Below are 288,358 nucleotides of genomic sequence, written 5' to 3' on the forward strand. Positions count from 1 at the left end.
TTGTACCCTTTATTTAATATTGTTCCTCCATGTTCTTCCTACCAAAATGAATCATTTCACATTTCTCCACATTGAACTTCATCTGCCACCCATCCGCCCAATCCACTAACTTGACCGTGTCCTTTTGAAGTTCTACACTATTGTCCTCACAGTTCACAATGCTTCCAAGTTTTGTATCATCCACAAATTTTGAAATTGTGCCCTGTACACCAAGGTCTAGGTTATTAACATATATCAGGAAAAGCAAGGGTCCCAACATTAACCCCATGGGGAACTCCACTACAAACCTTCTTCCAGCCTGAAAAACATACATTAACCACTTCTCTCTGTTTTCTGTTGCTCAGTCAATCTTATATTCATGTTACCACCGTCCCTTTTATTCCATGAGCTATAACTTTGCTCACAAGTCTGTTGTGCGGCATTGTGTCAAATGCCTTTTGGAAGTCCAAGTACACCATATCAACAACATTGGTCTCATCAACCCTCTCTGTTACCTCTTCAAAAAACTCCAGCAAATTAATTAAACATGATTTTCCCTTGAGAAATCCATGCTGGCTTTCCTTAATTAACACACAATTGCCCTTGTGGCTATTAATTTTGTCGCATATTATTGTTTCTAGAACTTTCCCACCACCGAACTTAAACTGACTGGCCTGTAGTTGCTGGGTTTATCTTTACACCCTTTACATCATTTGCAATTCTCCAGTCCTCTGGCACCGCCCCTGAGTCTAGGGAAGACTGGAAAATTGTGGCCAATGCTTCACCATTTCCAATCTCAATTCCCTCATTATCCTTGGATGCATCTCATCCTGCCCTGATGCCTTATCCACTTTAACTACAGACAACCTATCCAATACCAATCCCTTATCAATTTTAAACCCTTGTAGTGTCTGAATTACCTCCTCCTTCACCATGCCTGGGTAACATCTTCTTCCTTGGTAAAGACAGGTGCAAAGTATTCATTTCAGCCTTAGCTGTGCCCTTTGCTTCTGTGCATAAATTCCCTTTTTGGTCCCTAATTGGCCCTACTCCTACTTTTACCACACTTTTACTATTTATATGCCAAAGAAGATGTTGGGATTCACTTTTATGTTAAACAAAAACAGAATTACCTGGAAAAACTCAGCAGGTCCGGCAGCATCGGCGGAGAAGAAATCAGCCAACGCTTCGAGCCTTCATGGCCCTTCGGCAGAACAGTTCTGCCGAAGGGCCATGAAGGCTCGAAGCGTTGGCTGATTTCTTCTCCGCCGATGCTGCCGGACCTGCTGAGTTTTTCCAGGTAATTCTGTTTTTGTTTTGGATTTCCAGCATCCGCAGTAGCTTTTAGCTTTTTGTTTTCACTTTTATGTTGTCTGCCAGTCTTATTTCATTCTCTCCCTTTGCTTCTTTTATTTGCTTTTTCACCTCCCCTCTGAACCTCTGTATTCAGGCTGGCTCTCAATTGTATTTTCTCATTAGCACACTTTTTCTTCTTTATCTTAAAGGGAAACCATGAAGGGATAAAAAAAAGAAACACAACAAGGCAAACCCAGCAAAACAAACAAAAAAAAGAAAAAACATACAGAACAAGATGAAGACAGAGGTTATGATCTAAAGTTTTGAATTTGATGTTGAGTCCAGAAGGCTGTACAGTGCCAAGTCGAAAGATAAAGTGCTGTTCCTCAAGCTTGCAATGAACTTCACTGGAACACTGTGGCAGGCCATGGACAGAAAGGTCAGAGTGGGAGAAAGGTGGAGAATTAAAATGACAAGCAACTGGAAGCTTGGGGTTATGCTTGTGGACTGAACTGAGGTATTCTGTAAAGCTGCCATCCATTCTGTGTTTGGTTTCCCCAATGTAGAGGAGACTGGATCATGAACAGCGAATACAGTATACTAAATTGAAAGAAGTACAAGTTTCATTTGGAAGGAGTGTTTGGGGCCTTCGGCGGTGAGAAGGAAGGAGGTGAAAGAAGAAATATTGCATTTCCTGTCCTTGCACAGAAAGGTGCCATGGGGAAGGGAAGGGTGGCAGGTGTGACTGAGGAATGGACTAGGGTGTCACGGAGGGAATGCTGAATGGGAATGATGAAATGAGAGGGCAGGGGAAGATGTTTTTGGTGGTGGCATCACACTGGAGCTGGTGGAGGATGATCCATTGAATAGGCTGGCGGAATGGAAGGTGAGGACAAGAGGAACCCTGGCATGGTTCTGGGCGAGAGGGGAAGGGGCGAGAGCAGAACAGTGAGAAATTCTGGTGAATTTCTCTTGTAGACCCTCTAAAGCCTTCACATCCTTCCTAAGGTCTAATGTCCAGAACTGTTGACAGTACTCCAGCTAAGGCCAAACCAGTGTTTTATGTAAGCTGTAGTGATCCAAAGAATTAACTTAAGATCAATGATGAGTCTTTGGTAGTTTATCCACTGACCCATCAGTGGGAGTACTTTTTCCTATTTTCTCACCATAGCATCTATTTTTCTCTCCTCGCCCATCCTCCCACTTTCTCACTAGTTTCCTCCTCTTTCACGAGCAAGTTACTTTCGCCTGCACTTTAATTGGCCTGATGTCAGCCAATGAGTGGGTTCTTCTTGCGCATGCTCCAGGTTCCTGGTACCCCTCCCCCTCTGGCTGCTCGGCGCGTGGAGCGTCAGGAATTGCAGTTGCTGGGCTGTATAATTATCCCACTTATCCTGTGTACAGGAATTGCGATTTTATCAGGTGAAGACCACACTGTGCTGCTTTTATGCCTTATCTACGCCCTAACATGGCTGTCTCACCTCGAAGGCGCTTGTTTTTATTAAAACTGCTGTTCGGGCCTTCTCTTCTGGCTATGGTGACTCAGGCCTGCGCTCCCACCCGCCTCCAGAAAGCTTCTGATCAGAAATAAGGATCAAAGCAGCAGCAGTGCGAGGGCTGAACGAACAGGCTGAATCTCTTAAAAAGGGCATGACTGAGCCCTACTAGTTGTCAGTTGTGAGGTGGTTATAAATAGCGTAAGTGCTTCCTTTTGGAGGCTGCTCAGTTTGTACAAGTGGAGAGAAATTCACATTTCTTAATTCACCAAGGGATTGTAGTGTCTAATCTTTAAGTATTTATAGTGTAGCTATTAATTTGATAGTTTGTGTTTCAGAACATGCCTCCAAAAAAGGGAGATTGTGAACCCAAGTTACCACCTATTATTGGACGATTTGGAACGTCGTTGAAGGTTGGCATTGTTGGATTGCCAAATGTAGGGTAAGTTATTAAACTTTGCATACCATAATTTGTGTGTTGCATTAATGTAAAAAAAACTAGAGACATATTTATGTTTGTGTTAAGCTACTAATATTTTGAGATCAGTACCTGCCTAGTATGATTAGAGCTGGTAGACCTGAATTACACTGCTGGCATTACACTGCTTTGGTTAAGCAAAGAGCAGCAGTTTGCACATTGGCTTGCATAATGATGGTTATCATTTAATGTGAACGAGATAGACGAGGTCTTCTATTAAGATTAAAAAATAAGTTTAGAAAGTTTCTAGATGACTGTTGAAAAATGTATTCTCCAAAATCAAATTGTTGACGCTTAAATTTCTGAATTGTATTGCATATTTTGCAATTATAATTTGGTGTTGCCTATTTAAAATGGCTTATACTGGTAATCCAATACAGTAGAGTAATGTATGTTTAAGTGTTACGGATAGGTGGGGGATTAATTTAAACAGCCCTGATTTCTCCTCTCACTACCTGTCTGTAAGCAGCAAGATGTTTTTGATTTTTGATTTCCCCCTTTTTAAGTGGTGGCGTATTTTTCCCAACCCTTCAATTTTGGAGTTGTGCAATCCTCCATTAATAACCCCACAACAAACTCGAGATAAGGTAAAATAAGAGGGTTGATTTATTTTACACACACACACACGTGGGAAAGGGGTTTTGCAACGTCCGTCCATTTTCTGCACTCAGACAATAAAAGAGGGATAAGGGAAAGAAAGGGGTGCAGGGCAAGACCACAATAAGAATAAGAATTATGGTTTTACGTGAGCCCAGAGTTGAGTCCAGTGGCATATTCCATCAGATGTTACCAGGCTGAAACTGCAGGGTGATCCGACTTTCCAGAAGCGAGGACTTCCATGACGGAAGAAGGCACGTAGAAAGGAATACGTTTTATAGACACCGATACAGGAGTTCCAACATTCCAGTAGTACACAGTGTAGATGAGGGCCAGGTAATTTACCTGGACAGAGCTCTTTCTGATGCTACCTGTTAGATGGTAAAGTGGTAAACTGTCTGGGTTCAACTCCACACTGCAATATTACAGGTTCTAGCAGTTTGGAGGAGGTCATAAGGCATACCTCCCATTTCTTCTCCTGGGTATTGGACAAAGGATGTATTTTCCCCGGTCTGGAATCGTGTGTTTTAATAGAGGAGTCAGGGTCCCTTTTGCACTAGCAAACAAGCTGTCTCTTTTGGCCAGCTCTGCCTTAGAAATGTAGAAAGAAGTTAGTGCATTTCTTTGTAATTTGATTTTTTTTTGCAGTCACAGGCATTTGCATCTCTTTTAAAGATAACAAAGTCCCTGCTGGTTTCTGAAGGCTAGAAATTCCTCTGATATGCATCATAGCTAGTCAGGGAAAAGCCTTTGTTCATTTAAAACATTTTTGAAGTAACCAGGTTGACCTGCCCTTCCTGTCTTCTGGTTGGGACATTGAGACTTTATTTATATATTTATAATTAAAGTAAAACTGCAAAATTAATGTTGCATTGTATAATGTTGCCATTCATTGCAGTTTTTTTAACCATTTATTGATCTTTGTACTATATTATTGCACATGATTCACTGGGATTGAAGGCAGAAAGAGGGAAATGTGTGTCTCTCTTCTACCTCTGAGTCAGTCATATTAATAGTGCAAATATGGCATAGTTAACAAAATTACAAAAGTTGGTAATGCTGTGTGTATTGCCTGTCATTCATTACCGTTATTATAACCCTGTAACCCCACGAATAAGAGAATGCCCTAACTTAGTCATAGAAATGTGATTTTTCTTTAAATGTGAATTTCAAAATCAAAACAAAGGTTCTGAGGGAAAAAGACAAAAGGGAAATTTCATGGGGAGATGGCAAAGGAGGAGCAAGTGAGAGTGGATGGAAAGTTTTCGGTGTATTAGAATGGGGAACGGACATGTAAAGAGGTTTAGTGGATAATTTAAAGTGGTAGAGGTAGTGATACGAGTGGGAATGAATGGTCAGAAGGGGAATGGGAACGGAACTGTTGAACGTCACAATTAATCAGCAGTACCCAACTCACACCTTCCCCAAATACAGCCTGCTGGAAAGAAGTGGAAGACGACAGCGGGAAGAACAAAAAAAGTTAAGGGCAGAGACAGATATTAGAAGAGAAGCTATTTTCTGCCTGACTTATGCAGTGCTACAATAGATCAAGTACATTAGTAATGTATATTCGGGGTATAAAAATTGCCTGGAGTTTGTCCTGTCCATTCATAAGTCAAAAATAGTACTGAGCTGAGGCATCAGAAAATATCTTGTTTGGAATTATACAATAGTGTGAATCAGGGCCATCAGTTGAAAAGCGAATGTATTTTTTTGACTGGAAGCATACATAAAGAATTACTTTGTAGAAAACTTCTTTTTCATAGAGGGTACCTGTAAACAGTCATTTGTTTACCAGTTATTTTAAAAACTTGTTAATTTGCTTTCATCACAAAATGTTCTGAGGCATTTCCTTGGAGGTGATTACTTATAAATCACTTATAACAGCATATCTTGTAGAATTGAGGATACTTTTCTAAAACAATTTATTCCAATGCCCATTGAAATTGATGGCTTGCATCTCTGCTTTCCCCTCAGTCACTTGATGAATGTTATGCTGACTACTTTTGCAGGTCCTTGAGTGGTTACTTTTATGGCTTTGTTTGCTACCGTTGTATGCTGATGGTAGGTCCAGGTTAGCGGCCACCATCTTTACAGGGGCAATGTGCAGCAGGGCTCTTTCGTGGTCATATAGGTTATTTTTTTCTATATTTTACCCTTTTCCCTTGTTTCGTTGTTAATCTTTCAGTGTTGCACTCAGTTTTTATTTTTATTTGTGTTTTGCTAATTTCAAGTAATGTAAATCTGAGAAATCAACTGGCTACTCAAATGCCACACTAATTTTTGGAAAATTATGTCAGGCAACTGGAGAGCTGACACAGACTAATTTAAAAAAAAACCTGCAAAAATGCTTATTGTGAAATGTCACAGCTTTGTTTTTGCCGCTGGTGGAACCACTGCGAGGAAGCTCATAACACAATCAGATTTTTGATGGCACTGTGTCTCCCGCGAATGATGTCACTGGTTTCTGCACATGTGTGGACAGGTGCACATGCTCAGACAGGTATTGACAGCCATCTTGGCAGGAGACTGTGTGCTTTTACTTGATGGGTGACTTCACTTTAGACTGACCTGGGTTCATGACCTGGTGCCATCTATTGAGCAATAAAAATGGTACTAGCAGAATACAGTAGCAAGTTTCCTGGGGCTGGGGGTACTTTGGATTGGTTACTGGGTGTACTTGTGTATTGACACCCATGAAAGACAATGGTGCTTCTGGTGAGCTGTCCATACTTGAGTGACAAGGGAAGGGAAGGACAGTCTAGTGGTTATGGTACTGAACTTGCAAAAAAGATGAGAATCCAGATTTATCCTAATAAGTTGTGCAATTGAAGCTGTTAAATTTGCCAGCCCCAGAAAATGGCCAAGGAAGCTCGTTCAGAAAAGTAACCTCCCTTACCTGGTCTGACATCCACATGACTTCAGGCCCACACTATTTGACTAACTCTTAATCCCTCCATTGTAATTAGGGATAATCAAATACTGCCTTGCCAATGGTCCCCACAGCCCAAGAATGTGTTTTTAAACAGGAAGGAAAAATGCATGTTGGCCAACATGAGGGACGGATATACCGTAACATTGTATATGTTCTAAATTGTATTAAACTTGGAGCATATTGGGGCAGATTATTTTGTATAGAATATACAGTCATCAAACACTTTTTGTTTTAGTAGTTCCTGGTGTATGTACATGAACAGTTGAGGAACTCTAGTTGTTTTAATGACTAAGTTTAGCTGCAATGAGATGTTGGAAAGAACTAGCAAAAGATTATGTAAAACCCAGTGTAGTGCTTCACTTGATAGGCCTAGTTACTAAGTGCAACTTTTGAGGCACTGAGTTTCATAGTCCCTAGTGTGATTTATGACCTGTGCTCTTAGCTGATCTCTGCTAGGATGACAATTGGGGGGGTGTGTGTAATTTTTTTATTACAAGAATCAATTAGCAGAAAATTTGTCTTAATTCCACATGAAACCGTGCTTTTATGATTCTCCAGGAAAAAGTTGATAAAGCTAAAGGCAAGTTTTAAGATTTAGGTGGCGTCAAGATTCAGCTCTGAAAATAAAAATATTTATTTTTATCTATTCTTGGAATGTAGACTGACCTATATGCAAGATTGAAATTACATGAATTTCAGTAGTAACTGCGGTCACTCTTAAGTGTCAGAGAGAATTTAAAGCAAATGACTTTTACAGCATTAATGTTCCTTGGATTCCTGATTAAACAATATTTGTCTCAAGGTATGCTGATGGCTTTACTTCATTTTTTGATTATTTTTCATCTTGCATTGTCCAATAGTTTTTATTTTAGGCATTTGTTTTAAAAAAAAAAGCTCTTCAGGTACATAAAGGTTGTCAACCCCTTTGTTAGAACATATCTTTTAACATGTCATTCATGCCCCCAATCCCTGCCACTTACTTCAAAACTTGTGGACACTTACAGAACTCGTACATGAAGAATGACACTTACATCACACTGTTAGTTGCAGTTGGCAACTTGATTGGCACTTGATAGACTGAAAATTCATAAAGAAGCAAGGAATTACATCTAACAGATGGGGAGCATATCAACTAACAAGTGGCAAGTAGAAATTAAAACCACCAATCATCAAATTAAAAAAAAGACAAAAGGGGATTGAACAGCAGTAGTGACCAATTTTAAAAGGCAAACCAATTAAATGGCCCATAATATTATTGATTGTCAAATTCCTGGTCAATTGCTCATGTTTTCAATTTTTTCTATTGAAGATTGTAATATCTGTCTGAAAGCAATGGCTCATGGTAATCTACTGACTACACTATTACGCATGTGGGACGAACAGACGGGGTGCAATTGACCATTGAACAGATTTGGAAAGAAGTTAGAGGAAGCTGCTCAGGCATTAAATATGTTTCGTAATGTTACAGACAGGAGAGGGACAGCTCAAACTGCACTGATTTCCGTTTACCACCTGTCTGTAAGCAGAAAGTGTTTTGAATTAGTTTTTAAAAGAATAGGCTGTGGCGTGTTTTCCCAATCCCTCGGTTTTTGTGATCCAATTTTAGTAATAGTCCACAGCAAACTGGAGTTAGGATTAACTCAGAAGGTTAGTTTATTTTACACATTCAAAACCCGGAAAAGGGAGTGGTTGTCACTTCCCACCACAAACATTCACCCAGTAAAAGGGGGATAGACAAAAGAAGTTTTACAGTCCAAAGACCACAGAAAAATGAATATTTAGTTTACGTGAGTTCCAGAGTCCAGAGAATGTTTCCTTCATGGTGGGATTCTGTTCCAGTGTGTTTCTGGCTGGTGAAATGAATGATGCTGCTGTACGATAGGCTTTTCTGTGTTTAGACCACTTGCAAGCATTGTTCAGAGACTTTTGGAATCAAGTAGCCTTTATGGAGTTGAAACTGCTTACCCAGCCTGGCTTCTGGGCGTTCTGTTCAGTGGATGTTAAAACAGCAGTCTGGCCGTGAAGACCAGAGTTGTAATATTAAATTGTCCATAAAGCTGGATGCTTGGGCCATGTGACCTTCCTCCATACTGACTTCAAAAGGGATGTTTATCCAGCATTTGGAATTGGCTTTGATTTCAGGACTGACTATCTCAGTCATTAATTGTTGAAAGGTGTGCCATCTGCGTTGAGGATCTGGAGTTTGGGAAGCCATTGTCTTAGCAGACCCACCAACTTTGCTAGCAAGCATTTGGCTAGCTATGTAAATAATATCCCTGTAGTTCCCTTTGAAATTCACCCGAACAGTCCCAGGTGTCGTGTGAGTCTGTTTGTGGCTCTCTAGGCATAATGAGGTGTGACATTCCAGAAACTGAGAAAAGAATTATTTTGTCCTTAACTCCTGGGGATAGCTCCCAGACAGAGAGCTAACCCTGTGATCAGGTGGCTTGCAGCCAACTTAATTTTCTTGTTCAGCTGAAAAAGATTTTAAAAATAAATAGCAGTAAGGATAAAGTTTTTAAATATAAAGTGGGTTTCTTTCCTTGTCATAGGAACACAACAGTAAAGTTCCTGTAAAATTTGAGATATTTGTATTTTTTTTTGTGTATTGGTTTCAGTAAAAATATTAAATTCATGGTCATGACTATTTGTGCCACATAGAAGTTTACACCAAATCGGAGATGATTCAACCCAGCATGTCTGCAATGATTCTTTGCTAGAGCAATCCAATATTAGATTTCCACTGCTCTGTGCTTTCCCCATAATCATGCATCTTCCTCTACTTCAATTATTTATCCAATTTTCCCTTGAAAGATCCAGTGGTATGTGCCTCAACCATTCCTTATGGTGCAAAACATTAAATATGGCTCTGTGGTAGCACTTTTGTCTAAGAACCAGAAAGTTGGAAGTTTAAGTCCTGCCCCAGAGATTTGAGCACAAAATTCAGGCCAGCACTCCAATGCAGCACTGAAGGAGTTCTGCACTGTTGGCTGCCTTTCGGCTGGAACATTAAAGAGAAGCCTTATCTACTGCCATATGAACGTAAAAGATCCCATGGCATTGTTTTGAAGAGCTGGGGAGATCCCCTTGGTGTCTTGCCTAACATTTATCACTAAAATAAATTATTTGGATCATCACATTGCTGTTTGTGGGACCATGCTGTGTACAAATTGGCTGCCACGTTCCTTTCATTACAATCGTGACTAAACTTAAAAAGTTCTCCTGCTGTAAAACTATTTGCGATGGCTGCAAAAGGCATGATATAAATGTAATTCAACGATCCAGTATGTAAAGAAATTTCCCCTAACTTTTTCCTCACTCTCTTAATTTTAAATCAATGAGCCCTATCACTGACTACCCAACAACAGAAAATAGTTAAAAGCAAAACACTGAGGATGCTGGAAATCTGAAATAAAAACAGAAAATGCTGGTAACACTCAGCAGGTCTGCCAGCACCTGTGGAGAGAGAAACAGCATTAATATTTCGACTCCATGTGGCTCCTCTTCAGAGTTAAAGAGAAAATAGGTTTTCCTTATTGACTCTATGAAGACCCTTCACAATTTTACAAGGACCTCTGTTACATATATTCTTGGCCTCCTTGTTCCAATGGAAATAGACCCAGTACCTCAAATCTCTTTTCTTAATTGTTTCTCAGCCCTGGTGAATCTACATTATGTTGTATAAATTTATCAATACTTTATTCTTGTACTCTCCCTGTTTATAAAACCTAGTTATATTGACTTTTTGAATGGTTTTAGCTAATAGCTTCAGGAAATTGTGCATTTAAGTCCCTGTTCATTTCTTCATTCTTTCCATTGAATGCATACTTCATTGTTTTGCCTCTCTTTATTTTGCGTGCTCAATCTTTTTAAAGCCTAGGATGCACACCAAGTGGTATTAGGTTGGAGGTGAGTATGTAGTAAAATAACACTGAGAATGATAGGGTGGGGGGGAGTGGTTTGTTGGGTTTAGTAGCATCAGAATATTACCGTGGTATTTGGAGGTCTTTGGTGTTTTCGACCTGATTCAGCAGTGCTTGAGGGCCTAGTGTTTAGATTCATTGATAGAAGGTTTTAATAGGTCTACAAACCAAAGCAACAATTGAAGCTGGAAACTACCAAAAGGTAGCAATAGTAGATGCAGAATGATGCTGGCCACAACTGGCTTGGTGATCCAAAGGAGAACAGTTGGGGTACTGACCACGTTCAGCAAGGGGTCCACATATGGGAGTGGGAGCAAAGTTTGGTTGAAATGCACTCTGGCAAGTATGAGAACAAGCCTTTTCACTACCAACTTCCACTCATTTAGGATTCACCATTGGACCTTATCACTGCTGGCCCCCAGCATCAACTTAGCAAGTTCAACTGATTTTAATTACTCCACCATTGGTTGCTGTGTCTTCAGCTGCCTGGGCTCTAAGCTCTGGAGTTCACTTCCTAAACCTCTCCTTTTCTCTTTTTCCCCCTCTTAAGACTCTTCTTTAAAACTTACCTCCGATCAAGGTTTTGGTCATCTGCCTTGCGTGGCTCAGTGCCAGATGCTGTCTTATGCTCCTGTTGAAGCACCTTGATATTTTTATGTCATATAAACACAAGTTGCTGCTGGAGATTTGCAGGTTTTCCTACTGATGGTCCTGAACTTCTGTTAGTTGAGTTGGGAGGGAGGCAGGGAATAGGGAAAGATTTACTAAAAAGTCTTCAGTCAGGAATTAATATGAAGGCACAAAAGCTGTGATCACTGGAGGTCGATGGTCATTAAGCTTGGAAATGTAGGGAATTGCAACAGAGGAGCAGGAAAGGCTGGCTGGGAGAGCAATTGTGGCCAAAAAAATCAATCAGGTAGACCCACAGCCATTGTAACCTCAACTTCAGCGTAATAGTAGTTCAGGATCAATACAGCGGGACTGTTACATAATGTTTGCTGCTTATTCCACTGATTTACTTATGTAACGTGTTTATAATGCATTCTACATATGCAGTACTGTTGGAATCTTGAGATCACTCAGGATTTTTTAAACTATATAATAGATTTATCGTTAAATAGGCAAATGTTTGCCAGTTTTAGAATGTGAATAATTGGCTGATCAGCTGGGGGCCACAAAACTGAAGTACTGTAGCATTTCACTGGCAGTGGTGTAACTGTAGTGTGGCAAGTTTACATGAGCAAGTTCCATTAGAAACATGTGTATAATGGATAGAATTAGCAGGAAATGCAGAGTTTTGAGAATTTTCATATGGTACACACGGATTTGTTTAAAATATTTTTCTTTTGCGTATCCACATACTTTTGGAGTATGGTGATTGGTTATACGGTATTAGAGTTAGCTTTGGGTAAAATTGAGTAATATGCAAGTTATTTTTTACCCAAATCTCGAGTACATATCAAGTGCAAAGTACTCTCTCCCACTTATTGTATAAGTAAAAGTTGCTTCTTAAGTACATTTTTTTTTAGCACTTTTTCTTGCTCAAAACCAATAATGCATATTAAATCTGAATGAAGAGGCAAGGAATGGGGAGGCTTTGTAATGCACTTGTATGACAAGTCCACTGTGGTGGTATTCACAGTAGTTATGAAAGTATACAATATTCATGCAGGATGATGAAAAATGTTAGCTTGCGAAGTTATCTTGTTATGTGGTGTGCTTATTTGTTTTGACACAATACTTACTTGCTTGTTTTTGCCTTGGCACCACTATCAGACTGGCAACCAAGTCTTACTCTAGAACACAGAGATAAAAACAAAAAGCTAAAAGCTACTGCGGATGCTGGAAATCCAAAACAAAACAAAAACAGAATTACCTGGAAAAACTCAGCAAGTCTGGCAGCATCGGCGGAGAAGAAATCAGTCAACGTTTCGAGCCTCCATGGCCCTTCGGCAGTTCTGCCGAAGGGCCATGGAGGCTCGAAACGTTGACTGATTTCTTCTCCGCCGATGCTGCCAGACTTGCTGAGTTTTTCCAGGTAATTCTGTTTTTGTTTTGTCTTACTCTAGAACATTGTATTAACTTATACTGTAGCAGAACCTTGATTTGTCTATGCTCCCATTGTCCTCCGTCATTTGTAAAAATTTGGGCTTGGGTTAGGGGATATGTGGGGCTGGGTTGAGACTTCAAAAGAAGCCATGCATACCTGGAGTACTGGCATCAGGAATATAATTCCCCAAAGAGTTGGTGGAAGACGGGGCTGTCAGCAACCATTTTTATAATTGTGGAAGGATTAATTCTTGATTATCTGCTCAGACTATTGTCATACAGGATAATTAAGAGCCCTCCAAATACTCTCTTTTCCAAAACCCCCCCTTCCCCATATATGAAATAAAATGACAATAGGTGCAAAATATTTCCTGATTTTACAATTGAATTTATTACTGCTTTTAAATACCACAGTTGGAAATGTATACTTTTAATTGTTGTGGTTTCTGCAAAGTGATGGTACTCTGTCACCTCAATCTTTTTTGCTTTGGGGCCAGGGAGTAGTGGGGTGGGGTGCAGGGAAAGTGTCAACTTCTCCAATCTCTTCATAACTATAACCCCTCACCCCTGGTAACATCCAGTGAATATGTGCTTCTTTATCCATTGCTTTTATGCTCCTTTAATGGGGAGCACAAATCTGTACATAATATAGCAACTACATAATATTCTGATGTTGCAACATTTTGTTCAGCCTTTGAGCACTTTACATCAGAGTAAATGCAGCCAACATTTCCAAGTAAGTGTATTGTGTTTGTGCATTCATCTCATTTAAAACTGATGTGCTGTGTATAGATATCAAAAATGAATGAGAATAACTACAGATGTCGTGGTTGTTATTCTGATGCAAATTATTAGCCTTATTTTCCAGGATGTGGTTGATAGGAACAATGTGGCATCTTGTAAGGGAAAACTCCATCATTGTTCATTACCATTTCACATCAGCAACGGGGAAGGCTTTTGCATTTTATGTGTCATTTCTTGACAACATCATTTCCAAAGTGCCACGGTCCTGACAGTGTTTTGACATTTACACACTTGGTTCTTCTGTTGTTGATGGGTCATATGGTACAATAGTTTACTGGTAAATGAATTGAGAGGTCAAAAGTTCATTTCATTTCCTAAACTGCCACAAAATTATGTGCATTGATGCATAGATTTCTGATAATTCAGCTACAGTGCTCTGCTTTTATTTTCAATTGAAGTGTGTAGAATATTATTGGATTTTAGTCAGCGTTAAGGTTTCCACCAAATGTGGATGAACCATGCAGGAAAAATGCATTCCTTATGCATGGTCCTTTTTAATCAGGATAAAATTGTTCATGATATGACGGGTGTGATAGCAGGCAATGGATTACAGACTAAGTGGTTCCCATTAAAGAAAAGAATGAGATAGCAGTAGAGGCTAACAACCAATGTGTGGCAGAGTTTTTAATACTTCTGGCTGTACTATTCAATTCGTAAGATATTTATGAATGAATTTCACTGCAATATTCCTGTTATGGGCACATGTGGGACGTATTGAATTAATCATCAGAATGAGCAAAATATGACCTGTTGAGGCCAAAAATAACTGCAGTGGCTGTTGTAATTACTATGATTGCATTGGGTGAAATTACCTAATAATTTTTCAATTCTTAAGGGTGAATCTTTAGATCAGTCATTTACTGTTTTAAATGGTTGTGGAATAGATGCATGACTTTAGAATGTATTTTTTTTATTTCCAAATTCAAATACAGGTACAAATTTTCATATATCTTTTGCTATCATAAGTTGTATTGGTGGAAACAATCATTTGTAATCAAAAAATACATGGCTGCAAAATTGCTGCCTTCTCTGTCTTTAACTGCAGTTTATAGTTTGAGGCACTTTACTGGTGCTTGGGTCCTCTACCTACCTGTTAACAACTGTACACATGCACCATAACACATTTGAAACATCATGGCGTCTCTGGAAAAGAGGCAAATCTGTGTTTGCATAGCGCATTCGAAATAAAATGCTGATAAAACCGTTTTCATTGGTCTTCAGGAAGGTAGTATTGAAATTGGGGAGTGGGCTCATGTATAGCAGTGGTTCTCAAATGGACTAGAGATCACAGATTTTCTCCATCTAAATTATTATTAATATACTCATGAAAGTGCTGCATGTGAAGTATTTTAATAATGTGCTGTAGAAAACAAATGTTTATGTACAGATTAGCTGCAGATGTAGTGCCACTCCCAGTGCTCCCCTATGCAAACATCTCTCTACCCCTCTTGCGTAAGGTGGCCAGCCCACTCTGCACTGCACATGTGATGGGTTGTACTCTGCTCTTACCTCTGCCGCTCACCCATGAGGTTGGCCCTGCTTTTTATTTCAAAACCCTCCTGGAAAATCTCCATGGACCCCCAGGAATCCACAGATCCCAGTTTGAGAACAGCATTTCCTATCATTTGCACTTGTTTTTAATTGACTCCTAACATGTCTTTTCAAGTAAAGAAAAGAAGGAAAAAACAGTTTACATCTATTTGTTTTTGAATAGCTTTGACATGACTAGATCTATTTTGTGATTTTCTTTTTATCTATACAAATGCTGTTTTTAGGCTTCTTTTCTCCATTTTACTGTCAAGTTACACACTCGTTAGTGTGGTGTTTCAGTGTTTAATAATGGAACAATTTTGTCATCCATTGTCAGAATAAAGCAATCTGAAATTGGATATTGTATGGGCTAGATTCAAGAAAAGCTCTCTCTACTCTCTGCACCAATGTGAAGAAAGTAGCCTGTGTGAGGGATAGTGGCCAGTTGCATGCTGTGAAATTGTGAATTGATTGACTTTTCTTTGCTATTTTACCATACCCCTGCAAGCTTTTAATTTTGCATTATGAGCTAAAATTTATTATTTTTTCTTAAACATAAAGAAAACGTCACTGAACTGTCAGATACTAGTACATTAGATGTCTTGTACATTATTTGGTAGGCCTGGCATATTAGGTCAATGTTTATCCAGCGGGTCTAAAACTGTTCCCTTTTGCAATTGTTTTCTCTGTTTAAAACAAAAATGGTAGTGTACTTTTTCTGGTAACTTCTTAATTCAAAAAAAATAGTGGAACCAAAGTTTATTGGAAATGTCACCAGGGCCAGATGGAATGCATTGAAAAGTAAAATGTGTGAATAAAAACTATTCATGATTGCTAATACATGATACCAGATGACTTGAAGATAACCAGTGTTTCAAATTTTTGCTGTGCCACAACTGTGATTATTAAAATTACCTACTCATTAAGTTATCTATAGTGGGAAATGTCTGGACTTCCGCAGGTTTAAAATATTTTTATTTGGAAGGCTGTTTCTGTGTTCTATTTCATCTCCCATGTTGCACAACGAGGCATCACTAAGTTGCATATTTTTACAGTGCATCAATGCAAATATCTTAATGTCATCCTAACATGCAACTCTCAAAATGTAGCTTAAAGCTGCCTTTTTCTTCCTTCTTTATTTACAAGATTCAAAAGGCAAGGTGAAAACTTAGAAATGAGAACATGCGGATTCTATGAATGGGTAGGCTTACTGTCGATTTCTGATGGCTCAAAGATGCATTACAATTTTCTGATTGGGAAGATTTTTGCTCCACATGGATGTTTTTGAATTGAAATTAAATCTCAGGGAAAATAAGTTCCTCTCTTTACACCATTGTGCTTTGCTTAGTGTTCCCCCTACTTTGTACTCTGTTGTATGTCTTACCACCCCACCCACGCATGCTGAATGCCTCAGCTTGTCTGTGTTCCGCTCACTGTTTCTCCTCATTAGCCTCTCTTTTCTGCTGAATTTTTGTTTATTCCTCCCCACTCCCTCCACTATACTGCACTCTGAATGATTTCACCCTCCCCAGTGAGGTGAATTTTGCACTTCTGCTGTACTGAGTTCTATTCAACATTCCCTTCCCCCTGCCTTGGAAGCCACCATACTGAAAAAAAAATCAAGTCCCATTCTAGATGCTATATAACGTGTAAGAAGCACCACAGGGAATCTCTCCCTATCTCTCTCAAAAGAAATATGAAGTGGATGAAAAAATGGAACCTGCTGTTGAAAATTGAAACGTAAATGCTTCGGTGATTCCTCTAAGGCTGCACATATGGACTGTTGCTTCTTTAAAATACCAGGAATTGCCATTATTTTCTTAGAATTTTTATATTTTATTTTGTCACAGCTAGGAATATCTTTGCTGATGAACGGGACTCATTTCCTCTTTTGACACCCAACCTAATTTGATAATCCCAGGTTAGCTATAGCCCAACAATGTGGTGTAACCTTGCTCCCTTGATTGCACTCTTAACCTGTCTACGACCGCCATTTCAATTATATCAAAGTCATTAGTTTTGCCTGGGATAACTCTGGGGAAGGCATATTGCTCATGTTATTCTTGTGAAGACTAAGGGAAAGCAGTCATTGAGAATGTTTAACATCTGTGCCTGTTCATTGATCTGTCTATTTCATCTGAGCTTGCTAGTTTTGGATAAGTATTTATCTTGCATGCTTAACATTGTGACTTTAGAAGTTGTTCCAGTTCTCTACTGAACTGTTAAATTGATTGGAGGTGACTATTCAAGTTGACCGTTTCTCCAAAATTAACATTTTTATATATCTGACTCCTTTGGCATTTGTGAATCCTAGGTCATGTTAAATTTTGTTCTGAGCTCTGTCCCCCAAGGCTGCCATGACTTCCTTTTATTAAACTTGTGTCTAATTCATTTACAAATACCTGGTCAAGATGACCACTGATTCTCGTTACTCTGTTAATGCTAAAGGAAACAAGGGGAGAGATTTGAGAGAATCACTGAAGACTGGGGAGTTACCAGAAGTTTGGAAACGGGGTAACTTTTTCTATTCAAGGAGACAAAATGAGTAAGACACCAGCAACCATAGACCCATTATTCTCACTTCCCTGTAAAATAATCACATTAGTTAACAGGAGTAAATCTAAATATCTGTACAAAAACCTAGCAGACCGAAGCCAGCATGGATTCGATTAGGAAAAACCCTGCCTAAAGAACCTCTGCAGTTTGAACAAATAACATTCCAAGTGGACTGTGTAAGGTAGAGTGCAGCTGAACTTTCAAAAGACATTGAACAAAATCTCTCATGATAGACTATTTAGTTCAACTCAAAGTTGAGGATTCAGAGAAAAATGTGGAAATGAATAAGAAATTAACAAGACAACACCTATTAGTTAAAGGAAGAATGTGCTCTTCACTGTTAAAATAGCCTAGGATAAATTTGAAAAGAAAACCCAAATAATTTTGGTCAACTATTTTGAGCACTAAATTTACTAATGTAGAGCAAAAATCAACAAAGCCAATAAAATGTTCACCTATATAGTTGAAACAGAAGAATATAGGTCCGAGTCAATTATGACCATAACCTTGAATTCTGGTTACCATGGCATAAAGGCAGCATTCAAACAATGGAAGCAATGTAGAAAGAGCCATGAGGCTGTTGAATCTCCCGGAAGTCTCATTTACAAGGAAAGACTGGGGAAACTTGGACTCTTCAGTTTTGGAAATGATCTTATAGACGCACAGAAGAAAGCAAATTATTTTAAAAATATAAATGTGGAAAATTTCTCTAAACTTATAGAATAAGGCCGTCACAAGTTTAAACTAGTGAAATGCAAATTTAGGTCTGATATCAGGAAATGATCCAGACAGTGATCAATGTATGTTCCGATACAGTGGTGGAAGTGAATATTCTAGATCATTTAATAGACAATTTGATGGGCTGAATAGATGCATTCATCTGTAGCAGTATTGTGATCTCGTAGTTGGTAGATCACTAGCAGAGGCTATAAATTCAGGATTATATAAGGAAAGTTTAAAAAATTCATTTTGGAGATTATTAGAACACTGTGCTTTACCAGTCTATTGAGGCAGTGGCAATCAGTTCAAAGGAAATTAGACAAGCATTGGAAAGAAAAAGAAAAAAATATATAAAATGATATGTGGGAAAGGCAGGGAGATAGAATAGGTATTTGGCTGAAGAGCCAGTAGTGACATAAATACAATAGGGGATAGTAGTGTCATGCAAATGCTACTGGACGAGTAATCCAGAGGATCCAGACTAATGCTCCAGAGGCATGAACTGAAATGCCACGAAGGAAGCTAGATGAATTTAAATTTAATTGATTAATAAATTTGGAATAAAAAAACTAGGCTCAACTATGGTGATCATGAAAATACTGGATTGTTGTAAAAATCCATATGCTTCACTAAGTCCTCCAGGGAAGGAAATCTGCCGTTCTTACCTGGTCTGGCCTGCATGTGATTCCAGACCCCAGCACTGTGGTTGACTCTTAACTGCATCTGATATGGCCCAGCAAGGTCAAACATGGGCAAGGAAACCTCCTTTTTGATCACCGCTGACTCTTTCCCCCCACTTCAACTGATGAATCAGCGCTCCTCCACTTTTAAGAAGCACTGAGAGTAGCAAAATCACAGACTTCAATGTGCATCACAAGAATGGTTTGGCAACACCACAGCTAACCAAACTGTCTGAGTCCTGAAGGGGACATATCTGCCAGACAGGGTCTGTGGCAGGTGGTGAGAGTGCAAACAAGAAGGAAAATCCTACTTGACCTCGTCCTCACCAATCTACCTGTTCCAGATGCACCTGCCCATTGTAGTATTGATAGGAGTGACCACCACTCAGTTTTCACACTGGGGACACACTAGAATGATGCAACCTCTTGGTGACATCATCTGAAAACACAGCATTGTCACATGTACGTTGATGACACTCCACTCTACCTTATCACCACCTCTCTCGACTTCTGTTAAATTGTTGGATTGCTCATCCCCCAACCCTGCATGGCCTTGCCCCTCTCTAACCCTAATCTGCTCTAGCCTCACAACGTTCTGAAATACCTGCTCTCATTTGATTTTGGCCTTGTGTAAACCCCAATTTTAAATGCTCCACCATTGGTGATGCCTAAGCTGCAAGGTCTGGGTTACCATCCGCCCCTCTACCTTGCTTTCCTCCTTTAAGAAACTTAAAGCATGTCTCTTCGATCAAGCTTTTGGTCATCTGATCTAAAATCTCATGTGGCTCGGTGTCTTATTTTGGTTTATAATGCTCCTGTGAAGCGACTTGGGATGTTTCGTTATGTTAAAGGTGCTATATAAATACAAATTATTACAGTTGTTGCGTGGCACTGCCACCATTACAGATGGATGATAGTTAGAAGCTCAAAACTGAGGCACTGTGGGCTATCAACAGCAGCAGAATTAGATTCAACCACAATTTGTAACCTCACGGCCCTTCATATATCTCGCCCTACCACTATCTTCAAGCCGGGAGTTCAATGAGCAGTGCAGGAGAGTATGCCAGGCATAGCGCCAAGCATAGCATCAGGCGTGGCTAAAAATGAGGTGCTGACCTAGTGAAGCTGCAACACAGGACTTAATGCATGCTAAACAGTGGAACCAGCATGCTGTAGACAGAGCTAAGCAATTCCACGACCAATGGATCAGACCTAAGCTTTGCAGCCCTGCCACATCCAGTCATGAATGGTGGTGGACAATTTCATAGTGAACCAGAGGAGGATGCTCCGTAAATATCCCCATCCTCCATGATGGGGAAGCCCAGCACGTTAGTGCAAATGACAAGGCTGAAACATTTGCAGCCATCTTCAGCCAGAAGTGGATGATCCATCTCTGCCTCTTCTTGAGGTGCTGAGCATCACAGATGCCAGTCTTCAGCTAATTTGATTCACTCCACTTCAAGAAATGGCAGTATGTGTTGGATACAGCAAAGGCTATGGACCCTGACAACATCCTGGCTGTAATACTGAAGACTGCCAGTATTGTGGCTATACTGGGACATTGACCTGACAATGTGGAAAATTGCCCATGTATGTCCTGTTCACAAAAACAGGACAAATTAATCCAGCCAATTACTGCCCATCGCTCTACTGTCAATCATCAGGACAGTGATGGATGGTGTTGACAACAATGTTAAGTGGCACAAAGCAATAATTTGCTCTCTGCAGAATTTGAGTTAACTTAGGGCACTTGGCTCCAGACTTCATTAGAGCCTTGGTCCAAGGAAGGAGAAAAGAGCTGAGTTCAATGGTGAGGTGAGAGTGACTTGGTATCAAGTTGACCGAGAGTTCCCTAGCAAAATTGAAGTCAGTAGGAATTAGGGGAAGACTCTCCACTGGCTGGAGTGATACCTAGCACAAAGGAAGTTAATTGGGGTTGTTGGAGGTCAATCATCTCAGTTCTAGGACATCACTGCTGGAGTTCCTCAGGGTAATGTCCTAGATCTGGTCATCTTCAGTTGCTTCATCAATAACCTTCCCTCCATCATAAGAGCAGAAGTGGAGATACTTGCTGATGATTGCACGGTGTTTTGTCCCACTGCAAATCCTCAGACACTGAAGCTGCCTGTGCCTGAATGGAGCAAGACCTTGACAACATTGAGACTTGGGCTTACAAGTGCCAAGTAACATTTGCACCATACAAGTGCTGGGCAATGACCATCTCCAACAAGAGAGAATGTAACCATCTCCCTTGGTGTTCAATAGTATTACCATTGCTGAATCCCCACTAACTGCATCCTGGTCATTACCATTGAACAGAAACTGGACCAGCCAGTTATAAATATTATGGCTGCAAGAGCAGGTTAGAGACTGCGAATTCTGTGGCGAGTAACTGATCATCTGATTCCCCAAAGCCTGTCCACCATCTACAAGGCCCAAGTCAGAAATGTGATGGAATACTCCCCACTTGCCTGGATGAATGCAGCTCCAACAACACCTGAAGCTCAACACCATCCAGGACAAAGCAGCCCGCTTGATCGGCACCCAATCCATCACTAAATATTCACTAAATATAAACACCGGTACACAGTAGCAGTGGTTCTTTCATGGGATGTCGGCGTTGCTGGCAAAGCCTGCATTTGTTGCCCATCCCCAATTGCCCTTGAATTGAGTGTCTTGCTAGGCCATTTCAAAGTGCAGGTAACAGTCAACCATATTGCTGTGGATCTGGAGTCCCATGTAGGCCAGACTAGATAAGGGTGGCAAATTTCCTTCCCTAAAGGAAATTAGCGAACCAGATGGGTTTTTACAGAAATTTATAGTTTCGTGGTCACCGTGGTTTGCAATTACAGATTTTTCATTAATTGAATTTAAATTCCACTGGCTGCAATAGTGGGTTTTGATTTTAGAGGATTAGCCTGGATATCTGGATTGCTAGTCCCGTGATATTACCACTTCACCACCATCTTCCCAGTGGAGTTCTGCCATCTATAAGATGCACTGCAGCAACTCACCGAGGCTCCTTTGACAGCAGCTTCCAAACCCACAACAGGACCACCAGAAAGACAATGGCAGCAGATGCATGGGAACACCACCGCCTTCAAGCTCCCCTCCAATTCACACACCATCTTGATTTTGGAACTATATTGCTGTTCTGTCACTGTTGCTGGGTTAAAATCCTGGAACTCCTTCACTACCAACATTTGTTGTACCCACTACTAGAAGTGCAATAATTCAAGAAAGCAGTTCACCACCACCTTCTCGAGGGCAATTAAGGACGGATATTAAATGCTGGCCTTGCCAGTGACATCCACATCCCATGAAAGAATTAAATAAATGGACTTGCTGCTTCCTGTGCTGCAATTCCTATGATCTTTCAGTGTTCCCACATAAGTAATCCTATGGTTCCTCTGACTGATCCCATGATTGTTCGAAAACTTTGCCCAAATTCATAAGGTTAATTTTCAGATTTGTTGTCTGGACAGTAATCTAGTTGTAAATCTGTTGATTTTTGATCTTAATACATTGTAAATCAGGTAGGTATCTTCAGTAGATAGATGATGCCTCCTGCCAGGTTATTCCTCTCTCTGCCTTACTCAGAACTTTTTGGTTTTAAATTGGCAGTGTCACTCAAGTCATAGGATGGCTGATGTTGAAAACAATTAGATCATTGCTTTGATGTAATATAAAATTTCTTTTTGAACTTGGAGTTTAACAATATTACTGGGCCAGTGTTGAGGATGTTTATTGTGCTTCTAACCAGCACTTAAACCATTCATGCAAATGCTCAGTACTGACATTAAAGGCAGAAAATAGAAAAATACCAGAGGACATTGATTTAAAGTGAATGACAAAAGAACCAAAGATGACATGAGTAAAAACCTTTTTATGCAGCAGAGTATGGTGGAGGGATTCCGAAAACCGGCAAGTATGCATAAATGGGTCTTTTTCTGACAGGATGTGATGAGTGAAGTCCTGCAGGGGTCTGTGCTGGAGCCTCCACATTTTGCAATTTATATCAATGTCTTAGATGAGCGGAGTGAAGGCATGGTGGTCATCTTTGTGTCGCCTGCAAATTTGGGTAGGAAAATAGGTTGTGGAGAGGACATAAGGAGGTTGTAGATGGATATAGATAGGTTGAGTGAGTAGGCAAAAATCTGGCAGATGGGGACAATGTGAAGTTGTTCACTTTGGCAGGAGGAATAAAAAAGCAGAGTATTACTTAAAAGGAAAACTGCTACAAAATTCAGAGTTGCAGAGGGTTCTAGGTGTTCCAGTGCATGAGTCACAAAAAATTAGTATGCAGGTAAAGCAAGTAATTAAGAAAACTAATGGAATGCTACCCTTTTATTACATGAGGAATTGAACATAAAAGTAAGGACGTTATGCTTCAGGGCATTGGTGAGACCGTACCTTGAATACTGTGTGCAGTTTTGGTCTCATTTGAGAAAGGATATAAATGCGTTGGAGGCTGTTCAGAGGTGGTTTACTAGATTGATACATGGAACAATCGGGTTGCCTTATGAGGAAAGGTTGGACAGGCTGTGCTTGTTTCCACTGGAATTTATAAGATCGAGCGGTGATTGATTGAAATATATAAGATCCTGAACGGTCTTGACAAGGTGGATGTGGAAAGGATGGTTCCTCATGTGGGTGAGTCCACAACTAGGGGGGCACTCTTTTAAAATTAGGGGTCGCCCTTTTAGGACAGAGATGAGGATAAATTTTTTTCTGAGGGTTGTGCAACTTCGTAAAATCCTGGCCAGTGTGTTTGTCGGCGTGCGGGGGCAGGCCCGACACGCCAGCACGTAAAATGATGCTCGATGATGTCGGGCATGCGTCATTCAGTATTATTTCATTCAGTGATTGATAGGCCTATTAAGGCCATTAACAAAGTAATTAATTTCAAGTTTATGCTGCCCACCCAACCTTGTGGTTGGCGGGCAGGTGAAAAGGCCAAGCGGCCTTTGTGTTTTTTAGGAAACCTCATCCACGATCGGGATGAGGTTTCCTGAGCCTTTACGAATTAAATAAAAACTTTTTCTGAAAAATAAAAACATGCCCCATCTCATTTGACACAGTCACATAAGGGGACATGTTTCATTAAATTTTTATTGCATTTACTTATTTTTTTCAAAAGTGCTTCAATCTCCCTGAGGCACGGAGCTGCCTCAGGGAGATTGAAGCGCTCTTTTGCGTGCATGTTTATTATGCTGGGCGGCCTTAATTGGCCCGCCCGCGTAAAATGGCCCACCCCAGCTGAGCCTGTCTGACGTGGGAGAAGTTCAGGCCTCTGCTTCAGAAGGCAGTGGAGATGGGGGTCATTGAATATTTTTAAGGTGGAGGTAGATAGATTCTTGTTAGGCGAGAGAATCAAAGGTTATCAGGGTAGATGGGAATGTGGAATTTGAAACATTAACAGATCGGCCATGATCTTATTGAATGACGGAGCAGGCTTGAGGGGCTGAATGGCATACTTCTCCTATTTTGTTTGTTCATGTATATCTGAAGAGAGAAACTTGCAGGGCTTTGGGAAAAGGGTGAGAAAACAGGACTAGCTGCGTTGCTCTTGCAGAGAGCTGGCAAGGATGTGATGGGCCAAATGGGTTCCTTCTTGCTCTAACCATTGTGATTCTCCACTTTGTGTCCCTCACTTTCAAGTGCAAAATAAATCTCCGTTCTCCTCGCATATCTACAAATACTCAATTCAGCTGCAGGCTTATGTAACGCTTCAACTCTATTTGTACTTTAATGTTTTACATGAGTATGACCTATTCAGAATTGTCTAAATATGTTATGTAAAACTTCAGGCTCAAATTCGTTCCAATTTCTTTAAATGTTTGATTCTGGCTGTATTTGGATGCAGGCCATTCTGCCTGGTAAGACATTGATTGAAAACTCAGATAAAAACAAAAAATTACGGATGCTGGAAATCCAAAACAAAAGTAAAAATACCTGGAAAAACTCAGCAAGTCTGGCAGCATCTGCGGAAAGGAACACAGTTAATGTTTCGAGTCTGTATGACTCTTCAACAGAACTAAGTAAAAATAGAAAAGAGGTGAAATATAAGCTGGTTTAAGGAGGGGGGTGGGACAGGTAGAGCTGGATAGAGGGCCAGTGATAGATGGAGATAGCCAAAAGATGTCATAGACAAAAGGACAAAGAGGTGTTGAAAGTGGTGATGTTATCTAAGGAATGTGCTAATTAAGGGTAGAAAGCAGGACAAGCAAGGTACCGATAGCCCTAGTAGGGGTGGGGTGGGGGAAAGGGAAGGGATCGAAATAGGCTGGAAGGTAGAGATAAAACAATGGATGGAAATACATTTAAAAATAATGGAAATAGGTGGGAAAAGAAAAATCTATATAAATTATTGGGGAAAAAAAGGGGGATCGGAAAGGGGGTGGGGATGGAGGAGAGAGTTCATGATCTAAAATTGTTGAACTCAATATTCAGTCCGGAAGGCTGTAAAGTGCCTAGTCGGAAGATGAGGTGCTGTTCCTCCAGTTTGTGTTGACCTTCACTGGAACAATGCAGCAGGCCAAGGGCGGACATGTGGGCATGAGAGCAGGGTGGAGTGTTGAAATGGCAAGCGACAGGGAGGTCTGGGTAATGCTTGTGGACAGACCGAAGGTGTTCTGCAAAGCGGTCACCCAAAGCGGACTGGGTGACCGCTTTGCAAAACACCTTCGGTCTGTCCGCAAGCATTACCCAGACCTCCCTGTCGCTTGCCATTTCAACACTCCACCCTGCTCTCATGCCCACATGTCCGTCCTTGGCCTGCTGCATTGTTCCAGTGAAGGTCAACGCAAACTGGAGGAACAGCACCTCATCTTCCGACTAGGCACTTTACAGCCTTCCGGACTGAATATTGAATTCAACAATTTTAGATCATGAACTCTCTCCTCCATCCCCACCCCTTTTCCGATCCCTCTTTCTTTTCCCAATAATTTATATAGATTTTTCTTTTCCCACCTATTTCCATTATTTTAAAATGTATTTCCATCCATTGTTTTATCTCTATCTTTTAGCCTATTTCGATCCCTTCCCCCCACCCCACCCCCACTAGGGCTATCTGTACCTTGCTTGTCCTGCTTTCTACCCTTAATTAGCACATTCCTTAGATAATATCACCACCTTCAACACCTTTGTCCTTTTGTCTATGACATCTTTTGTCTATCTCCACCTATCACTGGCTCTCTATCCAGCTCTACCTGTCCCACCACCCCCACCTTAAACCAGTTCATATTTCACCTCTTTTCTATTTTTCCTTAGTTCTGTTGAAGAGTCATATGGACTCGAAATGTAAACTGTGTTCCTCTCCGCAGATGCTGCCAGACCTGCTGAGTTTTTCCAGGTGTTTTTATTGATAGAAAACTGTTCATAAATATTGTGCAACTTCACTATATCAAGTAAGTATATTAAAACATTTTCTGGAAAGCTGGTTAACTTTTTTTTCCTATGAAACAGGAAATCTACATTTTTTAACGTTCTAACAAAAAGCCAGGCAGCCGCAGAGAACTTTCCCTTCTGTACCATTGATCCCAATGAAAGCAGAGTGCCTGTTCCAGATGGGCGGTTTGACTTCCTCTGCCAATACCACAAACCAGCCAGGTATGTTGATTTACTTTATTTGCACGTTAATTAATACTGCTTTGGAAATTTATTTATTTTGGTTAGGAAGGTGATTTAGAAAATTAAAGCATTTTTATGTTGAGAAGGTAGCTCTTGAGATGATAATTTAGCAAATAACTTCCCTGTGGACATCTAATGCTTAAAACTTTCAATGTTTATTTTATTTGTCCCTTGCAGTATCTTCAGTAACTGCTGACATTGTATTTCCCTGGCTTTAAAATGCTTTGAGACTTCCTGAGGTCACGAAAGGCGCGATACAAGTGCAAGTCAAAATAATTTGCAAACTGGTCTATTGAAGTGCTTTTTGTTTGGCTGTTTTTTTTTTAAAACGCCCAGTTGTATCTCCGGAAACATTGTACCTTGGAACACTGATTTTTAGTCGCGTTTTGAAAAATTCTGGTGCATTTTCATCAAGTTTGATGTGAGCTTTAACAGCAATGCTCATTCTGCTTGGGAAACCCTTTGCATGACATAGTTTTAATTTAATTCTTTCACAGTGGTGGCTTATATAAGACTTCACCCACTCTATAGCCACTTATTTCTTCATCTGAGTGTCCCATCAACTTTTTTTCCCCTGAGATCAGGAGAAAGACATGCTAATTGTCTACTGGCCATTGGACGATGGTTTTTCTTCCTGTCTTTTAAATAACTTCATAATCATCATTGTCATTACTTTTTATCAGATTTTTTTCATTCTCCCTTGCAATTTAATAAACCTAACTGGCTATGTTTGCACATTAAAGGAGCACTTTCGTTGTAGGAGCCTTGAAGCGACAGGATGATTGGTGAAGGACATGCAAAAAATGTCATGTTGGTATAGTGGGAAGAGGCTTTCAGTTTAATGAAATAGGGTTTGCCATACTTAGAGATTACTGGTATGTCTTATCAATAATAATTTTAGCATTGACAAGTACAATTATCTATTTTACTAGTGGAATGGAATTTATCAGTATCCTCTATCTCAAAGTACCCAATAACCAATGAATTACTTCTGAAATTTAATTTTGTAATGTAGAGAAACATGAAAGCCAATTTGCTCAAAATAAAAACAAAAACAGAATTACCTGGAAAAACTCAGCAGGTCTGGCAGCATCGGCGGAGAAGAAAAAAGTTGACGTTTCGAGTCCTCGTCACCCTTCAACAGAACTGAGTAATATTAGGAGAGGGGTGAAATATAAGCTGGTTTAAGGTGGGGTGTGGGGGGTGGTGTGGTTGTAGGGACAAGCAAGCAGTGATAGGAGCAGATAATCAAAAGATGTCACAGACAAAAGAACAAAGAGGTGTTGAAGGTGGTGATATCTAAACGAACGTGCTAATTAAGAATGGATGGCAGGACGCACAAGGTACAGCTGTAGTGGGGGTGGGGTGGAAAGACTAACAGGGCATAAAAGATATAGATTTAAAAATAATGGAAATAGGTGGGAAAAGAAAAATCTATATAAATTATTGGAAAAAACAAAAGGAAGGGGGAAGAAACGGAAAGGGGGTGGGGATGGAGGAGGGAGTTCAAGATCTAAAGTAGTTGAATTCAATATTCAGTCCGGAAGGCTGTAAAGTGCCTAGTCGGAAGATGAGGTGCTGTTCCTCCGGTTTGCGTTGGGCTTCACTGGAACAATGCAGCAAGCCAAGGACAGACATGTGGGCAAGAGAGCAGGGTGGAGTGTTAAAATGCCAAGCGACAGGGAGGTTTGGGTCTTTCTTGCGGACAGACCACAGGTGTTCTGCAAAGCGGTCGCCCAGTTTGCGTTTGGTCTCTCCAATGTAGAGGAGACTGCATTGGGAGCAACGAATGCAGTAGACTAAGTTAGGGGAAATGCAAGTGAAAGACTGCTTCACTTGAAAGGAGTGTTTGGGCCCTTTGACAGTGAGGAGAGAGGAAGTGAAGGGGCAGGTGTTGCATCTTTTGCGTTTGTAAGGGGAGGTGCCGTAGGTGGGGGTTGAGGAGTAGGGGGTGATGGAGGAGTAGACCAGGGTGTCCCAGTGGGAACGATCCCTACGGAATGCCGCCAGGGGTGGTGAAGGGAAGATGTGTTTGGTGGTGGCATCATGCTGGAGTTGGTGGAGGATGATCCTTTGAATGCGGAGGCTGGTGGGGTGATAAGTGAGGACAGGGGGACCCTATCATGTTTCTGGGATGGAGGTGAAGGCGTGAGGGCGGATGCGCGGGAGATGGGCCGGACACGGTTGAGGGCCCTGTCAACGACCTTGGGTGGAAAACCTCGGTTAAGGAAGAAGGAGGACATGTCAGAGGAACTGATTTTGAAGGTAGCATCATCAGAACAGATGCAATGGAGGCGAAGGAACTGAGAGAATGGGATGGAGTCCTTACAGGAAGTGGGGTGTGAGGAGCTGCAGTCAAGGTAGCTGTGGGAGTCGGTAGGCTTGTAATGGATATTGGTGGACAGTCTATCACCAGAAATTGAGACAGAGAGGTCAAGGAAGGGAAGGGAAGTGTCAGAGATGGACCATGTGAAAATGATGGAGGGGTGGAGATTGGAAGCAAAATTAATAAATTTTTCCAGGTCCCAACGAGAGCATGAAGCAGCACCGAAGTAATCATCGATGTACCGGAGAAAGAGTTGTGGGAGGGGGCCGGAGTAGGACTGGAACAAGGAATGTTCCACATACCCCATAAAGAGACAGGCATAGCTGGGGCCCATGCGGGTACCCATAGCCACACCTTTTATTTGGAGGAAGTGAGAGGAGTTAAAGGAGAAATTGTTCAGTGTGAGAACAAGTTCAGCCAGATGGAGGAGAGTAATGGTGGATGGGGATTGTTCGGGCCTCTGTTCGAGGAAGAAGCTAAGGGCCCTCAGACCATCCTGGTGGGGGATGGAGGTGTAGAGGGATTGGACGTCCATGATGAAGAGGAGGCGGTTGGGGCCAGGGTACTGGAAATCGTTGATGTGACGTAAGGTGTCAGAGGAATCACGGATGTAGGTGGGACGGGCCTGGACAAGGAGAGAGAGAAGGGAGTCAAGATAACGAGAAATGAGTTCCGTGGGGCAGGAACAGGCTGACATGATCGGTCTGCCGGGACAGTTCTGTTTGTGGATTTTGGGTAGGAGGTAGAAGCGGGCCGTCCGAGGTTGGGCGACTATCAGGTTGGAAGCTGTGGAAGGAAGATCTCCAGAGGAGATGAGGTCAGTGACAGTCCTGGAAACAATGGCTTGATGTTCAGTGGTGGGGTCATGGTCCAGGAATAAAGTCTGACAAAAAAAACAATGAAATAAATGACCAGATAACCTGTTTTTAACATATTGAAGATACTTTGTTTAATTGTAGAGTTCAGTGGTTGCTTTGATTCTTTTCTTTAGTGAGTAATTATTTTTGCCTTTCTAATGCAGTGTTACTTGGTATATTAGCTATTAATACCATGTGATGAATTGGGAATACAGGTGTGCCAAATTACATTTACAATGTTGTTGCTGCTTGTAGCTACTCTTACCAGGAGATCTGCTGTCCTGGCATGTCATGCGCGTCTACCTCGTGCCATGCTCAAACATCCACTGTAACTCATCTGGAGCCACTCTGTGACGTCCATCATTAAACTACGCCTAGGTCGACCCCTCTTTCTACTGCCCTCCACTTTGCTTTGCCCTTTAGAAGAAATCTCTGTAGCTTTTCGGCTCTGATCAAATGGCTGAAATACTGACATTTTCTTTTCTGAATGTCACTTTTTAGAGCCTTTTTACTCTTGCAAATTCGAACGCCCCTTCATTTGTCTTATGGCCAGTATATGAAATTTTTAGCATATGCCTTGATATCCACATTTTAAAGGCCTCTATTTTCTTCCCCAGATCTTTACTTATTGTCCAGGTTTCTGAAGCATACAGGAAAGTGGATAGAATGTAGCATGTAATGATTTTTTTTTAACTTGTTACAACTCGAGTTTTCTTGTTGTTAACACACGTCCTTCATCTTCACAAAATTACTTTTGGCTATCTCTATCCTCCTCCTGACTTTGGCATTGCATCTACAATCTTCTGTTATCATTTGTCCTAAATAACTTGTTCCATCCACTTCAATCTTCACTAGTTTCTTCTATTGTATTCCTTCAAACTACTGTGCTATTGTTTTTGTCTTTTTGGAGTTCTTACTCAATCTATGTTCTAAGGTTTTAGATTTTACTTGATTACCATATTTTGTAGGGATGCTTCTTGTCTGCAAGCAGTGCTGTGTCGTTTGCGTACCACAAGTTTATGTTCTTGCCTTCAATTCTTACCCCTGTAAGTATAACACCAGAGTTGTGTATGTGATTTCAATATTCATATTCACACAGTGCATAAATTTTGTCCTTGGTTTTGAGATATAGGTGGTGGAGAATAGAATATATTCCAATTCAGGAATCTAGGTTCAGAATCAGGCACCGTTTTAGGAAGACTCTGCTCCTGCATTGACAATGTTCCTCAGGCCTCATAAGAGTACTCGCTACTGTACCAATGTGACTTTTATCGCCATTTTCTGCTGCCCCCATCCCTTAGTCCCTCAGCGTTTGGAAATTAGTAGCTGGTTTTCCTTTTGAGCTGCTAAGTATGCTGGCAGTTTCTTACTTGAGCTCCTGTCCTTTGGAACCTTCTTTCTGATCATCCTTTATTCAGCACTTCCTTCCCTGCTGAACCAAAGCTCTTCTCTTTCATAGCTTAAAATCCCCTGGCTCAAATAGTTGGTCATTTTAGACCAGATTACAAGTTCAAAGTTACCTATGTATAGCATATTTCTCATTCCCTGACCCTGCTTGTTCTTTGTTTTCATTGTTTGCTCGCATTTGACTTCTTGACTTCTGGATTCCTCTGCCATTAGGACAAGGTTTCTGTACTAAACTCAGTTAAAACTAGGCTGCTGCGACTATTCTGTTACTCAGTTGCTTAGAGTTTTAAGCAATCAACCAGGTGATTGCCAATTTCCCCGCCTCCTGCTGAGCTTCTAAATGTAGCCCAATTCAATACTGGTTTCTTTATTTTGATGCCGTGATGAATATTTTACTTCTTTCTGGGTCTAAGTACAATTTTCTACTGAGTTCTGGACTTCTCTAGTGACCTTTCATGTCACCAACACATTCTATGCACACTCAGTTCTCTGCTATATTGTCTCTATTCTAATATCTGACCTTCTCCTATGTCCTCAGTTTTTTGCTACTCTGCAGATAACTTTTCTCTCCATGCTGATCTGTTTTTGTTAGTTCCCATGCTGCTGCATTGCTGCCAAATGACCCTTGCTGCTTTCCAAGTGCCAGTGTTGGCTCAGTGGTAGTACTCTTGCCTTTGAGTCTGAAAAGTTTGTGGGCTCAAGCTTCACTCCAGAAACTTTTAGATGAAATGTTAAATTGAGACTTGAGTTGCCCCCTCGGGTGGGTGTAAACTGTTTCATCAACACTGTTTTGAAGAAGATCAGGAGTTCTTCCTGGTGTCTTTCCTAAAATTTATCTTTCAATTAACATTACTGAAACCTTAATATGATCATTATTTCATTGGTGGACCTTGATATAGATTGGTTGAAGGTGTTTCTTGCACCTTCACCTTTTGAGTAACACACCTTGTCTCACTCCTCTTGTCTCCTTTTATAATCCTCATTCTCTACCTTTACTCAAGCCCCATCCTATGCTTCTCAGAGAACACTTTTCATCCCTCAGCCTCTGCACAGTGATCTCAACCTCTGTGGTTTTAAAGCCCTATCTCAAATTATTTTACTGTCTCTACGCTGAATTCACTTCTTTCCCATCATATAAGCTCTCCTACCCATTTTCATGACCACCACCTTGACCATCTCATCTCATGGCCACTCTAATCCTACTGTCTGACAAAGCCATCACTGTTCACTTACATGTTCTCCTTCACTGTCTGTCCCTGAAAAGAAAAGCTCTTTCTTGGTTCACTTAGAACTTAACTTTTAAGACTTCCAACTGTCTAGTCTGTGACTCTCCATGATACCTCTGCAGCTGTTGATCTGCTCAATCACTTCTCTGCCTCCCCTTTGATTCCCTTGTCCTTTTGAATCCTTTCTCCCTCCATCCTCACTTGCAGCTGGTGTGAGAAGCTGGTGGACTTGTTTGTTACAAAGCTAGCCAACATTGTTAATGGTTTCATCACTTTAGGCATTATCATCTTCTATTTCAAAACTGCTGTACTCCACCGCTCATTAAATGCTCTATAACTGTTACCATGGGATGTTATTTCTTTTTGACCTCTGTAACCTTTTTCGTGGTGACCACACTATCCTCTTCCAATGTGTTCTTGCATGCCCAGCTGAGTGGTTCTGCCCTCATTTGGTTCCACTCTTGCTGGAGAAATAGGAGCAGGAGTAGATCACATGGCCCATCGAGCCAGCTTCGCTATTCAATGCGATCATGGCTGATCTTGGGTTTCAAACCCATTTTCCTGCCCACTCCCCATACTCCTTAATTCCCTGAGATACCAAAAATCTGTCTATCCCTCTGGGGCAGGGAATTCCTAAGATTCATAACCCTCTGAGTGAAGAAATTTCTCTTCATATCAGCCCTAAATGATTGACCCTTATCCTGAGAGTGTGCTCCTGTGTTTTAGATTCCTCCACCAACAGAAACGATCTTTCAGCGTCCAACCTATTGAGGCCCTTCAGAATAATGAGATCACCTCTCTTCTAAACACCAGAGAATATAAGCCCAATTTACTCAGCCTCTCATCATGGGACAACCCCCTCACCCCAGGGACCAATTTATTGACCCTTCTCTGTACTGCTTCCAATGCAAGTATATTCTTTCTTAAATGTGGAGACCAAATCTACACATACTACTCCAGATGCAGTCTCACCAAAACCCTGTGCAACTTTAGAAAGACTACTTTATTCTTGTACTCCATTCCCCTTGCGATAAAGGCCAACATGCCATTTGCCTTCCTAATTGCCTGCTGCACCTTCATGCTAACTTTGTGCTCCTTGTGCAAGCACAATCAAGTCTCTTTGAATGTCAGTACTTACAAGTTTCTCACCTTTTTAAAAATAAATTATGCTTTTTTATTCTTATGACCAAAGTGAATAACATCACACTTCTCTATATTGTACTCCATCTGCTATCTTGTTGCCCACTCACCTAACCTGTCCATATCCCTTTGCAGCCCCTCTGTGTCCTCCCCACAGCTTACCTTTTCACCTAGCTTGGTACCATCAGCAAAGTTAGATACATTACTCTGTCTCTTTATCTGTCATTAATATAGCTGAGGCCCTAGCACTGATCCTTGTGGCACTCTACTATTTATTGCCTGCCAATTTGGAAAAAGCCCCGTTTATGCCCACTCTCTTTTCTATCTGTTAACCTATCCTCTAGCCTTGTTAACATATTATCTCCAATTCCATGAGCCCTTATTTTGCCCATTAAGCTTTTGTGCAGCCTCTTATTGAATGCCTTTTGGAAATCCAGGTATACTACATCTTCTGGCTCTCATTTATCTATCCTACTAGATACACCCTCAAAAAACTCAAATTTGTCAACGAGGATTACCTCTTAGTAAAACAGAATCTCCAGCAACTACTACTTCTGGAGTTTCCCAAGGATTAATTCTTGGCTCTTTCCTATTATTCATCTATTGCTGTCCACCGGCAAAACCATCCAAAGACAGATTCAGGTTCCACATGCATGTAGGCAAAATCCAGCCCTGATTCTCCACCACTTCTGTCGACCTGTCTGGTGCCCCTTGTGCTATAAGCCTGCATGTTGGACAGCCAACCCTGGATGGGCTGCAGCCTCCTTCAGTTGAACATTGGAAGGCCTGAAGCTATTGGCATTGTCCCCTGTCTCAAGCTCTGCTCTATTGCCACTGATTCCTGCCCCATTTGACCCTGAACTGAGCTTATGAACCCATATCCTCTCTTCCAGCAAGACTGCCTACTTTCTCCACTGTAACCTTGCCTATCTCAGCTCCTGCCTCAGTGCATTTGCTGTTGAAGCTCAGATTATGCACCTTATCAAATGCCATCTGGAAATCTAAGTACGGTACGTGCACCGGTTCCCCTTTATCCATAGCACAAGTGATTCCTTCAAAGAACTCCAATAAATTGGTTAAACATGATTTCCCTTTCACAAAACCTTGATTGCAATGAATTTTCCTAGATGCCCTGCGACAACGTCTTTAGTAACAGCTTCTAACATTTTCCCTATGACACATGTTAGGCTAACTGGCCTGTAGTTTCCTGCTTTCTGTCTCCCTCCCTTTTTTGAATAAAGGAGTTATATTTGCTCTTTTCCAATCTAATGGAACCTTGCCCCAGTCTAGGGAATTTGAAAAATTAAAACCAATGCATCAACTATCTCACTAGCCACTTCTTTCAAGACCCTAGGATGAAGTCCATCAGGACCCGAGGATTTGTCAGCCTGCAGCCCCAACAATTTGCTCAATACCACTTCCCTGGTGATTGTAATTTTCCTAAGTTCTTCCCTTCCTTCCACTTCCTGGTTTCCAGCTATTTCTGGGATGCTAATTGTGTCCTCTGTAGTGAAGACTGATGCAAAATACCTGTTTAATTCATCCACCGCCTCCCTACTTTTCCTTATCAATTTCCCAGACTCACTTTCTATATTTTCTTATTTAAATGTCGATAGACACTCTTACCATCCGCCTTTATATTACTAGCTAGCTTTCTTTCGTACTTTAACTTTTCCCTGCTTATTAATCATTTTGTCATTCTTTGCTGTTTTTTATATTCTTTCCAATCTTCTGACTTGCCACTCGTCTTTGCGCAATAAAATGCTTTTTCTTTAAGTTTGATACTCTCTTTACTTCTTTAGCTAACCACAGATGGTGGATCCTCCCCTTGGAAGTTTTCTTTCTCATTGGAATGTATCTATTCTGTGTATTCTGAAATATCCCTTTAAATGTCTACCACTGAAGTTCTATTGACCTATCCCTTAACCTCATTTGCCAGTTCACTTTAGCTAGCTCTGCTTTCATGCCCTCATAATTCCCCTTATTTAAGTTTAAAATAATAGTCATGGGCGCACTGCTCTCTCCCTCAAAAGTAAAACTTAATCATGTTATGATGGCTGCTAACTTGGAGTGCCTTCACTATGAGGTTATCAATTAATCCTATCTTGTTGCAAGGTATAGGTTAAGGAAGATGAAGAATTTCTAAAATGTGAACAGGAGAGTTTTCTTCCTCAGTATGTTTCTAGCCCAAGGTAGCAGTGCTGGATCTAGTGATATAGGGAATGAAGTAAGGCAAGTGAATTGTGTTTCAGTAGGAGTGCATCTGAGGAATACTGATCATAATGCACCATAATGAGTATTTACTGTCAGCAAATTTAATGAGTTTGTGAATTTTACATGCTAGATATTTTCCTGAAACCAAGGTGTTTTGTGTGACCATGAGTTTTGTTTTGAAACCTGAAGTTGTCAGAAGGTCAATGACGGTCTCTGTACTTTCTTGCTGTTTCAGTGAAGCACTTGTCAAAATGTTGTAGGCCCAGACCATGTTTAAGACCAATGCATTTGCATCCTTTTATCCTGCCTCCCACCCACAGTGCACTCATTACAAAGTTGCTTTGGCGAATCAATGAATTATTTCATTCTCCTCCTAACCTTATTTTGTACTGCTGATGGCCTGCTGGGGAAGGGCTGTTTGGCCTGTGTCAAGGAATCCTATAATCTTTTCTGAGTGTAAGCCAATGATGGAAACCTCTTAACGCAGAGTCTAGTGAGAATATGGATCTTGCTACCACATGCAGCCATTGAGATGAATAGCATTGATGGATTTAAGGGAAAGCTAGAAGAGGGAGAACGGAATAGAAGGATATGTTGATAAGGTGGGAAAAGGTTGTAGGGAACCTGGACACTGGCAAAGACCTGTTGGGCTGAATGGACTATTATGTGCTGTGAAATACTATGTAATATAGCTAGGTTTAAAGGTAGTAATGCATTATGATCGTGGGCCAGACCCCCCAAGTTTTTGGTAAGATCTGGTTGGAGACCAATAGCGTTCTGTTTAAAATAGATAAAAGTTTGATACTCGACATTTGATAAGAGCATAAAGCCACAAGATTCCACGGGTTTTGAACAAACAAAAGTAAACTTTACTATACAAGATCAGAAAGATAATACCGTTTACAATATCTATCTTATGCTGTAACATTCAGGGTTAATATGAGATACATGTGAATTAACAGAGAACCTGTGGTCAAACACACGACACTGCACAATTAGTGGCAGATGTGACCAAGACCGATTACACGGATTTCTCAACAACCCACCCAAACATCAGTAAACACTGAGTCAGCTGATCTCTTTGAATCTCGCCCTCGCTCTCTCTCTCTCTCTCTCGCTCGCTCTCGCTCGTGCTCTCTCGCTCATATATGAGAGAATACAGCCTTTGCAGATCTCGCCTTGGAATTCTCTGTAAAAGTTGCTCCAACTTGAACAGCCTCAATGTCAGTGCACCTCACAGGGTTTCAATCTCGCTTCCTGAGATTCCGCTCCCCTGGATTCCCACGTATGCACTCAAGCACGAACTCACAAGCACAACTTCAGCTCTTCAGCTGAGCAGAACACTACTGTTCCAAAAGGGTACCTTTGCCCCAAGGCCCGCAGCATGGTGTCACCAACCTTCTGCTGCCCTGTCTGATTGCCAGGGCTTCTCCTGAGCCCTCACAACTTGAAGCCTGTTCACCACAGCCCTTTCTCTGATTGAAGCTGCTTTCCCTGCTCCTTTCTTTTTATTTCCTTAACTGGACCTGCCTCTGCCCCCTGTCTGAGACTCCGCTTTTGGGACCTCTCCCTGTCCCCTCTCCCTATCCTCTACCTGGGACTCGTATCTTCAATGGTGCTCTGCTCCAGGTCACATAGTTTTTTTTTGCACTGTTTTCCCTTTCTGTGCAGGTGCCTTGGGCCTGCCCTCAGCCCGAAGAACTCAAAATGCTGAGCTGCACATATGCAGCCTGCTTTCAGTCTGCACACCCGCGGAAACTCCAAGATTTGTCGGAACTTGTAGTTCCCGAGCCCCTGCTCAAACCTAAGGTAACTCTGGCTTTCGTAACAAATGGAAAAGGGCAAAGAAAAATCAAAGGCGAAAATGCCCAACTAAGAAGGGAGACCTTTTTGGTGACAATTTTTTGAGGGGATGTAGCATAAATTGGTAGACTGCAATAAAAATTGGACAGGAAAGCAGTAATTGAGCAATGGCAGGTCTCCAACAGTGTGGCTTGTACACAAACTAAGAATATTCCCATAGGAAGGAAAGATGGGGCATTTAAAACTAGAACTTCAAGAATAACAAAAGAAAAGAGGTTAAAGTGAATAGAAAAAGGTTTGTGACAAATGTCAGGTATAGAATACAGTATAAAACGGCAGAATACTAAGAGCACGGGAAAAGTGAAAAGGGATACAAGAAGGTGACAGTATGAGAAAAAATTAACAGTTAACATAAAAAGGAATCCAGAATGTCTTTCCAAACATAAAAAGTGGAAGATTAGTTAAAGGAGTGGTGGGGCTGAATAGACACAAAATCTTTTTGTAGGGGCAGAAGGCATGTCTGAGGTACTTAATGGTACTTTCACAAAAAAGCAAATGAGATTAATGTTGGATTAGAGGAGAAGGGAGTAGAGATATTGGGTAGGATTAAACTAGATGACAAGGTTGACATCACTCAAAAGTTGGCCAGCCACCCAGTCCAGGTGTCATGCAATCTAGGTTTGTGAGGAAAGCAAAGGTGGAGATAGCAGAAGCTCTGATTACAATCTTTCAATCTCCTTCAGATATAGGAATGGTGCCAGAGGACTGTTAATGTTACAGCTTTGCTCAAAAAAGAGGAGAGGAATAAACTTGGTATCTAAAAGCAGTGGTGGGGAAACTGCCACTGACTATTAACGAGGGCAAAATTAATTCTGACTTGGAGAAGCATGAGCTCATCGGTACTCCCAGCACTTAATCTCTTCTGTAACGTCACTGGAATAGTTTTGGAGAAAAGTGAAGACATGAAATATTCACATAGGTTTAAAGCTAGGTGCCAGTTATTGCTTACTTGACCTTTGGGAGGGTGAGGGGGGATGGCGGTGGTGTGGAGTACTTTGAACAGGAAGTAGTCACAAACTTTAATATCGCTTTAAGGTGTATTTGCTTTGTATCGTTTGTTGAATATTTAAAATTTCTGATGCTGAACATTCAATCAGTTCAAGTTCTGTGTTTCTATAAAATTACATCTGTGAATTCAGCTGTACAGTAACCAGTTTGAAAATATTTGTTTCTCTTTCTGTAATTGGGCTCTCTCTATCTTTTGCTCTCTCTAGCACCTAAACCAGTTCTTCCCAAACTATTTCTGATGTGAGCCCACTTTAATCTTTAAGTTAACGTGGCCCAGAAGCCATCAAAAGCAAAACAGCAATAAAGCAGCATATAACATTCAGAATATGATGATCCATAATAAGCAAATTTTAAGCAATATACAAATACATCATATAAATATGAAAATCTGAGCTTTTAAAGTACTTTGTAAAAATGTTATTTTACGTACTCATGTAGGTTTCAACCAAGTTCTCCATATTCCCTAGTGACAGATGGCTCTGAAGCCTCTCTTGCCATCCCCCCACATACTGTAATCAGTACCTCTTGCCCTACCGTGTGTGCATGCACCCACACGTGTGCCCACACGCATGCACGTACTCCTCTTTCTGTTCCTCCCTGCCCACTGAGTCTCCAGCCTGGCATACAAGCCTCAGAATCTTAAGCAACAAACACCAGAACCTGTGCAAACTGTTACATATGTTTTAATGCCTCATGTCCCAGAATAGTCACCCCGGTGTGCATTATGAAAATATATGTGCACTATACCCTACTTATAATCCCAGTTCTCATCATCGATACTACTTGCTAAAAGCATTTTTTTTTGTGTCTGACACATTGGCATTATGGAAGTTAGATGGGCTGTTTCATGTGATCAGTCACAAACAGTTGAAATTATCACTGAATCACCTCAAGGTTATCAGTGCAAATTGCCCCTTCACATTAGCCATTTGTGTACTGATTTTACTTGATTCCCCAATATAGTTTCAGCTTCACAAGTAGTAATAAAGAGCGTTAACTGGTCACTGGTACTGTTTGAGAGGCAACACCAAAAATCTCATAATTACAAATTGATAAATCTATTCAGTGTATCTTGCTTGCATTGGTACTAAATTGGACCTAATTACTCTAATCCAATTCTCACCCCCCCCCCCCTGCCCCATATCACTCATTCCTCATTCCCTTCAATATTTATCAGATTTTCATCTGAGTTCTCAAATGTCAATAGATTCTTGCTGTAATGCATCTAATCCACCTTTGCTGTACAACAGGCAGACAAGATCAGAAACACAGTAAAGTTTGAAGCAGCCACTCACCTTCCTGACTCAGCAGCATGACCTCCTGGTTTTTACCGCATTCAATCAGTCACTCGAGTTACAATTGCCTGTCTCTGCCTATACAAATCGGTGTACAAACGTCCCGGACCCATTTGGCACTCGCCGCTCAAAGTGCTTCCTAAGATTAAAGGGTGCTTTGGGCTCACTGTCCACGTCATTGATGTTTGCTGGCCAGCAGCCAATGAGTCCAGGGATGTCTAGCCAGAGTCTCTTCTCCACAGTTGTCATTGCTGCCTCGAGGGGGAGCTCGCGACTCCAGAAGCGCGCTCTGTGGTCCACATGGGCAGTGTTGCAACCTACAGTTTGGGAGCCTCTGACTTAAACTGCTTCTAGCATTCATGATAGACAGAAAAATTGCAGATTTTCTATCATAAGATTAGTTGCATGAGGGTTTTAGCGCTGAGGCGTCTACTATTTGAGTTAAGAATTAAGGATTTGCTTTTTATAGCCTTTAGTGGAAAAGAATCACAATGGGTAGCTTTATTTACAATTGCAATAAAATAGACTAATTCTCAATACATAATTATGAAAAATTAATTTGATTGTCATAATTGTACACAGAAATTGCTAATTGCTCTGTTGGCAGCTGTTTAGGTTCACTAATTGTAAAGTGACTTTTTTTATTCTTTCATAGGATGTGGGCGTCACTGGCTATGCTAGCTTTTGTTGCCCATCCTTAATTGCCATTGAAAAGAAAGTGGTGAGCTGCTGTCTTGAGCTGCTGTAGTCTGTGTGGTGTAGGTACAACCACAGTGTTGTTAGGGAGGGAGTTCTAGGATTTTGACCCCAATGACAGTGAAGGAACAGTGATATAGTTCCAAGTCAGGAATTAAACTGTGTTGCTTGTAGGGCAACTTGCAGGTGACAGCGTTCCCATGCATCTGTTGCCCTTGACTTCTAGGTGGTAAAGGTCGTGGGTTTGGAAGGCGCTAAGGAGCCGTGGTGAGTTGCTGCAGTGCATCTTGCAGAGGGCACACACGACTGCAGCTATGTGCCAGTAGTGGAGTGAGTGAACTGTTAAGGTGGCGGATGGGGTGCCAATCAAGCAGGCTGTTTTGTCCTGGATGGTATTGATCATCTTGAGTGTTCTTAAAGTTGCACCCATCCAGGCAAGTGGAGAGTATTACATCACACTTCTGAGGTGTGCCTGTTCGCCTGGTGACTTCTGATTTGTGGACAGGCTTTGGGGAGTTTGGAGGTGAGTTAATTGCTACAGAATTCCCAGCCTCTGACCTCTTGTAGCCACAGTATTTATATGGCTTGTCCAGGTCAGTTTCTGGTGAATGATAACTCCCAGGTTGTTGTTAGAGGAGATTCAGTGATGGTAATGCCATTGAATGTCTAGAGGAGATGGTTAGATTCCTTCTTGTTGGTGATGGTCATTGCCTGACATTTGTGTGGCACTAATGTTACTTGCCATTTATCAGCCCAAGCCTGAATGTTGTCTCAATCTTGCTGCATATGAACATGTACTGCTTCAGCACCTGAGGAGTTGCGAATGGTACTGAACATTGTACAATCATTAGCAAACATCCCCACTTCTGATCTTATGATGGAGAGAAGGTCATTGATGAAGTAGTTGAAGATGGTTAGGCCTAGGATACTGCCCTGAGGAACTCCTGCAGCAATGTCCTGGAATTGAGATGATTGACCTCCAAAAACAACATCAACCATCTTTTGCTAGGACTTGATGCTGCACTCGGTCAAATGCTGCCTTGATGTCAAGGGCAGACACTCTCATGTAACCTCAGGAGTTCAGCTCTTTTGTCCATGTTTATACCAAGGCTGTAGTGAGGTCAGGAGCTGAGTGGCCCAGGTGGAACCCAAGCTGAGCATCAGTGAGCAGGTTATTGCTGTGTAAGTGCTGTTTGATAGTACTGCTGATGACATCTTCCATCATTTTGCCGATTGAAATTAGACTAATTGGACAGTAATTAACAGGGTTAGATTTGCCCGGCTTTTTGTGGACAGGACATTCCTGGGCAATTTTTCACATTGCCAGGTAGGTGCCAGTGTTGTAGCTGTACTGAAACAACTTTGCCAGGGACGTGGCTAGTTCTGGAGCATGAGTCGTCAGTACTACTGCCAGAATGTTGTCAGGGTCCATAGCCTTTGAAGTATCCAGTTCTTCAGCTGCTTCTTGATATTGTATGGAGTGAATCGAATTGGCTGATGGCTGGCATCTGTGATGCTGGGGACCTCAGGAGGAGGCCAAGGTAGATCATCCATTCAGTACTTCTGGCTGAAGATGGTTGCACTGATGTGCTGGGATTCCCTATCATTGAAGATGGGGATATTTGTGGTGTCACTTTTTCCAGTTAGTTGTTTAAATGTCCGCCACCATTCACGACTGGATGTGGCAGGACTGCAGAGTTTAGATCTGATCCATTGGTTGTGAGATCGCTTAGCTTTGTCTATTGCATGCTGCTTCTGCTGTTTGATATGCAAGGAGTCTTGTGTTGTAGTTTCACCTGTTGCCTAATTTTTTGATATGCCTTGTGCTGTTCTGACATGCCCTCCTGTGCTCTTCATTGAATCAGGGTTGATCCCTTGGCTTGATGGTAATGTTAGAGTGGGGGTATGCTGGGCCATGAAGTTACAGATTGTAGTTGAATACAATTCTGCTGCTGCTGATAGCCCACAGTACCTTATGAATGCCCAGTTATGAGTTGCTAGATCTGTTCGAAATCTATTCCATTTGGTCAAAATCCTGAACTCCCTCCCTAACGGCACTGTGGGAGTACCTACACCGCAGGGACTTCGGCAGTTCAAAAAGGCAGTTCACCACTACCTTTTCAAGGGCAATTAGGGATGGGCAATAAGTGCACGACACCCACATCCTGTAAACTCCAAGGACTGTGCGGTTCTCACTCCTAACAATACTGTCATGGATAGATGCCTCTGCGACTTGTAGATTGGTGAGGACGAGGTGAAGTAGGTTTTTCCTTTTAGGTTCCCTCACCAGCTGCTGCAGACCAAGCCTAGAAGGTATATCCTTCAGGACTTGACCAGCTTGGTTAGTAGTGGTGTTACCGAGCCCCACCCAGAGTACATTCTGTCCCCTTGCCACCCTTGGTTTTTCTTCCAGTTGGTGTTCAACATGGAGGAGTACAGATTCAACAGCTGAGGGGCTTGATAGATGGTAATCAACAGGAAATTTCCTTGCCCATGTTTAGCCTGATGCCCATGAGACATCATGGGGTCTGGAGTCAACAGTATAGCACTGTGTCGCCACCTCTGGACATAGCCAGGGATGGTGATGGTGTCTGGGACAGGTGAGTATGACTGTCTGCCTATTGCTTGACTTGTTTGTGGGACAGCTCTCCCAATTTTGGCACATGAGGTCTTTGCAGGGTCGATGGGACTGGATGTGCCATTGGCATTTCCGGTGTCTAGGTTGATGCTATGTTTCTTTTTTGACGTTGTAGTAGTTTTTGATATAACTCCGAGGGCAGTTAATTGTCATTTGCCGTGGGGTTGGAGTCACATGTCGGCCGGACCAGGTAAAGACAGCAGATTTCCATCCCTCAAGGACATTAGTGAAGTAGGTGGGTTTTTACGATAATTGACGGTTTCATGGCCACCGTTAGCAAGACTAGCTTTTAGTTCCAGATTTATTAATCGAATTTAAATACCATCAGCTGCTGTGGTAGGAATTGAACCCCTGTCCCCAGAGCATTAACCTGAGCATCTGGATTACTAGTCCAACGACATTACCACTATGCCACCACCTCCCCAATTAGTACGCTGTCTTCATTGGCCTAAGAATATATGATCTTCATACTACTTTAGTCACAGTGAGTGAATATAGCATACATGGTAGGCTCATGAAAGTGTTGCACTTAAGTGTTGTCATGATATTGCAGCGTGGGGAATACCATACATGGTATTCTCTATTTGTCATCATAGCAGAATCTGTGCCATTTCAACAAGCTAAAGGTTCTTTGCTGCTCATTGGGACCATTGTTGACATAAAGTTAAGATAAGATCTCCTGCCCTTTTACAGAAGTAAGTTGTGTTAGACAGGCAGAGTATTAAACGTTTTGTTGGTTGCTTTTGCCTATTCAGGTTTTCTGTTTGATTTTAATTTTTCTAGCAGCAAACACACTTTAGCAGTGTTCAGCATCAAGTAACTAACCTCCAGAAAATATCATACAGAGCAAACATTCAAAAAAGAAAACTATGCTTTTTCTTCTTCATGTTGCATCAGTAATCAATCCTGTGCTCCCTAGATATCTATACAGTGTTCATATAAAGCAGGAGAAAAATAAACCTGAGCCTTAGGACTAAGGCTTAAATTGAAATTTTGTGCTTGGTACAGACTTTGTGCTTGTGCCCTAGGTGAACTGTGGTTTTACATTCTGTCCTTCTGCTTTGACCCTTCTGGCATATTTGCATTTTTATAGTGTCTTACATGGCCTCAGGACATCCTAAAGTGGCTCACAGCCAATGAAGTACTTCTGAAGTACAGTCACTATTATAATGTGGGAAAACTTGGCAGTCAATTTGTAGAATGCACGGTCCCACAAACTGAAAAAAGATAAATGACCAGTTGACAGGGAATTTGTCAGATGCACTTCAAAACATCCAACTGACTATCCAATGAATATTTGGACTTGACTTACTGGTCTATGAACAATTACTGGTATTTATGTAGTGCCTTTTATTATAGTGAAAACATCCCAAAGTGCTTCACAGTTGTGTTAACAGATGCTTGATGTGAGAATAATCCACCACTAGACCACTATGGGCTAGATTTTTTTCATCGAAGGGCTACACAGTTCCAGATTTCTTAGGCCTTCCTTTTTCTTATGTAATATCTAGAAGCTCTGCAGATGATCTTCCAGTGGCTTTGAACCACCTTAGGCTTTGCATCAATGGCTTGAAAGATTTGCTCTAGTAATGTTAATAAGCCCTAGTAATGGTCTGCCCATGGGAAATAATATGCGTTTTCTGAAGTATCACCATGATTACACAAGAGTTTGAGACAATCAGAGATTTACATTCTTCATTTCACAGGGGCAGCAAAAGATGCAACCATGTGCATCATCATATTGCAATAACAAGACACCTTGACTTTGTGAGCACTCTCACCTGAGTCAGTATGTCGTAGTTTGCCAAGTCCTACTCTAAGAACTTGACTGTGTAATCTAGGCCAACACTTAACCTGCAGTATTAAATGAATGTTGCATTATTGGATGAGATGCTAAACAGAGGTCCAATCTACCCATTCAGCTGGCACTATTTCAACAAGAGCAGGGAAATTACCCTGGTGTTTTGGTGACATTTATTCTGTAACCAGCACAAATAGCCTAACTGGTCACTTATCTTGTTGCTATTTGCGGAACTGCTGTGGCGAAATTGACTACCATGTTTGTTGACAATATGACTGCCTGCTAAATGTATTTAACTCTCTTCCCCATCTTTCTTGCTTGCTCCTACTTTTCCCTTTCTTCTTGCTCACTCTCTTTTTCTCTTTTCCACATCCCCCACTGACCTATTGTGAGCTCTGTGACTTGTATTATAAAATATTTTAAATATGCCTAGATTTTATGTTTTGGGTTTGCTGTAGCATTTTTGACCTGAGACTGATGTGTAGATTGCAGAAAGGCAATTTTAACACTGTTAATTGACTTTTACAGTAAAGTACCAGCATTTCTTAATGTGGTTGACATAGCGGGACTTGTGAAGGGTGCCCATGCCGGTCAAGGCCTTGGAAATGCCTTCCTCTCTCACATCAGTGCCTGTGATGCAATCTTTCATCTTACAAGTACGTATATCTTTAAATGTAATCTAATATCACTTCAAATGCCATTTAGTCGCAGTGTTATATAATTTTATATTCGCTCTTGATTCTCTGACTCCATATTACAGTTAGTACTTGCTGATTTCAAGTGTTAGCTTCACTCGGTCGTGGAACTCTTGCCTCAAAGACTAAGGTTGTTGGGTTGAAGCACCTTGTTTAGGCTGACGCTTCAGTGTTGTTCTGGGGGCATCCTGCATTATTGGAGTTGCCATTTTTTGGCTAGAATGTTAAACTATCAGTCTGTTCAGGTAGATGTAAAAGATTCCCTGGCGCTTTTTTTTTTGAAGACGAACATTGAGTTCTCTCAATGTCATGGCCATGACTAACATACATTTCTCAATCAACGCCACCAGAACGGATTAACTGGTTGTTATCTCGTTGCTGTTTGTGGGCCCTTCTGTGTGCAGATTGGATATTGAATCTCTCTACAAAACAGTGACTAAACTTATACAAAATGTTATTGTTTTTTTAAATGAAGCTGTGAGTATGAGAGAAATTGAGACAATATAAACCTGTAACATTTTTGTGTTCTACAAACTTCTGAAGATACACAAAAGAAAACAAAACCTTGAAGGTTTTGAAATTTGACCCGTTCCACTGAATGGGGAAAAAAAGAAGTCTCATCTGTACAACTGGTACTGATGCATTTTAGGAAGTTATGCGCATTGCAGATGCTCAGACTACAAAATCTAGATGCAATTGAGTCATGGCTCCAGGTGCGAAATATCCAGCCATTACTAGGTCTTTTGGCATATCTAAGATCTTCAAGTCATTACTAAATCTTATTCAAAGTTGCAAAATACTACAGTAGATACAGTTAATCACAACATTTGTAATGTTTTGAACCTTTCTTTTTCTCTACATTTTCCTTTTGGACATTAGGAATTTCAGTAACTGTGTTGGGGGGGGTGGGGGAAATGGCAATGAAGAAAATTTCAGAGCATTTTGAATGATTTATGAACCTTTGTGGTGAGATTATGCAATTATAGGGAAATGCACTCTGGCTACGAAATAGCAATTACTGTGTGTCACAGTATGACACTTCCAACATTCAAAATATCTATCACAGCAACTCTTATAGGAGTAATGGGTACCATAGGTAGTTGACGGGTTTTCAATGTAATGCATGCTTACATAAATTATTTAATATTTACATAGTCAATCTCTTAGAATGTTGCACGTGGCTTAAAGCTACACTCCAAATGAATTGAGAGGGGCTAATTGTAAGGAAGGAATGGGAAGAGGCATTTGAAAGGAGGATGGGAAGAAGAGGAAATGGAGTGAAAGAAGGAAGTTGGGAATAAAGGAGGAATTTCTTTATGCAAAGTGGTGAGAATGTAGAATAGATGTTGTGGAATGTTTGATGTAAGTAACACACATGTCAGGCAATGACCATCTCCAACAAAAGAGAGCCTAATTGCTTTGTCATGACATTTGATTGCGTTACCATTGAATTCCCCAACATCAACATGTGGCTGGGGGGGGATGGGGGAGGAGTCACTATTGACCAGAATCTTAACTGGACCAGTCACAGAAATGCTATAGCAAGGAGAGAAAGTTGAAGGCTGACTATTCTGTGGTGAGTAACTCTCACCTGGGACTGCCCAAAGCATTTCCACCACTTAAGGTACAAGGCAGAACTGCAATACTGTCCACTTTCTTGGATGGGTAGAATTGCAATAGCACTTAAACTCGACACCTTCCAGAAAAAACAGTCCTCTTGATTAGTACCCCATCCACCAACTTAAACATCTACTCTCTCTATCACCGTGTACTGTGGCTGCAGCATCTAGTATCTGGAGGACATGGCTGCCTTTGGCACCACCACACAAGCCCATGACCTCGTACACCTAATTCATGGAAATATCATCAACTCCAAGGCATAGTAACATGGAAACATAGAAAATAGGAGCAGGCGTAGGTCATTTAGCCCTTTGAGCCTATTCTGCCATTCAGTATGATCGTGGCTGATCCTCTATCTCATTGCCATACTTCCACGCTTTCCCCATATGTCTTGACATCTTTAGTGTCTGGAATAGACACATGCTATTATAATTTAGACATTTCATCATTGCCGGATTAAAATTCTGGGTCTCTGTACTTAACACAATTATAGTGCTGTCTTCACCTCATGGACTGCAGCAGTTCAGAACGGCAGCACATCACCACCTTCTCAAGGGAAATTTGGGAGGGGAATAAATGCTAACTTTGCCAGGAATGCCCATATCCTGAGAATAAATATGAAAAAAAGCAGATACCAGTGACATATTTAAAGGTAGCCTTGATTTAGACGTACAAATACACTTGCATTTGTGTAGCACCTTTCATGAACATAGGACATCCTAAAGCACTTTACAGCCAATGTAGTGTTCTTGACCTTCAATCACTTTTCTATGAAATGCAACAGTCAATTTGTGCAAGTTCCACAAATAGCAATAACTAGATCATCTGTTTTTAGATGTTGATTGAAGAATAAATATTGTCTAGGACACAGCGGACAACACCATTCCACCACCACCCCGCCTCCCCTCATTTCTTCCCCATCTCCATGATGGGAGTGAAACTAGAGAGAAATGGGAGTTGAGGGCTTGGGCTGGCAGGGCTACATCTGGTGGGCAAAGGATGGGGAGAAGCAATAGAGTCAGCTGAATTAAAACAAAATGCTAGATAGAAGTACTCAGCTTATGACTGCACACAATTTTTGGTGGAGTTTTGAACAGCAATTTATCAGGGTAAGCAACAGTGTGCTGCTTTAACCAATCAGATTAGAGATTCCTCACTGACGTGCACAGAGCCTAACCAGGCAGTGGAAGTTAGAATATTTAATTCAATGTAAAATCATGTACAGAAAGTGAAAGATGGGATAGAGATAAGAGGCATAGAACATGTGAAAAATTACTTTAACTTTGATTTTTAAAAAACATTCTTTCACAATAATGAAAATTTGCAGGACTGAGACTCCATACTTGTAAAAATAAATTTTCAGTGCCAGAAAAATGATAACCTCACACTTGAACGGACAACTCCTAACTTTTTCTGGGATAATTGGTGGATATCTAGTAACTACAGTAACTTCATGCCCTCTTTTTTTGGCATAGACTCTCTTGACAAGCCTGTGGAGGGAAAATTGAACAGCAACTTCTGGTTTTTGTGTTTAACTGCACGTGTGGATGCTGGAGATTGCTGTCTGATTTACTCTGTGATGCCGTTGAGTGTTGACAGGCTCACCATTGCATCCCAAAATGTGTCATGACAGCTGTACATTTTTCCATTTGTTTATAAAACAATGGCCCAGATTTTTTTGGGTTGTAAAGTTTAGTGCATCAAATTTCCTTATGCTGGAAATAGTGGAGTTAATTTTTGTTAATTCTGTATTTTACATTTTGTGTTTTATGTTGTCTGTCAAGCATAAAAAAAAATAGCAGTTTTTCGCTGCTTTTGAGAAACAAACTTTGTTAATTTCCTGTGGGAGATGAGCAGTGCACAATCATACGTTTTGGTATGTGGGTGAGCTTTCTGTGTACTGGAAAGGTTTACTAAATCTGCTGCACTTGGCTTATTACAGCTTGTTGATGTTTAAATTTACTGTCAAATACATCATACAACTACTATTGTCAAATTCTTTTGGTAATTTTAGGGTACTTAAAATGAATGGAAGATTGTTAAATTGCACACCTCTTTGTATATGTCTGCAACAAATGTGGTATTAATTTCAGAACACACCATAGTGTGAAAGTTATCTAAAGACTAAGAATGCTATGTCCGTCTTCTCACTTAAATGGCACATCCCCTCCCTCCCATCTCCCCCCAACAACCCCTCCCCCTCCCTCCCCATCCCACTCCCATGCAAACGTTTAAATTCTAAAAGCATGCTGATCACTTGTCATCCATCAATGGTAGCATGAAAATTACTTGTGGTACAATGCTTGCAAGAAAATCTTTTGTGTGTTAGACATCAGCTTTGTTTTACACAATTAAAGTATTACACGCTAGAATAATTTAAGTTGTATGTGCTAAATGGTGATGTAGTCTTTCTGTAAAGGCTGAATTTGTTTGCTGATGCTGGGCAGCTGTTGACTTATGCTTTGTGTGGAGGGGCTTTGAAATCAGTCATCTTGCTTGTACTTGCATTTTGCCTACAGTTCATATAATATGAAGATGTTACTTTAATTCTTCAAAAGTAAGAATTATAACTTGTCTTCATTTTGTAGTTTCTCGATGGAAATTCTGAAGAAAAATTACTTTTTTTAAACCATCATTCAATTTGTTTCTAATGCATTGCAAGCCATAAATGTTTGGTCAGGTTTCCGTTCAGAAAAATAGGGATAAGATACAAAAGAATTAAACAACAGATTCAATGACCGGGCTTTAGAGGAATTTTATGTTGTGAGCACTTGGTATGTGCCAAGTGTAACTGGGGTAGGTTTATTTTGTTAAAATTTTTTTGTTCACCAAGTGCAACATTTTATGCTTCAAATGGAGAACGGTGCTTTGTCTTATGTATTTCCGGAGAGAACCTATTGGTACAGTTTGGCTGATGTGTTATGCTAGCTTGGTTTCTCTTGTGTTTATAGCTTGTAGCTGCTATATTACATGTGGAGAGATATAGAAGGTAGCATTGATTTTTTATTTTGTAATGCCATTAACTAACAAAGGAACTTTTATTCTAATTAGAAAGTGCCTTTTTTATTTGAATTACCAGTGGGACCTGCAATGGCTGTGACTTCTTGAGCTCTTCTACTCTGCAATTCCATCCATGACCATCAGTCTGCATCCTTGTTGTTTTATCCTCCAGTGTTCTCTTCTGTGCTGACTGAAACCTCTTTGCCTCTATCAGGACAACATGGCTTAACTTTAACAAATTGCTTGCAGCTTTAAGTTCTTCGTTCTACTTTTTATTCATTCACAGAATGTGGTTGTCATTGGCAAGGTCAGCATTTATGCCCATCTCTAATTGCCCTTGAGAAGGTGCTGGTAAGCCACCTTCTTGAACCCCCTTTGTCTTTGTGGTGATAATACTCATACAGTGCTGTTTGGTAGGGAGCTCCAAGATTTTGACTGAATGATGATGGGGAAACAGCAATATGTTTCCAAGTCAAGATAGTATTTGACGTGGAGGTGATGACCTCATGCATCTGCTGCCCTTGTCTTTCTGTGAGGTATAAGTGGTGGGTTTGAGAGAGAAACAATTGAAGAAACCTTTATGAACTGCTGCAGTGCATCTTGTTGATGTCACCATGTTGCTTCTGTGATGGACGGCATGAATGTGTTGGATGGGGTGCCAAATGAGCTGCTTTGTCCTGGCTGGTGTTTAACTTTTGAGTGTTGCTGGAGCTACACTCACCCATGCAAGTGGTGAGTATTCTATCCTGCTCCTGATTTGTGCCTTGTAGATGGTGGAAAGGCTTTGGGAAGTTGGGAGGTGAGTCGCTTGCTGCAGAATACCCAACTTTTGACCTGCTTTTGTTACTATAGTATTTATGTAGCTGGTCCAGTGACCTTCAGGATGTTGATGGTGGAGATTCAGTAATGGCAATATCTTTGAACGTCATGGTGGCTAGACCTCTCCTATTGGAGTTAGCTACTGCTGGGACAAGCGGTACTTGTCACTTATTAGCCCATCCCTGAATGTTTGCTTTTGTTGCATGTGGGCAGGGACTACTTCAAAATCTGAGGAATTACTAGTGGAACTGAATAGTGTGCAATCATCAGCGATTATCCCCACCCTTTGACCTTATAATGGAAGAAGACTATTGATGAAGCAGCTGTAAATGGTTGGGCCTAGGACACTACCCTGAAGAACTCCTGCAGTGATGTCTTAGGGCTGGGATGATTTGGTTCCAACAATCATAATGTTCTTTTTCTGCTAGGTATGACTACTGTCTTACTAGGGCTCCTTGGTGCTCCGCTCAGTCAAATGCTACTTTGATGTCCAGGGCAGTCACTCTTAGCTCACCTCTGGAATTCAGCTCATCGTTCTTATTTGAACCAAGGCTGTAATGAAGTCTGGAGTCGAGTGATCCTGTGGGACTTAAACTGAGCATTGGTTAGCAGGTTATTGGCGAGTAAGTGCAGCTTCATAGAACTGTTGACGACACCCTCCATCAGTTGTTGATAATTGATTTGAGATTTAGCTGGTTTGGATTTGTCCTTCTGTTTTCTGTCTTATTGTCCAATCTCCACTTAACACCCGAGAACCTGTTTGTTCTTGGGGAACTGGTACCTATGATATTAATAATAAAAGTTGAAAATTTAATCACATGCTCCTTCCTTCAGGCTTGGCGATGCCAGGACTTGCTGCCCTGGTGGCTTACAAATTGGAATTGTTTCTCCACACCCTGCCTTCTCCAAATTTGCCATTTTTTTGGCTGCTCTGTTGGGACTGCTGCCTTCGCCCAGTGTTGTCTACTAAGTTAGCTGCTAGCCACCTGTTACTAGTTGGGAATCTAGATGTATTTTTGATTAACAAATAAAAAATGAGTGACAGACCCTGTCATTGGTGATCTCAATGCTCATATTTGCATTGGTACTTTACCCTTTTTATGCAGGTATTGGTAAAATGAAAAGCAGAATATGTGACTTTTTAGATCGTTAGTGTATGCTTTATTTCTTTAACTGCTGTTTTGATGCCTGTCAAAATGGTGTGCAACACAGGTGAAAATGTAGACTTCAAAATCTTGGAAACACTAGCAATGTATGCGTAGAGGAGATATCGTCAGCTCGCCTAACCTGAATAACTATCCTGTCCAGCAGAAGAAATAAGTCCAACCAATAACTAGCATCTCGAATAGGGCACATCATGCCATTGTATTGTACATGAAGAGCAGAGACTAGTCTGATACGTGAGAAATAGGAGCAAGGGTATATCATTCAGCCCCTCAGCCTGCTCTGCTATTTAATAGAATCATGGCTCAGTCCTACATGTCTGACCCCTTATCCTGAGGCTGTGCTGAGAGTTCTAGATTCCCCAGCCAGGGAAAATAACCTCTGTGCCTACCCTGTTAAGCCCCTTCAGAATCTTGTATGTTTCAATTACATCACACCTCATTCTTCCAAACTCCAGGGAACATAGACCCATTTTACACAGCCTCTCTTTTCATTCATTCATGGGATGTGGGCTTTGCTGGCTGGACCAGCATTTATTGCCCATCTCTAGTTCCCCTTGAGAAGGTGGTGGTGAGCTGCCTTCTTGAACTGCTGCAGTCCATGTGGCGTAGGTACACCCACAGTGCTGTTAGGAAGGGAGTTCCAGGATTTTGACCCAACGACAGTGAAGGAACCGTGATATATTTCCAAGTCAGGATGATGAGTGTTCTCATCCTTCTAGATGGTAGTGGTCATGGGTTTGGAAGGTGCTGTCTAAGGAGCCTTGGTGAATTCCTGCAGTGCATCTTGTAGAATGTACACACAGCTGCTACTATGTGCCAGTGGTGGAGGGAGTGATTGTTTGTGGATGTGGTGCCAATCAAGTGGGCTGCTTTGTCCTGGACAATGTCAAGCTTCTTGAGTGTTGTGGGAGCTGCACTCATCCAGGCATGTGAGGAGCATTCCATCACACTCCTGACTTGTTCCTTGTAGTTGGTGGACAGGCTTTGGGGAGTCAGGAGCTGGGTTAGTCGTCGCATGATTCCTAGCCTCTACCTGCTCTTGTAGCCACAGTATTTATCTGGCTACCCCAGGAATATATGCCTATCCCAAGAACTAATCTAGTGAACCTTCACTGTATGGCCTCCAGGGCAAACATATCTTTCCTTAGATATGTAAAACAACTATGCACAATACTTCAGGTTTAGCCTCCTCAAAACCCTTTAATAATTGTAGCAAGACTTCCTTACTGTACTCGAGAGCTCTTGCAATAAAGGCCAACATGCCATTTACCTTCCTAATTGCTTGCTGTACCTGCATGCTTATCTTTTGTGTTCCTTGTCTTGAGACACCCAAGTCTTTCTGAATGTCAACATTTTAATGTTTCATGCCTTTTTAAAAAAACTTTTGCTTTTCTGTTCTTTAAATCAAAGTGAATAACCCTACTCTTCCCCACATTATACTCCATCCATCACCTTGTTGCCAATTCACCTCACTGTCTAAATTTCTTTGCAGTCTCTTTGTTGTGCTTCTTAAAGCTTACATTCCCATCTAACTTTGTATCATCAGTCAACTTAGATACATTACCTATGGAAGGGCTTCCCAAATCTTGGGCTGCGGGATGAAATTTGGGAGTCGCAACATACAAAATCGTAATGGTAGCTGTGGAGCTGAGACTCCGTTCTGGGACCGGCTCTGAGGTTCCATGATGTACTTTTTCCCATCTCGGAGTCTCAGTGGGAATACTGATTGATGGAATACTGATTGATGGAATACTGATTGATGGAATACTGATTGATGGAATACTGATTGATGGAATACTGATTGATGGAATACTGATTGATGGAATACTGATTGATGGAATACTAAATGGGGGAGGAGGACATGATGTAATTGGAGAGTTGGGGCAGGAAGTATCTTCATGCTTAAAATGTGTGAACACCTCATTGATATGACAGCCAGTGCTTCTAATTTTCAGTTGAACAGTGCAAAAGTGATTTGATACAAGTAAGTCCCCATTTTAAGTTGCCTTATTAACTTTAATGTCGTGGATAAAGAGCCATGCCGGGGCCGACAGAGTGTGCGTGACCCAATCCGCGTCATTTTGGAGCGACCTCTCATGCTCTTCACTTCCCTGCTCGACCATCCCCTCTCTTTGCTTCCCTGCTCGACCATCCCCTTTCTTTGCTTCCCTGCTCGACCATCCCCTCTCTTTGCTTCCCTGCTCGACCATCCCCCCTCTTTGCTTCCCTGCCTGACTATCCTGGTCGCTGCTTCCCTGCTCTGTTTTATTGTCTTGATATCATAGTAAATGTTATAATGCTGCTGCTTTGTAGTCTTGATACAGTGGTGAAGGTTATAATGTTGTTGTTTTGTCATCTTCTGGCTCTTTGATACAGTACTAAAGGCTATTATATACGACTGTTTTGTTTTATTTTGGCACTTCAATAATAAAATAATGATGGTTACTATCCTGCTGTTTTGTCTTATTTTGATGTTTTTCCCTATCTACTCTGTCCAGACTCCTCATGATTTTGAATACCTCTATCAAATCTCCTCTCAGTCTTCTCTTCTCCAAGGAAAACAGCCCCAACCACTCCAATCTGCCTATGTAACTGAAGTTCCTCATCCCTGGAACCATTTTCATGAATCTTTTCTGCACTTTATCTAATGCCTGTAAACTTTCCTAAAGTGTAGTGAGATGTGAATCTTGCATATTAACCTTTTATGTAGCACCTTATGTACTGCTTTTTGGAAATCCAAGTATATTACCTCTACTGGCTACCTCTTAACTGCCCTGCTAGTTACATCCTCGAAAACTCTAATAAACTTGTTAAACATGATTTCCCCCTCATAATCCATGTTGACTTAATACAGTCTAGCAGCAATTTTCAAAGTGCATTGCTCAACCTTGAATAAAAGTGTTACTGTTGCTAACTTCCAATCTGCTGGGATTGTTCCAGAATCTAGGGAATTTTAGAAAATCATAGCCAGTGCATCGACTATCTCTGCAGCTACCTCTTTTAGAACCCTAGGATGTAGGCCATCAGGCCCGGGGATTTATTGGCTTTTAGTCCCACAGGGCAGAATTTTTCTTCCCATGGGTGGGTGCACGCTCGACCCGAACGGAAGTGAAATAGTGCGCGATGATGTCGGCCGTGCATCCCGATGTCATCGCGCGCACTCGTGATCTTTTGGTCGCCGGGCACACGTGAGAACGGTAGCGTGCCTCCTGACAATTAAGAGGCCTATTAAGGCCCTTAAATGATTAAATAGGTTGCATTTTTCGCTGCTCACTCAACCATTCGGTTGGCAGGCAGACGAATAGGCCAGACAACCTTTTGCATTTTTCACAAAACCTCATCCAAGGGCGGGATGAGGTTTCCAACGGTTACTAAAAAAGAAGTTAAAAATTTTGAACGTCGTTTTTTACATGTCCTTCTTCATGTGACTGAGTCACATGTGGGGACAAGTTTACATAACTTGTAAAATGCTTATTTTTGTATTTAAAACTTTTCAGCTCCCTGAGGCAGCTCTGTGCCACCTTGTAACCATGTCTTTGTAATGGCAATTAAGTCTAGACTATTTATCTCTATTTGTAGGCCCTAATGTGAGTCAACATTTTTGATAATCATTCTTATGTCGTTGAAATTGCTGCTTAAACTGCTGGACTAAACTTGAGAGCTATAGTCAGATGTGCAGTGCCTGATCAACTTATGGCAAACTTCAAAAATTTGAAAAATAAAAATTACAAGGCATGGCACTGAATGTTTGTGATATTTTGTGCCTAAGGCACTTCGTGCTAAAATTAATGCATGTAGCTAACACTATGTTGTCATAGAAATACATATGCCATGTCAGTGATTAATATTGTATAAAAATGAACCCTCTTAAGTTCTTAACCAAAACAGAGTTACCTGGAAAAACTCAGCAGGTCTGGCAGCATCGGTGGAGAAGAAATCAGTTGACGTTTCGAGTCCTCACGACCCTTCGGCAGAACTGAGGTATAGTTAGGAGAGAGGTGAAATATAAGCTGGTCTAAGGTGGAGGGTGGGGGGAGAGAGAAGTTGAGGGTGGGGTGGTGGTGGGGATAAGCAAGCAGTGATAGGAGAAGATAATCAAAAGATGTCACAGACAAAAGGATCAAAGAGGTGTTGAAGGTGGTGATATTATCTAAGAGAAGTGCTAATTAAGAATGGAAGGCAGGATACTCAAGGTACAGCTCTAGTGGGGGTGGGGTGGAAAGACTAACAAAGTTTTAGTTTTAGATTGAAAAATAATGGAAATAGGTGGGAAAAGAAGAATCTATATAAATTATTGAAAAAAAAGGGGGAGGGGGAAGAAACGGGGTGGGGATGGGGGGAGGGGGAGTTTAAGATCTAAAGTTGTTGAATTCAATATTCAGCCCGGAAGGCTGTAAAGTGTCTAGTCGGAAGATGAGGTGCTGTTCCTCCAGTTTGCGTTGAGCTTCGCTGGAACAATGCAGCAAGCCAAAGACAGACATGTGGGCAAGAGAACAGGGTGGTGTGTTGAAATGGCAAGCGACAGGGAGGTTTGGGTCTTTCTTGCGGACAGACCGCAGGTGTTCTGCAAAGCGGTCGCCCAGTTTGTGTTTGGCCTCTCCAATGTAGAGGAGACCGCATTGGGAGCAACGAATGCATTAGACTAAGTTAGGGGAAATGCAAGTGAAATGCTGCTTCACTTGAAAGGAGTGTTTGGGCCCTTGGACGGTGAGGAGAGAGGAAGTGAAGGGGCAGGTGTTGCATCTTCTGCGTGGGCATGGGGAGGTGCCATAGGTGGGGGTTGAGGAGTAAGGGGTGATGGAGGAGTGGACCAGGGTGTCCCGGAGGGAACGATCCCTACGGAATGCCGCCAGGGGTGGTGAAGGGAAGGTGTGTTTGGTGGTGGCATCATGCTGGAGTTGGCGGAAATGGCGGAGGATGATCCTTTGAATGCAGAGGCTGGTGGGGTGATAAGTGAGGACAAGTGGGACCCTATCATGTTTCTGGGAAGGAGGAGAAGGCGTGAGGGCGGATGCACGGGATATGGGCCGGACATAGTTGAGGGCCCTGTCAACGACCGTGGGTGGAAAACCTCGGTTAAGGAAGAAGGAGGACATGTCAGAGGAGCTGTTTTTGAAGGTAGCGTCATCAGAACAGATGCGACGGAGGCGAAGGAACTGAGAGAATGGGATGGAGTCCTTACAGGAAGCGGGGTGTGAGGAGCTGTAGTCGAGGTAGCTGTGGGAGTCTTAAGTTCTTGCTTGTTTCCAACCTTCTCTACCTTTGCCACCAAACTCCATCCCAACCTGCAGATTCCCTTTGGCTGTGTTCATTGCTTCATTGGCTTGCGCTCAGTTGGCCTTTGGGCTGATGTCAGCTGCCTAGCCACCTCCTGAACTGTCCCACAAGTCTTTAGGGCAGCCCTCTATTGGCCTGTTCTTTCCCGGTTGTGCTTCATTCCTCTGCTAGCTCCAAGTTAGATCCTGCTAGTGGATTAAGCTCCATTCAGTTGCTTGTCACCTTGATTGAGATTTGTTTTTCTGCTGGTTTTTGCACATTGTTCTGCTGCTCTTGGTTCCTGGACCATTTTTTGTTCTGCCGATGACTCCTGGATCAAGCAACCCTGCACTGGCTCCAGAATTCCTCTTGACTCCTCCATTGCCTCCTGACCTGAGGCTTCCCCCTCATGACAGGCCTTCAAGATAAATAATGCCCATAGGCTGCTATTCTAGGAGAGAGTGCCCCCACTCCCTGTCCTTGTTTTTCTGCCAACCCCTCTACTCTCAGCTGTGTCTGCTTTTGCATTCCCCATCTTTAGCGTCCAGGCTGCCCCTCTAGAACAAATGCTGTCTTTTTTTTTGCTGCTCAAGGCAGTAATCACGGCAACCTCATCCTCTGTTCCCAGTGACCATCCTGCCCAGCTCATTCCTCATGGTTTAACTTCCTCCCTATTCATCTTACTTCTTACACTGTCCTTTCTCCAAACGCCCCAGTGCATTATCAATAATTGCCCCTCTGTTTTGCTCTCCAGAATGTTTGCCCATTCCAGGCGAAGGTCCTCTCCATTCACAAGTGCAGCACGTATGCATTTATGGACGTTGGACTGAAGGAAATTTGATTTGCTGGCGGGACTTCCCAACCCCCAACAATCGCCAAAGCCTTCATCCCTTGCAATGTATTTTATCATTTTCTCTGAACAAACTGCTGTGGGTAGTGGTGTATCTTTGGCCCTATCTCTCATTCTTCTAGTACCACCGCCTCCCATTTAACCTTTTTTTACTTAAATGCCTTGTCATTTGCTGTCCTCCCAAGAACTACATGGACTGAGTCCTGTCATTGGCTTCTGCCAAGTGAATTCTCATCCCCTGTAATTATAGCCTACACCTAAAATCTCTCTTTCTCTTTTTGTCCCCACTGTTCTGACATCCTTCGTGTCCCCTCTCAATTGCGCCCTTGGCCAAATCCTTATCGTTTTTTTACTTTTTCTTATTCTTTTATGGGACGTGGGTGTCTCTGGAAAGGCCAGGATTTGTTGCCCATCCCTAATTGTCCTTGAAATGAGCAGCTCACTTAGTTAAGAGTCAGCCACATTGAAGTCTGTAGTGTTGCAGTGGGCAGCAGAGAAGCCCAATTGATGAAATTTAGGGTAAATAAAATTGATCCAGTACTGTCCACAGTTGCAGACTGCAATAACTAAAGGTTAATTTGCAGCAGAGGATATGTATTTATCCATTTTGCATGGCTATCATTAAATCACATTACAATGATGAAAATGGGATTCTTGCAGGTTGCTTTGTATTTGGTTACAGAAACCTATCAATTGTTGTACACAGCAAAGAACATTAAATTCAAGGCTTTGCCATATACATTGAGTTGTGTCTCACATAGACTTGTGTCCTCATTGTTTTTCTCTGTTCATTTTTTACAATATTGTACAATGATATGTGTAGTTTAATTGGGTCCCATAGTTTGTTTCAGTAACTGCAGATTTAAGTAGAAAGGGTAATTTGTTTTTTCTTTCTCTCCTTTTTCTGAAGTATTAGGATTAGCGAGATGCATGCAGTCTGCAAGAGAGCCTTGCATCCACAAGTTGAACAATAAAAAGCAATTGTGCAGATTCAATAAGTCAAACATGGGAACACTCAAATAATTGAAATAAATCAAGCAAGTTAATTATTGAAGTTTCCGTTGTCTACACTTTGATTTAGTTATTTTTTATACTGTGTGGTCCTCTTTTTTAAATACTGATCTCTGTTTAGTGTATTGCTTTTTTGTGCTTTTAAATTAATCTTTCTCTGTCTGGATCTCCATAAGTGTGGTGGTCTCATTCCTAATTCAGATCACCTTTTCAGCCTCTATAATACTTAATAGCAAATGGGAACAGAACCAAGAGGAACAAAGACTTATTAAGCACTCTTATTTTTATGGTTGCAAATGTGAGGTTGAAAGCAATCTAAGGGTTTCAGGAAATTAGGATTTAGGAGCAGGAGTCGGCCATTCAGCCTTTCGAGTGTGCTTCCCCCATTCAAGAAGATCATGGCTGATCTGGTTGTGGTCTCAACTCCATTCCTATCTGCCCCCCATAACCCTTGACTCCCTTGTCTATCAAAAAATTGTCTAACTCTGCCTTGAATAAATTCAATGACCCAGCCTCCACTGCTTTTTGGGTAAGAGAATTTCACAGACTGTCGACCCTCTGATAGAAGAAAATTCTCCTAATCTCAGTCTTAAATGGGAGCCGCCTTATTCTTAAACTGTCCCCTGGTTCTAGTCTCCTTGACAAGTGGAAATATACTCCTGGTATTTACCCCATCAGGTCCCTTCAGGATCTTGTATATTTCAATAAGATTACCAATTAGAGCTTGCCCACCAGATAAAGACCTATTTATCCATACTTTATGCTTCCAGTTAGCTAACCAATCTTTTTATCTATGTTAAAATGTTACTCCCTACACATACGTGCTCTTATGTTGTGTAGTAATCTTTCATGAGGCACCTTATTAAATGCCTTTTGAAAATTCAAGAATGCCACATTTAAACTGCACCTTCCTAAAGTAGTCTGATTTGCTGAAAAGGTTAACTACTATTCTGCATGGCCAAATCTAAATCTGCATATATATTGTAGGTATTATTTTTCTCTGAAATGCCAGTCACAGTTGCCAAAACACAACCTTGGTTGATCAGTAAATTAGTGTTAATGCTAGCTATGTCATCATGCCAGTTAACTTTCAGCTAATAAAATTTTTTAAAAATTGCTTGGTGTGTGGACTTTTACATGAAGGAAACGTGTAGTAGGGCTGAGATCTACAGGAACAATATGCTTGAAACTTGGTTATTTGTCTAAAATCTATTTTCGCATTCTAGCCACATTTATTTTGAAAGAGTGATATTGATATTGCTACTAAAAAATATTTTAAAGCTGCAATTTAATTGCAAGAAGATCTAATGCAACTTGTTACTTTCACAAATGATTTTGTGAATAAAACTATCACTGGGCTATGCACTGATTGCGATCTCCCAGATCTCTACATCTCTGAGCCAGCTGCTGCAAGATTTGCACAACTATTTTAGGGCTGACTCTGCTCCCTTTTTTCTCCCCTCTTTGTGGAGAGAATCTATGGTTTCCACTGAATGCTTTCTCATGGTTGAATTCAGCATCTGTCATGGTATGGAGCTCATCTTCCATTTCCAAATCACTTAATTTACAATTAACTAGTGAAAGAATACATTTAAGATGAAAGAAATCCAAGTTTCAAACAACATTGTTAGTCTGTATGACTGTGGGTTGGAATTTTGAATTACACGAGTTACCAGGAACTTGTCAAGTGAAAACAGTTGCTTATTTTCTGACCGTGTTTGAATTTGGTATGAAGTAACAAATTAATCACATTTCAGACTGGCAACTATTTAAATAAAATAAGAATTGACTTCAGAAAATTATTTAAAAATTAAGGGTCCAAAGCCAAACTGGCTTGTTTTCTGGCGTTAACTCTTTCCTACTTGTAAATTTAATATAAATTCTTATTTTCACAAAAATAACAACTATTCTGATGTGGGAGGGCGTTCAGGATTTGATGCTGAGGGCCTCTACTCTGACATCGATTGGGGATTCTGCTTTATTATTCTGCTGCCTTTTTAACCTTGAATATATCTAGGTTGAAAAAATGGAAATTTACGCTATAGACTGTCAAGAATTGCATGATACAAGCCTTCCAATGTCAGCTTTCAGAATTCATATTTGCTTTTGGCAGAAGCTTCAGATAAAATGGTACATGGTGTGTTTTCATTGCCTGTTGAAAGACTTTCATGCAGTTAAAATAAGCATTTTGATACTGGTTGAATTACAAGTTTTTGTCAGTCTGTTCTCATCATGGATGATTAGACTAAAAGGTCTGCTTGTCTTGACTTGAGATCACCACAGCTTCAGATAACATGCTTCATGATTGAAGGTCGAAATATTTTGAATTCTAATAGGCTGCCAGATGAATTGCCTGAAATAGACTGTAAAATTTCAAGGCTTCCTTTTCCATCTGCCGTGAAAAGAACCGTTGGGAATGGCTGAGCTTGATGATCATAGAATTACTGGATGGTGATTCTAAGACCCTCAAAGAGAAGTTGCTATGGAGATCAGTTCCAAACTGTGAAATGATTCACCTCTGAAAGGCTTGAGGGGCTGAGAAGCTGAACACATCATTGTTCAGGTGGTCATTGGTTAGGAAATTGCTGATGCCTTTGTAATCGGCACTCCTGTGATAGTTAAAGATCTAAAAAGGTTTGTTCTGTGAATGATGTGGGACAACTGGAATGTACATAAGATGGCTTCTTTCAATCATTGCTTGTTTAGCTGGGACAAGTACAGACATAACTTAACTGACAGGGAAATGAATAACTAAAAATAGACCACCATGCGAATTTAAAATAAACCCTCAGCAATTAGCTTTAAAAAATGTGATTCATTCCCAAAAATACTAAAATTGCATTTAAACTGTTTGTAAATCCATTTGTTCTTTACATGTTTTAGATTGTGTTGAAACCCTTATATTGGTAAATGGTATTTTACAGTGGATAGCTACAAGTGTGGTTACTCTATTTACTAGGATATAGGAATAGCATTACAGAATCACTGATTTTTCTTTACAGTGCAGAAGGAGGCCATTCGGCCTATCATGTCTGCACCAACTTCCCAAATGAGCAATTCACTCAGTGCCATTCTCCTGCCTTTTCACATAATCCTGCACATTGTTCCTTTCAAATAACAGTCTAATTCCCTTTTGAATGCCTCAATTGAACCTGCTACCACCACTATCTCGGGCAGTGCATTCCAGACCTTAACCACTCACTGCATGAAAAAAGTTTTTTCTCGTATCGCTTTTGCAAATAACTTTAAATCTGTGCCCGCTTGCTCTTGATCCTTTCACAAGTGGGAACAGTTTCTCTGTATCTACTCTGTCCAGACTCTTCATGATTTTGAATACATTTATCAAATCTTCCCTTGGCCTTCTTTTCTCCAAGGAAACAATCCTAACTACTCTAATCTATTTTCATAACTGGTCTTGTGAATCTTTTCTGCACTCTCTCCAATGCCTTCATACCCTTCCAAAAATATGGCGCCCAGAACTGGACGTAACACTGCAGCTGAGACTGAAGTAGTGTCTTACACAAATTCAACTGTGCTCTGCACTCTGTTAATAAAGTCTAGGACACTCTATGCTTTTTTAACCACTCTGAAGGTGCCAGGATAGGTGAGCAATGTCTTATGCACAAATACACAATGAATCGCTTCATATTTCTCCACATTGAACTTCATCTGCCACCGGTCTGCCCATTTCACCAACTTGTCGTTGTCCCTTTGGAGTTCTACACTAGCCTCCTCACAGTTTACAATGCTTGCCTGTTGAACATTTTTTTTTAAGGCTATCTGATCTATGAACAATTACAATAATTCAGTTTCAACAAGTATTTGGGCAAATGATTTGTGGTGTTGCTACCTTTCATCATGCTAGCGTGGATTTGGTTGCTTGGTCTTGGTGTAAATGCATATATATGCAGCAATGTGGAACCATAGTCTACGAATAATAGTCAGTTTTTCACTAAAGATTTTAATTAAGCAATGTAAGTAAGTGGAAATTTAGAAGCTTTTAAAAATTGAATTATCAGATATCTTCGAAATAAGAAAAAATGCATTTGGGCTATAAGTATATTCCTATTGCTCTATAAAATGCAGCTTTGTTGTCCCAAGCATTTATATTCTGTTTGAGACATTTCAGATATCACTATTGAATAAGTTCAAAGCAAAATACTGCAGATGTTGGAAATCTGAAATAAAAACAGAAAATGCTGGAAAAACTCAGGTCTGACAACATCTGTGGAGAGAGAAACCGAGTTAGCACTTTCAGTCTGCATGACCCTTTCCTTCTTCAGAGCTAAAGAGAAATAGAAATATGATGAAATTTATACTGTTTGAGGATGGAGCAGGTGAAGCTTGAAAGAAGGCCAGCGTTAGGTGGGGGCTAAGGAGCGATTGACAGAGATGTCATGGGCGAAAAGACAAAGGGGTGCTAACGGTAGTGGTAAGGGCTAAAGGAGGTGCAGATAGTGGCATAAAGGTAAGAAAGCAGAATGTGTTAATAGCAGAACAAGAGTAAACACTCTGTGAAAGAACAACATGGGGGTGGTGTGAAAAAGGATGGAAAAGGGATATAAAGGGGATAAAATAATGAATAAATGAATAAAATGAAAATAAGTGGATAAAAAATAAATATAAATTTAAAAAGGGGGGATTAAACAAAGGGGTGAAAATAGAGGAGAGAGTTCATGGTCTTAAGTTGTTGAATTCATTGTTAAGTCTGGAAGGCTGTAAAGTGCTTTTCCTCCAGTTTGTGTTGGGCTTCACTAGAACATTGCAGCAGGCCAAGGACGGACATGTGGGCATGACAGCAGGATGGTGTGTTGAAATGGCAAGTGACAGGAAGGTCTGGGTCATGCTTGCGGACAGACCGAAGGTGTCAAAAGCGGTCACCCAGTCTGCATTTGGTCTCCCCAATGTAGAGGAGACTGCATTAGGAGCTGCAGACCAATTTGAAGGAGGTGCAAGTGAAGCGGTGCTTCACCTAAAAGGAGTGTATGGGCCCTTGGACGGTGAGGAGGGAGGAGGTAAAGGGGCAGGTGTTGCACCTTCTGTGATTGCATGGGAAGGGGATGAGGTGTTGGGGGTGATGGAGGATTGGACCAGGGTGTTCTGGAGGGAACGGTCCCTATGGAATGCTGAGGAGGGTGTGGGGAAAGATGTGTTTGGTGGTGGTATCGTGCTGGATTTGGCAGAAATGATGGGGGATGATCCTTTGAATGCGGAGGCTGGTTGGGTGAAAAATGAGGACAAGAGGACCATATCATGGTTCTGGGAGGGAGGGGAAGGTGTGAGGGCAGGGCGCTGGAGATGGGTCGGACATGGCTGAGGGCCCTGTCAGCCGCAGTGGGTGAGAAACCTCAGTTAAGGAAGAAGGAAGACGCTGTTTTGGAAAGTGGCATCATTAGAACAGATGCAATGGAGGCGAAGGAACTGAGAGAATGGAATGGAGTCCTTAAAGGAAGCCAGGTGTGAGGAGCTGTGGGAGTCGGTGGGCTTGTAATGAATATTAGTGGACGGTCTTATCACCAGAAATGGAGACAGAGAGCTCAAGGAAGGGAAGGGAAGTATCGGAGATGGACCATGTGAAGGCAATAGAGGGGTGGAAATTTGAAGCAAAATTGATTAATTTTTCCAGGTCCAGGCGAGAGAATGAAGCAGCATCGGCACAATTGTCGATTTACTGGAAAAAGAGTTGTGGGAGGGGAGCCTGAGTAAGACCGGAACAAGGAATAACTGTTGTCTAATTTCCTTGCACTGAGCATTTCTGATATATCTTTTTCTAAGAGAAATGTGGTTTTAATTGAAGCAGAAGTGATCAGATCTTTTGTATTGGAATGATGAAAATTGTTATGATTGACCTAGTGTTTTTTGGTACCATTCATCTACTTGTACTTTGAAATTTGAATCATTAAATTATGTGAGGCCACCTGTAAATATTGCATTCCTGGGGGCTCCTTGTCTTCGTTTCTGAAAAACACTGCCAACTACCTAAAGCTAATCAGTGTTATTGCAGAATACATTTTTAATCAATATGCCTAAGAACATGTATGTTAGTAAGTTAGCAAATACAGAGAAATACTGAAGCCTGATGATGACTGAACAGAAATTTTAAAATCATTTTGGCATCCTAGGGTCCCCACACACTCACTAGCTTCTGTGGGTGTTAGGTTTAAATTTTTTTCTTACTTTCCTTAATCTGAAAAAGAGAATTAATGAAATTCAAAAGAAAATGGGTTTGGAAAGAGCTGAGCTTAATGCCTTAAGAAACAAAAGGTCTATATTAAAAGTTAATAAATTCGTGTACAAGCTGCTGTATTAATTGAACTAATTTTCTGTTGGCAAAAGCCTCTTCATAGCCAAAGTATTCTAGCCAAAATTGAAGCCAGGAGTCTTGTATTGGCTTTCATCCAAGGGCCTTAAAAGAAGTGGCTGCAGAAATAGTGGATACATTGGTAAGGAGGTAATTGATTAATCCTGCCTCATTGCAAATTATCAGATCTAAAATAGCCTGTTCCCTGGTTGGCACTAGAATGTGCTGCTCTAAGAAATTGTCCCGAATACACTCTATGAACTCATCTTCCAGGCTACCTTTGTTAATCTATATGAAAATTAGTATCATCCATAATTATTGCAGTACCTTTCTTACAAGCCCCCATTATTTCTTCCTATATACTCCGTCCTGCAGTATTGCTATTGTTAGGGGACCTATAAACTACTCCCACAAATGATTCCTTACCTTTTTTATTTTTTATCTCTATTAATTCTACTCTACATCTTGACCTTTGGAACTACGGTCATCTTTCACTACTGTACCAGTGTCATCCTTAGTTAACAGAGCTACCCCATCATCTTTTCCTAGCTTCTTGTCCTTCTAAAATGTCAAATATAGTTGAATATTCAAATCCCAGCCTTGAGTACCTTGCAACGATGTCTCTGAAATGGCTACCAGTCATACATATTTATTTCTGTTTGTGCTATCAATCCATCCATTTTGTTATGGACGCTGCATGCATTCAGATAAAGAACCTTTAATTCTATGATTAAAAACAAAATACTGCAGATGCTGGAAATCTGAAACAAAAACAAAAATAGCTGGAAAAACTCAGCAGGTCTGACAGCGTCGGTGGCGAGGAAGACAGAGTTAATGTTTCGAGTCCGTATGACTCTTCATCAGAACTAAAGAGAAATAGAAATGTGGTGAAATATAAGCTGTTTAAGGGGGTGGGACAGGTGGATCTGGATCCAGGGCCGGTGATAGGGGGAGGCAAAGGGGAGGTTGCCAAAGATGTCATAAACAAAAGGTCAAAGGGGTGTTAACGGTGGTGATATTAGCAAAAGGATGTGCTAATGGTGACATTAAGGGTAGAAAGCAGGATGAGCAAGTGGCAGATGGCCTTGGTGGGGTGGGGGGAAGGGAGCGAAATGGCTAAAAGGTGGAGATGAAACAATGGATAGAAATACATTTTAAAAATAATAATAGAAATAGGTGGGAAAAGAAAGCTATGTGTATAAAAAAAATACACTATAATTATTAGAAAAAAGGGGGTGAGGATGGAGGAGAGAGTTCATGATCTGAAGTTGTTGAACTCAGTGTTAAGTCCAGAAGGCTGTAAAGTGCCTAATGGGAAGATGGAGGTGCTGTTCCTCCAGTTTGCGTTGAGCTTCACTAGAACATTGCAGCAGGCCAAGGACGGACATGTGGGCAAGAGAGCAGGGTGGTGTGTTGAAATGGCAAGCGACAGGAAGGTCTGGGTCATGCTTGCGGACAGACCAAAGGTGTTCTGCAAAGCGGTCATCCAGTCTGCGTTTGGTCTCTCCAATGTAGAGGAGACTGCATTGGGAGCAGTGAATGCAGTAGACTACATTGAGGGAAGTGCAAGTGAAGTGCTGCTTCACTTGAAAGGAGTGTTTGGGCCCTTGGACGGTGAGGAGGGTGGAAGTAAATGGGCAGGTGTTGCACCTTCTGCAGTTGCATGGGAAGGTGCCGTGGGAGGGGGTTGAGGTGTGGGGGGTGATGGAGGAGTGGACCAGGGTGTCCCGGAGGGAACGGTCCCTACGGAATGCCGATGGGGTGAAGGAAAGATGTGTTTGGTGGTGGCATGATGCTGGAGTTGGTGGAAATGGTGGAGATTGACCCTTTGAATGTGGAGACTGTTGGGGTGATAAGTGAGGACAAGGGGGACCCTATCATGATTCTGGGAGGAAGAGGAAGGTGTGAGGATGCGCGGGAGATGGGCCGGACATGGTTGAGGGCCCTGTCAACCACCGTGGGTGGACAACCTCGGTTGTCCAAGACATGTCAGAGCCTTTAATTCTGTCTTTTTACCATTCTTGCAAACTCTGGCCTTATCTGTGGTGTCTTAAGTGTCTAAAGCTTGGCCTCCAGCTCATCAACTCTTGAGCTGAAATTCCTCAAGCTGTAGGTACCTACTGAAGATGTGGTTGCTGTGGATCACACTGATGTCCACCAGCCCCCACGTGGCACAGCTGAAACACATCACCTGCCCTGCCATCTTTATTGTATTGAATTTAAGTAATTAAGTTTAGAAATAACACTGAACGATTACCTGTAACTCTTTCGAGTTATCAACAGATCGCATGTAACTCTTTCGAGTACATTCACAGTTCTTGGTTTCCGGGAGTGGGACATGAACCCACAACCTTCTGATTCAAAGGCGAGGGTGCTATGAACTGAGCCACAGCTATATCAAGTGGTTTAACTATTTAAGCTGTAAATTTAATGCAATACTTTTCTTCCCAGTTGAAACCACCCCCCACCCACCCATTTAACTCACCAACTACTCACCTATCTGCTTACCTAATTAATGCTTCCGGGTTTCAGTTCTCACGTTCCACTGCTTGTCTCTGGCCCCCTCGTTCAGCCCACTCCTTTTATGCAAAAGTTACCAAACTTGCAAGCTCTCACTGTCTCAAGCTGCACTGCTCAGGGTGTGGGGTAAAGCCAAGGAGAAACTTGAAAGTGACAGCAATAATTTTGAGATCCGTTTCTTGGGACAAAGGAATCTAGAGTTTCTCAAAGAGGCTGGGACGACTTTGCGAGGGTGACGGCGTACATTGAAGTACTTGAATTGTAACTGGCTACAAGTGCATAAGAGAAGGGAAATATATGGTGATTTGAGCAGTAGTGGGGTAATAAGTGGGATTGGCAATGGGAAAATGTAGAAGTGGAATGCCAGTGGTCTTATTGAGCGGGTGTGGGAGAAGAAGCAAAGGTTCCACACCCCTGACTCCGCTGGGGAAGTTGGTGCATTTAAGAGCAGAGGCACATGATTGTTTATGGGAACCAAAAGTATGGCTTTATGTTGAGGAGATTTTGGCCTGGCTCATCCAGATGTTGATGTCACATGGTCAATTGGCAACAGCTGTTGGATTGATGCAAGAAGTAGAGAGAGGGAGAACTAGATGTTATGAGTATACACATGGACATTCATGTGTGCTTTGGATGAAATTGCTGAAAAATAACATTTGAATGGCAATATACATTGGGGAACAGGAACTGGCCCTTTGGGCACACTGGATAAAAGTGTTTGCAGGCAGAAGAAGAGAAGCTGTTGGAGGCAGTGTAATACCTCTTTTGCAACAGTAGAGTCAGGGAAGAACTGTATCATAAAAGAGGACTCCAGATGATGGACATTGGAAGAGGCTGGATTGGTCAACAGCGTTTAAGGTGGAGATACTAAAGAGGATGAGGAAAGGCAGAGTTGCAATTGCGAAGGATATTCTGCTCGGTGCTGACAGAAGCCAAATTAGAAGTCTCTACCAAAGGATAGTTGGTATAGTTACAAGGAAATGATGTATCTCAGATCTTTGGAAAGAGAGAGAGAAGGTTGGAAGTAATATTGACAGTTCGAGAGAATGGAAGAGTTGCTCATCATCTTGATCGAAATAGATAAATTGCCAGAAGAAAGTTGTTGATGATTGCAAGCGTAGCGCTGACTTGGGTGGCCTGGACTAGGGCAGTGATTTTTAAAGAAAAATGAATAGGGACTCTTCTCCAGAAGAAAAATCCAAAATAAGGGGATAGCGCATTAAAATTAAAGGCAGTGGAAGGGACAGCAAGTGAATGGGAGAGAAGTTTACAAAGCTACTTGATGGCGGGAGATTGGCAATGCTGGTTCCAATTGCTGCTTTGTGACATACCTGAATTCTGTAATATACATTGCAGAGCAGCTGAGGAGGAAGGAAACTTAAAATTGATTGTATCTATGAAGCATCAGGAGTTACTTTAAGTAGGATGGAAATTCTAAGAGCACTTTTGAGTTTTACAACCGGCTTATTATACATATTAATTGCTGAAGCATTGATGTAAAAACAAATAAGGGAAGCTTGGTGATCATCCAGAGATTAACATGATAAGTTAAAGTGATGTTTTAATCAATTGATATGTATTATCCAGTAGTGAAACTCATTGCGGATGATGTATTTTAATTTAATTTATTATTTGTGGTATGTTGTGTATATGTACTTGGAAGGGAAAAATTTGTAAGGAGATGGGGGAAGAACAGGGAAGTAGTGTTAATTGCATTGCTCCAAAGAGCTGGAATAGGCTCAGCTGAATGATCACCTTCTGTGATGTATGATTCCATGATTCCAACACATTTCTGAATGTAGTATATTCCATTTCCATTCTGACACCACCTAGATATCCTGAAACACAATAATATGCTTTGATTTCAGTGTTGGATTGATTGAGTTGAAACTCTCACTCCTATTCATACTAGGCAATAAATGTGCAATGGAGGTGGCTGCATTATAAATCATTTTTAAAAAGTATGTGCTTTTTGGCCATTTCTTCCTTTGAGAAAGAAGCCTGGTAATATTGGTTGTTAATTCTAAATAACTGTAGTGGTAGGATTATGAATCAAAGTTCTCAAGTGGGGAGTCATTGGGTAATGTAATTTCTCAATTAATGTTTACTTTGTGACAAATCTGATAATATGCTGTTTATTGCACATGGGAAATTTGCCATATAATGCACAATGCATTATCAGGGCCACTGATTTACAGTAATAATGCAATGCTGATGAATTCTTATTTTGGTAGATGGCATTCTAGGACTTCTTTATGGAAAGTTTCGAGGATTGAATTCTGTAGCCATAGCCTGGATTCATTCATCCTTAGATAAATGAGCTTTATTTTGCATTTAGTCGTTCAGCCATGTATAATTTTATTTTTATTCCTGTTTTGAAGCTGGGGATAGAGAAAAATGGTTAACTAGAAAGGTACCCTCATATTTTGCAGTATTGAGAGTTTGCGTTATACTGCCTTCCAGTACAGTGGGATGGTCCTGGGATTTTGGCAGTGTTTGAGGGGCAGTTCTTGAGCTTGGATTGTGAAGGCTCTGTGTTCTGGTATCACTTTGGAGATGGTACCTAGTAATAGTAACATACGAAATAGGAGCAGAAGTAGGCCATTCAGTCCCTTGAGCCGGCTCCACCATTCATTAAGATCATGGCTGATCAGTTTGTGTTTTGAATTCCATGTTCCCATCTATCCCATTGATTCCCTTGCCTAACAAGATTCTATCTACCTCTACCTTAAAATATCCACCGCCTTCTGAGGCAGGGTGTTGCAAAGTTGCACAACCCTCTAAATCAGCTCTGGACTCACCCACAAGAGGAAACATCCTTTCCACATCCACCTTGTCAGTACTGTTCGGGATCTTATATACTTCAATCAAGTCACCCCTCACTCCTCCAAACTCCACTGGAAATAAGCCCAGTCTGTCTAACCTTTCCTCATAGGACAACCCACTCATTCCAGGTATCAATCTAGTAAACCTCCTCTGAAGCGCCACCAACACATTTTACATCCTTCCTTCAATAAGGAGACCAAAACTGCACACTATTCGAGACGTGGTCTCACCAATGCCTTGTATAACTGAAGCATAAGATCCTTACTTTTATGTTCAATTCTTCCCATAATAAAGGCTAGCATTCCATTAGCCGCCTTAATTACTTGCTGTACCTACATACTAACATTTTGTGACTCATGCACGAGAACACCTAGATCTCTCTGTGGCTTGAAATTCTGTAGCTGTTCTCTGTTTAAGTAATACTTGCTTTTTTATTCTTCCTGTCAAAGTGAACAACTTCATATTTTACCACATTATACTCCAACTGCCATATTTTTGCTCACTCACTCAATCTACCTATATCCATCTGCAACCTCCTTATGTTCTCTTCACAACATACTTTCCTTCCTACCTACCTTTGTGTCGTCTGCAAATTTAGCTGTCATGCCTTCACTCCCCTCATCTAAGTAATTGATGTAAAATGTTGAGGCCCCAGCACAGACTCCTCCGGGACTCCACTTGCCACATCTTGCCAATCAGAAAAAGACCCATTTATGCATAGCCTGTTCCCTTCCAGCCTGCCAAACTTCTATCCATGCTAATACGTTACACCATGAGCTTTTATCTTGCACAGTAACCTTTGATGTGGCACTTTATCAAATGCCTTGTGGAAATCAAAGTACAGCACGCCTACAGGCTTCCTTTATTCACAGCGTTTGTTACTCCTCCTTCAAAGAATTCCAATAAATTGGTTAAACATGATTTCCTTTTCTCAAAACCATGCTGACTCTTCCCGATTAGCCTGACTTTCTCTAAGTGCCCAGCTATAACCTCCTTACTGATCGATTCTAACACTTCCCCATGACAGATGTCAAGCTAACTGGCATAATTTCTTGTTTTCTGCTTCCCTTCTTGAATAGAGCGGTCATATGTGCTACTTTCCAGTCTGATGGAGCCATTCCAGAATCTAGGGAATTTTGGAATATTAACATCAATGCATCTGCTACCTCATTAGCCACCTCTTATAAGACCCTAGGATGAAGTCCATTAGCACCCAGAGACTTGTCAGCTTGCAGCTCCATCAGTTTGCTCAGTACCGCTTCCCTAATGATTGTAATTTCGCCAAGTTCCGCTCTCCCTTCCACCTCCTGATTTACAGCTGTTACTGGAATGTTTTTTGTTTCCTCTATGGTGAAGACAGAAGCAAATTATTGGTTCATTTCAACCATCATTTCCTTATCATCTACTGTTAACTCCCCATTGTCACTCTCTCTAGAGGACCAAAACTCACTTTACTTTTTTCCTTTTTAAATATCTGTAGACACTCTTGCTGTCTGTTTTTTCATTTCTAGCTAGCTTCCTCTCATACTCTAATTTCTTACTCCTGATTAACTTTTTAGTCATTCTTTGCCATTCTTTATTCTGACCAATCATCTGTCCTGCCACTCATCTTTGTACAGTTATATGCTTTTTCCTTAAGTTTGATGCTTTCCTTAACTTCTTTAGTCGACCACGGATGGTGGGTACACCCTTTAGAATTTTTCTTTATAGTAGGAATATAATTATTCTGAGTATTCTGAAATGTCCCCTTAAATGCCTGCCACTGCTTCTCTATTGATCTATCCCCTAGCCTAGTATCCCAGGTCACTTCCACTAGCTCAGCTTTCATGCCTGCATAGTTGCCCTTATTTAAATTTGAAATACTAACCTTATTCTTACTCTTCTCCCTTTCAAACTGGATGTAAAATTCAATCATATTGTGGCAGCTGCTACCTATGGGTGCCTTCACTCTGAGTCATTAATTAATCTTGTCACATTACACAATACCAGATCTAATATAGCCTGCTTTCTGGTTGGTTGTGGAATGTGCTACTCTAAGAAACTATCCCGAAAGTGAACTCCTCATCCAGGCTACTACTGACAATCTGATTTTTCCAGTTTATATGTATATTAAAATCACCCATCGTCATTGTCATCCCTTTATCACAAGTACCCAATATTTCTTCTTGTATACTTTGTCCTAAATTGTGGTTACTGTTAGGAGGCCTGCAGACCAATCCCACTATTGACTTCTTTCCCTGACTATTCCTCATCTCCATCCAAACTGATTCTATATCCTGCTCTGAACTAAGGTTATCCCTAACTATTGCACTAAAGCCATCGCTGATCAACAGTGCTACCCCTCCACCTTTACTTAGCTCCCTATTCATCTTGAATGTCATATACCCCTCGATATTCAGGACCCAATCCTTGTCATCCTGCAGCCATGTCTCCATAATGGCCATCAGATGATATTTATTTACTTTAATGCGTGCTATCAATTCATTTACTGTGTTATGAATACTACATGCATTCAGATACAGAGCCTTTTGTCTTTTTGTTTTCTTTGTGACATCTAGTCTTGACTATTGTTGTATTCTTAAGTTTTACCTCTGTCCCTCCCTGCTATTCTATTACCTTCATTTTCCATATTACTATTATGGTCTCCTGCCTTGAATCTACTGCTTGATTTGTCACATCTACCCAAGCTTGATCCCCCACCTGCATTGTTTAGTTTAAAGCCCTCTCTACTTCCCTAGTTATGTGATTCGCAAGAACACTTGTCCCAGCATAGTTCAAGTGTAGACCGTCCCAACGGTACAGCCCCTACTTTCCCCAGTACTGGTGCTAGTGCTCACAAACCGGAACCCTTCTCCCACACCAGTCTTTGAGCCATACATTCATCTCCAATCTTATTTGCCCTATGCCAATTTGCACATGGCTCAGGTAATAATCCGGGGATTATTACCTCTGAGGCACTGCTTAATTTAGTACCTAGCTTCTCATACTGATTATGCAGAACCTCCTTCCTTGTCCTGCCTATGTCGTTGGTACTTATATGGACCACAACAACTGGATCCTCTGCCTCCCACTCCAAGTTTTCTCTCTCTCTCTCTCTCTCTCTCTCTCTCTCTCTCTCTCTCTCTCTCTCTCTCTCTCTCTCTCTCTCTCGCGCTCTCTCTCTCTCTCTCTCTCGCGCGCGCTCTCTCTCTCTCTCTCTCTCTCTCTCTCGCGCGCTCTCTCTCTCTCTCTCTCTCTCTCGCTCTCTGGCTCTCTCCCCCCCGCAACCCTCTGCCCAGCCCTGAACAGATGTCCTGAACCCTGGCACTGGGCCGGCAATACGGCCTTTTGGACTTTGGACTCTCGCTCTTTGCTGCAGAGAACAGTGTCAATCCCCCTCACTATACTGTCCCCTACTACTACATTCATGTTGCTCCCTCCACACACACACACACACACACCCTCTCCCCCCACACCCTATTGAATGGCTTCCTGTACCATGGCACGCCTGCTCATCCACCTTGCAGACCTTGTTTTCGTCCACACAGGTTATGAACACCTCAAACCTGTTTGACAATTATGAAGCCTGCAGCTCCTCCACTACTGACTGCTCTGTCCCATTACCTGCTTCACTCACAGTCACATCCCCCTGTCCCTCACTGCTGACCAAAATAGATAACCCTATCTAAGAGGCGTGACCGTCTTCTAGGACAAAGTGTCCAGGTATTTCTCCCCCTCCCTTACATTGCGCAGTTGTCTGCAGTTTGGCTTCCAGATCAATAATCCTGACCCAAATTCCTCTAGCTGCTTACACTTTCTGCTGATGTGTTTGTCCTGGATTGTCATGGTATCCAAAAGCCATTGTTACTTCTGTTATTTCGGAAATTTAATTTAATTACTCACTTAAGTAACTTAGAATAATTCCTAGGTTTCCCACACCTCCTTACTCCGTGCACTGAATTCTCACGTGAACCTAATTCGCTACTCACTCAGTCTCCGTCTCCTACCTGCTCGTGCGTCCCACACTGAACTTGCGGTTTGAAAAGACTTTTTTTATAGACCCTCTGATGAGTCACTAGCTAGTTTAGCTTCCTGCTGCAGTAAGTAACACCACAGTTTAACTACACTGGGTCAGTTCCTGGCCTTTAGTCCTACTTTGATATGTATCAGAAGGTTAGTTGAAGTGTCATGGGGGTGCTCGGCTTCCAACAGTTTTTTGGCCTGCTATTCGTGTGGAACAAAAACCTGAGGCTCAGTGGGACTATGAAGGGAGAACATGGAGTTGAGTGTAATTATGAAAAGAAACCTGAGGTTTGGTAGAGTTGGGGGAAGTGGAATGTGTCTCAGTTGTGGGTTTTGGTGAGGCAACAATAGAGGAAGAGCAAAGAAGTTTGCACTTCAGAGAATCCTGACGATGCTGAGTTCACGATGCTGAACTCTTCTACCACCGCCTTCGTCTCCGTGCTCATTTCTTTGGGCAGGAGTCCTCTCCCCATTCAACGGATCCTTTTACCCACCTCCAATATTCTCCTTCCACCTGGACCCCTCCCCCTGGATTCTTACCTTCTCTTGATCTTTTCATTGAGAACTGTCGGCGTGACATTAGTCGTCTCAATTTCTCTGCTCCTCTCACCCATTCTAACCTGTCTCTCTCTGAACTTACTGCACTCCGTTCTCTCAGGTCCAACCCTAACATTGTCACCAAACCCGCTGACAAGGGTGGTGCTGTTGTTGTCTGGCGCACTGACCTCTACCTCACGGAGGCTGAGCGTCAACTCGCAGACACTTCCTCCTACCTCTCCCTGGACCATGACCCCACCACGGAACATCAAGCCATTGTTTCCAGGACTGTCACTGACCTCATCTCCTCTGGAGATCTTCCTTCCACAGCTTCCAACCTGATAGTCGCCCAACCTTGGACGGCCCGCTTCTACCTCCTACCCAAAATCCACAAACAGGACTGTCCCGGCAGACCGATCGTGTCAGCCTGTTCCTGCCCCATGGAACTCATTTCTCGCTATCTTGACTCCCTTCTCTCTCCCCTTGTCCAGTCCCTTCCCACCTACATCCGTGATTCCTCTGACACCTTACGTCACATCAACAATTTCCAGTTCCCTGGCCCCAACCGCCTCCTCTTCACCATGGACGTCCAATTCCTCTACACCTCCATCCCCCACCGGGATGGTCTGAGGGCTCTCTGCTTCTTCCTTGAACAGAGGCCCGAACAATCCCCATCCACCACTACTCTCCTCCGTCTGGCTGAACTTGTTCTCACACTGAACAATTTCTCCTTTAACTCCTCTCACTTCCTCCAAATAAAAGGTGTGGCTATGGGTACCCGCATGGGCCCCAGCTATGCCTGTCTCTTTATGGGGTATGTGGAACATTCCTTGTTCCAGTCCTACTCCGGCCCCCTCCCACAACTCTTTCTCCGGTACATCGATGATTACTTCAGTGCTGCTTCATGCTCTCGTTGGGACCTGGAAAAATTTATTAATTTTGCTTCCAATCTCCACCCCTCCATCATTTTCACATGGTCCATCTCTGACACTTCCCTTCCCTTCCTTGACCTCTCTGTCTCAATTTCTGGTGATAGACTGTCCACCAATATCCATTACAAGCCTACCGACTCCCACAGCTACCTCGACTACAGCTCCTCACACCCCGCTTCCTGTAAGGACTCCATCCCATTCTCTCAGTTCCTTCGCCTCCGTCGTATCTGTTCTGATGATGCTACCTTCAAAAACAGTTCCTCTGACATGTCCTCCTTCTTCCTTAACCGAGGTTTTCCACCCATGGTAGTTGACAGGGCCCTCAAACTGTGTCCAGCCCATCTCCCGCGCATCCGCCCTCACGCCTTCTCCTCCCTCCCAGAAACATGATGGGGTCCCCCTTGTCCTCACTTATTACCCCACCAGCCTCCGCATTCAAAGGATCATCCTCCGCCATTTCCGCCAACTTCAGCATGATGCCACCACCAAACACATCTTCCCTTCACCCACCCTGGCGGCATTCCGTAGGGATCGTTCCCTCCGTGACACCCTGGTCCACTCCTCCATCATCCCCTACTCCTCAACCCCCTCCTACGGCACCTCCCCATGTGAACACAGAATATGCAACACCTGCCCCTTCACTTCCTCTCTCCTCACCGTCCAAGGGCCCAAACACTTCTTTCAAGTGAAGCAGAATTTCACTTGCACTTCCCTCAACTTAGTCTACTGCATTCGTTGCTCCCAATGTGGTTTCCTCTATATTGGAGAGACCAAACGCAGACTGGGTGACCGCTTTGCAGAACACCTTCGGTCTGTCCGCAAGCATAATATCACCTCTTTGTCCTTTTGTCTGTGTCATCTTTTGGTTATCTCCTCCTGTCACTGCTTGCTTGTCCCAACAACACCCCCCCCCCCCCCCCCCCCCCCCCCCTTAAACCAGCTTATATTTCACCCCTTTCCTATTTCACTTATTTCTGTTGAAGGGTCATGAGGACTCGAAACGTCAACTTTGCTCTTCTCCGCCGATGCTGCCAGACCTGCTGAGTTTTTCCAGGTATTTCTGTTTTTGTTCTGCACTTCAGAGAATCCTGTTCTGGCAGCTCTTGTTTCTAAGAGATATCTGTGCATGTTGATTTTAAATGATTTTTGATTGGGTTCTGTGTGTTTGTTTGTGTCTCCCTTGCTTTCTTTGTCTCCATTTCACACCCTTCCTTTCTAACATTTTCTTTCGCTAATCTTTTTCTCTTATGCAGCTGTTGCTAATTAGAATGCTTACATTTTCTGTCAACAAAATACAGGTTCAAGTGATCACTTTTTAGTTTGTCTGAAGTTTTTAAATTTCAACTAATTTGTTTTTTCGCATGGCTTGATACTTCATTTTAATAATTCAAACACCGGGAGAAGTTAAACCTTGCAATTAGCATAGTCTGTTTTGTGTGAAATTAATCTCTCACTCCTACAGCCACCTTGTTATTTTTGAGGTATAAATTTTACCGTAACTTCTGAGTTCTCTACCTTAATTTATATAATTAAAAAGAATATTGCACTAGTTGGACTAATGAAATGCTACTGAGGCATCCTGGGAAGTTTCAAACACTATAAATGCTTAAACTGCAAGATCTGCCTTCATCCAAGCAGTCACTTACTTGGATGAAGATATTAAGTCCAGACTCCTGACTTTAGGAAGAGATTGAAGCTTTCAAGTAAAAACACAGGGTTTATAAAGACAGAGTAGATATTTTAGTGAATACATTTATTTATTATTGTGCAATGTATAATTGCTTGCTATTTTTGTTTCATGAAAAAAGTGGGTATTAAAATGTAAAAATAGTGCATTTTATTGCTTTATTGTGAAATTTATATTCAGTGTAACGTTACTGAAATTGAATGTCTTATAAATGGTTGATAACAAGGTGGTTAAGGTTATTTTTTAAAATGGTCTTTGCTTCAATAAAAGCAAATCTGCGAATGGTCTTTTTGAAAATATAATTCAAATTGAGTAGTTAAATGTTAAATACAATGATAATTTGACTTCTGAGGCTAGTATTTTTATAATTTTTATTCCTGCTTTGTTTGGTACCATAGCCTTTTAACTGCTGTGTTCTTATTGGCCAGTTAGATGCAATCATTGAAGATGTAATTGTAGTGATTTACCTTCTATTATATATGGAACAGAGCTATTCAGGTTGAATGAAGATAGTGGGAAGGATGGGCTCTATTGTGTGAAATTAAAGTAAATTACACTGGAATGTGGAAGTCTCAAAATAGAAACAGTCAATATGTTACAAGCTGCTTTGCATTCAGCTGCTCATTAGAATTCCCCAAAGTAAGATTTTGATTATTTAGGGAAAGAAAAAATCTTATACTTGTAGTTATAGGAATGTGAATAAAGAAATGGTTCTCTTGTCCTTTCCAATTTTTAGAACAGAAACTTCAAGAAGTGTAGTTCTGAAATAGAAATATACAGATTTTGAGAACAGCTCAAGGTAACGCAGTGCTCTGTAAATTTGAGCAGAATATAGATTTACCATTAATCGTTTACTGATCATACTGAGACGTATAGCTAGAAGAGTAGGATTCAGTCTACGGGTTTGTTATGGGATCAAGAAAATGAGAGGTGTATATTTTTGAGACTTTAAAGGCTAAGAGTATGTAATTTCATCCCTTCCACATTGGAAAAGGGAAGTATTTTTACAACGTCTTCAATTATTTTTCATTTATCAATATAAGACTTTTTTATGCTAGCTTCAGGAATGTATTGCAGCTTTTAACAATTGCTGATGAGACAGTTTAACCCATCATACTTTGAAGCAGTGCCTATAGCATTAAGGATTTTCTTACAATCAATTGCTAAGTGTGGCATTTTCCAAAATTTATTCTGCTGTCAGTACTCCCACAAAAAGAGGAAGGGTGTATTTAATGTTTCAAATAGATTACCCAGATGAGAAGCCTGTGTGGACTTTTCACACCAAAGTAGTACAGGGTCAATTGCATGTCTTCTGTGCAATCTAAGGAAGTCAGCATGGAAGGATATCAATTTGGGATTTTTTTCATGGGAAGTATATGTAGCTTGCGCTTGGTTTGTGCCCCCGTCCACCGCGTCTTGGTTCACGCCCTCTCCCCACTCACTCTTTTGGCGCAAACCCCCCCCCCCCCCCCGCCCCCCACCACAATGCATGCACTCTTTTTCTCTCCCCCCCCCACCCCGGTCCCCTTCTTGGCACGTACTCCATCTCTTTCCAACCCACACCCCTCTTTTTTGGTGCATGCTCCCTTCCCCCTCCCCCTTATTGGATTGTACTCCTTCTCCCTTCCACCCCCACTCTGTGTCTCTGTCCGTGTGTGTGTGTGTGTGTGTGTGAGTCCCCCCCTCTCTCTGTGTCCCCCCCTCTCTCTGTGTCCGTCCCCCCCCCCCCTCTCTCTGTGTCCGTCCCCCCCCTCCTCTCTCTGTGTCCGTCCCCCCCCCTCTCTCTGTGTCCGTCCCCCCCCCCCTCTCTCTGTGTCCGTCCCCCCCCCCCTCTCTCTGTGTCCGTCCCCCCCCCCCCCCTCTCTGTGTCCGTCCCCCCCCCCCCTCTCTGTGTCCGTCCCCCCCCCCTCTCTCTGTGTCCGTCGTCCCCCCCCCCTCTCTCTGTGTCCGTCGTCCCCCCCCCTCTCTCTGTGTCCGTCGTCCCCCCCCCTCTCTCTGTGTCCGTCGTCCCCCCCCTCTCTCTGTGTCCGTCGTCCCCCCCCTCTCTCTGTGTCCGTCGTCCCCCCCCTCTCTCTGTGTCCGTCGTCCCCCCCCTCTCTCTGTGTCCGTCGTCCCCCCCCTCTCTCTGTGTCCGTCGTCCCCCCCCTCTCTCTGTGTCCGTCGTCCCCCCCCTCTCTCTGTGTCCGTCGTCCCCCCCCTCTCTCTGTGTCTCCCCCTCTCTCTGTGTCCCCCCCCTCTCTCTGTGTCCCCCCCCTCTCTCTGTGTCCCCCCCCTCTCTCTGTGTCCCCCCCCTCTCTCTGTGTCCCCCCCCTCTCTCTGTGTCCCCCCCCTCTCTCTGTGTCCCCCCCCTCTCTCTGTGTCCCCCCCCCTCTCTCTGTGTCCCCCCCCCTCTCTCTGTGTCCCCCCCCTCTCTCTGTGTCCCCCCCCTCTCTCTGTGTGTCCCCCCTCTCTCTGTGTGTGTCCCCCCCCCCCCCTCTCCCTCTCTCTGTGTGTGTCCCCCCCCCCCCCTCTCCCTCTCTCTGTGTGTGTCCCCCCCCCCCCCTCTCCCTCTCTCTGTGTGGGTCCCCCCCCCCCCTCCCTCTCTCTGTGTCCCCCCCCCTCCCTCTCTCTGTGTCCCCCCCCCCTCCCTCTCTCTGTGTCCCCCCCCCCTCCCTCTCTCTGTGTCCCCCCCCCCTCCCTCTCTCTGTCTCTCTCTCTCCCCCCCCCCCCCCGCTCTCTCGGTGTCCCCACCCCCCCCTCTCGGTGTGGCCGCCCTCTCGGTGTGTCGTCCCGCCCCTCCCCCCCCTTCTCTCTCTCTCTCTCTCTCTCTCTCTCTCTCTCTCTCTCTCTCTCTCTCTCTCTCTCTCTCTCTCTCTCTCTCTCGGTGTGTCGTGTCCCCCCCCTCTCTCTCTTGGTGTGTCCCCGTCCCCCCCCCTCTGCCTCTCTCGGTGTGTCCACCCCCCCCCCCCTCTCTCGGTGTGTGTCCCCCCCCTCTCTCGGTGTGTCGTCCCCCCCCCCCCCCCCCTCTCTCTCGGTGTGTGTCCCCCCCCCCCCCCCCCCTTCTCGGTGTGTGTGTCGTCCCCCCCCGTCTCTCCTCCCCCCCCCCCCTCTCTCTCGGTGTCTCTCCCCCCCCCCCCCCCCCTCTCGGTGTGTGTCTCTCCCCCCCCCCCCCCTCTCTCTCTCTCGGTGTGTCCCCCCCCCCCCCCCTCTCTCGGTGTGTGTCCCCCCCCCCCCCCCCTCTCTCGGTGTGTCTCCCCCCCCCTCTCTCGGTGTGTCTCCCCCCCCCTCTCTCGGTGTGTCTTCCCCCCCCCCTCTCTCGGTGTGTCCCCCCCCCCCCCTCTCTCGGTGTCCCCCCCCCCCCCCTCTCTCGGTGTGTCCCCCCCCCCCCCTCTCTCGGTGTGTCCCCCCCCCCCCCTCTCTCGGTGTCCCCCCCCCCCTCTCTCGGTGTCCCCCCCCCCTCTCTCGGTGTGTCCCCCCCCCCTCTCGTTCCCCCCCCCCCCTCCTCCTCTCTCGGTGTGCCCCCCCCCCACCCTCTCTCGCTGTGTCTCTCCCCCCCCCCCTCTCTCGGTGTCGTCCCCCTCCCCCTGCCCCTCTGTGGCCATGCACTGGCTCTGACTTTACAGAAGACTGTAGATTCTAAAATGGTCCCGAGGGTTGGAAGTTAGCAAATAAAATTCTGATATCTAAGAAAGGCAGGAGAGTGAAATTAGGGAGCTAGAGGCCAGTTAGCCTGATATCAGTCATCAAGAAATTGTTGGAATCTCTTATTAAGGAAGTCTTAATGCACTTAGAAAATCATAGTTTGATCATACAAAGTCATCAGGGTTTTACAAAAAGGGAAATAGTGTTGACAAATTTATTGGAGTTTTTTGAGGCTGTAACTCGTAAGTTAGATAAAAGGGGATTAGTAGATATACTTGTATTCTCAAAAGGCAGTCCATAAGTTGCCATATAAAACGTTAATATGGAAGATAAGGGCTCTTGGAGTTGGAGGTAATTAATTAGCATGAGTAATTAATTAGCATGGCTAAGCAGGAAGCTTAGAGAAGTGATAAACGGGATATTTTCAAGTTGGCAAGCTGTGACTAATGGAGTTCTGCACGGATCAGTGCTAGGACCTCAGCTATTTATAATCTATAGTAAGGGACTTAGATAAAGAGAGAGCACTGCCTCTAAGTTTGCTGATGACATCAAGTTAGCTGAGAAGGTAATCTGTGAGGTCGCACAGGCTGCAAAGAGATGTAGACAGGTTGAGAGTGGGCAACAAGGTGATGGATGGAGTATAATATGGGGAATTGTGAAGTTATTCACTTTGGTAGAAAACAGAAAGGGTGAAACTTTTGAATGTTGATGTTCAGAGAGACTTTGGTGTAGACAGGGTAGACACTCAGAAATTGTTTCTTCAGACTCCAGAATCTAGAACACCGGGCACAGCCTCAGGATAAGGGGTTGATCGTTCAGGACTGAGATGAGAAGGAACTTCTTCACTCAGAGGGTTGTGAATTTTTGGAATTCTCCACCCCAGAGGGTTGTGAATGCTTCATTGTTGAATATATTTAAGGCTTAGATAGACAGATTCTTGATCTTTTGGGGAATTCAGGGTTATGGGATGGAGGCAGTAAAGTAGAGATGAGGCAGAAGATCAACAATGATTGTATTGAATGGCAGAGCAGGTTCTATAGACCATATGGTCTAGTCCTGCTCCTATATTCTTATTACTTCTGGTTATTCTCTGGTCTTTCAGCTAACTGGACATTATTCTTGTGTGGACCTTGTTAGAATGTTAGAAATCTGTTTGGAGTGGCATCACACCTAACCCAGATTCTGTGCCCTTTTGATTCCTAGACACACACATCCGTTAAGTAATTATTGAATAACTCTCAGAAGTGGTTGACTTTACCATTCCCTTATCTAGGTCACAGAATTCAATGGTAGCTGACTCTTTTCTTGGTTCAAATAACTAATTCAACACAGGGATGTTATTTTTTGATGCACAAGGCAAACCTTCTAATTTATCTTTTCTGGAACCTTTAAAATTGTAATAAGTGGAATGCACTAGATTGTAGAAACACATCATAAATATTGAAGACTTAATTTTTATCTTTTCAGAAATGCACATCAGGTAAACATCAGAAACAACACCTTACATCCTAGATTACCCGTGAGCAACCCTACAGAAAAGCACATTGCCAGCCCACCTTCCCAGGCAAGGATTTTTTTTGAGAGAGATCTGTTAAGTGGTGGGAATGGCTATTTTTAGGGAAATTATTAGATTTTAATGGCATTGATTAATTTGTGTCATAGGCAGAATATCTTGGACCGATGCAACGCTATGTATAAATTTCAGTGCCTTTGTGATCCCAGGTACGTAGTCCATACATCCCAATGATTGGCTGATCGAATCAAACAGCATGTTCCTTCGGGGGTCCGTAACAGGCACACCATACTCAAACAGCCCGTGCTTGCAAAATCCAAAACAAGATGTCTGCTGTTAAATGTGATTCTGTGATTGAGCAGCACTTGCTGAGCAATCCTGTGTGCGCTAATAGCTACATTAACAACCAATTTTAGCTAATGAGTTGAATTTGTAAAATGGCTCATTTATGCTTGTTAGAAGCGGCATACATTCATATGTAGGGACTTGTTCTCTGTAAACAAAAGGAATATGTTCAAACCTTGCGCTTTTTGTGAATTACTTGGGATCTTGGGGAGCCTGTAGTTCCCCTTTACTTTCTCCATATGGCAATGCTTTGGCCAATCAGAGTTGACTTGCCAACCAGTCAGCACCCTTTGCTGTGTAAATTGCTCTGACCATTTGAAATTTGGCATTCTTGTGTTTGTCCTGATGAGTTCAAGACATAGAGCTTTGGCAGCATTTCTCTCTTTTCAGCAATATATAAAAGTTTTTAACTATTTGTTTTTACAAACTAGTAAAATATTTACTTTGCTAATTTATTTGCAATTTTTCTGATTCTCACAGTACAATCTGGGCAATGGTTTGACGGGGAAGGGAGGAAGTGAGAACCTCCTTGATGCGTATGTTTCTCAATTTCTCCAAATTGGAATTTGGTTTGTGTAATATAAATTGAGTACACTTTTGCTGCCTACATATTCCTCATTTGGAACCTTTATTACTGCTTTTTATTGTAGATTTCATCAGACATTTCATTGGTGACTTAAGTGACTTTTTTGATGAAGCAAAAAAGAGATTTACTCAATGTGCAACGTCTTTAAAATTATGGGCGCTTGTTAGACCCAAGATTGTTAGTTATTTAGATGAAAGGGGATTTTGACTTGTAGAAGGATGTTAAATGTAAAACAATTCTAGTTGGCTTGGAAGAGTAAAGTATTTTGCTGTTGAATCCATGTTCATTTTTAAATGATACTTGAGTATTTTCATAAAGTGCTTGTCTTTCCAGAAGAATACTTTACGCTAACTGCAGCTAATGCAACTAAAGTTATTGTAAAGCCATGCTAATATTTTTATTTGCTGTCTGCTGCATTTTGAATTTTCTTTTTAAATCTCCCCATCTTGGCTATTATCTTGTGTTTCCAATTAGTCCCTGTATCAAGGCTGTCCTCATTTTGAAAGAAAGAAGTCCAGCTCGCAGACACCTTCACAGAAGCCAGTACTGTTGCTTCTTGGTGAACCTGTTTGGAACTGCACTTGAACTGTACAGGTAGGGAGCCAGTTTTCCCCCTCTCTGTTCTACAGATGACCTAGCTGACACAAGTTAATTTTTTTTGAGTTACCCTAGTCCCGATGTGCATCAGTGCTTTTATCTTACACTCGTACAGTGGTAAGTTCAACTCAGGAGGTCATGGGGTAATGAATTGCTAAGGTATGTATAATATGCAGATTGTGCTGGGTGCTCTGGCTTTCTTTGAACCTCTGAGCACCTTGTTGCACTAAAATATGCTTGCGCTGATATTTTGAGTTTGGGTGAAGTGGAGCTTCTACTTCTATGGCCAGTAAATCTATTTCATAGAAATAGGAATCACACTGGTAGGTAAGTATAAAGCAGATTAATGCATGTTGCGGTATTGATGAGTGACGTCATGTTGTGACTCGCGTGCTGGATTCTGGAGCGTTTTCATATCTTATATAAACCTCTCTGGTGATCTTGGAGAGTACCATCAGTTTTGGTAAAACTCGTGGTTCTTTCCTGTAGTTTATGCAATATATTTAAAGTTGTGACAGAATAATTGTTGAATTCAAAATCAACAAACAGCTTGCATTTATATTGTGTTTAAAGTAGTAAAACATTCCATTACGCTTCATAGGACATAAGACAGATGATACTACGACAAGTGATCAAACATATGGTCAAAAAGAGAGACGAAGTTTCTCTGAAGAGGAGAGAGGTTTAGGGAGGGAATTCCAGAGCTACAACTGACAGTGGCAGGGCAGAGAAATCTGGGGTGCAGAAAGGGCAGAATTGGAGGAACACTGAGTTCTGAGCAGTAGGGCTGGAGGAATAGGCAGAGATAGGGAGGGGCAAGGCCACAGGGAGATTTGAACATGATAAATTTTAAGAGGGGGCTGGGTGCTAATGAAAGTCAGTAAGTGGACGGGACTCGGGCAACACAAATTCAGATTAGCTCAATTTTGTGGAGGCTAGCCAGGCGAGCATTGGGATAGCTGAGTCTAGTAGTTACTGAAGGAGAAGATGGATCAAGCTGGGTGACATTAAAAGTAAAAGTAATTGACCTTAGTGGATGAAATGGATATGGGCAGGAAGCTTGTTGCAGGGTCGATCGATCAGAGGACGTGCACTGTCTGGTTTAGCCTGAGGCAGTGCCCAAAGCGGGGGATTGTTTGGTTTCTAGGGAATGGTGTTTGTGACAGATCTGAAGGCAGTGGTTTTGTCCTTCTCCTGATACTTAATTCAATAATTTCTGCTCATCCACTACAAGAGATATGACAAGCACGTAGTGACAGTGAAGGAACAGCAATATAATTCCAAGCCAGGATAGCGTGTGGCTTGGAGGAGAACTTGCAGGTGGTGGTGTTCCCATGCATCTGCTGCCCTTGTCCTTCAAGTTGGTACAGGTCAAAGGTTTGGAAAGTGCTGTCACAGGAGGCTTGGCAGGTTTCTGCAGTTTGCCATCATAGTCAATTACAAAGGTGGAGTTAAAACGTATTAAGCACTTCTACTATTTCAGATATTTCAAGCAACTTAAGTCAGCTGTTAGCACCTCGTAAATGTCTGATCACCCTAGTGATGTGTCTGTATGTTGATGCTGATTTCAGTTTCATGATTTCTACAATTTGATTTAGGCAGCCTGACCACCTTCAGTATCTCTTTACCTCTTTGGGGCCTCCAGAACCCCTGCAACTACTGCAAGCCTTTCTTACCTCCTAACCTTTCACCACTGGTGGCTGAGTTAGAACTGGGTTTCTTCTGCATTCACATGCCCTACATTTTGGGCAGGCTACCATCCTAGGCCATGGTGCCATCACCCACCAGCTTGGTGAGCTCCTTGTCACTGTGAATGACGAGCTGCAGGTGGAGGGGTACGATACACAACTCCTGTGTTGCTCATTAGCTCCAGGATCTCTGCCATCAGTTACTTGGACGGCAGGGTCCACACACATGTGTTCAGGATCCAGTCATAAAGCATTGCTTGCACTGTCTAGAAAGTTCTTACAAAGCATTGCTGTCAGCCCTAACATCTCCTCTCTTCCCTAGCCTGTATTGTCATCCCTGTGCCCTTCTTATCCTCTTACTGCTGACTGACACCAAGAATTGGCTAATGTGCCAAATTTGCATACCAACACTCTGTCACTTCTGTTCTTCAAACCATTAATTAGATTACTTTCCACATTAAAGAGTAAAGTCCCGCTATATTCTGTGGAAAAGCATCAGCGCCTCCACCACAACACTGCCAAATAAAAGAAAAGAGAAACTAAACTTAAGTGCTGAAAATGCTTTTGGATAAAATGTTATCTGACATTTTTTAAATCTGAGGAACATGAGAAATAGGAGCAGGTATGGGTCATATTACACTTTGAGCCTGCTGCACCATTCAGTTAAGATCATAGCTGATCTTTGACCTCAACTCCACTTTGCTGCCCGATTCCCATATCCTTTGGTTCCCTTTGTCTAAAAATCTGTCGCTCTTGACCTTGAACATGTTCAACAACTGAACATCCACGATCCTTTGGGGTAAAGAATTCCAAAGATTCATAGCCCATTGAGTGAAGAAATTTCTTTTCATCTAATGTCATGTCCCTAATCCTGAAACTATGAACCCCAGTTCTAGACTCTTCATCCAGGGAAAGAGCCTCTCAACATCTACCCTGTCAAGTCCTCTCAGGATCTTATTTTGCAGTGAGATCAGCCTTCATTCTTCTGAACTTCAAAAGGTATAGGTCCATTCTATTCGATCTCCTCTTAGGACAACCCTTTCATCCCAGGAATTAATCTAGTGAACCTATGCACCCCCTCTAAGGCAAATATGTCCTTCCTTAGTTATGGTAACTGAAATTGTACATCGCACTGCAGGTGTGGTTTCACCAAAACCCTGTGCAATTGGTGCATGACTTCCTTACTTATGCACTGCAAACCACCCCCCCCCCCCCCCACCCACCCACTTTAATAAAGAACAACTAATTACTTGCTGTACCGGCAGGTTAACTGTTTGCTTTTGTGTACCAGGACACCCAAATCCTGGATACCAATATCTAATAGTTTCTCCCCGTTTCAAAAAATATTTTGCTTTACTGTTTTTCCTCCCAAAGTGAATAACCTAATTTTTCCCCACATTATACTTTATCTTACAACTTTCTTCTGCACTCACTTAAGCTATCAAATATCCCTTTGCAAACTCTTTAGGCTGAATTTTCATGGACCCTGAAAATAATGATGTCGATTTCAAGACGCTAATCCCAGTGTCAACAGTAATGAACGGCATGGGAATGGGATGGGGAATCCTCCTCTCCTTCCAATGCATGTCAATTAAGATAATTTAAAAGCTCATTAAGAGCTTTTAATGGGTCATGCTTGAAGAGAAATTCCTTGAAGAGATGGCTACTGACCCCTGTACAGAGTTCTAAATAGAGATACAGAGGCAATGCTGCCATCTCAGCAGAACAATCATTGAGTAGACCATCGGTCTTCTGAAAGTGTAATTCTGATGCCTGGACCAGTTGGATGGTGCCCTCCATAAACTTCTTGCAAGGGACTTTAGTCTGCTACACTTTCCATTAATGGCTCTCCACAGAGGTGTGGACCTTGAGGATGGTAAGGCCTTGGAAGGAGACTGCTGTTCAGGAGAGGAGGAGGAGGAATTGGAGGTGGAGGGAAATTATGCTGAACTGAGAGATGCCCCTCTTGCACAATGCGCTGGCTGCCTCCTGCCACCCTCTGGGAAGAGGACCTGCCTCCTCTTCCTCACAGCCTCCAGCATTAGATTCAGGTGGGCACTGATGAAGCGAGAGTCTGCTTTGCGCGGATACCAGGCTTTTGGCTCTCCTGTGACATCTTGTTTCCCTCTGGTGCTGTGGAAGGCTTTGGCACAAACTGTAGATCTCTTCCTCAGGATAACCAGTAGCCTCAGGGATGGCTACCATTGTGTCTAAATGAGTCCCCCTTTTGATCTGACCCATCACCATTCCTGCCCCCCCCCCCAGAGACTTTAAGTGAACACAATATCTACATCAATTATGCTTACCGCTATGAAAACCTGAACTTTAGTCAAGTTTCCCACCGAAGGTGACTTTCGACTGATAAACAGATCCGGCTAATGTTTCCACCTACATGGTGAAAATTCAGCCCTTTGTGTTTCCTCACAGCTTACTTTCCAACCTAGCTTTGTCTCCTCAGCAAATTTAGATACATTATACTTGGTCCCTTCATCTATGTCATTGATATCAATTATTTTACTGACAGGACTGGAGGGGGGTTAATTTAAACAGCACTAATTTCTCCTCTCGCCATCCCTCCGTAAACAAAAAGGTGTTTTGATTTGTTTCCCTCTTTATTAGCGGTGGCGCATTTTCCCGACCCTTCAGTTTTGTGCGATCCAAGTTTCTATTTATAACCCCATAGCAAACTCGGGATAGGATGAACTCAAAGGGCTAGTTTATTTGCATACACTCTAAACGCGGAAAGGAGGGTTGACAACATCACTTCCCTACTTGGACAGTAAAACGAGGGATAGAGAAAGGAAAGTTTCACTAGGCAGAGACCACAGAGAAAATAAACATTATTTCGTGTGAATTCCAGAATCACAGTCCAATGAGGTAATTCCTTCACAAAGGTCAGTGGTTTGAAAACCAATGTTGTAGAATTCACTTTTCTGGTGATATTGGCTTCACAAGATGAGTTCGGCACACAGAGATGAATCATTATTGTAGGTAATGGCAGAACATCCAACAGAAGCAGTGTAGATGGGTGCAGGTGTTCAACCTTGGCAGAGCTCCTTCCTGTATGGCTGCTAGTCAGATGTTAAAGAGCAGATTAAGCTATACAGTTTAGCAAGGTAATATTAACTTGTTCAACAAGCCAGAGGCCTAGGTCACATGACCCCCACCTCTCCACCAGGCCTTCAACAAAGGATGTGTATCCATCTCTGGAATTCGGCTGGGTCTCAAAGACAGCTAAATGTCCCAGCCATTGAATTGAAAGGAATGTTTGAGGGACTTTTTGTCTTAGCAGACCTTCTGTCTTTTTCTGGCAAGCCTGGGTTATCAAATGAAAATGGCCTTTGTATAGTTTACTTTGAAGCTGGGCTGTGCAGCGCCCAGGTGATCGTTAGTGGCCCATCAGAGATTTCTGATTTCATCAGATTTCCCAAAACAAAAGCAAAGTGCCTTGTTTTGCTCTGGGGTCACAGATAGACATAGGTTCAGCCATTTTAAGGATCTTGTACAGCCAAGGTCCAGTTTTAAAAGTTAGAAATAGTAATGTGTGTGTGTGTGTGTGTGTGTGTGTATATATATTATAATATATAGGTATAGATATATTCTATATAGATATATTTGATAAAAAGTACAATGAGATCGTAGTCGATCACAATTATAACACCAATCCTTTCAGCACCCTACTAATAACAGCCTGAAAATCACATCTTTATCCCTACTTTGTTTTCTGTCCTTTAACAATCCCCTATTCATGCTGATATATTACCCCCAAGCTCATCAACCCTTATGTAATGATCTTTCAGTTGGGACCTTTTCAAATGTCTTTTGAAAATCCAAATATATTACATCCACTTGCTTCCCTTTATCTAACCTGCTAGTTACATCCTTAAAAAAACTCACAGATTTGTCAAACATGATTTCACTTTCATAAAACATGTTGACTCTGCCTAATCATATTATGATTTTCTTAGTACTCTATTATCACCTCCTTAATAATGGATTCCAGTATTTTCTTGATGACTGGATTTGGGTTCACTGACCTGTCGGTCCTGTTTCCTCTCTCCTTACTTTGCTGAATAGCAGTGTTACATTTGCTGCCCTCCAATCCACTGGAGGATTTTGGAAGATCAGAACAAATGCACCTACTCTTTGCAGCCACCTCTTTTAGAACCCCATGGTGTAGGCTTTCAGGCCCAGAAGATTTGTTAGCTTTTAGTCCCATTTAATTTCTCCAGTGCTACCTCTTTACTAATATTATTTTAAGTTCCTCGCTCACTTATGCCCTTGGTTCCCTGCTAATTCTATTATGATTTTTGTGTCTTTACTTGGAAAACAGACAAAAATATTTTTTAACATTTGTGCCATTTCCTTATTTTTCACAATAGTTTCTCCTATCTAGGCCTCTAAGAGACTCTCACTTACTTTTGCTACTTCTTTTTAAAATATTTGTACAGGCACTTATAATCAATTTTTCTATTTCTTGCTGGTTTACTCTTGTTCTACTTTCTCTCTCTAATATTTTTTGTATCATCCTTGGCTGGTCTCTCAAACTCTCCCAATCCTCAAGCTTACTACTCTTGACAATAGTACAAACCTCTTATTTTAATCTAATACTATCCATAAACTTGTTCGTTAACCAAGGATGGATCATTTTTCTCATAAACATTCATTCCATTGAGAAATGAAAAACTAAGAATTATGAAATATCACTTGAAATATTCACCATTGCTTAAGTACCATCAATTTCCTGATCGACCTTGGCCACTTGCCCCTCATATGTATGCAATCGGCTTTGTTTAAGTTCAATACTCTAGTTTCGGACTTGTGCATGTTACTCTTGAACTCGATGTAAAATTCTATTATTATTCTCCAGAGGATCCCTCACTGTGAGATTACAAATTAGCCTTGTCTCATTATGTAAGGCAGGATCTAAAATAACCCCTTCCCTGTTTGATTCCATGGCATATTGTTCTAGGAAATTGTTTTGAATACATTCCATGAACTCATCCTCCAAACTACTTTTATCAATGTGATTAGCCCATATGAAGCTTAAAGTCCTCCATGATTATTGCATTGCTTTTGTTACAAGCTGCCCTTATTTCTTGATTTTTTAAAAATCTATTTGCGGGATATGGGCGTCGGATATGGCTAGGCCAGCATTTATTGCCCATCCCTAATTGCCCTTGAGAAGGTGGTGGTGAGCTGGCTTCTTGAACCGCTGCAGCCCCTGTGGTGTCGGTGCACCCACAGTGTTGTTGGGAAGGAAATTCCAGAATTTTGACCCAGCAACAGTGAAGGAACAGCGGTATATTTCCAAGTCAAGATAATGAGTGGCTTGGAGGAGAACTTCTAGGTGGTGGTGTTCCCATGTATCTGCTGCCCTTGCCCTTCTAGATAGTAGTGTCGTGGGTTTGGAAGGTGCTGCCTAAGGAGCCTTGGTGAGTTTCTGCAGTGCATCTTGTAGATAGCATACACTGCTGCCACTGTTCGTCAGTGGTGGAGGGAGTGAATGTTTGTGGAAGGGGTGCAATCAAGTGGGCAGCTTTGTCCTGGATGGTGACAAGCTTCTTGAGTGTTGTTGGAGCTGCACTCATCCAGGCAAGAGCTATATCACTGGACAGAATATTATTGGGCGGCTGCGCAATTAAATAAATTCCCTGTGCACTCCAAAAAAAAAAGAGATTCCTTTGTTTATAGTTTTTTTTAATCTAACGCTTGATATAACTTAAGTTATAGGTCAATTAAATTATATATATTTTTGTAACATGAGCCTTCACAAGTGTTTGAGGTAAACAGTAGCACCTCTGTCCCCCTCTGCTCCAAGTTAGCAACTTTTACCATTTGTTTATGGTGCATTGTGTTTATAACCACACTGTTCATCAGCAGAGAACTTGTTTACTTTTATGGATCTTTCATACTACACCCAAACTGCAAGCACCCTGTCAGCTCCCTGCTCACAGCAATCATAGGAAAGGAATAAAAATTCAGAAGTTACATATTCTACAAAAATATAATTAAACTACACTATAAAGTCATCTTTCATATCTTTGCAAACCTTTATCAATGTTTTTACTTTAAGTTACTAAGCCTCTCAAAGTCTGTACTTGGACTTGATATTTTTGACCCTTGGTTCGTATTAGATCTGCTATCTGAACATGTATAGTATGCAGTTTTGTAAGATGCATTTAATCAGCTCAAGTGAAAAATTGCTGTTAACAGTTTTCAACTATGTATGATTATTTTTCCAAATAATTTGTTTTAAAAAAAAAGACATTTCTATAGTGTATTCCAGTTAACTTTGTTACGTGCTTTTACAGCAAATACTTTATGCATTTGAATGGGAAAAACAGACAGAAACCCACTTTAAACTTCATGGTTAGTACTGATTACTCAACCAGTGGCAACTTTTGTTAGAATTCCAAATGATGCTCATTTCAAATTGTGTTTTTCTATATTACAGTATTTCAGCTGAGCATGTTGGAAATGATTTTGACAATAGCATGGTTGACACCAGGCATACTTAAAAATTAGCCACCTACCTAATGAGGCTACAACATGGGGGATGACATTATAATAGCGTATACACTTCAGAAGTACTGAATTGGCTGTAAAGTACTCTGGAATTTTCTGAGGTCATGAAAAGCACGATATAAATGCAAGTCTTTTTGTTTCCTTGACCTGTACTCAAGAAACGTGAGCATAATAGTCTATGTTAACAAGCGTGATACTTTAGGAGTGCTGCACAATCGGATGTGCCATCCTTAGGATAAAATGTGGAATTGAGACTCCAGCTGCCCCCTCAGGAAGAAGATCCCATGGCACTGTTTTGAATGAGTAGCTGAGTTATCCCTGGTGTCCTGGCCAATGTTTATTCCTTAACCAGCATCACAACATCATTACCTGGTCACTATATCATAATTGTTGTTTGTGGGAACATTGCATAAATTGGGTGCCACATTTCCTAAAGTGACTGCACCTCAGAAGAACATAACTGGATGTAAATTGCTTTGGAATGTCCCGAGGCTGTGAAAGTCACTATAGAAGTGCAAGTTTGCCATTCTTTGCATATTGAACACTAAAAGTAAAAGGCTGTAGACAGAGCTAAGTGGTTGCACAACCAACAGATGAGAGCAAATCTGTTGCCCCACCACCAGTAAATAATGGTGCACAGACAACTAGAGGAGAATGAAACTCGATGAATATCTACACCCTCAACTATAACTATGTCCAGCACATGGGTATAAGAGACAAACTTGAAGTGTCTCCCACCAAAGGTGCAAAAGTGGGCTGCCCTACTTGGCTGCCTTCCAAGATCCTCACCTTCATAGCATTCAGTATCCTGCTAATTTGGCTCACTCCAAGAAGTAGCTGATTGCACTAGATGCAGCAAATACTTTGGGCTCTGATAGAGACCCAGCTGTAGTGCTGAAAATTTGCACATTAGAATGATCCCCACCACTACCTAAAGCTCTTTTGGTGCAAGTCTGATATTGACGTTCACCGGATAATGTGGAAAATTGCTCTAGTCTGTCCTGTCTACAAATGGAAGACAAATGTAACCCAACCAATTCCTGTTCCATAAGCTTCCTCTCAATCAGCAGCGAAGAGATAGACTTCTGAATAGTGCCATCAAGCAATACCTCCATCAATAATCTGCTTGCTATTGTTCAGATCATGTTTTGCAGGAACCACTCAGCTCCAGCTGCAGCACAACTTTAATATTCAGGTGTGGATGAATGCCAGAGGATGAGTGAGAACAGATTCCTTTGATAGCAAGGCCACTTTCAACCAAGTGTGGCACCAGTGAGCCCTGGAAAAACTGAGATAACCATGGGTCAAGAAGAAAACTTAAGTAGCAGAAGTCAAACCTGATGCAAAGTTGTCATGGTGGAGCCCAATCATCATCATCCCCAGTACATGACTGTAGGAGTTCTTTAGTCTAATCAACACCAGCTTCTTCATCAAGGGCCTTCCCTTAAGTTCAGGGGTGAGACTTGTGATTCTAGAGTTTTGTTTAATCCTCAAATCCTCTTAGTATAAAGCATACCATGCCAACCTACAGGAGGACCTGGACAAAATCGAGGCTTTGGCTGTCAAGTAGCAGATAAAATACATGCCAGACAGTAACGGTATCCAACATGAAAAGGCCCAGCATTTCCTCATGACTTTCAACAGCACATTCCTGCAGAGCTCTTTAAAAATATCCATGGTAGAACTGGGGATAAGAGGCACACCAGCAGTCTTAACTGGATCATTCATATCAACAAGAACAGAAGTGGTTCACCTCCATCTCTTTCAAATCCTCTCTACTATATACAAGACTGATGTGAGGAATATTTTGGAATGCTTACCACTTGCTTGGTTAGATACAATATCTAAATTTAGATACTCGACACTGTCTAACACAGAGCAGTCCATTTGTTTGGCACCCTTGCTACTGGACTTAATATCTATCCTCTCCACCAAGTAGAGGAACAAGAGCAAGATGAAGGAAACAGCATCACCTCTAAGTTCCCCTCAGTCTCTGACTTGGACGTATATCACCATTCCTACATTAGTGCTGAGTCAAAATCCTGTAATAACTTGTCTAATGCTGTTGTAGGATTACTGTTAGCACAATGCAACAATTCAAGTAGAAGGCCCACCACCACCACCCTCAGGGTAACTAAAGTTGCCAACAACTGTAGCCTTGCCAGCATTACCTACATCCTAAGAAATTTGAAGTAAGATCAGGGTATGGAAAATTGACAACGTAACAGAAGTTAAGATAGATCTGTTTGGGATGACAGCAGAGAAGATACAGAATGGGTTTACAGGGCACAATTATAATGACCAGATGATCTGTTTTTGTGGTGTTGATTGAGGGATAAATATCAACCAGGGCAAAGGGGATAACTTCCCTGCTGTTCGTAATAGTGCCATGGGATCTCTTACGTCCATCTAAGAGGATAGATGGCACCTTGGTTAAACATCTCCTCTGAAAAACGGCATCTCCAACAGTGCAGCACTCCCTTAATACTGCATTGGAGTATCAGCTTAGATTTTCGTGCTCAGCTACTTCTGACTTGAGCAACATCACTATGTGCTGAGCCACGGCTGACAGAATAGGAATAATATGGATGGTTAAAGTACTGGTAATAATGCAACTGCTGAAACCTAGAACTGTCACTTCTTTCCCCGCATCTGTCACTGCAAAAAAAAATTAACTTGCAACTTCCAACAACTCTTTCCTACAATTTAGCTTGGTTTGTTTTTAAAAATTGCCACCTTTGTTGTTCAGTCTAGTCATGCAATGACTCAAAGTTTGTTTTTTGATTCTGGATTGGATCAATGCTTTTTCACTGAGATGCACCCTGTTCAGTTTCCATGTGGGATTATTCTTTGTTTCTTGCAAAGCTTTTGCATTTTCATAAACATTTCTCTTCATAAATTGACTGCCTGGTTCACTTGCAAGACTCAGTGCTATGAATGTAGAAATTCATGTTAGCAAGTCAAGTGTAGCTATCCTAACTGTGAGTTACACAATTTGTTGCTTTGCAACCTGTGCACGTTTGTATTTTGGGTTAGAAATTTAATGTGTTTGTCTAGTTGTTTGATTATCTTTTTTTAAATTGTTTATGATTTTGAATGTAATCTTTTTATATACTGGTATTCTTTCAACTTTGGGAACTAACTGCACTAATCAATTTCTCCAAAGATACCAACCAACTCTCCAATTTCAAGTAGTTCAAAAGCAAAATATTGCAGATGCTGGGAATCAAAGTAAAAACAGAAAATACTAGAAATACTCATCAGGTCTGGCAGCATCTGTGGAGAGAGAAACAGTTACATCAGAACTGGGAAAAGTTACAGATAATCATGGCTTTTTATGTAGGTGCAATGATGAGGTGGAAAGAATGGAGTGGAGGGGGAGGTATGTTTAGTGATGGCATCATGTTGAAGGTGGTGGAAATGGCACCCATTGAATACACAGGCTGGTGGGGTGGAAGGTGAGGGCAATGGAAACCCTGCCGTGGTTCTGGGAGAGAGGAGAAAGCGTGAGAGCAGAAGTGCAATTTCAACTGTCTTGGTTCATACTTCGAAAACAATCATGCATTTGAATAAATTTTGGCTAAGTTCAAAAGGGATTGCAAATCTTACAGTGAGCAAATCACAAAATATATTTTTGTTACCTTTGTCAAACTTTTTGTAGCTTTGGAAACAACTGACTAAACGTATACAAATTTTACCATGAGTTAAGCTATACTTAGTTAAGGGTACATGATTCTGATTACAAATTCTGTTTTTAAACTCATCTCTTATAACTTGAGTAAGAGGGACCAAAACTAAGATAAAGGATAACAAACTTCAGTTTTATCACAATGACTTGTTTTAAAAATAATTTTGAATTAAGTCTTGGGCTACAAGTTTGATTTTTCCCGATTACACTGGTTATTGCCTTAGCTACTTTGCACTGATGAAGTACTGAGGGAATTAAGGACATTCTGGATGGGGTTTGGCAAGATGGAATAATTGGTTTAAGTAGTATCCGTCATTCATCTGTTGTGCCTTCTGATAACCAACTAAGTGGATAGATGGATGAGACTTAAGGACATAAGAAATAGAGGCAGGAGTAGATCCTACATCCCTTCAAGCCTGCTCTACCATTCAGTGCGATCATGGGTGATCTTCAGCTTCACTTTCTTGCCCATTCCAAATATCCCTCGATTCCCCAAGAGACCAAAAATCTATCTCTGCCTTAAATATATTCAACGCTGGAGCATCCACAACCCTCTGGGATAGAGAGTTCCAAAGATCACAAATCTTTGAGTGAGGAAATTTATCCTTATCTCGGCCCTAAATGATGATCCCCTTACCCTGAGACTGTGACCCCACCCTGTGTTTTAGATTCTGCAGTGTCTACATTCGAACATATGAATTAGGAGCAGGCCACTCAGCCCCTCGAACACGCTCTGCTATTCAATAAGATCATGGCTGATCTGAATGTATTCTCAACCCCACGTTCCTGCCTACCCCTGATAACCTGTTCACCCCCTTGTTAATCAAGAACCTCTCAAGCTCTGCCTTAAAAATATTTAAAGACTCTGCTTTCACTGTCTTTTGAGGAAGAGAGTTCTAAAGACTTGCAGCCCTCTGAGGGAAAAAAAATTCTCCTCATCTCTGTTTTAAATGAGCGACCCCTCATTTTTAAACCGTGACCCCCAGGTCTAGATTCTCCCAGAAGAGGAAACATCCTTTTCATATCCACCCTGTCAAGACCCCTCAGAATCGTAAAGGTTTCAATCAAGTCACCTCTTACTTTACTAAATTCCAGTGGATACAAGCCCAGCCTGTCCAGCCTTTCCTCATGAGACAACCCTCCCATTGCTGGTATTAGTCTAGTAAAGCTTCTATGAACTGCTAATGCATTTACACCTTTCTTTAAATAAGGAGACCAATACTGTGCACAATACTCCAGATGTGGTCTCACCAATACCCTGTACAACTGCAGCATTACCTCCCTACTTTTGCATTCAATTCCTCTCAATAAATGATAACATTCTGTTAGCTTTCCTAATTATTTACTGTACCTACATACTATTTGTGATTCACACAGTAGGACACCCAGGTCCCTCTGAATCTCAGAGCTCTGCAATCTCTCATCATTTAGATAATCTTTTCTATTCTCCCTGCCAGAAGGAACCATTTCACTACTAGACAAGCCCCTTCAGAATTTTATATTTTTCAATGAGATGACCTCTCATTCTTCTAAACTCTGGAGAATATTACCCAATTTACTCAGTCTCTCATCCCTTGAGCCAGAGACCCACCTTTGTTTCCTGGCTCCAGGAGTTGTGGGTCTCAAGAAAATTTGGTGTTGCACCCCAAAAGCAGGTGATTTAGATGAATTTGTATTATTTTTTTGGAGTTCACAGCTTTTTAAATGATTGGCATTGTACTATACTAGTGAGCATGCAAACTTTTCAACAATTTTGATACTTCTGTTGCTATGCAATTATAATCTTCCTACCCAGTTTTCTGCCCCCATTCCCAATCCCCTTTAGAAGGAGGTGACTGTTGTATATCTGGTCGTACAGGTGCTGGAAAGCCCATTGGTACTTCTCCCATGTTTAATATCTGAACCTTTATAATTAGTGGGACGGAGGTTTTACTGGAGCCTCTCATTGTGCAGAATTTGCAGCAGAGGATCAGTGGAAAGAAGTTGGGAGTGGAAATCTGGTTGATTTCTCTTTATTATCAAAGACATTTGGCCAATTGTAGTATCCCCTTTGCCTTTGCTGAGGCCAACACATTCCGTACCCATTTTCCTGATTTGTATTGTTTTTGCACATGCTAACGGTGCGTTTACTCTGTTACTGGGAGCATTTGCTATCGTCCTACTTCTTGAATTCTACTTGGTATAAAAAGCGCTCCTTGAATTTTCTGAATGATTTCTGTTCGCAGGCCTGGTTAGATTTTAAAAACCTTTCCCTTAAATATTAATCTATTCACAATTCTAAATAGAGGTAACATCTTTGCCTAAAAGAACCTGGAATAACGGTAACCCTGATAACTCCATGAGTTTATCCAGTGAATGGCTGAAGTATGAAAATTCATGTTCTGTGGTGTGAAATGATCTTTTGGCTGGTGGTTAGAGAATGCATTTGCATTAGGCAGCAAAGAAAAGCAGACAGAATTCTTGTTCCTCTCTGTGTACATTAATAGATATAAGGTGAGGGTAGAATTGGACTCCAGCTCAACAATAATGACACCCCAATGTCAAGTAGCCTATTAGTATTCAAAAATGTAGTTTACATATAAATAATGGTTTCCTGGGTGAAATGTCAGAGGCTGGTTGGTCATAGAGCCATATCTCAGCAGAATATTCTTACCTGCAGAGGCAGGAAAAATAACAAGGATGCTGGTTGTTGAGGGGTGGGGGGTCAGGAATGTACATATACACTGGGGGGAGATTTTCCAGTTACTAATGCTTGTAGCTTGTGAACAGGTGCTGTTGAATCTGAAATCTGGTTCATATTCACGTAAACGGATTAACCTTTTATTACAAAAAAAAGGCAAAAGACTAACCAAACCGTCTAGCAGCTTGCCCGTCTGAAGTTTTCCTACCAACATAATTAATAGCTGGCACAGTAAAAATGGCGTACTTCTATGCTTTAACATGTTATGATTCCAGTGTTATTTTCCACTGGATTTTTATTTGTGCTTAGGTGGCATGTGCTGTAAGGACTCTGCACCAAAGGATGGCACTCCAGTAACTGCTGTTCTGCTTCATTCCAGATGGCCATAATGATCATTAGCAATATCAACTAATGTGCTGCTCATAGAAATATCAAACCAACATTGATTCATTGTAATCATGGCCAGCGCTTTCAGTTGTGTTTCCACTGAATTGCAGCTGCATGACACACCATTTAACATTGCCATGCTGCTGCATTTCTCAAAGTAAAGGGGTTATTGATGGCAGTTCCTTTGTGGAGGTGAGATGCCTACAGTTGTCTTCATAAAGGATTTAAATTATTTATGTAATTTCCCAGACCAAAGAGGTTGAAAAGCAACTGGTAAACAAGGGAATGTCTTAAAGTATTCACATACTTTTTAGATCAAAGGACATGCTTTGGAAGGTGAAGTTAATTAAAATCATCAACTGGGACATCCCAGGTGTGCCACGTTGCCCTGGCAGGGGAGATACCCTTTTGTTTCAGGTTCATCTGGGTATTTTCTCATAGACACAGGCAGGTTTACGTCTAGAGCTGGAACGAGCTGGAACAACCTGGGAACAGGCAGAGAGGGAAAGCTGCCAGGAGCTGTAGACCATTAAGCAAGAAGGCACTGAAGCCCATGTTTGAGTTTGGGCGTCCACATTGTGAGGTACCTAAGGAGAGTTGCCTAGTTGAATGCCAGTGGAAGGATCCCAAGAAATATCATACCTTGGAGGATAGCAGAAACACAGAAGAGAATCAAAGTGAAATCCTGAGAACTGTGGTACACCTTGTTTTGGTCTCAGGGGAAATGAACGAACCCTCAAGATCCTGGAAAATATAAGGGAACTCTTAGGTGGAAATAAAATGGAACAGGGAGTGACCCATTAAGATTTTTGGGCTGAAGGAATAAGTGTTTACAAAATATTGTTTTAAGCTAGTAGTACTTGGTTTGTTTAATTCTTGTACAGTAAAGGTTTTTGTTTCAAATGTGAAACCGTGTTGTAATTCTTTCAGTTAATAACTGGGTTCGAATTTCTTTTTAAAAGTTAATAATTCCCCCTTGAGATCCCCCTATAGGCTTACATCTCCCTTTCCTTCAAACGTTTTCCCAAATGATAAAATGGCCTGTGCTTTGACCCTCTGCCCTGTGCTAAAGCATTCCATTCTCCGGCAATCCTGATGTGTTGGTAGGGTTGGGTGTGCGGCAGGTGGCAGGAAGAAAAGAGGAAGTAACTTCTAATTTTAACTAAGGATCCCCTTGCCATTGACTTTCCAGAAGTTAGTCTTTTCCCATTCCCATCTAAAATCTTCGTAAGTTTGAAAACATTTTTAAATACCCTCCTCATTTTATGTGAACCAATGAAAATCGTAGTGTCTTGGTTTTCTATCCCAGACTCTGATATATTTAAATCATACTGTCTTTAATGTCCTTTCTATGGTGGCATGCCCAAAATTGCAAAGAACTCTTAACTGACTTATCCCATGTTTTGTACAAATGTATCATTACTTCTTATACAATGTGCCCCTATTTATAAAACTAATGGTGTTACTATCCATTTTTTATGACTTTATCTACCTGTAGCCTGCTTTTCAAGTGAATAAAGTATTTGAATCCCTTGTGAGCCTTTGCTGATTTTTTTTCATTAAGTGTTAGCCCCACTGTTTTGTATTAACTTTTAGGTCTCTCCATTTAATTAGAATCTCACACTTATCTGTGCATTCTGGTAAAATGTTACTATCCTACTGCAGTATTTTACAGTTCTGCCTGTTCTTTGGCAAGCCACCTACTTTTGAGTTAGCAGCAAATTTTAAGACTATACTCTTAAACCCAAATCAGCTGAGATGGATGGAATGCTAACCCCAGGGGTACACCATTTCTAGCTGTTTTCCACTCAGCCAACTCAATTTTTTTATGTTACTAAACTTTTTATCTATGCTGCTGCATTTCCACCTATAGCAAATGCTTGATTTTGTTCCATTGAACCTCTTGTGACATGTTACCAAGTCCATGGACAGTTGGTGTATTTCTTTATCCAATTGCTCATGTCTTCCAAAAAAAAACTTAAGCTTGCCAAAGGATGATTTATCTTTAGCAAAGAACCAGGAAAAAACATTTTGTTTTTTTCTGATCAGCCTAAGGATACACAGGACTTTTAATAATAATCCTTTAAAGGCTGTTGAAATGCTATTTCTTATTTAACATCTGCCGCTTCATGCTCTTGTCTGGACTTGGAAAAATTTATTAATTTTGCCTCCAATTTCCAACCCACCATCATTTTCACATGGTCCATTACTGACACCTCCCTTCCCTTAACCCCTCTGTCTCAATTTCTGGTGATAGACTATCCACCAATATTCATTACAAGCCCACCGACTCCCACAGCTACCTTGACGACAGCTCCTCACACCCTGCTTCCTATAAGGACTCCATCCCGTTCTCTCAGTTCCTTCGCCTCCGTCGCATCTGTTCCGATGATGCCACTTTCCAAAACAATGCTTCCGACATGCCTTTTTTCTTCCTTAACCAAGGTTTTCCACCCATGGTGATTGGCAGGGCCCTCAATCGTGTCCGGCCCATCTCCCACGCATCCGCCCTCACACCTTCCTCTGCTTCCCAGAACCATGATAGGGCTCCCCCTTGTCCTCACCTTATCACCCCACCAGCCTCCGCATACAAAGGATCATCTTGCGCCATTTCTGCCAACTCCAGCATCATGCCACCACCAAACACACCTTCCCTTCACCACCACCACCACCCCCCTGTCGGCATTCCATTGGAGCCGTTCCCTCCGGGACACCCTGGTCCACTCCTCCATCAACCCCTACATCTCAACTCCCTCCCACGGCACCTTCCCATGCAACCGCAGAAGGTGCAACACCTGCTCCTTTACTTCCCCCCTCCTCACCGTCCAAGGGCCCAAACACTCCTTTCAAGTGAAGCAGCACTTCACTTGCACTTCCCTCAATGTAGCCTACTGCATTCACTGCTCCCAATGCGGTCTCCTCTACATTGGAGAGGCCAAACGCAGACTGGGTGACCGCTTTGCAGAACACCTTTGGTCTGTCCGCAAGCATGACCCAGACCTTCCTGTCGCTTGCCATTTCAACACACCACCCTGCTCTCATGCCCACATGTCCGTCCTTGGCCTGCTGCAATGTTCCATTGAAGCTCAATGCAAACTGGAGGAACAGCACCTCATCTTCCGATTAGGCACTTTACAGCCTTCTGGGCTTAACATTGAGTTCGACAACTTCAGATCATGAACTCTCTCCTCCATCCTCACGCCCTTTTTGACCCCTTTTTTCTAATAATTATATATATTTTTTAGATATCTATGTTTCTTTTCCCACATATATCTATTGTTATTCTTAAAATTTATTTCCATCCATTGTTTTATCTTCACCTTTCAGCCTATTTCGATCCCTTTCCCCCCCACTCCACCCCCACTAGGACCATCTGTCACTTGCTCATCCTGCACCCTTAATGTCACCATTAGCAGATCCTTTTGCTAATATCACCACCGTTAACACCCCTTTGACCTTTTGTTTATGACATCTTTGGCAACCTCCTTTGCCTCCCCCTATCATCGGCCCTGTATCCAGCTCCTCCTGTCCCACCCTCCTTAAACAGCTTATATTTCACCACATTTCTATTTCTCTTTTGTTCTGATGAAGAGTCATACAGACTCGAAACGTTAACTCTGTCTTCCTCTCCACAGATGCTGTCAGACCTGCTGAGTTTTTCCAGCAATTTTTGTTTTTGTTTCAGATTTCCAGCATCCGCAGTATTTTGCCTTTATCTCATATTTCTTATTATTGTTCTCTCTTTGGTGAAAGCTCAACTCCAAGCTCAATATAGACCAGGAGCCTGCCATCACTTCATTAGAAGTGAACAAAAATAACCTGAGAAGTTGCTGAATGAGAACTTGCTGTGCTATGGTCCCACTATTATAAATTATCAGGACTGGAAAATATAACCTGTTGTGCCTCTATTCAAGAAAACAATTTTCCCATGAATTGAACATTTATGCTTGGAGTGTCTAGTGAGGTAAAGTTGTGAAGTAAATGCTGAATTAGTACTTTATAATTCGATATGTGACTTTGTTTTTTCTGCCTAATTTCTTCCCTCTCCTTTTGAAAGCTGGCTTATTGGCTATCTTCCATTGGTGGTAGTGACCTTCTAATATCTCATTAAAGTAACCATATGTAGGCATAGACAGTGAGTGTCTGCAGGCCATTTGACCACATTTAACAAAACTGGAAAAGTTAATATATTTACTCGTATCAAATTAATAGGCTTGTTTTACTAAAGCTGTTTGGTGCTTTTGAAATTAAGGTAAGCACAGTTTTCTGTTGGAGTTTTTAAATGTAATTCTCAAAAACTTGTGAAAGCAAAAAATTATTTGCAGAGAAATATAAGGCAGTGGTTCCTTATATGATTCCAATATAAGGCAATTCCACTCTTATCAATTGCAGCTGACTTAGGAAGATCTATAATATGCAGTAACCTTTTGTAGTGATGAATCATCATACTTGACTTGTAAGCTTGGCCTTTATGTTCTCTGCAGTCTATTCTTTTCAGAATAACTGTCCAGCAATTGCAATCTATATTGAACTGATATTTTGTTGCCTGATTTTTATGGTTTTCTTTGACTGTGGTAATTTATAGTTGTGGCTCTTTGGAATCACATTCATGCAGTTTGTTTTGCATAAGCTGAATAAAAATGACATGGAAGGGCATGAGTCAGTACACATAGTCTAGTAATATCTGGTTGTTTTACCCTTATGTTTCTAGTTGGCAATTTAAAATTATGGCCCTAACTGTACTTTAAATATGTGATAATAGCATGTGTACCTAATAAGGGCCAGTACCATTTCTTCAAACTGTGTGAATAGTTGTCACTCACATATGACAAATGCGCCTTCATCTGCTCTTTTCATGGCCCCCTAAAATCTATACCCTGGAATCAGGACGATGAAATTAGCTGCTGTGTAAATTGTGTGTCTGAGTGGTTCATTATCTAATCACCGTCGGAGCCCGAATAATAAAATAGATTGATTCTCAGAAGAGCTGTGGCAGATGACTTCAGTTATTTTAAAATTTGTATTTAATTTCTCCCAGAAACAATAATGGTTGAGTTCAGAATTAAATATGATATTGAATACATTGCAAATATACCATTGCTTTCTTCAGTTTGTTGCTACATTTCTGTCGCTGCAGTCTGAGATGGAATTTAGAGATCCAGTTCAATGGTGCATCTTTAACTTTTAGTAACTTAAATTATGTTTTAAAATTTCACATAAAATGTCTCTTTCAGGAGCTTTTGAAGATGATGAAATTGTTCACATTGAGGGAAGTGTAAATCCTGTTCGAGATATTGAAATTATTCACGAAGAACTGAGACTAAAGGATGAAGAGCTAATTATGCCTATTATTGACAAACTAGAGAAAGTGGCAGTAAGAGGAGGAGACAAAAAACTAAAGCCTGAATATGTAAGTTTAAAAAAAAATCTCTTTCCTCCACCTCATATATGAAATATTTGAAACTCAATGTTGAAGTCTACTTTCTGCTTGTTATCCTTGGATCATTTACTGACAATTGTATTAAAGGACTGAATTTAACATGATATTTTGGTATATAAATTATAAATGTCTGAGGCCAGGAGTTGTAGACATCATTAGCACTGAGTTATTCATTCAGTAGCTAACCTAGGGTCAGCATATTAGGCGAATGAAAGTATTTGCACAGGCTTTTTATATGTTCAGAACACGACAGAGATCCTTAAGCCCATTGCTTAGATCCTTGATGTGACAGCTAAGAAAAATAATACCAACTTGTGATTTTTTTATGTACGGGGATTGTGTCAGTTTTGTTAAAGTCTGTTAAAGTTTTGGCCTTTATATTATTTTGTCTGCCATCTGTCTTGATGAAGCAGTCTTGACTATTTGTTGTATTAACCATCTGGGTGATTTCACCTGCTGAAACCATTAGGGGACTCGGTGTTTTTTCAGATTAATCCTCCTGACATTGGTTTTTGCAATGATGGCTCGAGCAGGCATTCAGAATTTGCAGGTGGCCAGTGACGCACATAATTGCTGACAATTTTAGGCAATGAATAAAAATGGGCTACATCACTTGTCAAAGGTTATGTGTAAAGATGCCAAGTGAAATCTCCTGGAAGCCTTTTTAAGATTTAAAGAATAGTTTGTAAACATGATGTCCAGCATTTTCACATTGTTATGCATGTCTAATTGCTAAGTGTCGTGTTTTTAAATTAAGAAAAATTATGTAGAAATTTGAATCCTGAGACTTCTGAACCAGGTACATTATTCTTGTGAATAGAGGTTGCGAGAGTAAAGAAAATATTAGTTTTTACACTTTTTTTCCTTGTTAACTTCCATAACCTTGGTCAATGGTAAAGCAATAGATTTTAAAGCAGCAAGAACCAAATCGGATTTTGTCTATTACGTAAAATTATAAAAATGAATTTGTATGCCATTGGGTCTTGGTAGAGACCTACTATTCAAATGACTGACTTTCTCATCTATTTGGATGCTGAGAAATTTAATAGTTGTCCTATCCACATTGGTGTAGTTCGTTGAAACCACAATGTCAATTTTTAGTTTTGAAAACCCTATTATCGCGGTGTTGTGCAATCTCTGATACTTTTGGAAGAGAAATTAAATGTAAGGGGAAAAGCATGAAATATTGAAAACTTGTTTGAGAAGTTGCCAATTTCATATAATAGAAATTGCTACATGATGGTCTTAAAATGTAGTTATAAATTAGCCATCTTAAATTTTAAAGTTTGAAGTAGCCTGCATTCTAGTTTTGATATATCTTGTTAAAATATTTCAGTTATGAATTAAAAGATGTATTTAACAAAAGCAGATCATGCATGCTTTTAAATGCAAGAGCTGAGTTTGACCTTTTAGACCAGTGTGCCTTTTATTAACACCTGCCTGTGAAGAGAATCATGCCACACGCAGCTCTTGATTCAGAGCAATGAAATGGATAAGGAAAGGCTTGAAGGGTTCAGTTTGTGTCACTTGCTGTTTGCCGTTTCCATTTCACAGATGATTAATCTTTCTTTAAGGGAAGGACAGAGAAACAAAGCAAGTTGTCTCTTCCTGCAGTTGCTCTTCTGAATGCACACTAGCTTGATAACTAGAAGCCCTTTAGAATTCCTGTTGAGAAAGATGTTCTGAAACTGAATGCAGCTGGTTGGAGGTCACCAGCATGATTCTGTTACTATTGTGGAATTGAAGCGGTTTTTCCCTCTCTTCATTTTTTTTGGAAGGGGGAGGTGTTGGCAAAAAAAACAAAATATAGAAGAAGCCTTGGACCAGTTTGACTCAATACTGTGAGGTTAGATAAATATATTAGTATGTTTTGTTTAGAATAAGCTTCTCTCTCTACTTTCCTCACCATTCTTTTCTCATTTATTTGATTCCTGGTTCCTATGTTGGCTTTCTTATGCAATCAATATGAAGGGACAGATTACACATTTCAGGAAAAGGAGCACATAATATTATGTTCACCTAAACAAAAAATTCACATTAATTGAAAGTTATTTTCTTTCCATTGCCTTAAAACTTCCATTTGAAAAAATTGCACTTGGCTGCGCTATGACAACTTAAATAATTATCCAGTTCCTGCTGTGTTGATTTACCGTTTATGTATTGTAATGCCTCTGTTTATTAATCTTTTACAGGACATAATGTGCAAAGTCAAGAATTGGGTTATCGAGGAAAAGAAGCATGTACGCTTCTATCATGACTGGAATGACAAAGAGGTAAAACTTTGATATGCACTTGGATTTATTAATATCTGTTGCCTTGTTTCTATAATCTGTGTTAGATGTCACTTTATCTTGTAGAAATCTTGTAATTAGGTTGTAAAGACTGTTACATCATTCAACATTTTTCTTTGGGTCAGAGAGAGGATTCAATTTCTCGATTATTTGAGACTACTCATGTTTCTGTGTGGATGGGGTTAAAGCTGCTTAAATTGAAAGGCATTTTGGTTTGTGCAAACTTAAAAAAAAGCTTAGGCTATGTTCAGGTTTTGCTTTAATGTTCGCCTTTTGCTTTCTTTCTCAGATTGATGTATTGAATAAACATTTACTTTTGACTTCAAAACCAATGATTTATTTGGTTAACCTATCTGAGAAAGACTACATTAGAAGGAAGAATAAATGGTGAGTTTCATATAAAATGGTTAAAGTTGAGAAAATTGGAATTTCAAAGATATTGCCTTATAACCTGGTGATTCATCTGTGCTCCTAGGTGTAAAACCTAATCATCAAAATTCTTGTAATGAATTTTAAACTGTAGTTCAATTTTTGTCATAATTTAAAAACATTTAAAATATTATAAGTTTATTTCGGAGCCAGAATGATAAATGGATATCACTGCAAGTGTAGTGAATTACTTGAGTAACAACCATATTATTTTCTGGTCCATTAATTTCATGAAGTTTCTTCTTTCACTTTTCCATTAAAGGAAGTTCCAAATAATGGAGAGTAAAAGTGCTCTCATCTACATAATTTATTCATTTGTGCCTAAATGTATGCATATCTAGAATGTGCATCTGGAGAGATTATCTAATTATGATTAAAGCAAATGAAAACCATAGAAACGTGTAGGACCACAGAATATTTCTTAATTGCACGCTTTCTTAAAATAATGAAAAGTAATTACTATAGTTTGGAATATAATACACAAATGGTATAGTAAGGTGACTGCTTAAAAAAAAATTGGGGGCAAAATTAAATAAGTGAATTGCATCATATTCTTGTATTAATCTGTCTTTTTGCTCCTCTTCTGTGTTCAAAATCATTAGGATTGAATCTATTATTACCTGGCATTAAATGATAAATGTCAATCTGTATTCTTAGTGTTCTTTTTTTCCTGGGTCTTTCTGTTGCTGTGTGGATGTGAAAGATTTTATATGTCAGGCACTGAGGCAGATTCCTTATGTTGAAAGCATCTCACACCTGTGTACAGATGATTACCGGTGGAAATTGCTGGCTGTAATTGTACAGCAATACTACCTCCAGACCCTAATAGTAGGCAGACTTTGAGAAGACGCCAGTCTGTGATTTGCTTGTTGCAGATGCCCTGTTTTTACTTTGGACCAGTTGTGATGGTGATTAGGCTATGGCCAAATCAAAAGAAATAATCAGCAAGAATTAAAGCATAGTTACTGGAGAACTACTGATCTTAACTACGACAGAAAGAGGCTTAGTTTCCGAAATACATTGCAGTTTGTTCAATTGTAGCATTAAAAAAATGCTGCTCTGTACTGTTGTCTGTCTTTGTCAAAAGATCAAAGCCAATACAGATGACTGATGTTCCAAAAGCAAATTTACCACGTAGCCATTTTTCTCAATGGCTTTGCTGCCTGCTGTTCCTATTTTCCCTCTAGCAAGTCACTGACTACCCCCTGCGCATCCCTGCCCGTAAAAAATGATTAAGGAAGTATTTGTCATAGATTTATGAGTACAAGCATTGCATGATAAGGAATGGCATCTACTGAATTGGGGGTGGTGGGAGTGGTGGCAAGGTGAGGTGATTGCCTTCTGTTTTCTACACAGCATGCCAGAGCTTTAATGCTGTATTTATACAGCATAGTTTTTGTATTGGGGTTTGTAAAAAAAAAAATTAGACATATCAAAACAGTCGGTCTGTTTGTTTGAGGTGGTATAATGAGCTAAGTCAGTACTTACAGTGCAGGACCTTATTTTCCAGATGTAAATAGTTAGTGTCGATCTCATTCATGCCAACTATTCCTTAATTAGTATCTTAACTATTACATCTCAGTTTTCAGAAGTGCTTGAAAGTAGTTGACTTAACAAAATTACATTTGATTGGAATTTATGGTGTTCATTAAGTGAAGAATAAAAGATTATATAGGTTAGGAAAAAGGAGAATTAGCAATAGTATAGTGGAAAGTTAATTGTATATTGGTTGAAGTCCCATAATCCAAGTAGTTTGTTGTAGATGTAAATATAATGCATCGCTAGACTGTGGTGAGCAGCGCAAAATAAAGCAATTTCAAAAGAGGCATGTGCATTTATTTTAATTGCCCTGTTTTCAATATCATAGTACATAAACCAATGTTGATAAATATTTGTAAACTAACAAAAATGACATATACCTCATACTTTACAAGTTAGGTAGTTTTTTTGTATACCTATTTAGACTGGAAGAACTTCTAGGGAAGATGACTTAAGTTTAGTAGAAATAGTCTTGAAGATTGTACTTAATCTATGGGCATCTATTATGATTTTGGAAGAGTTGTTGCATGGTTGATGCACTAAATGCAAAAGGATTAGTTCAACAATCAAATCTGGTATAGTGCATAGGAAATCTCTACTACCAAACAAAAAGCAAGAAATTTGATAATTTCTCTTCTGTTCTCCAATTGCGCTATGATGCTTCTATCAATTTTATACAATCTGGAGGTTCTCACCGTTTTAGTCCAATTCTTGGTGTCTTGAATTAAAAATGATACTCTAACTTTTTTTCTAACCCAGTTTGGTCACAGATTCCATCTCCATCTCATTTTCATTGACTAAAGTATTTCTGAAATAATTGTATCACATTATACGTAATGGTATGTCAACCCTGCAACCTTAAATTGTTAATGCAAGAGATTACTGAGGCCTGTTCCCCTCATTTAAATTTCTGTTTGCTTCTATTGCACCATCTAATGTAATCTAAATAGAGCCAGCTGATCTTCCAAGTGTGGTCTTCTGTGAATCCTGTCGCTATAGCACCAAATAATAGAAACAGTTGGATCATAGACAACTGAGTCAGTTGGTTTGTAAACTATTATTTCATTTCAGGAACGTAGCATCAGAGAGTGAGATCTACAGGTCCTCTCTCCTGGAAGTAAATTCCTGCACCAAATTAATGAACAGTTTCTTCATAAATATTGACACCAAGCTGTCTATAATTTGGCCCAGTCTCTAAAAGGCCACACACATGGCTAATGTTGGAAGTTGAAAAATTCACGTTGATCACATTAAAAGGTGTCCATTAAATGTTAGGTTAATGGCACATTTTGAGAAGCTTTACTTGATTAATTGTTTCAACAGTTGCCTAAAATTAAAAAAAGTCCCATTCACTGGTACTTGTATCCCTCAGCTTGACAATTCCAAAAATTCACCAACAATATTAAACAGCCCCCTCTCCTGCACTTTCAATGCCCCCACCCTTGAATGTTATTAAGAATAAAATCCTAGTGACAGAAGTTTGCTTTATTGTTGAATGTGTAAATTGTATCCAAACAGTTTTTGAAGAGCTGTCAGATGGCCAAACTATGGGGCCTTCCATCTCTGTCATTATCTTGGCCAGGTTGAAGAAATCTTGATGATAAATTAAAATGGAAAGACCAAGGTTGCACTGTATATGTACGTACATGGTAATGTTTCCTATTCTTTCATTAGTTTTCTTTTTCAGGCTTACCTTATAAAAGCATTCAGTCAGAGTATGATTCCCCTCAAACACTCATACCTATAAAATAAAAACAGAAAATGCTGGAAAAACTCTGACAGCATCTGTGGAGAGAGAAACAGAGTTAACGTTTCGAGTCCACACGACGACTTCTGTCATACCTATACTACCTTCCCATACTTTTAGACAGCACGATTCAGTAAGCTTTTTGACCATGGAGGCTATTGCATCACAGACCAATTCTAGATAAATTATCAGATAGGCTGTTAATCTTGATTAATAGTATGTAGATTTTTAACCTGGAACTGTGGTGTTTTATAATTAATGAAAACTCTTGATATTATATTCACATAGCTTAATGTTTTCTAAGATTTACAGTGGCAGTAATCACGATTAGAAGCACTTTTAGAGTTTTCTCCCTTGACGTCAAGGCCGATTGTAATTGTCCTTGCTAAGATTGATTAACTTAATACAGACCAGTGATTTGAATATGACTTCTACTCCAGATTATTAAGCCACTGTGTGATGTTTGTGGTATCTGAACCTTTGGGGGGCACTTTTTTTTCCTTGAAGGAATAAGATCTTTCAATGAGGCAATAGGCTTAGCTCAGAAAAATTAAAGACATGTCACTGAAATTGAGGATGCTTTGTTTTGACTATGTACCACCTCAAACTGTTGATTTTATGAAGTACTTGGATTTCTGCATCAAGAGCTGTGTCCTGGTGGGCTATGGACCCAGTGTAGGAAGGTGGTATTAGGCTGGTTAGCTCTTTGTCTGTGTCATAAACTTCATGATCTCTATGAATGTAATATGCACATTTCTACAATGTAACAATTTTTTCAACTTGTAGCTTATACAAAGGATTGTGATTATTGTGATGTACTGCTTATACTATCCTATACTTTTTATATATGGAAGTTGGCAAATGAAATTTTCAGCAAGGACCGGACCACAAAGGCAAAGCCCAAAATGGGCACTTACATAATATTATGCTGAGGCATTATTGAAGTTGGTTTGAAGCTCTGCAAATAGTGAATTTTATCTACTTAGTAGAACATTGGCTAGTGTGAGCTTATGGGAGTGCAAACAACCTCATGCCTATTGCATTTCATTCTCTTTTGTTGGGTCAGTAAGAGAGAACCTTGCTGCAAAATTGGAGCCTGTTACTGCAACTGAGGATAGGTGGTGGGTTATGTTTGTGGTTCGGATTTCTGAACTCCACTTGTGCCTGCAGTACTTAAGTGTTATCAAACTTAGTGCTGTATATTGGCATCTTTTTCTGTTTGATGGTCATACCTAAATAGCCTTGCCAACTTTTGGTGGAGACATTCCCGGAGGTCTGTCCATATTTTGATCTGACCACGTGATGTCTTCAGATGTTACTGCATTTACCTTATAAAGCTTGTGTTCCCTGTAAACGAATATCTTTGCTTGTGGTTTCACGTTAGCAGCTATTGAACAAGAAACTTTGAGAATCAGGAGGCCACCCACAAACAGATATGAAGAAGGGAAATGGAGCAGGGAAGTAGGGGAACCAAACAGGAGAAGCTTTGATTTTAAACATGACTAATAGCGACTCACTGAAATTACGTTGATAACTAATTGTAACACTGGAGGCATTCTGATTCCCTTCGTAACCAACAGTAATGTATTCTATTGTAGTCTGTTTGTGACAGCATGATGGGACATTACACTTATTACTAACTGCTGCAACTAACAGTAATCCTATAAACTCACTAATATTCACCCTTAATACCTCTGCAGTAAACGTGCTACCAGACTCTCCAGTTGATGCCACTTTCAACAGGCTCAATCTCTCTTCCTATCTCTCAAATTTGGTTTGGACAATAGTTTTGTGTGACTATGATAACTCTGAACTGGAATTATCAGTCAGAGCCAACCTGTACTTGGACTTCACCCGACCGGCACAGACCAACCTGAACCAAACCGAGACATTGTGCCATGGACAGTGGGCTCAGTGTTTGAGACATTTCTCACCGTGCTCATTGTCCTAAACTCAGCTCTGCATCAATATTCCAAACCACCTCCTGGGCATGGACTCTAAGTAAAGGTAAGTTTCATAGTCTGATAGAAATTGCAGCACAGGAAGAGGCCATTCAGCCTCTGGTGCTGGCATCATAGATGGCACTCCCTCCTATAACCTCATTCCTCCCTCTACTGCAACAAGAAACTTAAAGTGTGAGGATCTCCTGGACTGCTAAAAGCATTGTTGAGGGTGTGCCCTTTCCTGTGAGATTTTTGTCTCATTCCATGAGATTCATGGACTTTCCAAGAGATTGGCAATCCTGTGTCTGAAAACTATTGAAGCTATCCTCTTGAAAATTATGAAGTATTAGGTTCTGTTGATGTTAAAAGTTCCTTCATTATTTATGAAATAGGACATTTCTAAATTAAAATCTGTTATTAATCAAAATTATTGAATTTTTTTTTGTATTATGTATAAAATCAGATTTATTTACTCCATTTGCAAAGAAGAATGGCTTGTTTTTAATAAAATTGTGTATGTGATATGCAAATAATTGACAATCTGTAGGTGGTGATATGAAATGGATAGGGTAGCAGATAAATAGACTAATACCACATTTGTTGTAAAGTAGATTTTGTGTTAAAGTCCATATTCAGTGTGTTGGTATAGGGGAATATTGAGATTTACTAACTCATGCAAGTTTCCCAAAAATTTTTTGCTGTTCACATTGTTTTTAATAATCAAGTTTTCATGATTAAGTGAGTTTTACTTGGTTATGCTCTCCTAATCGTGGCTAAATATTAGCTGCATTTTAAAAAGATGATTTTTCAAAAAAATAACATTTCATTGCCGCATTATTATTAGTCAAATATTAAATAAAGCAGCATACACACAATATAGTTGAAAAGCAGTATAGTTATTCATGTGTTATGCTTTTAGTTGAGACTGATATATCCTGCAAATCTGGATCTCAAAGTCCTATAAATGGGAAAATATTTTCTTGCAACCACTTGGTTTGCATCTCGTTTTTCAAAACTGATGAAACTTCTCTTTCTGATTATTTCCCTCTCTTAACCACCAGAATGATAATAAGAAACATGAAAGTGAATAGTTGAGAGAAAAACGCATGTTGCTAAAATGAATAACTGACCATAATTCATTCTTGGCATAAATTTTGACCACAAAAATTTAAATCAGAAAGGTTTGGTGATTTGGAAGTTGTAATTTAATTCCTAGACATAGCCACTGTTACTAGTTAAATGCTTGCTTAACTTTGTTCTGTTTCTTTCTGTATCTTACTTGCAGAAGTATGCATCTTCGAAATTGATGGTTGGTAACTAACAAATGCGGCAGCTAACACGGCTCAGTAACCAGATGGCAGCTTAAAAAGTGGCGCACTAAATAGAAACAGAATTTTTTTCAGCTCAAAAAGAAACTATTATCCCAGTTTCAATAACAAACAGCTTAGATTGATATGGCACCCTTAACACAGTGAAACGTCCCAAGATGCATCATGGGAAGGTTATCAAACAAAATTTGATACCAAGCCACAAGAAGATATTAGTGCAGATGACCAATGCTTGGTCAAAGAAAGAGGTTTTCTTTTCTTGTTTCTTTGATAGGAAGATGACCGTGTTCATGATCTGGGGTGTTTGATAGAGTTCCGGTGGGTATATAGGTGACTGCTGAGGCCGATCTGCAAACGATTGAGTTTTGGACAAGTTGCTGGATTGGAATTTCTTCTCCTCGCACTTGCTCTTGAAGGAAGCCACACCTTTTTTGATTTGGTTATGCCAGGGACACGATCCTGGGTGAGCTTCTCCCAGAACTCTAAGTTGATATCAAAACTCCTTCAGAGTGTCCTTGTTGCACTTCCTTTGGCTGCCATGAAAGTGCACCCCAGACTTAAGCCCTCCATAGAAAATTTCCTTTGGTAAGCAAGTGTCAGGCATTTGAGCTGCATGACCAGCCTAACTCAGTTGTGAGTCAGTAAGGAGCAGACTAAAGAAGGAGAATGAGGTGGAGAGGATTAGAAAGGGAATTCTAGAGCTTAAGTGCAGAAAGCTGTCAATGGTGGAATGATTAAAATCAGATGAATAACAGGCCAGGATTGGAAAAACACAGATATCTTGGACTGCTAGATCTGTACAAGACACCAAACAAAGCATATTAATTATGAGGACAGATGAAAATGGATACCATCAAAAAATCAAAAGCAAAAGCCAGGGGAGGCGGTGGCGTAGTGGTAGTGTCCCTGGACTCGTAATCCAGAGACCCAGGGTAATACTCTGGGGACTATGGCAGATGATGGAATTTAAATTCAATAAAAACCTGGATTAAAAATCTAATTATGACCATGACACCATTGTCGATTGTCGTAAAAACCCACCTGGTCCTTTAGGGGAGGAAATCTGCCATCCCCACATGGTCTGGCATACATGTGACTCCAGATCCAAAGTTATGTGGTTGACTCTTAAATGCTCTCTGAAATGGCCTAGCAAGCCATTCAGTTGTATCGAACCGCAACAAAGTCAAAAAGGAATGAAACCGGACAGACCACCCAGCATCGACTAGGCACCGGAAACGACCATGGCAAACCCAGTCCTGTTGACTCTGGAAAGCCCTCCTCACTAACATCTGGGGGCTTGTGCCAAAATTGGGAGAACTGTCTCACGGACTAGTCAAGCAACAGCCTGACATAGTCATCACATCTTGCAGATAATGTCCCAGCCACCATGATTACAATTCCTGGGTATGTCCCGTCCCACTGGCAGGACAGACCCAGCAGAGGTGGTGGCACAGTGGTATACAGTCAAGACGGAGTTGCCCTGGGAGTCCTCAACATCGACCCTAGCCCCCATGAAGTCTCCTGGCATCAGGTCAAACATGGGCAAGGAAACCTCTTGCTGATTTACCATGGAACCCCACCCCCACCCCCACCCCCCAGTTGATGAATCAGTCGGAGGAAGCACTGAGGGTGGCAAGCGCGCAGAATGTACTCTGGGTGGGGGCCTTCAATGTCCATCACCAAGAGTGGCTTGGAAGCACCACCACAGTCCGAGCTGATTGAATCCTAAAGGACATAGTTGCTAGACTGGATCTGTGGCTGGTGGTGAGGGAACCAAAGAGGGAAAAACATACTTGACCTCATCCTCACCTACCCGCTTGGTCCCAGATGCATCTATGCACGTGTATCGGTAGGAGTGACCACTACACAGTCCTTGTGAAGACAAAGTCCTGTCTTCACATTGAGAATACCTTCCATTGCGTTGTGTGGCACTACCACTGTGCTAAATAGGCTAGATTTTGAACAGGTCCAGAAACTCAAGACTGAGCATACATGAGGTGCTGTGGGCCATCAGCAGCAGCAGAATTGTATTCAAACACAATCTGTAACCTCATGGCCCACTTTACCACCAAGCCAGGAGATCAACCCTGGTTCAATGAAGAGCGTAGGAGGACCTGACTTGAGCAGCATCAGGCAAACCTAAAAATGTAACATCAACCTGGTGAAGCTACAACACTGGACTTCTTGCATGCTAGACAACATAAGCAGAATGCGATAGACAGAGCTAAGTGATTCCCCAACCAACGGATCAGATCTAAGCTCTGTAGTCCTGCCACATCCAGTCATGAATGGTGGTGGACAATTAAACAACTCACTGAAGGAGGAAGCTCCACAAATATCCCCATCCTCAATGATGGAGGAGCCCAGCACATCAGTGCAAAAGATAAGGCTGAAGCGTTTGCAACAATCTCCAGAAGAGCCGAGTGAATGATCCACCTCGGCCTCCTCTGGAGGTCCCCAGCATCACAGATGCTAGTCTTCAGCCAATTCAATTCACTCCACGTGATATCAAGAAACAATCGAAGGCATTAGATGCTGCAAAGGCTATGGGCCCTGACAATATTCCGGCAATAACACTGAAGACTTGATCTCCAGAACTTGCTGTGCCCATAGCCAAGCTGTTCCAGTACAGCTACAATACTGGCATCTACCCAACAATGTGGAAATTGCCCAGGTATGTCCTGTATACACAAAGCAGGACAAATCCAACCCAGCCAATTACTGCCCCATCAGTCTACTCTCCATCGTCAGTAAAGTCATGGAAGGGGTCATCAACAGTGCTATCAAGTGGCACTTGCTTAGCAATAACCTGATCACTGACGCTCAGTTGGGGTTCTGCCAGCGTCACTCAACTTCTGGAGTCATTATAGCCTTGGTTCAAGCATGGACAAAGAGCTGAGCTCCCGAGGTGAGGTGAGAGTGACTGCCCTTGACATCAAGGCAGCATTTGACCGAGTGTGGCATCAAGGAGCCCTAGCAAAACTGGAGCCTATGGGAATCAGGGTGAAAACTCTCCGCTGGTTGGAATCATACCTAGCACAAAGGTGGATGTGGTTGTTGGAGGTCAATCATCTCAATTCCAGGACAACACTGCAGGAGTTCCTCAGGGTATTGTCCTAGGCCCAGCCATCTTCAGCTGCTTCATCAATGACCAACCTTCCATCATAAGGTCAGAAGCAGGGATGTTCGTTGATGATTGCAAAGTGTTCAGCACTACTCGCAACTTCTCAGATACTGAAGCAGATCATGTCCAAATGCAGCAAGATGTGGACAATATCCAGGCTTGGGCTGACAAGTGGCATGTAACATTTATGCCACACAAGTGCCAGGCAATGACCATCTCCAACAAGAGAGAATATAACCATCACCCCTTGATATTCAGTGGCATTACCATCACTGAATCCCCCACTATCAACATCCTGGGGGTTACCATTGACCAGAAATTGATCTGGACTAGCCTTATGAATACTGTGGCTACAAGCGCGGGTCAGAGGTTAGGAATCCTGCAGCGAGTAACCCACCTCCTGATCCCCCAAAGCCTGTCCACCATCTACAAGGCACAAGTCAGGAGCGTAATGGAATACTGTCCACCTGCCAGGATGAGTGCAGCTCCAACAACACTAAAGAAGTTTGACACCACCCAGGACAAAGCAGTACACTTGATTGGCACCCCATCCACAAACATTCATTCCCTCCACCACTGAAGACTGCCAGCAGTATGTACCATCTATGGATGCACTGCAGGAACTCACCATGGTTCCTTCGGCAGCACCTTCCAAACCCATGACCGCTACCATCGAGAAGGACGAAGGCAGCAAGTACATGGGAACACCAAGCCACCAAGTTCATCTCCAAGCCAGTTACCACCCTGACTTGGAAATATACCTCTGTTCCTTCAGTGTCGCTAGGTCAAAATCCTGGAACTCCCTAATAGCACTGTGGGTGTAACTACGCCACAGGGACTGCAACGGTTCAAGAAGGCAGCTCACCACTACCTTTTCAAGGGCAATTAGGGATGGGCAATAAATGCTGGCCTAGCCAGTGACGCCCACATCCCGTAAATTAATTTTAAAAATATAACCGAAGTCAAAGCTTTGTCAATTCTCAATGTCTAGTAGTCTTGAATCATAGTTAGACACGAAGTTAAAGATAGAAGATTCTCTTGTTCTGATTTTCTACTTCGTGGAAAATAACGGGTATCAGCAGACTCCCAACAGCAGTGGAATGAGGATGCGAAACAAATCCTTAATGAAATGATGGTTGATTGAATTTAGATAAATCAGCTATGATACTTTGGCTATAATCAACAAATATGTGGCCTATGTGAACAATGAACGGTCAAGTCAATGACACATAAAGTCATGGTAAGACAGTGTAAGCAATGGATTAGTTGGAGAACTCGAAGGCAAGTGTAACGGCATATTGCACGTGAGAGATGGGTGTCGCTGATCGATTGTGACCTTGAATGATGAAGCATTAATTTAAAATTCCATGAAATTGTGAATTACCAGTTAGAAATCTTAAAGTAAAATATACAATTTGCATGTTGGGTGTTGTGTGTCTCTGCAATTTTATATTATTTATATATTAAATACACAGTAGAAAGCTCATATTCAGAACTGGAAACTCATGCCATTTCAGCTAACCACCAAGCATATTTATGTTTTTATTATCTGAATAAAACCCAAACTTGCCCTTATGCTGAAAAATCATTGATAATTTATGTGATTATCTAATGTTCGAAGGCAGTTTTGTTAATAGAACAATAGAAAAACAGATCATCAAAAACTAAAGCAACATGGTGAACTATTTATTACAACAGATCTGATAAAAATGTTAATGTGCTTCAGATATTGGTGAATTGTAGAAAAATGGGCCGCTAAGGTGAATGGAACAATGTCTTGACAAGTTACCACACAGTAATTGCTAATGAGAACTTCCCTATGAACTCTTGTTAGTCCAACAGAAATCATCTTTGAGGGAAATTGCTGAGGAAAAATGGGGAGGAAATGAATTTAGACACCTGGGTAGGTCAAGAGACAACATATGCAACAGCCCCTCCAGGGTCTCCCATATCACAGTCGTTTATTGAATAGTGAATCCTCCTACCCTTCCTCTATTTGCTGTATGCTTATTTTTTCCAGTCAGGCAAAAGCGTTGAGCACTTGGAGGAGAAGGATGTTCACACTCAGCAAGATGAATTCAAACCAAAAAGTTGTTCCTTCTGAACTCTCCTTGCAGGCAGCAAGTGCCACAGGGCAGGCTTTAATTGGCTATCCCAATAGGTGTTTGAAGGAAAATGGGAATATGAGAATGGGACCAATACAGGCAAACGTGATTAGGCATGTGTGGAGGATAAATATCACCATAGACTGGACCTCAGCCTATTTCGATTTCGTAACTGTTGCACAATTTTATGATGTGTTGGTCACTGATGAACTCCAAATTTAGCAATGGTCTCCTTCCCTTTAATGTAAACCACAGGATTGAAGAATGGAGTATGTATCACCATGTGGAACCTGCTGGCTGCTGCGTTTCTTGCAGTACAACAGTGACTACATTTCAAAAGTGTTTTGGGATGTCTTGAGATTGTGAAAAATGTTATATAAATGTGGGTCTTTTTCTTTGCCCCATGGAGAATCTGACCATTTGATAAAATTTCCCATCCTTTTCACATTGATGTTGGGTGTCTATAAGTCAATGAACTGACTTAATTGAGCAAAGAAAGCATTAGTGATCTATCTGTGCATCAGCATCTTATAGTTCATCATGACAAGAAAATAAACTGGACTAGTCATATTATTATGATGGCTACAAAGCAGTCTGCTTGATTGACCTGCCTCTCACTGGACTCTGCCATTGTTGTACTGCAGTATGTGCTACTTTCAGAATACATTGCAGTAACTCAGCAAGGTTACTTCAACAGTCACTCCTGTTCTGTGACTTTTACTCCCATAAAAGAACAGCAATATCATGAAACTGCCATCATCACTATTTTCTGCCAGGTTGCACACCATTCTGACTTGAGCATATATCACCATTCCTTCATTGTGCTGGATCAATATTCTGAAATCCTCAGTTTAACATTTTAGGAACGCCATCACCACAAAAACTGTAGTGTTTCAAGAAAATGGATCATCACCACCAAATTACAGTAACAAACAATTGGCAACAAATGAGGCCAGTACTTTGCACATTCAAAGAACAAATTAAAACAAAAATGACTGAGATGTTAGATGGATCCCGAGGAGCTGCCTGGAATGAGTCTGGCAATGAAATGCAGTGTGATGATCACCAGTGTGTGTGCTGGAGGTGGTCTGCATTTTGTACTATTGTCACATAGTTAAGAAAACGATCTACATAAATGCATATATTTTTTTCAATGCAGCATATGGTACAAATCATAGATTACTCGCCATGTGTTGCTCTTGGGTGAATTATACATAAGGGAGGTGGATTCCGCAGGTTGAGAACCACAGGTTGGCTGCAAATGCTGTTGTACAGCTTTAATTTTTCTCCTGCACTACTTCATGCAAGACAATGAAAGGAATATCTTCAATGGGAATGCCATAATATACAGAAGGAATGAGTAAACAGCTCTTGAAATTTGAAAGAACAAGCCAGTAGTAATTTGAAAGAACAAGCCAGTAGTAATTTGAAAGAACAAGCCAATAGTAATTTGAAAGAACAAGCCAATAGTAATTTGACCTTCAGCAAGCAGAAATTAGGCAAGAAAACAACAGTCAAATGGCTGCAATGCAAGGATTTTCCTACATTAGTAGTATAGTACACATAGCCCATGGCATATCAATAATGCTTTGAGTCTTGTAATCTAGCATTGGAAAAACCTCTACAGGAGTCCTATATGTCAGGCACAAATGAAAGTGTAATATGGAAAACCTGGCCTATGTAACTGTTATGTCTTTACTTCAATTTTTAAGCCAGTAAGTAGTCAGGCACTTCCTGCACCTTCTATTTTCGGCAGCATACACCCCATACCCGTTTTTATCCTCCTCACTTGCTCCAGTTATAGCAGTAAGCTGAGAGTGGAACATTGTATCCTTCAGATATTGCAGCTGCGTTAGTTACTGCTCCTTGTTGATGAGCTTCTGTAGGTAGAAAAGAGCCTAGAATGGGAATTTAATGTAAATTTAATTACATCAACCTGCACTTATATAGCACCTTTGACATGAATAAAACCGCCCAAGACGCTTTATAGGAATGTAATTCGGCATCACATTGACACCATATCAAGAAAGTAGACATGAGGGTGTTTCACAATTAGGACACGAGCAGTCAAAGTTGGAGGAACACAGAATTGTCAGAGGATTGTAGAACAAGAGGAGGTTAGCGTTAGGGAGAGGGTAAGACGATGGAGGGGTTTGAATAAAAGGATGAGAACTTTTAAATTGACGTGTTGGTGGACCAGGAGCCAATGCAAGTCAGTGAGTACAGGGGTAAAAGGTGAATGGGACTTGAGTTAGGATAAGGGCAACACAGTCTGGGTAAACTGAAGTTGATGGAGGATGGAAGATGGAGACTGGCCAACAGAGCATCAAATAGTTGAGCCTGGAGGTAACAAAACCATGAGTTAGGGTTCAGTAGATGGGTTGAGACTAGTGTTGGAAAATTCTACTAGATTATCCCAGCTATGTTGGGGGAATGAAAACATCTATGCACGTGGAGTTTCCTGAAATTGAAAATGCATTAAAATATTTGGATAGCCAAAATATGAATGAAAGGATCGAATGTATGGTTCTAACATTTGCTTTTGACAAAAAGATAAACAGGATTGTTTGTGAAGAGGACATTAGGAACCTGCAAAGGGATATAGATGGGTTAAATGAGTGGGCAAAAATTTGGCAGATGGACTATGTGGGAAAATGTGAACTTGTCCACTTTCGCAGGAAGAATAGAAGAACATTATTTTTTGAGTGAAGAGAGATCGCAGGGATCTGTGTATCCTGGTACATGAATCACAAAAAATTAGTATGCAAATAAAGTAAGTGATTAGGAAGGCAAATGGAATGTTGGTGTTTATTGCAAGGGGAATGGAATATAAGAATTGAGAAGTTTTACTGTGCCTGTACAGGGCCTTGGTGGGACCACATCTAGAGTACTGTATATAGTTTTAGTCTCCTTATTTGGAAAAGCATATAATTGCAGTAGAAGCAGCTTAGAGAAGGTTCACTCAACACATTCCTGGGATGAAGGACATAAAAAGTTTGAATAGGTTGGGCTGAAACCCATAAGAATGAGAGGTAATCTTCTTGAAACACAAGACCCTGAGGTGACTTGATAGGGTGGATACTGGGAGGATGTTTTGTCGTCGGGGAGACTAGAACTGGGGACACAGTTTAAGAATAAAAGGTCTCCCTTTTTAAAGACAGAGATGAGGAGAATTTTTTTCTGAGGGTTGTTAGTCTGTGGAATTCTCTTCCCTAGAAAGCAGTGGAGGTTGGGTCAATGAATTTATTCAAGGCTGAGTTAAAAAGATTTTTGAGGGCAATGGCAGTAGACAGGAAAGTGGAGTTGAGGCCACAATCAAATCAGCCATTATCAAATGACTGAGCAGACTTGAGGGGCCAAATGGCCTACTGCTGTTCCCAATTTTTATGCTCGTATGTATGTGTTTGACTTTGAATATAATGGACGTTGACAGTTAAATTGACTTAGTAATTCTTACACGTTTGCTGCAACTTAAGTTTCTTTTTAAAGTATGCATTTGAACTGAAAATATTTTGGACAGGCTTGAGATGGAAGACTTAATGCATGAAGTAAGAAGCTAGAAAACTACTTTTTTTTTTACCCTGGACTGATACTGTTGCCATACCTGTAAGGCATCTATGGAAGTGGTCATTTTAGAATGACATGATATTTGTATTATACATTCACAATTTATCCTAAGGTTGAATCCATAACAGTATCTCTGGAATTTAGTGGAGAATGTAATAAATTATCAACACCACGTCAAGTACACCTTTAAATATCTAGAAACATTTTTTTTACTCCCACCACAATTTAGTTTTGACTCCGACAGCAATTCCATATTTTAAACTAAGTGAATTTGCTTTCTACTATGAAAAGGATCCTAATTTTTTTTGGAAAAATTCAGATATGAAAAAATAATTAACATGATTTCACTTTTTTAACGAACTTTCATTGCAGTATCAAGGGCCCATGAATGACAGCATTTCAGGATCCTTTTTTTAAGCAGCCAGAACTTCATATCTTTTCAAAAAACAGTTGGATCAATTAACTTCCCACATGACAAGTACAGCCATCTTATCCCACAGCGAGGACTGTCATTTTCTACATGGAACTGAACTTGTCGAGATTTGGTAGATAAAATTGCTAAGAATGCAACAACTGGTCATCAGCAAGCCTGTAGAAATCAATTGATTACTGAATAAGTAAATTAATTGTTATGCTTTCTGTTTCAGAAATTGAGTTCTTTCCCTCAAAAAAGAATTGCACAGTCAAGGCATTTGATAATTTTTTTGTGGAAGATACTTATTCAAAAAAATAAACAGGAAATAAAATCAATTACTTGGTTGAAGTGCCAAACTCCCATTAGTTTCTTAGGCGCTGCTAACCTCTTCGTGTGCAGCGTAAGTTGCTATTAATATTGTAAAGTTTGTGATTGACTTTTTTTCCATACTGATGCCATGCACAGATGCATCAAATAATAACCTCAAAGGAAATCTCTTTGTGCAGTGTGAAATGAGTTCCTGCTGAATGTCCTAATGCATCTTATTGTGAATCTTCCACAAATAAAGCTACATGTATGAGCTCATGATGTGAAGTGGCAGTAGAAAGTCAAAGGCACTGTGGGAAGCTTTTTATCTTCCCAGCAGTCAGATTTCTGGGAACATCAGTGCAGCCACCGTAGTTACCTGTAGATTACTTGTATATTCCCCCTTCTGAGTCCTGCAATCTAAATCACGATGAAGCATCATTAGGGGGCTGAGAAGAGAATGGGCAGGATTGGACAATTTGGACTGGAAAGCTACATGTTGTGAACTCCAACACATCATTTTAAACTGTATGAATACATTCTTATACAGTAACAATTACCAGTTGAAGAGTATATTCTATGAATTTATCATGGCAGAATGTAATTGAAAAAGGCACAGTTCTTTATATATGGGTACATATGAAAAAGCTATTTTCCCCATTATTTTGACTGTTTTGTAAATTATAAATAAACTGAGCAATATTTTTCCTTTTCTCTCTCATGGAGGACATATAATATAACCTTATATAATTTAAATGATCTGTCTATGCTCACAGGTCAAAATATGCCAAAATCTACAGAAATTACCAGTCTAATTGCATCTAGGTGACAATAACTCTAACTCCCTAGGGAACCTTGACAGACTGTTGACAACTGTGCAGTTGATCTTGGTTAGTTTTACTGTTGAAACTAGTTTGTTCCAATATGGTTATATGGGTTGGTCTATCCGAACAATGGAGAATTACAGTCGATTTGAAATGTAAAAAAAAACAGAATTTGACATTGATTGTATTTTTTAAAGGAAGTGGTAAAACTGAAATTAATGCAGCTCTGATGTAATCTATATACTTTAATAACATTGCAAAGTTATACATATACAGGTAATCTGATAAGATGCGAGAACATGAATAGAAGATATTAGCTATGTTAAGTTAAGCAAAAGTACATAATTGCTGCCAAATTATCCTGTATTCTTTCTAGTTTTACTATTGGTTTATCCTTTTAGAAATAGTGCAAATTAAAAGTAACTGCCAGGGAAGTACTGTTGAATTTGACCTGGATAATACTGTTGGTGCAATTAAAATATAAAATATCTGACTTATTTCGAAAAAAATATTTGAAATCATTAGTTGGCGAATTAGACTGCAAGGCCACTGTTTAAAAATAAGAGGTTGCTCATTTTAGACGGAGATGAGAATTTTTTTCTCAAGAGTTGAGAGCCTTTGGAACTCTTCCTCAAAAGGTGATGAAAGCAGCATCTTTGAATATTTTTAAGGCAGAGCTAGATAGATTCCTGATTCACAAGGGGATGAAGGGTTATCGGTGGTAGGCAGGAATGTGGGGTTGAGGTTACAATCAGATCAGCTATGGTCTTATTGAATGGCAGAACAGGCTTGAGGGGCTGAATGGCCTACTCCTGCTCCTAATTAGTATGTTCATTTTGCTATCTCTCAAACAAATTTCAGTACGAATTTCCAGATTAAATTGGACTTGATCTTTTAAATTCTAAAATCATAATTATTTATTTAATGTTAGCCAGAAATAATTCAATCACCAGGCTGTTTGAAATGAAGCATTACCCAGGATGTTTAAAACATGTCAATGAATTTGACAAGTATGCCTGGGACTGCAAAACTTTAACATAAAATATTTTTTTTCCTTGAATTTTCTAGTTATTCTTTGTAAGTGCTGCTGTGAATGACAACTTAATATGTACCACATGAAATATTTATTCCTATTCCACGTCAGACTGTCTCAGCAGCTGAGGGAGTACCAAATACAGCAGTTAAGATGAAAGCAAAAGAAAGGTAATCAAGGACACATGTAACTTCAACCAAGGATGTCCCCTTACAGCATTCCTTTTTCATTCATGAGCATTTAATTTCATTCATAAATGTGTAGGGGCTTCACTGATAGTAATTACTCTGATAGAAAAAAGTATGTGCGCTGAGAAAGTTGAAAACCAGTCATTTTATTTGTTTTCTACAGCATACTTTTCTGTTGTACATTTAATTTTTCAGCTACCTTTCTCCACTTCATGTTCATATCTTTCCTATCTCTAAAGAACGAAAAGAATTTACGTATTCATTATTAACGCTAAGTCATTTAATGAAGCAGGAACAAAGAATGAAGTTGTTTAAGGACTTCAAATAATTGGAAATAAACCCAGGTACAGGATGGACAATAAGGAGGGATAGTTTATGTAAAATAAACCATTGACCAACAGATATTTAGTTAGTATGTAACAGTACTCGAGTGTGGCTGGTCTTCTGCCATGACCCTCACTGCCACTGGCTGACATCTTTATTCAACCCTGACTAAATCTCTTTATTTTCCATTAATATTTTTGTCTGTCTTATTTTTCTCTCTATATATATATATTCTGTAGCTGTTCCTATATTTCTTTATATTTTTATCTTTCTCTATTTTAATTTTTTTTTTCTCTCTCCATCTTTAAACTAGCTATATGAATACTCAAGTGATAGATGGCCTTTGTCCTCTGGGCCAGAATTAACACCATCAAATCTGGTCATAGGCTGGGATTGTTGGGTCTAGAGCTTTAGCTGTTCTTTGACTTCACACTGGGACTCTTTTAAATTCTGGGTGATGGTCAAAAAGGACCACATGGGCTTAGGACAGACAGGGAGAGAGGGGAGACGGGGAATGAAAAGCTTCAGGTGCCAATGGAAAACGACCCCTATGCATTTGTTTGACATGAGTTACGGAAGTTGGATCATGTAATGGCTTGGAAACTATGGGCAATATTTAATGACAGTCCCACTTGGGTAAACGGGCTTTCCCTACGATCAAGGACCCCAGGGGCTGAGGTCCCACCTGCTGAGAGCTGCCAGCCAGTCGGAGATGGGCAGATTTTCATTGCATGGCAGCGCCATTGGAGAGATGGTGGATGCTACCAGCACTGCGCCCATCCTAGGGCTAGGATTGTGGATGGAGGGGCATTCGGGCACAGGTAATGGATGGCAAGAGTGTGGTCAGTGGGTGGGGGATTGCAGGGGAGGGGTATGACTATCAGTGGGCCCCCCTCTTCCTGATGCTGGGTACCTCAATCAGGCACTGAGTGCCTTTGAAGATGGGAGACCACCCCCTGCACTCCCCCCTGCCGCCGCCCTGGAGCTCGCAGATTAGCTTTTCGGGCACCCTGCCTGGTGAGCTCCCTACCTGCTGCTGTTTGAATATCAATGACAGCAGGTTGAGGCCCTTAAGTGGGCATTAATTGTCGACTTTATTGGTGGGGCAACAAGGCTGTCCATACTCCTTCCCGCCACAGACTTGATCGGGCTGGAGGCGGGATGGTGATGTTCCCCAACCGCCGCCCCTTCTGCCCAATTAAATGCACCCCTGCCCCTGCCACCAAACTCACCACAGGGGAGGGATTTAAATTCCCCTCATGTTCCTGTTGGTATAACTGCTAGGAAGTAGAACGGATGTTTTTTTTTTAAGCAATAGCAAACTTTTGTGCAATTTGAACCAGTATCTGAAATAGTTTTTTAATGGGTGAATCATAGATTTTAGAAGTTCTTAAAGGAAACACTGAACATTTCAATAAATTTCACCCCCTCCCCAATTTTCTGCCCATTTTCACTGAAGTAGCTATTCTTTATCTACAAAGCCAATGATCACCGGGACCTCATAGCCAAAATAGAGCATGTTATATAGAGCATATTTTTCAAATGTTTGCGCATGAATTCAAAGGAGTAGATGAGTTACCATGAATTGCAAGTTCCTAGTTTTCTTGGATCTGTGTCATCATAAAGCTGTGTACTTTAATTTAAAAAAATGAGGTGGTTCTGGGTTTTGGCCTTGTTTAAACTTTAATCCTGCTAGTTGTTCAGGTGTCTAAACCATTGGTGTCATAAGAGGGATAAACTATTGAAATGGAAAATGGAAGTTATTTTGAATCATAACTTGTGTGCTTTTTAAAATTGAATTGTGGTAAACATGTACCTGTAATTTGATGAAATAGCATTTGAGGACTGCGTGCAAACTCTCTGGGGAAAATTCCCATTTCAGACCAGTGTGACTGTAAGCAGGCCACAGAAAACTACTAAGATTGTCTCCCCCCTTGAGTCTAATAAACACAGCCATGTCTTGGAGCTGGGCTAGGTGTTGACAGTAAGACTGGCCATTCACTGAGAATGCCAGAATTTGCTATTGGTAAATTGTACTTCTACTCCACTCTGCTGAGCTTAGAGAGGACTGCAGAGAGAAGCCTTTATTTCCAGCAGTGAATAAAGTAACTTTTTTTTAGTATAAAGCACCAAGATAACAAACTTTTGAACACTGAGTTAATTATATTCAAGAGTTTGCTTATGTAACTGCAGCCATTATTTGCAGGGATTTATTTATTCATGTAATGCAAATATTTGAGGTGAACAATGCAATATCCAAATGCAATAGGTAAGGAAAATACAACTTTCCAAAATGTAATTAAAAACCACTTTGTTGTCTCCTCCAAACTTTACAGATTCTTTGAGTTTGATGGAGTTGTGTGCTCTTTCTCCACTCCATTATCTCTTCCCCAGTGTTGCCCCCAGTTCACCTGGAGCTACATCATGGTGTAGGAGAAATATTCTTGGTATTGAGTCTTCATAATTGTGCTTTCAAGATATGTCATTCTGATTGTATTAGTGTGTATTTTATGAGAATGTTAAGCATAATAAAAATTTTGAGTAGCTAAAAATAAAATTTGCTTTCTCTTTAAACTAGCATTTCCAAAATCTTATGCTTTTTCAAGAAACTAACAAATAGAAGCGAGTGTAGGCCATTTGGCCTTCGAGGCTGCACTGCCATTTAATAAGATCATGACTAATCTCTTCTTCCTGCACCGTCCCCATATCCATTGATGCTCTTATTATCCAAGAATCTATCAATCTCCGCTTGAATATATCCAACGACAGCATCCACAGCCCTTTGGCGATACAGAATTCCAAAGATTAATGACATGAGTGAAGAAATTTGTCTTAATCTCAGTCCTAAATGGCTGTTGCTTTATTCTGAGAATTTCCCCTAGTTCTAGATGCCCCAGTCAGGAGAAACATTCTCCCAATATCTCGCCTGTCAAGCCCCTTGAGAATTTACGTGCTTCAGTGAGCTTGCCTTTCATTCGTCTAAATTCTAGTAGATTAAATAATTACATTAATTTGAATATAAATGATTGTGGGTTAAATAATTGTTTGGTGTCAATTATTTCTAAAACTATCAATATGTTCTGCATTTTCTAGCAATGAAGCAACTGTGATGTTTTTATGTAATTTTTAATTGAACTCAAATATTTCCTTTTATCTGCATGAGCTATGATATTTGGCATAAAATAACAATCACACTTGCTGCATTTTATGTTGTAAAGAGAAAAGGGTGATCATACCTTCTTTAATTCTAGAATTACAAGGCTGTTAATCTTCCTGAGTCTGGAACTTGTCATGGGAGGAAACAAAACTTACTAGCCATGTGAGTAGGGTTGTTTGAATGTCACTCAGTTCATATGCAGTTTCCCGTTGTAGTGTTTAGATTTCCTAAGTGGTACTAGTGAGGACTGATTCCTATATGAACACTGCCAGTCATGTTAGGATTATATGGGTAGGTGCAATCTGAATTTAATGTGAAATAAATATTTTTTATTTCTTTCATAAGTAATTATTTGTCAAAACTATCAACATGTTCTGTATCATCTTGTGATATAACTACTATGTAATGTGTTTGTCACAGAAAGGAAATGTTAATTTGCTAAATCTAGTCTACTGAAAAATCGTTTCAACAAAATCATATAATACAAGTTAATTGCTGAAATTTGTTTTAATATTTTGGAGTCCTTTAAATAAAAGCAATGGTGTTTTGTGTTGGAGTAAAGAAGTGTGTGATCCCTGTAATATAGGTTAATGAGTTATGATAGCAGTCAAAACAATAACATTTTATATAGTATACTTAATATTGAAGAATGGTTATGCATTTCTTTTATATTTGCCGTGTTTTAATTTACACTAAAGTAAGAAATTGAAGTGAATGCAAACAATGTTGGTTACCATAGTCTTGTTGAAGTGTTTTAAAATGATAAATGATTAGCAGAAATAATGATCTCATTTGCTATAATTACATTAAAATGTGGTTAACATCTAATTTTTGTACTTAATATGCAAAAATTTCCACTAGATTTGCAGTAGAAGCCATTGAAATGCCATTATTACAAGAATAAAAATTGCAAGCACCATTTATTCAGGGAAGAAAAAGACCTGGTATAGATCAGTACTCAGTATTTTTTGAATAATGGGACATTGGGCCCCACTGTGCCATTCGCCATTACTCTCTCTGAATAATTACACTTCAATGGACTACAGATTAAAGCCTTGAATTATAAGGCTTTAGATGCTGTTGCAAAGTGATTTATAAGAAATGTTAGACTTCCAAATGTGATGTGAAGTTGTCTAATGTGGATAATGTAGTTGCAAACAACTTTTAATATGCATATAATTTATTCAGAGCTAACTCTCTCCAATGTACAGTCTGAAAATTAGCCTGCTGATTTATATACCTTTTCACAGTCTGAGTTCTACAGATAGATGTTAGTAGTTGTTAAGGAGTGACCACAAGGCAGGAAAGTAATCAAGTTCAGATGTCAAATTGAGCATAATGTACATGCATCATTTGAATCCACCCATTGCAATGTTGAGCCAAAGAATACATAGGATTATGAATGCAATGTGAAATATATATTTGCTTTACAGTGACGTGAATAAGTCAAATTGTTTTATTAGAGTATTATGGGAGTGTTGGTGATCTTTTCGAGTTTAAATTGAGATTTACGCAGAAACTGTGAACTAATGGCCTTGATTGCAATGACAAGTTAGTTCCACTTTATATCTTTCACCATTTTAAAACATGGAACATCCTATTAACTTCCTCTATATTCTATTTTGCAAGTAAGTAGGCGGTAGGATTAGAACTAAGAGTTGCAGTAGTGATGAGTTAAAGGGTTTGTATGTGTCAGGAAGGTTGTCCTGCAATTTGAGAATGGCAGTAGTGAAATGAATGTGACCATGCAGGAAAATTGGAACAGGGGCTTTGGGATGTGGGATCACTGGTGAGGTTTGATCATGATATTTAAGAAGACTGGGAAAGGTGCCACCAGAGTGTTGCAGGAGTATAAGAGGTGTGTTACAATATGCACTGCTAAAGGGTGTCCTGTATTCAGGAGCAATGTGATAATGAAGGTTTCTGCTTTTGCTGGCAAAAAGGAATGATAATTTTAGCAGTTCTTGATTTGACACCGGGGTGGCAGTGATGCCTGGTATATTGGGTGAAAGTGGCATGTGGTGGAAAGAGGCAATTGGGAGAGTCCAGGCATCACTTCTTGAGGTCAAATCTTGCTGAGTATTTATGTTAGATGATTGGTTTACTCAAGCCATTGTTGGAGTGCACTTTGGAAGGGCAGGTAGGTCAGGGTTCAGACTCTAGGTCTGGTTCTGGAAGATGAGAGCTGAAAGCAAATAATCTTGAAACAAAAACAAATTGCTGGAAGAAGTCAGCAGATCTGGAAATATCTGTGATGAAAAAATAGAGTTAACGTTTCAAGCCAAGTATGACTCCTCAGCAAGTAATCTTAACCAGCTTTCTTCAATATCAAACTTGGAGGACTCAATTGAAGATAATTAAAGTCAATAGGTAAATTTGTTGGTCATAAGAAATAGGAGTCTGTTCTACCATTCAATACGATCATGGCTGATCTTCTACCTCATCTTCACTTTCCTATCCAACCCCTATGTCCCTTGATTCCCCGAGAGATCAAAAATCTATCAAACTTAGTCTTGAATATACTCAACGATGGACCATTCACACCCTCTGGGTAGCCACTTCCAAAGATTCACCACCTTCTGAGTGAAAACATCTCAACCCTAAATGATTGACCCCTTATCCTGAGACTGTACCCCTGTGTTCTGTATTTCCCAGTCAGGAAAAACAATCTCTCTCTACCTTGCCAGGTCCCTTCAGAAACTTGTATGTTTAGGAACAGGAGAAGGCTTTCCAGCCTGTTGAGCCTGCTCCGAAATTCAATACAGTCATGGATGATCAAACACTTCAATGCCTTTTACCCACACTATCCCCATAACCCTTCACGTTTTTGTTAAATCAGAAATCCATCAATTTCTACCTTAAACATACTCAATGACTGAGCTTCCACAGCCCTCTGAGTTAGAGAATTCCAAAGATTCACAACCCTCTGAGTAAAGAAATTTCTCCTCACCTCGGTCCTCAGTGGCTTCCCCCTTATTTTGAAATTGTGTCCCCTGGTTCTAGACTCCCCAGCCAGGGGAAACCTCTTACCTGCATCTACCCTGTCTATTCCTTTAAGTATTTTTTAGGTTTCAATGAGACCGCCCCTTATTCTTTGAAACTCTAGCGATTACAGGCCCAGTTTCCCCAGTGTCTCTTCATAAGGCTGTCCCGCCATCCCTGGAACAAGTCTGGCGAAAGGGCCTCTTTAGTTCTGATGAAGAGTCATACGGACTCAAAATGTTAACTCTGTCTTCCTTTCCACAGATGCTGTCAGACCTGCTGAGTTTTTCCAGCATTTTTTGTTTTTGTTTCTGGTGAACCTTCATTGCACTCCCCCTGTGGCAGTAATATCCTTTCTGAGGTAAGGGGACCAAAATTGCGCACACTACTCCAGGTGCGACCCAACCAAGCTTCTATACAATTGAAGCAAGACTTCACTGCTCCTGTATTCAGATCTTCATGCGATAAAGGCTAACATTCCATTAGCCTTCCTAATTGCCTGCTGCACCTGCATGTTAGCTTTCAGTGACTAATGGACAAGGACACCCAGGCCCCTTTAAGCATCTACACTTTCTAATCTCTTATCATTTAGGAAGTACCCTCCACATCTGCTTCTTCTACCAAAGCGGATAACCTCACATTTTTCCACATTATATTCCACCTGCCATGTTCTTGCCCCCTCACTAAGTCTGTCCAAATCCTCCTGTAACTGCTTTACATCTTCCTCGCAGCACACATTCTCGGCTAGCTTTTTTATCACCCACGAATTTGGAAATATTGCATTTGGTCCCCACATCCAAATCAGTGATATATATTGTGAACAGATGGGGCCTAAGTACTGATCCTTGTAGAACCCCACTAGTCACAGCCTGCCAATACGAGAATGACCTATTTATTCCTACTCTGTTTTTTGCCTGTTAGCCAATCCTTAATCCATGCCAGTATATTGCCTCCTATCCCATGTGCTTTTATTTTGCTAATCAGCCTCCTGTGAGGGACTTTATCAAAAACCTTCTGAAAATCCAAGTATACTATGTCCATCAACTCTCTATCAATTTTGCTAGTAACATCCTCAAAAAACTCCAAGTTCATCAAACATGATTTCCCATTCGCAAATCCATGCTGACTATGCCCAATCAGATCATGATTATCCAAGTATTCATTTATCACATCTTTATAATAGATTCAAGCATTTTCCATACTACTGATGTAAGGCTAACAGGTCTGTAGTTCCCTGTTTTCTCTGTCCCTCCCTTCTTAAATAGTGAAGTGACATTGAAATGCTACCTTTCAATCTTCAGGAATCATTCCAGAACCTGTAGAATTTTGGAAAATGATCACCAATGCATCCACTATTTCTATAGCAACCTCTTTCAAGAATGCAGAATATCAAGTCCCAGGAACTTATCAACTTTCAGTCCCATTAATTTCTCAAATACAACCTTCTTACTTATACTAATTTTCTTCAACTCCTCATTCTCCCTAGTCCTTTGGATCTGGGAGATTTCCTGAATCTTCCTCAGTGAAAACAGACTCAAAGTAATCATTTAGCTTCTCTGCTATTTCTCTATTTCCCATTATGAATTCTCCTGACTCTGCCTGTAATGGACCCACATTTGTCTTAGCCAAACGCTTCCTTTTTACATACCTATAGAAGCTTTTATAGTCCATTTTTTATATTTTTTGCTAGATTGCATTCATGTTCTGCTCTCCCTTTCTTTACCAGTTTCTTGGCCTTCCTTTACTGTATTCTAAAAACCTCCCAATCCTCAGGTTTGCTGCTACTTCTGGCAACTTTATGAGCCTTCTCTTTTAATCCTATACAATCCTTAACTTCCTTTGTCAACCACGCATGGTTGACTGACTTTTTTTGGGTTTTTGCACCTTGAAGGAATGTATAGGCGCTGTAAGCAATGTAATAGCTCATTGAAGACTATCCATTGCCTATGTACAGTCATACCTTTTAATGTATTTTCCCAATCCACCTCAGCCAATTTGTCCCTCATGCCTTCATAATTTCCTTTATTCAACTTTAACACCCTTGCTTCAGAGTGAATTACCTCATTTTCAAACATAATGTAAAATTCTATCATATTGTGGTCACTCATTTCAAAAGGTTCTTTTACAACAAGATTATGAATTAGCCCTTTTTCATTGTATAATACTAGATCGAAAATAGCCTGCCCTCTAGTCAGCTCCTCAGCATACTTCTCTAGAAAACCTTCCCTAACAAACTCCAGAAACTCATCATCCACAGCATTAGTGCTCAGTTGGTTTACCCAGGCTATATGCAGATTGAAGTCACCCATGATTACTGTATTGCCCATTCCACATGCTTCTCTCATCTCTTGATTAATACCATGCCCCACATTGCCACTACTATTTGATGGCCGATAAACAACTTCAACCAATGTATGCTGCCCTTTGCTGTTTCTTAGTTCCACCCAAACAGATTCCACACATTGTTCTTCTGATCTGAGATCCTCCCTTACTAATGCACTGATCCCATCCCTTATTATCAGCGCAACTCCACCTCCTTTCCCTTCTTGTTTCAATGTGATCACCTCTGATTCTTCTAAATTCCAATTTACTCAGGATTGTCCTATGATGAGACACGATCATCCCAGAGACCAATCCAATGAACCTTTGCTGTACGGCCTCCAAAGCAAGTATATCTTTCCTTGGATATGGAGACCAAACTGTGCACAGTACTCCAAATGTGTTCTGGTATCTTGGCCTTCTCCCAATATCCTGTTTATTTTCCCTTCTCTCACTTAACCCTGCCTGCCACATGCCTCCTTAGTCACCTTCTGCCACCTCTCACTTTCAAAATATGCTGTTGAGCAGAAAATTGAAGAATTTGAAGAGAAGTATTTGCATAGTATATTTGACACTTGATTTGGATGCATTTTGGAAATTAGTTGATAGCGTAATCCAAACTTAATTCAGAGAAACAAGTTAAGGCAAAAATATCAACTCCAAATGTACGGTTTTGGTACAGGGTAAAACCTTAACTGATGGCATTAAAACACACAAATGACCACCGAGTTCATGGATTTAGTCATGTTATTGTGTAAAGTTTTAATCTCTTATTTTCGTTGTTAGTACTTCACTCACCTGCTCTTAGTTCCTTTAATAAAAAATTCAAAGTCAGTGTCAGAAAACTCTCAAAAGCTGGCAGTTAGTGTACAATTTAAGCATATTTACGTATGCAATACATAGGAATAGGGTGTAGGAATATAAAATTGAAAGTTGACAAAAGATTTTAACAATATTGAGGCCAAGTGCAGACAGGAAGTGCACAGATCTAATATTTTGAATGTAAATATTTTATACAATATTACAGTCTCCTTGGAGACCGTTAGTGTTTGAGGAGAAATTCGAACACCCAGTAATTAACTGAAAAAAAATTACACCACAAGATTTCACATTTTTAAACAAAGCAATCTTTACAATATATAAAAATTAAACAAAGCAAGCACTACTTACAATGCTATAGTTAGTCCAGATTTAGTGTACAAATCCAGTTCCCCATTATACTTCCTAATTTCACCCAAGAGTCCCTTTGTACATTGAGATCTTGAGGATTCATTTGTTTCTTCCTTATGGAATTCAAATCAAGTGTGCCACAGCTCTCCTGAATTCACTTTAATTTCTCCTCCATGTTCCAGCTATTTTCTGAGGTATGAGATTTCACGTGGACCCTTCCATTAGCTTTTGGCTAAGTGATCCTCCAACTTTTCTTCAAAACCCAACGACTGTGGACTTCTCAGCTCAAGCTTAGGCTTCAATGCAGTGATTTAAATACCTGGAACACCCCTGGTTCCAAAAGGCTTCTAAGCTCCTTGTCCTGTCTTCGGATAGACACAGATTGCCTCCCAGCTCCTGGCAGACTCAGTGTCTCTCTCTCTCTCTTTCTCTCTCTCCCTCTCTCTCCAAGCTTGTTTTCAGTGAGGGCTATTGTAAATTTCTTCTTCTAGATAGGCAAATCTTCTGGCCTTTCTTCCCTCATGAACTCTGCCTCCAAATTGAACTCGAGCCCTCAACCACATTCTGCGCGGTGGGCGCTAAATATAATATTTGCTCTGCTAAAGTTGCAGGCCTAGCTAACATTTATCTCTTTTGGGCTTCCTTGATTCAGGGAGCTGCAAACTGCCCAAGACAGCTGCTGAACTGCCTCTGTCAGCAAAAATAAACACACAAATTAAACCAATGGAACTTCCCTGACCTGCACAGTCCATCTCCATGGCAATATGGCATAATTGGAAAGTTCCAAACAGAAATGTAAACCTGTTACCTTCAAAATCAAACCTTTTGATCTGGGACCCACATGAATAATTTATATCTCCAATTGATTTAACGACCCTCACCAAGAAACTTCGTTGTTTACAAAGTTGCTTTTACCTTCTTTAATCTGGGAACTGCAAGAATAATCCAGATCCCTTATTGACAAAACAATAGACCTCCTGTCCCCCCCACAAGCTCAAAGATGAGTCATCCATTGTTTGGTTTTGTTGGCTTCCAATCCTAACCTCATTAAATAAACATAAATTACCCTTTGAATTGCAGTCACCCCAATTCTTTACCAGTTTGTTTCCATTTATCTACATTTAACAACTTAATTCCTAAAACTAAGGGTTATACCTCTAAAACATAATAGGGAATGCACAGTGCATTTGAATTTTTTGTTGTACGTCTTAAACATTTTTACATGTGTTCATGTGTCAAGCAACATGGTACCAATTTTATCTTAAACATTTCTGATTCTGCTTGTGGTGTCCATCTATACTGAAAATTTGGCAGATGACAATTTTGAAATTATTATCTATATTTGAACTAAGATTATCTGCTGAATTGATAGTTTGGCGCAGAAATTAACACAATTCATCATCATATTCCTACCCCAGTTTTACCTCTTCTTTCCTGACACACACACTGGCTGTGGCCCAGTTGGTAGCATACTTGCCTCAATCACAAGGTTCCAGGTTCAATTCCAACTCCGGGTTTGAGCAGAAACGTCAAGGCTAACACTCCGGTGGGTACTGAGGGACGACTGCCACATCAGAGGTGTGCTGTCTTTTGGATGGGATGTTAGATCTGCCTGCTCTGGTGGAGGTAAAAAAATCCCAATTACTTGATCGGCTGTAAAATGCTTTAAGATGTCCAGTGGTGTTGAAAAGTGTTATATAAATTCAAATCTTTCTTTTTTGTTACACAATAGTGATTCCTGGCATCAACATTCTTAACTAAACATTGTAGTGAACCTTTTGGTGGGTAAAACTGGAACAAAAATGTGTGGAGGAAAGAATGTTTTGTACAAGTATATATGTAGTGGTACTTTAGTGAAGACATTAACTTTTAACTTTTACAGTATATAAATATGAATTATTCTTTAAGTCAAGTGAAGTGTGTCTGGACAAATTTATAATTGGACATGTTAAGTTCTTAACAGAGAGACGACTATTTTTATGTGCACAGCACATTTTTACAATAAAGCAACTTTAAATGGAGGATATAACAGCAACAATTTATTCATTAAGTATCTTACTGAAACATCTAATTGTTTATTTGAAGAATATGCTTTCATAGATTGAGTATTTTACGTTGAATAAATTACTCCGTGTTCAGTATTAGTATAAAGTAAAATCTCATCTCTATTAATATTTATAAGTTTTGAACATATATCTTGTACATTACACATTTGAATGTACTGTCCGAGAAATCCCAGGCCTGGTTGTGAAGAAGACACTAAGACCAGGATGCTTTGAAAGAGACTGTTTATGGCTCACCACAGAGCTTGCTTCTCCACCCTAACACCAGCCCCTCAGTGCTATTCTTTTAATGAAACCAATTAAACTAAATTAGGAAAAGAGGGATAAAACAAGATGCAGCCCCTTAAAGGGACACTGCAAACTAAAAGTCAAATGTTAAAGGAAACTTACAAACATTAAACCAAAATGTGATCAAAGGGGTCTATAAAGCACCCCAATCCCTGTATTGCCCACTGAGCATGGAAGGCCTCTATCGTGCGAGACACCGCGAGCTCCCTCTCCAGGGACAGCTGGCCGCGAACAGCCCCTCAGCGCTGGCTGACTCTTCTTTATATACACATTTGAATATAATTAACTAATCAATACCCAACACCTGTTCACCTTATTATCTTAAAGGATCTTTTACATGCATCAACAAAACCTATAAGATACTAACAGATTCCCTTATGTTTTAAATTAAATTGATATGCATACAAAAACTTCATAAGAAAAAATACAAAATGATAATACATGTTACCTTCTTATACAATCAATCTTTAACATACCCCATATTCCCCCTGTCCTGAAAACAAAAAAATGTTAATAAGCTTGCAACATGAAAATTTATGTTCTCATAATATGTTCTAACACAAGGCATCCTTCTCCAAAGATATCCAACAATTTCTTTGGACAAGTAGTTACTTTTGTGACAATCTGACAACTGGGACTGGAATCCCGTCCGTGCAATTTCATGCCCTCCCCACCAGCCTCAGAACCTGCCCGTTGGGGCAGGGTGGGGAGCGTAATATCTGGCCATGATGTTCTAAGAAACTACCCCAAAAACATTCTGAATTCCTCACCTGGGCTGCCATTGCGCATCTGGTTTTTCCAGTCTATATGTAGATTAAATCACCCATGATAATTGCCGTACCATTCTGACAAGCTTGCATTATTTCTTCTTTGATACACCATCCTACTGCGTGGTTACTGTTAGGTGGCCTATACACCACTCCCGCAAGTGACTTCTTGCCTTTATCATTCCCCATCTCTATCAAACCGCTTCTATACCCTTGGGTCATCCCTCTATTGTGCGAATATCATCTTTAATTAACACAGCCACCCCTCCACCTTTTCCTAGCTCCCTGTCCTTCCTAAATGTCACATATCGGTCAATATTTAGGTCCCAATCTGTCATTCTGCAGCCAAGTCTCTGCAATGGCTATTAGATTGTATTTGTTTATCTCAGTTTGTGCTGAGTTTTGTTTCGAATGCTATGTGCATTCAGATATAGAGCCTTTAGTTTTGACCATTTTTATTATTTTTGTAACCTCTAGCCTTATCTGCTGATTTACTCTTAGATTTGTGCTCTCTGTCCCTTCCTGTCATGGTCTGTTTATCATTTCCCATATTAGAACCTTTCTCTCTTGCCTACTTTTTTGTTTTAACACATCTCCCCAAATTTGGTCCCATGGCCCCACTATTTAGTTTAAAACCCTCTCTACTTCCCTAGTTATGCGGCGCGCTAGAGCACCAGTCTCAGCATGGTTCAGGAGTAGACCGTCTCAATGGTATATCCCCCACTTTCCGCAGTACTCGGCCAGTGCCCCACGAACTGGAACCCACTCCTCTCTCACCAGTCGTTATGCCATGCATTCATCTCTCTAATCTTATTTGCCCTGTGCCAATTTGCATGTGGCTCAAGTAATAAGGCAGAGTTGATTTCCTTTGAGGTTCTGCTTAATTTGGCATTTAGCTCTTCATACTGACTATATATAACCTCCTTCTTTGTCCTACCTATGTCATTGGTACCTACCTGGACCACGACAACTGGAACCTTCCCCTCCCACTTCAAGTTTCTCTCCAGCCCTGAGGAGATGTCCCAAACCCTGGCACTGGGCAGGCAACACAGCCTCCTGATAACCCACCTCTGATTCTAAGTTACGATGTAAATATTTTAATAAATGTATTGCCTGTGCACTTTTCCTTTTTATTTTGCCCCTACTTTCCCATAGTTAATTTTTCTGAAGCTGACATTCTAAGTCCTCTACAATGTTCTCTGTACTTTTTCTCGCTTTGCTTTATGCCATTTGCTTCCACTATGTGCAGTTTTCTTTCCTGTTTTCTCAACCATTAATTTTCTTCAGTAATTGAAAATTCTAATATCCAACATATAAACAAATATAACATAAAAATGTTTAAAATTGCATATTCCACAGTAACATAAGTAAACTTATCTAAAATTAACTTTGCAGTTTTTTTTTGCTTGGAGGCCTCAGCCTCTGCTAAAAATATGGGCTGTGATTTGTTACCTTTGCCGGGGGGGGGTTATTATTCTTTTATGAAGACTAATCTGTGGTCTGAATAGTTTCCCCAGATGTATCAGTAGCATTTATTTAGCTAAAGCTGGCATGATATTGTTTTCTTCAGTCTCTAACATTATCTACTTAGTTGTTTTTCAATGTTGTATGGAAAAGGAAGTTAGAGAATACATTTCAAATGCTTTAATCAAGTAGAGTTAATTTCGAGTTTTGATGTAAATGCAAGTTCGATAATTAAACAGCGGCTGATAGGATGAGAGCGATAAAAAGTAGAAACTGGCAGAGGACAGCACTAATTGCAGAAGTTTTCTCCTGTTCCAGAAATCCGAAGGGTTATGAGGAGGATACAAAGATGCTGCAGAGAAAAATGGACAGGTTAAGTGAATGGGGAGCAAGGTGGCTGAAGAAATATAGCCTGGGGAAGTTTGAGGTTATTCACTTAGGTAGTAATAATAAGAAAGCTGAATATCTTTTGAAATGAGTGAAACTTTTAAATTTTGGTATTGAAAGAGACTTGGGTGTATTTGTACAAGGAACACACAAACATGTGCATGCAATTAAGAGGGCAAACAGCATGCAAGCCTTTCTTGCAAGAAGATTGGAGTATAAGAGTAAGGATTTCTTGTTATAACGTATAGGGCTTTTGTGAGACCACATCTGGAGTACTGTGCATAGTTTTGGTTATCATATCTAAGGAAGCATATACATGGAGGCAGTACAATGACACAGTAGTTCGCTATATTGGTTCCTAGGATGAGAGGCTGAGTAAATTGGGTTTCTAGTCTCTAACGTTTAGAAGATTAAGAGGTGATCTCTTTGAAACATACAAGATTCTGAAAGGATTTGATAGAGTAGACACAGAGATTTTTTTCTCCTGGCTGGGAATTCTAGAACACGGGCAGAGCCTCAGACTAAGGGGTTGATCACTAAAGACTGGGATGAGAAATGTCTTCACCAAGAGAGTTGTAAACCTTTTATCTACCCAGAGGGTTGTGGGTGTTCCATTGTTGGGTATACTCAAGGTTGAGATTCATAAATTTTTGGTCCACCAGAGAATCAAGCAACGGGGAAGTGGACAGGAAAGTGAAGTTAAGGCAAGAGATCAGGCATGACCATACTGAATAGTGGTGCAGGCTCAAGGGGCAATATGGTCTAATTCTCTCACTTCTTACATTCTTAGGTCTGTTATTATAATTGGCTTGATGAAGTGGAGCGATATTGAAAATCATAGAATGGTTGCAGTATAGAAGGAGGCCATTTGGCTCATCGGGTACACACTGGCTCTGCAAAAGCAACTCCCCTAGCTCCACCCCCTATCCATTCTCCCTAACCCTACAGGTGCTTAGCCAATTCTTTTTTTCAAAGCAACAATTGAATTTGCATCTGCCACCCTCTTGGGCTGTGAATTCTGGTTTCTAACCATTTTTTTAATGTCGCCTTTGGTTTTTCTGCCTGGTACATTTGGGTCCATGAGGGTGAAATGTAGGGCAAACAAATCTAAAGCTCCCTGATGATAGATAGAGAGTAAGATAAAATTAAAAAAGAGTACACATGGCAAAAGTCAGGTGGATAGAACAATTGGGAACCAGGCAGAATACAGAAAGCTCAAAGAGGGAGTGAAAAAAGAATTGAGAGAAGCGAAAAGGGAGAGACTGGTTCCTAACATAAAAAGGAATCCAGTAGTATTGCTAAAAAAAAGAGACATGCTATCAAAGCTTTTCGTCTTGCACTCATCAGGATAGTTCGCAAGAAATTATCAACAGTAAAGGGGGAGCAGTAAATTACACTGCATGGAGAATGCAGCATGGAACAGCTAACTGCCCAGATTTGTTCAAATTCAAACCAGGAAGGTTGACTCTGGTCAAGGCATTGTCCTGGGGAATGAACCAGGGAATGACTGTTCCCCAAGCTTTAGTTGAAAGAGGTGCAATGTATGGACATGTTCCTTCTGTCTGCAAAGGACAGGGCCCTGTGTGTGAATATATATGCTTTCTAGCATGTGTAAGTGAGCCACACTGTGAGCCCAACAGACAATCTTGAAATGATTTTTGGTGTTAACCTTAGCACAGTTAGGATTGTTGAGCAGGTGTTGCCCAACTATGGGATCTCATCTAATGTTGGACACCATGTTTTGAGTTTTGCAAGCACAAGCTGGTTGGATATGGTCAATACTTTGCTGGTTACGAACTGCTGAAAGGACATGGTGTTTGATTTGATCCACCAGTCATTGGGAAGTACAGCTTGTATACCTGGCATCACATTGGCACTGGAATTCATATATGTGATATCAAGAAACAGCTGAAGGCACTGGATACTGCAAAGGCTATGGGCCCTGACAATACTCCAGCAATAGCACTGAAGATTTATGCTCCAGAACTTGCCACGCCTCTAGCTAAACTGTTCCAGTACAGCTGCAAAACTGGTATCTACCCGACAATGTGGAAAATTGCCAAGGCATGTCTTGTACACAAAAAGCAGGACAGATCCAACCTGGCCAGTTACCACCCCAGCAATCTACTCTCAATCATCGTTAAGCGATGGAAGGGGTCAGCAACAGTACTATCAAGTGGCACTTGTGTCACAATAACCTGCTCACTGATGCTTGATTTGGATTCCACCAGGGTCATTCAGCTCCTAACCTCATTACAGCCTCGGTTTAGACATTGACAAAAGAGTTGAACACCAGAGGTGAGGTGAGAGTGACTACCCTTGACAGCAAGGCAGCACTTGACCGAGTGTGGCATCAAGGAGCCCCAGCAAAACTGGAATCAGTGGGAATCAGAAAAAAAACTCAGGTGGTTGGAGTCATACCTAACACAAAGGAAGGTGGTTGTAGTTGCTGGAGGTCAATCATCTCAGTTCCAGGACATCACTGCAGGAGTTCCTCAGGGTAGTGTCCTAGGTCTAACCATCTTCAGCTGCTTCATCAATGAGCTCCCTCCCAGCACAAGGTCAGAAGATGGGCCGTTAGCTGATGATTGCACAATGTACAGCACCATTCGCGACTCTTCGGGTACTGAAGCAGTCCATGTCCAAATGCAGTAAGACCTAGACAATATCTTGGCTTGGGCTGACAAGTGGCAAGTAACATTTGTGCCACACAAGTGCCAGGCAATGACCATCCCCAACAAGAGATAATCTAACCATTGCCCCATGACATTCAGTGGCATTACAATCACTGATTCAGTGGGGGATTCCCCCGCTATTAACATCCTGAGGGCTACCATTGACCAGAAACTGAACTGGACTAGCCATATAAATACTGTGGCTACATGAGCAGGTCAGAGGCTAGGAATCCTGTGGCGAGTAATTCCCCTCCTGACTCCCCAAAGCCTGCCCACCATCTACAAGGCTCAAGTCAGGAGCATGATGGAATGCTCTCCACTTGCCTGGAGGACTATGGCTCCAACAATAGTCAAGAAGCTTGATACCATCCAGGACAAAGCAGCCCACCTGATTGGCACCCCTCCCACAAACATTCACTCCCTCTATCACTGCCGCACAGTGGCAGCAGTGTGTACAATCCACAAGCTGCACTGCAGGAACGCACCACTTAGGCAGCACTTTCTAAACCCACGACCGCTATCACCTACAATAGGCTTGCCCAACGTTTTGGCATTGGCTGGCGGGGGACCACGTTTCAATTTTTCTCATACTTGAGCTGATGACCATATTTTGGAAGGATGAGGTTTGACCCAACGTTAAACGCGAATTTCAAAAAAAAAAAGTTGGTGTATGAAAAGAAACAACTTTCTGAACAAGAAAAAAGTCTCAACAATAAATTGATGATTAAAAATATGAGAAATAAAGATGACCATTAAAGTGTGCTTCTCCAGCCCATTCCCAGTCTCAGGGTGCTCACTCATCATGACCCCCTGTGAGAATGGGTGATGGTGCCTGTTGGAATGTGGGCCCATCCTCCATTCGCTTGCTCGCTCAGCCGCCCACCCTCGCTCGCTTGCTCAGCTGGCTGGGGGGGGTAGGGGCGTGTGGTAAGTGCAGGAGAGAGACCTGGTGCAAGGCCTGAGGCCAAGTGGCGTCTGAACACGAGTGCCTGCTGATGGGAGGGGGATCACTGGGAACAACTGGAGGAACATGGTGAGTACTGGGGATAGTTGTGGGAAGGCGACCACAAGTGGGCCAGAGCACCAGGGGCTGGCACCACGGAGAAGTGTGGTGAGTGGAGGCCGCAATTGCTCTGGAGTCTCTCTATCTTCACAAACCTATAGTTGCTGTTGTTTGCTGCTTCGTACCAAAATGTATCAGTTCACACTTCTGTGCATTAAATTTCATATGGTATGCGTCCACCCATTCTGCCAGTGGCCTTTGTGTCGTTTTGAAGTCCAGCACTATCCACTTTACAGTTCATTGTACTTCCAAGCTTTGTATCCGCTTTCTTCTAAGTGTTTCTTTCTCTCTATATATCACTTTTAGTGTCTAATTTAGCATTGAATTCAGCATTCTAACTTGCAATTATTGGTTCAGGTTCTGTGCTGATCATAATCCTTCGATTTGGTCAAGGGGGCACACAGTTTATTGGCCAGTTTTGCACTTTGGGCTATTTGGCTGACAGCAACTTTGTGCAAAAGCCCTTAGAAAATCTGTAGACAATTGCAAGTCCAGCCTTTTATGGCCCACAACACAATTCAGCTCATTAAAACCACAAATCACTAAAGAGAACCTCAAGGATAATATGAATCAATAAATAATTCAAAACAGCTTTTGAAACAAATGTTGTCTTCTCCCTTTCTCCTTAATAACTTTTTTTTACATCCAAAATAAGATTAATAATATCAAAAAATAACTTACATTTTTTGCAATAATATAATTGAATTTCATCTATTAACTTTTTTTCTTGCATCTTGAGTATTATCAAATGCTTTTACTTTGAAGCATCAGCCACTTCCAAAGCTGGGTTTGAACTCAGTGCCCAGGGTTTTCTTCACTCACTAAACTGAATGTTAGAAAATCATTGCCTGGCGAGCACAGAACTAGAAAATTCTGTCTGATCGTTTGGCTTAGAATTGTAACTGTCAGTTTAAGGTAGATTCATTATTCTGAGCTTGTGCAATGTGCACTGTTTCCCTCAGATGTGTTTAGTCAGTCCAAGTGGTGCAGTGTTATTCCTCAGCCTCCAATGAAACTTGCATGATGGTTTTCCCCAGTATTCTTTGAAGGAAAGCATTTGAACAAACCTCGATCTTTGTTGAAGTAAAAGTTTTACTCTGTTGTTTAAAGCAGATACTGTTTGGGTGTCTGCAGAGGACAGAGGGACAAAACCAAGGCATGAACTGTCATAAGAACATAAGAACTAGGAGCAGGAGTAGGCAATTCAGCCCCTCGAGCCTGCCCTGCCATTCATTACGATCATGGCTGATCTAATTTCGGCATCAACTCCAATTTCCCGCCCTCTCCCCATAACTTTTCAACCCATTACTAATTAAAAATCTGTCTATCTCCTCAAATTTATTCAGCGTCCCGGCATCCACTGCACTCTGAGGTAGTGAATTCCACAGATTCACGACCCTTTGAGAAAAGTAATTCCTCCTCATCTCTGATTTAAATCTACCACCCCTTAGCCTAAAACTATGGCTTCTCGTTCTAGAATGCCCCACAAGGGGAAACATCCGCTCTATGTCTACTTTGTCTATCCTCGTTAGCATCTTATATACCTCAATTGGATCTCCTCTCATCCTTCTAAACTCTTGCGAGTAAAGGCCTAAACTGCTCAATCTCTCCTCATAAAACAAGCCCTGCATCTCTGGAATCAATCTAGTGAACCTCCTCTGAACCGCCTCCGATGCAACTACATCCTTCCTCAAGTAAGGGGACCAAAACTGTGTACAGTACTCCAGGTGCGGTCTCACCAATGCCTTGTACAGTTGCAACAACATTTCCCTATTTTTATACTCTATTCCTTTAGCAATAAATGCCAAAATTCCATTTACCTTCCTTATTACCTGCTGTGCCTATACACTAGCTTTCAGCGATTCATGCACAAGGACACCCTGATCCCTCTGCACTGAAGCATTCTGAAGTTTCTCTCCATTTAAATAATAAGTCGTCTTTTTATTCTTGTGACCAAATTGGATAACCTCACACTTATCCACGTTAAACTTCATCTGCCAAATTTTGGCCCATTCACCTAACTTGTTCATATCCATTTGTAAATTTCTTATTTCTTCATTGCAACTTACTTTCCCACCTATTTTGGTGTCATCTGCAAATTTAGCTATAGTACCTTCTATCCCTGAATCCAAGTCATTAATATAGATTGTAAATAGTTGGGGCCCAAGGACCGAACTCTGTGGCACCCCGCTAGTTATAGCTTGCCATCCAGGAAAAGACCCATTTATCCCAACTCTCTGCTTTCTGTTGGTCAGCCAATCCTCTATCCAAGCTAATATATTACCCCTAACTCCGTGTGATCTTATCTTGTGTATTAATCTTTTCTGCGGCACTTTATCAAAGACCTTCTGGAAGTCCAGATATACGACATCTGCAGGCTCCCCATTATCCACTTTGCTTGTCACATCTTCAAAGAACTCTAGCAAATTAGTCAAACACGATTTACTCTTCATAAAACCATGCTGACTCTGATGGATTGTATTTTGACTTTCCAAATGCCCCATTACTACTTCCTTAACAATGGATTCCAACAATTTCCCAACGACAGGCATTAAACTAACTGGTCTATAGTTTCCTACTTTCTGCCTCCCCCCTTTTTTTGAATAAGGGCATTATATTAGCATTTTTCCAATCCACTGGAACCTTTCAGAATCCAGGGAATTTTGGAATATTATAGCCAATGCATCCACTATCTCCAATGCTACTTCCTTTAAGACCCTTGGATGTAGGCCATCAGGTCCTGGGAACTTGTCGCCCTTTAATCCCAATAGTTTGCTCAGTACTTTTTCTCTAGTGATGGTGATTGTTCTAAGTTCCTCCTCTATATCCTCTGCACTACCTGTTACTATTGGGGTGGTACTAGTGTCCTCCACTGTGAAAACTGAGGTAAAATATTGATTAAGCGTCTCTGCCATTTCTGCGTTCCCCACTATTAACTCCCCAGTCTCGTCCTCCAAGGGACAAACATTCACTTTAGCTACTCTCTTTTTATATACTTGTAGAAGCTTTTGCTATCAGTTTTTACATTTTGTGCTAGCTTTTTTTCAGAATTTACCTTTGCGCCTTTTATTTTTTTTTTAGTAACCCTTTGTTGATCTTCCTGCCTACCACTGACCTTTACAATTTGGTATGCCTTAGTTTTTGCCTTTAAGTTATCTTTAACTTCCTTGCTTAGCCATGGATACTTTTTCCCCTTCTTACCATCTTTCTTCCTCATTGGGATATATTTTACTTGGGAGGAATTGAATATTTCCTTAAACATCAGCCACTGTTCATCAACTGTCCTACCTTGTAGACTTCCTGCCCAGTCCAAAAGGACCAAATCTGCCCCCATACCTATAGTTACCTTTGTTTAACTCTAGAACACTAGTGTGGGACTCAAGTTTCTCGCTCAAACTGAACTTGAAATTCTAGTATGCTATGATCACTCTTCCCTAGAGGATGCTTTACTATGAGATCATTAATTAATCCCCTCTCATTATACAAAACCAAATCCAGAATAGCCTTCTCCCTGGTTGGTTCCACAACATAATGCTCCAAGAAACAATCTCTAATGCACTCTATGAACTCTCCTTCAAGGTTACCCGTGCCAATTTGATTAGTCCAGTCTATATGCATATTAAAATCACCCATGATTATTGCTGTGCCTTTCTTACATGCTCCCAGTATTTCCTGGTTTATACTGTGCCCTACTGCTAAACTACTGTTTTGGGACCTATAGATTACTCCCACCAGGGACTTCTTTCCCTTGCTATTTCTTATTTCTACCCAGATTGACTCTACGTCTTGCTTTCCAGTGCCTTTATCATTCCTCACTATAGCACTAATCTCTTACTTTACTAACAAAGCTACACCATCTCCTTTTCTTTCCTGCCTATCCTTCAGAAACATTGAGTACCCTTGGATATTCAACTCCCAAACCTGTTCTCCCTGTAACCACGTCTCAGTAATCGCCACCAAATCATACCTATTTATCTCTCTTTGCGCTGTGAACTCATTAGTTTTATTCCGAATGCTACGCGCATTCAGATACAAAGCCTTTAAGTTTGCCCTATTGTCAATTTCCTCTACTCTTATATGATTCTTTGGTGCAATATGGTGTTCACCCACTCTGTCCCTTCCTTTCACTTTTTGATAGCAATCAGCCTTGTCACTAACCTGCACTCTTACCCTCTCCTTAAACTTTGATTTTTTTATATTTCCATGCAACTGAACTCTCCACCCCCCCCCACTATTTAGCTTAAAGCCCTATCTACAACCCTAGTTATGCAATTCGCCAGGACACTGGTTCCAGCATGATTCAATTGGAGTCCGTCAGAACGGAATAGCTCCCTCCTTCCCAAGTACTGGTGCCAACTGTCAAATGTGATGGACTATATACACCAGCAGCACCTATTGTTTGAAACATCAGCGTTATTTTTCTAGTCGAAAATTGAAATCCTGTCTCTGGGCATGCACCATTTCAGTTGTGTTATTAAAAATAACGAGTACAAATTGGACAAATTTGCATAAGTTTTCAACTGAAGTCTTTTCACTGACAAATATTGTATATTTTTTTCTGTCAGTTAATCTTTCTCTATCAAATTTTCCTTCTGTTGTACAGTTTCAGTTCTTCAGTATTCCTTCCAAATAGCCAGTATTCATGTATGAGCCTCTATTGAGTGTGGGCTCACTATTTGTTTGCAAAAGGTAGCACGTAACTCCTGATTCTACCCTCACTCATTGTTCACAAAGGCACAGTTATTAAAGGGGTTCTGGCTGTTTTCTGTATCTTTTCTTCAATGGTTTGGGAACTTTTACCAAAGTAGTTGTAATCTTATGCATGGTGATGCAATTAGCCATAGCAATGGATGATTATCCAAAAAATGGGATAGAAGCAATATAAATGGCAAAGCAGGTGGTTTTCTACAACATGTCCCAGTATGCTTTCAGGAGCAATAGGCTTTTAGTCGAACTAGAGGTCAGAAATTCAAAATAATTAGCAAAAGACCTAGAGAAGAGATGAACAATTTTGTGTTATCGGAATCTGGAACACTACCTGAAAAGGTGATGGAAGCTGATCCCATAAATAATGTTGAAAGGTAGTTGGGCTGGTATTTGAGGATGAGGATCCTCTAGGGTTGCGGACAAAAAACAGGGATGTGAGACTAAACATGACTGCTCTTTCAGAGAGCCATCGCAAGCACAATGGGCCGAAAGGCTGTCTGCCCTGGTGCGTCTTTCTATGATTCTAAGGGAAGAGCTATTGCTAGTTTTAGAAAATGAAGTTAGACAAGGTGACAGTGTATGGGCAAACAATTCAGAAAATATAATGACCATACCATAATTGGGTTCAATATAAAACTCGAAGTAGAATGAATAGTTAAAGATAAAGATGCTTTACTTTTTAAAAAAAGTAATGAGGTAGGGAGCTGGTCCAAATAAATTAAAAAGCAAAAAATGAATATGAAGACAATGCTCAAACAATAGCAAACTATCAAATACTCTAGAAGCTCAACACCATCCAGGTCAAAGTAACCTACTTGATCAGTACCCAACCACCACCTTAAATGTTCTCTTCCTCCACTACCAGCTGCAATATGTACCATCTCAATGATGCACAGCAGCAACTTGCCAAGGCTTCTTCAATAACACCTGCCAAGTCCATGACCTCTTAAAACCTAGAAGGACAAAGGGTAGCAGGCACTTAGAAACATTGTCAGTTCCAAGTCTCTCTCAATGCTGACTTATAAATACACGCCATTCCCTCATTGTCATTGAGTCAAAATTCTGGAACTCCCTACCTATGGAAGTACCTTCACCACACAGACTGCAGCATTTCAAGAAGGCGGCTCACCACTACCACCTGACGGGCAGTTAATGCTGGCATTGCCAGTGACACCCACATCCTGTGAATGAATAAATAAATCAAGATTATTTGGGCTTCAGACTAGACATATTCTTTCTTGAAAAAAACCCCAACATTTTGAGTCCTATGTTGTAGAATAGAGGCACATAATACAAAAGCACTGAGGTAATGCTGAACCTTACGTCTCTTTTAGAGGTTGTGTGTGTTGTTTCCACCTTTTTTAAAGAAATGTGGTTACTGCATCATTCCACAATAGTGTTATGATACCAGAAGCAACATTCCTGCTGCTTCTAGCCTAACATCAGGTAATTTTGTTTTTAAGTGCTTAGGTTTTTGTTGGCAGCCTCCATTGGTGCCTACCCTTGGCACCTCAGCACTGACCAATTTTCCAGACAAATCCTTAAACAGGAATTAGACTCCCTCATTAGCATAAGAAAGGGACCTCATGCTTGTTACAGACAGCTCATCCTGTGAATGAATGAATAAAGCATAACATGAGATTATGTGGGCTGCAGACTAGAAATAATCCCACTTCTTAAAAAAAATGCAGCATATCGGATCCTATGTATTACAATAGAGGCACAAAATCCAAAAGCACTGAGGTAATGATAAACCTGATGTCCCTTCTAGATTTGGCATATGCTGTTTTACCACTTTGAGGAAATGTGGTTACTGGTTTGAAATTGTTTTGTGTGAGGGGGAGGGGAAAGAGAACAGGATGGGTGGGCCAAGCAGGGGCCAGCGACTACTGATTTTTGCACTAGCGAATATGGGGTTGGAGTTATTTCATACATCCTTTGGGCACAGGATTTAGTCCAGACATATTGGGTCGTCTTCCCTCGTTTCACACTGAAAGAAAAGGTGCAATTTCTATCCTTGTTTCCTCAAGCAAAATGAGTTATCAGATGCACAGATTCCATGCTGCCACTTCACCTGGTTGAGCAACATTCCTGGGAACCACTAAGGTGCAGCGCAATTTCATTTTAACTCAGTAGTTAAAACTTAAGACATTGTAACAGAACTGGGAATTCTGTGGAGGAAGGACATCTCCCAATTGGCAAGGCAGAGGAATCAATTTTACAAACAGGTGCACCGCAAATTTTGAACCCTTATAACTGTTTGGAAAGCATCACCCATGCGACATAAGTCAGCCTCATTTTAAATTTAAGGCTGCTGTGAAGATAGCTAAGTAATCTTCATTCCAAAACTCCCTTTGTGAACAAGATAATACAAGACCAAACATTACAAATGAGGTTTATTAATGAGTGACTATTCATTTTTTTCCCAGTTGTAAGAATTATCAGTTACTGGACCTTTTTTTAGACATTAATTTTGTCCTATTCCTTAGTGACCATAAGTGTATGTGATTTCTGTTAGAAGAAATATCATTGTATTACTCTAAAGTTCAGGTTGGTTGCATAGAATGAATTTTCTAAATATATGCAGTGAACATCAACTGGTTTTAAAGTTGTGTTCAGTTGATATGGTATCTGTTTAAACAATTGATTGATCAGGCCTTCCTGCAAAGAGATTATTTCAGATACATGTATGGTGTTTGCACATTTAAATTCATGTACATTAGCGCTTGACATAACTTTGTTCTGGCACAATAAATTAGCTTGGAATGTTTGCCATTGAAGTATCTATGTATGTGTTCAATATTGCCTACAGGTCTTAGATTAATTAAGTGTGATGGTCATATAATTTACAAAAGCAATTGGTTCATGTGGGCTCTATTATTGAGCTTTTAATTCTAATCCTATTTTCTTTGTCTTTACATATTACGTGGATTTGCTGGCTTTTTAAAACAAAATTTGCAAAATCAAGATTTCATGTTAGTAATAAAATATCTTTGGTTACTATTGTTAGTTTTCAAACTAGTTCATGAAATCAACAGACAGGATAATGAGACAACTGGAGGCTATATTTTACAGTAAGACACTGATATAATTTAAGATTTGTTTCTTACTCAATGGTGCTAACCATCTAAAGGATGATGTCAAGTTAGCTGGAAAGTATTTTCCATTTCAGTTGACAGTTGAGGCAGATGCATGACACTAAGGCAGTGGAATGAACTGTTTACACCCTACATGGTGCTTTTTAATACTTTGTTCTAAGAGTCCGTCTTTGTCAGATTTGATGTCACTCACAGTAGGGACCTTCAGACCTTAATGCTCATTTACTGGTAAAATGTACCAGCTCTGCTTCTACATTAGGAAGATGGGCTGTCGAAAATTTGAAATGTAGTCTTTTGTTGCTCACCTTGTGATATTCAACATTGTCATGGTTTCGCCAATTATGCTTTACAGTGAAATAGCATGTTCACTGATCAAAGTCTTACATGTGTAGAAAGAGATTGATTCTGTAAATTTATATTCATATGAACTGTGAAAAGAAAATCCTGAGGAAGTCAAATCTGTGCAGTGAGGAGTGATCATAAAGCCCCTAAAATGAAAGTATATTACTGCCATTATGCAGGATTTGAACTCTAGCCAAAAATGGTAGTCATTATTTTCTTTCCTGTGTCAAAAGTTATTGACTAAAGTCACAGCGAGACCCTTCCTTAATTAATATAGTGCTCAAAAAAAATGTTGTAGAGTAATTAGGAAAAAGTGAATAATGTACCATGAATGATTTTTGAGCATTAGGTTCTTTCTTATAAAAATTTATACAGTGCAATTCAACAATATCAGATCGTAACCTCTGTTCCCATTTTTTCGGATGGCAGCTGTTGATGATTCTTTTCTCATTTACATCTCCTCTCGACCCGTCTTTTGTTCCTTTACTTGTCCCAGTGCCATCTCCTTTTGCTTTGCACCATCATTTCTTTCGTCAAACAACCTCTCTTGCCTTCCACCCTATTAGATCTTCACTCTTGTCTTCCTTCCACCCATTTCTCCTGCCTCTGTACTTGTTTAAAACCTGTTGTGTATCTCATTTATTCCAGTGTTAACGGAAGATCCTCAACCTGAAATTTTAACACTCTTTATCTCTCTGCTGCCTGACTTGCTGAGTGTTTCCAGCCTTTTCTGTTTTTATTTCCAATTTCCAACTTCTGCAGTATTTTGCTTTTATACTGTGGAATTGCTTTGTTAGTTTCTGTGTCAGCTTATGCATTGTTTTGATAAAATTGCATAATGTTTTTCATTTCTGTTCCAATCAGAATATTTTGTGTAACAAAAAGATATTGGCATGAAATTCAACTGAGCAGTGATTACCTCAACAAGCATCCATGTTTGTAGCACAGGAGATGCTGCTGGCAGGTTCCTACATGGTGCAGGTGACTGGAGTGGCACCAACAGGTGCTGTCCGTGTGTGCACTCAAAGAGGTTCAAAGGACAAGTTCATGATAGACTGATTCAATGCATAAATAGTAAAATTGGTCAAAGAATGTGCAGGGAGCTTTACCTTTATTTACTCCTGGTACAAGAGGTGTTTGGCAAGCAAGATGGGCTTGCTTCTGGGGCTATTTAAAAGACCACTCAACATGTTACAGCTTGGAGTATTTTGACTTGCTTGTGCTCAGGTCAAGTTGGTGAAATCACTGGTGAGTTGTTGGAGGAGTGTGAAGGTTGCTGCTAATTACAGAAAAGTTGAGAGAATTACAAAACTTCTGATAATTATGAGAGCAGTAGCTACAGTGCAACTTGCTCTGCAGCATGAGCAGGACAGGCAGAGAGGGGAACCTCTGCATGGAGGAAAGAAAAGGTGGGCTCTCTTTAGAAGTCCCTATGGTGAGGGGGTCTTCTGGAAGCATCAGTCCTTTGTTGAGTTGAGCCAGGAGCAGTATCTCAGGAAGCTTCGCTTTAGCAAGGATGTGGTGAGAGTTGTGTTACCTCCTTCACAAAGACCTGGAGCTTCAAACCAGGATGAAGACAACCCTCCAAATGTCAGTAAAGATCATCATTGTCCTTGCATTCTTCACAACCGGTTCCTTCCAGGTATATAAGATTATAGATCTTGTGTAGTACAGTTTGCTGTAACTTGACCAAACTTACGAATTGACCAAATTTTATGTATCAGTATGCTTTGCAAGGCCAAAGGACTCTTTCCAAACTAAAATAAAAATGCTGAGGGCTGTAAGCTGTTTTCTTACAGACAAGAGGCGACTTGAGAACACCTAGGACTGGTACAAGAAAATCCCCAGATTCGGCCATGAGACCCAAAGATGATTTGGAGAACTATTGATGATTAAGTTTTCACGTTTCAATGAGATTTGTTAATGGGAGATGGATGATATAAGGGTGGGCTTTTACCCCATAGTTCAGACATGATATGTCTGCAGATATGAAAAGCCGTTTCATATTAAGGTCATCCCTGAAAAAGGATATAAACGATGTTGTGAAAAGATACTCGGGCTGCTATGGTTGAGGGCAACATGGGTCAATTGCTAATTAAAGAGCCATGTCAAGTCACTGCTGAACTGATCACCTGTGGGTGTTGGTATGTATGAGGTTTTTTCTTACAGTTGCTTGGGATAGATCTGTGCATGCTTTTGTGTAGCCTGAGATTACTGTGCGACAGTAGAATAGGATGCTTGGATGCCTACTCTCTTGCTAATTTTTAAGTAAAAGGAACTTTTCCAGAAATCATCTTTTCAGATTATTTATTCTACGTGTGCACGTGAGGAGATGTCTGGGGGTAAGTGCTGGCAGAGGGGATGTCGTCAAGTGCTGCCCTGGCACTGCACCCCACGCACAGGCAATCAAGGTGGGCGGGCAGGTTAAGCGAGGGAACTGGCCATGCATTAGGGACACCTGTATAAACTGACCATGCCTCTGCAACTGAGACAGATCAGGCACAGCCACAGTGATACAATTGGGGTCAGGCTCCTAGCCTGCCTGCCCATGCAAGCAATGAGGAGGCATCAGAGGGCCACCAAGCGCTCCATACCTTAGCCCCCAGCCCCCCAAACCCCGGCACAGACTTTGCGTCCCCCACCACTTTATTGGACTGTGGAGCAATTGGACTGCACATGTTGTACAATCTCCTTGCCAATGCTGGCCATGTAAAAGTCACTGCTGGAGACGCTCACAGCCCCTTGCAATCTCAGCATCCTGGTTTGGATTAGTGACCCCCATATCCCAGGTTGACAGGCAGCCATGCAGCACACCCATCTCTGGCCATCCGAGGGGTGCGCAGCACTTTTTGGGAAGGTTTAAGAGGCGGCTGCATAGGGCCAGGAAAGGTGCAAAGTACAGCCATGATAACCACGTCTCCCTCTCTCTCATGCTGCAGGAGGACCATGTCAGGATTGAGGGCCATGTCAGGATCATGGATCCTGGTGACCTAGCTGTTTGCCTGATGGCCTACAGAGACTGTAGAAGACTGAGGAGAGAGTGACTGAGGCTCCTGGCTGTGCAAAGGCAGGATCAGCAACCTCATGAAGAAGGGGCAGTAGGGGCTCCTGCAAAAGCTACCCAGGAGCAACAGCGAGCCGTGGCTGGTTGGCGCCTAGCGATACCCAGTGTCTATAGATGCCACCTGCCATTCCTGCAGATGACTGAGAATCAGTGTCGCCAACGACTGCGCATGTCTAGGGAACTGGAGGCTCACATCTGCCACTTACTGCAGGACTTGGCGTGAGAAGACATGGAGGGCATCCACTGCCAGTGGCTGTGAAAGTGACCGCAGCACTCAATTTTTATGCCAGTGGCTCCTTTCAGGGCTCCACAGTTGACCTCTGTGGGTTTTCACAATCTGCCACCCACAAATGCATCCATGAGGTCACTGATGCTGCCATCTCCATGGCACACAACTTTGGGACCCGGACAGCCAGGATGTAAGGGCCATTGGATTTGCCCTGATCTCGGGATTCCCACAGGGTGCGATTGATTCCACTCGTGTGGCGCTCAGGTCTCCATCACTACACTCGGTGGACTTCATCAACCGCAAGGGTTTCCACTCACTGAATGCGCAACTGGTATGTGACTACCAGAAACACATCCTGCAGGTGTGTGCACGGTTTCCAGGGAGTTTGCATGATGCCTACATCCTGAGTCGCTTGCAGATCCCTGCAGTCTTCCAGGGCCCACAGAGGCTGCAGGGTTGGCTCCTTGGGGACAAGGGCTACCCGCAGAGGCAGTGGCTGATGACACCCGTGCGGGGGCCTCAGACTGCAGCAGAGCAATGCTATAATGAGGCTCATGCAGCAGCTCGTAACTTGGTGGAGCAGACCATCAGGATGCTGAAGATGCGGTTCCAGTGCCTTGACCAGTCTGGTGGGGCCGTGCAATACAGTTCGCAGAGGGTGTCACGCATTGTCGCCTGTTGCGTCCTTTACAACTTGGCGCTGCAACGGGGAGACGAGCTGGCTGAGGAGGAGCTGGAGGTCTTCTCGGATGAGGAGGATGCCGATGAGGGTGAGGGGGTCCTCGGCAGTAACGTTGACGGGGATGAGGCTTCCGCACTGGCTAGACAAGGCAGGCATGCTCGGGAGGCCCTCGTAGCTGCCAGATTTGTGGAGGATGATGACGACATGCAGTGAGGTGTCCCCATAGATCCTCACATCGCAGTTGTGAAGGTTTGACTCCAGTCTGGCTTGTGGTAGCCGCCAATACCCTCTGAGAGAATGCTCCTGTCATGGAGATGCAGTGGAGGCCCTAATAGTCACTCAATTGCAGGAGGATAATGATTGAGGATATTCCATAGATCTTCATGAAGTTTCTGAGAATGTCTGACTCCTGTCTGGCTGAGGGCAGCTCGTTTGCCTCCATGATCAGGGCCATCTCAGATTTGCAGCCATGAAACTTTAGACGTATCTGACGCTGTGTCCGCCTTCAGCACCTCAGCCCTTCAGGAGCTGGTGGACAGCATCACTGGTCGCAGATGCTGTGATGGGGGCCAGCCCCACCTTAAAGATGCTGAGAGCACACAGAGAGAATGAAAGAACTGTGTGGTGCCTGCCCACTACATTCTGGCAGCAGTGACCAGCACCGCCGAGGTGATGGCATCAGTAATGTTTCCAGGGAGTGAGGGGCTGGACAATAGCAAACAGTATATGCAAGTGATTACCACCCATGCCCAGGCCATGCGACTACTTTTACTTAACTTTCCTAACCCTGCCGCTACGTCTTGTGTGCTCCCCGGACATCCAAAACAGATGCGGTGGCAGGCTGCTTACTATGGCGCCCTGTCTGTGATGACTTTGGCGGACATCCTCTGGAGGGCTGAGACTTGGTGGGCCCCAGCCTGCTTTCGGGGTCCTGCTGTGTGGCAGTGGCAACCTCCTTGATCTGTGAAGCTGGAACTGTGGAGGTCGCAGAGAGAGGGGATTTGGATGGGCCAGTCACTCCTGGAGTCACCTGGGTGGATAGCCCTGGAGCATGCATCTGCTGATCCTCCTCCCTATGGATGCCTGAGGGCCCCTGGCTGACTCCGTAAGTGGAAGGAGTAGCTGGAGTTAGATTGAGCTGCTCAGCACCCCTCTTTCATATGCATTGTTGGAGGCCAGAGGCCAACTATGGCATCAGCAATGGAGTTGAGCCCATGCAAGAGTGACGTCCTGGACCAAGGTCTCCATGGCGGCCGCCACCCTGCCAGTGTTGACCTCGTGCATTGCAATGCCGGCGCTATCACCTCAGCCTGAAGATGGACGGACTCCTCCGTCATGCCTTGCAATCTGAGGAGTGCAGCAGACATCCCTTTCTGATGTTCCCTAGCTTGCCTTTGCAGCTCCAGCAACTGTGACGTGAGTGAGTCCAGAGGCTCGTCATCTGACTCGGACTCAGCAACGTTCTGGCCTTCAGTCCTCCGAGTGCCGGGGACTTGGGAGGTCCCTGCCTCTGCTTGCTGTGGATCAGAAAGTGCGATGTGCTCACCAGATTGTGACCCTGATGCTACTGTAATGCTAGGTCCCACCCAGGTGTATGTTCTCCACTGGTGGAGGGTGTGGGTGAGCACTGTAATGGGACTTCAGGGAGGGTGCCTCCAGATTCCTCTTCAGAGGTTTCTTTGGGGCTTGATTGGAGTCCTTGGGTCATGGACTCTGTCGGCTGTTTGGCAGATATGCCTGCGAAAGCAAGGGGGGATAATTGGTGCATGGCAGTGGCCTGTGAAAGGGGACACATCACTCACAGCGTGGTTGTCTGATGGATGTTGCACTGCTGGGTCCCCACTTGGTAGAGCAGCGCCAACCTCACCGTCAGCACAGGACCGGTCCTGGTCATTGCTGGCCAGCTGGATGGCTCTATCTTTGAATTCTGTCAGAATTTTGATCTCTGGCATCCCTCCACCTGTCTGCGACCTTTCCCTCCTGTTGTGTGCCAGTTTGTCCTGCATGGATAGAAATAGGAGAATGTATCAGGGTTCCTACTGAGCCAGATGATTAGTATGCCTGGCTTGTGTGGGTGATGAGTGGTCCCATGGATGGGATAAAGACAATGATGATGTGTGCGTGTGAGTGAATGGCAGTGACTGAGGGCCCTGTGGATGTGTGATGGGTTTGTGAGTGTATGAGCTGGGAGTGATGAAAAGAGTGACTTACCCTGATGGAACGGAGGAGATTATTCGTCCTTTTGCGGCACCTGATGGCTGTCCTCTGCAGGGCATTTGCGCTGACCACTGCTGCCTCCGCCTCCCAACCCCTGTTGGTGACTTTGCTGCCCATCCTGCAGCCAGAGTGGGAGTAGAGCACATCCTGGCAGGCCTCCATGGCATCCAGCAGTCGCTCGAGGGACCCATCATTGAAGCGGGGTCTGCAGTTGTTTATACTTTGCTGGCCGTGTCTCCCGGGCAGTGGTGGTGAGCTGGTGGCGATGAGCGCTTTGTTGGTCACTGCCTTTTAAAGATGGCGGCTGGTGTGATGCAACAGCGGGGCGATGGAGGATGGGGGAATGAGAGCCTGCCTGCCATGGAAATGGCATATTTCGCGGTAGTGAATAAATAACGAGGCAGGCTCGGGATGATAGAGTGAAAACCCGCCATTTTCATCGGTTTGTAGGTCTTCATTTTGCCCACCCACTACTGCACTTAGTGCAAACCTGGGAAAATTCCATCCAACATCTTTGGGCCTCCAAATAATAGCTTGGGTGCTCAGTGACAGGAGATAGCCTTCACACAACACTCATGGCCCTCTTCCACCATCCCGCCATGAGAGGTTGGAGGATTTTCAACGAGAGCTGAGGATTCACATTTAATACAGTGGAGCAAGTCATCAATTTGCTAAAGCAGAGATTTTGCTACCAAGATTATTCAGGGGTATTTAGGGGTTTGGCTGGTGATGGAATCTCTGCAATACATGTCTGAGAAGGTCCCCATGTTTGTGGCATGCTGTTTCTCTGCATTATTATTATTTTTGAGGGCCCAGCTACTACCACCTGTGATCCAATGGCCACCCTAGGAGGAGGAGGAAGAAAGGAGGAGATCACCTGCACCAGCTGCAATTGGATGAAGCAAGGAGAGCTGCATAACAATATTTTGCTTCAGTTGAATGGAATTACCCCATCCCCAACATGGACTCACCATTCACTTACAATCAATCCGTTTCACACTCCCCATGACAAGGACACAGCAGGTTTGTGCTCCATTTTGCCACTGTCATTCTCACAGAGCAACACCTCAGCACTTCTAGTTGCCTACCGGAGCACAGATTGCTGGACTACTGCGAGAGCCTCCATGCCCCATCAAGCACTCAGATCTGTATCTATGATTGCAGCTGTTTGTGCCTGGATGGTGGTAGCCTGCATGCCAGCGGCCAGAGATCATATGACCTCTGAGTTTCCACTGCAGCAATCGGCAGGACTCTGCCTGTGCTACATTGGAAGTTAAGACAGTGGCCATCAGATTCATCATGGGTTGGTTTGGCAATGCTGTTATGGAGGTGCCCAGCACTTCTACAGTGGAAAACATGGGCCCAATGCCATGCCCGAGCCAGAATCTTCTATGCTCCTAGCCTGTGATTTAAGGCCATCTTGCAGGGCTGCCAATGCCTCAAGTATCATGGTGTATGTTCATCAGTGTTCTTTTGTAGTCTATCCTAACGAGCTCCTCATCGGAGCCCCCTGCAATAGAACTGGTGTGTGACCCTGCCCTCTGAGGAGTCTGCACACAAGCTGTCCAATTGCCCTATCTTGGCAGTAGCCCACTCATTCCTGGTGACTCATTACATGCAGATCACAACTGTAAATTATCTCCTAAGGTGCACACTGCCAATATCTGAGCTGGTGTCTGCAAGAATTAGGTCAATTGATGGTGCTTCTTCCAGGCTATCTTCCTCCTCTTACCCTTTCACTTGCTTCTGGAGGGGCTGAGCAGCTCGTATTCCCTGACTATTGAAAAACCGTAATGGGAGAGGCACAGGAAGCGGGGTGGGGATGAAATCAGGAGGTCCCTTGTCACGCCATTTCATTTCATGGTACCTTTCAGGATAAGGGCCAAGAATTGGTGCAGATGGTGGATAGAGCTGCAATTTGTTGCTATCCAGGGTGGTGTTCACTGGGCTGGATGCCATTGGCTCTGTGGCACTGCCCTCCATTATTCTAAGGGCCTTTCCTCCAGGGCGCTTGGGACCTGGTCCTTCTCTGATCCTTGGGCTTTCCCTTCTGTTGTGTTCCACTTCCTTCAAGAGAGAGTGCAGAAGGTCAGGGTGATTGGGTGATGCCAACCACAGCTGAAAAGCTGAAAGTGTGTGGAAGCAATGAGAAGTTGTGACTGGAATGGTTTGAAGGTGTTTGTGGGTGAGGTGTAGTGACAAAGATGTTAGGAGTAAATCCTGATATGCTGGGGTGTAGTGCGTTGAGCAGTTTGCAACTGAAGAAGTGGCAAATATCATTGTGGTATTCTGCACACTGCACAGTTTGACATTGCAGGAAGAACTTGCCCTGAGCTTGGCAGATGAGATGCTCATGGAATTGGATGATACTGACCAGGATGTTGCTGGGCATATTTGTTGTAGCCTCCTGGAGGAAGGCAAGAGCCCGGGACAGGAAATAGTTCAGGTTTTTGGGTTCTGATATCCATCCACACATTTCCCCCCATGAAGTTTCACAAGCAGAATGGAGGCAAATCAGGAAGACCAGAACAATTTCTAAATGGAATGTTTCCTGTGGTGGTGTGAGAAGAAAGAAGGGCAGGCAAGATTGAAGCAATAAACAATTGAACCTTTATTCAGTGCAATGATCAACAGTCAACAAACACCACTGTAAAGATGAGATTATAGATGAGAACAAAAAGCCATAAACTCTCATCAGGAAAACTCAACAAAAGAAATAGAGCATAGTTTTATAAATAGTGCTAAGATTTTTCTGTAACATGACTTGAGATAGAAATGTTATTAGCAGTACTAAATAACTATTTTGCCAGGAATGTGTCTTTACTATGACGTAAAGAATAGCAGCAGTGACATGGTACTGAGGTAGCCAGATTAAAAACTAATGTTTAGCTTAAAAATGGTGCGTAACCCTTCCTGTAACCACCTCCTCAAGCAGTCCCTTGGGATTGAGGATGACTTACTGCCACTCCGGTTTGATGGATTCTGAAAGGGCTGCTAAGTCCAATGTGTGTTCTGCAGACTATGCCACATGCAGGGCAGATGGTACTTGAAGGGTTGTGTCGATGGATTGTTTGGAGGCTTGTGTGCTCCCTCTGATGCCTCGACTTCACCTCTTTATGTTCCCAAAAAATCTTTCAATGCTTTTGGTGCTTTCCAAATGAGCCTCTTTCATTTTGGTTGGTCATAAGCCAGGTCTCCCATGGTACAGCGGGTATGTTTGATCCCTTCAAGGATGCTTTGCGGACATCAGTAAAGCATTTCTGCTGCCCTCCTGGGAGTCTGCTGCTGCAAGAGCATTCTGAGTAGAGCAGTCGCATCAGGAGAATGAGTACGAATAACATCCTACCCAACTGAGCTGGTTATGTGTGATTAGCGCCTGAACGCTGGGCATGTTAGCTTTGGAGAGGATGCTGCTGTTGGACTACCTTTCTTGCCATTGGATTTGGAGGATCTTGCAAAAGCGCCACTGGTGGTACTTCTCCATTGCTTTGAGGTGTCCTTCTGTAGGTTGTCCAAGTCTCCGATGCATCCTGTAATATTTCAAAGTTAAATAGTATTAAACAATGTTTAGGGTGAAAGATGCCATGCAGCTTTTTTTTAAAGAAAGGAATAACAAGAAAGGAATGACAAGAGCAATAACAGCAATGTAAAAAAAAAAAGAAATTTCAGCTACTTAATGTATTGTTGTGCAGTACTTGAAGGGGCTGCCAAGAATGCCCTTGAGCAGGAGAAGGTGGACTCTGCTTTCAGCTTTTGAGTCAGTTTCAGGCTCCATTTTAAGAGTATCCAGTATTTTTTTTAAGATTATGTTACGACCTGGTTAGGAACCAGTAACTTTTGTTTAATGTAGACAAAGTTTGAAATCCTAGGTGCTATCTAAGAGAATAAAGCCATGTGATTCCACTGTTTTAAACAAAAAAAATAAACTTTACAATATGAAATCGGAAATGTAAACAGTTTGCAATATCTATCTTATACTATAACATTCAGAATTAACATGAGATAAATATGAATTAACAGGCAAACTGTGGTTGAACACACCACACTACACTTTAAATGTCTGATGCGACCAAGACAGATCCCATGGATTTCTCAGCAGCCCACCAAGATGTCAGTGACCACTGTGGGTCACACGATCATGTTAAAACCCGGTCTTCCCATAACTAAAAGTTAACCCTAAAATATTAACATGAGCCATGAACAAGATATTTGTCACAATGATTTACATCTCTAACAAAGTGTACCATCAATATGTGTAGCCATATAATTTTAAAAATATTACTATTTTATTTCCCATGTTATTTTAAACAGAGTCAAAGGATACATTATTTTATAATCTAGGTGCTATACCATGTAGTATCATAACCACTAATTTATTGTAACTGAATTGGTCAAATTGCATTTTTACTAATTACATTGTGGTGTTTTGGAAATCAAGCTATTGGATTCTATCAATTTTTCGGTGAAAATCATCAACGCCTCAAGTATAATTTATTTCTGGCAGATCTCCCATGTAGCTGTTTGCAATGAGGCAGTCATTTTTCTGCAACAATAGAGGTGATAGGCCACAATGACCATCAAGTTCACTGATTTGCAGACACTGAATAGGTCAAATTCTGTGTTTATTATGTGGTGGTCTGGGATTTGCACCTGTGGTTTGGGGATTAAGTTGGGAGAGACAGATATCGCTAGAGTAAGAAATAATGTATAGTATTAAGTGGGGCCAATGAAAGAGGGAATGCATTAAGGTCCAAATTATGTTTACTGTGCATGTATGTAAACACATAGCATGGTAAATAAGGTTGGTGACCTGCAGGCACAGATAGACATGTGAGAATATGATGTAGTGATGAGACCTGGCTCAAAAAGAGCAGGGCTGGGTACAAAAGATTCCTGGATATAAAGTATTCAGTAAAGATGGACAAGGTGAGAAAAGACAGGGATTGGCAGCATTGATTAAGGAGCATAATACAACACTAGGGAGAGAGGATGGCCTGGAGAAGTCCAGGACTGAATCTATTTGGGTAGAACTAAGAAACAACAGAGGCACCATTATACTACTGGAAGTATTCTATGGGCCTCTAGCTAGTGGGAAATATGTATATACATATAGGAACAAATTTGTAATATTACAGAGAGGTGCAAAAACTATGGAGTAGCTATAATAGGAGGGAGGGTTTAATTTCGATATAGACTGGGATTGTAATGGTGTATGGGGAGGGAGGGGGGTGGGGGGGGGGGGGGCGTGTTTCTGGAATGTGTTCAGGAGAATTTTCTAGATCGGTATCTTTCTGACCCAAAAAGGAAGATGGCATGTCTGGATCTGTTTCTGTGGAATGATGTGGGTCAACTGGATCAAGTGTCAGTAAGAGAACATTCTGGGGACAGTGATCATACTATCATAAAGTTTAGGTTAGCTATGGAAAAGGACAAGGATTAACCCATAGTAAAAATAATAAATTGGGGATGGGCAAATTTCAATGGTGTTAGAGCTGATCTGGCCCAAGTAAGATGGCATCGTAGATTGGCAGAAAAAAACTGTAATAGAACAATGGTTACTTTTTAAAGAGAGAGTTTTAGGTGCAACTGAAATACATTTCCACAAAGAGGAAAGGTAAGTCAAACAAAGCTTAAGGTCTCTTGATGACAAAGGAGATAGAGAATAAGATGAAGCCGAAAAAGGATGTGTATGACAGATGTCAGGTTAATAATATCAGTGAGAACCAGGCTGAATATCGAAAGCTCAGAGGGCAAGCGAAAAGAAGAGCTAAGAACAACAGAATATGACTGGCAGCCAACATAAAAGGGAATCCAAAAGTCTTCTATAGACATATAAATCATAAAAGGTCGATAAAAGGAGGAGTTGGCTGATTAGAGATCAAAATGGGGATTTATGCCTGGAGACAGAAGTATTAAATGAGTACTGATGCATATGTCTTTACCAAGGAAGAAGATGCTGCCAGAGTTATGGGGAAAGAGAAGGTAGTTGAGACACTGGATGGGGTAAAATTGATAAAGAGGAGGTATTAGAAAGTGCTGTTCCATGTAGTATCACAGCCACTAATTTATTGTAACTGAATTGGACAAAATGCATTTTTACTAACCACATCGTGAGATTTCAAGGAGGCTCTTTAAATTAAGCTGGTTCGATTAGACAGGTTCTAAAAGCTTTTGAACTTTAATTTATGAGGAAACTGATTTTATTGGTATTTTCTCCTGGTCGTTCAGGAAAAGTCATTTTCGTAAGTCCTCAGCAATTTCTCATTAATTGTATTCTAGCCACTTTACTTGTGGCTCCTCCCTTTTCTTTCTATTCCTTTCGGGTTTGATATTTTACTTTGATTTAACAAAGTTACAAAAATTATTGTGCAACAGGAGTGCACACAAAGGCAAGGTTGTTAATTTACAAGTATACTAGTTGATCTGTCATGGATTGCACATTGTGTGTCAAACCAAATCTAAACTTGGGTGAGGTGGGGTTAGAGGGCAGGTAGTTGGAGTAACTGGACCAAGGCAGAGAAGTTCTGTAGGAACCTTCTTGTAGGAAAACGTTTGGAGGACGGAAAAAATGAGCCAGAAAAATGAGAGGCAAATTTGTGAAAGGAGACCGGGTGGGTCAGAGGGGCAGGGGAGGACAAAAGGCAGAGGCAGGAAGATACAGGAGAAGAGTGGAAATGTTTCTTAAAGACAGAAAAAAGTCTAAAATAGTGCCATCATTTGGATATAAAAGCCAAAACAACTATTAGCAGAATGGAGTGGGCAGTTGCAGGCTTGAAAAGAGCCCCCCTCTCCCATGCTTTCATTCCGTCCTTCAGTTGGAATCGCATCTCCTTCAATCGCTGGATTTCTTGTTTTAGTGAGGGGCTGGTATAGGCCCAAAGAGTCTTTCAGTTGGGCTGGACGGAACCTAAAAAGTCTTACCTATGAGAAGCGGTCTGAATAGCGCTTGCGCACAAAGTGCAGAAGTGCTGGTTACTAAGAATGGAATAGTATTAGTAAAAGGTGGCCTTGAGTTAGACTGGAAGCCACCTAGGCTGACTCCTTCCTCAACTTCTGAATTGATGTGTAATTTCTGGACATTGCCTTGCTGTTGCTGCTAAGAAATATAGTATGCAGACATTTATTATTCACTGCCACCTTGTGGATCTGTGATAGAGCTGCATGCTGACACAGGCTGACTTTTAAAGTTGAAAATTTAGTCCCAGTGCTAGGTTTGGAGCTAACGTTACATGACTTTTTAAAAAAAATTATCAATGCTAGTTATGCTGCTACCCACAGGTGCAGAGGGTAAGTTATGCTTTTAAGATATAGGTTTTCCCATTGGTATGAATTTTCAGTTGTATTGAGAGATGGAATTTTGTTCTTGCCCCCCCCCCCCCCAACTCCCCCTCCTGCCACCCCTTACCCACTTGCTCTCAATTCCCAGCTTCCCCATTCAATCGCAATACCTGCCTCTTGGCTTGTTCTTGGTTCCTGCCTCCCGTTCTTGCTTTTGCTTCCCCCTCTCCAGCCTTTTCGCTTTTACATAGGATTACCTAAGCAACTCAACAGGCCAAAACAAAAACAAAAACAAAAATACCTGGAAAAACTCAGCAGGCCTGGCAGCATCTGCGGAGAGGAGCACAGTTAACGTTTCGAGTCCGAATGACCCTTCAACAGAACTAAGTAAAAATAGAAGAGAGGTGAATTATAAGCTAGTTTAAGGCAGGGGGGTGGGGGGACAAGTAGAGCTGGATAGAGGGCCAGTGATAGGTGGAAATAATCAAAAGATGTCACAGACAAAAGAACAAAGAGGTGTTGAAGATGGTGATATTATTGAAGGAATATGCTAGTTAAGGGTAGAAAGCAGGACAAGCAAGGTACAGATAACCCTAGTGAGGGTGGGGTGGGGTGAAGGAATCAAAAAAGGCTAAAAGGTAGAGATAAAACAATGGATGGAAATACATTTAAAAATAATGGAAGTAGGTGGGTAAAGAAAAATCTATATAAATTATTGGAAAAAAAAGGGGGGAGCCATTTGGCTCAACCAGCCCATGATGACGTTTATGCTCCATTCAAGCCTCCTCCCATATTTCCTCCTCTAAATATATTGTAACCCTCTATTCCCTTCTCTCATATGCTTATTTAGCTTCCCCTTAAATTCATCTACACTAATCACTTCAACTTCTCCCTGTGGTAGCAAGTTCCACATTCTCACCACTTTTGGGGAAAGAAATTTCTTCTGTATCCCTGTTGGATTTGAGTATTACTGATTCTGTGATTGGACAACATTTGCTAAATAATCCTCAATGTGCTAAGAATTATGCTGACAACCAATTTATGATTGTCAGGGCTCACAGTTTGGCACATTTACATGTACTGGCAGCTACATATATTAATTCAGGGGACCCTGTTCTTTGCAGACAGAAAGAACATGTACACACGTTCCGCCTGTTTCAGCTAAACGAAAGTGACACCCATTCACTGGTTCATTCCCCAGGGCAATGTCTTGTCCAATCAGTCATGCTGCCTGGTTTAAGTTTTAAACAGTGCTTGACAGTTAACTGTCAGTCACGACCAACTGATGCATTCTCCATGGCAATATCAATCAGAGTCCACTTGCCAACCAATCAGCAGTCTCTTCTCCTACAGTATAAATATGTTGCTTCCCTTGACATTTTATTTTCTTGCGAACTGTCCTGATGAGTGCAAGACGAAAAGCCTCAAAAAATCTCTCTCTTTCAGCAATACTCAAGTTCTGTGCTAACAAATGCCTATTAGATTTCTTGATGACTATCATATTGATGGCCTCTAGTTATGGTCTTCCCCACAAGTGGCAACATTGTGTATTCACTCTTATAAAATTCTTTAACATATTTGAAGACCTGTATTAGGTCATCCCTCAGCCTTTTTCCAAGAGAGAAGAAACCAGCCTGTTCGTCCTTTCCTGTTATCTATACATATGCATTTAAGGTCTCAATTCTTGTGAATCTTCTCTGCACCCTCTCCTGTGTCTCTATATCTTTTTCATAATATGGCAACCAAAAGTGCACACAGTATTCTAAAGTGTGGTTTACCCAAAGTTTCATACATATTTAGCATAATTTCCCTGCTTTTTAATTCTGTCTCTCTAGAAATAAAGGCTGGTGCTTGATTTGCTTTTTTAAATGACCTTGCTAACCTTTGAAGCAACGTTTTGTGATTGGTGTATTTGTAGTATGAGATTCTTTTGCTCTTCTATCCCACCTATGATTCTCATCTTCCATGTAATAAGTGACATAAACACCCCTCCCCCACACCCGCTTCCCCCCACAATTTGCTCGCAGTACCACCACTGCCCCCCCCCCCCCCCCCCCCACCACTCTGGTTTGCATTCTCCCCCCCGACCTGGCTGGTTCACGTTGCTTCTTCCTTTAGTCGCTCACATTAACTCGTGTGCCCATGCTTGTGCTGCCCTGCCCCCTCACGTGCCCACATTCATCCATATTTTCCGCACCTTCCCTGCTCACGCTCTCGCTCTCTTTATCAGTTGAATGCTTTTTATTTTTAAGTTCACAGCAGATGTGTACAGGTACATGATCATTCTTCCATATTGGCACACAATCTTGTAAAAACTTGTCACCTATTTTTTTCAAAAGCTGCTAAGCAGAAATTTGAGGATGGAAAGAAAAATATTGTATTAGTGCTTGACAGTTTTATCCTGGGAAATTAGGTACACTACAAATGTTCGGACTGCAGAATCCAAATTCCGCTCTACATTCTGCACACGTTTTCTCTGTCTGCTATTCCCGCTGTCACATTTTTGGATCAAGATTTTCCATGATAAATTCTTTACATCCACATTTATTGTAATTTTTGCCTTTCAAACGGCAGTGCTTCCCCTCTTATTCCATCACACCCTATTTCAGCTTTCCACTACACTCGTTCTTTCCTACCACCTCCTGGTATTTGTAACCACCACCCCCCTCTTCCTGTTTGAACTACACCCACAACCCCTGTATTCCTACTTACACTTTGCTTTGCTGTGAGTCACCTCACCCATAGCCCTCCATTCATTCTGCCTCATTGCCATTTTTCTCCTTTAAAAGCAGGTGGCAAGAGGCCACTCAAAAATAACGTATTGTGCTGATATTTTTTCTGTGAATTTTGGATCACATTAGTCCCAAAATGTATTTCTGATGGGCAGTGTAACTACTGCCGAATTGCAGATTCCCAGGGAACCTCTACAGTAGTCAGTTAGTCTGGCTGGGGGGACCAGGGGTAGAAGTTGGTACTGCTGTAGCAGCTGAAAGTAATAATAATGATGTGACCCATTGCCCTGTCTAAGGCTGATACCTTTTTTAGGCAATCAATCCGCAAATACAAAGATTCTTCAGGTGAGATATTCCTGTTTATAATTTGGTGAAAACCCTATCTAATTTTTTCAAGGGAAAATGCTCATTATCAAAGACAAGACAATAGTACCTCAATTCCCTCGCCTCACTTGTAAATTCATCAGAAACTTCTGGCAGTGTAGGACCAGGAGGCTAAGTTTGAAAGGACACTAGCATAAGCACCAAGTAGTGGAGACATTTTCTTAAACATTAGCAAGGCTGTTATGTTTGTTATTGGTGAGAATTTTTTTGTAATTTTTAAACATTTATTCGCTCAAAGAATGTGGGCATTGCTGGCTAGGCTAGCATTTATATCCCTAATTGCTCTTGAGAAGGTGGTGGCAAGCCACCTTCTTGAACCACTACAGAATAGGCAGAAATTGGGACAAGGTGGAGGAATGCTATGCCAAGTTGTAACAGATGAGCTCCATGTGAGGAGGAGAGCTTAATATTAGTGAACAAATGAATTAATTTTGCTTAAGGGTAACCATTTGGCAGTGAGATTGTATCTTCAGCAGCTGGCAGTCTCCCTTATGAGATGTAACTGCAGCTGGCACAACTCAATTATGGCTTTGTGTGGGAAGCAGAGCCTTCTGAAGCATTGCTAAAAGTTACAATGAGGTAGTGTGCTGCGATCTGTAAGTGGCGGGGCAAGACCCATGTTATGCCTGCACAGCCTGGCATTATTTTGGTAGTCCTCCTGATCCCCTTCCCTTTCCATAGAATCTCACACAAATTACAATAAAAGAAGACCATTTAGCCCAATCGGTGTTGGTGGTTATCTTCTATAAGGGCAATAGCCCTAATCTCGATTGTGCACTCTGTTTCACATTCCTTCATTTACTTTCCTTCAGTTATCATAACATTTTCTTAAATGTTAGTACAGAAACTGCTTCAAGCAGTTTCCAGTTAGTGCATCCTACAAGCCTACTTACTTTCCTATGGCTTTATTTCGAAGAAGAGCAAGGGAGCTATCCCGGTGTCCTGGCCAATATTTATCCCTCAGTCAATGTTACAAAAAATAGATTAACTGGTCATTATCACGTTGCTGTTTGTGGGAGTTTGTTTTGTTTGCTGCTGCGTTCCCTGCATTATTATAGTGACTACACTTGAAAAGTACTTCATTGGCTGTAAAGCACTTTGAGGTGTTCAGTGGTTTGAAAAGCGCTATATAAATACAAGTATTTTTTTTCTCGTTTAACCAGATGGTTCTATATAGATTTAAACTTTGTCATTTAAAATCTGATTACTCACAGGCTGATTGACCCTGCGATTAAAAATGCTGATGTTTTGAGAAGAAAACACTTTTAAGCTCTGTTTAATCAAACTGAACCAAGCTACCACTCTTAACTATATCAAGAAATATTTTGAAGATTTTTTAAAAATTTGCTTTTTAAAATAATGGTTCATGGCAGATTTTGCATTCAGCAATATGCAAATTAATTTGAGTGGAAAATACTTCTCAAAATTAGCACAATTTTGGAGGTAAAAGCAAAATACTGCAGATGCTGGAAATCTGAAACAAAAACACAAACTGTTAGACTTGATGAGTTTTTCCAGCATTTTCTGTTTTTGTTACAATTTTGGAGGGCATGGATTGCCAATTTCACCCAATTCAGAAACTCAACCCCCAAAATTAAGCTTTTAAATTAAGTTAAGCTTTTTGTACTTGGGTTTTTAAATCTGTAAAGCAACTTAGCATAAACTTACCTAAGAGACTTTAAAAAAAACCCGGTAGCTCACTATCGAAAAATACCCTGCCTGTACACCTGTTTTTATTCTAATTTTGCTATTAATAGCACTGCCAATGCTCTCCACCCTCAGTTTATCCACATTGCACTGTTGAGTTTTCTTTTCCTGCCTCTTCATAAACTTCATTATGAAATTTGATAAATTAAAAATAAAATTATGAAATTTCTTTAGAAAGCTTATTCCTTATTGCCGCCTTTTAAAAAAATATTTTCCCTTTTCAAACTCCTTTTGCATCCTTTTTTCATTTTTCTCTCCATTTGCCAACTCAATCTAAGCATTTCACTCTACACAACCCAATGCCTCACTACCCTATTGCTTGCCCCCTCTTTCTCCACACAAGTACTCACAATTGCTCTTCCACCTTTCATTATTATGTCCCAGATATCGTCCATAACTCCGTCCATTTTCCCAACACTCTTCTTACCAGTAGTCACCTGACTACTGCTACTTCTCTCATTTATTCAACCAAATAGCCTACATCCACAAACATAGTCTCATTTATTGCATCCTATATTGCAGCAAATCCTTTCTTACAAGAGATCCGTGTGAGTGGTCTCCATTGTGAGTTGGTTCCATGTGTAATGGAATATCTCGCTGTAAAATATGAACAATTAAATTGAAGTCCTGGTGGATTTTAAGCATAGTCTCTTTTTTTAAACAATGTGACTAAATATTTCAAAATTGATCAATATCAGCATTGTTGTTTGAAAGCAAAGTATTTTAAATTATCTTTGTTGCTTCTGAGGTTCAGGGACTTGCTCGATGGATTTATTTATTGCTATTAGTTTTTGCAAACCATGTTCATAGCTTTTTAATGGAAATAATGAGTATAGGTAATTGGATTTCCAGTGACTAAACAATACCGTCAGCTGTGGCTCAGTTGGTAGCACACTCACCTCTGAGTTACAAGGTTTCGGATTCAAATCTCACTCCAGGGTCCAAAGCTCTAGCTTTCTTCTTGAGTGGATGTAAAATATTCAATGGCACTATTTCAAAGAAGTGCAGGAGAGTTATCCCCCATGTCCTGACCAATATTTATTCCTCAATCAAACAGATTATCTGGCTAATATCACTTTACTGTTTGTGGGAGCTTGGTGTGCACAACTTGGCTTCCGCATTCCCTACATTACAACAGTAACTACATTTCATAAGTACTTCATTGGCTGTAAAGCACTTTAAGATGTCTGGTGGTTGTAATACGGTGGTATATAAAAGTAAGTTTGTTATTTTTATGATGGCAACTTAAAGAAACAGAAGTATTAGACCAGGCTGAATCCAACTTATTGGGATCAGTCCAAAGCTGTCCTCCCCATCCTCCCTCCCCCTCCCCTCCCCTCCCCTTCTTTCTTCCCTCCTGCCTCTGCCTCTTTCCCTCCCCCCTTTGCCTCATCTCCAACTGTGTGAAAGACTGAGGGAGGGGAGAAAGGGAGAGTCTGGGCGAGGGAGCGAGGGAAGAAGGGAGAGACTGGGGTTGGATGCAATGTCTCTTTTATGGCATCTGCCAGTGGTACCCGAAGTCATTGGATATATTGTGCTGATTTGTGGCAACTGGCTGAACCCAAACATTTGATGGGGCCGGCTATGTCTTATGTTTGGAAGCTTAGCCCAGTCTTTGAAACCAAATTTATTTTGCAGGGTTTTAGTGCAAGCTTTGCAATTTAAATCTTCTGCAGGCAAACCTTTTGCTCTCCAGACATGATACCTTACAAGATCCAGGGAGAAGAGTCCACCAACGGTCCAAAATTTCATTCTGTGGCAACGGAAGAGGTCTGCGATGTCACAGTCTGGCTAGTGGATTGCCCCTCGGTTTAGTGAGGGGTCGCTGCGTACCCTCCTCCAGGCAGACTGAGTGCCAGGAAATCCTGTTTCCTGCTGATGGCCACACAAGGCCCTCGAATGATCAAGGAGGCCTGGGCAGAGGTTGCGAACCAGCCCTGAAGCTCAATCTGGTGAGAACCTCGCAGCTACGCAGGTGCAAATGGGGGAGGCAGTGACAGATGATGCCACTGACAGCTGGAGGACTGCTGGAGGCCAGGCCCCTGCTGAACCCTGGGCTGATGAAGGGCCACAATTAACCTGCTAGAATTACAGAGGCAAAGAGGGGAGAATCTGGCGGACCACTCGGTTGATGACTGGTTAATACAAACCTGCATACCATAGCTGGCACCATGACCTCACTGCAGCAGTGGGCCAGCGAGTGATTGTCAGTGCCCCTGGACATCCTTGAGGTGCACCTGAAGCAGAGGGATGCCATTTTGCACCAGGAGGTCGGGGAAGCTGTAGCCTGACGCACTTGAGGGTTCTTCTCAAGCCACTGAGTACTGTCAGCAGCTCCCCAGCCCTCTGCTGGCAAACCAAAACACCTCCTGCAGCACTGGCCTCCTGTACTGGTGCAGGAAATCCTTAGTTACCCTGGGCTGTCCAGGACATCCACCATGGTCATCAAAGCCCACGGGGCAATGAGAACAGCAGCCTGCCCCACTGTATCTGCAGATAATGGGGGTGCATCTTGCAGCAGCACTTGGAAACATTTCAAAAAGGTCACATTGGCACAGTAGGGTTGCACTGGTGCTTATATTGTGTGTTGGAAAGAGTGCCAGCCTCACATTAACTTGCTGTTGCACTCAATTGGCGACAGTTTTATTGCAAGGACATGTGCCATCCATGGCCAGAGAGTAAGGCTGGCAAATGGATGACCTTTATTGGTGATCGGGTCTTTCGGATGTCAGGATGAAGTGTTCCCTTGCCTCCTGTGTGTCCACTCAATGGCTTGGGCATTGGCAGCAGCCAGATGCTGTGGTTCCCCCTTTTATTTCAATCTCTACATCCTCGTCCTCCTCACAATACCTATCTGGGAGAACCATAAGATCATAGGAAATAGGAGCAGGAGTAGGCCATTGGGCACATTTGAGCCTGTTCTGCCATTCAAATAAGATCATGGCTGATCTGATTGTGGCTTTTTATTCCACTTTCCTGCCTGCCCCCCATAACCCACAACTCCCTTGTCAATCAAAAATCTGTCTAACTCAACCTTAAATATATTCAGTGACCCATGTTTCACTGCTCGCTTGGGAAGAGAATTCCTATGATTAATGACCCTCTGAGAGAAGAAATTCCTCCTGAACTCTTGTCTTAAATGGGAGACCCCTTATTTTTAAACTCTGCCCTCTAGTGCCCTCAGAATCTTAAGTTTCAATAAGATCACCTCTCATTCTTCTAAACTCTGAGTATAGGCCCAACTTGCTCAACCTTTCCTCATAAAACTGAAGTGGATTATAACCCTTTTTGGGACTATTCAGGATCAGATGTATTCCTCGGATGATCACTGTCACTTAAGGATGAGAAAGACAGGCCTCACAAACATTTCAATGAGTCTGAAGAACTGATCTAACTCCTCCTGAAGGAAAAGAAACACCAGAGAATATTACTATCCTCCAGATAGCCTTTTTAACAAGTTTTAGCCAGATTATAACAACCTGAATATTATAAGAGGCTGGGCATCTCTCCTTAAAAATGTACCTCTCCACTGAAGAGTATGTGGAGATAGGTTTTCAAGTTTGTATGCAGAAGACTATGAGACAATGTATCTTCTAAATTATGTAAAAGTTTATTAAAGAACCGAACATGCAGTTCACGTTGATAATCGCAACATTGATATTCTAGGAAAAGAAAATGTAATCTTATTTCTAATAGACAATCCAAGTCTTATTAATGTTACAGAGAGATATTTAAGATATCCATCAATTAAAGTAGTATTTACCTTGGATCCCCAAGTAAAAAGCTACTGTGTCTAGCAGGATACCTCCCTTCCAATTTAGGGGAGAACTAACATCAAATGAGGCCATATGGGTAGAAGTAAAAAACATAAAAGGGGAAACACACTGTTGGATGTGTATTATAGGCCCCCAAACACTCGGAGAAGATCAAATATGTAATCAAATTTCAGAGAAGCGTAAGAATAATAAGGCAGTAATAGTAGGGGATTTTAACTACCCAAATATTAACTGGAATAGTTTTAGTGCACAAGGTAGGGAGGGAGCAAAATTGTTAAGCTCCATCCAGGAGAACTTTTTTAGCTAGTATGTAGAAAGTTCAATAAGGGAGGGGGCAGTTCTGGACCTAATATTTGGAAATGAGCTCAGGCAGGTGGAAGGCGTATCAGCAGGGGAGCATTTTGGAGATAGTGATCATAACTCAGTTAGATTTAGAATAGTTATGGAAAAGGATAAGGTTGGGCCAGGAATAAAAGTTCTAAACTGGGGAAAGGCTAATTTTAATAAGATGAGATATGATTTGGCCCAAGTGGACTGGGAGCAGCTACTTGCAGATAAAACTTCGTCAGTGCAGCGGGAGGCATTCAAGGAGGAAATAGCGAGAGTACAGGGCAAATATGTTCTTGTAAAGACAAAAAGGGAGGCGGGGGGGGGGCAAGTCTGGAGAACCCTGGATGTCAAGGGACATAAAGGTTAGGATTAAGAAAAAAATAGAAGCTTATGGCAGATACCGAGGGCTCAATATGGCAGAATCCCTAGAGGAGTATAAAAAGTGCAGGGGGGCGCTTAGAAAGGAAATTAGGAAAGTTAAATGAGAAAGCATTGGTGGGTAGAATAAAGGAAAACCCAAAGGGGTTTTTTAAATATATAAAGAGCAAGAGAATAACTAGGGAAAGAGTAGAGCCAATTAGGGGCCATAGAGGTAATTTGTGTGTGGACCCGGAAGATGTGAGTCCAATGAATACTTTGCGTCAGTCTTCACAATGGAAAAGGACGATGCAAGTATAGACAATCAGGGTGGAGGACTGTGAAATATTAGAGGAAATTAGCATAGAGAGAGAGGAGATATCAGTGGTTTTAGCAGCCTTAAAAGCGGATAAATTTGCAGGCCCAAATGAGATGTATCCCAGGCTGTTGAGGGAGGCAAGGGAAGAGATATCAGGGGCCCTGGCAGTAATTTTCAAACCCTCTCTGGCCACAAGTGAGGTGCCAGGGGACTGGAGGACTGCTAACGTTGCCCCATTATTAAAAAAAGGGAGGAAGGGATAGACCAGGAAATTATAGGCCAGTCAGTCTGACCTCAGTGGTGGGGAAGTTACTAAAGAATTCTGAGGGACAGAATATAACTGCACTTGGAGAGACATGGATTAGTCAGGGATAGTCAGCATGGATTTGCTAAGGGAAAGTCATTATTGACAAATTTGATTGAATATTTTGAGGAGCTAACCAGGAGTGTTGATGAGGGTAATGCATTTGATGTGGTCTACACGGCCTTGTGCAAGGCTTTTGATAGGGTCCCTCATGGCAGACTGGTCAAGAAAGTAAGATCTCATGGGATCCAAGGCAAGGTGTCACATTGGACCCAAAATTGGCTGAGAGGCAGGAAGCAGAGGGTGATGGTAGAGAGATGGTTTTGTGACTGGAAGCCTGTTTCCATTGGGGTTCCGCAGGGCTCGATGCTGGGGCCCTTGCTGTTTGTGGTGTACATAAATGATTTGGACTTAAATGTAGGGGGTACAATCAAGAAGTTCGCAGATGATACAAAAACTGGTAGGGTGGTAACTAGTGAGGAGGATAGCTGTAAACTGCAGGATGATATCAATGGACTGGTCAGGTGGGCAAAACAGTGGAAAATGGAATTCAACCCAGAAAAGTGAGAGGTAATGCTCTTGGGAAGGGCTAACCAGGCAAGGGATTACACTATGAATGGCAGGACCCTAGAAAGTACTGAAGATCAAAGGGACCTTGGTGTGCATATCCACCGATCCCTGAAGGTAGCAGGGCAGGTAGATAAGGTGATTAAGAAGGCATATGGGATACTTGCTTTTATTAGCCGAGGCATGGAACTGTATAAAGCACTGGTTAGGCCACAACTGGAGTACTGTGTGCAGTTCTGGACACCACATTATAGGAAGGATGTGATTGCACTGGAGAGGGTGCAGAGGAGATTTGCCAGGATGCTGCCTGGGTTGGAGGGTCTGAGCTATGAGGAAAGATTGGATAGGCTGGGGTTGTTTTCCTTGGAGCAGTGAAGGTTGAGAGGGGACCTGATAGAGGTGTACAAGATTATGAGGGGCATAGATAGGGTGGATAGGAAGACACTTTTTCCATTAGTAGAGGGGTCAATAACCAGGGGGCATAGGTTTAAGATGAGAGGTAGAAGGCTAAGAAGGAAATTCTTTCACCCAGAGGGTGGTGGGAGTCTGGAACTCACTACCTGAAAGGGTGATTGAGTCAGAAACCTTCGTAACGTTTTAAGAAGTATTGCGATATTCATTGTCGTTGCCATAGCCTCCAGGACTATGGGCCAAGGGCTGGAAAATGGGATTAGTGTAGCCAGATCCTTGTTGACCGGCACGGACACGATTGGCCAAATGGGCTCTTTCTGTGTTGTAAACGTCTGAACCTACGACAGCAACTATGCATTTACCTTGAGGGGCGCCGGGTGAATCCAACTAATCTAAAAGTCCTACAGTGTGGTTCTAATCTTATACCATAAAGGCAGCAGGAAACATTTTAAGCACTCGTGCTAGACAACATCCTTTTTTTTATCATCATCCTTCAAGCAAACAATACTGAGAAATGCAGATGGTGGTCACTGCACTCAGTTTCCAGGATTCAGTTAACAAGTTATTTAGGTTCAATCTTAAGGTTATCCATTGTTAAATTGTAGCATCTTAGAATTTATCAATGCCTTGCTGAAGTGATGTAGAGGCCAGTTTTTGTTTTGTAAGGAGTGCCTTGTGTTAGAGGGTATACCATTTCCTATGCTACAGGATGTTAGTGTACCTGAGTGCACAATTTTGCCCAGGCATGTTTATAAACTTTTAAACCATTGTCCAGCAGATGAACTCTGCTTTTAACTTTCAAACCCTACTTCATAGGTGAATCACTATTTTAATCATATTACTCTGTACTTTAACTGGATTCTCTTTTAACTCTATCTTTAGCTGCATTCCTTCACAAGACAACCCCTTCATCCCAGGAATTAGCGTGGTTAACCTTCTCTGAACTACTTCCAATGCAAGTATATCCCTCCTTAAGGGGACCAAAACTGTACACAGTACTTCAGGTGTGGTCTCACCAATACCTCGTACATCTGGAGCAAGACTTCCCTACATTTATACTCCATTCTCCTTGCAATAAAGACCAATATTCCATTTGACTTCCTTATTACTAGCATGCTTTTTGTGATTCACATACAAAGACACCCAGATTCCTCTGTACTAATTCTGCAGCCTCTCTCCATTTAAATATTCTGCTTTCTATTCTTCCTACCAAAGTGAACAACATCATGTTTTCCCCACAGTATACCCCATCTGCCAATTTTTTGCCCACTTACTTAACCTAACTATATCGCTTTGCAGACTCCTTGTATCCTCCTCACAGTTTGATGATACAAAGAGAGGCAGGAAAGCAAACTTGGCCACGATATGGTCTGCCTGGTCATCCAAGTCATTAATATAGTTGTAAATAGTTGAGGCCCTAGCACTGATCCCTGTGGCACTCCACTAGTTTCAGTTTGCTAACCTATAAATGACCCATTTATCCCGATTCTTTGTTTCCTGTTAGTTAGCTGGCCCTCTATCCATGCTAATATATCTGGGTTGTGCTGCAAGGCACCTCCAGAATGGAAATGCATCTTTAAAAGACCAACAGTTTGCTCTATTATGGCCCTTATTGTGCTTTGGCTAGCTTTATACCTCTCTTCTGCCTAGCTGCGAGAGTTTCTAATGGGCATTGTTACATTGTTCTTTTCGAAGTAAACGTACCAATTTTGCGACCAGGCTTGGTGAAACAATAATTTAGGCTCTTTATTTGAAGATAAGACTATGTACATACAATGTTAACTGGAAGACTTTGTACACATGTTTGACCTTGACCACTATTGCTGTAGATGGAGTTCAGACACATAGGACTACTACATCACATTCTGTCTGTGGTAATGATTGATAGTTTAAGATACGTCCTCTTGAAGGTACCTATACATCATGCCATCACATTCCCCCTTTTTTCTAAACGAGATTACCCTTAAAAAATCAAACGATTTAGATGAAAGCTAAAGAAAATAACATTGTGTTTGAATATACCCTTATACCAAGCAATAAATTTATTTGCCTCTGAAATATATCGCAGTTTGCTTATCAGTCCAGACTTGCTTGCATTGTTCTTGATTGGAGACCGTTGCATGGCCACAGAATGCTGGTTGGGGTGCTTTGTTTGTGTTGTGCCTTAGACGGTGTTCTGTTCGCAATAGGATTACTTGATACTTCTGTTGTGGCATTGCTCTGATTTGGCATCTGCTTCGTCGACCTATCATGCCATTCGTACTATTTTTTTTATTATTCATTGAAGGGATGTGGGCTTCGCTGGCTAGGCCAGCATTTATTGCCCATCCCTAATTGCCATTTAGAAGGTGGTGGTGAGCTGCCTTCTTGAACCGCTACAGTCCATGTGGTGTACATACTCCCACAGTGCTGTTAGGGAGGGAGTTCCAGGATTTTGACCCAACAACAGTGAAGGAATGGCAATGCATTTCCAAGCCAGGATGGTGAGCGGCTTGGAGGGGAACTTTTAGGTGGTGGTGTTCCCATGTATCTGCTGCCCTTGTCCTTCTTGATGGTAGCAGTCATTGGTTTGGAAAGTTATGGTTAAGGATCCTTGGTGAGTTTCTGAAGTGCATCTTGTAGATGGTACACACTGCTGCCACTGTGTGTTGGTGGTGGAGGGAGTGAATGTTTGTGGATGGGGTGACAATCAAGCGGGCTGCTTGCGGTTCTGGGCATATGCTGACGATTTGTGCTGAATTCCATGTGCCATTATGTGGGTGTTGTACTCAAATTTTTTGTCTGTCTTTCAGGATGAGTAATTCGTTACCCGCATGCCAGTTGTGGGCATCTTTCATCTTCCCCTGTTTCTCAAGTGATGCCTCTTGTACTCCTGGGAAAATTGATAAGTGATGACTGGGGACTTATCTGTACTTATCTGCTGAATAGTAATTCTGCATTGGTTCTGCAATACAATGAAGTTTGCAAGTTCGGAATGGGTATACATATTCAGTTCCACCTGTGCTGCGTAGTTTGTCGGCTGATGATCTGCATTGCAGAGATAGTTGGTCTTCTCCCAGTGTAAGCAAAGGATTTCCAATGGCATTCCTTGTGATCTGTGGTCCTTGTTGTTGTCTTGACAATACCAAGGATAGGTCCCTGCATGCCGGTCCCTGCGACCACTGGACTTGTAGTGTCCACAACATAGGCCAGAATTTTCTTGTTGGCATGCGGGGGCGAGCACGCCGATGCATAAAATGATGCGCAGTGACGTTGGGTGTGCATTCCGATCTTGCGTTCGCTAGGCATGCACCGGAGGTGGCTGCGCACCCGCCGAACTGTCAAAGGCCTGTTAAGGCCATTAATAAAACAATTTAGGGAATTGACAGGGCTGCCTGTCCAACCTTTAGATTGGCGGGCAGGCGAAGAGCCCAAGTGGCCTTCGCGTTTTGCATGAAACCTCATCCACAGGTGGGATGAGGTTTCATGAAGGTTTTATTAAATTAATAAATATTTTTCACACAATTCATAAACATGTCCCAGCTCACATCTAAATAATTTTATTCTTTCTTTATTTTAAACTTTCATTTTGAACGTAATCTCCCTGAGGCAGCTCCATGCCTCAGGGAGATTGCTGCACTCTTTGGCGTGCAGGCCCCGATCTCCCTCCTCTCCCCGCCTGCACAGGTAGTGCTGAGCGCTATCAGGCACGCGTCACGTTGGCCGACCTTAATTGGCCCGCCCACGTAAAATGGCAGCGCGCAGCCGGGTGGTGATCGGCTCCGTGCCAGTTCCTGGACAGCCTGCCCGGTGGAGAAAATTCTCCCCGTAAAATATCTCAGGTGACCAGGGTGAGTTGCTGTAACAACACTTGAGTGTAATGGATCCCAGGAATGGAATCTCCAAGTCATTATACGTGGTGAGTTTGGTCATGGTTGATTGAATCAACACATCTGTGGATACACACATTTCAGTGTGCGAAGTTGAAGGATGTTTGCACCTGTACCGGTATCCAGTTTTACATGTAAATTGTGCTGATCCTGCATCTGTGCGCATGTAATCTGGATGGTGGCAAAGGCTTCCGTTGGTTCCACTGTGCCAATGCATCCTTTGATGTTCACTGTGCTCACTTTCTGTATTGATGTGCTGGTCATCCTCATCATCTGACTAGACTAGACTAGACATTTTGTGGATATTGGCTTGATGCTGTTTGGTATCCCTTTTTTGTTGGTTGGGATACTGTACCTGTCTGATCTCTGGCTGTGGCTCCTCGTGATGTTGAACCACTTGTTTGCTTTCTTTAGTGGTGCTTCCAATGTCCAGCCGTGTGTCCTGTGTACAGCATAAAAACTGTGCAATTTCAGCATGCATGTGTGAGGCCGCACTGCCTGGATTGCTTACTAGGCTTCCCTGTATTGGTTATCGTTCCAATGATGGAAGAAGGATGCATAACCTGTAGGCTCTGTCTACCTAGTAGTATGGTTTTGTACTTGTGTCCGCTTTACATTAGTGCTTGCACACTGTAACCTTTTGGGTTGGTCCAAGAGGTCTTTTTGGAACGCTTCTATTGGGGTGAAAGCCATCACGAGCTCAATTATTTTGTCGGCTAGCTCTGATGCCACAAAGTCGCAATCACCTCCCTTGTCTCTGCATCGTCTTATGAGTTGATCAGTGGCCTCCGTTAGTTGTTACCTCAAGGTTTATTGGGAATTTGAGTTTCATTCATAATTGATTTTCGAGTGTTGACTATATTTTATGTGGATTTTTAAGGTCATCCTGAAGTGTGGAGACCTTCATTACCTACAGCAATTTTAATTTTTATGGCTTGTTTGTCTAGTTCAGAAATATTGAGGTCCAGAAAACATAGCTCTATACGTTGACAGAATGAAGTAAACTCAGATAGGAGGTCCATTGGCTTCCAGTTGTGTGTTGGAAATTATATGGCCATTGTGTGGCTTCTGCAGAATTATTAAAATTATCTGGAACAGGACAGCTATTCAGGCTGTTTGGCTCCCAGAATTGTAGTACCTTAAGCTTTAGCTGGTCATAGGTTGTTGCTCGACTGCAGTGGTGGAGCTGTCGGGTTCTTTTCTGCTTTCCCAGATTTGCTGAAGCTCCACCCACAAACAGTGATTTTTGGCGCAGAATGGAATGCCTGCATCAAAGGCAAGTCACAGTCAGGAAAGGAGACTTTTTACAGGCTTCTCCTGGCTCTTAGGAGCTGTTGGGTGCTGTTACTTGATGGATTCTTCTTGCCTAGCCCAGTGTTTAATCATCCCCTTGACCTCCTGTAGGGACAGCAAGCAGCATTAATGGATTCCTCCATCTGTGGAGTTCTGCATAAAATAGGACCCTCCAGAGTCAGCCATTTAATCTCTCTTCCTGCATAAACTTTGGAGCAGGTAGACTTATACGAATTAAGTTCTCCCAAATTTCAACAACCTAACTGGGACCAGGTGCCTGCTAGCTGGAGCAAGTTGTGGTGTCTCAGAATGAAGGTACGGTTTACAGGATCTGTACAGTGGTGCAGAATCACTTACACGCAGTAAGTTATTAATTGATAGCAGAACTGGTGTGAAACAACTGCTGCATGTGGCTTGTGTAACTCTGAGTCAAATCTTCAAAAACCACTCTGCCACCATGTTATATTCTTCTATTCGACTTAAACATACTAATCATACGACAAGGATTCGTGAAACAATAACATGGGTTCTTTATTTGAAGATAAGACTATATGCATACAGTGTTAACTGGGAAACTACGTACTCATGTCTGACCTCAACCACTGCTGCTGTAGACTGAGTTCATTGGACTACTGCATCACATCCTGTCTCAATGATAGTGATCAACAGTTTAAGGTATGCCTCTTAAAGGTAAATGTACATCACATCACAATGGGCATCATCAACCAGGTCCAAAGAAGGTAGCCCATGTCACCGAATGCCCATTCGTTAATCTGCAGCCTTGTGACAAACAGGTGCCACACCAGCGAGTGGCACAGTACATAGGCATCGTGGTTGCTGACCAGATATCGAGCACACATGCATCATTCATTTCCTGTGGTCTCAGACAACTTGTATATTGAGCAAATAGAAGTCCCTTTTGTTGATGAATCCTGCCAGCTATTCTGATGGTGCGTATATGGTAACATGGCTGCAATCTATTGTGCCCTGAACACACGGAAACCTGGCAATGGCTACAAATCCCATTGCCCCCTCTGCCTGGCTGTCCTTATCTGTCCTGAATATTATGTACTCCCAGCCCTCTTGTGCTATGTGATCTCCTCTGCAGCAGTGAGTGGTTGTTTGGGAGATCCTTCAAATGTCACCCATTGACCCCTGGGAGTAACTAGAGTCATAGCGCTTCATTGTTGCAGTGACTTTCAAAACCACTGGCATTGGATGCCCACCGTACCCTTGTGGATGTAGATCGTCTTGCATTCGGGTGCAGAGGTGGGTGACTGTCACCCTTGAGAGGCGTACTGCCTCTGTGACATTTGCATGTATGTCTACCTGTCCTATACAATATTGGATGCTTGGGATTCTGCACCTGCCTTTCCCTTGTTGCCTGATGATCTGTCCCTGCAGCGGAGGTATTGTTGATGGAATTCTTCTAGTGCTCTTTGGTGTTGCTGATACACAGTTCAGGTTTCACGGTAGTACAGGAGTGTGGTGACAACAGCTGCTCTGTGCACTAGAACTTCAGTTGACTTGCTGAGGTCTTTGTTGTCAAACACTTGCTGCTGTAGTTTGTAGAGGGCTGAGCTGGCACAGCTGATCTGGCGTTGGATCTCCTCATCAATGGTAACCTTTTGAGAGAGGTGGCTGCAAAGGTGTTGGAGGCACTTAACATATTCCAGAGTCTGTCCTTCAACATACATAGGAGTTGAAATATTTGGCTCACCAGGTGTGGGTTGATATAAGTTTCACTTTGGAAACATTCAAGAACAGGCTGAGTATCTGCTATGCAGAATTGAAGAGATCGAGAGTGGCTTGCAAATGGTGTAGAGTGGGCAACGACACTGCAGTCATCTGCAAACTATAGATCATGTATATCTATGGTGGTCAGTTTAGTTTTGGCCTCCTCACGGAGGTGACTGAAGTTAGAGTTTCCTATTTAGAAAGTAATCAAGATTGAAACCAGAGGTGAATAGTCACTGTCAAGTGGGTTGTAACTAAACACCACAGCCTTGCTCGACTCCAGTCTGGAAAATGAGAGTGTCTGATTCAAATCTCCCACTTGAGACAGGTTGCAGTCATATCATCGTGAAGCAATTACAGTACTGGGAAGAAGTTTCTTGGATATCCAAATCTTCAGAGCACAATTCATAGCACCTTACGATTTGTTGAGTCAAATGCTTTGGTCAGGTCGATGAATGCAATGAAGAGTTCCTGATGGTGTTCTTGACATTTTTCTTGGATTTGTTTGGCAAAATAGACCATGTTAGTTATTCCTCTGGAAGTCTAAAGCTACACCGTGGCTCTGGGAGGATTTCCTCAGCCATAGGAAGTAGGCGATTTGAGAGAATGTGTGTCAGGATTTTCCCTGCTATGGACAAGGAGATACCACAATCGTTTACATGGGCATGATTTATCTCCCTTCTTGAAGAAGGTGGAAACAGAGCCCAAGAGATCTAACAGTGTGCTGACCATCATCACATGCGAAGCTTTTTTGAAGTCGCCAAGGCCATCTATAGATCAAGGTCACATGGACAAAATCCCCCTTCTTACAGGTTGGTGTTCCTGGTCTTAAGGATGGCAATGCAATCCATCAATACTGGAAAGAACATTTTGAACAACTTTTCAACCATGAATCCACAATGGCCACTGGTATTCTACAAACTATCCCCAGCACCCTGTGGTAACATCCATAGGTGAACCACCATCGATGGAGAGATGCAACAAGCAGTTAAACAGATGAAAAACAACAAAGCCTGCAGCCCGGATAGTATTCCAGCTAAGATCTTCAAAGTGGTGGCCTTTTGCTCATAACTAGACTCCATACGCTTGCTTCCCCGCCCCTGGCCCGACTTCAGGAACGCGATAATTGTAACTATATTCTCTGCAGCTTGACTGACAAACATGCCACTGCATGGCAAGGATATTTCTTCTGGCTTTTCATCCAGTTCTGTGAGCCTCTAGTTGGTTTTGGTTCCATTAATTGCCTCTGGCTTCAAAAAATAGGCCCAAAGCATTCTTGCCACATTGATTTCATCATTCAACTTGTGAATCATTGGCACTTTATTCCCTTAACATAGGAAGTACATTAGCATGGAAATGAAGGATTAGTGGCACTGACATTCAATGTGCTTACACAGCACACCCATGTTATACTTTGCCCCCAAGACGTATGCAAATCTGGCTGAAGAACTCTCAAGTCTGTTGACCACTTGAAGTCAGTAAAGAGATCATGCGGAAGACATTCAAAGTGGAAATCAAAGGGTTTGCCGAGCTTCCTACAAGCATTGTGAATGTGGTGACATGAACCCCCTTCTGCCTTTCTTCTGCGCATGTACATTGAGTCGCTCATCACATGCAGGAGTCCACCAAAATAGGCATCAATTTGTTCTGTGGCAGTTTGTTTCTCAAATGCTTCGCTTAGTTTATCCAATAAAGGATTCTGTGCTGAGGCACATTACTGCTGCAGAATCCAGTTGGCTTACGACAACCTTTCCTAGATCTGATGAAAACTAGCTAGCTAGGACTCAAGCCACTGTGATGGCTTTCAAATGCTGCTTCATCGATGTTCGGAGGAAGGAAACTTGGCTTTACATCCTCATCTAGCTTTCCTTAGAAGAATCTCCCAATGCCAAACCTCAGTTTATATAAAGCTGATGTGCAATCTACTGAAAACTTTCTGGATGCCTTCTGGGGATCTTTGGAAAACTCTTTGGCAAGTGAGATGACTTTTGTGCCAGGGTGAAAGACAGATTCTTCTCAGCAAGATAACCAAGAAACACGGCTTCAAAATTTTACCTCCGATCTTTGGTTGGTACATATGGCTTTGGTGGAGATGAGGTACTGCATAGGTACTTCTAGCAGTAGCAGCCTTGACAAATGGATGCTAGCCATATGGCTGATCCTTCAGAGTTTGACTGGGATTTCTCAGCAGAACAACTGTAGAATGATGCAACAAAAAGTACCATCTTAGTTTCAATGCAATTGTACACTTTTGAAGCAGACTAATGGTGAAAGTTAATGGCTAATGGTGAAAGTTAATTTCAAACGATTTTGCATATGCAATGAATAAAAACTTAAATCATTCGGCTTTCTGTCCTTTGCATAGTAGTAATGGGATTTTCATTGTACTCAGAGTACAATTACATGAGGCCAACCTGTCAGCTGATAATTGATCTTCTGGGGCCTCATGTTTTCAATTTGTTTTGCACTTTCAGCGTGCTTCAGTGGTACTTTTTTTGCACCCCCATGCACCATAGTGTACTTCTGAATTGGATATTGAAGGAAGTGAGAGTGGAAATTGCAGAGGCATTGACTATAATCTTTTAGTCTTCCCTGGACTCAGGAGGTGCTAGAGGACTGGAGAATTGCAAAAATTACACCCTTGTTCAAAAAAGATTGTAAGGTTAAGCCCAGAAATGACCTATCAGTCAGTTTAACTTTGGTGGTGGGGAAGCTTCTAGAAACAATTATTCGGGATAGAATTAAAAGTCGTATAAAAAAATGTGGGTTGATTAGGAAGAACCAGCATGGATTTCTTAAGGGAAGATTGTGTTTAACTAACTTTCTGGAGTTTTTAGAAGAGGTGACAGAGAGAGTTGATGAGGGTAATGCTGTTGATGTAGTGTACATGGACTTCTAAAAGGCATTTGATACAGTGCCGCACAACAGACTTGTGAGAAAAGTTATAGCTCATGGAATAAAAGAGACAGCAGCAACGTGGATACAAAGTTGGCTGAGTAATAGGAAACAGCGAGTAATGGTTAATGGATATTTTTCAGGCTGGAGGAAGGTTTATAGTAGAGTTCCCAAGGGGTCAGTATTGGGACCCTTGCTTTTCCTGATATATATTAATGATCTAGATCTTGGTGTGCAGGGGACAATTTCAAAGTTTGCGGATGATAGAAAACTTGAAAGCATTGTAAACTGTGAGGACAACAGTGTAGAACTTCAAAAGGACAAAGACAAGTTGGTGGAGTGGGCAGATAGGTGGCAGATGAAGAAGTTCAATGCAAAGAAGTGCAAGGTGATTCATTTTGGTAGGAAGAACATGGAGGCACAATATAAAATAAGCGATACATTTCTTAAGGGTGTGCAGGAGCAGAGGGACCAGGGTGTATATGTGCATAAGTCATTAAAGGTGGCAGGACAGGTGGAAGAGCAGTTAATAAAGCATACAGTATCCTAGTAGGTATTGTTAACAGGGGCATGGAGTACAAGAGTAAGGAGGTTATACTGAACTTGTATAGGACACTAGTTAGATCTCAGCTGGAGTATTGTGTACAGTTCTGAGTGCCACACTTTAGGAAGGATGTGAATGCATTGGAGAGAGTGCAGAAGAGGTTTACAAAAATGGTTCTAGGGATGAGAGACTTCAGTTATGAAGATAGTTTGGAGAAGTTGGGACTGTCTCCTTTAGCGAGGAGAAGGCTAAGAGAAGATTTGATAGAGGTGTTCAAAATTATGAAGGGGTTGGACAGAGTAGATAGGGAGAAATCTGTTCCCGCTCGTAAAAGGATCGAGAACAAGAGGGCACAGATTTAAAATGATTTGCAAAAGAAGCAAATGCCATGTGAGAAAAAATTTTTTCACACAGCGAGTGGCTCGGGTCTGGAATGCATTGCCTGGAAGTGTGGTAGAGGCAGGTTCAATCGAGGCATTTAAGAGGGCATTAGATAATTATTTAAATAGAAATAATGGGCAAGGTTACAGGGAAAAGGCAGGAGAATGGCACGGTCATAATGCTCATTCGGAGAGCTGGTGCAGACACGATGGGACAAATGGTTTCCTGCACCTTAACGATTCTGTGAATTGCACCACAGGCACTACACTTTTACCTGGTTGCCAAATAGGCCAGCAGCTCATTGCCAGCTTTTGCTTCCAGCCAGTCCCAATACCTCATATTCTTTAATCCCTTCTTGACCTCTCTCTAAGCATCCAAGCTCCACCTCAATGATCAACAATATATTTCTGTGACTTGTCATGATGCATGTTTTCATTCATAAGTGTACACCATGGCTGAAATAAATTGATAGCCATTGGCTGAATACTGTTTAAGCTTTCAGGCCAATGCATGCTGAGGCAAGCATGGATGTGCTTGCAAATCTGGATTGATTTGATAAGAATCTCCAAGAAGGAGGAGGCCTCTTAGGCCATGCTATTCATCATTAAAATGGAATGTAAATGATGGTGAAAGTTGGCATTTCATCCTTTTCACTCAGCTTGAAGTTAGTGACTTTACATCAAAGTCACATAAACTGCACAGAATATTGCCACAATGGGACAATAAATCGATCGACTCAAGACACTGGAGTGCAGTTCACTCCCAGAAAGATTTGTAGCCTTTTTAACTGCATTCGTGCAATGCTTGGGAGCTGTGTTACAATGTACATCATTTCCATGCTCCAAGTTGGTTAAGGTAACAAAGTTGCCGCATTCCAAAGACAGAGTTCCTATCTGAGGAAAGGATTTAAGTTGTGCAACTAGAAAACTAGGTCCCCCGCAACATTCCAAATATATTCGACTTACATTTTGATGAGTGTCTGGAACCTGATATGGTTTGCTTGTAACAGGTTACATCTCACCCGTCCTCGCTGCTCCCCCAGCATTCTTGTCCTTGCCCCTCCCTCCCGGCACCCTCGTCATCGCCCCTCCCCCCGGCACCCTTGCCACTGACGCTCCCCCATCCCGATGTCAGCCTGCGCATAGGTGAATTGACCCTGGCAAGCTGGCTAATTTGCGGAGGCGCTATGATGATGCCGGTGATTGCTCTGTGCATTCATGGAGTTGCTTATGCACAGAATGCACTGGGCTGCATTGGCAAGACACACTCCATTGAATAATTTACTGCTATGTATTTGACCCTCCTCCCATTTACGTCTAGAATTTTTTTATTACTAATAATGGCTTTCATATAAGGAAGCATAATGTGTAACTGCAACTTGAGATTGAGTAAAAGCTAACTGCAACATTAGTGATATTTTGGATTCTTATTGTAATCATTACTTGAAAATGACTTGACCTTGAAAGACATACAGAAAAATGGCATCATAAAAACCACACATTGTTAATGAATATGTATGCCCTACTGGATAATGAATGTGATACAGTGATGCATGCAGCTCATGAAAATGTTTTTGTGTCTTTTGTGTACAGGTTGGTAAAGATTAAAGAGTGGGTGGACAAGCATGACCCAAGAGCGTTGGTCATACCTTTCAGTGGAGCACTGGAACTCAATATACAGGAAATGGGTGAAGAAGAGAAAGAGAAATATCTGGAAGAAAACAAAACCCAAAGGTTAATGGGCATTTCTTCTGAAAACTTTCATTCAGAATTCTGAATGGTTTTAACCAATTGAAGCGCAGAATTGTTTTTAAATTAGATACTTTACAAAACTATTAGGCATTTTGATTTCTTGGTCCTTGTGAGAGGCGTACATAGCTATATTAGTTTGTGTGGTCTGGATACGTTTTACACAAAGCAAAGGAATAAGTAATTTGTTTGTTCTAGGTTCCTGGTGTTCAACTGAGTCTGGTAGCGTGAAGTTCTTGCCTACATCTAATCTTGTTTATGGTCTCGCTCCTTGTTAATGGGTTGTTGGCTTATTCCCCTCTTAAACTGATCAGATTTCTGCTCATAGGAAGTGTTTAGAGATTTAGAGAATGAGGTGGGTAGTATTAAGTAGATTTCCAAGGGTGGGGCCAGATTGACTAATGTGTCCATGCCCACATTGATAATTTTTATTGGATTTTATTCCATAGGAACCCTATTCAGTTTTTACTTACAAATGTTGTATGAGACTAAAATTATTTTTCTAAACACTGATTTGTTTATAACCTTGTTACAGCTGTTGGGAGGTTCATGTCAGCCTGCGGGTAGTGTCTTCTCAGGGCAATATTCCTTGCAAAGCCTTTATTGTTAGATGAGCTAAGGCATGGAAGAGGTCTTTAAAATCTCAAAAATAAAAACATGTTGGAAGTACTCAGCTGGTCTGGCAGCATCTGTGAAGAGAGAAATGGTGTTAAAGTTTTGAGTCGAATATGACTTCAGAACTCTTAATATTGCATCTGTACATAGGTTGCAACCTCCAAATGCTCACAATTTTAGGAATTTCGATGTGTATATTTACTGACGGTATATAAATTACAATAATTATACACAAGCCTAAATAACAGAAAATAAAGCATTTGAATAATGTATTTTGTTATTTGATAACTTTATGAAAGATAACGTTTGTGTATCACATTATTTGTATTTGGGAATATACAATTTCAAAATCCTAAAATGTTAACGAATAATTTTTAAAATGCACTGAAATAAATTGAAAGTACCTTTAAAAGAAGCATTTATGTTTGTCATTTCAGTGCATTGCCCAAGATCATCAAGACTGGATTCTCATCTCTGCAGCTTGAATATTTTTTTACTGCAGGCCCAGATGAAGTGCGAGCATGGACCATAAAGGTATGTTTCATAGTCTGTTGTCAGCCATACACAGTTCCACACTGTTGAATTCAGATTGATATCACAGACTTTTAAGTTTGTCACGGCAGTGGTTAGCTAGTCATTATAGATGGGGTTTTGTTCGTGTTAACTTTAATTATTTGTGAGCTGTTGAACAGTGAAAGTGGGGTGCATTGATTGAGGCAGGTAGCAATTGATTCTGCCTATTACATAGTATGAATTTCTTCATCCTGCAGAATCTATCTTCCCTCCTCCTGTGGTCAGAGATAAGGCACCTCAGTATTGTGCTTGCTTAATCTGTGTGACTGGGTTTGTCGCCAGTGAAATTGATGTTGCTTTTCATTTGGTATTTTCTAAGTTTGTTTGGGTTGTGTGTGGCTTCTTCTCTTGCTTTACTTGAGTAACATGAAGTTTTTTTTAAACTAACAGCGTTGTATTAATATAATCCGTTAATATGCAAAATGGTTTTATTCAGTAGTAATCATGAATGTACTTTAATGAATTTCTCATTTTTTTGCTGATCTCTTACAGGTTAATGTTTGTAGTACATTAAGTGTGGCACAGTTGAGCTCTTTGTATATTGTAACATTTTGGACTAAAATATCACAATGTCAAATCAGTTTTTTCAATATTTGATGGTCCTATTTGTGTGTGCAAAATTTGAAGCGTACAGATTAAAGTTTAATGAAGAATATTAATTTGACAAGTTGTTTATACCCAGGATAGGTTTGGAGTTATTCACCATAGTTGAATTTATGTACGTGATTGACCACTTTTAAATTATTTAGCAGCTGTTAGACTGTTACAAATTTTCTAATTTCAAATTTTCATTGCAGTTATGAGTTGTTCTTTGCTTAATGATGCAGCTTCCAACAGTAAAGATTTCAAAGATTTTCTGTTCTCAGTGTCAAACATTTTTTTACATGAAGAGGAGAGTTTGTTTGCCACTACAGCCATAGTAATCTTACACTCTGGCTAGGCCAGTTGAAGTGAGATGTAATATTGAATCTATTGTCACTTACTTTTCAGACAGCATATGTACAGTAAGGTTAGATGGCATGAGAGTATTTACCTTGGGGAAGGGGGCATACCACAACCACTCTTGCAATTAACAAAATTTGTATTTTCATTTGACAAGCTGTTGATCGTAGAATCATAATATTACAGCTTATAAGTATTAAGTAGTTCTAGCATATTAGTTTGTTTGAATTCTTGGAGGTCAGGTAGTTATAATGTTGTAGCTGCATTTAACTTTGTATTGGGGGACGAAAAACTAACTGCAGATGTCAGTGACCTTCTGTATAGCACCACTATAGTAGACACAAGGCTCGTCTACCATATTAATCTAAAAAACTCTAATTTTGACAGCCGTACCTTTTAATATAGAGTTGTATTTGCACTCCCCTGCCAGCTGATTTGAAGGCGTAGGGCAGGTTAAATCCAGTGGGTGGCCCACATTGCCCCCACTACAATTCTACCAGCAGTGGGGATGGCATAAGGCAACCTGTCTGCCAGTGGGCCAATTGAGGCCCTAAGTAGGGAACCCTCCCCCATTGCCTCTCAAACCCTGGCACCACCTACCTCCCGATCCTCAAACACTTACAAAGCTCCGATCTGCCCTCATCACCCAAGTGCAGTACAAGCAGTAGTCACTGCTACCGATAAGTCGAGAGCTACAGGCCTCTGATTGGCCAGCTGCTTTTTGGGTGAAGGAACTTTGTCCTGAGGGGTAGAAATTTACTTCCAGCTGATTAGTGACCAATTGAATGACTGTGGGGCAGTTACTTTTCTCTGGGCAGGCTATCCCATGACTCTTTAGTTGTGGTGGGCAGGAACCACGGCACCCTGTATAATTCAGCACGCTGTCTCCATATGGGGAGTTTATTAATACAGAAATGTACATGCAGAAAATACTTTGTGGTCCGGAGAGAAGAGTCGAATAATTTATCTAGCATAGGTAATTATGGGTGCATTTTTATTCAGATACTCTGTTAGTAACTTTGAATGCTTCAGGGATATTTAGGCAGGTAAGCATCAGTGAGTACTCATATTAACTCAATATATCTTGTATTGTGAAAACTGACTTTTCTAATGCCAGATATTTTAACATGCTCTGATAAACATCTTTGAGGTTACCATTATGTGTCAAATTTCCTTGCATGGCCTTTTTTGACATTGTAGACCCATTATAATTCAGCATATGGGCAATTACATAATATTGTATTCCTGTCCTCCTACATAAACCTAAACTCTGATTTATGATGGTTACATTTATCAGTGCTCTATCAAGGAAATTACTTTATGCTTTGTAGATTATAATAGATTATATTCATCAAATGAACACTGAATGTTGCACATTTCTCTTAGCTTTTGTGAGCTGGGTGCTACTTTGTATTACAGTTCTCAGAAATTAAATGCAAGCTTAGCTTTAACTACTGAATGTGGTTAATTAACACAGTGTAAAGATTTGCAGATAAAGCATATGCACAAATATAAAATAAAACACAGGAGCGATTTTAAAGCTTATTTTCACACATGTCCTGAAGTTACTCACTTTTGCCTGTCTGCAACAAACTTACGAAAATTGTATGGTAAAAGTCCTTTTGGACAGTAATATTTAAACATTTGATAGCATTTTACTGTACATCTTTCATTTAAGATTAGTGTGGTCATTTGCTAATAAGTAACCTGGTTTAGATTTTTCTCCTTTTTGTCAGTCATTCTAACAAACATAATTCTCTTGAAAATAATTTTAATATCTGAAAACATTTAATTGATTTTTGAATTGAGAGTTTGAGTACCAATATACATACTGTGGAAATGTCGCGAGCAAAGCTTGTCTTACATTTTGAAAAATGCTGTTTGTGCCCTTTGGGTCAATAAATTCAATTATAGCCTCAGATCATGTAACCAAAACATTGCCTCAGACACCTTAAATGAGAAAAGATGTAGCTGGGCTCACAGTGACAAGATTACTTCATCTAAAATCAATACCACCTTCAAAATCTGTATCAAAAATTGCTGCTTTGCATTGATAACAGAGGTTACTTTATCTCTGGTTTCCTAAATGGGTATCCAATATCAGGATAAGGCTGATTGTATATGTGACATGTCAAGTGATATGAAGCAAAGTTTCTCTGAAGCCTGATACTGTATCAAAGGGACATGCATCTCTGCTGTAATCCATCTTCTTAAAAACAATTAATTTTCTTTTGGTCTTCTACTGACAGAAAGGGACGAAGGCGCCTCAGGCTGCTGGCAAGATCCACACAGATTTCGAGAAGGGCTTCATTATGGCCGATGTAATGAAATTTGAAGATTTTAAAGCAGAAGGCAGTGAAACTGCTGTCAAGGTGAGAGTACTATTGCAGCTTTTTAGACATTTCTTTGAATTAAGAGAAGTCTCTAGTGATAAGTGACCATGGCAGTCACATTCAGTTTTAGAATGGCTGCTGATACAAATGTGCGGTGGATTTACACTGGGGAAAGAGACTGGATCATTGAATATATTCAGGGCTGAGTTAGGCAGATTTTTGATTTACAAGGAAGTTTAGGGTTATGGAGCAGCAGGAAAATGGAGTTAAGGTCACAATCAGATCAGGTATGATCATATTAAATGGCTTGAAGGGTCAAATAACCTACTACTGCTCCTATTTCTTATGTTATTTTGCAACCTAAATTTACTAGATTTAATTAATCATAAATGTAATACTTTTGCTTTATCAGCTATTCATAACTTCAGCAATTATAATTTATGTTCATATATGAGCACTGAATCCAGTCAGTTATATTTCTTACAGAGCAGGTCCTCACACCATAAATGCTTACAATCCAAAGCATCATCTTGTCCTAAAGTATGGTTGTGTCTTAAATAAACCAATGAATGATTCCAGTTTATGATTTAGTTTTTGAGGAGTGGGGAAGGAGACAAGTATCTCTGTACTAAACAAAGAATGAAACTTTTTATTCCCAGTTTTTAAGAAATTAAGAAAGAACCCATTAAGCTGCGATGTACTTATTACTTCAAGGAGACAATGGATACCCACATAGTTAAACTGTTTTCTAAACACTAGATGGCAGTTTCAGTACAAAGACACAGGTTAATTTTTTTCACTTAAAGCTATTAATGACACCTGCATGGATTACTTCTATTAATTGGCAAGTTATTCCACTGTACAAAGTAATAGATTTTGATGTGTGAAAGTAATTATTTTGGTTATTCTGTACTTTGAAATCATAAGTGAACACCTGATCTCTTTGTTTAAAATAACAAAAATAGACACTACCCTGCAGAATATCAATTGGAATTATTTTTGTGCACTACACATATGAATCAAATGCATAAATATAAGGTATACTGTGAAACTTTCCTATCAGCACAGATACCATGTTATATAATTGCTTGACACTAATTAGAACATTTTTCTAGTCTTCTGTGCTTTTGACACAGTTTGAAACATTTCAATTTTTATCAGATTATGATTTCAAAAAGCTACATTCTTGGTTTGGTATTACCAGTATCAATCATAAAATATATAATGTCATAACCAGCTGTTTATTTTTGTGATGAAAGCAAAATACTGTGGATGCTGGAAATCTGAAATAACAGAAAATGCTGGAAAAACTCAGCAGGCCTAACAACATCTATGGAGAGAAATACATAGGGCAGGATCTTCCGGTCGGCAAGTGGGGGCTGGGTCTGCTCGCTGGTGCATAAAATGACGCCAGGTGGAACTCCCGACGTCGCCCCACGTCCTTTCCATTTTCAGGTCACCGGGGGCACAGTTGAGTCAGCTGCGCGCCCGCCGAACTGTCAACAGCCTATTGAGGCCATTGAAAAACTAATTAAAGTCATTAATGGAGCTGCCCGTCCAACCTTAAGGTTGGTGGGCAGGCTGGGAGCCCTGGCTTCGGAAAAAGCATGAAACCTCATCCACTGGCGGGATGAAGTTTCATGAGGGTATTTAAATTTTTATTAAAGCTTTCAATAAAAGTTATGGACATGTCCCAACTCATGTGACAGTGTCACATGAGGGGACATGTTAGGGAATTTTTTTTACCATTTGTATTACAAATTTTAATTCTGAGTCGATCTACCTGAGGCAGCAATTAGCCTCAGGGAGATCTGTGCGCTCTTTTGCGCGCATCCCGGCTGAGGGATTCCCCCCTGCCCGCACAGGGAGTGCATAGCGCTTCCGAGCAGACGTCACGCTGGGCGGGCCTTAATTGGCCTGCCCATGTAAAATGATGTCCTGCCCCCAATCGGGGGCGGTGATCGGAGGCGCACCCGCTCGCGCACTTCTCTCTCTCTTCTCCCCCCCCCCTCCCCAACAGACGGGGAAAATTTTTTCCCATAGTTAAAGTTTTGAGTCTGTATGGCTCTCAAGAAGAGTCATATGGACTCAAAACGTTAACTCTGGTTCTCTTTCAGCAGATGCTGTCAGACCTGCTGAGTTCTCCCAGCATTTTCTGTATTTATTATTTACTTTTGTGAACCTGATATGGTGAACAGCACAGTGGTAGTAAATATAGTTTGTTAGCCCCAAGATGTTCAATTTATGACCCACTTAAAATACTTGTTTCTAATGTAAACTATTAAGGGTGTGAAGAATAGATTTATGTTTCCCATTATGTCATGAGCAATTGCTATCCAGATTGATATGGAACTGTCTAGAATGGGGTTAAAGGAGAAGGAAAGATTGAGGGAAGTATTTTCTGTGGAAATTATTCTCCTGTTGTGTTGAAATTGTCCATTAAAGATGTATGGTACTTTTTGGTAAATACTTTCATTTTTGCTGGGTAGTTTCAGCCTCATCGATTCCCATGCCTTAAGCATTCAGCTTTGGTAGTACATGTCCAGTAATTTGAACTAGACCTAGGACCATCCACTTCAACTGCTTCATCAATGATCTTCCTTCCATCATAAAGTCAGAAGTGGAGATGTTCCCTATTGATTACACAATGTCCGGCACCATTCTCAACTCCCCAGATACCGAAGCAGTCCATATCCAAATGCAGCACGACCTGGACAATATCCAGGCTTGGGCTGACAAGTAGCAAATAATATTCGCTCCACACAAGTACCAGGCAATGACCATCTCCAACAAGAGAGAATCTAACCATCTAACCCCTTGACATTCAATGGCATTACCATCGCTGAATCCCCCACTATCAACATTCTGGGGGTCACCGTTGACCAGAAACTGAACTGGAACAGCCATTTAAATACAGTGGCTGGATGAGTGTAGCTCCAACAACTCAAGAAGCTTGACACCATCCAGGACAAAGCAGCCCACTTGATTGGCACTCCATCCACAAACATTCACTCCCTCCACCACTGACACACAATGGCAGCAGTGTGCACCTTCTACAAGATGCACTGCAGGAATTCACCAGGACTCCTTAGACAGCACCTTCCAAACCCATGAGCATTACTATCTAGGACAAGGGTAGCAGACACATGGGAACACCACTTTATGGAACTTGCACTCCATTCCAAGCCATTCACCAGCTTGGAAATATATTGCCATTCCTTCACTGTCACTGGGTCAAAATCCTGGAACTCCCTCCCAAACAGCACTGTGGGTGTACCTATACCACGTGGACTGCAGGAGTTCAAGGTGGCAGCTCACCGCCAACCTCTCAAGGGCAATTAGGAATGGGCAATAAATGCTGGCCTAGCCAGTGGTTCTCACATCCCACGAATGAATTGTTTAAAAAAAAATTTAAACGCAAGAATTTTAACTTGGATGAGTTAATAGACCTGGACCCTCTAGGTCAGCAAAGACGAGGGTGATGGATAAGCGAGATTTGGTTTGACATGGACAGTAGAGTTTGGCTATGTCTACACGCATAAACAGGATTTCTGTTGCATCTCCAGAGAAATCATGCTGCTTGAACTTACTGTGAAGGTAGCAACAGTTGCTGATGGTTAAAACTATGATGAGAATAGATTTAGAAGGATAGAAAATGCGGCAGCAAGATGGGATGCAGAGAAGGAGATGTTGCTACAGTTGATTCTGACCTTGGAAGAGCGTTTATTTTTATTTGTTCGTGGTATGTGGGTGTTGCTGGCTAGGCCAGCATTTATTTCCTATCCCTAATTGCCCTTGAGAAGGTGTTAGTGAGCTGCCTTCTTGAACCACTGCAGTCCCTGTGGCGTGGGTACACCCAGAGTGCTGTTAGGGAGGGAGTTTCAGGATTTTGACTGAGCGACAGTGAAGGAACGGCAATATATTTCCAAGTCAGGATGGTGATGTTCCCGTATGTCTGCTGCCCTAGTCTTTTAAGGTGGTAGTGGTTGTGTGTTTGGAAGATGCTGTCTGAGGAACCATGGTGAGTTCCTGCAGTGTATCTTGTAGATGGTACGCACTGTGCATTAGTGGTGGATGGAGTGAATAATTGTGGGTGCAGACTGCTTTGTCCTGGATGGTGTCAAGCTTCTTGACTGTTGTTGGAGCTACGCTCATCCAGTCAAGTGGGGAGTATTCCGTCACACTCCTAACTTGTGCCTTGTAGATGGTGGACAGGCTTTGGGGAGTCAGGAGGTTAGTTACTTGCCACAAGATTGAATGTCAAAGGATGATGGTTAGATTCTCTCTTGTTGGAGGTGGTCATTGCCCGGCACTTGTGTGACGCAAATGTTACTTGCCACTTGTCAGCCCAAGCCTGGATATTGTCCAGGTCTTGCTGTATTTGGCCATGGACTGCTTCAGTATCTGAGGAGTCGCAAATGATGTTAAACATTGTGCATTCATCAGTGAATATCCCCACTTCTCATTGTTGAAGCAGCTGAAGATGGCTAGGCCTAGGACACTACCCTGATGAGCTCTACAATATGTCCTGGAACTGAGATGAGTGACTTCGAACAACCACAATCATCTTCCTTTATGCTAGGTATGACTCCAACCAGCGGAGAGTTTCCCCCTGATTCCCATTGACCCCAGTTTTGCTAGGACTCTGATGTCACACTTGGTTGGTCAGATGCTGCCTTGATGTCAAAGGCAGTCACTCTCTTACCTCACCGCCAGAGTTCAGCTCCTTTATCCATATTTGAACCAAGGCTGTGATGAGGTCAGGAGCTGAGTGACCCTGGCAGAACCCAAACTGAGCTTCAGTGAGCAGATTATTGCTAAGCAAGTGCTGCTTGATAGCACTGTTGATGACCCCTCCCATCAGAGCGTTTCGGAGGATTCATCACCTTATGGAATTGCAACCATATCCACAGGTGCGGCTCACTGCTGCTCACATATCCCCTGCAGACCTGCCACAGAGTCATCTCAGTAGTCCAGGTCCGACTGGATGAAAAGTGTGGCTTCTCTGTAGCTCCTCTGAAGTCTCAAGGGCAGTGTCTAAACATCTTAATGTTCGATCACCTCTCAATATTCAAGCGCAGGAAAAAACAACTTCCCGACTTTAACAAGTTGCATCATGCTTTGAGATGCAGCCAGTCTCTATGTTGACGCTGAGCCTACCTGAATTCCCACCCTGATTATTAGATTCCTTAGGGTCAATATATACTAGTAGCTTAAGTAATGCTGCTCCCTTACATGTTCTATTCTCTAAGGATAGTGTACTTAAGGCAGTTTCATTTGCAAGTTCATTTTTTAAGAACTGTATACGGCCAGCCTAGAATTATACCAGCAACTGAGAAACCAGGCGTACGGTATCTGCCAGGTATTCCACCCACGGTGGTTGACAGGGCCCTCAACCGTGTCCGGCCCATCTCCCGCGCATCCGCCCTCACACCTTCCTCTCCCTCCCAGAACCATGATAGGATCCCCCTTGTCTTCACTTATCACCCCACTAGCCTCCGCATTCAAAGGATCATCCTCCGCCATTTCCGCCAACTCCAGCATGATGCCACCACTAAACACATCTTCCTCTAACCCCCCCTGGCGGCATTCCGCAGGGATCGTTTCCTCCGGGACACCCTGGTCCACTCCTCCATCACCCCCTACACCTCAATCCCCTCCCACGGCACCTTCCCATGTAACCGCAGAAGGTGCAACACCTGCCCCTTTACTTCCCCTCTCCTCACCGTCCAAGGGCCCAAACACTCCTTTCAAGTGAAGCAGCATTTCACTTGCACTTCCCTCAATTTAGTCTACTGCATTCGCTGCTCCCAATGCAGTTTCCTCGACATTGGAGAGACCAAACGCAGACTGGGTGACCGCTTTGCAGAACACCTTCGGTCTGTCCACAAGCATGACCCAGACCTCCCTGTCGCTTGCCATTTCAACACTCCACCCTGCTCTCATACCCACATGTCCGTCCTTGGCCTGCTGCAATGTTCCAGTGAAGCTCAACGCAAACTGGAGGAACAGCACCTCATCTTCTGACTAGGCACTTTACAGCCTTCCGGACTGAATATTGAGTTCAACAATTTTAGATCATGAACTCTCTCCTCCATCCCCACCCCCTTTCCGATCCCCCTTTTTTCCAATAATTTATATAGATTTTTCTTTTCCCACCTATTTCCATTATTTTTAAATGTATTTCCATCCATTGTTTTATCTCTACCTTTTAGCCTATTTCGATCCCTTCCCCCCACCCCACACCCACTAGGGCTATCGGTACCTTGCTCATCCTGCTTTCTACCCTTAATGTCACCTATTAGTACATTCCTTGGATAACATCACCACCTTCAACACCTCTTTGTCCTTTTGTCTATGACATCTTTTGGCTATCTCCACCTATCACTGGCCCTCTATCCAGCTCTACTCCCCCCCCTCCCCCCCCCCCCCCCCCACCTCTCCTTAAACCAGCTTATATTTGACCTCTTTTCTATTTTTCCTTAGTTCTGTTGAAGAGTCATACGGACTCGAAACGTTAACTGTGTTCATCTCCGCAGATGCTGTCAGACCTGCTGAGTTTTTCCAGGTATTTTTATTTTTGTTTTGGATTTCCAGCATCCACAGTTTTTTGTTTTTATATAGTACCTGCCTCTTGACTATCATGTTCTATGGCTAATCACTTGGAGGTAAAAGAAAGAAGCCTGCATTATCTGCTGTTTGATATTTTGCATCTCCACCTTGTTGTTTGCATGACCTTGCTCTGAGCAAATTGACTGCCATGTTTTGATACATTGCAACAGTGACTACACTTCGTGACTACTTCTTTTTCAATAAAGCATCTTGGGATGCCCTGAGTTCATAAACGACAATATAGAAATGAAAGTCCTATCCTTTGGTGAAATGACTCGCCTCTGCTGCAACCCTAACAGTATATTTGGGGATCAATGTATTACACTGCATGCATTTTAATAGACTTAGCAGCACTTTTGATTTCTGCAATCCTGCGCTGGGTTTATTTCACAAATCGATGTTCATTTTATGTAAGCATGCATAATTCTGGTTTATAATTTAATTACATAAAAATCTGAGATTAACTTTGAACAAAGTTGATTTTGAAAATTATTTTGCAATGATATCCAAAATTTTTAATAGTTTGAAATATATACAACAGGGGTATTTAAACTAGTAAAACCTTTTGTGGTTGATAGTTACGTGACAGTGATAGTTTTTCTAAATCTATACCAGAACCTAAGGGAGTTTCTAAAAGCAAAAGCAGGAATCACTTTGTGAGGGGGAAAAGAGCCAATAGAATGATTTGCTGAACATTTCTAAGGAAAATATTGATTTGAGGCAGCACGTTAACAATTGCTTAAAATATAAATGTTCAGAAGAATTGGAAAACCTTTTACAGACTTTACACATTAATAGATTTTACATTTTATGTTACTGCATGTTATGTTACTGCATGGCTTAATTAACAATTAGTGCTTTCTGAATGCTTCAACAAGCTTTTCGAACACTTTTCAATGTTTCTGGTGTTTTATTTCACATTTTACAGAAATGATTTCAACTTTTCTCTCAGCTGCCTGTCCTTTGTTTTACTAGGGTCTCCTGCACTATTTCTGTGTCATGTTCATCTCTACTAGGAGAAGGTTCACTTGACCGATTTCTGTGATGAAAGAGTTATCTTATGAGGAAAGGTTGAGCAGATTGGCCTTGGAGTTTAGAAGAATGAGAGGTGATCTTATTGAAACATAAGATCCTGAGGGAATTAGTGGTGGATTTTTTTTTTTTGTATTCATTTATGGGATGTGGGCATTGCTGACTAGGCCAGCATTTATTGTCCATCTCTAATTACCCTTGAGAAGGTGATGGTGGGCTGCCTCCTTGAACCGCTGCAGTGCCTGTGGTGTAGGTACACCCACGATGCTGCTAGGGAGGGAGTTCCAGGATTTTCACCCAGCGACAGTGAAGGAATGACGATATATTTCCAAGTCAGGATGCCAAGAGGATGTTTCCTCTTTTGGGGAGAGGTAGAACTAGGGGACACCGTTTAAAAATAAGGGGTCTCCCATTTAAGACAGTGATGAAGAGAGACCTTTTCTCTCAGAGGGTTGTTAGTCTATGGAATTCTGTTCCCCAGAGAGTAGTGGAGACTGGGAAATTGAATGTGTTCAAAGCTGAGTTCGATTTTTGATCAGGAAGCGAGTCAAAGATTATGGGAGGCAAACGGGAAAGTGGACCTGACATCACAATCAAATTAGCCATGATCTTATTGAATGGCGGAGCAGGCTCGAGGAGTCGAATGGCCTACTTCTGCTCCTGAATCCTGTGTTCTTGAGTCTGCACTACCTTCGTGGCAAGAGGAGAGATAGTATATTATGTTTAAATCCTATTGCTGGAAGTAATTTGGTTTAGTTGATCCCTTACAGTTCCAATGTGAGCCTACCAATAATCATAAATGGCTTGTCAAGGCATGCCTAAGGTTTAATACCTGACACATTTAAACATTGAAGTGTTTGTGATAGCACAGTAGCTAATTTAGTTGTTTACTTTTGTGTAGCAAAATTGCAGGTTTAAATTCAATCGTCGCTGACCTTTCATTTGACTCCAATCAGTTGAGTTACTTGATCCCAACACGATTATTTGCTGAATTTTCAGAACTATCTCTTCATTTGACTTTGTGAATTTCAACAGTTCACTTACCAAACACGCAATGTTCAAAAGTGGACAGCATGTTTGGAACACTAACCATGTCAAGCTTGTTGATAGCATTGAAAAAATATTTTGCTTACAGAGGCTCACGAAGCAAAGAAGTAGGAGACCAATAAAGCTGCAAAAATGTCAATCCTACTTCTTGCTATTCGGAACAAGTTTAATCAAAAAACATTTTGCAATACAATTCTAATTTTTAAGTAAATTATTTACTAGCCTTCATGTAAAATATTATACCCTCAATTGCATTTAATGGCTTGAATATATGGAGTAACTTAATTGTTTGAAACATTTGATTGGGGCAACAATTATTTTTCTTATTCAGTCCTTTGTTTCTGTACATGACATCTGCTACTATGATTCTAGCTCCCTATGCATCCCACTTCTTTTTCACTTGATGTTTAGCTGCAGAGCCTTCAGCGTTTGGGTTCAATCCTTGACAACATTCAACCAAAGCCCGTCCTGCCTTGCTTGCTCCCTCCCTTCCTTCAAAAGCTTCCTCAAAACAACCACCTACAGTCCTAGCTTCCGATGACAACCCATTATCTTTTATCAATTTCTTCATCTCAGTTTATTTCTTGTCTTTGTTCAGCACTTTGGAAAGTTCTATTAAGATTAAAGTGCTATATAGAGTAGTTGATTCAAAATGTATTTATATTGACATCATGCGTAATAGAAAATTATTTATACAGAAGAAATGTACTTTTGAAAGATAAGGTGATATCTTTGCCACTTAAAGGGCCTAAAATATACTTTATGGAGAAGCTATAATATGAGCCTATCTAGTAAAATCATTATAGGAAAGCATTTTGTGCCACCGGTTTGACTAATAGCACTTAATGTTTGTTCTGTGAACTTCACATTGAATGGCTCTGTGAGGGCTTTGTAGTCAACAGGGCTGTTGCATTATTAGCAGTCATATCTGGTTGTGAAATGCTGGCCTTTCCAGATGGCTGCTTTCAAGTGCAAATGAACTGGTCACACACTATCTAGCTTAATACATATTTAGGATTCACAAGTAGTCATTACATTTTTTTAAATACTATTTCTGCAATGTAATAGGAATGGAATAAATGGCCCCCTGAACATTGAAAGGACGGTTGGTCTTTTAATTAGTTGTAGACGAAAGACTGCATTGTCTACAAATGAATAAATAAGTAATGCCAGTTTCATTTTTCAAAATAATTTAAACCGGTATTGATCGGTATATTTTGCTTTAATTTTTGCTCCTCATTTTAATATAATGAGCAAATGTCATATTGCTTTAAATTTAATTTGCTTTTATAGATTTTCACTTTAATACTGTTTTGAACTAAACTGTTTGTTATGCACAATTAACTTTTTGCCGTTTCTATCCATATAATTTGAATGTCAATTTGAAAACGTCTCTGCACGTGATTCTGATAAGCACAACTAATTGTTCTAAAGACAACCTCAGACTTCTATATACTGTGGTTTATACATTCTAATCCAACGAGTTTTTTTCAGTTAGTTAGTGAGAGCTTAAAATTACAATTTCCTTTTTTAACATTCAACATAACTTTTGTAAAAGGAAAGGTAAGATGAGCATCACCAACATGCTGCAACAACACAGAATGGTAGAACTCAAAATTGGCATCTCTGATTCTACACGGTGATGTTCAGTCTTAGCCTTGCCATTTGGTTTGGCGCCAGGCATTTCCATGGGAGGCAGAGAAAATCAGAGTAGAGTTAGCTTAAACCCCACCTCACACCAAATAGCAGTACATTCAAGATTGCAAAAGTTGTTGAATGGCTCTCACATCTACTCTCCCGTTAAGGTTCCTTCTTCTACATTACAACAGCCCCTTAAGAGGAGACAAAACTACACTGAACAATGGAGAAAACTTGACTCCAATAATGGGCAGTAAATTAAGATTATATTTTTCTTGTATACTATGATGCAAGTTTGAGGAGAGAGTACATTATAAAGTCCTAATTAGTCTTTCGGTGGCAGCCACAGGCTCAATTGGTAGCACCCTTGCCTTTGAGCCACAAGATTCTAGGTTCAAGTCCCACTCCAGGGCATGAGCACAAAAATAAATATACTGATGCACTAGTACAGTACTGAGGGAATGTTGTACTAGTGCAGGTGATGTCTTCTGGGTGAGATGTTAAACCAAGGCCCTGTCTGCATGCTTGGGTAGATGTAAAAGATTCCGTGTCACTATTTTTAAGAAGTGCAGGGGAATTATCCCTGGTGTCTTGCCAGCATTTATCTTTCAATCATCATCACAAATACAGATTATCTGGTCATTATCACACTGCTGTCTGTGCACAAATTAGTTGCCACCTACATTTCCTACATGACAACAATGACTAAACTTCAAAAATACTTCATTGGCTGTAAAACACTTTGAGACGTCTGGTGCCCTTAAAAAGCACTACACAAGTACTAGTTTTTTTTCTGAGAGTTGTCATCTTGTACAGACTATTCACTAATAGATAAATTGCCACATTTTTCCAGCCTTAATTTTAATTTTAACTTAATTTTACAGCCGATGATCGCACCAACATAAAGGAAAAAAAATCAAAAATATTTACCTTTAGTAAAATCTCTCATGCCATCTATTTGAAGTTAATTTAAGAAATCTATGAAATTAACTGTGGAGTAGGATATGAATCAAAAATTACAGCTGGTAAATTAAATAATATTTAAAAATGACATGGATTTGTTCAGGGGAAAGAGTTGAAACTGAATTGTTTGTGAAAACAAAAATATATATTTGTGCCTCACCTATATCATGATTGTTTAATCATATCCATTTTTCTAATTGTTTGCAGAGTGCTGGAAAATATAGACAGCAAGGCAGAAATTACATTGTTGAAGATGGAGACATTATCTTTTTCAAATTCAATACTCCACAGCAAGCAAAAAAGAAATGAATTTGAAGTACAACTGACTCCTGATATAAGCAGTAGAACATAATGGCCAAGAAGTTGCACACATTCAGACTTGCAAATAAAAGGACTTAACTGTATGGCTACTATGTAAGGGACAGATTGGTAACTGGCAACAATTTGCATAAATTGGGACTTTGACAGGATTCTGCTTATTAATATTACCTATGTGGATTTAACTATGCTCTAAAGCAACTGAACTATTATTGAATTTGCTGTTAATTTTTTTTTAGATACATTTGGCTGTAAATCATGGTTCAGACCTGTCTGGGGACAGCCTGTTCTTCCTTTAATTATATCCCTCATGTTTATTCTGGATTGAGATAATGTTATTCCAACGAAAATGTAGGTTCACTAAATGTCGACAGCTTTAATTTAAGATTAGAGCTTTACTCTAAATTGGAACATTTCAAGAACCATATTACTCTCATGATACTTCATTAATCTCCATCACTAGATGCCAAATCTGACACATTTGACAGAAAAGACAATACCACTTGCTCCATTCTGAATCTACAGATAATGCATGTTTTACAGTACTCCAGATGTTTACAGTCAATAAAACATTTGACAAAAACAGTCTTGGTGTGTTTGGGGATGTCTGTATTGACTGACTGTGGTGTGTTAAATGTGATATGGCACCTGGTGGTTGCTGATTACAGAATTTAAAGACGTGTGTATGATACAGTAACTGTCACTGTGGGCAGCTTTTATTATATTTCAGAAATGGTTCTTTTCATTAAAAGATAAAGATTAGAGTACTGTGATTTATTGAAAGCATGAATAGGTGGACATTTGTTGTGAGAATAAGTAGTTTCATGTCTGTATTATGAGAGTTCATGATCTAGATGGGTGTAGTGCAGAAGCATAAATTTATGCTTTTTTGGCAGACTTTTGATTTTTGTGTACAACTAGGAGATCCACCTCAGTGGCTTGCTTTTATTCCTTTACAGTTGACCTCCTTAGATATTTATAAATGCATTTTGTGGTGCTGGTGATTAAAGCTCCTTTCTACTAAATAATACATTTGTCACTAGATATGCTTCACATTGCCTTTTGCTGAATTTCTAAGTTAGTGTTGAATACTGGCTTGTAACTTTGTGGAAATATTTATCATATGCCCTTCATTAAATTCATTCACTTTGAATGGATTTGCCATTGTAATTATTTTGATATCATTTTCCAGTAAACAAGCCATAAAGGAAAAGACAAAAACAAGCTGGAATCATAGTTCGTCAGCATCTGAAAGAGAAAGAAATCAGTGAAGGATCATATTACCCTATCGTTTTCATCTTACAGATGCTAACTGATCTATGCATTTCTGCCTGCACTTGAATACTAGTGGACATTTTGGGTCTGTTTTTAACCCTAAGTGGATGGGTTTTGAATATTTTAAAATCTAAGCCTTTAGTTCCTGGTTTGTGCAATTACATCGAGAAACTCAGTTTGAAACTCTGCTTTTTAGCCACCTTGAAACTTTTGTTGAAATTTGCAGTGGAACAGTAATGAGCAATTTTATGCCTGTGGCTGCTGGTGCAAACAGGGTATGTACCAGTGAACTGAAATTTGCCTCCTGTTCAGAAAGAAGATTGTTTTGTTACAGCTAGAGATTTGCAAGTCTGACAGAATGTGTATTCAAGAGGTCAGGTGGCACATATGGCATGATAGCATCATTATAAGGGTGTAGAGACTGTTGCATTTCTTGTCCAACAAAAAAGACAATCATCTTGATGCTTATTCTGAACTTCTGACTTTATAAGAGGGAAATGCAGTTGTAATTGGATATACTTAAATGTGTAAATCTGATAAACATGGATAAAATAATTCCTGCACTAAAATATCTGCATCTCCTCTACCATCCCTGGAATAATCATAGGCAAATGAGGGCCTGCAATCAAAATTGCAATAAAATAAATTTTATTTCCATAATAGATCACTTTGTCACAGAATTGAAGAACTTGTACCTGCGTATTAACAGACTAAGCAAAAGAGCTTGGGAGGCAAAATATGTATACTAAATGGAGAGATTAAAATAAACTATTTAGTAAAGTGGACTTATAAGAAAAGAATAATCTTGTTGAGAAGACCAAAAAAGTGAGGAGCTTAGAATATTTCATCAAGAGTCTATTCTTCAGGTGTGAAATTTTACAGTGGATGTAACATTGATTGAAACATACGTGGGGCGGAATAATATGTCATGTTTTGGTGGGCATTACCATCACTAAATCCCCCACTATCAACATCCTGGGGGTTACCATTGATCAGAAACTGAACTGGACTAGCCGTATAAACACTGTGCCTACAAGAGCAGGTCAGAGGCTAGGAATCATGCGGCGAGTAACTCACCTCCTGACTCCTCAAAGCCTGTCCACCATCTACATGCCACAAGTCAGGAATGTGATGGAATACTCCCCACTTGCCTGGATGAGTGTAGCTCCAACAACACTCAAGAAGCTGGACACCGTCCAGGACAAAGTACTCCGCTTGATTTGTACCACATCCACAAACATTCACTCCCTCCACCACCAACGCATAGTAGCAGCAGTGTGTACCATCTACAAGATGCGCTGCAGGAATTCACCAAGGCTCCTTTAACAGCATCTTCCAAACTCACGACCAATACCACCTAGAAGCCACCATCCAGGGTATCAGGTCCATTTGAACATGTCTGGTACCTGGGAATTCTGGAGAACGTACAAGTTGTGACTGCTGCCTGGGTACCATGCACATACCTGCATAATTTTTCAATTGTGGTTGCAGACCAACTGGACATTTAGGAATGATAACCCTTCCTGTTAATTAATGTACAGGGCAGGCCTGCTGGAGCCTTTATGGCAACTTGAGTGCTGTCTATTGCTCCTTGGACCCTCAGGAACATGCCACAAAGCCTCTGGCTCTTTCCAGTTGATTGTGGTGATCCATAGAAAATGCTATGTACTGACCTGCTATTCAGAACATTGAGGCTGCGTTATGCCACTGAGGCCTCCCCAGGCTGCCTGAAAGGGAAAGAAATTCAGCGCAACAGTCATCTTTACGGCCACTGGCATTGGTTGACCACCAACTCAGTTGGAAGCATGAGGGTGACAGTTGGAAGCTATTTCCCCTGCCAGCATCTCACGGGGAGAGGTCACTGTGGCTCTGGAGAGCCTGAGCCGCCTCCGGCACTGTGTCTCTGATATCTGAAGGTAGCTCATTCTCTGCCTATGTACTTGATTAGCTGTGCCTCTGTTGCTGCAGCATTATGCCTGCATCAGCTTCTTGCTCCGGCTCAGGTCTGCCACCTTCATGCACCACTAGTGCATCCTGAACCTCACCACCTGCCCTCTTCCTCTCTCTCTCAATCTCCTCCTACCCTTTTCCTCACTGGAGGATCTCTCTCCCACAGCGACCACTATTCCCATATTTTCGTTACCAAGATGGCTGAGATACAGTTGAGGGCCTAAAATCACCTTTCTACAGGAAAAATGAGGCCTCCAAACAGCAAATGTATGCCTTGGAAGCACAGCTTTCAGTATCAAATACTGGCAGCACTCTCCTCACCTTGATCTGCTGAGGACAAACTAAGGACCCAGCTGGTTACTTTTAACCCGCCCTTACAATCTTTCTGTGAGAAAAATTAGATCCCCACCTGGCGTGATTCAGACTCTAAGCATTTTATTGCTCCCAGCATGTATTATTCCAGTCAATTGGGACACTAAATTGCTTATTTAAGCTTGTTAATTGAATTTGAATAAAGTAGGTGGGCTGCAACTTTTTAGGCCCTCTTGCCTACCGTGTTATCATGTTCAGGTATGACGACGTCAGGGACGCAACCTGATGCCATCGCGCATGATAATAGGTCAGCATGGGTGCAGTACAGGCCTGGTTTTGCACATATTATCCTGCCCATGGTGCGGAGAAGTGAATTTTGATCTCTTTCTTTCACAGGCACTGAAATAATTGCCAAAGTGCCTACCTGAAAGATGCTGTAAAGTTAGGTTCGTATAGAAATTACTGATTTAGCACTTTTTCCTAGCTTTTCGATCAAGTTAGGGGAGTTAGCTTGGCTTGAAATAAATACTGAAGCACGTGACATTTTTTTACTAACTTTTTCAGCTAAGCTTTGCATGGTTATTGAAGATTAATTCTCTCACTTACTGATATTAGCTAAAGCACTAAAAGATATTTTCCAGAATATGTATCAAATCATCAATAAGGCTAATGAAATGTCGGTCTTTATCTCAAGGGAACTGAAACGCCAAGGAGAGGAAGTCTCTGGGCACCACATCGTAAGGATGGATGTGAAAGGCTGTAGTGCAGATTCATCAAAATGAATACTGGTTGTTTAAGGGTTAAAATATAAGGAGAGGCTGCATAAAATTGATTTGCTTTCCTCTGAGAATAGAAGGTTGAGGGGTGATGTAATCCAAGTGTTTAATAAAATAATTCAGTAGGGTAAATAAAGAGAATCTATTCTCTTTTGGAAATGCAGAACTAGAGGTAATTGAGGATTGAATTCAGGAAGCACTTGTTAAAGTGTAGTAGAAATATAGAACCCGGCTCCCCCAAAACACTGTGGATGCTGGGACAATTGAAGCTTTCAAACCTGAAATAGTGAGGCAAGAGTACTGAGGGATATGGGTCGAAGTCAGTAAACTAAGTTGAGGTACAGATCAACTAGGACTGAACTGAGTTGTTTCCCAAAGTAGTCTGCGTTTGGCCTCCTCATTGTAGAGCAGACTGTTTTGTGAACAGAGTACAGTATAGTAATTTGAAAGAGTAGTTGTTTCACCTTGAAGGAATGTTTGGGACCTTGGGTGATGAGAAGGGAGAGGTAAAAGGGTAGCTTACATCTTCTGCGCTTGCAAGGAAAGGTGTTCTGGGAGGTAGTGATTGAGAAGTGGACCAGGGTATCGCGAAGGGAATGGTATCTTCAGAATGCTGCAAAGGGAGGTGAAGACGTGTTTAGTGGTGGCAGAAATGGTGGAGGATAATCTGTTGACTACAGAAGCTGGTGGGATGGAAGGTGGAGACAAAGGGAACCCTATCACAGTTCTGGGAGGGAGGGGAAGGGGTGAGAACAGAAGTGAGGGAAATGGGTCGGACCTGGCCAAGGGCCCCCTCAACCATGTTGTGGGGAGGGGCACCTTTTGAGGGCAAATGAAGACATCAGAAGTGCTGGTGTAGAAGGTTGCATCATCGGGACAGATGCCTCAGATAGAGCAACTGGAAGAATAAAATGGAATCCTTGGAGGAAGCAGGGTGTGAGGAAGTGTAGTCAAGGTAATTGTCGAAGTCAGTGAGCTTATAGTGAATATTTGTTGATAGCCTATCCTCAGAAATGGAGACAGAAGTCGAGGAAGGGAAGAGTCAGACCATGTGAAGGTGAGAGCAGGGGGAAATTGTAAGCAAAGTTGGTGAAGTTTTCCAGTTCAGGGCAGGAGCAGGAAATGGCACCATTACACAATGTACTGGGAAAAGAGGCGAGGAAGGGAGGGAGGGGGCCTGAGTAGGACTGGAACAAGAAATGTTCCACCTATCCCACAAAAAGCTAGGCAAAGCTCGGACCCATGTGGGTACCCATAGCAACACCTGTTATTTGGAGGAAGTGAGACAAGTTAAAAGAGAAGATTTTCAATGAGAGAACAAGTTCATCTAATTGGTCTGTTTTATCAAATAACAAATACAACTTTGTTGCGAGTTAGTGAAGACTTAACTGACTACCAACTATGTTAAATGGATGTTTGCTATTCATTTTCATGTTTAAAAAGATAAAGTTGTGGAGTTTAGATTTTCTAAAACACATTTGGAGTTGGCAACATGTGACTGACCACACTGGAGATTCACTGTAATGTGGATTAGCTGCAATAGTATCAGTGGAAGAAGGGTGTGTTAAAAATAAATGCACATGGAGAGGGTAATGATCAAAATAAACTTTATTTAGTGCAGTTTTAACAATGGCATTTTGGCAGCATAACAAATGATGAACTATTTTATACCAGCAGAAAGAAAGCACGTACTATTGGCCCCAAAAATGTCCATTGCTATTTGTGGAATATTTAATAGAGATATGGATTTTTTTAAACAAGATAATGAACAATGCACATTCAAAACAGATTTTATGAAATGAGATCGTGTCATCTGATGCACAATTGACATCTTTAATGTCCTAATTAATGCCAGGAATTAACCACATGGTGTACTGCGGGCATTAGCAGACCATTAGATTTTCATTAACTTTCATAGATAACTCCAGATCAAATTTTAGATTAAATAGGTATGCTGGGAACCATTCATATGTGAATATGGGAAACTGTCAGTATAATTTAAAAGGTGGTTCATTTTTCATATTTTTAAAACAATTTTCCTTTAACAACTTTTTCAAGAAACATAAACGCAGAGTGTGTCTTGCGTCAAATCGCTGTTCCCTATAACTCTGTGCTCGCTGATCCTGGTCCAGCAATGCCTCTATATTAAAGTAACCATCCTTGTGTTCAGATTCTTCCATTCAATGTCCCCATCCTATCACTCTTAACTTCTTCCAGCTCTACAACCTTCCAAGTACTCTGCACTTCTCCAATTCTGACTTTTTGTGCATCCCTGCCTTCCTTTCACTGATCATTGACATCTGTGCCATTAGCTGCCTAGACCGGATTTCCCTTCCTAAACTTTTCCACCTCTCCTTCCAAAGGCAACATGAGGAAAATCTTTTTTGTGCAGCGAGTGGTTAGGATCTGGAATGCATTGCCTGAGACTGTGGTGGAGGCAGATTCAACTAGCTTTCAAAAAGGAATTGGATAATTATCTGAAGTGGAAAGATTTGGAGGGCTACGGGGAAAGGACTGGGGAGTGGGACTAGCTGAGTACTCTTGCAGGCAGCCAGCATAGACATAATGGGCCAAATGGCCTCCTGTGCTGTAACCTTTCTATAATTCTTTAAGAAGCTCCTTTATAACCTGCCCCCTTGACCAAGCTTTTGGTCACGTGTTTTGTTGGCCCAGATTTTATGGTGGTAATATAGCGAGACTGTCAGTGTTCACAGTCATTACTTCACTAAAGCTGACAGAAACTTCAGGAAACCCTTGTACACAGAATAACACAGAAATCCAAAAGTTGCTGTCAACAAGTCTGCACTCGTCCATAGGGTCTATAATTAATTGGAAATTATTGAACGGGTGAGATCTTCCACTCTTACGCTTTTAGTCATACTGTACAAATTCTTTCAAATGTTACACGGTGTTGAATGAGGTGTTGTCGTCGGCTCTCCCTCTATTCAAGAGAGAATCTAACCATCGCCCCTTGACATTCAATGGCATTACCATTACTGAATCCCCCACTATCAACATCCTGGGGGTTACCATTGACCAGAAACTGAACTGGACCAGCTACATAAATACTGTGGCTACAAGAGCAGGTCAAACACTAGGAATCCTGCAGCGAGTAACTCACTTCCTGACTCCAAAGCTTGTCCACCATCTACAAAGCACAAGTCAGGAATGTGATGGAATTCTCTGGATGAGTGCAGCTCCAATAACACTTAAGAAACTCGACACCATCCAGGACAAAGCAGCCAGCTTAATTGGTACTCCATCCACTCCCTCCACCACCATCGAACAGTGGCAGCAGTATGCACCATCTACAAGGTGCACTGCAGAAACTCACCAAAGCTCCCTAGGCAGCACCTTCCAAACTCACGACTGCTATATCTAGAAGGACAAGGGCATTAGATACGTGGGAACACCACTACCTGGAAGTTCCCCTCCAAGCCACTCACTATCATGACTTGGAAATATTTCGCCGTTCCTTCACTCTCGCTGGGTGAAAATCTTGGAACTCCCTCTCTAACAGCACTGTGGGTGTACCTGCACCACATGGACTGCAGCGGCTCAAGAAGGCAGCTCACCACCACCTTTTCAAGGGCAACTAAGAATGGGCAATAAGTGCTGGCCTAGTCAGCGATGCCCATATCCCGTATATGGAAAAAAAAGTCTATTCATGGTCGTGAGTTTGTGGCATGGGTCTTCGTGTGACTGAACAGGCATTCTTGACCCCACAAATCCTTGGACATGTGGGGCCAGATGTCCCATGAGGCAGTGGAATCCAGAGTGCAGGATTTGCTTCCTTTTCTTCCCTTCTCTGCTACTAGTCTGCCTCATCATTGAGACTCAAAGTGTGATGCAGCTTGATGAACAAGCTGTTGCCATTTTGAACAATTGGTAGTAAGCTCCTCCCAGTCATCAGTATCACAAGGAGAGCTTCAGGGTGTCTTTGAAACATTTTCTTTGTCCTCTCCTGGAACTTTGACCATTTGAGTGTTTAGGATGTGGCCGGGGAGACGCTTTTTGCCATCTGGACATAGTGTTTAGTCCATTGGAGTTGATTTTGCAGGTGTTTTGTCTGAATACTTGTGGAGCTAGCTTCAAGAAGGAGAATGGCGGACCACAAATGAGATATATTTTTACACAACTCCATTATTCCATAGGACCTCTTGGAGAGAGAGCACAGCACTGGTGGAAACATTTTAAAGTGTAGTACAAATTGTGTGCACGACCAACACTTTAGTTGTCATTCACCCAATCCTACTGGTTGATAAGTTACCTACAAAAAAATGTGCCAATAGAAGTAAGCATTTTTACTAACACCACTCATTTTCTCCCCTCTCCCAGCTCTATTTGGTAGACAAATTATCCACCAGAATCAGGCTGCACTCAATGCCTGCTTTCTTCCAGGTTAATCTACTTTGATAATTCTTCTCTGTTTGACCTCTCTACTTAATCTTTCCTCCTAATTGCTTCATTCTGCTAATCTCTTTTCATTCCTGTTTGTGGTATGAGTGTCATATTATATGCAAGGCCAGGATTGATGAAAAATCTGTTGTTATGCACTGAGAATGATGCAAGATAAAACCATTGACTCTGTCGGCACATGAATAACCAACCTATGGTGCTATATGCCTTGAAAATATTTTGAGTAGGAATTTTTTAGATTCAATTACATTGTCGGAACTTTCTTTTATTTTTAAGATCACCATTACTCCTTTGCCGGCTGTGTAGTTTGAGAACATAAGAAATAAGAGGAGTAGGCCATTTCATCCCTTGACCTTACTCCACCATTCAATAAGATCATGGCTGATCTGATTGTGGCCTTAACTCCAATTTCCTGCTGCCTTCTCATAACCCTCAACTCCCTTGTAGATCCAAAATCTGTCTAACTCAGCCTTGAATATATTCAATGATCTAGTCTCCACTGCTCTCTGAGATAGAGAATTCCAAAGATTAAGAAATCTTAAGAGAGAAGAAATAATTTCTCTATTGTTAGGACTTATTTTATATGATCACTGATACAAGCTGTAACTATGAAGTAAAAACAGAAAATGCAACAATGAAGGACCTATAAGCATTAGATGCAAAGGTAATGCACCAGGGGTGGGAGGAGCGCAGTAAATGTATCAGATAAACTGTTTCTGCAAGTATGACTTATTTGTCTTAAAGACACATGCTTTTTGCTAATTCAGTTAATTCACTTATCTGTAGCTGTCTATCTGCAGCAGCAGGGAATATAAACTGTTAGCACTTGGACAGCCCTTTGAACCAACAATTGACCCCAAACAACTTTTCAAGAAGCTGCAGAGTCTGAATATTTACCCTCAGTACATACTTCTCCAGTCAAAATTCCATTAACAAGTTGATTCTAAGGCATTTCTTCTCCCCCACACCACTGCCCCTGATCTCTTATCACTGCAGCCCAGTTGCCATCAATGTGGTTGCCTCTAACCTGTCTCCATTATGAAATCTGTCCTCTTATCCTACTCTACAATTGTAGAGACAAATGGAAGACATGAAAATCAGAAAAAATAAGAAAATGGAAGAGAAATTGGGAAACTGAAAGGACAATAGTACATAAGGAGGAAAGGTGGTCGGGGAGATGAGAGAAGGCATCTGAAGTAAGGGAGACAGAAATGCAATAGAAACTGATTTGTGAAAGGGGGAGAGAAAAAGGAAAAAATGAAGGTGATGGAAATGATATGGTCAAAGAACTCCCCCAAGAAACACAGAGCAGTTGAACATGCTGCCTATGTTTCACGTGTCTTGGAACTTCTTACTCCATTAAAGGTGCTATATGAGCACTAGTTATTGTTTGATCACTTCTGACTCAGAGTAATCATATGTAGGCAACTGTCTGGTTATAGCATGCGGATATATAAACCACTGCTCCAAAGGTTGGGTATGCCTGTTGTAGATTACAAGGACGAAGAATTTAGTGGAGTTTCCTTCAGTTTATGTGGTGGGATGAGATGTCAACATTTCTCTGAGTTCTATGGATTATGTAAATGAGAGAAAGTCTTGCACATATATAGTGCCTTTCACTATCTCAGGATATCCCAAAGCACTTTCCAGCCAATGAATTGCTTTTGAAATGTAATCATTGTTGTAATGTAGGAAATGATGCAGTGAATTGCCACTCAGCAAGGTCCCTCAACAACACTGTGATCCTGACTTACTAATCAGTTTTAATGATGTTGGTTGAGGGATAAATATTGGTCAGGGCGTCTCTGTTCTTAAAATCAGAAAATGCTGGGAACACTCGATAGGTTCAGCAGCATCTGTGAAAATGAAAAGTTGATGTTTCAGGTTAACCTTTTGTCAAAACTCCCCTGCTCTTTGAATATTTTTCTGTAGGATCGTTTACGTTCACCTGAAAGGGCAGATAGGGCCTTAATTTAATGTCTCATCTGAAAGATGGTACCTCCAACAATACAGCACTCCCTCAGTATTTCACTGGAGTGTCAGCTGAGATTTTGTACTCAGTTGCCTCTGGTGTGGGGCAAAACACCCAAAACATTCTGAATCAGAGGCTGTTACCAAATGAGCCACAGCTGACGAGATGAGTTCATGGACTAACTAGCTTTGCTAATTTTTTCCTTATCGTTTTATTTTATAATTATGGAACAAAGCACTCCCAAAGTTTAAATGATAAAATGATTAATTGGTGTTTTATTCAGTCAGGAGATTGAAAGAGCAAAGTAAAACTGAGGGAGGCAAGTAGTTTCAGTTTTGGGTCCTGCTTGTTGAAAGAATACAGACCTGAAACATTAACTCTGTTTCCCTCCACAGATGCTGCAAGACTGCAGAGTATTTCCTGCAATTACTGTTCTTATTTGAATATTTATAATATCTAATTTCACCTAATCTTATGAAAATGGTTACATGGACTAGATAGCACATTGGTGTGGGAAAAGAGATAAAGACATATTGCTTCTGCCTACTCATTTCGAGCTGGGTGTTTAACTCCACCCTCTACATTCTTTCCCCAGAATAAGGCAATCTTAAGTTGTAAACTAATGTCCTCTGTTTCTGCTATAAACCTCCTACAAGTGGACGCTAAGTGTATTGTGAGGGTTGTCTGTATTGTCAGGAACAAATTTGAAATAGGGTCGGTAAGATCAGAGATGAATGTGCAGTGTGAAGATTGGTGTGAGAGAATGGGTTTCAATTCGTAGGGCACTGGCAGCCCCAGAAAAAGAGGGAACTGTTCCGTTGGGATGAGCTTCACTTGAATCATGCTGGAACTAGTGTCCTGGCAAATCAAATAATTGGGGCTGTAGAGAGAGGGCTTTACATTAAATAGGGGGATGGGGAGAGGGTTCACTCAGGAGATATTTAGAAAGTGGAAGAGAAAGGACAAGGCAATAGTGCTTGGAAACGATATGGGTAATAATAACCAGAATGTGACAGGAAATGAATACATATAAACGTAAGAGTGGATCAGCAAATAGGATCAGGGTCGGGAAAAATGGTAAAAAGGCAAAATTAAAGGCTCGCTATCTCATTGCAGGCAGCATTCATAACCAGATAAATGAATTGGTGACACAAATCGAAATAAATGGGTCTGATCTGATTGCAATTATTAGAGACGTAGTTACAAGGTGACCAAGGCTGGGAACTGAATATTCAAGGGTGCTTAACATTTTGGAAAGATAGACAGAAAGGAAAAGGAGTTCTGTTAATAAAAGTTGAGGTCAGTACTGTAGTGAGAAATGATCTTGGCTTGGTAGATCAAGATCTAGAATTAATTAGGGTGGAGATAAGAAATACAAAGGAAAGTCGTCACTGGCAGGAATAGTCTATTGGCCCCCTAGCAGTAAGTAAACTGTAGGAGATAATATTAACCAATAAATAATGGGGAACTGGAAGCAAATATTTACGATAATCATGGACATCTTTAATCTTCATGTAGATTGGACAAATCAAATTTACAAAGGTAGTCTTGAGCATGAGTTCATAGTGTATTTGTGACAGTTTCTTAGAACAATACATTGTGGAACCAACCAGGGAACAAACTATTTTATACCTGTAATGTGTAATGAGACAGGATTAATTAATGATCTTATAGTTTTTTTTTATTTTCTAGGATGCATGCATCACTGGCAAGGTCAGTATTTGTTGCCCATCCCTAATTGCCATTAAGAAAGTGGTGGTGAGCCACTGCCTTAAACTGCTGAAGTCCATGTGGGGTAGGTACACCAGTAGTGCAGTTAGGGAGGGAGTTCCAGGTTTTTAACCCAGCGACAGTGAAGGAACGGGGATATACTTCCAAGTCGGGATGGTTTGTGACTTGGAAGGGACGTTGCAGGTGGTGGTGTTCCCATGTGTCTAGTGGCTAGAGGTCACAGGTTTGGAAGGTACTGTCAAAGAGGCTTGGCAAGTTCCTGCAGTGTGTCTTGTACATGGTATATTGCTGCCACCGTGTGTTGATGTTGGAGTATGGTGGTGGTTGAGGTGCCAATCACGTGGGCTGTTTGTCTTGGATGGTATCAAGCTTCTTGAATGTTATTGGAGCTGCATTCGTCCAGGTGAGTGGGGAGTATTCCATCACACTTCTCATCCGTGCCTTGTAGATGGTGGACAGACTTTGGGGAGCCAGGTGAGCTACTCACTGCAGCATTCCCAGCCTCTGACCTGTTCTTGTCGCCATGGTATATATGGTGGGCAAAGTAAGTTCTTGGTCAATGGTAACCCCTAGGATGTTGATGGTGAGGGATTTGGCAATAGTAACGCTATTGAAAGTCAAGGGGAGCTGGTTATAGTCTCTCTTGTTGGAGATGGTCACTGTCTGACATTTGTCATGAAAACGTTACTTGCCCAAACCTGAAGTTGTCCTGGTCTTGCTGCATGCGGACACCAACTGATTCAGTATCTGAGGAGTCACAAATGGGTTTGAACACTGCAATCATCAGTGAATGCCCTCACTTCTGATTTTATGATGGAGGGTAGATCATGGATGAATCAGCTGAAGATGGTTGGGCTACCTTCAGAACTCCTGCAGTGATGTCCTGGGACTGAGATGATTTGCCTGCAACAACCACAACCATCTTGATAATAAAAAGCCAAATATAGTGGATGCTGGAGATCTGAAATAAAAACAAAATGCTGGAAAAACTCAGCAGGTCCAGCAGCATGTATGGAGAGGGAACAGAGTTAACATTTCAAGTCCAATATGACTCTTCTTTGAAGAGTTGGAAACGGAAAACCCACTGCATTAATCACGGGTGATTTTAATCTTCGTATAGATTAGATGAATCAAATTGGCAGTGATAACCTGGATGATGAGTTCATAGAGTGCATTTGGGTCAGAACAACATTTTCTGGAACCAACCAGGAAAAAGGTTATTTTAGACCTGCTAATGTGTAATGAGATAGGATTGATTAATGACTTTTATAATAAAGGATCCTTAAAGAGTGATCTTAACATGATAGAATTTCACATCAAATTTGAGAGTGCGAAATGTAGGTCTGAAACTAGAGTCTTAAGCTAAAAGTTAATTACAAGGCTATCAAGATAGATGGCTAAACTGGACTGGGAAAAGGGGTTAAAAGACAAAGTGGTAGAGAAGCGGTTACAGACATTTAAAGAAATATTTCATAGCCCTCAAAGATATATTCCATTGAGAAAGAGACTCCATGAGAAGGATCTGTGGCTAAGGAAATTAAGGATGGTATCAAATTGAAAGAAAAGATGCACAATGCTGCAAGATTAATGTTAGCACAGAAGCTTGGAAAAAATTTAGAAAAATTAGCAAAGGGTGACAAAAAAAGGGAAATTAAAGTATGAGAGAAAACTAGCAAGAAATATAAAAACAGACAGTAAAAGCTTCTGCAGGTATATAAAAAGGAAAAGTGTAGCTAAACTGAGTGTTGGTCCCTTAGAGGATGAGACTGGAAAATTAGTAATGGAGAAAAAAGGAAATGGCAGAGACTTTGAACAAATATTTTGTCTGTTTTCATAGAGGAGACAAAAAGCATCTTAAGAATAGTAGAAAATCGAGACAAAAGGGAGGGAGGAAATTAAAACCATCATGGTCACGAAAGCCGCCAAGAGATATGGGGAGAGAGCGGGAATATGACGTTGAGATAAGAGGATCAGCCATGATCATATTGCATGGCAGAGCAGGCTCGAAGGGCCGAATGACCAATTCCTCCGATTTTCTTTTTTTTCTAAAAGTAATGGGCCTAAAGGCTGACAAGTCCCTTGGATCTGATGGCTTGAATACTAGGGTCTTAAAGAAAGTGGGTGTAGAGATAGTGATGCACTAGTTGTAATCTTCCAAAATTCTCTTATGCTCCAGAAAGATCCAAGCAGATTGGAAAACTGTAAAGGTAACCCTCCTATTCAAGAAGGGAGAAAGAAAGCAAGAATGTATAGACCAGTTAGCGCAACATTTGTCATTGGGAAAATGCTTGAATCCATTATTAAGGAGATAGAATAAGGACATAGAAAATCATAATACAATCAGGCAGAGCAACATGGTTTTGTGAAAGGGAAATCGTGTTTGACTAATTTTAGAATTCTGAGGATGTAACAAACAGGGTGGATAAAGGGGTACCAGTAGATGTGGTGTATTTTGATTTCCAAAAGGCATTTGATAAGGTTACTGTACAAGAGGTGATGTATCAGCATGGATAAAGAATTGGCTAACTAACAGGAAACAGAGTCGGGATAAATATCATTTTCAGATTGTAAAACTATTCAGAATTTATATTAATGACTTAGATGAAGGGGCCAACTGTATTGTAGCCAAATTTGCTGATGATGCAAAAATAGGTAGGAAAGCAAGTTGTGAGGACAGTTGCAAATATAGGTTGAGTGGGCAATGCGAAGCTGTCCACTTTGGCAGGAAGAATAGAAAAGTAGAATATTATTTGAACTGAGAGATTGCAGAATGCTACGGTAGAGGGATCTGTACATCTTTGTACATGAACCACAAAGTTAGCATGCAAGTACACCAAGTAATTGGGAAGACAAATTGCCTTTATAGCAAGGTGGATGGGATTTTCTGGTCCCACCAAAGTCAATGGAGTTCAGAAGGGTTCACCATATTTTATGGTCCCGTCCCTGGCTCGATGGAGCCGTAAAATTCCAGCCTAGGTGTAATTGCACCAATGCCTTGCAGAGTAGTATGTGTAGTTTTTGTCTCTTTATTTAAGGAGGGATATATTTGCATTGGAAGCACTTCAGAGAAGGTTCACTATAATGATTCCTGGGATGAAGGAGTTGTTTTGCGAGGAAAGGGCCTGTTGGGAGTTTAGAAGAATGAGAGGCGATCTTATTAAAACATGTAAGATTCTGAGGGAGCTTGACAGCGTAGATGCTAAGAGGATGTTTTCCCTCATGGAGTGTCTAGAATTAGGGGCAGAGTTTAAAAATTAGGGGTCTCCCATTTAAGACTTCTTTTGTCAGAGCGTCATTGGTCTTTGGAATTCTCTTCCATAGATAGAGAGTACTGGAGGCTGGGTCATTGTCTACCTCAATTTAAAAGGGAGTAAAGGGTTATGGGGACAGGCAGGAAAGTGGAGTTTTGGCCATAATCAGATCATCCATGATCTACGATGACGAAGGTCACCCAGAACCTTCTATCTACCCTGAGCAGTTTTCACACTGAAACAGGGATTAAACCCAACACTCGAATATCGCCTCACATCGAATCACCTCCCGACTCCAATCCATTCTCTCCCCTCCCCCACCCCCTCAGGGAAAAACATGCAGCGGCTCAACCAAACTTTGAGCGGAAGTGGTGAGATTGACTGCTGAGAAAGCCAATCACCACTCAGCTCAACCGGACAAGAGGAGAAAAGAAACCAATGGGGATTCGGTTAGAGGGCGGAGCTTCCGCTATCAGGTTTGGTTGAAGGTCCAGGAACGTCGTGGTTTTTCTGCCGACCCCCGGACGGTCCCGGCTCGAAGCCCCACCCTTCGCCCGCTTCCTGCACCGTCAATCAAAGCAGCACACAACACAAATAAAACCCGAGCGACGCTTGCCCGGCGCTAGCGTCCGAAAGGCACCATGTTAACCGTATAAACCGAGCCGGTGTGAGCCGCCCGGGAGCCGCTATGACTGGTAGGTTTGCAAGAAAGGCCGGTCCGGCGGGCGCTGAGAGGCGGCGAGGGAGGCCGGGCGGGCGGGGGGCCTTGGGCGGCCGCTCAATCCGATTACATTTCCTTAACGCCGTTTGCGAGTCTTCTCCCTTCTGATCCTTTTTCTTTTCTTTTCTCATTCCCCTCCCCCTTCTTTGCAGCTCCAGAAAAGCCAGTGAAGCAAGAGGAAATGGCTGCGCTGGACGTGGACAAGCAGAGCGAGTATCTGCAGCACAGAAACGCCGGGGCGCAGGTAAGGCCGGCCCCCAAACTCGCGCGCTTTCTTTTGTCTTGCGGTTTGCAAATAAACAGAATCTGTTATGTTGGTGTGTGTTCACATGTTTAAATTTTGATGTGTACGGTTACTTCCTGTGTAAGCCCCGGACTAATTCACACCCACTTTCCTCCTAAACCCGCCCCCTGTGGGTAGAACATTCAGCCGTCACCGCTTGCATTGCTGGCAGCTACGTGCAGCAAGATCGGCTCGCCGCCATCGGAGACCGTTGGAGCTACCACAACAGTTGGGACCGGGCTGGTGAGTCAATCAGACAGTGTGCGAACACGCATTTAAAACAAAAACATCAAATATCGCAAAATAAAACTGCCCCTCCCCTCCGCGACAGCAAACACAATTACCGGCGCAGTGAAGTTCTGCGAATTCAGCCTTTTGTTACCGACGTGTAAAAGTGCCATTTTTCGAAAGAAAAGGCAGACATAATCGTCAGGCAAGTTGGTTATAAAATGATAAACGAATACGTCGATGTACATGCAACCTCATTCTCTGCAATATTAAAATGCTCTTATGAAAAATAGGGCCCTGCAAAACCTCAGTGGCCTTATCAACTTAATTTTCAAAACAAATAACCCCTTATCCTTATTTCTGAGACATGAGTAGATAAACAGGATTAAATTTTAATTTTATAATCATCTCAAATGATGATCTATGGCAGCTTCCTCAACCCCAAGTAAATATTGCACCTAGGAATGCATTACGCACCTGAGTGTATCTTAGCTCATAAATTTTCAATAAGAATAATTATTTCCCTGTCTGTGGAAATAAAGCCCAAGAAAAATTGGGGTAGACAATATTTTTCAAAAAGGAGAAATTGTATGAATTCTTTCATTTACTACCTGCTCAAAAAAATCCAACTTTGTCATACTATACGTTACGCAATGTTTTAACCATACAGTTGGCTTGTTTCTTCAGCTATCTATTCTGTTTGCTTTAAGAATGCAAAATGGATATTGGGATCAAAAGCTCAGCAAACCTTTAAGCTATTTTTCAGCCTAGAACTTGCTTTGGTGTAAGATGGGAATTTCCTAGCCACCTCAGTTTTTGGTCTTTTCTTCCAGATGCCCATGTGATCAAGGATATTATTTCCAAAGCAGTTCTGCTCCAAATTTTCTGGAAGCTATTAGTGGTATTGCTAAAGCGAAAGGGCAACGTGGTCAAGCATACTAGAGTGATTTGTGGAACAACTGATGGTGTACCAGTAATTAACTTGGCAGAAATTATCTGCACTCTTTAATGTAATGGAGTTTCAGATCTTTGCCATGTCTTTTGACAAAACTATTGTCAACGGTGATATGAAAAAATAACAAATATAGGCCAGTGGGGTTAGAAAGAAGTAAAATTGTAAGTGCTTTTTGTAGCCGGTTAATAGACCACTACAAATGCTTACTTTTAACTTAGCCTCCCTAAATGCCCCTCCATTTTTTTTAGCAATGAATAACTGTTCAAATAATGCTTCTTTCCCTCCCCCTTCCTTTACCCCAGTAGCAATGAGACTGGCATAATTAACTTTTCTATTGATCAAATGTTATGATAATCTTAGCAAAATGCCAGCTATTTTGTACTTTAGGTTTATAGAGTACAGGTACCTGTCTTGACTGGGTAGTGTTTTTTGATTCTGAATCACCTGAATTTTCTGAAGGTCATACTTTGCATTGGTATGCAACTAGTAACCATTGTCTTTCTAGCTTGTGTATTGTGTAGTTCATGCACCCATCGCTGGCAGACTTTGGTGAAATTACCTCTGGAATACACCTACCTCTTCCAATCCATGAGAATTCATCTTTTGATTCAAGATCTCCCAATTGTGATTTTGGAAGACCACTATACTGCAAAGGCCTCCAGAAACCATAAATCTTTATTTTAAAGTTATGGGAAGAAAGTATTCTTGAATCCTAAGTAAAATGGTACAGAAAATTAAAATTGGGGCATTTTGTCTAACTCCTCATTGTTTCCAGAAACATGCCTGTTGACTGGAGAGGGAAAGTAAATATCAGGAATACTCTACATTGCAGAAAAGATATGGACATGTAGTCCTTGTGCATTCCCAGCAGTATTCACCTTGCTTGAGTGTGATGAAAATGACAACTGAGTGCAGACATTCTCACCTTTACTAGAATAAAGACAACCAAATATACATGAGAAAGGACCTCTGAAACAAAAGAATGTAAAAAAAATTGATGGTGTCCTCATTGTGATGCACAAAACATATAGCCTAGGTCATATAGACCTTCAACAGGAAGAAAGTTTCCATCTACCTGATGCTGTAATTGTACCCTACATTATACTAATCTTACCAAATGAGGTAGTATGTACCTCGGCTCCCCTACAACCTCTTGTTGATAGCTTAGCAGAATTAAGGCTGCAGCTAAAATTGGAATGGTTTATCCTTGTTTTATGGAAGTGACCTGTGATTAGCTTGATACACTAGTGTTTATTGAAACCCACTTAAATTCAAAATATACAGACTAACATTTTTATCTAGCCACCAGCAGATGTGTTGTAGTATGGTGTGATGTTTAGCTGCTTATCTGCTGTATCCCTCTTTTTAAGGTTTGAATACTCGGTGGGTGGGGGTAAACAAAACCAAAAACACACGCATTTGAGGAAATGGTAGCTGCTTGTGTACCCTTAGTGAATTAGAGGGTGATTTATACCTGTTCATAAATTACAGCTTCAAGTCACCATGACCCACATGAAATGCTGGTTACTTCAGGAACCTGAAGGTACATTAGTACCGGGGACATGTCACACTTAGTGGTTTTCATCTATTTGGCCTAGAAAGCATATTGGGTTAATTTTATATTATGAAATTAAATTCAGCTATTAGGGATTGACTTCTTGAAACACACACTATCTGGGTTGTTGATCAGGCACATTAGCTGATGCTCTGGGTGAAGGATTGTATTTCTTGCAGGCCAGGTTAGTTTGAGAAGATGCATTCATCTGACATCTGGAAATATTCACACTTGTAATGCTAAAATGGCCTCCATTCTTTGTCTCTTTTGCTAGGACTTATGCTGAGCTTAAGTTTACTTTCTATAACACCCAGACTGGTAGGTACAGATGCTAGTTTTCATTTGCAGCTTAAAGAGGAAATTCTCAACACAACTAGAGGAGGTGCAGGGGTTTAAATGTGCTGCTTCTAGGTGGGGGAAAGTACTGGTTTTGGGTCTGAAACAGGAAAGGGAGCTTTTGTAAAGTTAGTGCCAGTCAATTTGGTAATAATTGCTTGCAAAAGTGAAATAACCCTGTATCAAGAGCAAAGTTTGCAGTATGAACAAAATTTGCAGTGTATTTTTTTGAATTTACAGTAAGCATTGGGTAAGATGTTGTGCCGAGAGAGTTCTGTTCAGTTTTGGATTACATGTAAAATAAAAGTTAACTGTCTTACAGTTGGCCTTATCTCATTCGAGTCATTAACAGTCTATCTTTCAGAAAGCAGGAGAAGGTTACATAACTTTCTGTATATACAACAGCATTAATGAAGATAACTTTCAATTTGGGGAAAATGGAAGTTCAGCCAAAAAAAAAGGGCGATCAAAAACATTTGTCGTCAAGGTAGGTGTTAGGGTTGAGGGAGTGTATTCCAGACATTCAACTTTGGTCCTCTTTATTAGCTGTCTAAAATGTATTTTTGGGGGTCGATATGAACTGGGTTATAAAAAGATAGTCAAAATATTGATTAATTCACCACAAGAGGAGGATAACAAAATGTGAGCATTCTGCTTAAAAATATTGAAAGTGTAAATGAGAGACGCCTGAAGTAAATGGATAGAAGAGAGGGAACCTCAAATATATGATCAGTGAGGAGGAGGAGGAACTGGTTGAATGAAACCAAGCTTGAAAAGGATTGCTTAAAGACTGAGTCTGTTAAGTTAGGTTCAGTGAGACTTGACCTATCATTTTAAGTTAAAACCGATCCAATGCAGGTTTTGACAAAAAGAAATGATATTGATGCTCTAATGACGAGCTGCTTAGTTCATTTATTATGGATGTAGAACAGCCACATACATGTAAGTGGGTAAAGTATTTGCAGCATTTTCTAATGTCGATCCAGCAGACAGTATGAACTATGATGCATCAAGAATAGCACATTACATGATTTACTGCCTGAAGTTCTACAGGCAAAAATTTAAGAAATTCAATAAGGTTTTAGCAAAACAGTCAACGCAATGTCTTTATCCCTGCACTGGTAGGTGATAGTTCTTATTGGCAGCTAATGGGCAATTTCTCAACACAGCTGGGAGAGGAAGAAATGGTTAAGCATTTGCTATTTGGCTAAGCGTTTTTCATTGGGTGGGAAATGACAGCAGCAAACTTTGGGCCTAGAGCAGAGACAGAGCAGTCTTTTTCCCTGAAGTTATTGGCAGTTTGTTGATGCTGATTTATAAGAGTGAGGTAGGCCTTAAATGGAGAAGAATTTGCATATTTTTTGAGCAATAGGAAATGATTAAAATTTACTTTGTAAACCATATTCTTTTCAGTTACTGTTTTCTTGGAAAATAAACTAGTCCATTGATTTACATACGGCCTCGTCATTGGGTCATTGATCAGTCCTCCCCTGTAGAATTGGAGAACTGCAACTCTCATACAAGGGAGGGGAATCAGCAGGACTAGGTAGGGGGAGGTTTGAGCTTTAAACAGCAATACCGGGGTTATTGGTATTTTGCAGTATTGGAGAGGAAAGTTGCAAGTATACATCAGCGTAGTGAGGGGTGGTTTGGGGAAAGTGACTTTGGAATTTGATGTGAAATGGCACAGTTATTTGAGACTTTTCTAGTTGATCTAATATGGTGTTACCATTTGGTCTTAACTAGTCATATGTGTCATTTTAGAATTAGTGGTTTCATCACTACCCAATGTAGTGGAGGGTGGAAGGAGGAGAGGGGAATGTAGATGTAGAAGAGGGGAAGGAATATGGGGAACAGGCATTGGTTGAGAAATAATTATGGAGGAACTTTCAATAAAATCATCTGTTGGTAGGGTGCTGTCAAAGACTGGAGGAGCGAGAGCAGTTTAAATTCAAGAACATTTGATGCCGTTTCATTGTTGCACTGCTGCCCTAGTCTGGACATATGTGAGGCACAGCTTCATAAGTGCAAGAAGTGGAGAGTGATTAATTGGGTAGGAGAGAAGAGGGAAAATATGGGAGGAGGATTGAGTGGAGGAAAGGAGGGGTAGTAGGGGTACAGGTACAGGAGAAGAGATGGGTAGCATGGAAAGTGAGATGGTAGAGGGGTTCTGTTGATTGAGCTGTATGGTGGACTAGGAAACCCTTTTGAAGTGAGTGGAGGGAAGGACTGCTACAACTTGCCTGCTGGCTGCCGGCGGAAAACATTTTTCATTTTGATTCTCATTTGGCTTTGCTCTTTCCGTCAAATGCTGAGAGCTCGATTTTGGAATTTCTCTCTCTGCTTCACTGATATTCTCGCGTGTTTTCTTGGGGCCTTGCACTCCTGTTCTGTGCTATTGCTCTCCCCCCACCCTCCAACCGCCCCCTTTCAATTTTTACTATTGCCACCTTTTCTCTTTGCTTTTCTTTCTGATAGCAAAGGGGTCACTAATGGCTGCATTTGGGGTGGGAATTACAGGGAAATGTGACCTTCTCAACCCCTATCCTAAACAAGTACACCTCATTGCATTTTTTTTAACCCCTTTGCCATTATGTTCCCACTACTGATTGTCAATGCTACAACCCCTTCAGCCCTGTCTCTACTTCTTCCCTTTGTACTTCTCTGCTCTGCTTCCACTTTTTTCTACTCAGTTCTCCTCTTCCTTCCCTGCCCCCCAGATACTCTACCAAGAGGCCCACTTACCTACATTAAATAATAAAATCTCTGCACTTTTTAAAAATGTATGGAATACAAACCAAAACCTCAACTGAACAGTTTTCTACACACAGCCTCTTCTTTAAAAAAATCTGCACGTGTGTACACTAAAGCTTTTCCAAAAGTATTTGAAGAATAGCTTCTGAGCAGAAAATGCTAGCAATCGAAGTACACAGTGTCTGAAGGCAGGAGATTGATGGGTGGAATAGCATTTGTAGCAGAGAGTTCATAGACCAGGCCACTCAGGAGGCAGCATATCCAAGGATGGGAAATTCCTGACCCAGACTTGGAACACAGCAGGGTCAATATCTCAAATCTGTGGAAGGATCTCGATGGTTGCAGATTAGGTGACAGCAGGCCTAGAATTGGATGAAACAGGCAGCAGGAAAGAGCCAATGTTAGGCCCAGAAATCGGGAAAAGGGACCTGAGTGCCCTTTTTCAAGAGTTACTGAAAGTTAAAATGCAGGTGCAGCAAGCGATTAGGAAGGCAAATGGTATATTAGCCTTTATTTGCAAGAGCTTTTGAGTACAGGAATAAAGATGTCTTGCTTCAGTTGTATAGAACCTTGGTTAGACCACACATGCAGTATTGTGTACAGTTTTGGTCCCCTTACCTAAGAAAGGATATACTTGCTATGGAGGGAGGGCAACAAGATTCACCAGACTTAATTCCTGATATGGCCGAACTGTCCTATGAGGAGAGATTGAGGAGACTGGACCTGTATTCTCTAGAGTTTAGAAGAATGAGAGATAATCTAATTGAAACTTACAAACATCTTAAGGGGCAAAACAGAGGAGATGTGGATAGGATGCTTCCCTGGGTGGGGGTGTTGGGTGTCTAGAACCAGGGCACACAGTCTCAGAATAAGGGACAAGCCATTTAGTACTGAGATGAGAGGAGAAATATCTTCACTCAGAGGGATTCTAGAGGGCCTTTGGAATTCTCTACCCCAGAGGGCTCTGGAAGCTTAGTCATTGAGTATGTTCAAGACTGAGATCGATAGGTTTCTAGATACGAATGACATCCAAGGGATATGGGGATTGCATGGGAAAATGGTGTTCAGATAGATGATCAGCCATGACCTGGTTGAATGGTCTATTCCTGCTTCCTATTAATTTAAAATTAAGTTTTAAACTGGAAGTGCAGAAAAGGTTTGGAGGAGTTTAGAATCGGGCCACACCACACTTAAAGCATAAAATGGTAACTACCTGTGGAATATATTGGGGGCAATCTTTAACAATGTAAAAAAATTAAAGTTAGATGCAGTATCACCAAGACAAACTGACCTCTGAACAGCAGTGGGACTGAAAATTATGTGTAATATCTATCTGCTGTACAGTTAAAAGCAACACTTGCATGTCATCTTAGTATGACAATTGTGATACAATAAGTAGATTTCGCCATGGCACTGCTCGCTGGGTCAGGATAATGAATTGAATTTTTAAGTATAATGCCTAAATTGAGATTGGAAACTAGATTAGCACATTATATACTATGAGCAATTCTTACATGGTAATTGGTCATTGAGTTAGAGACTTTACAAGAATAGAAATGCTAGTTCTAGACTCTCTCGCTAGGGGAAAGAACTTCTCAGCATCTATCCTGTCAGCCTTCTGAACAGTTTGTAGTTTTCGGTACCTCTAAGCTCCAGAAAATAAAGACCCATTCTACTACTTCATCTCTCCTTGTAGCATAGCCCTCGTCCCAGAATTATGGGAATCTTTGTTGCACCGCCTCTGAGGAAACTATATCTTCCTTGGGTAAGGAGTCCAAAACTTGTACTCTCAAGTGTGGTCTTATCAAACGCCTTCCTTAATCTTACTACAAATGGGTTGGAGTATGACTGATGTAAATCTGTTTTCCTGATTGCTTGATGTGCCTGAATGTTAACTTTGATTTGTCCACAAGGGCACCTAAGTCCCTTTGGATATCTACATTTACTAATTTCTCAATTAAAAAATAATACTGCTTTCTTCCTATTTCTGTCAAAGTGGTTTCCTATTTCCCCACATTATACTCCATCTGCCATATTTTTGCATACTCACTTAACCAGTCTATATCCCTTTGCAGTCTCTTTGTGTCCTCCTCACAACTTGCTTTCCAATCTAACTTTGTCTTGTCTCTCGGTCCCCTCAAGCAGTCAGATTTAAAGTTTTGGGCAAGAGATAAAGGGGGCTGGGGAAAAGAATTTTTTATAAGTGGTAATGCTTGGAACCCACTGCCTATGAGGGTGGTGGAAGCAGTGGCAATCGTTGATTTCAAACGGAAATTGGGTAAACTTGAGAAATAAACTTGCAGAGCTGAGAGGATAGAGAAGGGGAATGGGACTGACTGGATTGCTCTACAGAGAGCTAACGTGGACTTACTGGGTTGAATGGTCTCCTTCTGGACTTTAATGACTGATTGATTGATTATAGATTGTAAATAGCTGAGTCCCAAGCAATGATCCTTGTACCGTCCTACTAGTTAACTCAAAATGACCCATTTTATTTCTAATCTGTTTTCAGTAAGTTAACCAATCCTCAATCTATGCTAATATATTACTCCAACTCCATGAACTCGACTTCATTTAACAATCTGTGTGGCACCTTCCTGAATGCCTGGCAAAGTTTACGTAGAAGTTTCTATTATAAATATGGATTTGGGAATTCAAAGTCGGTGCAAAATTTGACTTATGCCGTCTTTTAGCATAAGTTTCCATGAACAAATCACTCCATAAAATGTTTAGTTGATTTATGCGGTTTCGAAATGTAAGGAAATTCATAACCTCAGAAATAGTTCCTCAGATTTTTGAATGAATATATAACAAACCAAAAATTGTGATTGGCTTTTTGAAAGAAAAATCCATGCTCCAAAATAATTTTTCTAACCATTGACAAAGCAACCATGATAATAGCTGTTCCTCTTCCCATTTGTTCATAAATGGGTAAACAAAATATATGAATTTGTTAGTGCATGTTTATGATTGTCATTTAGCTGAAATTAAAGATTTGAAAATTCAATCTCCAATTTCTTGCAAATATTTATAGAAGCAATGAAACTCAAATATTGACAGGATATGGGGAATTGCCATCCTACCCTTCAACTTGGTTTGCTTACTGGGAAAGTTTGCTGCTTGCACATGTTCAGAATACACAGTTACATGGTATTCCACATGTTGTTAGGTAAGAAGTTCTAAGATATTGACCCAGTTAAATTAAAAGTATGGCCTTTAATGTGCCTTAAGTCAGGGTAGCTTTATGACTTGGATAGAGACTTTGGAGGTAATAGTATTTTCTTGACATTTCTACTCATGGTAGCGGTCACATGGATGAGGTGCTGCTAAGTCACCTTAGGAGAGTTGCTGTGGTGCATCCTATGAATTGTACATGCTGCAGTTCTAGTATGCCATTAGGTCTATGGCATAGGTGCTAATTAATTAAATAGGATGATGTCCTCTCCTTGTCTGTTGATCGGTAAGTATGCCATAGCAGTGTTTGCTTGAGCTTTGTAGATGTTAAGGCTTTGGAAGTGAGCAGGTTTTTTCAAGATACCCAATCTTTACCCTGTTCTTGTAGTCATGGTGTTGGTATGACTAGTCAGTGCTGACCCCCCAAAAATAATGGTGAGAGACTTGGTGAGTGGTTGCTTTTTTCAGAATGTGATTTTTAAGGTTAACATACTAATTATTTGATTGCAGGATATGTGTGCATGATTAGCACTTTAAAATGCAGAATTAATAAAGATGACTTGATAGCAAGTGAAAACTGTTTCTGAATTAAAGGAAGAACTAGTAGTGATTTTTTTTTTAAGAATTCATTCACAAGAGTTATCAACAAAATTTGACACTGAGCTGCATCAGCAGATAAAGAACAAATGACCAAAATCTTGGCCAAAGAAGTAGATTTTAAGGTGCATCTTAAAGGATGTTTAGAAGAGAAGAGATTTGGAGAGAGAATTCTAGAACTTAAGACCCAGGCAACTTAAAGCATAGCAATCAATGGTGGAATGATTTAAAATAGGAGGCCAAGAGGCCTAAATTGGATTAGTGTGGAGGCATGAGGGTTGTATGGCTGGAGGAGGGTACAAAGATGGGCAGGGTCATGGAAAGATTTGAAACCAAGGATAAGAATTTTAAAATTGAGGCATTGCCAGACCAGGAACCAGTGTAGGTAAGCGAGTAGTGGGGTGATGGGCGAATGGGACTTGGTGTTTGGATACAGGCTGTAGAGTTTTGGACGAGCTGAAGTTTATGGAAGGTACATAAGAAAAGATTGGACAGAAGTACATTGGAATAGGCGAATCTAGAGGTAACAAATGCATTCATGAGGGTTTCAGCAGCAAATGAGCAGAGGCTGGGATGGAGTTTGGCGATGTTATGGAGAGACCGCCTTGGTGATGGTGGGTATATGTTGTAAGCAGCTCATTTCGAGGTCAGATGTGACACCAAGGTAGTGAACTGTCTGGTTTGGCAGATGGGTACCAGGGAGGGACCTGGAGAACAGAGTTTGTGGGTGGTCTTGACTCATCTAGCCCTGGTTGTCAGGTAAGCAGTGTAACAAATTAGAGATAATGGGAGGGATCAAGAGAGGTGGTGGAGAGGTAGAGCTGGGTCTGAGTATGTGCGAGAACTACCACTGTTTTCTGATGATGTCGCAGAGGGGCAAAGGTAGATGAGAAGTGCGGGTATCCTAAGACCTGTAGGGACTTGAGGTAATGGCATGGGAACAGGAAGAAAATGATGGCTGATTCACAGACTATGACTGGATAGATAAAACTGGAACCAGTAGAGTGCAGTCCCAGACAGCTGAAGGACGGAGGAGAGGCTTTGGAGGAGGATGATGCAGTCAGACATGTCAGAGTCTGCGGGCATGTTGAGATGGACAAGGAGGGATATTTTTCCATTGTCACCATCACATAGGAAAACATTCGTAACTTTGAGGGCTGTAACTGTATTGTGGTTGGAGTGGAAGCATGATTGGGGGTATTTAAACATTCCTTCAGGAAAGATCGACACAGATTTGGAAGGCGACAGCAAGTTCAAGGACTGGAGAGGAATGGTAGTTTGGAGATAGGGTGGTAATTTCCTAATATTCTCTCTCCATCCTCATCCTTCCCAACTTACTTCCTTCCATGATACCCCTGGAAAAATCTCGTCCAAATCAGTTCCAACTGCACTTCCAAATTCCCAGTTGTCTAGCCTTTGGCCAGCCATTCGCCGTTCTGCTCGGTCACAGCCTGCACCTTTACAATAGTCCCTATGAAAGCCATTGCGCGCTCTCATACTGGTCATTCCTGGAAGGCAGGTGGGGAATCCAGGTGCTTTTTTTAAGGAGTTGGGTGCTGACTGCAGATTTGAAGGGGAGGGATAGTATGTGAGGAAAGGGAAATGTCAACAATGTGGGGGGCTGAATGGGAAGCTGGGTGGTCAGCATTTTAGTGGGAATAGGAATGAGAGAGCAGGAGATGGGTCTCATGGACAAGATGAGTTTGGACAGGGCATGTGGGGAGATAGGAGAGAAATACGAATTCTAGTTGGGGGAGGTGGTAACTTAAAAGGTTTATGACCCAGTGGGATATGAGAATGGAGGGAAGTAGCAGAGGCAGCTGAATGGTTGGTCTCAATTTTGGTGACAAAGAAGTCCATGAACTCCCTGCACTTGCTAGAGTTGAGGGTGGAGGATAATGGGAATAGGGGTTTCTGAAGCTTAGGGTTATTTTTGTATTCCCAGGTGGTCCTGAAAGGAAAACATAAGAATTATAACATTTTTAATGCAAGCAACATGGCTCTTGTATTTCAGGAGCAGGCATTTATTTTTTTGATTCATTCACGGATTGGGCTTCGCTGGCTAAGCGAGCATTTGTTGCCCACCCCTAGTTGCCCTTGAGAAGGTGGTGGTGAGCTCCCTTCTTGAACAGCTGCAGTCCATGTGGTGAAGGACACCCACAGTGTTGTTAGGAAGGGAGTTCCAGGATTTTGATCCAGCGACAGTGAAGGAACAGCGATATATTTCTAAGTCAGGATGGTGAGTGACTTGGAGGTGAACTTCCAGGTGGTGGTTAGATTCTCTCTTGCTGGAGATGGTCATTGCCTGGCACTTGTGTGGCATGAATATTACTTGCCACAGGTCAGCCCAAGCCTGGATATTGTGCAGGCCTTGCTGCATTTGGTCATGGACTGCTTCATTATGTGAGGAGTTGTGAATGGTGCTGAATATTGTGCACTCATCAGCGAACATCCCCACTCCTGACCTTATGATGGAAAGAAGGTCATTGATGAAGCAGCTGAAGATGGTTGGGCTGAGGACACTACTTTGAGGAACTCGTACAGTGATGTCCTGGAGCTGAGGTGACTGACCTGCAACAACCACAACCATCTTCCTTTGTGCTAGGTATGACTCCAACCTCTGGAGAGTTTTCCCCTTAATTCCCATTTACTCCAGTTTTTCTAGGGCTCCTTGATGCAACACTTGGTCAAATACGGCCATTATGTCTAGGGCAGTCACTCTTGCCTCACCTTGGGAGTTCAGCTCTTTTGCCCATGTTTGAATCAAGGCTGCAATCAGATCAGGAGCTGAGTGGCCCTGGCGGAACTGAAAATGGGTGTCGGTGAAGCAAGTGTCACTTGATAGCACTGTTGATGACCCCTTCCATTACTTTACTGATGATGGAGAGTAGACTGATGGGATGGTAATTGGCTGGGTTGGATTTGTCCTGCTTTTTGTGTACAGGACATACCTGGGCAATTTTCCACATAGCCGGGTAGATGTCATTCAGTGTTATTAGCTTTATTGGAACAGCTTGGCTAGGGGCGCAGCAAGTTCTGGAGCACAAGTCTTCAGCACTATTGCTGAAATATTGGCAGGGCCCATAGCCTTTGCAGCATCCAGTGCCTTTAGCCGTCTCTTGATATCACGTGGACTGAATTGAATTGGCTGAAGACTGACATTTGTGATGCTGGGGACCTCTGGAGGAGGCCGAGGTGGACCATCCACTCGGCACTTCTGGCTGAAGATTGTTGCAAATGCTTCCGTCTTATCTTTTGCACTGATGTGCTGGACTCCCCCATCATTGAGGATGGGGATATGTGTGGAACCACCTCTTCCAGTGAGTTGTTTAATTGCCCTCCACCATTCGCGACTGGATGTGGCAGGACTGCAGAGCTTAATCTGTTCCGCTGGTTGTGGGATCACTTAGCTCTGTCTATCACTTGCTGCTTATGCTGTTTAGCATGCCAGGTTGACACCTCATTTTTAGGTATGCCTGGCATGCCCTCCTGCACCCTTCATTGAACCAGGGTTAATCCCCTGGCTTGATGCTAATGGTAGAGTGGGGGCTATGCCGGGCCGAGGCTACAGAATATGCTTGAGTACAGTTCTGCTGCTGCTGATGGCCCACAGTGTCTCATGGATGCCCAGTCTTGAGTTGCTAGATCTGTTTGAAATCTATCCCATTTAGCACAGTGGTAGTGCCACACAACAAGATGGAGGGTATCCTTAATGTGAAGGCAGGACTTTGTCTCCACAACGACTGTGCAGTGGTCACTCCTACTGATACTGTCATCGACAGATGCATCTGTGGCAGGCAGCTTGGTGAGGATGAGGTCAGATATGTTTTTTGCTCTTGTTGGTTCACTCACCACCTGCCGCAGACCCAGTCTAGCAGCTATGTCCATAAGGACTCGGCCATCTCAGTCAGTAGTGGTGCTACCGAGCCACTCTTGCTGATGGACGTTGAAGTTCCCCACCCAGATTACATTCTGCGCCCTTGCCAAGTGGTGTTCAACATGGAGGAGCGCTGAGGGAGGCTGGTAGATGGTAATCAGATTTCCTTGCCCATGTTTGGCCTGATGCAATGAGGCTTAATGGGGTCCGGAGTTGATGTTGAGGACTCCCAGGGCAACTCCCTCCCAACTGTATACCATTGTGCAGCCACCTCTGTCCGGCCAGTGGGACAGGACATACCCAGGGATGGTGATGGTGGTGTCTGGGCCATTATCTGTAAGATATGATTCTTTGAGGATGACTGCATCAGACTGTGTCAGGCTATTGCTTGACTAGTCTGTGAGACAGCTCTCCCAATGTTAGTAAGGAGGACTTAGCAGGGTTGACAGGACTGAGTTTACCATTGTAGTTTCTGGTACCGAGGTCAATGCCGGGTGGCCCATTCAGTTTTATTCCTTTTTTTGAGACTTTGTAGCGGTTTTATGCAACTGAGTGGCTTGCTAGGCCATTTCAGAGGGCATTTAAGAGTCAACCACATCGCTGTGGACCTCGAGGCCAGACCAGGTAAGGACAGCAGATTTTCTTCCCTAAAAGTGAACCAGATGGCTTTTTACAACAACTGACGATGGTTTCATGGTCATCATTAGACTTTTAATTGCAGAATTTATTGAATTCAGATTACATCATCTGCTGTGGCAGGATTCAAACCCAGGTCCCCAGAGCATTACCCTGGGTCTCTGGAATACTAGTCCAGCGACAATACTACTAAGCCATCGCCTCCCCCAACATTTTTAAACAAATGTTAAATGATCAAATTTTAATGTGGCTCAATTGATTTTTTTCACAGACTGAAAAGAGTGCTTTGTAATTATTATGGCATCTCGTAATGTTTGGATTATATTATGATAATGCAAATCATGTTTTTTTTTCCAGCCGCTTGACTTGGCTTCTGCACAGCTTGCAGCATCAAATGGATGGCAGTTAATAACTTCAACACCAACTGTCGTAACAAAAGATACTGCTGGTAATTTTGTGCAAATTACTGGACAGGTACCAGGATCTCCAGTCACTGCCTCTGTACCAACAAGTGGACAATATGTTTTACAAAGCTTGCAGAACCAGCAGGTGTTTGCAGTCGCTCCAGGATCATCCACAGCCCCAACTGGTGTAGTGCCTAGTGTTCAATATCAAGTTATTCCACAAATTCAGACTGGAGATGGGCAGCACTTACAACTGAGCTTAGCCTCTTCTAGTGCAGATGCAGCATTACAGCAAGATGGCAATGGCCATATTCAAATTATTCCTGGCTCCAACCAAGCAATAATTGCTGGCAAGACTCCTTCAGGCAACATTTTGACTACCCAGAATCTTATGTCACCAGCTGTTTCAGTTCAGATACAGCAGGGCAATGCTCAAGTCCCTGTGCAAATTCAAGGAGTAGCTTATGGTGGTACATCTTATCCTAGTCAAGCTCAACTTCTTACTAATGTTCCTGTTGGACTAACAGGAAATGTTGCTTTTGTGCCCATTGGAAATGTTGATGTTGACTCTCTTGGAACAGCACCTGCTTCAGAGTCCCTGACTCAAAGTAACACTGCAGCAATTACTACATCAAGCCCAATGATTATACCTGTTTCATCAGAAGCTATAAATAATATAGATACCTCAACAAGGACAGATGAGCAAAGCATTACAGGAGCTGTGCAGAACTCTGCTTCTAGTGACTCTAACACTAATATAGCTTCATTTGTGCCAACAACTTCAGTGGGTCATATGGTTGTTTCTGATGACCATATTGATGATGTACAGCAAGCTCCCTCCAGCAGTAATTCTACCGAAACCTCTGATCAGATACAGGCAACAAATGTACTTCATGTGAATCAAGCTACTGTTGATCAAACACAGTTACAAGACTTACAAGCTTCAACCTCACAAACAGCTGACCATCAGATTCAATTTCAGTCACATCAGCAATTTACTGTCCAGCCACAGATTGTTCAGAGTATTCCACAACAGACAATACAGACTATTGCAGGACAAACAATTACTGCACAAGCCGTTCCTCAGCAAGCTTTGCAGAATCTTCAATTACAAGTAGTGCAAAATGCAGGCTCCCTAATATTACGAGCCCCAACGTTAACTCCATCTGGAGAAATTACCTGGCAAACCTTTCAGGTGCAGAACATCCAGAACTTGCAAAATGTGCAAATTCAGAATGCACCAGCCCAGCAGATAACTCTGACACCGGTGCATACTGTCACATTGGGCCAAGTAGCATCCAGTGGGGCATTGACACCAATTGCACCAGCTCCATTAACTGTTAGTAGCCCACAATTACAGACAGCAACTGTGAATTCATTTGCTTCTTCAAGCATTCAGTTGCAACAAGGTGCACACAATTCAAGTAAGTATTTTGAGTTAACTTGATCCGTAATTAGATCCATTTTTAAAAATTTGATAATGTTTGAATCTGTTGTATTCCCCACTGTCCTATTTGTGGTTTTCCTCTGTCATGCCATGTCATATATCAATATGCATCCTACTTCCAAGATTCTGCCATTGCTCTAAATTTGAGTGCTGGGTGGTGTATGAGAGCCACCTTTTGTCCCTTGTAGACATGCCTGACTTCCCTACTGGCTATAATTCATAACTCTTATTTAACTGCTGTTTTGCTACTGAGAGTTAGGGTCTTGACGAACTTGGCACACAATCTACTTCTGCCTTAAAAACATTCAGTGACCCTGTCTCCACTGCTTTCCAGGAAAGGGAGCTCCACAGACTCTAACCCTCTGAGAGGAAAAATTTCTTCTCATCTCTACCTTAAATGAGGGACCCCTTATTTTTAAAATGTGTCCCCTAGTTCTAATCTCTTCCACAGGTGTGGAAATGTTCTTTCAGCATCCATCCTGTCAAGTTCCCTCAGGATCTTTATATGTTTCAATAAGATCACCTCTCATTCTTCTAAACGCCAATAGATACATGCCCAACCTTTCCTCATAAGAAAACCCCCTCATCTCAGGAATCAGTCGAGTGAGCTTTCTCTGAACTGCTTCTAATGCATTTATATCCTTTCTTAAGTAAGGAGACCAAAACTGTACACAGTACTCCAGATTTGGCCTCGCCATGCCCTATACAGTTGTCACAAAACATGACTACTTTTATCTTCCATTGCCCTTGAAATAAACAACAACATTCTATTTACCTTCCTAATCACTTGCTGTACCTACATAATATTTTTGTGATTCATGTACCAGGGCACCCATAACCCTTTGTACCGAGTTCTGCAATCTTTCCTCATTTAAATAATATGCTTCTTTCCTATTCTTCCTGCCAAAGTCAACAAGTTCATTTTCCCACAATGTATTCCATCTGCCAAATTTGTGCTCACTCACTTAACCTATCTATATCCCTTTGCAAACTCCTTATGTTCTCTTCACAGCTTACTTCCCTACCTATCTTTGTGTCGTCAGCAAATTTAGCAACCGTATATTCAGTTCCGTTGTCCAAGTTATTATAGATTGTAAATAGTTGAGGCCCCAGCACTGATCCCTGTGCCACTCCACTCATATCTTGCCAATGTGAAAATGACCCATTTATGCCTACTCTTTTTTTTTCTCTTGTTAGCTAATCAAACCACTATCCCTGTTAATTTGTTAGCCCCTACACCATGAGCTCTTATTTTGTGTAGCAAGCTTTGATGTGGCACCTTGTCACAAGGAAATTTGAGTGCACCACATCCACAGATTCACCTTTATCTGCATTGTGTGTTACTTCCTCAAAGAACTCTAATAAAAACACAATTTCCCTTTCACAAAACCATGTTAACTCTGCCTTATTGCACTGAGATTTTCTAATAGAATCTATAACCACCTTAATAGATTCCAGGGTTTTCCCAATGACAGATGTTAAGCTAACTGGCCTATAGTTTCCTACTTTCTGTCTCCCTCCCTCCCTTGAATAGAGGAGTTACATTTGCTATTTTCCAATCCAATGAGACTTTTCCCCCATTTGGGGAATTTTGGAAAATTAAAACCAATGCATCTGCTATCTCAGCGGTCATTTTTAAGGCCCTAGGATGCAGTCCATCAGGACCTGGGGTCTTGTCAGATTTTGGTTCTAATAATTTCCTCAATGCCTGTAATTGTTTAAGTTCCTCCTCCCCTCCCCCCCCCTTCCAGCTCTTGATGCAAAAGTATTTCTGGGATGTTATTTGTATCCTCTACAGTGAAGACAGATGCAAAATGTTTGATACTTCTGCTATTTCTTTATTTTCCATTATTAATTCTCACTCCCTAGAAAACCAGTGCTTACTTTAGTTTCTCTTTTCCTTTATAAATACTTGTAGAAACTCTTGCCATCAGTTTTTAAAAAAAATATTCCTAGCTAGTGTACTCTCATACTTTCTCCGTCTATTATTCTTTTAGTCATTTTTAGCTAGTTTTTTTAATATTCTGTCCAATCTCCTGACCTGTCACTAATCTTCATGGAATTGTATGCTTTTTCCTACCATAAGACGTAGGAGCAGAAGTAGGCCACTTGGCCCATCGAGCCTGCTCCACCATTCAATGAAATCATGGCTGATCTGATAACCCTCAACGCCACTTTCCTGCCTTTTCCCCATAACCCTTGATTCCCTTACTGATTAAAAATCTGTGTATCTCAGCCTTGAATATATTTAACGACCCAGCCTCTACAGCCCTCTGCGGTAAAGAATTTCACAAATTCACTACCCTCTGAGGGAAGAAATTCCTCCTCATCTGTTTTAAATGGGCACCCTTTTACTCTGAGATTATGCCCTCTGGTCCTAGACTCTCCCACAAGAGGAGACAACCTCTCAGCATCTACCTTGTCCAGCTCCCTAAGAATCTTATATGTTTTAATAAGGTTGCCTCTCATTCTTCTTAACTCGATTTGATACTACCTTTAACTTCCTTACTTAGCCATGGATAATGCTTCCTTCCCTTAGAGTCTTTCTTTCTCACTGGAATGCACCTTTGCTGAGTATTATGAAATATCTCCTTAAATGTCTGCCACTGCCTCTCTACTGGCCTGTCCCTTAACCTAATTTCCCAGTTCACTCTTGGCTTCATATCCTCATAATTGCCCTTATTTAAATTTAGAACATTAGTCTTAGACATACACTTCTCACCCTCAAACTGAATACGAAATTCAATCGTGTTACGATCACTGTTATTTAGGGGCACCTTTACTATGAGGTAATTTCATTGATCCTGCCTTGTTGCACACTACGAGATCTAGAATCACCTGCTCCCTTGTTGGCTGTGTAGCATGTGCTACTTTAACAAACTGTCCAGAAAACACTCTAGGATCTCATCTAGGCTACCTTTGCCAACCTGTTTCATCCAATCCATATGTAGGTTAAAAGCACCCACAATTATCACCGTATCTTTCTCACAAGCCCCCATTGTTTCTTCCTATATACCCTGTCTTAGTGTGGTTACTGTTAGGGGGCCTTTAAACTATTCCCACAAGTGACTTCATGCCTTTACTATTTCTCATTTCTACCCAAACTGATTCTACATCTTGATCTTTAGAACTAGGGTCATCCCTCTCTGTTGTACTGATGTCATCTTTAATTAACAGACCCATACATATTTTTGAAGCATAAAAGTATGTTAAGGGATTTGAGTTAATAGCAAAGTTTAAAGAAACATTATCAATGATAGTTCACAACTGCACCCATGTGCGCATTTATTTGAATAGAAGCCTTGTCAATCTTGTCCAGTTTGAGGACAGTTGGGTGCTGTCTGTTACAACTAAGTGTTGTAGTAATTAAACTTCGGATGTTGCAAGAGACATTTTAATATTACTTTGACAGGACAAAACATAATTCTGGTGTGACCGGTGTCAAGTGGAATGTAAATTTGAAATGTCTTTATGGGGGTTAAAATGATTAAGAAACTATATTGTTCAGTTGATACTACTTCCATATATTGAAGAAACAGTCCATGCTGTCAATGGGGAATTGTTTTTTTAAACTGTACTTTGGTGTGAGAAAGGAAGGAAATGCTGGTAAGGGTGATAAATGGGCATCAAGAAGAAAGTATTCAAAGCTGCTCCTGTCGATGATTGCAACCCCAGATATAGGAAGGTCCCAAGAAGACAAAGTTGATTCTGCTTCTGCATCAAATGTCGAATGCTAATATCTTGGCTAGAGTCTTAATAGGTTCTAATGAATTCTCCCTTGGCTTTAATAATCCAATAGATCCTTGTGTTCAAAATGAGGAGATGGAGCAGGATGACTTGCTAACATGACAGGTTGGGGATAGCTGACCAGCACCAAGCATAGTGGCATGAAGAGTTCCAAAATAATGATATTGTTAATTGGTTAGGGATCCCAACTGAAACATCACAGCACCCAGCATTTCAGCTGTAGCCTAGGTTAACTCTGGGTACAGCTTTTCTTGGGTAATCTTTTAAAGCCATTGCTAAGGATAAAAGCAGATCCCTCAGATCAGCATGTTTTGAGATGGGTTTCTTCCCCAAATTCCTTATGCCTATGCTCTCAAATTTCAAAGAAACACAGACACAGTCAGCATTTTGCTGTAACTTCTGTGTACATTCGACACATTTGAATGCTTCTTTGGTATATTGAATTCACATAGTTCTATTTCTGTCTCTCCAAATATACCCAAGGCATCTCCAATGACTTCTTTTCCTTTCCCAGTGCCATTTCCTCCACAATCCCCCAAGAATCTCCCTTTGCCTATCATCTTCATTTGCTGTCCTTCAATCATTTCATAGATATGAGATCAGGTTTCATATGTTATGTGAATAAATACAATAGTATGAATAGGAAGTAGGTTAACACAGGAAGCAGATTTGAGCATGTTTTGGATTGGGTGCTACAGTTGTACAGCAAATTGGTGAGACCACACTTGGAGTACTGAGTACTATTTTGGCCTCCTTACTTAAGAAAGAATATAATTGCATTAGAACCAATTCAGAGAAGGTTCACTCGACTGATTTTTGGGATGAAGCGGTTATCCCATGAGGAAAGGTTGGGCCTATAGCTTTTGGAGTTTAGAAGAATGCGAGGTGGTCTTATTGAAACATAAATTCTGAGGGGACTTGACAGGTGAATACAGAGAAGATGTTTCCTCTTATGGGGACATCTAGAAAAGGGGGAACAGTTCAAAATTCAAGGGTCCTCCATTTAAGACTGAGATCAGGAGAATTTTTTTTCCCTCCTGAGGATGGTTAGTCTGGAATTCTCTTCCCCAGAGAGCAGTGGAGGCTGGGTCATTGAATGTGTTCAACTGAGTTGGATATTTTTGATCAGCAAGGGAGTCGGGGGTAATGGGGGGGCGGGCAGACAAGAAAGTGGATCAGATTAGATCAGCATGATATTGAATGATGGAGCAGGCTTGAGGGATTGAAAGGTCTACTGCTCCTAATTCTTGTGTTCTTGTGGCGAAGTGTTGGAAATCTCAGGAATCAAACCTACTCTTCTGTTGCATAAGTGTTTTGGACATGCGTATAGAGAACGCAGTCTTGAAATTTACTGTCATAAACGTAGAGCTTTGGTAAACTCAGGAGGACTGAATAAATGTGTGGTAACATATTTTGAGGGGAAAATATGTAGTAGAAATATATGTTAAACTGGAAAGACACTGAAGGATGTAGAGGACAGCACCTAGGTTTAAAGCATAATTTTGTGAATGCAAAGCTGCAAGCTATAGAAAGGCCAACAAGGTTTAGGTTTTAATAGGAACATAGAGTACTGAAGTGAAGCAGAAATAAATTTATGCAAAATCCCATATCCTTTTAATCACATTTACTGTCACTGCCACAGCAATATCGACCTCATTACTTTAGCTCCTTCACTGTTGAAACCCCCTAGGGGCTTTTGATACCCCTAGACTTTGCAAATGTGGCAGGTGGCAGTCTTCCTACTGCAGGGATGAGGAAGTTTTTGCCTTTTGGCAACTTTGATTATGGAATTCTGCCCTTTGAAATGTTTTCCAACCACCGCCTCCCCCTATCTGTAGTCCTTTGCTTCGCTTAGCATGTACAAAATCTGGCAAGGTCATGTTCTGTTAGAATGTACTTGATCCTGTAGTGCATGTACTAACTGCATTTAATGTTGAAATGCTGAGGTCACTTCAGTGATTTTATACAAATGCATTAGTCTACAGTTTTGACAGTAATTGAAGGTAAATAGGGGGAAAACTAATGTTTCTACCACTTGAAGTCTAATAATTCCACCAATTTGAAGAGGCTTAGAAACATTTGCATTTCACTACAGATCATAAAAAAAATGCTATAATTTACTGGTCCCTCATGCTGCAACAACTCTGCTGCTTTGCGCTATAATGTGTAGATGATTCCTTGTCACCATTTTCAGACCTTTTGTGTCTTCACCCACTCTCTTCCCTGCTGCTTTCATCTTTTACTTTGAATACATACTATCCTGCTGATCCAAAATTCCTGTCCTATACTTCTGAATTATGAGTTGTCTGTCCCCATTCCCCCGACCAACCCAGTGCCTTAAAAATCTTATTATTTACCCCATCTTATCTGCAGTGTAGTATTCTTCATATTTTCTTCTTCCTCTCCTGGCCCTCCGTGAACAACTGAGCATTCTTGAGTATTACATTTTGTGCATTCCCTTTTCTTTTTAACCACACCATTGGTCCAATTCTCTGGAATTCCCTCCCTAAGACTCTTCACTTTTCACAAATCCTCAAAACCCATGGTTTTAAACCAAATTTTTGATCACCCTTTTTTCTTGACTCTTTTTCTGTATGCCTATCTGTTGAGCACTTTGGGACCTTTTTAAATTAAAGGTACTATATAAATGCAAGATAATGTGTGTTCAATGAATGTCCTGTTCTGGAGATCGCTTTGCTAGGTATTATTTCAGTTAATCTTGCATTGTTACATTTGTCCTACCATCCTAATAATTGTAGGATGCTTGTATAGGGTTCATCAAGCCTAGGCTCAGTTGACTTCATGTTACTGTTGCAGGACAAAAGGTACAATGGAAACCTGGCATTGATAACACACAGTTCCCCAGTTCAAGTGATTGGATTGGTGGGGCTTGTATGAGCCGATGTTCAACGTACTATAGAAATGAGGATTGACTCATCATATTCCTTTGTCAAAACAATCTTGTCCAAGTTACTGTAAATTTTAGTTATGCAATTAAACCATCTGGCGTAAGGATCTGTGAGTTAAATCACCATGATCCCAGTTAGTGTGAAAGCTCAGACATTGTGTGGCTTGAGAATGTTCTTTGTAGGTTTCACTTACAGACTTGACAAGCTGTCTACCTAAATATTTATATACTACCATTGGAATATAATTTGGCTTTGGAGCGTGAGTACTAGTCCAGTTCAATGTTCAACCCACAGTTCCTTGCATCTGTAGATGGGTAATAATGTCATACTTCATTTAGAAATGAGTAAAAAGAAATTTATTTTACGTGGTGCACTTTGAGGTGGCCATTTGTCAATCTTCTGCTTCAACATTTTGTAGGTATTGTTAACAGTTGTTTTATTGTTCTGTCTTTAGTGGAGTATTCCCTTGAAGATGACCCACCATCTGTTTGGAGGCAGTTTTCTGGAGGTTTGTTACCAGTTCTAGTTGTAGCCTGAATGTGTTAGTTTAAATAGGAAAGCTAATAGAATGTTATCATTTATTGCGAGGGGAATTGAATACAACAGTAGGGAGGTTATTCTTCAGTTGTATAGGGCACTAGTGGGACCACATTTTGATTACTGTGTACAGTATTGGTCACATTTAAGGAAGAATGGGTGGGTTATCTTCTGAGGAAATGTTGGACAGACTAGGTTTCCTTCCACTGGAGTTTAGAAGAGTAAGAGGCAACTTGATTTAAACCTTTAAGATCCTGAGGGGTCTTGACAGGGTGGATGTGGAGAGGATGTTTCCTCTTCTGGGAAAATCTAGAACTAGTGGGTCACTGCTTAAAAACTAAGGGGTCACCCATTTAAAACAGATGAGGCGAAAAGTTTTCACTGGGTGGGTTGAGAGCCTTTGGAACTCTCTTCCTGTAAAGGTGGTGGAAGCAGAGTCTTTGAATATTTTTAAGGCAGAGCTAGATAGATTCTTGGTCAGCAAGGAGGTGATAGGTTTTCATGGGTAGGTGGGATGCAGATTTCAGGTTTCAATCAGATCAGCCATGATCTTATTAGATAGTGGAACAGGCTGGAGCGGCTGAATGGCCTACTCCTGCTCCTTGTTCATATGTTCAAGATGTATTAGATGGTTGTGCTCTTTTGCTTTTGATTCTTCTATGTATCCACTTTCTTTTGATCCTTGAGGTGAGGCAAAATAATGTTGATTGACCTCCAATCCTGACTTTCCATTACCCTTGTACTGATTGATAAAGTACTGAATAATTAAGCAATGCATCGACAACATAAGAGACCATCAACCCACAGTTGATGTGTTCAATTTTTCACAACAATATGGTAGATTTGATACCTTGGTGATTGCACTGAATTTGAAAAATAATGTGCCTTTTGCAGTTTTATGTTTGGCTTTCGGCATATCTTCTACGAATGTGGCCAACTACAGTTTTTATTAAAGGTACTATATAAATGCAAGATGATGGGTGTTCAATGAATGTCCTGTTCTGGAGATCTAATGAAGTGGATCCATATTTGAAATAGCTGTCACAGTAAAATATCTTCACATACTGAAATTTGGGCTTATAATTTTATGTTTTCTCTTGGCAAACGTTCAAGCTTCACATGCTACCCTAGTTTAGTATTTGCAATTCCCCCTCTTGAAGCTTGCTAATTCTCCATAAACTTACACATACAGTTTCAAGCTTCTTGCAGTTCAGCATTCCTTAAGTAGAATATGACATTTTGTTAAACTAGTGAGACATTGAGGCCCAGAGAACGGTATTGATGTGCCTTATTTAGAGTAGCTTTATAACCATGAGGCCTTGACCTTACCCCAAGTTTTTTCTGTTACAGGTACCAGCATTTCCGCTACAGTGGGAAATACCCATTCCTATTCCTGAATTGTTATGCTTGTTGAGCTGTTAGCACTTGTCCTTTGTGGAACATTAGAAATTAAAGTTCCCTTTATTCTGCCCAACAATGCAATAACTCCAAACTCGAGTACCTCTACTGAAAAAGTATGACAATTTTCAATTTCACAGTCACCCTGTAGCACCTCATTAGTAAAACATGATTAGTATTGACTTGGGGGTAGTTTTGTACTGTGACCATGCCCGCCTAGGAACATGGTTGATGCAACTCAAACATAATATTCTATAAGGGTCCTTAAATCTGGCCCAGAATAGAACCTAAGAGAATTAAGATGAGCGACAAATCTAAACTTAGCTGAATGTAAAGAGAACCTAATCAATTTGCAGATGGATAAAGTAATTCTGGAAAATACATTAATATATGTTGGACTAATCTTTTTTTGAAAAAAAGGTTACTATAGCCAGTGTTTGCAGAAATGTTATTTTAAGCAACCCTCCTACTTATTTTGGCTGTACTTTACATTTAAGGACCAATAGTCACAGAGCCATGGTCATTTACAGCACAGAAGGAGGCCATTCAACCCATTGAGTCTATGCCAGCTATCCATGGAGCAAGTCAGTCCCATTTCAGTCACTTTATCCTGGCAAGTTTATTTCCTTCACAAAAACTAAAACTTATTGCCAGATTGGTAGTAACTTCCTAAATGAGTTCTGTTTTAGAAAACAGGTTCATTGGAACTTAGCGTATTTCATTTGTTGGATTTAAAAAGAAAATGTTCCTTTAGTAACTCGAAACAACACTACGGTAAAAGTTTGTTCCAAGTCAGCCGATTTTACTTTAATGATTTGCTTGACTAAAAGAAAAAGTAGCAATGTGGATGTGAAATTGGCTGAGTGACAGGAAACAGTAGTGGTTAATATTTTTCGGGCTCGAGGAAGGTTTGTAGTAGAGTTCGCTTGGGATCAGTATTGGCACCCTTGTTCTTGATATATATTAATGACCTAGATCCTAAGTGTACAGGGCAGAATTTCAAAATTTGAGGATGATATGAAATTTGGAAGCATTGTGAACTTTAAGGAGGACAGTGTAAAACTTCAAAAGGACATAAACAAGCTGGTGAAATGGGTGGACAAGTGATAGATGAATTTCAATGCAGAGAAATGTGAAGTGATTCATTTGGTAGGAAGAACATGGAGAGACTCTATAAAATAAAGGATACAGCACTGAAGAGGGAAGAATCAAGGGATCTGTGCATACATGTGCTTAAGTCATTGAAGGTGGCAAGACAGGTTGAGAGCGCATGAGAGTTCATAAAGCATGCAGTATCCTAGACTTTGTTAATAGGGGCATAAAGTACAAGAGTCAGAGTTATACAGCACAGAAACAGGCCCTTCGGCCTATCGTGTCTGTGCCGGCCATCAAGCACCTATCTATTCTAATCCCATTTTCCAGCACTTGACCTGTAGCCCTGTATGCTATGGCATTTCAAGTGCTCATCTAAATATTTCTTAAATGTTGAGGGTTCTACCACCCCCTCAGGCAGTGTGTTCCAGATTCCAACTACCCTCTAAACCTCCTGCCCCTTACCTTAAATCTATGCCCCCTAGTTATTGACACCTCTGAGCAAGGAGATTATGTTGTATAAGACACTAGTTCAGCCTCAGCTGGCATATTGTGTCCAGTTCTGGGAGCTGCACCTTAGGAAAAATGTGAAGGCATTAGAGAGAGTGCAGAAAAGATTCATGAGAGTGGTTCTAGGGATGAGGAACTTCAGTTATGAAGATAAATTGGAGAATTTGGGTCTGTTTTCCTTGAAGAGAAGGCTGAGAGGAGATTTGATAGAGGTATTCAAAACCATGAGGGGTCTGGACAGAGTAGATGCAGGGAGGAAACTGTTCTCAACCATAAAAGTATCAAGAACAAGAGGTTACAGATTTAAAGTAATTGGCAAAAGAAGCAAAAGCAATATGGGGAAAAACCTTTTTTACATAGTGAGTGGTTGGGTTTGGAATGCACTGCCTGAGATTACTCTGGAGGCAGGTTCATTCGAGGCATTCAAAAGGGAATTAGACTGTTAATCTATAAAGGAAGAATGTGCAGGGTTACGGGGAGTAGGCAGGGAAATGACACTAGGTGAATTGCTGATTCGGAGATCCAGTGTAGACATGACAGACCAAATGTCTACCATTCACGCTGTAACAATTCTGTGAAACTGCTGTGAAGTTCTGTACCAGTTTCCTTTTTCAACTACCCTCATGAGCAGCAGGCTGCACTCGGTGTAAAAAAGGAAGTTCATCCTTGCATTCCCTCTGCATCTCTTGCTCAAAACCTTAAATCCTTGTTTCATAGCCCTGTTCCATCAACTAATGGGAACAGTTTTTCTTTGTCTACCTTTCTAAACCTGTCATAATCTTGTACACCTCATTCAAATCTCCCCTCAGTCTCCTTTGCTGCAATGAGAACAACCCCAGCTTCTCTAGTCTAATCTTGCAGCTAAATTCCCCCATCCTTAGAACCATCCTGTAAATCTCTTCTGCACCCTCCCAAGGACCCTCATATTTTTTCCAAAGTGATGACCAGAACTGGTTGCAATCTCTAATTGTGGCCTAAGAGTTTTATAAAAGTTCAGCATAGCTTCCCTGCTTTTGCATTCGATGCCTCTATTTATGAAGCCCAAGCTCCCATATGATTTGCTAACTAATCTCTCAATAGATCCTGCCAGCTTCAAAGATCTATGCACATGAATCCCCAAATCCCTCTGTTCCTGCAAACTTTTTAGAACTCTGCCATTGAACCTATATAATTTTGCTCATTCCTTTCTGCCGAAATGCATCACTTGACACTTGTGTATTAAATTACATCGCTACTTCTATACTTCCTCGCTCTCTTTCCCCTCCCCCCACACCACCCTGTAATTTGTGAAACAAATTTAAAGTAGTATTTTGTAACTTTACAAATTCTTTCAAATAATTATTTGAGCTTTTTATATAAGCTCAAGTTTCTGTGCTTAGTCGTTTCACCACAGTTATTCGGAAATAAACTAGACACAAATGTGACAGCATTTTGTATTTAAAATAGAGAAGAAGTGCTTGTATATGCAAGAGCCTTAATATAATAATTAAAAGCTTTGCAACCTTTTTGCTTTTATGATATGCGCAATGGGGAAGCAGTGGACATGTACGTCAGCTCCAAGTTCAACTGTTGCAGTGCTAGTTCATAGGAGAGTGGACTAAAAGTGTGAAGTGCGGGATCAGCTTCATGTATTGATGATTACATCTTTGTAAAAATGCAAGAGAATTAAATGAGATGCTTTTGTCACATTTTCAACCTTTCCTGTTTTAAATTTTAACTCTAATGGATACAGGCCCAATCTGTCCAACCTTTCCTCATAGGAATACCCACCCCCCATTCCAGGAATCAGGTGGATGAACCTTCTCTGAACTACTACTACTACTAATAATGCAATTATGCATGCATTGGCTGTATGGGAGAAGAGGAATGATAATATTGCAATTGTCATAATAAGTACAATCTGTGAAGCCTATTTTAGTTCTTAATTGAATCAGCCTTTATAAATTGCTAATTTTTAAACTCAGCTAAACTAATATATTGGTTCTACTTCACCTGCCCCTGATCATGTAATGCCTGAATCTGTGTCCACTTTTTTTTTGTGGATTCAATTAATACTGTAGTCCAAATTGCCTGTTCTCTTACTGTAGATTTTATTCTGAGTGCAGAAAGATTATCTATTGATTGCAAGGTGAGATGAAAAGAATTAATGAAAGAGCAGTATTGATCAGTAGTTAGAGAATTTTATATTTTTGGCGTGGTTACCATCTAAAAGCTTTGCAGTTTATTTCCCTATGTATTGTCTTGTTAATTTAATTTGGGGTTACATTTTGTTCACCCTGAATCCTATATGAATTTATCTTACATAATCAGTAGTCTGTTTTAAATGTATTACATTTTTCCACAGTTGTGGTTCTTGCATACTACTATGCCTTTGATTACTTGATCTCTTGAAGTTGACTCTTTCAAAGTTTTATCCTTGGGGAAGGTGTTGTTTCAGTTTGTTTATCCCAGATTATGTCAAATTCAATGGCGATTTTCAGTGATACCTTGTTTCATTGCAAAAAGGGAGCCAAGACTAAATCCATTCCTCAAATCAAACCAGTTTTGTTTTTGACTATTTGTCCCTGCAATTTTGGGGATCACAGCTATAGGGGATAGTGGGGATAGGAATTCCAAAGTTCCTATTCATATTAGAGCAACCATGAACATTGAATGGTGCTTTTTAAGATGGGTTAGTGGGTGGTTGCTGATTTCTGCTTCTTGAGCGGTGTTTCAGCAATCTCTGCTGAGTGTGGAGGGCCACTCTCTCTGTTCAGTGAGAGCTGGCCTTAATGTCTCATAAGTGAGATCAGTTTAATAACAGCTTATGGACATGTTGGACATGATGTTTAGTCATTGCCATTCTAATGACCATAATCTGGTAGGGTGGTGAACGTGGGGGTTGCTCATTATCTCTGTTTACGTTTTATGGCTGATGTCTGCTCAAGTGGTTTGGCTGGTATTTCTGCTCACCTGTGGAAGCCATGTCTAAGCACTGGTGTGTTGCTGCTCTGTTTTGGAGAGGGATGTGGCACCATTTCTTCCATGTTCCAGGTTTGGTTTCTGGTGTCCTTATTTGCTGACTGGGGACGGAGTGTTATGAGCTATCTCTGCTTGAGGGTAATGAAGCTGTATGACCATTGTATTGGGAGATTGAGCACAGTATAGGAGACATTGTTTGTAACTTCGTTCGATCATCTGCATTAGAAATGTACACCCCTATTCTTGCATTTTATATGGGGAGTTGTGTTGTTTGAATCTCTGATTTGGTAGGGGATGAGGTTTTTTCAAGGCTCATTTAAACTTTTCTGTTTGGGGAAGACTATTTATTTTCCCATGGGGGTGGGGAGAAGGGTTGTTGCAGATTTGATTTTGCAACACTTTTTGAGCAATTTTCTGTTTGGCTTCCAGGGATTGTGACTTCTTTAGTTTCCAGCCCTGGGTTGCTGTTTCGTGTTTAGGTGAACATATTGCTGATTTTTGTTATGAATCCCCATTTTAAAAAAAATCTGGTCCAGATTTTCTGATGGGTTATTTGATCATTTTTGATAGCTTTGGGTCATTCCTGTTACAATGATTTTTTAAAATCAAAGCTTTCAATTAAGATTATTCAGTGTTAGTGGGAGGGCTCATTAATAGATATGCTCTCTTTCACCCAGCTTAACTCCATCATACTTAGTTTCTGACTTACCTATCATTACTGTCAAGGTCCTTGGGTATATGCCATGGCATCCATGACAAATTGAATTAGAAAATAATCATGCATCATGTTTGCTAGTTCAAATTCTAGTTTGGTTGGATTACCCAATTTGATTTTTTTAAGTCCACAGTATATATTGTGAATCCCTTTTTTATTTCTTCACAGTGTACCTGTCAAGCTGTAAGTTAGCTTTAAACTCTTGTTGATAGCTTAACACCGTAGTTGTATTGACCCATTGGTGTGACCATTTTGGCCTCAAACACAATTACAACCATTAGTATATAATCTTTAACTTCCAACCACAACCGCAAAGTTGAGGAGGGTAAACACTTGATTCAAGAGATAAGATTTGAGGAGGTATTTGAAGGTGAGGACCGAGGAGACAAAAACTCCTATTTTCATAATATGACCTTACCTGAAATAATCTGTTTTTGTTTGTTTTGCTCTATTTTGGTTACCTCAACTGGTCTATGCCATTTTTTATGCTTCACATGAGGTTCCTCCCACCTTACTTCACCTAACCTTAGTGACATTGGCTAAACTACCGGCAGTAATACGTCAGCTGTATCGCAAGTAAAAGCTAGGCCTTGTGTTACTGAAGTTTAAGTCAGAACCTTTGTCATGAACCACAGTGTTTCAAAGCCTGGTTTTGACTGCAGGGGGGTTAGGAGCTATGCCCTCCAGGTATCTGCTTGATTTGCCATCCAGTCCTTGGTCCGAGTGAGACAAGTCAGCCACCTGAGTATCTAGCCTGGATGCAGGCGAGCTTGGGAAGGTGCAGCTGGATTCGCTCAGTGCCTGCAAGCTTCAACCCACAGCAATTGGAGAGGTCCAGACTCTTCAACCACTTGCAGTCCTGCAAGAGGACTTCCAGCATCTGGTGATCTTATCGTAGCAGTTGTCAAGATGCGCCAACTTCATGTAGTTCAGTCATCCCTTGGTTGTTCAGTAACTGAAGGAAAATCACTCTGTGCAGTACTGCAGTGGCAACTGTGCTCTTGTATGTTATCTCATGGACCATGCTCAGCAATGATGTCTTTAGCTCTTCAAAGCAGATTTCCTTCGTTATATGCTGGTGTCCCATCAGTTTGGTCTAGGTTCTCAGACAGAGCTCCTTAAGATGTGTCAATGCACTGAATGAAGCTCCTTTTTTCCTTTCAGGCCTTGATTCAGTTATGATCTGTGGCTTCTCATCGCTTTTTTGGGGTGGAGCAAAAATCCCCATGTTGCCAAATGACCAGTTAAAACTTTGGTTCATTATCACCCTCCTCCTTGCTCAGCTGACAACCACTGTTGGATGCATTCATTCCCAGTGTCCCCTGTGTTCTCCCTAAACCAACATAGCTGCAATGTCATCTGACTACTGAGGTAGATGGCAACAATGTGGATGCTGATTAAACTTACAAGTATGTGTTAGAAGGGAATTGCCAAGCTAGAAGAATATTTTACCATGGCATAATTGACATGTTTAAAAGGATCACTTCTGTAATTGTTTTATTTTGTATGGGTAGTATCAGTGCTCAATCTCCGTAGTGATGTCTTTAGTCTTCTAGTAATTCATACTTTAGGCTTTGGTAATTGTGTATTACAGTATTAGCAACTAAATTGCTTTACCTTGAATACTACATTGATTGTATTGAGGTTATACCTAATGTTCTGAGATTTCAGATTGAACTGAACATTTTTCTGAATATTACAGGGTAAGAAATCTTGGCAGGAGTTCTCCATAAATCTTGTTTGCCTGGTTGCACCAGGAAATTGGTTTCCTTTTCTGAAGTTGGATACCTATACTTGATTCTTGTAGCACTACTTGCCATTGTTAAATAAAGAAAATTAAATCATTATAAAAACACCAGATTTCAAAAAGACTTTGAATGAAATCCCCTAATAAATTCTGAACATTCGGAAACTGAGCTATATTGCATTATGTATAGTTGCATTTTAATCTTATTGTATATTGCTGTGGCAATGTTTGAAAAGGGTTAAACAGAATTGCTATAGTTCTAAAGTTACAGAAGAGAATTGCACATGCCCTTACTTATTCCAGGTGTGCAGATAAAAGAAGAGGAGGATGACTCTGAATCCTGGCAGCTAGCATCACAACCATCTACAGTCACTAATGTGGGCACTGCGACTGTCCTTAGTTCCAGTGATTTAGCGCAAGTGTCTGTGAACCTGGATGAGGATGGCAATGATCAGCAGTATCAACCAGGAAAACGACTCCGGCGAGTAGCATGTACTTGTCCTAATTGTAAGGATGTTTTGGGAAGGTATGTTTCTGTTTAGTACAAATTAAATCCTTTTAAGTGTTGAAAGCTTCTGTGAGCATTATGCTCACTACTTAATCAAATGTTTTTTCAGGGGGAAATGTACAATAGGAAAACAAGTGCTTCCATAGTCGTCTTCTCATTGTATATCATGAGTAAGCTTGGCAAACAAATTGCATGTTAATTAAAACTTTCTCTCAACACTTCCATACAGCAAAATATGAAGACCATTTCTATAAGCAGAGTTTCCTATGAGCCAAACTTTGAGTCTTTGTATATACAGTGTCTAAAATAATGTGCCCAGGATTAACATTGACGCTTTTATTGAAGTACTAAAAGAGACCTGCAAAACATTTGAAATACAAATGCAATAAAAATACCAATTTGACCACATTAAATACAGGATTTTCAATTATTTCACCAGTTTTTAACAGAATTGATCAATCACACTTTGTGTGAATCAGAGCATCACACTCTGGAAAAAGCTACATAAAGCTGTCCATGTGTAAATAGACCTAGGAATATAAAACTTTTGTCAAAAGTCTGGCCTCGTGACTTGCTTTTAGTCATTAAATATGAAAAGTCTGATTTGGAACTGTTTTCTTGAGTTGAAAAGGGAGGTATACATCTGATGGGCTCAATATTGTTCGAGGAATAAATACACCATTTCCTTGAAATCTGCCTGTTATAAGCACCTATCATCGAAGATAGCAGCTTTCTAATTACCAATCTTGTTCCACTACAAAGTCCCTATTTAGGATTTGAGTTTCATAGCAACATAATTGTTCCTTCCTTGAGTCTAAGCTTGTGCAGTGGCATGCCCACTGGAGCTAGACTGTGTAGAAACTCTGGAGGGTTTTTTATCCACTCATGGGATGTGGATATCGCTGGCTAAGCCAGCATTTATTGCCCAACCCTAATTCCCCATGAGAATGTGATGGTGTGCTACCTTCTTGAAGTGCTGCAGCCCATGTATTGTGGGAACACCAACAGTGCTGTTGGGATGGGAGTTCCAGGATTTTGACCCAGGACCGTGATATAGTTCCAAGTCAGGAAGGTGTGTGGGGCTTGGAGGGGAAGTTGCAGATGGTGGCTTGCATCTGCTGCCCTTGTCTGGAAGATGCTGTCGAAGGAGCTGACTGTTACCATCATCTTAGCCTGTAGAGTCAATGCTGATTTATTCTTTTAATTCATCCAACAACATTTTAAAAACTATTTCATTTTTAGCACAAAGAACAGTTTTTGAAGAATAATTGATATTGAATACATGCTTGCACTATTAGAAAATCTACAATTTGGCTCCTTGGAAGAGCAGCTCTATTATTTCAATTGAATCTACAGATTTTCCATTTCCTAGTTTAAGAAAGCAATCTGCAAATACCCTTGGGTGTTAATCCTTCATTTTCTTTAAGTTTGAATTCCCTCGATTGTGGCCATATATTGCTTTTGTTAATATAACTCCCTAGAATATATCCTCCTTGAAGCTCTAGAAATAACTGGTAGGAGCTGTCGATAAACAACTCCCAGCAAAACAATTGTTATTCATTTAATCTTTAAGCAAATGATCCACCACCTAGAAGCAATATGTTGGCATCATTGGAGCTTCAATCCATGTAATAGACTTTGACTTTCTAATAAGTTTTGCTTCTCTAGAATTTGTTTCTCAACTTGCATGTTGAACACTTATGGATTGGTATTCTAATTTAAAAAGCGAATGTGCTGTTTAGCCTCCAATGAAAAAAGTAGAAGCGATACCTGTTGAAGCACGTAGTAAAATTACATCTCATTTGCCTCATATATACGAGTGTCATAAACAAAAATTTTCTCTGTTCCTGTGGAACCATCCAAGAAGAGTGCATTGATTTTTTTTCTTTTATAGACAGCATGGAAGACCTAATCAACATTTACCTTTTGATCATGGTTAAGTTTTTCTTTATGAACATTGCCTTTGGTTTCCTCTTCGAAAATGTTGAAGTAACCTTAGTCAAAGTGTACGCTGGCAGGCTGAAGTTTTGTAAACTCGTATTACTGTACTTTTAAAATTCCTGAATGCAATAAATTGAGAATAAGCAGTTTCTTCTAAGTATATTATGTTTAAAGTCTTCACCCACTGTCTGTTTAAATTTATTCTATGATGCTAGAGGACCTTTAGAATTAGAAAAATGCAAATGTAGCAAAAAAGTGTTCTGAGCTGATAGGGCATTGAATGCAGAGTTGTACCTATTAAAGTATTTTCACATTCAAAATTGTCATCCAAAACACCTAATTCAGTTGCTGTATACGTTTACGTAGAACATACATCCTGTTAGAAGAGATTTCTCCTCATCTCCTTTGTATAAATGATTGGCCCCCTGCCCTGAAACTATGCCCTCTTGTTCTAGGTTCCCCACGCAGGGGAAACCACCTCTCTGTATCTACCCTGTCAATTCCCTTAATAATCTTGAATATTTCAATGAGAAACTGCAGAGAAGAGAGACCCAATTTACTCAGCCTCTCATCATAGGACAACCCTCTCATCCCAGGGATCAATCTATTGAACCCTTGCTGTACTGCCTCCAATGCAAATATATCCCCAAATATGGAGAGCACAATTGCACACTCTATTCCAGGTGTGCTGTTAAAAAGCCCTGTACAATTGTAGCAAGACTTTATTTTTGCACTGCAATCCCTTTACAATAAAGATCAACATGCCAATTGCTTTCCTAATTGCTTGCTTGTACCTGCATGCTAACATTATGTTCCTTGTATGAGAACACCCAAGACTCTCTGAACATCAACATTTACAAGTTTCACATCTTTTGAAAAATATTCTGCTTTTCTATTCTTATGACCAGCAGTTCTGTTTGCCCACATTATGCTCTCTGTGCCACCTTGTTGCTTGCTCACTTAACCTGTCTATATCTCTTTGCAGCCTATTTTTACCCTATTCACCACTTGCATTCCCACCTAGTTTTGTAACGTCAGCAAACTTAGATACATTATTCTCTGTCTCTTCGTCAAAAGGGTTAATATAGATTGTAAATAGCTGAGGCCCCAGCACTGATCCTTGTTGCACTGCACTAGTCACAACCTGCCAACTTTAAAATGCCTCATTTATCCCTACTCTCAGCTCCCTGTCCATTAACCAATCTGTAGAAACACGCTCTGGGAGGTTTCTTAATCAAACAAAACAAACTATTTACACAAGAGTTCCGTGGCTGCTTGTATACAGCCAGTCCCTCATACAGCCATCTTTTCTCTAGGAAACCCCTTCCTAGAATCTCTTATTACCCGCTAGCCAGACATTTGAACAAATTATGTGACTCCTACTCAGTTGAACTGATCTTAAAGTGACAGTCATCACACAATCCTCTCCAAGCTAATATTATCACCCTCAAATCCTTATCTTGTGTATTAACTTTTAATGTGACATTTTATCGATTGCCTTTTGAAAATCCAAGTATGGTACATCTACTGGTTCCCCTTTATCTGCCCTAATAATTCAACCTCTTATGTGGATATACTGTCATTGTTCAACTTGAAATGAGCCGTCAGGATTGTATTCTTGTTTGCTGCTTGTACAATGGCTTATTTTTCTTTAGTTTCTTGAAAGTAAACCACTTGCACATCAGGCAAATGTACAGACATTCTGTTGTATGAGATTGATCATGCATCTTGTTTTCTAACAGTCCCCTCTTTGTTTTGGGGGCAGTATCCAAATATGTTGCATTTCATACCAGTTTGCTGTTTTCTTCAGTCTGCGATCTCATTTCTATGCTTGTACAGTCATGTCCCCTATAAACATACTTGTATAGGTATTTCTCACTTTTTAAGAGATGAACAAACGTCAACATTAACATGAACACTATATTTAAAAATTAAATACAGGTTGTAAGGTGCTACCTTAGGATTATTATGTCCATATTTTCCAACTTTAACTGCCATGTTTATATTGCTTCTCCCATATTAGGAATAACCATTGGTGTTCTCTTCTTTATAAATTCTTTTGCAATTTTTTGACTATATTAATCATTGTTTGGTAGTACAGAATTTGAGTATTACTGAAAAAAGACATTTTGCCGGAGCTTTTTGTCTTGCCCCCATTGATACAATCACAAGAATACCAATGTTAGGGGAAGCAGTAACTTTATACTGTATGAGAAGAGTGCGCTAATTGGTTGACAAATGGACTCTGGTAGAGGCCATGGAGAATGCACCAGTTAATGGTGACTGACAGTTTAACCAACCAATCAGCATTCTATAATGTATGAGAAGAGAGCTGTTGCTTCCCCTGACATTGGTATTCTTGTGATCATCCTGATGAGTGCAAGACGAAAAGCTTCAACAAAATGCCTTTTCCCAATGATATGTAATCATCCCATGTACACAGAGAATTAAGATTGAGCATACTGCTAGGACCATGTACCATGTTCACTTTTTAACGATCTGAGAGCCTTCTTTATTGCTCGGGGAATTTTGCTGTAATAATCTTGTCTAATCATATATATTATGTACTTGGTTGTTTTTTATTCAGTTTATAAGCAAATGTGCATGTGGGTGTCCTCCATTTTGAAGTTCAACTACATACAAAATGCACTTGGCTTCCTGAATATATGTTTTATTGAATCATGAAGCAGTTGTTTTACTTAGTTTAGTAAGTGAGAAACTTACACCATTTACACTATTGCTGACTCTCCCTTCAAGGCAAAGAAGATTTGCATCTGTTCACCCTTGCGTCTATTAATTCTTCCAAAGCACCTTACATAGTATTAATTATCTAGGGCAGTTCTTTAAGATAAGGTTGGTTACCGTTTTGTGCAAAGCAAGTTTCCACAAACTACAGTGAGCAGTTTTAAAAATCGCAGTTAGCAACGGCTTCCCTGAAAAAACTTGCATGGTAGAGATTAGAAAGTTAGAGACAAAAAATAGAAAGGGGAGAAATTAGAATATATGGGTAGACAGCAAGAGTAAGAGCATGGAAATATATAAAATGGAAAAGATTAGCTAAAGTAAACATTGGTGGCTTAGAGGCTGAGACCATGGAATTAATATTGAGAAAGAAGGAAATGCTGGAGACTTTGAACAAGCGTTTTACAAACATACATATGAATTAGGAGTAGGCGATTCGGCCTCTCGAGCATGATCTGCCATTTGAAAATGTTATGACTAATCTGATTGTGGCCTTAACTACTTTCCTGTTCCTGTCTACCCTCTTGTCAATCTCTTTCTTCACGGTAGAAGAAACTAAAAGTACCCCAAGAATAGTAGAACATAAAGGGACAAAAGTAAGGGAGGAACTTAAAACAATTACTATCACTAGAGAAAAAAATATAAGGCAAACTAATGGGACTAAAGACTGACAAGTCCTTTGGACTTGTTGGACTGCACCCTAGGGTCTTAAAAGAAGTGGCTGGAATGATGGTGGATGCATAGATTGTAATCTTCCAAAATTCTCTAGATGCTGGAAAGGTTCCAGCAGATTGGAAAACTGCAATTGTAACAACGCTATACAAGAAAGGAGGAAGACAGAAAGCAGGAAACTCTCGGCTAGTTAACCTAACATCTATCATTTGAAAAATACTAGAAACCATTATTAAGGAAGTAGTAACAGTTTACTTGGAAATAATAATACACTCAAGCAGAGTAAAATGTAGTTTTATGAAGTGGAAACAGTGTTTGACCACGTTATTAAGTTCTTTTGAGGACATAACAAACAGGGTGGATAAAGGGAAACCAGTAGATGTAGTGTATTTGAATTTCCAAAAGGCATTCAGTTAGGTGCCACATAAAAGATTTTTACACAAGATAAGAGCTCATGGTGTTGGGTATAATATATTTGCAAGGTTAGAGGACTGACTAACAGGAAACAGATTCTGGATAAATGTGTCATTTTCAATTGACAAGCTAACTAATTGGTACCACTAGGATCAGTGCTGATCTCTCAACTATTTTACAATCTATATTAATGACTTGCAGAGACAGAGTATAGTGTAGCCAAAGCTGCTGACAATACAAAAAATAGATGGAAAAGCCAGTTGTGGAGAGGATACAGAGTATGCAAAGGGATATAGATAGGTTAAGTGAGTGGGCAGAAGTTTGACAAATGGACTGTTATTTGTGAAAATGTGAGGTTATCCACTTTGAGAAGAATAGAAAAGCAGAATATTATTTAAACGGAGATACTATAGAATGAACAGCAGCTCCACACCTTGCTGGGATCTCAATGTTATGAGCCCTATGAGCCGGGAACAAACCTGCAACAATGTGGGCTTCACCATGTAGAAGAGAATACAACTGAGCCTGGATAATATCCAGATGCCTCATAATTATTAGGATGTCCCTTTAGTCAGCCAATTGTGTTGACCTTGGACTCCACCCACCCAAAAAGTCCCTCCTCCCACCGCAGGGATCTTGCTTATTGGCTAACTGTGGTCAAGGTCAGATTTGAAAATTTGTGTGTGCCATCTTCCAGACTCCCCCTATTACCACCCACCTCTACATGCCTTCCCTCCCCTTAGAATAAACATCCCCATGCCCACCCTGACCCTACTCCTTTTTGTTATTTGAGCCAGCTGTCTAGTCCCACTCTGTGGCACACCCCCTCATGAGAGCTTCTCCTACCAAACTCTCACCCTGGACCTGCCACCTTACCTCATCCCACTCTCCCCTCTGACTGTGACTGTTCCCTCCTCTCACCGGAACTCTGAATTTAACCCCCCAGGACCCTACAACACCACCACCCTCTAAGACACACTCTCTTTCCCCCACCCCCTTCCCCAATCAGCATGCCTCCCATGTCCAGCCTTGGTGCAGCTTCTGCTGCTGGCACTTGATACGAGTGAAGTTTATGCAAGGTCCCCAAGAAGGTGAAAACAGCATCTACTGACTTCAAAAGTGGTGGAAGAGGCGAAGCTGATTCGTAAAACTTAACGTTCTAAATTCTTGCTGGCAGGGTACTTAATTTGGAGGGCGTACTTGATTCTGGTGAGGTGGCCTTTTAATGAGCTTGCATAAGATGCAAATGCATGCAAATTGGATCTCTGCCTTAAAAATATTCAGTGACCCCGCTTCCACGACCTTCTGATGCAGAGGGTTCTGAAGTCACACAACCCTCAGAAAGATGTTCTCCTCATCACAGTCCTAAAAGGGTGATCCCTAATTTTAAAACAGTGCCCCCTAGTTCTGGACTAACCCATAAGAGAAAACATCCTGTCCATGTTCAATTTTTTAATACTGTCCAGGATCTTATATACTTCAATCAAGTCACCCCTCACTCTTCTAAACTCCAGTGGAAACAAGCCCAGCCTGTCCAACCTTTCCTCAAGACAACCTGCTCAATCCAGGCATCAATCTAGAAAACCTCCTCTGAACCGCCTCCAATGCATTTACATCCTTTCTTAAGTAAGGAGACCAAAACTGCACACCGCATTAAAGATGCGGTCTCACTAATGCCCTGTATAACTGAAGCATAACATCCTTACTTTTATAAAAACAAAAAGCTACTGCGGATGCTGGAAATCCAAAACAAAAACAGAATTACCTGGAAAAACTCAGCAGGTCTGGCAGCATCGGTGGAGAAGAAAAGAGTTGACGTTTCGAGTCCAACATGACCCTTCAACAGAACTGAAGTATAGTTAGGAGAGGGGTGAAATATAAGCTGGTTTAAGGTGGGGGGTGGGGGGGAGAGAGAAGTTGAGGGTGGGGTGGTTGTTGGGACAAGCAAGCAGTGAAAGGAGCAGATAATCAAAAGATGTCACAGACAAAAGGATCAAAGAGGTGTTGAAGGTGGTGATATTATCTAAGAAAAGTGCTAATTAAGAATGGATGGCAGGATACTCAAGGTACAGCTCTAGTGGGGGTGGGGTGGAAAGACTAACAAGGTATTAGTTGTAGATTTAAAAATAATGGAAATACGTGGGAAAAGAAGAATCTATATAAATTATTGAAAAAAAAACAAAAGGGAGGGGGAAGAAACGGAAAGGGGGTGGGGATGGGGGGAGGGGGAGTTTAAGATCTAAAGTTGTTGAATTCAATATTCAGCCCGAAAGGCTGTAAAGTGCCTAGTCGGAAGATGAGCTGCTGTTCCTCCAGTTTGCGTTGGACTTCACTGGAACAATGCAGCAAGCCAAGGACAGACATGTGGGCAAGAGAGCAGGGTGGAGTGTTAAAATGGCAAGCGACAGGGAGGTTTGGGTCTTTCTTGCGGACAGACCGCAGGTGTTCTGCAAAGCGGTCGCCCAGTTTGCGTTTGGCCTCTCCAATGTAGAGGAGACCGCATTGGGAACAACGAATGCAGTAGACTAAGTTAGGGGAAATGCAAGTGAAATGCTGCTTCACTTGAAAGGAGTGTTTGGGCCCTTGGACGGTGAGGAGAGAGGAAGTGAAGGGGCAGGTGTTGCATCTTCTGCGTGGGCATGGGGAGGTGCCATAGGTGGGGGTTGAGGAGTAGGGGGTGATGGAGGAGTGGACCAGGGTGTCCCAGAGGGAACGATCCCTACGGAATGCCGCTAGGGGTGGTGAAGGGAAGATGTGTTTGGTGGTGGCATCATGCTGGAGTTGGCGGAAATGGCGGAGGATGATCCTTTGAATGCGGAGGCTGGTGGGGTGATAAGTGAGGACAAGGGGGACCCTATCATGTTTCTGGGAGGGAGGAGAAGGCGTGAGGGCGGATGCGCGGGAGATGGGCCGGACACGGTTGAGGGCCCTGTCAACGACCGTGGGTGGAAAACCTCGGTTAAGGAAGAAGGAGGACATGTCACTTTTATTTACTTATATGTTCAATTCCTCTTGTAATAAAGGATAGCATTCCATTTGCCTTCTTAGTTGCTTGCTGTACCTGTGTACTAGCTTTTTGTGACTCATGCACGAGAACAGCTAGATCCCTCTGCACCTCGGAATTCTGCGTCCGTTCTCCATTTAAGTAATACTCCCGCCAAAGTGAACAACTTCACACTTTCCCACATTATACTCCATCTGCCAGATTTTTGCCCACTCACTCAACTTATCCGTATCTGTCTCTATATCCATCTGCAAACTCCTTGTGTCATCTTCACAATATACTTTCCTACCTATCTTTGTGTAATCTGAAAATTTAGCTACCATGTCTTCGCTCCTCTCATCTAAGTCATTGATGTAAATTGTAAAAAGTTGAGACTCCAGCACAGACCCCTGCGGGACTCCACTCATCACATCCAGCCAATCAGAAAAGACCCATATATGCATGCTCTCTGTTTTCTGCCAGCTGCCCAATCTTCTATCCAGGCTAATACATTACTCCCTACACCATGAGCTTTTATTTTCCGCAATAACCTTTGATGTGGCACCTTATCAAATGCTTTCTGGAAATCCAAGTACAGTATGTCTACACGCACCCCACTATTCACCGCACATGTTACTCCTTCAAAGCACTCTAATAAATTGGTTAAACCATGCTGACTCCGATTATCTTGAGCTTTTCTAAGTGCCCAGCTATAACCTCCTTAATGATCAATTCTAACACCTTCCCCGTGACAGACGTCAAGCTAACTGGCCTATAGTTTCCTGTTTTCTGCTTCCCCTTCTTGAATAGTGGGGGTTATATTTGTACTTTCCAGTCTGATGGAACCTTTTCAGAATCTAGGGAGTTTTGGAAAATTAACACCACATCTACCTCATTAGCCACCTCTTTTAAGATCCTAGGATGAAGTCCATCTCGACCTGGAGACTTGTCAGCCCGCAACACCATCAGTTTGCTTAGTACTGCTTCCCTAGTGATTGTAATTGCACCAAGTTCCACTCTCCCCTTGACCTCCCGATTTACAGTTTTTTGTACCCTCTAGTGAAGACCGAAGCAAAATATTTGTTCATTTCATCCGCCATTTTCTCCTTATCTATTATTAACTTCGCATTCTCACTCTCTAGAGGACCAACTCTCACTTTACCTACTCTTTTCCTGTTTGAATACCTGTAGAAACTCTTGCTATCTGTTTTTACATTTCTAGCTAGCTTCCTCTCGTACTCTTAATTTCTTTCTCCTGATTAACCTTTTAGTCATTCTCTGCCGTTCTTTATATTCTGACCAATCATCTGACCTGCCACTCATCACATGAGAGAACCTTCCCATTTTCCTTTCTTTTTTTTGACAGATGAAAATATCAGTTGTACTGTGATGTTCAGGCAAAACTGTCGGATTTATTTACAGATATTCAAGATGGAGATGAGAGATTTTTTTTCTCTTTCGTTAGTCTGCGGAATTATCCCTCAGAACAGTGGAGACTGTCATAAAAATATTTTTAAGGCTGAGTTAGATTCTTGATTGACAAGGCAGTCAAATGTTATAGGGGATAGACAGGAAAGTAGAGTTAAGGCCACAATCAGATCAGCCATGATCTTATCAAATGGCAGAGCTGGCTCGAGGGACTGAATGGCCTGCTTCTAGCTTGAACGTAATAGAAGCAATAAAGACATAGCAAGTTACTTAAACTATGATAATTAAAACAGTACATCCCCAAAAGATCATTAAGAACATTTTTCCTTAGCCTGATGATAAATGTTAGAACTCTTGAATACTAATATTCATCAAACTTTCATTACGCAAGGTTGTGTGTGGGTGATATGAACAAACAATGCACTGAGTTCATGTCAATCAAATCTTCAGAGATAAAACAACATTAGTTTTTAGTCTGAGAATTTTGAGCAATTTTGTTTTTAACATTCTAATTCTATATTAAACATTATTAAACTTTAAAATCTGTCATACAGTAGGATTTTACTTATGATTGGTCAACATCTTCTGTAAAGCCTGTGCTGAACTAAGTAATTTAGCAGGCATATTACATTTGGCTTCTGTTTCAGGACTTGTGGAGATAGGGTCTTGGTTCTGGTCACTATCCAGTGACCCCTGCTAGAAGGAGGGGGAGATAAATCCTTATCTGGTTTCATCAGGAGTTGTGGGCTAAGGAGATGTTTAGAAATGGTGAAATTGAATTGATAGTTCAGATCATTGTAATTTAAAATTCAACTTTGCCTTCTAAGCCTTATTAAAATTACAGTTATAAAGATTAGAAATATAGACTGAATTTTCAGGTAAGACTACTGTAATTCATATACGTAAATAAATTAGTTGAATTCAGTTGATCTCTTTAAGACCATTTTGCATCTAAATTGAAATGTAAACGGGGCTTTTAGTGGTTCATAAAATTTTCAGTTTCTTTGATCATTGATCTCCAGATTATAAGAGCTTATTTACACAATCCTGTTGAAAGTTGAGGGCTTCTCTTCCACTTGTACTGTCACATCTGCACCCACCAAGAGTGTATCCTTGCCTTTGCTGTTTCTCCTCCATGCTGGAGTCATTTGCTGACATAGGATCAGTTTCCACATATATGCTAGTAAAACCCAGCTCTGTCCCACTTTTCTCTCAACCTCCTCCTGGCGTTTGTGCTGTCAGTCTGACTGCTCAACGTTTGAGTTCTTGATTAGTTGTAACTTCCTGCAGCTAAATATTGAGAATATATCAATTGTCTTTGAACCCTACCACAAACTCTTCCCAATATTTTGAGCCACAACAACCTTTATCCACTATTTTGGGCTGAATCAGACTACTCACTGCCTCACTTCACTGTCGCTGGATGAAAATCCTGGAACTCCCTCCCTAGTAGCTCTGGGTGTACCTACGCCACATGGACTGCAGCGGTTTAAGAAGGCAGCTCATGATCACCTTCTCAAGGGCAATTCGGGATGGACAATACATGCTATCCCATGAAAGAATAAAAATCTATCCAACCTCAAGTTGAGTTTTCAACCCCATATCCCCTTTATAGCTATGACTATCTACTTCCACCTCTGTGACATTGCTGTATAACTTAACCCCAATGCTTGCCTGGCTTTCACTACTTAGCTGATCCATTTCCTGTTCCTTAATGCTCTACTTTCCTATTTTTTTCTATTCCTGCCCCCCTTCCATTCTCACTGACATGTGCATGTTTTCAGTCCTTCAAGACATCAGATTAAAATTTCACATTTTTGTGATTAAATTCTTCCAAGGCTTTGTTGCTGTATTTCTGACTTTTCCATCGATACACACCCTCCTAGACTCTCTTTAGTTCTGACTGTGGAATTTATGCCTTTGCCTGTCTAGGCCCCACTCTATTTTCTAGCTCTCTCGCATTAAAATTTGCCTTAAAACACCTCTCTTTAGCCAATCTCTTAACCTCTCCTTGGCTCAGCATCTTCTATTCCTTTGGCTCAGCAGCCCTCTTAGGACATTAAGGGCTGGGGCTATGTAAATTCAAATTATTATAAGCTGCACCATTGCAGCCATGAAAGCCTGAATTTTATTTATCAATTAAGTAAATTTGTTAGAGATATAGACAGAAAATCCTCATTTTTAGGTTCTATTTATGTAAAAAAAATGGAAGATAATTGCTAAGTATAATTTTGCCATTCCTCAGAATAGTCTTATATACAATAGTGCATAAAATAGTTGTTCAGAAGTAATTACTAAGTTAATGTTTTCAGTTGGTGCAGTTAATTCTATAGAAAATTTTGAAACTGTATTAAATGTTTGTAGAATTCAGAGGATAAAACTGAAACTGCTTACAATATTTGAATTTATATTTTTCCTCAGATCCTCCAGTAATTTAGGCAAGAAAAAACAGCATATTTGCCACTTTCCAGGCTGTGGAAAGACATATGGAAAAACATCCCATCTTCGAGCTCATCTTCGCTGGCACACAGGAGAACGACCTTTTGTCTGTAACTGGGTTTTCTGTGGAAAACGGTTCACTCGCAGCGATGAACTGCAGCGACACAGAAAAACACATACAGGTTAATTTCATATTCACCTTTTTAAAACAATAATATAGTAGATTTCACTCTGTCTTAATGTCAGTTGCTACTTCGTCAATTCCCAATTATCCTCCAGCAGAACTCTCTTCCTAAGGTCCTGAGCTATTAAGCTAAATATAGTCTAAAAGCTAGACTTGGCAATCAGTTACAAGAAGCAGATACAACTTTTACAAGAAATTATTTCCTTATTAATATTACTTTGAATGCGTAGTAGAAGGTTTTCTGACTTTAGGTCAGTTTATAATACTCGGATTGAAATGCTACTCACAAGAAGGGTCATGTGTCCCAGTGAAAGGATATTTAAGAATAGCAGGTTTCATGGCAGCAACAATATTTGTGCTTGTGTTTGAAATTATTGCAGCTGAGACTGCTCAGCTATGTACATTGCAGAGCTCTCTCCCAGCTTGACGAGGCAAGGCACCAACTTGCAATGGGATTAGAATTGATGGTCAATAAAGCAATCAATTATCTAGAAATATGGATAGTGAGATTAGCTGTGGAGCATTTCCACCACCTGTTACAGGATTGATCTGTGAGCTTGTCAGGGCATGATTCTACTGGCACACTGCTGCAGTGTTAAACTAGAATAGATAATGTAATTACCAATATGGCTGTCACATGATTTACTCACTGGGAAATGCACCTGTGGGTTGTCAAGAATTTTTAGCACTGGCACTGCAGTGATAGACCAGTTTGCTACCCTGGATGGAAAAATACTCCACTGTGCTTTATTATCAGACGCTGAGCAGAATCCTCTTCTGCAAAATAAATGTTCAGATATATTTTCTCTCTTTCATCATACCTTGTGTAATTCAGAAGGCATGAATGGAGAGTGCAAAAAATATGCTGGCGACTCCTTACTAACTGTGAAAACTGGTTCTTGGATACCCTGATAATGAGCAGGTGTAGTTAAGAGATCTCCCCTCTCAATTTGGGCCAAATACTAAACCTGAACCCAGGAAAGTTCCAGTTGACACCCTTGTTATTGAAAGAAAATGTTGGTCAGTTCAAGAATTTTCCTTTTTCTATCCTGGATATCTTAATTGAAACCTCTGGGCTTTCACTATTAGAGATTATAACATATAAAAGAGTAACTTTCTGCAGTGACCTTTTAATTTGGTTTGCCCTGCCTTATGGTTTTCTTCACATTTTGGAGTTTTTCATTTGATAGTTTAAAATCTATATCTTTTCACAATTGAATACCGTACAAAGTTCTGACCTCCATATTATTAAAAGGATGTATAGAAGCACTGGAGAAGGTGCAAAAAAAGATGATACCAGCACTGAAAATATACTTAAGGAAAGGCTGGGCTCTTTTCCTCTGGAAAGACGAGATTGAAGGATGACCTAATAGAGGTCTTTAAAATTATGAAAGAGTTTGATAAGGTAGACACATAGATGGTGTTTCCATTTGTGGTGTAACTAAAATCAACTGGGAAATTTTTAACCAAAGAGCCAGAAGAAGATGGAACTCTCTGATTGTTATGACACAGCAGTTGGTAAAGGCTGAGTTGTTTAAATCCCAGAGGGGGGACTTGAACAACTGTCATAACCTATATTTTCAATTGGCATGCTTGAAATGCAGCTGTGAACTTTTTTTTATTCATTCTTGGGATTTGGGCGTCGCTGGCATTTATTGCCCATCCCTAATTGTTCTTGATGAGGGAGCATTTAAGAGTCAGCCACATTGCGATGGGTCTGGAGTCACATGTAGGTCAAACCAGGTAAAGACAGCAGATTTCCTCCCCTTAAGGACATTAGTGAACCAGATGGGTTTTTATGACAATCAACAATGGCTTCATGGTCATCATTAGACTTTTAATTCCGGATATTTATTGAATTCAAATTCCATCATCTGCCGTGGTGGGATTTGAACCCGGGTCCCCAGAGCATTATCCTGGGTCTCTGGACTACCAGTCCAGTGACAATACCACTACGCCACCGCCTCCCCACCAAGCCTCTAGGTTTTTTATATAAAACTAAATTAAACATTTATTAATTTAACAACAAATTAAACACATACACATGTCTACAAATTACTACCATAATAACCTTTAAACAGATCCCCAAATTAATCACTCCCAGGTAAATCTTCACCAAGGCAACAGTAACCCATATACTTTAAACAGACACCAGGCAAAGCACATTTGATCTTACAAATTCAAAATGAGGTTCCTTTCAATTTGGTTCCTTTGCAGACACAGTTGTAGGCTTACAGGCTGGTTAGATCTTAAATTCCTCTGGCTTACACACACAAACTCCTTTCTGTTTATAACTAGCTTTTCCTTTGAATGTAAATTTTCCATTGTATTACTTGGTTTTTTTCATTTTACCTCCCCCTAACAATAATGCTTTCATTCCACCAATTTAATTAGTAATATAAATACATTGCATAGCGTCTCCCAGCTAGGTGCAAGTTTTTACCCATTCTTTTGAGTGGTTTACTCAACAATGCAAATTTACACTTTACCTTCTCCTCCTTACGTTTATCTAATTAACATCTCAAACTACTATACATCAAAGCAAAAACAGAATTACCTGGAAAAACTCAGCAGGTCTGGCAGCATCGGTGGGGAAGAAATCAGTTGACGTTTCGAGTCCTCACGACCCTTCGGCAGAACTGTTCTGCCGAAGGGTCGTGAGGACTCGAAACGTCAACTGATTTCTTCTCCACCGATGCTGCCAGACCTGCTGAGTTTTTCCAGGTAATTCTGTTTTTGTTTTGGATTTCCAGCATCCGCAGTAGCTTTTAGCTTTTTGTTTTTATACATCAAAGCAGGTATCTTCCAGGTATTTTTAATTTTATTTTTGTTTTGGATTTCCAGCATCTGCAGTTTTTTGCTTTTATACATCAAAGCACCCAGACTAGCTGGCTTTAATCCCAATTAAGACACACACATAGACACAGACCCTACTACAATTCCAATTTAAAAATAATATCCAATAACATTATAGACATTAATGTCTCTTCATGACACTGCTAAAAGGAGTAAATAAAGTGAACAATGGATACATTTAAGGGGCAGCTGGATTAACACGTGGGTGAAGAGAATGAAAGGATATGACAGTGTTAAATAAAGAGGGACGAGAGGAGGCTCAAAAGCCAGCATAGAGCAGTTGAACAATTTATTTATTTCTGTGCCGTAGGTGCTATGTAATTCTATTTGGTTTCTTATGGCTATTTTGACAGTTTGCATTTAGGTGGCATCTTTAACCTAGAAAATGGACCAAATGTGTTCAGGGGTATAAGGGGGAAAATGACTAAACATCGAGCCAAAGTAGGAGATATTAGTTGGAGTGGCCAAAAACTGTGTCATGAGGATATTAAAGGAGAAGGAGAGCTAAAATGGGGCAGGGGTAGGAGATTCCAGAGGTTGGGGCCAGGTAACTGATGGGATGGATGCCACTCATGGTTGCAAACAAAGGGGGAATGTGCAAGAGACTGGAGCCAGGAAAGGTTTGTTTGGTAGTAGCTTGTTGCAGCACTGGAGATGGTTACAACAGTGGTTACAAATGGTGAATCCTTGGAGGGGTCTGAACACAAAAGATAAAGTTAAATTTGAGGTAGCGGGGACATCAGGAGCCAACATAGACCAAGGAGAACAGGGCTGATAGGTGAGAGGATAGGAAATGGGCAGTAGAGTTTTGGATGAGCTAAAGCTTAGAGGCCAACCAGGAGAGTTGAGTCTGGAGCTGAAAGGTATAGATGAAGGTTTCAGCAACAATGGGCTAAGATAGAACAAAAATAGAAGTAATGAAGAGGATGTGGAGTCCGAAGAGCAGCTTGGGGTCATTTTGAAGAGAGTTTGCTTAAGTCAGGTTTAGCCGAGCTTGTTTCTGGGAACGCTACAGGGATTCTGACAGGACCATAAGATTAAGATAAAAACAAAAAACTAATGCAAATGCTGGAAATCCAAAACAAAAACAGAATTACCTGGAAAAACTCAGCAGGTCTGGCAGCATCGGTGGAGAAGAAAAGAGTTAACGTTTCGAGTCCACATGACCCTTCAACAGAACTGAGTGTAGTTAGGAGAGGGGTGAAATATAAGCTGGTTTAAGGTGGGGGGCGGGGAGAGAGAAGTTGAGGGTGGGGTGGTTGTAGGGACAAGCAAGCAGTGATAGGAGCAGATAATCAAAAGATGTCACAGACAAAAGGATCAAAGAGGTGTTGAAGGTGGTGATATTATCTAAGAAAAGTGCTAATTAAGAATGGATGGCAGGACACTCAAGGTACAGCTCTAGTGGGGGTGGGGTGGAAAGACTGACAAGGTATTAGTTGTAGATTTAAAAATAATGGAAATAGGTGGGAAAAGAAAAATCTATAAATTATTGAAAAAAACAAAAGGGAGGGGGAAGAAATGGGGTGGGGGATGGTGGAGGGAGTTTAAGATCTAAAGTTGTTGAATTCAATATTCAGCCCGAAAGGCTGTAAAGTGCCTAGTCGGAAGATGAGGTGCTGTTCCTCCAGTTTGCGTTGGGCTTCACTGGAACAATGCAGCAAGCCAAGAACAGACATGTGGGCAAGAGAGCAGGGTGAAGTGTTAAAATGGCAAGCGACAGGGAGGTTTGGGTCTTCCTTGCGGACAGACCGCAGGTGTTCTGCAAAGCGGTCGCCCAGTTTGCGTTTGGTCTCTCCAATGTAGAGGAAACCGCATTGGGAGCAACGAATGCAGTAGACTTAAGTTAGAGGAAATGCAAGTGAAATGCTGCTTCACTTGAAAGGAGTGTTTGGGCCCTTGGACGGTGAGGAGAGAGGAAGTGAAGGGGCAGGTGTTGCATCTTCTGCGTGGGCATGGGGAGGTGCCATAGGTGGGGGTTGAGGAGTAGGGGGTGATGGAGGAGTGGACCAGGGTGTTCCGGAGGGAACGATCCCTACGGAATGCCGCCGGGGTGGGGTGAAGGGAAGATGTGTTTGGTGGTGGCATCATGCTGGAGTTGGCGGAAATGGCGGAGGATGATCCTTTGAATGCAGAGGCTGGTAAGGTGATAAGTGAGGACAAGGGGGACCCTATCATGTTTCTGGGAGGGAGGAGAAGGCATGATGGCGGATGCGCGGGAGATGGGCCGGACACGGTTGAGGGCCCTGTCAACGACCGTGGGTGGAAAACCTCGGTTAAAGAAGAAGGAGGACATGTCAGAGGAACTGTTTTTGAAGGTAGCGTCATCAGAACAGATGCGACGGAGGCAAAGGAACTGAGAGAATGGGATGGAGTCCCTACAGGAAGCGGGGTGTGAGGAGCTGTAGTCGAGGTAGCTGTGGGAGTCGGTAGGCTTGTAATGGATATTGGTGGACAGTCTATCATCAGAAATTGAGACAGAGAGGTCAAGGAAGGGAAGGGAAGTGTCAGAGATGGACCATGTGAAAATGATGGAGGGGTGGAGATTGGAAGCAAAATTAATAAAAAAATTTCCAGGTCCCAACGAGAGCATGAAGCAGCACCGAAGTAATCATCGAGGTACCAGAGAAAGAGTTGTGGGAGGGGGCCGGAGTAGGACTGGAACAAGGAATGTTCCACATACCCCATAAAGAGACAGGCATAGCTGGGGCCCATGCGGGTACCCTTAGCCATACCTTTTATTTGGAGGAAGTGAGAGGAGTTAAAGGAGAAATTGTTCAGTGTGAGAACAAGTTCAGCCAGACAGAGGAGAGTAGTGGTGGATGGGGATTGTTCGGGCCTCTGTTCGAGGAAGAAGCGGAGAGCCCTCAAGCCATCCCGGTGGGGGATGGAGGTGTAAAGGGATTGGACGTCCATGGTGAAGAGGAGGCGGTTGGGGCCAGGGAACTGGAAATTGTTGATGTGACGTAAGGTGTCAGAGGAATCACGGATGTAGGTGGGAAGGGACTGGACAAGGGGAGAGAGAAGGGAGTCAAGATAGCGAGAAATGAGTTCCGTGGGGCAGGAACAGGCTGACACGATTGGTCAGCCGGGACAGTCCTGTTTGTGGATTTTGGGTAGGAGGTAGAAGCGGGCCGTCCGAGGTTGGGCGACTATCAGGTTGGAAGCTGTGGAAGGAAGATCTCCAGAGGAGATGAGGTCAGTGACAGTCCTGGAAACAATGGCTTGATGTTCAGTGGTGGGGTCATGGTCCAGGGAGAGGTAGGAGGAAGTGTCTGCGAGTTGACGCTCAGCCTCCGCAAGGTAGAGGTCAGTGCGCCAGACAACAACAGCACCATCCTTGTCAGCAGGTTTGATTACAATGTTAGGGTTGAGAGAACGGAGTGCAGTAAGTTCAGAGAGAGACAGGTTAGAATGGGTGAGAGGAGCAGAGAAATTGAGATGACTATATTTCACCCCTTTCCTATATTTACTTAGTTCTGTTGGAGGGTCATGAGGACTCGAAACGTCAACTGTGCTCTTCTCCTCCAATGGAGAGGCAGAGCTGTGTGTCATTAGTGTAATTTGTAAAAGCTGACCCCATGTGCATAGGGGTTGTCACCAAGAGGCAGCATGTAAATGTAGAGGAGTAGGGTCTCATTGGGAGACTCCCAAGCTGACAGCATGGAGTGGGAAAAGAAGCCAGGGCAGTCTGACCAAGTTGGAGTCTGGTGGAGATGCATTGGAGGAGGATTGTGTTGCTTATTGAATGATCAAAGGCTTCATAATGTAGGATAGGGGGAGGGCTTTCTGGGAATTTGAGATGGTCCAAGTTTCAATATAACTGGCATTTTTTTTCTGTTGCTGTATGCTGATCTTAGAAAAATGTTTTCTGCAATAATGACAATGTTTTCCTCAGAATATCTGTCACTCTCCTTTTGAGAAGTTTGAACAATAAGCCCAGGAAGTATCAATATCTGCTGGGTCCCCACGTAACAACGTTGAAAACCACTGAATTAAGATACTCTGGTATCCTGTTTTATGCAAACTGTTCAACAAGATTTAGATCTTGTTACAATTTCTGCATTTCATGCTTATTTTAACATGAGTTGAGGACAATTTTGAACTATTAGTGAAATACAAGCACTTGTTCTAGAGCAGCCCATATGACCTGGCATTCTTGCAACTTAACCAGAGTTTTTAATTAAAAGCTGTTTTCCTATTTCATTTGTCCCATTGTTTCATCTGCACAACTCAGAATTGGAATCTTGGCTGGAATTTTACTGGACCTTTGGGGATGGGCTCGAGGGTGGGAAGGTTGGCAAAATGGGGTGGGAAGGCATTGGTTAGTCTTTCTGACGCCATGCCAGTTTGCCAGCAGCGGGAAAGATGGTAAATGGTCTATTTTTGTTTTTCACACTGAGGCAAGACCAAGTGTAATCTTTGGATGAAACAGGGCTAAAGGTTGGTGAATAATTGGACTAGAGCATACAGGTGTATCTTAGTTGCATTTTAAAGTCATGTTTTCTGTGCTTATTAAGTTTAATTTGATATTTGTAGCTAAACAGCAAAATTCATAGTAATTTGGAAAAGAGTTAGTTGGAACGTAAGTTTCTCCAAAATACAGACTGAGAAGCTGGAAGACAATGGTCACATGAATCGAAGGTATCATGCAGGCGTCAAATTTATTTTGGAAAAAGTTGACAGGAACTACCTACAGATGTAAGATTTTTAGTATGTTAAAGTAATATTTTTGTATAGATTAATATTTAGTTTCTCTGAACATCTTATAGAGAAGGGAACCAATCTTCAAAGAATTTCACAAACTAACTTACATATACTTTGTACATGCGTAATCTTTAGATCTTGCGCAAATTGGTTGCTGACTTTCTTACTTTACAAATAATCCATTTTCTGCAAAGAACTTTTTGATGTCCTGAGGTTGTAAAAGGTGCTGCATAAATGCAAGTATTTGTTCTGGAGAGTTTTATAAAAGTCTGAATTTACACCCTGCAGGTGAGAAGAAATTTGTCTGTCCAGAATGCTCCAAGCGCTTTATAAGAAGTGACCACCTTTCAAAGCACATCAAAACACATCAGAACAAGAGGGCCAACCTTTCCAGCCACAACAGTGCAGCTATATCATCAATGGAAGTGACATCTGCCTCTGATGTTGGCATCCTTACTTCAGGAGGAACTATTATGTCACCTGTAATAGCAAGCATTCAGCAGGGCCATATGGAAGCGATTGGAACTGACCATTCTGATGGTGCAAATACTGAAGAAATGTTACATAATACTGATATACAGTTAGTCACTATTGGTGGAGATGACTGTCTGGACTGAAAAATGCAGTTTATAGAAAAAAACAATGTGTTAGTGATTTTATAATGGAGTAAAAGACTAGTAAATTTTGAGCTTTTTCTGCAGTCTTTTTATCAGTGTGGTTAAAAAAAAAAATTCATGTATTATGGAAAAGTGACAAATGTCACTAAAATGCCTTATTTTCTATGTATTTGTAATACAGTATTCATATATCTATTGAACACTGGCAATGTTGCATGTACATTTTGCAGATATTCACCACATGTAGCAATTTTTCAAAAATAGCACTCATGATAGATTATAAACACAGGGAAATAGCTATGCAAGACTGATGGCAAAATCTTGGAAATTAAAAGATTTGGGGATGATCCAGTTCAGAGTGGGAAAGTATGTACATCTTGAACACAATTTATTGTGATAAATCTGTTTTCTATTAAATTTCATAGCAATTTTCTAATTCAGTGCATTGCATTTTCTGATACAAGTAAGCATATTTCAATCGTAAAAGGGTCACTATGGTCTGCATTCTATAAGCTGATTAGTAAACTAGCTGTTTGCCATTTAAATGTCAAAGTATGCATTTCTGTGTATCATTAAGCTCTTTATAAAAGAGGAATATTGTAAAAATGGGATCTGAAGTCTTAATCTATTTTTTCAATTTATTAAAAGCCATTTTTTTTTTGCTATATGTTAAGGGTCATCTGCCAAATGACTGAGTGCGTTGATTGTAATTAACCTTGAAGTTTCAAAGTTAACTATTGCATAAAACTTCTTTGACACGTTGCAGATCCTAATTCATCTACCCTTTGTAATTTTCTATACAAGTTTTTACCTTAACTATTTGTTGCGCATATATATATATATATATATATTCGGTTTGTATTTTTATTATGTATTTGTTAAGGCTACAGAGGTAATGCATAACTATTTAATCTCTATCATCATTTCAGCAGCATAGAAGTGGGGATAAAGATGCTACCATTGGACTTTCATTTTCCTTCCCAAACCCTAGGGTGACCATTCTTGCCTCCAGACGTGCAGTACCATTAAATAACTCAGTTGCACTTCTCTCCAGAATATACTAGAGATATCCTGTGCCGGTTGTGTGTTTTTTTAAGTACTGCATCACATTGTGATTTGCACCCTTTTGAAATTTATTTCTAACTGTCTTGTCCTTTTTGTAATGAAATCAGATGTGCAGAATAAACATTCAGATTACAGTATAAAACAGCTTTGATGAACCAACTGAAATGAATTGTGGTTTCAATAATTTTTTGGTTCTAGTAATTTTGAGGAACCACTACTATGAAGGATTCGGTGTCACTTGATGTAGCATTATTCCTATGGTAACGTACTGTGTGCATAAAGACACAAATATAGACAATGTTTATATCATTACTCAGTTGATCATTGTTTCTATTTTTAATCCAGTTACTCCTTAGTAAAAGTGATTTGATTATCTAGAACTCTCCAAAAAGCATACATTGTACATTGTATTTCAACATAGGACTCAAGACCTTTGAGGTTTCCCCGCAGTGATATTTGAAGTTTAAGTATAGTTCCTTTATTGCAGTAATTTTTTTCCTCACATAGGGTGTGTCAACTTGCATTGGAAAAATGGGCCTCAAACTAAGATGTGTTATATGTGCAAGTGCCAACAGTTGGGGTAAAAAGTGTATGTTACATGTGAAAATATATAATGGATAGTACCGTTTTGTAGTGACCTATTGCATTTTTTTTTACTTTTTGTTAATGTTTTAAATAGGTTGTTTGAGCAGTTTTCTTTGCATTTTAGAGCTAATATAGATCATACTCTTCTCCCTACCTCTTCCCTCCCCTTCTAAAACAGTTAATGTGGTATTTTAAAACAATGATGAAACTTGATTTTAAAATTCAATAAAAATATATACATTGCCATGTGGTAACTGTGTCTAGTCTTACATGTTCCTTCAAAATGTATAAATATAAATTAAAATGCTAATAAAGTAAGATTATACTATCAATAAATTGCTGACCTTATTTAAATTTTCATCAGTATTAAAAAGTTATCAACAGGAGTCTACATTAAGTATTTTTCTATATAATTTGCAAAGTATTATTTACTTTTACACGTGACTCCTGCAATAACCAGTTTGTTATCTCATTTGTCACACTCAGTTAAGGGGGAAAAACCCAACTTCTTAAAACTAATTCCAACAGCTAACTTACAAATGGCTAAGATTAGACATTTCATTTTAAGTTTACTTCCCTTGCCTTGCCTGTTGCATCATCCTGAGCACAGATCCTTTTTTAAAATTTATTTTTGATGAAACTTCATGTCCAAGTTTGTGATTCAGTATGCTGACCAGGTGAACACTATTATGTACTGTCATGGTATGTTTTAGGGAACTACAGAGCTTTGTTCTTGGGTTCTTAATGTCATCTTGCCATAAGAGATGCATGCATTATTAATGTATGTTTCTGAAACTAAATCACTAGTACAATATCTGTTGCAAGATTTTGATACCATCTTTGGTCCTCCATGACATTCTTAATTGATGTAAAAACAAAAGAGCAGATGAATGAACAAATGAAAATTAAAACAAAAATGGGAACAAATATTAGAAATAATGGGTGTGCATATAAACCATTTTAAAATGATTGGCATGACTATAATTTTTTTGAATCGGTTAAGTCTACTGAATCTAGTTTGACTTGGACTATATTAGAAGTTACTCTGAACTTCTAGTATATTCCAGGTCAAACTACATTCAGTAGACTTAACTGATTCAAACTAGATTCCTCTTTTTATGCTACCATGTTTTACAACAAGGAATGCTGAGGGCAAAACAAGTAAACCACATCAATGAAACCCAGTTACAGGTAATAGAAGTTTTGGCTTTCTGTAATATCAGTTTATATAAAAAAATATTTGAAGCAGTTGTGGCAAGGGCAATGGGGCATCTGGGACCTCAATGAATGAAAGAACCATAGTATTTCCTTAACCAATGAAATTTCATAAATTAATTTCAACATTGGTAAGTGAAGAAAAATAAGGAGGTAGCATTACTCGGAAAATAAAAATTAAATAGGGTAAATGAACAAAGGGATCTGGGAGTACAAATACACAAATCATTAAAGTTGTGGCAAGTCATTAAGGCCATAACAAAAGCAAACCAAGCACTAGGGTTTATTTCTAGAGAAATAGTATTGAATGGAGAACTTATGTTTAACTTGCCTTGGTTAGACTACATTTGGAGTACCATGTGCTGTTCTGATTGCGTTATTATAAAAATAGTATGGAGGCACTGGAGCAAATGCAAAAAATTCACAAGTATGATACCAGGATTACACGGTTACACCTATCCGGAAGATGAACAAGCCAGATCTCCTGCTGAAGAGAAGGTTAAGGGGTAATCTGACAGAGAACTTTAAAAATATTTTAATAGACTTGGTGCCTTCCTTTTGTGGGAAGAGCAAAACTAGGGGTCACCGATATAAGAAGGGCACCAAATTCGGAAGAAACTTCTCCCAGAGAGTGGCAAGAATATGGAGCTCACTACCATAAGGATCTGTTGAGGTGAATGGTATAGATGCACTGAAGGAGAAGCTAGATAAGCATATAAGAAGAGATATGCTGATCGTTGGATGGGGGGAGGCTTGAGTGGAACATAGACATTGGCATGGACTGGTTGGGCTGTTTGCTGTATTAATGTAATTCTATTAAAGATTGATAAAGGAATGGAGGGACAACTGGAGACAGTATTGGAGCCAAATTGGGTTCAGAAAGAGGAAAAGGAAGATTGGATTAAGAGTCAGGGAAAAAATAACGTTTTCAAAATCTAAGAATGATTTATCTCAGGAAGGAATGCGACTCTACAGTTTAAGTTGTTCAATTTCTGTGGCAGAGGAGTTAATTGGCATATTAACAATCATCATCCTTACCTCCACTTCTGATGCCTTTGCAGCAAAACATTTGCTTTCTCTAAACCTGCTGCTACCTCTTGGTTTGATCTCTCTCACCTTTCTCAATTCTGAGGGGTGCACAACTAATTTAGCCATCCAACATTAGTTCTAGCTGGATCACGTCAAATGCCACCAGGCATCACTACTGTCAAATCTCCTCACTGCTCCAGGATCATGCTGGAGAACGGGAAAAAAAAATACACTGGCTTCTCCACTACTAACCATCTCCTTAAAACTCTCTACTCTCACCTTCCAAGTGGAAGGATTCAAACCATCAATTCAGTGCCCATCCCCTATTGTTCCCTGGGCTCCTCCTGGCCAACTGCTGCCTAGGCCTTCCTTTCATCTGACATTGTCAGCTATGTCTTCAGACACCTAGGCTTTGAGTTCTAGTTTCTCTTTGGTATCCCATCAGGCCTTCTCCTTGCTCACCAGATTCAGCTCCTGCAACCTCAACCCCATTCCTACTAAACTGAGTGTCCTTTTGTGACACCTGTGCTAGCTGAAATTGTAAAGGATTCTCAGTTACTAATCTTTTAAAAGCATTGTCACCAAACTCACAAAAAATTGACTCTTCAACTCTCCTCCAAACTACTGTCCCATTTCCAATCTTCCTTTTGTCTGCAGATTCCGTGAACCTATTGACCACTAAGAAAGGCCCATCTAGCCAGTAACTGTTAAATCTTTAAAATCAGGTTTCCATCCCTGCCCCAACAATGAAACATATCTAACCAAAGTAATAAATGGTACTCTTTGACTGTGGTGCATTGTTGCTTCTAATCTGTGTTGTCTTTGAGAGTTCACCCACACCATTCACCTCAGCACCCAGCTTAGTGGGTGTGCCCTTGCTTAATTCCATTCTTACCTACCCTATCATAGCCAGAAGGTGGTCTCCCCATTCCCACCTTTACATCAAGTCTCCATAGATCTTTCTTTGGTCCCTCCCCTTCAATATTTACATGCTTCCCCTTGGTAACATCATCTGCAGACACAGGGTCAACTTCCACATATATGCTGATGATACCCAGCTCTACTACTGCACCACTTATCTCAATCTCGTTACCACTGCTTGTTTGCCTTGGATGATCCACAGTTTTCCCCTGCTAAATACTGGGAAGACCCCAAGACTGTCTCCAGCCTTGCAACACAGGCTGTGTTCTTACTATTGATTCCATCCCCCATCCAGCCACTATCCCAGGCTGAAACTTACTGTTTGCAACTTTGCCCCTATTAACCATGAGCTGAGTTTTTGACTCCATATCTTCCCCAGCACTGCATACTTTCACCCTAACATTGCCTGCCTCCAACCTATCTGCTCCTGAAACATATCCTTACTTTTGTCACCTTCATGTTTAAATATTCCAATATTATTCAGGCTGGCCTCCCATCCTCCAGAAATTTCAGCTCATCCAAAACACCCCGGCTTGTATTCTACCCTGCATCAACTCCTGCTCACCCATCATCCTTGCTCTTGCTGGAGTACCTTGCTTCTCAGTCCCCTCACACCTCAAATGTAAAATTCAAAGTCGTTTAAACCCCTCTTTCTTAACTCATCTAGCCCCATAATACTTCCACCAACCCCCCAGCCCCACCAAAAAAAAATTCATATGATTCTGGCTGCATGTGCCTTACCCTTCCTTCCACCCAATCATTGATGCTATGTCTTCAGCCACCTAGGCACCATGCTCTGGAATTCCTTTCCCAAACTCCTCTCCTCAGCACCCATCTCTTTCACCAAACTTTTAGTCACGCCTGTTCATACCTGTTCTGATGAAGAGTCATATGGACTCGAATTGTATTCCTCTCCGCAGACGCTGTCCGACCTGCTGAGTTTTTCCAGCTATTTTTGTTTTTGTTCCTGTTCATACCTCCTCTGGTTGAGCCCATTTTTCTGATTACATCTGTCAAATGCCTTGGGCCATTATTTATCAATTATCAGTTGTGGAAGGAGTGGTGATGTGAGGAAGAGAACCTTTCCTGTCCTTCTGATATCCTAAAACAATTCTCAGCAAATTACAGTTGAAGTGTGGTGATATATTTGTTACCAAATATACCAAACACCACTCCTCCACCAATATCAGAGATGAAAAACCAGTTAACCTAAAGAAAGTACATCAACAAGGTGGTGGGTGCACTGCATACAAGATGGACAGCTTAGTAGGGTTAAGAAGAAGGAAGAGATCCACAAATGTAAGCATATGTTGCCAGACTCTAATCTACCTCCCTATTCCCAGTTCAAAATAATTGAGTAAATTACGGGTTGACACACAACTTTAGAGAAGATAGAAACATGCAAACAAATACCACAAGATTATTAGTATATAAATTATCTGTGAAATGCAAATATTATTTTGAAATATGTCCCTTTCAAATAAAGTAGGATTATCAACAATTTAAATTGTATAATTTATTCATGGAGGCCTGCCAATGCCTTATTGTTTCATGATCTATGTTTGATAGTTTGGTGTTTTCATTTAAAACCTGCTTCGTTTCCTCAGAACATATTTTATCTTTATTGATCCATAATTAATCCTGGAAGATGTCTGCCTATGGACATTCTGAGTGCTAATGTAAGCAGGCTCCTGGAGCAGGAGAGCAGGGGTGTCAGGCTGTCCGGTCAGAGGGGAAGGTAGCCAATCACCATGAGCAACATCCACAACTAATGTCCCAGCTCTTCCACCCACCCCCATCATAATATTTAGTTTGACAAGTTTCCGTTTGTTGTGTTATTATTTGTGCCTCTTTAAGAAGGTGGCACATTTATTATTTGATAAAAGCAAAATACTGCGGATGCTGGAAATCTGAAACAAAAACAGAAAATGCTGGAAAAACTCAGCAGGTCTAACAGCATCTGTGGAGAGAAAAAAAATGTTTCGAGTCCATATGACTCTTCTTCAGAGCAGAAGAAAAAGCACATTTATTATTTGGTTTTTAGTTGATGCCACTGAGGTAGCCCAGTGCGTTTTTATTGGTTAAATTCTAAAAGGCGACTGTCCCAGCGAATCAATCTTGTCAGCTTCCATCTCCTTTTACTCTTTAGATTGAAACCAATTAAATTAAATTAAAGAAAACAAAGGACAAAGTCAGAGGCAGCCCTTTAAAGGGATACTGCAAAAGAAAAACTAATCTTAAAGGAAACTTACAAACATCAAATCAAAATGTGATTAAAAGGGTCAATAAAGCACTCCAGACCCCGCGGTGCCCACTGGGCACGGAAGGCCTCAACCGTGCTGGCAGACACCGCGACCATCTCCTTTTACCTTGCTCTATCACCCTTCTGTCATTTAATCTCTCCTGCTTTCCACCCTATCACAGACTCTTTGTTCATTCCTCCCCCACTCCCTTTCCCTGTCTGGGCAGCTGCTTAAACCGGTTACATCTGTAACTTTTCCAGTTCTTGTGGAAGGTTACCGACCTGAAGCCTTAACTCTGTTTCCCTCTCCACAGATATTGCCTGACCTGCCGAGTGCTCCCAGCATTTCCTCTCGTTATTTCAGGTGCAGTAGGAGTCCTCGACGGGAATGAGGAAATAGTTGTTTTCATTGAAAATATGGGGAGCCTACAGAGCGGAACTTTTTAAAAAAAGGAATTGTTAACTTATTTGGTTCAGTTTTCAGTCATATGTGTTTTTCTCCCCTGTTATTACATTTAAGGTTGATGCAATGACTGAGGAAAAAGTTGGCACGAATGGTGCTCGCGCTGAAGACGAGCGAATAGATTTTATAAAGGAGCAGGCGTTCAAATCTTTAAAAGTAAAATCTGAAAGGTGGAATAGATTCATCGCTGTGGATGAAAACAAACAACTGCTGCTCGACTTTCTCGATAAAACGCAGCCTGGAAAGCTGCTGTTATTTACTGGGGCAGGAGGAGCCTTATATGCCGAGGCACAGGTACCGCATTCGGATCAATGTTTAAATTGTGTGTCTTGGACCTTTTCAAAGTCGGTTTTAATTGTCAACTTAAAACCCGCTTTTTCCTGTTTAAAAAAAAAAATCAGGAAGGGAAAATTGATTTTTGTTGATTCACCACCCAAAACAAAATAAAGGAATTTTATCAAACAAAATTAATTAAAAACTTATGTTAAAGATCCTAGTTATGAAGGCAATGTATCAATTGTTATCTGGTGTACAATAAATGGAATTCAAAAATAAGCTTTAAATTTTGTATAGTGATCTGTGAAAAGTAGAATAAGCTATTTTTTTCTGGCTAGTGTAATTTTAATCATTTTCCAATTTTTCTACAGCTGTCCTTCCCACCAAAAAGCAAAATGCTTTATATTTTTAAGAACTATAATGGAACATTGTCAAGTAATGACCAAAAAAATGAACTGATGCTTGGAGAGATCTTGCAGCACCCAGTGGAACACCTTACAGTTTTAATCAATGAGGTAACGAAACCCCACCCATTTACACACTCATAACAGATTGGATAGTATATTCTCCTCCTTTAAGAAACACAATTGTAAATTGGTGAATAGCAGCTGCCCAACAGACTGATTTCCTCCAGTCAGATTTGCACCCCATCCATTTGATAATTGTGGCTGGCAGACCCTGACCAAACATGCAAACAGTGATGAGTAGGTAAAGGCCCTCTAGTTCATCCAGTCTGTCCATCAAAGATGTGTCTCACAAAATGTATACACCCCATTCCCACCTGAAACCATATGATCTTCCGGAAGAGATGAAAAACCAGTTTAAATTCATTCTAATCTGAGGTGAAAAATGTGGGGAAATTCCTCTCCGATCCATCTAGTTAATCAAAACAAATCAAGGAGGCCACTCTGGCCCTAAATTCTACCTTTTGTAACAGGTGATGTCCACCCCAGCCAGAAACAAGTCCAGCTCTCATTTGGAGCAATATTAGTAAGTCATCATCCACTGCATGAGACAGCAGCCTGCCCCATACGTTCACTACTTCCTGACATCTAACTTAGATTTGGCCTTACACAGCTTCAAATTGTGACTCCTGTCCTCTATAACCCATTTAATTGGAACAAACTGTCAAGTCTAGTCCCTTCACCATCTTATAAGTCTTGATCAGATCCCCCCCCATCTCTATGATTCTCTAAAATCCCACCTCTTTTAGCCTAAGATATTTTAGACTGGGAATTAGCCTAGTAGTCCTCTGCATCCTTTCCAAAGCCTCAATGTCACCCAAAACTGGAAATAGTATTCAAGTGAGGCCTGACCAAGGTCATGTACAAGGACAAAATAGTGTGCCTCGTCTTATGCATAATTGCCTTAAGAATGCACCCAACACCCTGTTTTCTCAAGCTATTGGTTCACAGTGCATCTTTAGAGATGTGTGCTTTGCACGCCCAGATCTTATTTTTTCTCCACCTTAAATGCTATTCCCTGAAAGATTGAGCACTGGCCTGATCCACAGGCTTGATACTGCAAGTATCCAAGTTAAACATCGTTTTGCCAGTCATGAATCCAATCTCCCAACTCATTAAGATCTGCCAGAAACAGATGTACATTGTAATCAGTCCTGAGAGTTGCACAGTGTTTTGTGTTTTCTGCAAACTTGTAGATCCTGCCCCCAGCACTTACATCCAGATTAATGGTTGTAGTTTTTTAATATAAGCTTAACCAGCCTGTTTTGCTTCCTTTCCAATTCAAATGATCCAAAAGGACTGTCTACCTTGTCTGCTTTGTTCAATTTTTAGAAATTTCACCCCATCAGGGAGCTGTAAGCAGAACTCCATGGATTTTTGACATATAACTGCATGGAGCCCTGCAATTTGAGTGAATGTTATTTACTTGCACTGGTGATCTAAATAGTTTTGGTGTTGCATTCCTTTGTGCAGTGTAATTGGACATTCATATGATGTGTGCTTTTGATCGACTATTATGTGCTCAATGGGCAGGATTTTCGAGTCTCGGGTGGGTACGGTGGGCAGGCCCAGGAGTGGCTGGGGAACGGGCCACCGCCCACGATCAGCCCCCGACCGCGATTTCATGCTGGTTAGCCAATTAATGAGCAGCCAGCGTGAAAGGCGCACTGAAAGGCCCAGTGCTACCCGGGTGGGGGCGGGAAGAGGGCGAATGCTAAAGTCAACATGGGCGTGGGGGAACGCGCAGTGAAAGCTCCCTGAAGGCAGAGAGCTGCCCCAGGGAGCTGAAGAATCTTAAAGCCAAAAATAAACATTATTAAATTCTGAAAAAATTTCCACCCATAAGAATCACTCACCTCAACATATTGATGATAAAAATTCTGTCCTAACATTTTTATTTTTTAAAATTGTAACTGTAATGTTGGATGGGCAGCGAAAAATCCAGGTCAATTACTACATTAATGGCCTTAATAGGCCTCTTGATTGTTGGCGGGCGCGCTGCTGACTCTCACGCGCGCCCACCTACCGATATATTGCACAACTGTGCGATGATGTCGGGACGCTCATCTGACATCATTGTGCGCTATTTTATACCCCATCGGGTTGGACACACACCAGCCCACGGACGTAAAATTCCAATGCTGTGTTTAAATGTAATGTGGTCTCCACATGAAGTCATACCACTGCATAAAGTTCCAAATAATTCACATAAAAAGGGTAAATGAAGCGATCCTGCCACCTTACATAAATTGCAGCCAGCTAAGTATCAAAATTAATTTGATAACAATTTATATTGGAGAACATTGCAAGGCATTTCTAAGTACATAGATATTCCATTTGCACTTACGTCACCAGCAGAAAGGTTGAAATGTTGAACGAGCTGAGCTACTTTCATGTCAATCATTTGTCAAAAGGAATGACCAATTATAAGATTGCATTACAAAGTAATGTAATATGTCTCTCATCAAATAACAGTGAATAATGTATATTGTGCCTTAACAGACAGGCTTCTTTAAACAGTTGCAACTCTTTTTACACAAGAGTGCTTGCAGGACGATATGTCTTATTTTTTTTCCGATTCCATATCCTGTGTTACTCTTTTAAAAAAAAGTACACATTATTAAAGCAAATGCAGAAATTTCAGGTTAGGAGATAGATTAAAGAACAGGACCTCAAGGGTAATAATCTCAATTACTTCTCTTGTCATGCTTTAGTTAATAAAGGAATATAATAGGAGGAATAAACATGTAACCGGAGAAATGTTGTAGCAGGGAAGTGTTCAGTTTCATGGGATACTGCGATCAGCTTTGAGATAGAGGTGGCCTGTCTCAAAATAGTCAAGCTTTACTTAAAGAGGCTGAGACGGTATCATTGCTGGGAGAATAACTATGATTTTGTGGGGAGTGTTTGAACTAATATGAAAAAGGTGGGGGCAGGGAGAAAAACAGATGACGCAGCTGAAAATAAAACAGAATGGACAAAGGGTGTAGGGAGGATAATAAAAAAGCAGGAAAGTATCTTTTTTTAAAAATTGCCCTTGAGATGTAGACAATTGTGGCAAGATGTATTTATTGCCCATCCCCAGTTGCCTGTAGAGCTGGGGTGAGCATTATTCTTAAACTGTTGTTGTCCTGATGCTGATTTGGGCAGTGCATTCCAGGATTTAGACCCAGTGATAATGAAGGAACAGCAGTAAATATCCAAGCTAGGTTGGTGTTTGACTTGGAGCTGATTGTGCTCCCTAACATTACTGCCCTTGTCCTTCTCGGTGGTGAAAGTTATACAACTGGAAACTGCTTCTGAAGTCAGCTTAATAAGCTGCTGTAGTGCCTCTTGTACATAATACATATTGCAGCCACAATGTCTAAGGTGGATATTGAGCACCGTTCACGTGGATTGCTTTGATGATTTTGGGCTTCTTGCATGTTGCAGTGACTCCAGGTGAACAGTGAGTATTCCATCATATTCCTGATTTTAACCTGGGAGATAGTGGGAAATGTTTTGAGGGGTTGGGAGGTGAGCCATCTAATGCAGAGTATCCAGTCTCTACCCTGCTTTTGCAACCATTTTATTGATCTGGCTGGTCCAGTTTAGCTCTGGTCAATGGTGGGAGACTTGATGGTTGTGTCATTGAAAGTCTGGGGTGGGAGATGGATGGAGCCACTCACCATCCTGACTTGGAAATATATCGCCGTTCCTTCACTGTCGCTGGTTCAAAATTCTGGAACTCCCTCCCTAACAGCACTGTAGATGTACCTACACCACATGGACTACAGCGGTTCAAGAAGACAGCCCACCACCGCCTTCTCAAGGCAACTAGGGATGAGCAATAAATGCTGGCCCAGCCAGGGATGTCCACATCCCAGGAACAAATGAAAAAAAAATTGTTGGGCCTTATCCTATTGGACATTCCCTCCCTTGACCTCTCTGTCTCAATTTCTGATGATAGACTGTCCACCAATATCCATTACAAGCCTACAGACTCCCACAGCTACCTTGACTACAGCTCCTCACACCCCACTTCCTGTAAGGACTCCATCCCATTCTCTCAGTTCCTTCACCTCTGTCGCATCTGTTCTGATGATGCTACCTTCAAAAACAGTTCCTCTGATATGTCCTCATTCTTCCTTAACTGAGGTTTTCCACCCACGGTCGTTGACAGGGCCCTCAACCGTGTCCGGCCTATCTCCCGCGCATCCGCCCTCACGCCTTCTCCTCCCTCCCAGAAACATGATAGGGTCCCACTTGTCCTCACTTATCACCCCACCAGCCTCCGCATTCAAAGGATCATCCTCCGCCATTTCCGCCAACTCCAGCATGATGCCACCACCAAACACATCTTCCCTTCACCACCC

General features: G+C 41.2%; 2 protein-coding genes across 8 annotated transcripts; both read left to right on the forward strand.

The window, feature by feature from the left end:
- Positions 1 to 2,578: 2,578 nt before the first annotated feature.
- Positions 2,579 to 207,140, forward strand: ola1 (Obg-like ATPase 1). 4 transcript variants are annotated; one of them, XM_078552075.1, is made up of 11 exons: positions 2,579 to 2,697; positions 3,110 to 3,213; positions 26,511 to 26,654; positions 45,675 to 45,802; positions 105,236 to 105,411; positions 107,634 to 107,714; positions 108,022 to 108,119; positions 189,755 to 189,895; positions 190,963 to 191,059; positions 194,290 to 194,412; positions 205,873 to 207,140. In XM_078552075.1, the coding sequence occupies exons 2-11, from the start codon at positions 3,113 to 3,115 to the stop codon at positions 205,972 to 205,974; spliced, it is 1,191 nt and encodes a 396-aa protein (XP_078408201.1). In that variant the 5' UTR covers positions 2,579 to 2,697; positions 3,110 to 3,112; the 3' UTR covers positions 205,975 to 207,140. The 4 variants fall into 4 exon arrangements, with proteins under 4 accessions (XP_078408201.1, XP_078408203.1, XP_078408202.1 ...); XM_078552076.1 differs by having other exon boundaries at positions 2,592 to 2,697; positions 3,098 to 3,213; XM_078552077.1 differs by lacking the exon at positions 26,511 to 26,654.
- A 14,997-nt stretch (positions 207,141 to 222,137) lies between these two features.
- On the forward strand, positions 222,138 to 277,636 carry LOC144686629 (transcription factor Sp3-like). 4 transcript variants are annotated; one of them, XM_078552079.1, is made up of 8 exons: positions 222,138 to 222,364; positions 222,543 to 222,634; positions 222,812 to 222,916; positions 237,143 to 238,613; positions 245,747 to 245,800; positions 254,556 to 254,778; positions 267,362 to 267,561; positions 275,415 to 277,636. In XM_078552079.1, exons 1-8 carry the CDS (start codon positions 222,358 to 222,360, stop codon positions 275,741 to 275,743), a joined length of 2,481 nt encoding a protein of 826 aa, XP_078408205.1. In that variant the 5' UTR covers positions 222,138 to 222,357; the 3' UTR covers positions 275,744 to 277,636. The 4 variants fall into 4 exon arrangements, with proteins under 4 accessions (XP_078408205.1, XP_078408207.1, XP_078408208.1 ...); XM_078552081.1 differs by having other exon boundaries at positions 222,821 to 222,916; XM_078552082.1 differs by lacking the exon at positions 245,747 to 245,800.
- Positions 277,637 to 288,358: the final 10,722 nt, after the last annotated feature.

This window comes from Cetorhinus maximus, chromosome 11 (genome assembly GCF_964194155.1).
Source record: "Cetorhinus maximus chromosome 11, sCetMax3.hap1.1, whole genome shotgun sequence".
NCBI lineage: Eukaryota > Metazoa > Chordata > Chondrichthyes > Lamniformes > Cetorhinidae > Cetorhinus > Cetorhinus maximus.

Coding starts and splice junctions, on each gene's coding strand:
- ola1 (XM_078552075.1), top strand. CDS start 3,113: ATGCCTCCAAAAAAGGGAGATTGTGAACCCAAGTTACCACCTATTATT. Junction 3,214..26,510: donor GTTGGATTGCCAAATGTAGG/GTAAGTTATTAA, acceptor CCTATGAAACAG/GAAATCTACATTTTTTAACG. Junction 107,715..108,021: donor ATGACTGGAATGACAAAGAG/GTAAAACTTTGA, acceptor TTTCTTTCTCAG/ATTGATGTATTGAATAAACA.
- LOC144686629 (XM_078552079.1), top strand. Junction 222,635..222,811: donor ACAGAAACGCCGGGGCGCAG/GTAAGGCCGGCC, acceptor CCCTGTGGGTAG/AACATTCAGCCGTCACCGCT. Junction 222,917..237,142: donor CAACAGTTGGGACCGGGCTG/GTGAGTCAATCA, acceptor TTTTTTTTCCAG/CCGCTTGACTTGGCTTCTGC.